The sequence below is a fragment of the Orcinus orca genome, chromosome 16 (genome assembly GCF_937001465.1).
Source record: "Orcinus orca chromosome 16, mOrcOrc1.1, whole genome shotgun sequence".
In the NCBI taxonomy this organism is placed as follows: domain Eukaryota; kingdom Metazoa; phylum Chordata; class Mammalia; order Artiodactyla; family Delphinidae; genus Orcinus; species Orcinus orca.
Genome location: NC_064574.1, coordinates 25,969,320 through 26,257,677, shown reverse-complemented (window position 1 = coordinate 26,257,677; position 288,358 = coordinate 25,969,320). Strand labels below are relative to the sequence as shown.

At 44.1% G+C, this 288,358-nt stretch overlaps 7 protein-coding genes and 1 pseudogene across 15 annotated transcripts in view; 4 read left to right on the top strand and 4 right to left on the bottom strand.

Annotated features, from left to right (window-relative positions):
• Positions 1–17,895, bottom strand: part of SNTA1 (syntrophin alpha 1) — a 26,342-nt gene extending 8,447 nt beyond the window's left edge. Inside the window, exons 1-2 of the mRNA XM_004272725.4 lie at positions 17,444–17,895; positions 14,075–14,260 (exon numbers count right to left, since the gene is read on the bottom strand). Coding sequence (XP_004272773.1) covers positions 14,075–14,260; positions 17,444–17,753 — 496 coding nt within the window. The 5' untranslated portion in view covers positions 17,754–17,895. The remainder of the gene's footprint in view (positions 1–14,074; positions 14,261–17,443) is intronic.
• A 38,090-nt stretch (positions 17,896–55,985) lies between these two features.
• On the top strand, positions 55,986–224,795 carry CBFA2T2 (CBFA2/RUNX1 partner transcriptional co-repressor 2). 2 transcript variants are annotated; one of them, XM_033433482.2, is made up of 11 exons: positions 55,986–56,169; positions 177,936–178,079; positions 181,528–181,769; positions 201,795–201,884; positions 205,829–206,010; positions 206,912–207,165; positions 210,064–210,149; positions 211,068–211,263; positions 212,432–212,500; positions 215,386–215,573; positions 220,093–224,795. In XM_033433482.2, exons 1-11 carry the CDS (start codon positions 56,136–56,138, stop codon positions 220,390–220,392), a joined length of 1,785 nt encoding a protein of 594 aa, XP_033289373.1. In that variant the 5' UTR covers positions 55,986–56,135; the 3' UTR covers positions 220,393–224,795. The 2 variants fall into 2 exon arrangements, with proteins under 2 accessions (XP_033289373.1, XP_004272774.2); XM_004272726.3 differs by having other exon boundaries at positions 215,383–215,573.
• LOC101275177 (beta-2-microglobulin-like) lies at positions 198,310–199,312 on the top strand. The gene has a single exon (XM_033433483.2). It carries the CDS (start codon positions 198,325–198,327, stop codon positions 198,673–198,675), a length of 351 nt encoding a protein of 116 aa, XP_033289374.1. The 5' UTR covers positions 198,310–198,324; the 3' UTR covers positions 198,676–199,312.
• A 2,095-nt stretch (positions 224,796–226,890) lies between the features above and the next one.
• Positions 226,891–227,744, top strand: LOC101290139 (ATP synthase subunit O, mitochondrial-like; annotated as a pseudogene).
• A 4,700-nt stretch (positions 227,745–232,444) lies between these two features.
• Positions 232,445–248,991, bottom strand: NECAB3 (N-terminal EF-hand calcium binding protein 3). 5 transcript variants are annotated; one of them, XM_033433484.2, is made up of 13 exons: positions 248,749–248,991; positions 246,697–246,721; positions 245,038–245,146; positions 244,034–244,059; positions 243,741–243,838; positions 235,635–235,771; positions 235,233–235,351; positions 235,027–235,144; positions 234,869–234,922; positions 234,227–234,339; positions 233,981–234,058; positions 233,374–233,465; positions 232,445–233,277 (listed from the first exon to the last, which is right to left on the bottom strand). In XM_033433484.2, exons 1-13 carry the CDS (start codon positions 248,863–248,865, stop codon positions 233,260–233,262), a joined length of 1,104 nt encoding a protein of 367 aa, XP_033289375.1. In that variant the 5' UTR covers positions 248,866–248,991; the 3' UTR covers positions 232,445–233,259. The 5 variants fall into 5 exon arrangements, with proteins under 5 accessions (XP_033289375.1, XP_033289376.1, XP_004272775.1 ...); XM_033433485.2 differs by having other exon boundaries at positions 235,027–235,141; XM_004272727.3 differs by having other exon boundaries at positions 235,027–235,106; positions 248,749–248,989.
• ACTL10 (actin like 10) lies at positions 239,484–242,683 on the top strand. The gene is made up of 2 exons (XM_033433909.2): positions 239,484–239,491; positions 241,293–242,683. Exons 1-2 carry the CDS (start codon positions 239,484–239,486, stop codon positions 242,545–242,547), a joined length of 1,263 nt encoding a protein of 420 aa, XP_033289800.1. The 3' UTR covers positions 242,548–242,683.
• A 1,380-nt stretch (positions 248,992–250,371) lies between the features above and the next one.
• Positions 250,372–259,752, bottom strand: E2F1 (E2F transcription factor 1). 2 transcript variants are annotated; one of them, XM_004272728.4, is made up of 7 exons: positions 259,337–259,750; positions 254,540–254,630; positions 253,961–254,180; positions 252,959–253,111; positions 252,130–252,244; positions 251,810–252,035; positions 250,372–251,681 (listed from the first exon to the last, which is right to left on the bottom strand). In XM_004272728.4, exons 1-7 carry the CDS (start codon positions 259,595–259,597, stop codon positions 251,434–251,436), a joined length of 1,314 nt encoding a protein of 437 aa, XP_004272776.1. In that variant the 5' UTR covers positions 259,598–259,750; the 3' UTR covers positions 250,372–251,433. The 2 variants fall into 2 exon arrangements, with proteins under 2 accessions (XP_004272776.1, XP_033289380.1); XM_033433489.2 differs by lacking the exon at positions 251,810–252,035 and having other exon boundaries at positions 259,337–259,752.
• Positions 259,753–272,305: 12,553 nt separating this feature from the next.
• The window catches only part of PXMP4 (peroxisomal membrane protein 4), a 772,061-nt gene continuing 756,008 nt past the window's right edge, over positions 272,306–288,358 (bottom strand). The window contains exons 2-5 of one of the 3 annotated variants that reach the window (XM_049698944.1): positions 282,015–283,722; positions 281,393–281,455; positions 277,195–277,393; positions 272,611–273,628 (exon numbers count right to left, since the gene is read on the bottom strand). In XM_049698944.1, the coding sequence (XP_049554901.1) occupies positions 273,365–273,628; positions 277,195–277,393; positions 281,393–281,455; positions 282,015–282,070 (582 nt within the window). In that variant the 5' untranslated portion in view covers positions 282,071–283,722 and the 3' untranslated portion in view covers positions 272,611–273,364. Of the gene's footprint in view, positions 273,629–277,194; positions 277,394–281,392; positions 281,456–282,014; positions 283,723–285,337; positions 285,556–288,358 lie in introns of those variants that run through there. The other 2 variants (XM_004272729.4, XM_033433491.2) reach the window with 2 other exon arrangements.

Here is a 288,358-nt window from a genome sequence, read left to right as displayed (position 1 = left end):
AGAAAGGGGCACGCCCTGGTCCAGGAAGATCCCACATGCCGCGGAGCAACTAAGCCCGCGTGCCACAACTACTGAGCCCACGTGCTGCAACTACTGAAGCCCACGCGCCTAGAGCCCGTGCTCCGCAACAAGAGAAGCCACCGCAATGAGAAGCCCATGCACCCCAACGAAGAGTAGCCCCCGCTCGTCACAACTAGAGAAAGCCTGCGCGAAGCAGCAAAGACCCAGTGCAGCCAAAAATAAATAAATAAATAAATAAATTTAAAAGAAAAAAGAAAGGGGCACGCCCTTCCTTTCCCTGTCTTTTCCCTTGACAGGTTGAGCTGGCTAGAACACAGACTGGTGGGGCACCATCTTGACCAGGAGAACATGAGCCACACTCTAAAAGGCTGACTAACAAACAGAAATAAATGGATGCTGAGACTTTGGACTGCCATGTCAGACTTGAACTGTTACATAAGAAAGCAAGGAGCCTCTATTATATTTAAGCCATAGTATTTTATGGGGATCTGGTTACAGCAGCACAACTTGTACCCTAACCAATATGATGTCTAGAGGCCCTCTTAGCTCTGACCAGTCATCACTGAGTGAGTATAGTGGACTCCTTCTAGAATAGCATTGTCCAACAGAGACAATGATTTCTATGATTATGAAAACGTTCTCTGTATACACTGTCCAGCACAGGAGCCACTAGCCGCATGTAGCTATTGAGTACTTGAAATGTGGCTGGTACAAAATTCAGAGGAACTGAACTTTTTATTCAGTTCCTCTGCCCAACTGACCCATAAAGTCATGTTCTGATATGTGATCCTGCTCTCCTGGCTATGTTAGCTGGACCAGGGGTCAACCCCTTACCCACACTAGGCTACCCAAATTGAGACTGTTGAGAGATCCTACACTAATGTCTTGAACACACTTGAAAGCTATAGGGGCAACCACCTTCTGCAGTGAGGACAGAGAAGAGGAGAGAGTTAATTTGTAGGGAGAGAATATCAGTGGAGATGCATGTTGAGAGACAGAGGGAAAGCCCTGCCTGGCATCTGCTAATGTTCTGGTTTCTGATACTCCTCATTTAGAAAGTCAGACTGCCATTCCAACAGGAGTTATGATATTTGCAACCAAAAGAGTCTTGATTGGGGCCTGGATTCAATGCCTTTTGACAAACGGAAGATGTCAGTAACAAAGGGCAGCTAGAAGTGAAAGGCAACATGATGACAAGGGTTGATCTGAGAAGAGCTTGGTGGCAGAAGAGCTTCAGAGACAAGTCAGTTTTCTTGAGCACCTAATATGTGCCAGGTGTTGGACTGGCTCTAGGTAGGACTGCGATGGTAAACATGTGACACTTGAGCTACCACTTGTTTATCCCTTGCTCAAGGAAGCCATCACAAATCAATCATAGTGTTCTATGGCAGCCATAACCAATCAATTAAAGCTAACTGATAATAAAACATTTTGGCATTCTTATTCTATCAATTAGTTGAGTTTGGCTGCAAATAATAGAATATATGATAACAGTGCCTTAAGCAATAAAGATATTTATGATTTCATGTAACAAGAAGTCTAGAGGAAGGCAATTTCAGGATTGGTTCAGTGGCTCAATGACATTGGATCCTGGATAGGCCTCTCTGCCATTGGATCTCTGCCATTCTCTGGCCTTCCCCTCATGACCACAGGATGGTTGCAACAGGCTCAAGCTAATCATTCCTTACATGACAAAACCCAAAGCAAGAAGGGAGGAGGCAGGCAGAAAAAGGGCTGTCTCCTCACATCTCCCTCTTATCAGAGAGGTAAATATTTCCATGAAGCCTTATATCTCATTGGCCTGACTGGGCTGCATGCCAACTTCTAGCAAATCATTAGTAAGAGTGAATAGTCATGATTTATTTAGACCAATCACAATTCAGCCTCTAGGGCTGAGCATATTCCCACCCAATTAAATCAGGCTCTGGTAGCATGGAAGAAGGGGAAATGGTTGGAAGACAGACAACCAGTAGTGTCTGCCACATCTGTCCCAGCATCTGGACTGTTCCCAATTCTGATGAGCAACAGTCTCCTATCTCTAAAATGAGCTGCTACAAGGACAGTGTGTACATCAAAGTGGTTAAAAGTCTTGCCCGAGCACTGGTCTCTCTTCTCCCAGCCAGGCTGTCCCCTCTGCTGCCCTACTGAATAGTACCTATGCCTGCTAGCCCTTGGGCAGCCTCTCTTCCTCTCCTCTCAGCCACCTCTACTCCCATGGCCATCTGGCTTGCTAGCCGTCTGATGTCTGCAGTCAAGGCCCAGTCAGTATGCTCTGCCTGTGAGCGGACAGACCAGGAAGGGGTGGGGAAGCAGTTCTTGGCCCAGCTCCCTGGAAGAACCACATAAGAAGCTATTTCTGTTGCAGGAGACTGGCCCTGAGGCTCAGATAGGATCCAAGGCAAACAGGGGTGAAAGTGAGAGGGAGTTACAAGCCCTATTGGGGTTGGAAGAGAAGTTATATTGAAAACAAGAGCAGATTTTTTTGAGAGAACTAAGCCTAGGTCTGAAGATTGGGAACTAAGACTAAAAATGACTCATCCTCACCATTACAGCAATGACTTACCCCAGGATTATGTCTCAAGGGGTGATAGAGGTGGGACACATTACAGCCTACCTGACAGCCAAACCATTCCCCTACTTTTTTTTCTCCTTGCTAACAGAACCCAGAGCCCAAAAGGCTGGGCTTCTCCCCAGCCCAGGGGGAAAATCTTGACTGGTCAAAGCAAATCATGATCATTCCATCCCTCTTGCTTGTGATTAGCTTAGAAAGGGGCAGATGATACAATTCTGTCCAATGAGCTGTGAGGGAAAATATACTCCCTTCCCTTCCTCTTTAGCCTTTAGAAGTTGCTGGGAGGGGGGAGTTGGTCCTAAACCGATGATAGTCACTTTGACCCCAGGATTGGGGTCCACACACTGAGGATGGTGAATCCTTAAATTAATCCACCCTGGAGCCATGCTGACTTTATGTATTCTGGAAGAAAACGTATTTTCTTCAATGTTTAAACCTCTTTGAATTGGGTTCCTGTTACTTGCAGACAAAAGCATCCTAACTAATACAGCACCCACCCATTCCCCCCACTCCGACTCAGGCTGCAACTGATATATCTCCCTACTATAATTAACTACCTCCCTCCCCTGCTCAAAGCCATGCTCTGGCTCCCTGCACTCTTCACCCAACTGCAAGGCTCTCCAGGACCTGAGCCCTGCCTACCTTGCTGACTTTACCTCCTGCCACATCCCCAATCTCGCTCTCTAATCCAATTATACTGACCTCCTCAGAGCTCTCAGAAGCTGTAGGAGCTTCCAAATGCCTTTAAAAATGCAGTTCTCCCTGCACAGAATGCCCTTAGTACATGGTTTGGAGACAGGCACTCTAGGATTTGAATTCCAGCTCTGTCTAGCTATGTGATCATGGACGAGGTAATTCACCTCTCTGGCCCTCAATCTGCATAATGATGTCTACCTCAGAGAGACGTTATAATTAAATAAGATGATATAAAACATATGACACAGGTTCCGCCCACACTTAGAACTCTGCTGTGATTTTGTGTGTTGGGGCTGTCTCTCACACCAAACTGGGAGCTCCTAGAAGACAGAAACCAGGCTTGATTCGAACCCAGAGTCAGTGCTCTGTGAATGGAGAAATGAACGCCAGGGCAGGACAGGTTCGTTCAGCAGGCGGGAGAAGGTGCCACAGCCCAGAAGGTCCTGGCTCAGCTCAGACATCGCCTCTCTAGGAAACCTTCCCAGATACCCGCTCTGGAACCTCCACGCCCACCACCTCTGCAGTCCCCTAGACCCCACTTCCCTATGTGTCCATGTGGGAGTCCGTGTTCTCCTCCAGGCTGGGAGCACTGTGAAGGCAGGGACCCTGACTGACTCGTCTCTGTACTCCCCAGAATCCAGCAGGGATCTCCGATGCTACGTGCTCAGCAAATGAATATTTGTCACCTTTGAAGCGAGAGAAACTACCAGAGGCCCTGCTCACCCAGGCCATCCCAGAAGTGGGTCCTCCTTCTCCTCTCCCACAGGAACATGCTATAGATGGACAGCATACCAGCTGGTGTCTGAAACACGGCTTGCATTTCACCAACCAATCAGCCTGTCCCAGAGTGGGGGTGGGGTGCTGGGGCCCCCAGAGTGTGGCCATAAATAGCCCAGCTCTGAGGCCTCCTCCCTGCTCTGATTTCTGCCTGAGTCACCCAGCCAGGCAGGGCGGGGCTGCCCAAAGGCAGTGTCCTAGAGAGCTGAGGGCAGGACCATGACCCTGTGGCCAGCATTCTTGAGACCCCCAAGGATAGACCCAACTGGTGTCCACACCCTCCCCAGCCAAACCTCTGGCCCAGGAGCCTGGTAAAGCAGATACGTGGGCCCTTCCTCCTCAGGAAAGTTGAAACAGACACAGGACACCCTGCCCCTTCCAGAGGCCCCGACTGCCAGCTCTGCCAAGGAGAGAAGCCAGCCCTGACCCCAAGGAGCCAGGAATAGATTCCACTAGAAATGCAAGGAACAGAGGCAAGGCAGGACCATCTGCCTGGCCCAGGACAATTGGGAGGGAACATACGTGTTGCAGAGAGAAGGGGATACATCTGTTCTGGCTCAACACAGTATCCCCAGTACTTATCCCAGTGCTCAATAAATGTTTATGACTGAATGTCTTGGCTTTGAGTCTTGGCTAAAGCCTGTCCCCTAAGCTCAAGCTGTTCCTTGTCTGTTCAGCGGGTGCTCATTTACTTGCCCCTGCCTGAAATTACATGATCTATCCATTTGCTTACTAGTCTACAGCCTCTCTCCTCTAACCAAAATGTCAGTTCCATGAAGGCAGGGACATGTTTCCTTGCTTTTTAGGGTATCCCCAGCATTAAGAATAGTACCTGACATACACCTGGTAATCAGTAAACAAGAAATGTGTTAAATAAATGAATATTGACAAGCCTGGGGCTTCTCAGGATGGAGACAACATTGAATTGGGCTCTAGAGTGAGGCAGGCTTGGGTTTAACTTCCTTGCTCTGTGACCCTGGACAAGTGACTTGACTTCTGTGAGCCTCTACATCTTCATCTTTATAATGGGAGTAAAATATATCTATCTCCTAACATACTGAGATTCAATGCTTGTAAAGCACTTTGTCCTGCCTGGCATAGAATAGGTCTTCAATAAATAGCAGTGTGGTTATTATTTCTGCTACTATTCTTAGTATGACAGTATAAGGGGATGAGCACAGGATGTCATGACAGACAGACAGACAAAGATTTCAATCCAGGCCCTGACGCTTACTCTCCGGCCTTGGCAAGTCCCACAGTCTCTCTGAGCCTCAGTTTGCTTGCCTATATAATTGGCACTGATATGCCAGCTTTCTGAGTAAGGCATTGTGAGGATTCAAGTCCAAGTTTCCCACCTGCCCACCCAGGATGCTGAGGAGAGGACTTGGCATTCCAACGGGCTCTGGATGATCTTTGAGGTCCTCCTGGTCCGGCAAGGCTGGACTATACATAGTTCCCAGCCACTGGCAGGCCTTGCAGCAGAGCTGCCTGGATTGCCACACTCTGGGGCATAAAATCTGACCTTCCACACCCTTGTACAGTATAGGGGGCACCATCTATCAAGATCCTAAAGGCACATGAACACTTTGAACATGCAATACCCTTTGCAGGAATCCCCTTCAGATAAACGTTCACAGGTGCATAGAGGGGTCATGGCATCATTGTCTATGGCACAAGAGGCTAGGAGCAACTTGAATCCCATGAATCGGGGTTGCTAAATACAAGAAGTGAGCTCGGGACTTCCCCGGTGGTCCAGTGGTTGAAAATCCACCTTCCATGCAGGGCATGCGGGTTCGATCCCTGCTGGGGGAACTAAGGTCCCACATGCCATGGGGAAACTAAGCCCACGCGCCATCTCACAACTAGAGAGAAGCCCGTGAGCTGCAACAAAAGATCCTGCATGCCAACGAAGATCCTGCGTGCTGCAACTAAGACCCAATACAGCCAAATAAATTATTTTTATTTTTAAAAGTTGAGTTCCTTGGGCTTCCCTGGTGGCGCAGTGGTTGAGACTCCGCCTGCCGATGCAAGGGACACGGGTTCGTGCCCCGGTCCGGGAAGATCCCACATGCCGCGGAGCGGCTAGGCCCATGAGCCATGGCCGCTGAGCCTGCGCGTCCGGAACCTGTGCTCCGCAACGGGAAAGGCCACAACAGTGAGAGGCCCGCGTATCGGAAAAAAAAAAAAAAAAAAAAAAAAAGTTGAGTTCCTGGCAGACCACTCAGTCCTGTTCACAGCTACATCCCCAGTGCCTTACATCAAGTCTTGGCATAGAGCAAGGGCTCAATAAATATTTGTGAGACGAATGTCTGAATCCCAATAATGGGATATTATGCAACCATTTAAGAGAATGAGGACTTGCCTGGTGGCACAGTGGTTAAGTAAGAATCCGCCTGTCAATGCATGGGACACGGGTTCGAGCCCTGGTCCGGGAAGATTCCATATGCCACAGAGCAACTAAGTCTGTGCACCACAACTACTGAGCCTGCACTCTAGAGCCAACGAACCACAACTACTGAGCCTGCGTGCTGCAATTACTGAAGCCCAAGCACCTAGAGCCCATGCTCCGCAACAAGAGAAGCCACCACAGTGAGAAGCCCGCGTACTGCAACGAAGAGTAGCCCCCGCTAGCCGCAACTAGAGAAAGTCCACACGCAGCAACAAAGACCCAAACACAGCCAAAAATAAATAAATAAATTTATTTTTAAAAATAATAATAAAGAGAATGAAACAAAGCTACATGTGCTGAGTTGGAAAGAGGTCCTCAACTTGCTCAATAATAAAAACAAATATGGAAACCTTTCTCTGGAAGTGTGTGAAAATATTAGCCATGGGTATGAGAAGATAATTGCTTTACACTCTCCTGTTTGTTTTTTTTTAATTAAGGATATATTACTTTTCACATTTTTTTTAAACTCTGTTTTTCAAAAATATACCGTCAGGGTCTGGGGAAGGGGTGGCAGGTGCCATGTTGGGCCACAAAGGTGGCAAGAAGCCCCTGAATGCAATTCAAGCAGAAACAGAAGAAGGAGCAGAAGAAACTTGAGGAGCTAAAAGCGAAGCCCCGGGGAAAGGCCCCTGACCACGGGTGGAATTAAGAAATCTGGTAGGGACTTGCATGGTGGTCAGTGATAAAGACTCTGCCTTACAATGCAGAGGACACGGGTTCAATCCCTGGTCAGGGAACTAAGATCCCACATGCCGCGGGGCAACTAAGCCCGTGCATCACAACTACTGAGCTCGCACAGAGAGCTGCAAACTACAGAGCCCACGCGCCCTGGAGCCTGCACACCACAACTAGACAGAAGCCCGCGTGCCACAACAAAAGATCCCACATGCCTCAACGAAGATCCCGCATGCCGCAACTAAGACCCGATGCAGCCAAAAATAAAATTAAATAAATAAAAAAGTAATAAATAAATCTGCAAAAAAAGGAAATCTGGCAAAAAGTAATCTGCTCCTTGTGTCTGAGGCAATGATGATCATTAATTCCATTCCTGTTTAAACATCTGGATTCTCTGCGATAACATCTGTTGCCACCTATAGCTAGAATGAAGTGTTGTCTTGGAACATACTGTACATTTAAGAATAAACTTTTGTTAAAAACAAATAAAAGGGCTTCCCTGGTGGCGCAGTGGTTGAGAATCCGCCTGCTGATTCAGGGGACGCGGGTTCGTGCCCCAGTCCGGGAGGATCCCACATGCCACAGAGCGGCTGGGCCCGTGAGCCATGGCCGCTGAGCCTGCGCGTCCGGAGCCTGTGCTCCACAACGGGAGAGGCCACAACAGTGAGAGGTCCGCATACCGCAAAAAAAAAAAAAAAAAAAAAAAAGAATCTGCCTGCCAAGAGCAGGGGACACGGGTTCGAACCCTGGTCAGGGAAGATCCCACATGCCGCGGACCAACTAAGCCCCTGCACCACAACTACTGAAGCCTGCGTGCCTGGAGCCCGTGCTCCACAACAAGAGAAACCACCGCAATGAGAAACCCGTGCACTGCAACGAAGAGCAGCCCCCCACTCACCGCAACTAGAGAAAGCCCGCATGCAACAAGGAAGACCCAACGCAGCCAAAAAACAAATTAATAATTAATTTTTTTAAAAAATTTAAGAATATGGGTTTTGACATCTGACAGATCTGATCTCAAATTCCATCTCTGCCCCTGTGTGACCGTGGGCAAAAGCTTCACCTCTCTGAGTTTCAGTGTTCTCATCTGTAGAATGGAATGAATAATGTACCTTGAATCATAAGGGTGGTTTTGAGGATGCAACGAGAAAGCATATGGAAGGCACCTAGCACAGTATCCAGCACACTGTAGGTGCTCATTAAACAGCAGACATACCATCACTATCATTAACATTCTTATCATTATAATTTCCACCACCACCACCAGCAGCCAAGCTCACATAGCTAATCAAGGCCAAAACCTGCCTCCAGAGCTCCACAAGCATTTTAATCAAAGATCCAGGGAACAGGCCAGAACTGAATTAAGCCAAGTTTTGTCTGTGGGGAATCACATGGCCCTAAGCCGTATGGGTGTGCAGCCAAATTAATGTTTTCTTGAGAACAATGATTAGAACAACAGGTCTTTGCAGCCATGGGAGGACTGGACGGGGGCTCCATTCATGCCTCTGTTCCCAGAACACAGGTCCCTCAGGCACCTCTCAGGCACAGCATCACTCGGCTAAGCTGCATGGAGTGGCCTCAAATTAGCTGCATCCATTAATAACATCCCACTTTTGACAGTGGTGATGTATTGAGCCAAATCTCAGGCAGGACACATCTCCCAGGCGATGAGCTGGCAGGGGCCTGGCCTTGGAGTTCTGAGGACTCACAGTGGAAACTCTCAGGGATCAGTCAAGCCCAGCTTGAGCCTTAAGCCCCATCTTAAACATTTAGGAAAGTGAACTGCAATTGAGGAGGTTAAAGGCAAAGTAGAAACGGTCAGGGATGTCCCCTAGGTGATCATTCCCCCCAAACTCACCAACATCTAATGTGTGCTGGGCTTGGTGCCAGGCTTGGGGCTCTGAGGCAAACTACACATGACTCCTGCCTGCAGAGACCTTCAGGTTTACTGGAGAAAACAAAAATGCTGCTGCTGATGTGATGACGACAAAGGTTGACGTTTATCAAACGTTTACTGTGTGGAATTGTGCCATAAACCTCAAATGCATTGTCTCATCCTTATGAATAGCAAATAAAATAAATGAGTGCCTACTTATGCACACTGGTCCCAGCATGTTACATGCATTATTTTTTTTTTATGTTGCAAACAACTATGAGAGGTAGGTATTATCCAAGGCAGAGTCAATAGTGGCCTCTGCAATCAGACAGACCTAGTTTTGAATTCTGAGTCAGCCAATTTATTAGTTGTATGTCTTGAAGAAAGTTATTTATTCTCAACAAATCTTGGTGACTTTGTCTGTAAAACAGAGATTATAGCAATTCCTACTATTCTCTGTGTCTTTTATGTACATGCTACTCTATGCCTGTATCTTTTTTTTTTTAATAAATTTATTTTTTGGCTGCGTTGGGTCTTCGTTGCTGTGCGTGGGCTTTCTCTAGTTGCGTTGCTGTGCGTGGGCTTCTCATTGCGGTGGCTTCTCCTGTTGTGGAGCACCGGCTCCAGGCGTGCGGGCTCAGTAGTTGTGGCTCACGGGCTTAGTTGCTCCGTGGCATGTGGGATCTTCCCAGACCAGGGCTTGAACCTGTGTCCCCTGCACTGGCATGCAGATTCTTAACCACTGCACCACCAGGGAAGTCCCATGCCTGTATCTTTTAAAAGCCTGATCTTTGTGTGGGGTGAACCTTCTCTACTTTGTACAAAGTACTAAAATTGGCTTTATTCATTTTTGTCCTTTAGTATTATTTTTTAATGCATCACAGGCTCCCTGTTACCTGTGTCTTGTCAGCCTCACTGCAGGTGGAGGGAGGGGAGGCATTTGGCTGTCCCTCCCTTTTCCCCCAGGCCTGGTCTCCAAGGGCCCAGGCTGGCCCTGCTTCCAGATCCTTGCACACGATGGGCCTCTCTAAGCAGCAGACAGAGGCGTGTTGGCTGTCAGCTTGGGCCCAGACTCTGGTCACAAATACATCGCTATAGCTGAGAATAGGCTCAAGACACTTGTGCAAACTCCTGCCCTCAGAGAGGAAAAGGTCTAGAAGGCAGGCTGGGGTTGCTGATACCCAGCTGAGCCCCTGACTTAGGCCAGGGAAGTAGGGCTCTGGCTGGCAACTGCAGTTTGCTAGTGACATCTTTTCTTCTAGGATGTTCTCAGGAAGCTCTGTACCCAACAAGCCCCAGACCTCAGGAAAGATGCCCAGCTGCCCTGCCAAGTTCACATCCAAAGGACAGGCCATGGGCCCTTGGAGGGGGTCTTAGAAGTGGGATGAGGGCAGGGAAGTTCTGAACAATGTGACCAGTGATTGGGTGCTTGGGAGGATCCTAAGCCCAGAGAGGCTTCCAGGAGCTCTGGCACCAGACTGGGGCAGCTGCCCAGTCTCCACAAACTCCCCCAAATCTCAAGGACCAGTCACAACCCAGCATCCTAGATCCCTCATGTCTTCCAGGCTTTTCAGATCACCCGTGCGATTCAAAGAGTCTTGACGCCAGTGCTCGCCCCCACTGGGTGGAATTACCTACTTTTACAAGCCTGCTGGAGAGCAGCTCAGACAGAGACTTCAAAAAGCTGGGAAAAAACTAACATGAAGGCTACAACCTCGAGACTCCTCTTTTTATTCAAACCTGCTTAGGTCAAACCACCACCATCTCCCTCCTGCTCGTGGCCCCAGCCTCTTTGTTGCCATTCTGCATCTACTGTTGCCTCCCTCCAAACCAGGTTGATGCTGTAAAGCCCAGAGCTGACCATGTGAGCCTCTGCTGAAAACTCTTTAACCACTCTGTTTCCCTCCAAATTCCTTTAGTCTGGCACTCAAGGCCCTGCAGAAACTGTCAGTCTGAATAGCCCTCTCTTTCTCCACTCCCTTCCTCACACCTAGGCTCAGATAAAGCTGAATTACTTCCCAGGCAACTCCCCAGGTAAGTCAAGTCATTTCACCCCTTCGTGGTTTTGCTCACACAGCTCCCCTTCCCAGAATGCCCTTTCGCCACCCCATACCCACATCTGCTTATTGTTCATAAAGTGCCAGCATCCCCTCCTCCAGGAAGTCTTTCCTGACCACCGGCCTCCTCCAATCCCTGCGCAGACCCCATCTCAGCACCTGTGACAGGATGGTGATCTGGTAGGTTTGCTCAGCTATCTGCCCCACGAGACTGAGAGTCCCCTTGAAACCACTGAGTAGAGCAGTACAAAGGGAGGAGGAGAGAAAGAGAAAACAGGAGAGGGCTGTCATCCAAAAGGGAGGAAAAATACCAGAAGATTATAAACAACTTTATGCTGAGAAATTTGACAATTTAGATGAAATGGACAAATTCCTTGCAAGACATAAACTACCAAGAAAAGAAAAAAAACAGATCATCTAAACTGCCTTATTAAAGACATTAAAATTGGGAATTCCCTGGCGGTCCAGTGGTTAGGACTCCGCACTTTCACTGCAGGGGTCCAGGGTTTGATCCCTGGTATGGGAACTAAGATCCCACATGCTGCGCAGTGTGGCAAAACAAACAAACAAACAAACAAAAACCTTTCTATAAAGGTAGCTTCCCTGGAGAATGCTACCAAACATTTAAGGAGGAAATAATACCAATTCTATATAAATGCTATGGGACAGGAGGGGAGTCACTAACATTTATAGAGTGCCTACCTTGTGCCAAATCCTATGCTGGGCAAGAGGCAGGCCAGGCTCCATCCAGCAGCCTGGGGCAGCGTTTGCCAAGGAAAGCTCTTGCCCTGTGAAAAGTCTTAGAGAACATAAGTGCTGGAAACCCTCAGTCCTGGGATGTTACACGTGGTATTTCTCTTCCCTACTCTATGTGCAGCAGACATTGCTAATCAATTCCAGCTCCTTTCTGCTGAGCCCAGATAAGACCTCCCAATCTTTCCAAATATGGAACTCTCAGCAGCCACCAAGGAAGCTAACACTCGAAATGAAAGCTGTTGGTCATCTCTGATCTAGCTTAACCCCAACAGATATGAAAACTGAGCCCCAGAGAAGACGAGGGTCTTGCCTAAGGCCAAATTAATTACAGAGCAGACAGGATTTTAGACGCTGATTTTTAAATAGTTTGTGTGGAGAAGACAGTGTTCATATTTTGTCTCCCCCACTCACTGGTGGGCTCCTTCAGGAAGGGCCGGGTCTGCTTTAGCTTCTGACCCAGTACTCTGCAAATCAGGTACATAGTAGGTCTCTGGAAATGCTTCTTGGCTTTAGTGAGGAAGGAATGGAGTAAATGAGGTAGAAGGCTTGGGTATTAGCCCCGAAACCAGGAGACGCTTCAAACGTCTAACACTCAGAGATGCTACCCTCTCAGAATGATCCACACTGAGAAGGCAGATAGAGACATTCTTTACCTAAAGATGAGGAGGTGAAGGGGACCTTGGCGTGGATCAGAAATGTGTCTATAGTAGAAATTTTACCATCCATGGACTAAACTTTCAAACAGCAGAGACTAAAAGAGCTTTTCAAGTCAACCAAAATATGACACTTTGATGAATTTCAACTGTTTAAACTGCATTACTGCAGTTTAAATATCAGAGTGATGAGGCATATGGGAGGGAAAGTCTCCTATATCCATATCATTAATGTGTGATCTTGTTATTTAATTTTGCTGTTAAAATATGATTGATATACTTAAGCTTTTAGGGGCCAATACTGCAGAGTCAGCTTTCAGTATATATTTTTAAAATGCAACAGTAGCATTTAAATAGACACACAGTACATTTAAATAGATAATAAAATGTAAAAATAAAATAAAACAAAACAATAGAGAATTTAGGTCAAGAATGCCAAAGATCACCCAGGGATCCAGAGCCTGTTTGTCTCTGTGGCCTCTTGGAGACCTCTTTGGGGACACAAAGGCAACCTATCAGGATCTGGGCCTGGGGCTCAGCTCCGCAGCTTCACTGGCCATGGCATTCTCCATCAGCCCCCGCCACCTCCGTGTGCCTGTTCTGGGCCAGGAGCCAAAGACACATTCTTCAGGCCCCCATGGCTTCCGGAACTGAGAGAGTGGAGTTTTTTTGGGGGTTTGGTTTTGGGGTTTTTTTAACATCTTTATTGGAGTATAATTGCTTTACAATGTTGTGTTACTTTCTGCTGTATAACAGTGAATCAGCTATATGTATACATATATCCCCATATCCCCTCCCTCTTGCATCTCCCTCCTACCCTCCCTATCCCACAGAGTGGAGTTTGATGAAAGGGCTGAGCAGAGCAGAAACCTCCTGACAGAGCTGGCAAAAGGCAGAAGTTGGGACCACCCCAGCAAGAGACTGTAACAACCTATGGGAAACTGAGTCCCGGAGAAAGCCAAGGTCTCATCTAAGACCACACAGTGACGGGATAGTGGAGGGGAGCCACCAAGTCCCCCCCGCCCAAAAATAATACTCCTCTCTGAGCCTAGCTGGAAGTATTTGATGTCCTGCTACATAAAGGCCAAGTCCCCTCCCAAAGCAAGATGGGTCTCAGGGTTTTAGGAGAACTCAGAGTTGAGAGCTCCCCTGGCTCCTCAGGAAAGAATCTTAGCCGCCCCTTTGCCAGTCCCCGCCCTTCTCTTCCCCTGAGTCACTCACTGGGTGGCAGATCCTGCCTGCCATGGACCTTTTGTCCTCCTTCCACAACCCAGTAAGGCAGAAGTTACATCCCTGCCCTACAGATGAGGAAAGTAAGGCTCAGGGGAATGAGGTGACTCGTCCAAGGCCACAGAGCTAGGGAGTGGGAGAGAGGAAATGAAAGCCAGGTCAGCCTGGCTCTGGGCCACCGCCCTTGCTGTCTCAAGGCGGATCCCCAAGTTCTGTTTCTGTTTTCAACCCTGCCCACCTCCCAGCCCACACTGCATGAGGCCTGGGGAAGGTAGGGAAGAACTGAACACCGCTGGGGTCCCCAATGCTTACCCTCAAGCACCACCTCTTTGCCTGTCTTCTTTAGGACTTGCACCGCCTCATCATGGGTGGCAGAGGAAAGGTCTTCCCCATTCACGGACAGGATGGCATCCCCTACAAAGAGGGCCTCCGTCTGGTCGGCTGCCAGGCCCTTGAAGATCTTGGAAATGAGAATAGGCATCTTGTTCTCTCGGCCCCCTGCACAAGCACGGAAAGAGGAAGAAACTGAGGCAGACACTCCAACACTTGCGAGTCACATCGAGGCAAAATTATTTCTGAAGGTCTCTCACCGTGTCCAAACCAGTGCTCGGAAATGGGGAGTGGAGAGCAAAGAGAATCTCAGAAAAGAGCCTTAGAAGTTAGGACACTAATAACACTTGCAAGTCATTTTCTAGATTTATAATGTTATAATGTATCTTTTGGTTAAATGCTTTGGGTGTTCACCAGTGTTTGAGTAACTTACAAGGTCCTTCAGAAACTTTTTTCTTATTTTATTTTGGATTTTAAGCAATTTTCCCATAATGGGGGAACCCACTGATAGCCTCTAATCAAGAATAAAGACAGAGGGCTTCCCTGGTGGCGCAGTGGTTGACAGTCCACCTGCCGAGGCAGGGGACACGGGTTCGTGCCCCGGTCCGGGAAGATCCCACATGCCACGGAGCGGCTGGGCCCGTGAGCCATGGCCGCTGAGCCTGCGTGTCCGGAGCCTGTGCTCCGCAATGGGAGAGGCCACAACAGTGAGAGGCCCGCATACCGCAAAAAAAAAAAAAAAAGAATAAAGATAGAAGTCAGCTATTGCTATGGCCACGAAGGATCTCTTTAGCAATCAGAAAGCTTTACAACCTAGGATCCAGGCTAGAAACCAAGGCCTTAGAGTCTAGAGATTTCAAAAGCCTATCTGGGGACTTCCCTGGTGGTGCAGTGGTTAAGAATCTGCCTGCCAATGCAGGGGACATGAGTTTGAGCCCTGGTCCGGGAAGATCCCACATGCCGCAGAGTAACTAAGCCCGCGTGTCACAACTACTGAGCCTGCAAGCCACAACTACTGAGCCCACGCGCCACAACTACTGAAGCCTGAACGCCTAGAGCCCATGCTCCGCAACAAGAGAAGCCACGGCAATGAGAAGCCCACGCACCACAACAAGGAGTAGCCCCTGCTCACCACAACTAGAGGAAGCCCGCGCACAGCAACAAAGACCCAACGCAGCCAAAAAAAAAAACCTAATACATTTTACCACATTGCTTTATTTCTAAATTCTTGAATGTCCTTTTAAAATCAGAAACAGTAATAACACCATGCTAAATGCTTTCAATCTTGTCTCGTTGCATCTCCACAACACCCCAGTCACACAGGCATGCTCAGATTCCTACTGGGAAAATTGAAGTGTAGAGAGAAGCCCCTTGCCCAAGGTCACCCAGCTGGTTAGCGGCAAAGCCAGTATTTGAACCTAGGTCTCCTGGCTCCAGAACCAACACTCTTAACTCTATGGTAGACTGCAAGTCAGGCCCTCAGGTATCACACTAGTGCTCCATCCTCAAAGATGAGGAACAAGTGGGCCAGGTCATAATTCCAATGTCACCCAACAAACTGGTGGCAGAAGTAGGACTGGAATGCCTCTCCAGACCCCCACACAGGCCCAACAGTTTGTTCATTGCACCACACAGAGCGTGAGACCTAGGAAAGGAAGGAGTTTCTATTTATATCTATCTGCCCTCTTCTGCCTGAAATTAGGGACTTCAGTTCAGTTTGAATCCATGATTATTCTTGGATGCCTGGGCTGGGCTGGACCCTAAAGGAAAGGTCAACGTCGCAACAGGAGCCCAGTCTCCATACATGAAGAACTGAATGGAGCTGGTATTCCCCTGACACCTCCAAAAAGTACCCCTACTCCCACCTGGAAGTATGACGCTAGGAGGTAACTTTATGTGACCTTGGAAAGTCCCCCTCCTCTCCAAGACTCAGTTTGTCCATCTGCAAAATGGAACTCTGTGTGAACTCTAAGTTCCTTCCTGTTTTAACACATTGAGTGTACAATTTCTGGATTGATCTGTTGCCCTATCCCATGCCGGAGTTTGAAGGCAAAACTGGTGCCCACTCCCTGGCTTTCCCATTTTCCCCTTTTAGATCCCTTTGGTTGGCTGCATGGAAGTTTGCCCTTCCATGGGGAAGAACCGACTCCTCTGGACACTCTCTAGGGGCCTCATAACTGAGGTTCAAATCCCAGCTCTGTCGCTCACTGACTGTGTGACCCTGGGAAAACCATTTTACTTTTCTGAGTCTCAGTTTCTTCACCTACTAAATGAGGATTATGCTTCCTACCTTTTAGTACTTGTTGCCAGGATGAAGTGGATCATGAGCCTAGAGTACTGGGCACAGCACTTGGCACACAGTGGTAGCCAAGTCACCACCATCCCCACCCCTTCAGGAAGGAATGGTGAACCCAACAGCTGGGGTGTGCAGTTTTTTTAGCACGAGGTTAGCTACTTTGGGAGTCTCTCGTGACCTCTATTCTTCCTCTCATCTAACAGCCATAATTCTCCAGGCACCTACTATGTGCTGGCAGGGTGAGTACTTTGGACTCCTGTTTTCATAGAAACATCCCAATTCTACCATTACCCTCATTATATAGTTGAGGAAACTGAGGTCCGGAGATGGGAAATGACTTGTCTAAGTTCACACAGCTGATTCTGGACTTCAGTCTGGGTTGCCCCCTAAAGAAAGCTGTCAGTACTGGGGGCTGAGAGCCCACCTCAATCCTGTGGAAGGTGGAAATGGTCAGATCAGGAAACTCAAACCCAGCTGTTAGGGCTCTTCACCTAGGTCCACAGCCTTTCTAGGTCCTCAGATTTCTAGGTCCTTTCTGGCCCCCTGTCTGTGAGCCCAGCCCAGCTGGCGCCTCCAGCTAGTATCCAATCTCCCCACCAGCCATGCTTCCTACTCCAGGCCTTACTCCTCCCTCCCACCTCGGTTGTGTCTTGAAGACTTCCCCCTCCCTGCCCTAGTAGCACCCCAGGCCTCAGTCTCCTTTCTCCATCCTTTGCTCTCCTGGGGTCCCTGTTGTTCTTGATCGCCATGCAACCCTAGACTAGGCAACCAGTCTCAGATCTCTTTGCCTCCACACAGAACTCCCCACTCACACGTGTCCTTGGTGAGTCCCCAACGCCCTCCACACCTGTGCCTTCTGACTGAGACCTCAAAGCCCTCTCCGACCTTGGTGCTCCTGGTGCCCTCGGTTCCCTCTGTCCTCTCAGACGCCCTTACCCCCCAGACAGAAGCCATCCAACTCCATGTCCTCAATACGCTGCCAGCCCCCGCGACCTCTGCGCCCTCGGCGGTCCCACAGACACCACGACCCGTGCGCTCGGTGGCCCCGCGCCCACCTTTAATGCTGATACCCAGCCCGCCGGCGTCGGCCTTGCGCACCGTCACGCGGCGCCGCTGGAGCAGCAGCGCCTCCGGCAGCGGCGGGGACTTGGCGCCCGGTTCGGCGGCGCCGTTCAGCTGCGCGGGCTCCGGCTGCCGCTGGGCACCGGGCTCCGGGCCGGGCTCGCCATCGGCGGGGCTCACGGTCAGCGCGTCCTCCTCTAGACTGAGCAGCACCCGCTGCCACCGGTCGCCTCCAGCCCCCGAGCCCGCCCCGGCGCGCAGTTCCAGCAGCCCGGTGCGCGGGGCACGCCTGCCTGACGCCATCTTCGCCTCCGAGCCCCCGGGCCGCCGCGCTCGCCCTGCCCCGCAGTGCCCGGCCCGCTCCAACCCAGCGCCTAGGGCGGAGGGCGGGCGGGGCCCGGCTGGGCCAGCCGCCACCCTACCACTGGCCTCCGGGGGTGGAGCCTAGAGGGGCGGGGCTATATGTGGGTGTGGCTAACGGTTAGTGGCGTGGCCACAGTCAAGCTAGAGGGGGCAGGGGTGGGGTCCAAGAGCCGAAGGATATGCTGTGGGACTACATGGGGGTGGGGTCATAAGGGTGTCCGGGCGGTGCCACGAGTTAAAGCAACCAGCGGATGAAGTGGGATGGAGAGGGCCATTAGGGGGCGGAACTTCGTGTCAGCGGCTGGACCCTAAGACCCTGTGGAGGAGACTGCACCCGGCATGGCCGTGGAGGGCCGGCGCCGTAGCTCGCCCACTTGGGAGCACAAGAAAAAGAGACAGAACCGTGGATCCTGGTGCGAGGCTTTGGGCGTTGGGGTGGGCTGCACATGGCGGAGCGCTGGACTCCAGGGACAGGGCTTGAGTTTAAGAGGTAGACACGAGCTGCGAGGGACTTCGCAGGCAGGTTGCTAGTGGAGGAGATTTGAGGGAGCTGGTTTCCCACTGTGGGGCTGGAGCTTTGGTCTGTGGGCGTGGCTTAGTGTGGGGCCTGGTGTCTAACGCTGCCAGGCTCCGCCCTCTGGGATGAACGCGTTGCTGGCTGTTTAGGGCTTGGGTAAGGGGTGAACACTGTCCCCACTTCGAAGTTGGAAGGGGGTTTAAGAGATTAAGCCCCTGTTCTGTTCACAGTCGAATACGGAAAAGCCTGAAGTACCACACTGGCCAGAGAAGAACCCACAACTCCTGGTGTGAGAGAAGAAAGCTAGACGGTGGGGCTCTGGGTCTGGGCCTCTGGAGACCTGGTTTACGAACCCTGCTCAGACACTGTGTGAGCTCCACATCGACCCTGGTCCCGGCACTTCAGTTCTCTAGGCCTCAATTTCCTCATCTGTGAGATGGAGGTCCTAATAACCCCTACCTCACAGGGACTGTGTCAGGATTAAATCAATGGGGAAATATACTGTACTCTGTGAATCTTATGCAATCAATATAATCACTTTTATTGAATGCTTACTATTGGCCAGGCTTAGATCTAAGCATTTTCATGTGTTTTCTCAACTTTACAGTAGCTTCGTGGAGTAGCTACCGTTAAGAACACTCCCATTATACAGAAGGGAAAATTACAATTTAGAAGATCTAATTGGCCCGGGTCACACATCTGTGAGAAGGGCAGAGCTGGGATTCAAACCTAGGCTTGTTTGACACTGGTGCCTGGGCACTGACCCACTCTGCTAGACAGCTGCCAAACACACAAGTGAGGTGTGATCATTACCAGAAAAATCCCATCACTTTGCGCATCTCAAGCAGCCCTCATCTCTGCCTCTTGTCTCCATCTTCCACTCCTACCTGGGATGTGTTAGGCAATAAATAGGGCCACATCAGTCTGTAGATTCCCTGCATCTTCAGGTAGAATCCTCCACATAAGATACCATCAAGGGAAAAAAAAAAAAAAACTCACAAGAAAATAGGTACGTATACAAATTGTCCACAGCAAACCTCTGTTTGCAAATAACTAGAGGCCAAGCCAAGTATCCAACAAGAGGGGAATGGCTCTATATCACTGAAAACCCACCGAGGGGACTTCCCCGGTGGCACGGTGGTTAAGAACCCGCCTACCAGCTTGCCAATGCAGGGGACACAGATTCAAGCCCTGCTCCAGGAAGATCCCACATGCCGCAGAGCAACTAAGACCATGCACCACAACTACTGAGCCTGTGCTCTAGAGCCCACGAGCCACAACTACTGAGCCCGGGCACCACAAGTACTGAAGCCCACGCGCCTAGAGCCCGTGCTCCACAACAAGAGAAGCCACCGCATTGAGAAGCCGGCGCACCACAACAAAGAGCATCCCCCTTTGGCGCAACTAGAGAAAGCTTGTGCCCAGCATTGAAGACCCAACACAGCCAAAGATAAATAAATAAAATAAATACATTTTTTTAAATAAAAAACCCCCACTGAGGCCACATACATAATGCGGTTGTATTATATGCACATGTACATATAAAAAATAGATGTCATTTGTTCAGTTTGCTATACATTGGCACATGAGCTGGCTGATTAATATACATTGTCATTTAAACCTCACATGAATCCTGCACAGTCTTTATATTATCCCCATTTTATAGATGAGGGAATTGAGGCACAGCACTAGTAAGAACAGATCTCTATGCAAACCTGGGTCTCTCTGGCTTCTAAGCCCATATCCCTCCTTCTCATTTCTGCAGCCTACATAGCAGCAAAGGATGAGTTCACAGTTCATTCATTCATTCAACAATATTTATTGAATATCCACTATATGCCAGACACAGTGGTAAGTACATAAACAAGTAGTTGTAAACAAGATAGTGTCTCACCTCACAGGACATACAGCCCACTGGGAGGCAGGATCTCATTGTGGTTAAGAACAGGAACTTTGGATTCTGATTTTCTGTGTTCAAATTCCTACTGTGCCTTTTTTTCCCCATCTTTGTTGAGATATAATTGACATATAACACTGTGCCATTTTCTATCTCTGTGGTCCTGGGTGACGTTTTTAACCTATAAACATCCATTTCTTTTTTTATATAAACTTATTTATTTATTTTTGGCTGTGTTGGGTCTTCGCTGCTGCGCACGGGCTTTCTCTAGTTGCAGCGAGCTGGGGCTACTCTTCATTGCAGTGCACGGGCTTCTCATTGCGAAGGCTTCTCATTGAGGAGCACGGGCTCCAGGTGCGTGGGCTTCAGTAGTTGCAGCACGCGGGCTCAGTGGTTGTGACTCACAGGCTCTAGAGCACAGGCTCAGTAGTTGTGGAGCACGGGCTTAGTTGCTCCACAGCATGTGGGATCTTCCCGGACCAGGGATCGAACCCGTGTCCCCTGCATTGGCAGGTGGTTCTCAACCACTGTGCCACCAGGGAAGCCCCAGCTTCCATTTCATAATCTATAAAATGGGGATATTAAAATTACTATCCATGGGATTATTATGAGGAATAAATAAAATAATATTGGTAAACTGCTTAACACAATTCCTGTACTACATAATTAGCATTTAAAAATAAGAGTTGTGGGACTTCCCTGGTGGTGCAGTGGTTAAGAATCCGCCTGCCAATGCAGGGGACACGGGTTCGATCCCTGGTCCAGGAAGATCCCACATGCCGCAGAGCAACTAAGCCCGTGCGTCCCAACTACCGAGCCTGCGCTCTGGAGCCTGAGAGCCACAACTACTGAGCTCACGTGCTGCAACTTATGAAGCCCATGTGCTTTAGGGCCCACATGCTGCAACTACTGAAGCCCTTGCGCCTAGAGCCCATGCTCCACAATAAGAGAAGCCACTGCAATGAGAAATCCGCACACGACGACGAAGAGTACGCCCTGCTCACCGCAACTAGAGAAAGCCCGCGCACAGCAACGAAGACCCAATGCAACCAAAAACAACTAAGGAATGAAATGAACCCATTTGTGAACTTCACCATCTAATAATGTTAGTCTGTGTCTTCTAAATAAACAAAAACCTTTTTAAAAAAATAAAAATAAATAAAAATATGAGTTGTAATTATCTTGGAAAACAAGCATCAATCAAATAGCTTTAGTTTAGAGTGATAAGTATCAAAACAAGGTAGACACAAGTGAAACAAACCAAGCAACCATCTGACATATACATGACACTCGATAAATATATAGAAGAAAGAGACAAGGTGAGAAAGGAAGGAAGGAAAGAAAGAAGAAAGAAGGAAATACAGAATTATATATATGCATTGATATTTTTCAAGTATGAGTGTGCTTGAAGATTGTAGGGCAACCTGAGAAAATTGACAGTAAACAATGATAAATGAGAACTGCATTTTACTTGGCTTTTGGAAGCTTCATTCTGAAGGTAGCGGGGTGGGCGGCGGGGATCAGGAGGGAAGCAAGAGACCAGAGGGGAGATGAGACTCCTTTCCCAGAACCAAAGCCTGAAACCAGATCCTTAAAAGTCCCCCCACGTACTGCCCTGCTTTAAAAAGACTTAATAAGCCCCAGACAAACTTGGTGAGAAAAAGCCCTGAAACAGAGTTCCTGCCCTGGGAGACTGTTTTCTGTGGTTATAATGGGAAAGGTGGAAGAAGAGGGATGATGTGTGCAGAATAAGAGGAGGCTAGCAGAGAAGGAAGAAGGATGTAGAGTCAGAGAAAACAGTGGTGTATGCATGTACATGCGTATATGTGTACGTGTGTATATAGAGATGTGTATGTGTATTTTATGTGCATATCTGTGAGAGAGACAGAGTGTGTGTGTGTGTCCATGATCACACAGTATGGGCAATGCCAATCAGCTGTGCCCCTGTCACTCCACCCCCAGGAACTCTGTAGCTGGAGGAATGCATTATCCCTCCTCTGTGGTCAGCTGATGCCTCTCTGCTGTGGCTCAGAAATTGGCGTTCCAGACACATACACACAGGCCTGGCTTCCCACCAAACCCCAGGGCAGAGCTCCCAGAGGAAACCAGTTCACTCTCAAAGGATAGGAGAGGGGGAAGGGAAAAGGCAGAAGAGAGGAGCCGATCAGCTCACCAGTCTCCATTTCCCACTGAAGGCACTGCAGGCTCAGGCCCTTGGACCAGCGGTCTCAGGCCCTCATCTGAGATAGGGAGACCTCCGTGCTCGGGATCCAAGGCAGGTAGCAGAGTTTTCAACACTCCTGACCTCCAAGACCCAATGATGGAAGTAATAATGAGAGTTTACAGGACCAACTGCTTAACATAACTGCTTTCGGTGGATCATCTCATTTAACTTTCAAGATAATCCTAGGAAGTAGGTCCTGTTATTATCCCGATTAGGCAGATGAGGAAACTGAGGTTCAGAGACATTTGGTACTAAGCCCAAGCAGTCTGGCACCAGAGCTCACTGTGTCACCATACTGCACCCAAGGAGAAATTTGGATCTTAGTGAGGAGGTTTCCAAAATATAAGACTTGGGAATTCCCTGGCAGTTCAGTGGTTAAGACTCTGTGTTTCCACTGCAGGGGGCACAGATTCGATCCCTGGTGGGGGAACTAGGATCCTGCAAGCCACATGGCGCGGTCAGGAAAAAAAGATTATTAAAAAAATTAAAAATAGGGACTTCCCTGGTGGCGCAGTGGTTAAGAATCCGCCTGCCAATGCAGGGGACACGGGTTCGAGCCCTGGTCCAGGAAGATCTCACATGCCGCGGAGCAACTAAGCCCGTGTGCCACAACTACTGAGCTCGTGCACCTAGAGCCCACGCTCCGCAACAAAAGAAGCCACCGCAATGAGAAGCCCATGCACCACAATGAAGAGTAGCCCTTGCTCGCCGCAACTAGAGAAAGCCCGCGCACAGAAACAAAGACCCAACGCAGCCATAAATAAATAAATAACAAAATCTAAGACTCTGTGGCGTCTTGTGGGATGGAAACCAAACCAGGTGCTACGCTTATATACCATCTTTTAATCTTCCTTGCAACCTTGTGAGGCAGGCATTATCATCTCCATTCCTCAGGGGAGGAAACCATGGATGAGAGAGGGAAAGCAATTTCTCCAAGGTCATACAGCTAATAAATGGCAGAGCCTGAATATGAACCAGGTTATTTCTGATTCCAAAGCTTTGGCCTCTTCTGGGCTACCTTAAGATCCTTGTTAAAATCAGACTCTCAGGGGAATTCCCTGGTGTTCCAGTGGTTAGGACTCCATACTTCCACCGACGGGGCCCAGGTTCATTCCATGGTCCAGTCCCTGGTCAGGGAACTAAGATCCCACAAGCCACACGGCACAGCCAAAAAAAAAAAAAAAAAATCAGACTCTCAGAATGTTTAGAGATTTCAAATTGTAGGCTTGTGGAATTTAGAATAAAAGAACATTAGCAACGAAAAATTTTGGTGTTTAGGAGGGGCAACCCATCACATGTCACCAAGTCCAATTCCCCCACTTCACCCCAAGCAAGAAGCTCCTTTATAGCATCCCCAAGAGCTCCCACTCTAGCCCATGTTTAGGTGCCTCCAGTAATAGGGACCTCACATTCCCACAAGGTAACCCATTCCAGTTAAGAGGGCTCTCTCCACCACCCAAGCCAAGTCAGGGAGAGAGGACACCCTCACACTTTGTAATCTTGCTGTCTCTGTGCTGGGGACTCAAGACTGCCTTTTTAAAATGCCTGTTAAAATGAAAGCTGAGAGAACGTCTAATAATTCTCCCATAACCATCCTGTTCATTTCCTTCACAGGACTCATCACAATTTGTACTTCATGCTTCATATGTTTGTTTAGTTGATTATCACCTGTCTCCCCGATAGACTGGGCACCCACTGAGGGCAGGAACTCTGTCCACCTGGTTTATTGCTGTAACCCCAGCACCTAGCATACTGCCCAGCACAAAGTAGATGCTCAATAAATATCTATTAAATGGATGAATGAATGAATGCATACTTCCTGAGGGAGAATAATAGGAGCTTGTGTCCGTGAAAGGTAAGTAGAGGGATGGCCTTCCAGGCTGAAGGCTGGGAGAGGGACTGAGCTCAGCACTTCATACCTTCAGGCAGGGCTCAATAATCTCCATCTATTAGGGCAGGCACGGTATTACACACCATCAAAGCCCCAGCACAAGACCTGGTAAACGGTAAAAGTCCAGTAATGTTTGATGAATGAATACTGAATAGCAGAAAAGTGTTCTGGTTTCCACTTAAAATGATGCCACCCACAGCTGGAATTCTTTCCTTCTTTCATTTATTCAACAAATTTTGTTTAGTGAGGCTGGGGTAGGCGTGAAAAATCACATCTTTTCTGATCAAACAGACTATTCCTGGGCCTCCTCTCTCAATCTGTCTGACATTAGTTCATTTATTTATTCATTCAAAAATATTTATTAAGCCTCTTGGGAATTCCCTGGTGGTCCAGTGGTTAGGACTCCATGCTTTCACTACTGATGGCTAGGGTTCAATCCCTAGTCAGGGAACTAAGATCCTGCAAGCCGTGCGGCACGAACGGGGGAAAAAAAAATTAGTAAGTCTCAGCCAGTTACTGTGCTAGGTGCTGGGGATAGACCATGAACAAGATGTATACAGTCCCTGCCCTAATGGGATCTACAGTCTAGTGGAGGAGTCTTTATTAAGCAAGAAAACAAATCAAATAATTGCCAAATTTGATGTCTGCCTGAAAAAACTAGCAGGGGATAACGATGGAGAATAACAAGAAGGACCTATTGGAGAGTAGTCAGGGGAAGAGGTGTATTCAAGCTAAGACCTAAAAGTTAATGAGGAGCCAATAATGCTGAGACGAAACAGCCTGTGCAAAGGCCCTGAGGTATGAAAGACCTTGGCTTCTTTGGGTGGCTGTAGTTTAATGACCAAGAGAGAAAGTGCAGAGAGGTCACAAGAGCCAGATAATGCAGACCACGTGAGGCCAGGAGAGACAGCCAGATTTTATTCCAAGCTGGAGGGCACTAGAGGGTTTCAGTGGAGAAATAACATGGTTTGTTTTATGGAGTTACCTTTAATTTTTATTAAGTATTTAAAATATTTAAAATAATTAAGACATCTAGCTAATGTGTAAAGAATAAGAAAATAAATAATCATATACTTAACACCCAGTTTAAAGAATAGAACATGATGGGGAATTCCCTGGCGGTCCAGTGGTTAGGACTCGGCACTTTCACTGCCATGGCCTGGGCACGGCCAAAAAAGAAAAAGAACATGATCAATTCATCTGAGTCCCTCTGACTGCCCCCCCACCCCTTATCACATTCCCTCTTCCCACATCCAGAGATTACCAATATGTGAATTTTGCTATAATCATGTCCTTATATTTCATTACAGTATTAATATATTGGCATATGTATGAATACTAAACAGTCTATAGTTTTACTATTTTTTAAACATTTCTCCTTCTACTATTTGGAAGTTGTATTCTCTAATCATACTAACTCCAATCTATGATCTTCAGTTACTCTCTCCCAAATTATTTGCTGTGTTCGTCTAGTATTTTCGTGCTCATTTTTCCTTAATCTCACAAATTAGATATCATGGTTGCTTTATAAAGTCAATGTCGATTCAGAGGTACCTACGTGTTCACTGTCTTCTTTGCTCTTCACTCTCTTGCATCTTAGAATGTTCTTCTGGGATTATTTTCCTATTCTCTGAATTACATCCTTGAGAATTTCCCTTAGCGAGAGAGGGTATGCTAATGGTAAACTCTTTGTTTTGCTTTATCTGAAAATGTTTTTATTTTATGCTTTTTTTGAAAAAGAGTCTCATTGAGTAGAAATTCTAGGTTGGCAGGTTTTTTCCTCAGCAGTTTGCAGATATTCTATCTCTGTCTCCTGGCCTCCACTGAAGCTATTGAGAAGTCTGCTGTCAGTCAAATACTTCCCTTTGTAGATAATCTGTCTTTTGGGCTTCCTTCCGAAAACCAGGAACCCAAGTCTAATCGTGAGAAAAACATCAGACAAATCTCTATAGAGAGACATTCTACAAAATAGCTGACCAGTTCTCAAAGCTGTCAAGGTCACCAAAAATACGGGAAGTCTGAGAAACTTTCACAGCTAAGAGGAGCCTAAGGAGACATGACAACTAAAGGAAATGTGGCATCTTGGATGGGATACTGGAACAGAAAAAGAACATTAGGAAAAACTAAGGAAATCTGATTAAAGTATGAATTTTAGGTAATAATAATATATCTACATGGGTTCATTAATTGTGACACATGTACCATAATAATATAAGACATTAATAATAAGGGAAACTTGGTGTGGGATGTATAGGAACTCTCTGTACTATCTTCACAATTTTTTGGTAAATCTAAAACTTTTAAAATTAAAAGTTTATTTCATCAAAATTGATAGTAATCTTTTTTTTTTTTTTTTTTTTTTTTTTTTTTTTTTTTTTTGCGGTACGCGGGCCTCTCACTCTTGTGGCCTCTCCTGTTGCGGAGCACAGGCCATGGCTCACAGGCCCAACCGCTCCACGGCATGTGGGATCTTCCCGGACCGTGGCACGAACCCATGTCCCCTGCATCGGCAGGCAGACTCTCAACCACTGTGCCACCAGGGAAGCCCGATAGTAATCTTTTGATACATCATCTTCATATATATCAGTTCAATCAACATACCACTACAGCACTCATTTAAAGAAAAATTGAAGAATATTTTACAAGACACGGTTGAAGTAAAACTCTAAAAAGAGTCTTTGTGTGTCTTCAATAATAAAAGAAAAAGAGATAAAAATAACCTCTAGCTTATGTCAACATCAAACAAAACAGTCAATTTATCCAATAAATATGTGTTAAGGTCTACTCTTATGGTCTAAGGAACTGCACCCTCAGATCACCAGACAGAAAAATGCAAAACTTATATTTAAAAAAATTAAAAGTTTGTTTGAAAAAATAAACCATTCCAGTTTTATAGTTAGGCAATTCCTCAAGTGTTATAAAACATAGAGTTATCATAAGATCCAGCAGGTCTACTCTTAGGTATATGCCTGAGAGAAATGAAAACATTTGCCCATGCAAAAACTCGTACATAATGTTCATAGTATTTTATTATTATTATTGTTACCAAAAGATGGAAATAACCCAAATGTCCATCAACTGATGAAATGGATACTCAAAATGTGATATATTCATACAATAGATTGTCATTAAGCAATAAAAAAGAAGAATGAGGTACTGATACAGGCTACAACATGAAAGAACCTCAGAAACATTGTGCTAAGTGAAAGAAGCCAGTCACAAAAGACCACATATTGAATGATTCCATTTATATGAAAGGAATAAGCAAAGCTATATCAATAGACAAATTTTTAGAGACTGAAAATAGATGGCTGGTTGTCCAGAGTGGGAGGCAGGGTGGGAAGATGAAGAGTGTCTATCAAAGGGTAAAGGGTTTCTTTTGGGGGTGATAAATGTAATGAAAATGTAAAATGAAAATCCAATTAGATTATGGTGATGGTCACACAACTCTGTAAATATACTAAAAACCATTGAATTGTATACAAGTGAACTTTGTGATATATAACTTGTATTTCAGTAAAACTGAGTATTTATATAATTCCAGTTTTGTTACAATTAAAGATTTACAATTTTCAGAACCAAAGATTCCACTGTCATACTTGACTCATGTCCTCCAATATGATAGAAAAGGTCTAAAGTGGATGATACAATTACTCTTGTCCAATCATGTTTGAGATTTACATGTAGGAAGACTTCATGAATTGATAATCTCCTTTATTTTCATAAGCTGTATGACTCAGATGTTGCAGAAATACTCGTGTATCAAAATAGGTTTTGCTATGGACTTCCCTGGTGGCGCAGTGGTTGAGAATCTGCCTGCCAGTGCAGGGGACACGGGTTCGAGTCCTGGCCCGGGAAGATCCCACATGCCGCAGAGCAACTAAGCCCGTGTGCCACAACTACTGAGCCTGCACTCTAGAGCCCACAAGCCACAACTACTGAAGCCCGTATGCCTAGAGCCCGTGATCCACAACAAGAGAAGCCACCACAGTGAGAAGCCTGCACACCGCAAGTATGAGTATTCCCCGCTGGCCGCAATTAGAGAAAGCCGTGCACAGCAATGAAGACCCAACGCAGCCAAAAAGAAAAGAAATAGGTTTTGCTATATCCCTTTCATTCTTAGCAGCTCAGTAGTGTATTTTTATATTTTACCTAGCACTTTTAGATTTTTTTGAGCAAAAGAGGTGTTCAGAAAAAAAAAAAGTTGTTCAGAGTTATCTAATCCACTAAACTGTTGACTAATATGTTTTTAAAGGAACCTTCTGGCCACCAGATAGGATATGGACAATGTGCAGTGGGGGGTGAATTGGAAGCAAGGAGAGTATTTCACGAGGGAGGCCCTAGAGAGCCTCACTAGCCCTGTCTCCCCAACCCAGTATTGGTCACTCACAAAGAACCTGTCAGTGAGCTGATGCTGGGGCCATATGGATTTCACATCCTCGTGCCACATCTGACAGATGCCAGCAGAGGGCAGCAGAAAGCCAGGGCTGTAGTGTCCTGGGCAGGTTGGCCATCCAGCTCTGGTAGAAGAAAGATTGGAACCCACTGGGCTGCCTAAAAGGTTCATTCGTTTTTTCCATAAGATGGCTCTAGTAGCACTTAGCTGTCTTTAACTTCATTGGAAACAATTGTGTTAGATTGTATTGTGACAGCTGTCATATCAGCGTACATTAAAAAGAAAAAACATAAAAATTTGGTGAATTTTTGTGTAGCCATTTTAATACTGGAGATGGAAGAAGAAAAGCAACATTTTCGACATATTATGCTTTATTATTTCAAGAAAGGTAAAAACACAAGTGAAACGCAAGAAAAGATTTGTGCAGTGTATGGAGAAGGTGCTGTGACTGATCAAAGTGTCAAAAGCGGTTTGCGAAGTTTCGTGCTAGAGATTCCTCGCTGGATGATGCTCCACGGTCGGATACACCTGTTGAAGTTGATAGCAATCAAATTGAGACATGGGGCTTCCCTGGTGGCGCAGTGGTTGAGAGTCCGCAGGCCGATGCAGGGGACACGGGTTTGTGCCCCGGTCCGGGAGGATCCCACATGCCGCAGAGCGGCTGGGCCCGTGAGCCATGGCCGCTGAGCCTGCGCGTCCGGAGCCTGTGCTCCGCAACGGGAGAGGCCACAAGAGTGAGAGACCCGCGTACCGCAAAAAAAAAAAAAAAAATCGAGACATGAATTGAGAACAATCAACGAACGTTTTACCATGAGGGAAATAGCAGACATACTCAAAATATTCAAATCAAGCGTTGAAAATCATTTACACCAGCTTAGTTATGTTAATCGCTTTGATGTTTGGGTTCCACATAAATTAAGCAGAAAAAAACCTTCTTGACCATATTTCTGCATGAGATTCTTTACTGAAACCTAATGAAAACTTTCCGGTTTTAAAACAAATTGTGACAGGCAAAGAAAAGTGGATACTGTTCAATAATGTGGAACGAAAGAGATCATGGGGCAAGCGAAATGAACCGCCACCAACCACACCAAAGGCCGGTCTTCATCCAAAGAAGGTGACGGTGTGTATATGGTGGGATTGGAAGGGGAGGACTCTATTATGAACTCCCTCTCGAAAACCAAATGATTAATTCCAACAAGTACTCCTCCCAATTAGACCAACTGAAAGCATAACTCGACGAAAAGCATCCGGAATTAGTCAGCAAAAAATGCATAACCTTCCATCAGGATAACACAAGACCCACATGTTTATTTGATGACCAGGCAAAAACTGTTACAGCTTGGCTGGGAAGTTCTGATTCATCCGCCGTATTCACCGGACATTGCACTTTCGGATTTCCATTTATCTCAGTCTTTACAAAATTCTCTTAATGGGAAAATTTTCAATTCCTTGGAAGACTGTAAAAGACATCTGGAACAGTTCTTTGCTCAAAAAGATAAAAAGTTTTGTGAATATGGAATTATGAAGTTGCCTGAAAAATGGCAGAAGGTAGTGGAACAAAAGGGTGAATACGTTGTTCAATAAAGTTCTTGATGAAACTGAAAAACGTGTCTTTTATTTTTACTTAAAAACCGAAGGAATCTTTTGGCCAACCAAATAGAATGGGGTGAGAATAGGGCATCCTTGAGATTGCCACTTCTGAAGCACTTCCTTCCCTTCCTCATGTCAGGATTACACATCCACTTTACAGATGATGATAATAATAATAATTATTGTTACCATATTATACCAGTCGCCATTTATTGAACCCACCCTACCTGCACACTCCTAACCTCCAGTCACAGATCCCACCAGTGGAAAGAGAACCAGTTTGGAGGTCAGGCAGACTGGGCTTCAACCCTGGCTCTTCCATTAACATCATGCTTCCTCTTTGAGTCTACTTTCCTCATCTATAAAACGCAGATAATAAAACAAAAGGAAGGACCCTCTGAGAGAATTAAATGTGCCCTGTATAAGGTGCCCGGCACGTGGGAGAGACTCCATAAATTTTAATTCCTTCTTCTGGTTTCTGTAGATTGTTTTATTTAGACAAATGTTATTAACGTCACTTAATGGACATTCACTCTGTGCATACTCTGTGCCTGAATCTATCCTAGGTGCTTGAGGACAAAAAGATGGACATCCCAGATTGGCAGAAGCCAGGAAGGCACCCCTGTGTTAGAGTGGGTCCCTACCAAGTCCATCTGGATTAAGAGCAAGAGTTCCAAATTCCTGCTGCCTTGCATTAAATTTGTGTTGCACCACTCAGTTTATGACCTTGGGCAGGTGACCCTGTCTCTTTGAGCCTCGATTGCATCATCTGTAAAATGGGGGATAGTTACAGTACCTAGAGGATCAAAGTGACGTTTAAATGTGACAATGTACAGCAAATGTACACAGTAAGTGCTCAGTATATTTAAAAACAGAATAGTGTCTAGAATTCCCTGGCAGTCCAGTGGTTAGGACTCAGCATTTTCACTGCTGGGGGTCCAGGTTCGATCCCTGCTCCGGGAAATAAGATCCTGCCCAGAAGAAAAAACAAAAACAAAACACAGTGTTAGACTGCCTTAAAATTACTCCTCCCCTGAGCAATCCTTACTGCTCACTTTGGTCACCAACCACCTCCTCAGATTTACCAAAGCAGGCCGGTATCAGAGAGGAAGCAAAAACCCAGCACCTGAAGACTGGTTCCACCACCTACCCACCATGTGACCTTGGGCATTCATACGGCCTCTCTGTTCTTCAGTTTCCTTTCCAAAGAGTTGGGATTATAATAGTACCTACCTATTAGGGGTTTTGTGAGGGTTAAATGAAGATGATACTTAGAAACACAGTGTCAGACAGAGTATGTGCACAATACATGTTCAGTTACTGTTGCTGCTGCTGCTGCTGTTATTATTACTATGACTCCTACTACCATGCTGTCTTCCACATCCACTCTGGCATCGATTCCTATGGATTCAACCTCCTCAAAGCCTCTCACAGCAGTCTCCACCCTCCATTCCTAGGTCTGGCTCTGCCTATCATTTCAGGCCTCTAATAGGGGTTTGTTAAAACACAGATTGCTGGGACTTCCCTGGTAGTCCAGTGGTTAAGAATCTGCCTTCCAATTCAGGGGACGCGGGTTCGATCTCTGGCCGGGGAACTAAGATCTCACGTGCAGCGGGGCAACTAAGCTCGTGCGCCACAACTACTGAGCCTGCTCGCCACAGTTAGAGAGAAGCCCGAGCACCGCAACAGAGATCCCCGTGCCACAACTAAGACCCAACGCAGCCAAATAAATAAACAAATATTTTTTAAAAACACACTGATTGCTGGGCCCCATTCAGCCATTAATAAATCCAGGGTTGATAAGGTGGGTCAGCAATAGCCTAATTTGCATTATTAGCAAGTTCCCAGGTGATGATGATGCTGTGGTCCAAGCATCATCATCACCCTTTGACAACCTTTGCTCCTGAGCTCTTCTCAGTCTCTCTGGTTCAGGAGTCCCCCACCTAACCCTTCTCCCAGCAGGTGGCCTCAGAAATGGGGTGACTTGGGGTAGAGATCATTCAATGAGGGTCAGAGGCTACAGGTTGGGGTATGAAAAGGGGATTGACCTCTGGTTCCAGGGTTTGTTCCTCACCCAGGAATCTGCTAGGGTAATATGAGGGCCTGAAAATCCCACCCCCCAGTTCCTCTCCCACCCCCCTCCCCAACACAGACACACACACAGCTTTCCCCTTGCTCCTCTGAATCATTCACTCCAGGAAGAGTCCCAAGCTGTGGAGGGGGGCCACCTGGGCTCAGAGCTCACCCACCCTCATGCTGTATCCAGAATAACCCTTCCTTCCTTTCCTCACAGATGTTTCATTCACCCTCCTCTCTGGTCTGAAATTCCCTCAAAAGCGTTCACTAGTAATTTTTCCAAATCACAGTAATTACCTCATTACTTTGATATTAATAGACTTCATTGGCATCAAGGAGCCAGTTGAAACATGCCCAGACCCTGTGTGGGGAGATGGATTCCAGAAGGCAGCCCCGCAGGAGGGCTGGCCTGGCTGCAGCCCTGTGGCTCAGCTCTGCTCACCTCGCTCCCCACCACCTTCCCCCCATCCTGCTCTTACCCACATCAGAGAGTATCCTGGAACCACAGATTCATGAGAAACAGCAGAGGCCAAAACATCCATTCCCCAGAGGCCTAGAGTCACCCAGCAAAATAGAGGCAGCACCCAGGAGGAAACCCAGGGCTCTTGACCACCCAGAGCACACTTACTCCTTTCCTCCCCTCAGCTATGCTCCAAGACAGATCTGACTTGGGGACCCTCTGAAGCCCAGCCTGGATGAGAAGTCAGGGGTGACTCCTTACCTCCCCCAAATAATTAATACTTATTGAGTATAGCTCATAAACTCTCCAGGCAATAGCTTACTTAATCCTCACAGCATTCTAGGAGGTAGCTGCTGTCATCTAACCCATTTTACAGATAAGAAAACTGAGTCGTGGCCCAGAAAAAGGATACACAGTTGGGCTTCCCTGGTGGCGCAGTGGTTGAGAGTCCACCTGCCGATGCAGGGGACACGGGTTTGTGCCCCAGTCCGGGAAGATCCCATATGCCGCGGAGCGGCTGGGCCCGTGAGCCATGGCCGCTGAGCCTGCGTGTCTGGAGCCTGTGCTCTGCAACGGGAGAGGCCACAACAGTGAGAGGCCCGCGTATCACCAAAAAAAAAAAAAAAAAAAAAGGATACACAGTTGTAATTGGGGGAGTCTTTGGGGAGGACTCTGGGCATGAATCAATCACCTTCAGATGACCTAGGGTCCTCCTGCCCCCACCCTGAGGTTTTCTCGTCTCTAGCAGCACCTGCAACCTCTTTCTAGATTCCAGGACAATAATGAGATTTAGCTCAAATGTATTGAGGGCTAACTCTGTACCAGATGCTTTGCTTGTACTATCTTCCCTCTCCCTCAGGGCTGTTCTCTATGATAAAGATTTAATTAGCCCCATTTCAGATGAGGAATGAGAGCTTAGGTGATCTGCCCAAGGACCCACTCTCAGTAACAGATCTGGGATTAATTCAGGTAAACTCCCAAGCCTATTCTCCTAACCATGAGACTCTTCAGCAAGCACCCTCCCCTACAGGCTTCGGTTTCCCCGTCTGTAGTAATCAGAGGGACCATCGGTTGAGGGTTCCCTGAGTGCCAGGCACCAGTTTGCCACAATGCCTACAGGGTCCATTGCACTTGATCTTATTAGTGCATTTGAATCTGTGACCTGTTATAACCACAGAGCAATACCTGCCTCGGTCATATCTGCCCACCCTCAGGTGGATGCTAAGTGGGTTTCCAAGTTCAAGGCTCTCCAGGAACATTGCTTGGGAAACTTCCTCAACAAATAGCATGGGGGAAGGGACAGTTTCGGCAGAAAGGCTACCCCGGGCCAGGCAGGCCAAGGCTGAGAGTGACTGGGCAGCCAGAGACTAGACTCGCCAAGCTGGTCAGGGCGGGGGTGTAGTATAGAGGATCCTTTGTCAGGCCAGAAGCTGCAAGGCTGCCCCATCCCCACCATCTGGCTCCAGCTCCAGCCCAGTGATGCATGATGGGGGAAATGGGGGTGGGGTGCTGAGGGCTACCCACCTGCTCTGCCTCCTGGGATAAACCAACCCAAGACACCCCAGGCCCATCTGGCCAACATATCCCTGAGCCCTGACTGCCCCTGGGGACTCCTTTTCGACAGGCTGAAATTGGCCGGGAGTGCGGCCAGTCTGTCAGGGTCACAGGTCACTGTTAATCTGCCAGAACAAGGGAGGGCGGGCAGGTGGGCAGGCAGCCAGTGTGGGCAAAGCCCTGGCAGTTCCTGTCTTCTGCTCTGGTGGCCTTGGAGGGAGATTTTCCTCTTTTGGAGTCAGGGAGGTGGGCTAGAAAGAATACAGACTCTAGGAAAATTGCAAACGCTCATATCTCGCTACCTAGCAATTCCTCCTCTAGGTGCGCACTCCAGAGAAACTCTCACCCGTATGCTTAAGATGTCATTGCAGCACTGTGTGTAATAGCTGAACATTGTCAATAACCTAAATGCCCATCAGTAGGGGACTGGATAAATATAAGAACCTAGACCATCTTCCTCACTGTTACTCAACTACTGAGTCTGAGAACTGAGACTCCCGTATGTCAATATGACTTGTTCCAGGAAATTCTTGCCTGGAAAGATAAGAATGTAAACTGGTAAATAACTGCTATTTGCCTCAGGAAATTCTTGCAAACCAATTTGTTTGGGCAAACAGTTTGCTCATCTTGGCAAATACCTCTCTTATCAGACGACAGCTCTCTTCTCAAAGTTTCCAGAGCCTCTTAGGTGTCCACCAACTCTAAACTGTTGTGCCACAAACTTTGCCCAATTTCAGTTTGGTTTCCACCTTAAAAGATTCACACTTGAGGGGACTTCCCTGGCGGTCTAGTCCTTAAGACTCCGTGCTTCCACTGCAGGGGGCGCAGGTTTGATCCCTGGTTGGAGAAATGAGATCCCGCATGCCTCCGGGCCAAAAAACAAGATTCATACTTGAGCCCAGACAACCCCCCAACCCTATAAATATTCTTCCCTGATCACCCCCCTAAGATTTCCTGAAGATAATATTCCCCCTCGCTAGAGCAGATTTCATAAACTCAGCTTTGCTTAATCAACAGTTTTTCCTGGTGGTCTTTCTGGATGAGTTGACAATAGACAAATAAAATGTGGTCTCCATAAGACAGAAAACTTTACAGCAGGTAAAGGGAATGAACTAGAAATGGATGGATCTTGAAAACATAAGGCTAAGTGAAAATTCAAATTGCAGGAAGATGCGGGGAAAAATATGATGGATTATGTACATTTTAAAACCCCACAAATAGGGAATTCCCTGGCGCTTCCCTGGTTAGAATTCTGAGCTTTCACTGCTGAGGGCCTGGGTTCGATTCCTGATCAGGGAACTAAGATCCTACAAGCCCGTGGCATGGCCAAAAGAACCAAAAACCCCCATAAATAATATTGTGTATGATTTTAGGACAGACTCATATAAAAACAAGTACAAATATAAAAACATGCCCGGTGTTTATGGAAACCCAAAATTCAAGGCGTTTATGAAAACCAAACTTCCCTTTGAGGAGGCAAGAAGGGTAGTGGGATAGAGGAGTAAACAGAGGGTTTAAATGTAAACTATAATATTTTATCACTTCTGTCAAAAAGGAAAACAAAGATTTAAAGAAACATGATTAAAATGGTAGTATTTGATTAGTTGGGGAAATAGGTAATCCGGTGATTTTTCCTAAAATTGCTTAAAAAATTTTTTTTGTCTATTGGCCAGAAGCTTATTCTTTTTTTTTTTTTTTTTTTGGCTGCACGGCACAGCATACGTGATCTTAGTTCCCTGACCGGGGATTGAGCCCGTGTCCCCTGCAGTGGAAGCACAGAGTCTTAACCACTGGACTGTCAGGAAAATCCCTTTTTTTTTCCACAAGCTTATTCTTTTTAACAAAATTCTAGTATAATATACATAATATGAAATTTACCAATTTAACCATTTTCAAGTGTGCAGATCTGTGGCTTTAAGTTCATCCACATTGTTATGCAACATTGCCACCATCTATCTCCAGAACTTTTTCATCTTTCCAAACTGAAACCCCACCTATTAAATAATAACTCCCCATTGATTGTCCCCTCCCCCCAGTCCCTGGCAACCACCATTCTACTTTCTGCCTCTGTGAATTTGACTATTTTGTGTACCTTATATAAGTGATATACCATATTTGTCTTTTTGTGACTGGTTTTATTTCATTCAGCATAATGTCTTCAAGATTCATCCATGTTGTAGCATGTGCCAGAATTTCCTTCCTTTTTAAGGCTGCATAATATTCTGTTGTATGTATAGATCACATTTTGTTTATCCATTCATCCATCAGTGGACACTTAGCTTGCTTCCACCTTTTCACTATACTGAACAATGCTGCTATGAATGTGGGTGTACAAATATCTGTTTGAGATCATGCTTTTAGTTTCTTTGAGTATATACCCAGAAGTGAAATTGCTTTATCGTTGGTAATTTTATGTTTAACTTTTCAAGAAATTACCATGCCATTTTCCATAACAGCTGCATCATTTTCCATTCCCACCAGCAGTGAGTGCACAAAGGTTTCAATTCTACGTCCTCACCAGCCCTTGTTATTCTCTGTCTTTTGATAACAGCCATCCTAATGGTGTGTGAAGTGGGATTTTCTTTTTTTTTGGCTGCCCCGCATGGCGTGCAGGATCCTAGTTCCCTGACCAGGGATGGAACCTGCAACCCCTGCAGTGGAAGCACAGATTCTTAACCATTGGACGCCAAGGAAGTCCCTGGGCTTTTTTTTTTTTTAATGCAAATAATCTTGTATGCTATTCTGTATGAAAAGAAAGAAAGAAAGAAAGAAAGAGAAAGAGAGAGAGAAAGGAAGGGAGAAAGGAAGAAAGAAAGGGAGAGAGGGAAAGAAAGGGAGGGAGGAAGGACGGGAGGGAGGGAGGGAAGGAGAGAGGAAGGAAGAGAGAAAGAAAACATTTCCAGGAATTCCCTGGCGGTCCAGTGGTTAGGACTCTGTGCTCTCACTGCCAGGGACCAGGTTCAATCCCTGGTCAGGGAACTAAGATCCTGCAAGCCCCACAGAGCAGCCAAAAAAAAAAAAAAAATTCCAAATTTAAAGGAAGGAGGGCAGGTCAGTGCGGCATTGAACAAATCACTTCACCTCTCTGGGACCCAATTCTGTCATCCAGGAAAATGGTGGAGTAGTAACCCCATTTCCAGAATTAAGGAAGTAACAGTTGTGCAGATGCTCGTGCAAAGAAAGGAATTTGGCCAGAAAGTCAGTATGTCACCCTGAAAAAGTCAGGGAACAGAATCTGTGTGAAGGAAATGGAGACTCAGTAGCCCTCTACTGAGGGCCAGGCACTTTCAAACTTTAAAGTCCTCCCCATTGTACAGAAAAGGAAGTGGAGGCGCAGAGGGTCCAGGGACTTGCTGATAGTCACACATGGCAGAGCTGGGATCTGACCCCAGAGCTGAAACTCTCAGCCCCTGCAGTTCCCTGCCTTGCATGTGACTTTATTCTGATCCCAAGAGTTCAGTGAAATAGGGCCCTGTAGATCAGAAAGTCTGAGTACCTCCATGATAACAGTAACTAATATATATATATATATTTTTGCGGTATGCGGGCCTCTCACTGTTGTGGCCTCTTCCGTTGTGGAGCACAGGCTCCAGACGCACAGGCTCAGCGGCCATGGCTCACGGGCCCAGCCGCTCCGCGGCACGTGGGATCTTCCCGGACCAGGGCATGAATCCGTGTCCCCTGCATCAGCAGGCGGACTCCCAACCACTGCGCCACCAGGGAAGCCCCAGTAACTAATATTTAATGAGCACTAGCCATGTGCCAGGCACCACACTAAACTCTGAATCCTCACAACCCCCATGAGTTGGTATACTTCCTGCTCACTGATTCGGAAAAGGAGTCTCAGGTAAGTCAGGGGATTTGCCTGAAGTCACATAGCTAATAATAGTGTCTGGTCTATATGGCTGTAAAGTCTCAACTGCCCCATCTAAGTGGAAGACTCAGGATTCAAACCCAGAACATCAAGGACTCTAGCCATCAGGCTAGAACCCAGAACCCAGAACCCAGAACATCAGGACTCTAAGCCAGTGCACATTCTTGGCACCCTCTGTCTCCCAGGGAATGGAGGGGCTCCTCAGACCGTCTTTCCTGCTGTCCCCTCTTGTGGCCCTTCCTTCCTCCCAGCCCTGGGAGAATGCAGGGAGGGGCTTCGACTTGGAGGCTGGACCTGCCGAAGGTGCTCGGGCATGTGGGGACCCACAGGGCCATGATTTCTAGGCCAGCTCTGAGCCTCGGTGGCACGTTTCCAGGTTACAGATGCTTCTGCAGCTGTGTGACCTTCATCTTGGTCTTCTTGACCCCCAAAGCCTCCTCCCAGGCCCAGCCAGCCCCAAGCCAGGTAGGCTCTTGCTCAGGACCAGGAGCCCGAGGGTGGCCCAGAAAGAGCCAAGTCTGCCCCCACCCCCCACCATGCACACACACCAAGAGGTGGCCCTGGGACATCCCCACCTCCAGGCTCCCAGCTTCTGCTCCTGTCCCCTGCCTCTTTATCACCTCCTCCTTCTGTAATCAGCTCACACTCCAGAGAGGAATGAAGGCCAGTTTATGTCTTAGAACCAGGCTTTAGGCCACGAACTATTCTTTAAAAGCAGGGGAAAGAGCCCTGGGCTGGAATAATTATGAATAATTATTATTATAGTTTAACTAATTAAAATAAGGAGAGAACAACAATAATAGCTGACCTTGAGAGGTTATCAGTGTGCTAAGCACACATTGTCTTATTTAATCATTTAATTCTCTCAAGAATGCTGTGAGGTAAGACTGATCTGTTTCTGCTTTGAAAAAGTGAAAACTAAGCTCAGAGAGGTAGGGAACTTGCCGAAGGTCACATAGCTGCCAGGTGGTGAAGTCTAGAGGAAGGAGAACTGGTGACCTAAACCTTACGCTGCCTGACGCTTCCTTGGGAAAGTTAAACCCTCTCAGAGCCTCATTTTGCCCAAATGCAGAGGGGAAGAAAAGACAGAGAGGAGAACAGGACCAAAGAAGCATGGAGCCACACAGTTTGGTAGTTTGCTGTAGAGGGAAGCAGTATGCTAAGGACTGTAAGTGGAATCTAATTAAGCCTAGAGGTAGCAACTCTTCTTCGTCCCATTTCACAGATGAGGACTTAGAGGCATAGAGAGGTTAAATAAATGCCCAATGCCACATAGCTAATGGACATAGACTTCCATCGGGATCTGTCAGACTCCAAAGCCCTCACTCTGTGACTGTTACACCAGAGGTCAGTCAGCAAGTTCCTGACCCCACACTGAAGGCCTTGAACTCTGTGTGAGGTTTGGATTTCTTCTCTCTAGATCTGCACTCTCCAACACAGTAACAATTAGCTACATGTAGTTATGCATAATGAAATAAAATTAACAATTCAGTTCCTCTGTCGCATTAGCCACATTTCAAGTGCTCCATAGCCACATGTGGCTACTGTGCATATCTAGACCATCCCATCATCCCAGAGACTTCTATTGTCTAGCGCTGATCTAATTGTTGGGGAGGGAAGCCAGCGAAGGGTAGAGCAGCGGGAATGTCACCAGGGCAGGTCTTTGTGCTGCCATCACTCAGGATTCAGGGAGGGAAAGAGGTGGGTACCCAGCAGGTTGAAGTGAACAGGTTATGGTGAAGATGTTGAACCCAGACAGCAGTGGGGACAGAGAGGTAGAGCCAGTGAGGGAGCAGGGAGGTATTCCCAAGAGTTTGGCTTTCCTGGAATCCCCTCCCCACCACTTGCTGTGTGGCTTTAGGCAGTGTGTGCATGCCACTTCTCTGAGCCACAGTTCTTCAACTATAAAATGGAAATAATAAAAGTACCAGCTGGGAATTCCTTGGTAGCCCAGTGGTTAGGGCTCCGAGCTTCCACTGCAGGGGGCACGGGTTCGACCCCTGGTCGGGGGGGTAAGATCCCCGCAAGCTGTATGGCACAGCCAAGAAAAAAAAAAAAAAGTACCAGCTGCACAAGTGTGAGTTTTAAAGGGATAATGTGGGCACAGCAGAGCTTCTCCTGCCTGTGATAAGGGACCAGTTTACTGTTTCCAATCCATCCATCAACTGACATTAGGTAAAATACAATGAAAATGAATTATTCGAAAAATAAACACGTTTGGATGTCATAGCAATGTCGAATTGCCGTGTAATTTTCTAGACATTCTGGGACTTCCCTGGTAGCACAGTGGTTAAGAACCGGCCTCCCGGTCTTCCCTGGTGGCGCAGTGGTTGGGAGTCCGCCTGCCAATGCAGGGGACACGGGTTCGTGCCCCAGTCCAGGAAGATCCCACATGCCACGGAGCGGCTGGGCCCGTGAGCCATGGCCGCTGAGCCTGCGCGTCCGGAGCCTGTGCTCTGCAATGGGAGAGGCCACAACAGTGAGAGAGGCCCGCGTACCGCAAGAAAAAAAAAAAGTTTCTAGACATTCTTCATTTCTTACTTATTTTGCTGTAACTAACAGTTTAGAGACTAACACTACCCACACTTTGAGTAACAGTGATTATAGGTCACTTGGTTTCATGCCTGGCCCGGTCAGTGGCTACTGCTATTATTAATAATAATATTGGATGGAGCAATGAATAATAAATGTGGGGGGTGCAGAGAAGAAGGAGTCTTGATACCGTATTGTGGCTGATACTCACAAGGGGAAGAAGCAGGACCGAAGCCAGATACAGTCACTCCAGAGTCCTCTCATTCAATGCAGTAGGGAGAAGGCTACAGGCTACAGGATTGACTGGAGGTAGACCTGCAATTGGGGCCTGGCTCAGCCCAGGTGTACTTCTGGGCTTGTAATTTTTAACCAGCCTCTCTGCTGATGAAACTGGTGTTATGACTCAAAGGTGGAGAAATGGATCCTTTTGCAATAGATTGGCTTACCAATTGAATGGCTGGGTGAGGGGCAGATTCCAGATCCCAACCTCTCTACTTTCCTGCCACAGGACACTTGTACATGCTACGTGTCCCGCTCTCCTGGGCATTCTTCCTCCCTTCACCTGGTTAACTCCCATTAATCACTAAGATTTTTGCCACTCCCCCTCCCCAGCTGCTTTTGCAGGAAAGTTTCCCAACTGATTAGAATTTCATGGCTTCAGAGTTCTATTAGTTAGAATTTCACGACCAGAGAATTCTATTGATTAGAATTTTATGGCACCAGAGAAGTACTGATTAGCATTCCATGGCCCCAGACTTCTATTACTTAGAATTTCATGACTTGAGAATGCCACTGATTCAAATTTCATGCTTAGTGTTCCAGTAATGAATATTTCCCCCAGATACCAATACAGACTGCTCAGCCCTTTGCTCAAACTGTCACCTGCTCAGGGGGAGCCTTCCTTCACCTCCTTATTTCAAATTGTCTGTCCGCCACCTGCTCCTGTTTTGTTTTTCTCCATGGCGGTGATCACGACTTAACAAATCAAATACATTACTTACTGCCCCCTGTAATAGAATGTAAGAAGATCCACGAAGGTGGGGACTTTTATCTGTCTGGTTCACTGTAGTATCCCCAGGGCCTAGAACAGTGCCTGACACACAGTAGATGCTCAATAAATATTTGTTGAATATTTATACATGAATCAACTGCAGAATTAATAAATTGTTTCAATTATTACACCAAGTTATCATATAATAATTTTTAAAAGAGTGACTGCCCATTTATCCATCTACCTCTTCCAGCATGTTGCCTCTCACTCAATGCTTCAACTCACAATGGAAAGAGGAGTCCTTCTCCTTTCTCTAACTGTGTCTTTCTCCCTATGACAGGGGTCTCAACTGAGTCAAGATCCAGGGTCCTAGGAGAGGGAAAGGAATTGAAATGAAGGGGAGACAGGGATGAGCTTAAAAGGGGATATCCTAACATCTGGAATCTATCAATACTAATTTTCAGCCTCAGGTGTTACTGTCACCTCCTCCAGGAAGCTCCCCCTGAAGGCCAGATTAACTTGGCTCACCTGTCAAATGCTCTTCAACTTTCATGCACCCTGTCCACAGCACTCCGTACTATTTGTATTTAGAGACGACCTGGGTGATTGACGTCTGCAGATAAGGACCACATCTGCTTTGTACCTCATGCCAGGACAAGTGCCTGGCACACAGTAGGTGCTCCAGACTTACTTGTGAAATGAATGTATGAACACCATATCACACTCCTGCTGGCAGAAGTGTGGGTCAAGGGGGTGCCAGAGGGATAAAGACCCTCAGGAGTCTGGAGTTCGGGTACCCAGCCTCCCTCTGGAGTCATCTCCAGGGTTAAGAGTAGGATAGGGGTGGGCAAATTTCTTGTATAAGTGGATAGATAGTAAAACATAGCTTGCCTGCTGTTGTAGCAGCTGTAAACAATATGTTAACAATAAGCACGGATGTGTTTCCAAAAACCTTAGGGATGCTAGAATTTATAAACTTAATATGTCTCAGGTGTCACAGCAACAGTCTTTGGCCTTTTCAACAGTTAAAAGATGTAAACACTTCATAAACAGTACAAAACAGCAAGCGGTCAAGGGCTATAATATGCAGAACTCCAAAATAAAGTTTTAAGTAGAAAGTAAGGGTGAGAGATGGAAGTGAAGAAGAGACGTCTTTTGGTTAAATCTGTGAGGTTGGGCAAGTCACTTAACCACTCTGAGCCTCCCTCTCCTCCTTTGGAAAAGGGCAATAATGAAAGTCCTTGGTTCCCAAGGCAGACTTGAGGATTAACTGAGATAATGCCTTCAACTCCAGCCAGGAGGGCTCAGCGTGAGCCAGTGGGTTGCTATTGTTAATAATAATCATTATTATTACTACCAAGGGGACTTTGGGAGGAGCAAATGGAAGGACGTATGCTAATCCCACAGCATAAAGTCTGGCACCCAGGAGACCCCCATAGAAGCTCCTAACCTTCCCTGTCCTCCACCCCGCCTCCACCCACCCTAGGTCACTGGAGATAGACCTCCCCAGCATCCTCCACCGGCCTCCCAGGCTCTCCTGCTCCCCACAGGCCTCTTCTGAGACAGAAAATGTGCCCACTGGCAGCTGGTGGGGAGCGGGGAGGAGGGTTCTGACCAGGCCCCCTGCCCATTGTCTGAGCATGCCGGCCCGCCAGCCAGCTGATGTCCTGTGTCCCGACACCAGCTGGCCCACCCCACCCCCACCCAACACTCCCTCCTCCCAGGTCCCTCCTTGTCACTCATCCTCCCCACACCCCCACCCGCAGCCTAGAAAGAATCAGGATGTGACCAGAGAGTCTGAGCTTTTGTGCCCCAAATCGTAGGCTGATTTGCATTCCTTTAGCAATTTGCACACCCCATTCATTTGCAGAGGCTAGACGGCTGCAAGGCCAGCAGGGTTCTCGGGTTTATTTCGTTTGCGAGGGGTTTTGAAAGGTGACTTTGGGTGTTCCCTTTTAGCCTTCAGCACTTCCTCATTCTGGGACTTTGGCCACTCAGATCCTTAGTTTCCACATCTGTAAAATGGGTACAATAACCTCTTTCCTACTGAGTGGTTTCGGGGAGTGAATAAGGGCACGCATGCTGTGTACCTGGCACACAGTATGTGCTCAACAGATGACAGCTTCTTATTACTTAAACAGAGTAGCATCCTCATGTCCTCCAGAGCCAACTGTTAAACCTGTGCTGTCCCATATGGTAGCCACTAGTCGTGCGTGGCTATTTAAAATTATAATTAAATTAAATTGGAACTTTAGTTCCTCAGTCTCACTAGCCACATGTTCTGGTGGCTGTTGTCCTGAGCAGCACAGATATCAAACATCCCCGTTAGTGATGGAAGTTGTATTAGACTGTGCTGATTCAAACCCTCTAATTCGCCTGAGCTTTTCTCCCTTTCCCGGGTAGGGCTCTCCCTTCTGCAGCCCTTCTCCCCTCCCCATCAAGGTAATGACCTTGGTGAATGGGTGTTCTTTTGTTCTCTGCACCTGGGCTAGAGGGTGGAGAACAGGTGTGGTGCTGTGCCCTGGAGCACCGAGAGGGTGGGCACAAATTGTCTGTGTGGTAAAGCAAACAGCTGCACCCAGCTCTGTCCCAGCCACCAGCAGGAGCGTTCATGGGCCCGGATGTGAATGAGGGAGGGGAGGCACAGGGAGTTTCTGTCCTCACCATCTCCCAGAGGCAGTTTAAGGTCACACAATACATCTGAGCCTCGGATGTGCAGTTTCCAGCACAGCTGACACCTGGGGAAGGTGCGACAGATGGGAGGCCCGGAGTGCGGGGGGAGGGGAAGATTAGCAACTTCTCAATGCCAAGGCTCAGCTGTATCAGAGACTGAATGGCATAAATAGGTCACTTTCAGACTATTTCAAACTAGGTATATCCGCTGTGGTCCCATGTCACCCCTGGAGTTTAACTAACAACCATAGCAAGAAATGTATATCTCCATGTAACTGTCTATTGGCATCCCCAAATTAACATCCCTAAACCAGAACTCACTTTTGTCTCCAGGATGTGTCTGTTCATCCCACAGCTGTCTCCATCTTAGGGGATGGCTGCCCCATCCTTCCAGCTGTCCAACCCTGAAAGCTTCAAATCAACCTTGACCCTTTTCTTTCCTGTGCCCTACAAAGGAGCTGTCAGCAAATCCTGTTGGCTCTACCTTCAAAATATACCTTGAATCCAACCCCTTCTCACCATCCCCACCGCTTGGCAGCACCCTGATCTGAGCCACCGCTGTCTCCCTGTGGCGGCTTCTACCTTTGCTTTCCCCAGTATACCCATCACCCCAGAGGCATGAAGATCAAATCATTTGTCTGTACAAAACTGTCTAGTGGCTCTGAAATTCACTCAAAACAAAGTCTAATTCCTTACTGTGGCCTACTGGGGGCCCATTTGTCTGGCCCTAGTCCGCTTGCCCAGCCATATACTAATGTCTCTTCTGTGCCATGCACACTCCTCCCTCAGGGCCTTTGCTCCTGCTACCCTCCACCAGGAGCTTCTGGCAGCTCTCTTACCTTCTCAGGTCTCAGGAATATAAATGAATATAAATACCCTGTTTGAAGAACACTTTCTTTGTTACCTTCTATATAACAGCACTCACACTACCACACACCTCCCCCCCACCCCGCCTTTGACTTCTTTTCTTCTTCTTAGAGTACCTATCATGGTAATTATTTATTTACTTGCTCACTGTCCAGCCATTGTCAGCATCCCCTCATAAGAATGGCAACTTCATGGGGCAGGAATTTTGTCTGTCTTCTTCACTGCTGTATCCCCAGTGCTCAGGACAGTGCTTGGCACATAGTAGGTGTTCAGTGAAGGAAAGAAGGGAGCAAAGGCTCTGTGCTAGGAACCATGCTAAGCACCTATAATATGGTTACCTCATCTAAGAGCCATAGCCCTTAAGGTGGATACTGTTAGCTCTGACTTTGCAGATGGGAAAATGAGGCTCAGAGGGAATGACTTGCCCCAAATCAGTAACAGTCTAAAAGTGTGTCTCTTGCACCACTCCCCAACCTACAATCAGAATTGACAGGGAGCTGTAAGAGATCAAGTTTGTTTGTTTTTTTTCCTGAACAATAGTTGAGGGAGGGACTTCCCTTGTGGTGCAATGGTTAAGAATCCGCCTGCCAATGCAGGGGACACAGGTTAGAGCCCTTCTGGAAAAATCCCACATGCCTCGGAGCAGCTAAGCGCAAGCGTCACAACTACTGAGCCTGCTCTCTAAAGCCCGCGAGCCACAATTACTGAAGCCCGCGCGCCTAGAGCCCATGCTCCGCAACAAGAGAGGCCACCACAATGAGAAGCCCGCACACCACAAGGAAGAGTAGCCCCTGCTCGCCGCAATGAGAGAAAGCCCGTGTGCAGCAGCGAAGATCCAACACAACCAAAAAAAAAGTTGAGGGGGTTTGCCTGGTGGTCTAGTGTTTAGGATTCCAGGCTTTCACTGCCATGGCCCAGGTTCAATCCCTGGTCGGGGAACTGAGATCCTGCAAGCCATGCAGAGCGGCCAAAAAAATAAGAATAGTTGATTTACAATATTGTGTTAGTTTCAGGTGTACAGCGAAGTGATTTGGTTATACATATATATGTATATATCTATATCCTTTTTTCCAATTCTTTTCCATTGCATTTTATTACAAGATATTGAATATAGTTCCCAGTGCTATACAGTAAATCCTTTTTGTTTATCTATTTTATATGTGGTAGTGTGTATCTGTTAATCCCAAACTCCCAATTTATCTCTCCCTACCTCCCCCGACAGGATACTAAATTCTGACTGCCCCAGGGGATTCCGTCGCCTAGGCAGGATGTCTGAGATCCTCTGCTCTGTGAGTGGGCAGCTTTCAATAGACAAATCTTTTACACATTCTCAGAGGAGGCTCTAAATCTCTAGATTTCTCTTCACTTTTAGTATGGCTAGTGGCCAATTGTTTAAAGGGGAAAAAAAGCAAATCAGAGCCCTCTAGGGCATACTTGAAACATTTTATTTGCGTTCCCTTGCCTCAGGCTGGACATCCCTTCCCAGGGTCTCCAAGCAGCAGGCCAGCCCTCCCAACTCAGGTCACTCACCCCACCCCCAACCAGCTGAAAGAGAAGAGAAGCAGTGAGAGGGAGGGGGCCACATGATATAGGACTTTACAGGTCTGGTTGGAAGTTTGAATTTTATTTTAAGCACATCGATGAGTCTTGGAGATGTTTGTTTTAATTTGTTTTTTTTTTTTTTTTTGGCCACACTGCATGCGGCATGTGGGATCTTAGTTCCCTGACTAGACCAAGGATTGAACTCATGCCCCCTGCAGTGGAAGCGCAGTCTTAACCACTGGACCACCAGAGAAGTGTTTGTTTTTAATTTTTGTTTTTAATTTTTAATTGAGGAAGAACATATAGAGCACAAATAAATCATAAAGGTGAATTTTCTCAAGCTGAGCACACCCACGTGACTGTGAGCACCCAGATTGAGAATCAGAATATCACCACCCCCAGAAGCCCACCTGGAGTGCCAGCCCAGTCACTGCCCTTCCCCCACCCCACAGGTCACCACTCTCCTGACTTCTAGCAGCACAGATAAGTTTTACTTATTCTTGGGATTTTATGTATAAATGGAATCACACAGTATATACTCTTTTGTGTCTGGCTTCTTTCACTCCACATTTTTTTTTTTTTTTTGGCTGAGTTGGGTCTTCGTTGTGCTCGGGCTTCCTCTAGTTGCTGCGAGTGGGGACTACTCTTTATTGCGGTGCGCGGGCTCCTCATTGCAGAGCACGGGCTCTAGGCATGTGGGTTTCAGTAGCTGTGGCACGCAGGCTCAGTAGTTGTGGCTGGCGGGCTCTAGAGCACAGGCTCAGTAGTTGTGGCACTCAGGCTTAGTCGCTCTGTGGCATGTAGGATCTTCGCGGACCAGGGCTCGAACCCATGTCTCCTGCATTGTCAGGTGGATTCTTAACCACTGCGCCACCAGGGAAGTCCCTTTCACTTAACATTAAGTGAGATTCATCTGTGTTGTCTTTATAGCAATATTTTATTCATTGTCCTTGCTATGTAGTATTCCATTGTGTGAACATATCACAACTTATCCTTCTGTTGACAGACACTTGAGAACTTACTGGTTTGGGCTTTTGTAATAATGCTCCTATAAACAACTGTGTACATGGCTTTTCATGCATGCACGTAAGCATTCCTCTCCAGCATCTACCTAGGTGTGGAAATGCTGGGTCATTGAACAGGCATACGCTTAGCTTTAGCAGGTACTATTTTCCTGAGTGGTTGTACCACTTAGACTTCCACCACTAGAATTCATGAGGGTTTTAGGTAGGGAGTGGCACAATCTGTATCCTAGTCCACCATCTATGCTATCAAATGTTTGTCACACTACTAAGTGAGCAAGTAGACCAGCACATGCCGAAAAGAAGGATGGCTCTGTCTGGGCCTGGCTGAACTCTCCTGAGAGGTATTTTCTTATCACACACTCTCCTGGGACCAAAGACCAGCCATAAACAAGAAAAGATCCCTGTCCCTAAAGAACTCACAGCCTGTATGGAGGTTTTAAAACTGTGCTCCAGGGGATCTTATGGGGTCTGTATTCAGTACACAGACCTGTATTGTCTGGAGGGACCAGGGTACCTGGAGAAATGGAAGTAGAGAAACATGACAACAGTTAGACAGGACTTCGAGGCTTATTCATCTCTAGGCCTAAAGAAGTCCCAGGGATCAATCTGGCCAAAAGCCTGGAGGACAGAGTGTTGTCTGGAGAAGACCAAGTGTGGCGACCTGAGATAAAAACAGGGGTTCTGGAATCAGTGACTCCCAGGCTGTGTACAGGAACAAATCACTCAACCCTGTTGAACCTCAGTGTTCTCATCTGTTAAAAGGGATAATGTGATAGCATTCAACCTAGCAGGACTGTTAGCTATGCTTTTTAAAATAATATTTATTTATTTATTTGGTTGTACTGGGTCTTAGTTGTGGCAGGCAGGCTCCTTAGTTGCAGCATGTGGGCTCCTTAGTTGGGGCATGAGAACTCTTAGTTGCGGCATGCATGTGGGATCTAGTTCCCCGAACTGGGATGGAACCAGGGCCCCCTGCATTGGGAGCATGGAGTCTTATTCACTGCACCACCAGGGAAGTCCCTGGTAGTTATGCTTTGAGCTTTGCACTAGTACCTGGTACATAGGAAGCACTCAAGGCAGATCTTATAAAGTATTTCTGTGTGGCTGGAGGGGAAGGCATGGCAGGCAAGTTTAGAATGTGCACAGTGTTGAATACCATGATGAGTTTGAATAGTTTCTGTAAGGCAGTGAGGAACCAGTGAGGATATGAAGGATGCTGGAGAGTGGGCAGGGAAACTAAATAAGAGGTAACCTGTGGTCAGATCTTCTGACTCAAAGGACAGCTAGTGAAGGGAGAACTTAGAGGCAGGGAAGCTAATTAGGAGAACGTAGCAATATGCACTGTGCATTTTTGCACTTATGACATATTTCATAATAAAATGTCTAAGAAGAAACCAAAATAAATAAAGAGGTGATGAGAACCTCACCTTGGACAGGGAAGTGAGTATGAGGAGGAAGGCGTGGACTCAGGGGTATTTACTAGTGAAGTCAATGGGACAGTGGTTGGTTGCGGGAGTTGAGAGCAGCAAGCCTCCGTCTCATTGCCTGCAGGGCATGAAGTGCACTGCTTTGGGGTGGCATTCACTTCTCCTGTTGGGCACTTCTGAGTCTCGTAAATTTACTTACCCATCAGGGAGGGATATTGGCCATTAGCAATCTACCGTGTTTTCATCTACAAATTTGGAAATGTAAAATAATTGTAATACCCATCGTTAGGAGATGAGCATGCTCAACCACTACTGGTGGAAAAAATGATTTGGTAAAACTGAAAATGTTGCTATTATTTGATCCAATAAATCCACTCTGAAAAACCTACTTTAAGAATCAGAGGGACTTCCCTGGTGGCGCAGTGGTTGAGAGTCTGCCTGCCGATGCAGGGGACACGGGTTCGTGCCCCGGTCTGGGAAGATCCCACGTGCCGTGGAGTGGCTGGGCCTGTGAGCCATGGCCGCTGAGCCTGCGCGTCCAGAGCCTGTGCTCCGCAACGGGAGAAGCCACAACAGTGAGAGGCTCGCGTACTGCAAACAAACAAACAAACAAAAAAGAATCAGAAAAGAGGAAAGACTAATGCACAGTGGTGTTCAATAAGGCATAATTTGTAATAGAAAAAGTAAAAAGAAAGAAGCAGCCCTAATGACAATTCACATTAGATTCTACCAAAAGTATAATGACACCATTAAAGTGATGTTTATGAATAATTTTTAGTGACATGAAAAAATACTGATAGAAAAAATAATAGTGAAAAAAGGCTGGATACAGAAATGTATTAACAGTATGGTCTCAATTATGTAAATATACCCATGAATAGAAAAAAGTTGAGAAGGATATGCAGTGAAATGGTGAGAACAATTTATTTCTCAGTGTTAAGAACTGAGTGGTGGGACCTCCCTGGTGGCACAGTGGTTAAGAATCCGCCTGCCAATGCAGGGGACACAGGTTCGAGCCCTGGTCTGGAAAGATCCCACATGCCGCAGAGCAACTAAGCCTGTGCGCGACAACTACTGAGCCTGCGCTCTAGAGCCCATGAGCCACAACTACTGGGCCTGTGTGCCACAACTACTGAAGCCCGTGTGCCTAGAGCCCGCGTTCCACAACAAGAGAAGACACCGCAATGAGAAGCCCGTGCACCGAAACGAAGAGTAACCCCCGCTCACTATAACTAGAGAAAGCCCGTGCGCAGCCAAAAATATAAATTAATAAATAATTTTTTTTACATCTTTATTGGGGTATAATTGCTTTACAATGGTGTGTTAGTTTCTGCTTTATAACAAAGAGAATCAGTTATACATATACATATGTTCCCATATCTCTTCCCTCTTGCGTCTCCCTCCCTCCCACCCTCCCTATCCCACCCCTCCAGGCGGTCACAAAGCACCGAGCTGATCTCCCTGTGCTATGCGGCTGCTTCCCACTAGCTACCTACCTCACGTTTGGTAGTGTATATATGTCCATGCCTCTCTCGCGCTTTGTCACAGCTCACCCTTCCCCCTCCCCATATCCTCAAGTCCATTCTCTAGTAGGTCTGTGTCTTTATTCCTGTCTTACCCCTAGGTCTTTATGACATTTTTTTTTCTTAAATTCCATATATATGTGTTAGCATACGGTATTTGTCTCTCTCTTTCTGACTTACTTCACTCTGTATGACAGACTCTAGGTCTATCAGTAAATAAATTTAAAGAAAAAAAAAAAGGAACTGAGTGGTTTTCCTTTTCTTCCTGATCTTGTTATGTAGTATACAAATTCCTCACCATGAGTTTCCTCACAATCCTCTCAATCATAAACAGTAATGAATTTTAAATAATATAACTCGACTTGTTCATCTCTCCTTCTGGGAGCTCTTGGGCTCTTCAGCCTCCTATGGAGAAAAAGCCTTGCTTACTAGAAAAGTCCCAGCCGTGCCAAATATTTCTCTGGTGCACAGACAGGCTTTCTAAAGTGCCATGACCATTTCAGGCTCCTGTTTACCCAACAAGGATCATATACCTTTAAATTGCTTCCCCTCACTGACTGTCATCTGGCCAGGCCTTGTGTTTATCCTACATTAGAGGAAGGGCATGGCCAGGGCAGATGGCAGGCATCGAGCACTTCTCCCTGCCACCCATCTTCATCCTCCTTGTCACTAGTTAAAGAAAAACAATCCGCTTGGTTTGGACAAGAAACAGCCAGGGCCCCCAGCAATTGCCTTAGGTCTACTGCGTCTATGAATCCTTTAGAAAGTTGTGATAAGAACATCAGAATTCAATTCAGTCACTTGAAACTAAGTTTCTGACTCAGGCAAACATTATGGTAAGTCTCTTAACCTCTCTGAGCCTCAGTTCTCTTGGCTGGAAAATGGAGCTGCTGCAAACTGAGCTCAAATTCAGTGTCTAAGTCACCTGGCCCTGTCTCTGCCTCTTAAATGTTAGTGTCCTTGACCCTGTAGGCCTTAGGTAACTGAAGGATGCTGATGCTTGGTGGCTCTGATCTTTTCCGAGAGGGCCTCTCTTCCCCACCTCAACACACATACACACTCCACCATGAACTAAGCAAGAATGATAAAGAAATAGAAAAGGTGGTGAACTTTTGGAGACTGATTTACTATCTCTATATCTGAAAACCCAACAAACTTAAGAAATCTATATGTTTGAAGCCAGACCTGCCCAGGTCTTCAGTAAGAAAGTTTTGTTTTCGAAAACAGTAGAATGTAGTATATCTCAAACAATGGAATGCCTGGCAATAAAAAGGAAGGCAAACTACTAATAGATGCAACATAGATGAATCTTGAAATCATAATGCTGAGTGAAAGAAGGCAGGCAGGAGAGTACATACTGCATGAGTCCATTGACATGCAATTCTAGAAAATGTAAACTAATGTATGATGACAGAAAGCAGACCAACAGTTCCCTGGACCCAGGTGCAGATGGAAAGATGGATTGCAAAGGAACAGGAGGAATCATAGAGGGGTGATAAAAGAAATTGATGTGGTTCATTGTACATATAGTACGACTCAGAAAGTTGATTTTTTTTTTTTTTTTTTTTTTTGGCTGTGCTGTGTGGCATGCGGGATCTTAGTTTCCCGACCAGGGATTAAACCTGTGCCCCCTGCAATGGAAGCACAGAGTCCTAACCACTGGATTGCCAGGGAATTCCCAGAAAGTTGATTTTTAAAAGAGTAATCATGAGCGCTGGAGAGTGCAGGATGGGGAGTGACTGCTATTAAGTATGGGGGGTTTTCTTTGGGATTATGAAAATGTTCTAAAGTCAGGTTCTGGTGATGGTTGCACAACTCTGTGAATATACTAAAACTACTGAACTGTACACTTTATTTTGAATATTTGAATTTTATTTAATTTATTATTTTATACAGCAGGTTCTTATTAGTTATCTATTTTATACATATTAGTGTATATATGTCAATCCCAATCGCCCAATTCATCCCATCCCCCCCCCCGCCACTTTCCCTCCTTGGCGTCCATACGTTTTGAACTGTACACTTTAAAGGGGTGAATGTATGGTATATGAATCATACCTCAATAAAGTTGTTAAACAAAAAACAATTATATAGCTATAGTGATAGAAGTCAGAATAGTGGTGACCTCTGGGTGGAGTATTAATTGAAAAGGGACACTACAGAGCCTTCTAGGGTAGTAGAAAATTGGCTTTATCTTGATATGAGTGGTAGTTACAGGGTGTTAAGCCTGAAACAAGTCATCAAGCTATATGCTTGAGATTTGTGCATTTTGCTATATATGTACCTTATGCTTCAATTTTTTCACTTAAATTCACTTTTAAAAATTACATAAAATAACGTTCATTTTTTTAAATGTACAGTTCTGTGAGTTTTGACAAATGCATACAATCATGTAACTATCATGACAATGAAGATGTAAAAGTTTCATCAACTCTAGAATTTCCCCTTGCTCTTTTAAATTCATCCTTTACCCCACCATAAGATCTGGCAACCACTGATCTGTTTTCTGTTCCTGTAATTTGCATTAAAAAAATATTCTATAAAGAAGATAATAGAATATGTAGCCTTTTGGGTCTGGCTTCTTTGAAAATCATTTGCTTTGTTATGCCTGTCAGAAATGTGTCCCCTTTTATTGCTGAATAATGTTTGTATGATGAATGTACCACAGTTTGTTTATCCATTCACTAGATGAGGGACATTTAGATTATTTCCAGTTTTTGGTAATTTTTTTTTTTTTTTTTTTTTTGCGGTACGCGGGCCTCTCACCGCTGGGGACCCTCCTGCCGCGGAGCACAGGCTCCGGAAGCGCAGGCTCAGCGGCCATGGCCCACGGGCCCAGCGGCATTGCGATATGTGGGATCCTCCTGGACCGGGGCACGAAGCTGTGTCCCCTGCATATCGGCAGGCGGACTCTCAACCACTGAGCCACCAGGGAAGCCCCAGTTTTTGGTAACTTTGAATAAAGTTGCTATAAACAGCCATGTACAGGTTTTTGTGTGAATATAAGTTTTTTTTTTTAATTAATAAAATTAGTTAATTTAGATGTTCATATATTAGGCTTTAAAGAAATCCCCCCCACCACCCACAAAGAAAAGGGGACTTCCCTGTCAGTCCAGTGGATAAGACTCCATCCTTCCCCTGCAGGGGGCACGGGTTTGATCCCTGGTCAGGGAACTAAGATCCTGTAGGCCATGGCCTAATTAAGGAAGTACTTAAACATAAGGGTTTTTTTTGGCTGCGTTGGGTCTTCGTTGCTTCGCCCAGGCTTTCTCTAGTTGCAGTGAGCCGGGGTTACTCTTCGTTGCGGTGCGCGGGCTTCTCATTGCGGTGGCTTCTCTTGTTGTGGAGCACAGGCTCTAGACGCGAGGGCTTCAGTAGTTGCGGCACGCAGGCTCAGTAGTTGTGGCGCACGGGCTTAGTTGCGGCATGTGGGATCTTCCCGGACCAGTGATCGAACCCGTGTCCCCTGAATTGGCAGGTGGATTCTCAACCACTGCGCCAGCAGGGAAGCCCCTGAGCATCTTTTAAAAATGTTTATTAGCTATTCAGATTTTCTGTGTATTGTCTATTCATTCTCTTTGTCTGTTTTTCTATTAAATTATCTTATTTTTCTTACTGGTTTTACAGAGTTCTTCACTTATTTTGAATACTGATTTTTTGTTAAATATGTTGCAACTATTTTATCCCAGTCTTTTGCTTAGAAAAGACAAATAAAGTTTAAAAAAAAAACTTTGGGGGCTTCCCTGGTGGCGCAGTGGTTGAGAGTCCGCCTGCCGATGCAGGGGACACGGGTTCGTGCCCAGGTCCGGGAAGATCCCACATGCCGCGGAGCGGCTAGGCCCGTGAGCCATGGCCGCTGAGCCTGCGCGTCCGGAGCCTGTGCTCCGCAACGGGAGAAGCCACAACAGTGAGAGGCCCGCGTACCGCAAAAACAAAAACAAAAACAAAAACAAAAACAAAAAAAACTTTGGGACTTCACTGGTGGCGCAGTGGTTAAGAATCTGCCTGCCAATGCAGGGGACATGGGTTCAAGCCCTGGTTCCTGGTCCGGGAAGATCCCACATGCCGCGGAGCAACTAAGCCCCTGAGCCACAACTACTGAGCCTGTGCTCTAGAGCCCACAAGCTACAACTACTGAGCTCGCATGCCACAACTATTGAAGCCCACGCACCTAGAGCCCATGCTCCACAACAAGAGAAGCCACCACAACTAGAAGCCCGCGCACCGCAATGAAGAGTAGACCCCGCTCAATACAACTAGAAAAAGCCCCCGTGCAGCAACGAAAACCCAACGCAGCCAAAATTAATTAATTAATATATTTAAAAAACCCTACAGCTAGTGTCAATCTTATTAAAAAAACTTTATGGTATCTTTGTATATAGAAGAGTTTAGAAATTTTAAGTTCTTGTTTTAATTTTCATGCCTGTTTTTGAGACTTTGGGAGGCAGGATAGTTCAGAGTAGCTCAAAGTACTGGGTCTGAAGTCAGAAGTTCCTAGCTTCCAATCCCATCTCTGCTATTTGCTAACAGTAACCAGTGGGCAATGTGGTTGGTGGGAAAGCCCTTTCCGCATGTGTAGAAAAGGGAGAATAATATTTCTCACCCTCATTGTGAGGATTAACTGGATGGAGTGTATAAAATTAGCTCAATAATATTAATAGCTAACAGCTATTAATATTATGAGCATGACATTTTAGACATTTGGAAAACTGTAGGCCAGAAAGGGGAAGTGACTTGCCCAAAGACACGCGCAAAGGCGACCAGATCTTAACCTGGACGACTCCGGTAGAGCATTGTGCCCTGCCCGCTAGGCCCCGCCCCCTAGGACCTCTGGGCCCAGGCAGCTGCCCTGGCCACAGTTGGAATCCCTGTGTATGAAGAGTGGGCCGTGCACGTGATGGGTGCGCGTGACGCAGAGGAGCAGGACTGAGAAGCAGGATGCGCCGGGATAGGGTAGTAGGTTCGCGCGGAAGGGGCGGGGCAGGTCAGGGGGCGGGGTTTAGTAGGAACCGATCTTGGGGCCGGGCTTCCGCGTGCGTTTGTCTGGAGGGCGAGAGCGCGCGGCGGGGGCGTGCCCAGCGGGAGGGGCGGGGCCAACTGGGGGCGGGGCGGCGCGCGGCCTAACGGCGGCGGTGGTGACGGCGGCAGCAGCGGCGGCCTTGGGGTCGGCGAGCTTGGCTGCTACAGGTTCCCGCAGCGGCGCCCGCGAGGGACCCGGGCCGCGGGTGGAGGAGGAGGTGCGGGGCGGCGGCGCTTGGCGATGGTGGGCGTCCCCGGAGCGGCCGCCTTCCAGCGTAAGCGGGGCGGGAAGGCGGGCGGCTGAGGGGGGCGTGTAAAGGCCTGCGGCTCCACAGGCGCGAGCTCCCGAGAGGCACCCGGCACGAGGCCAGGGTGGTAAACTGAGGCCCCAAGAAGGGCGGCGGATCCAAGGTCACGCGGCGGGCCGGGCCTTCCCGGGCTCCTGCGGCCGCCAGAGCTCTTCCTGCAGCGCTCGAGGGCTCGGAGCTCATGGCGTGCGCGAGTCTGTCGGGACCGCGGCCTCGGAGCCCCGGCCGGGCCGGTGTCCATCTAACTTGCCCGCGGACAAGAATTGTTTTGTTCTCCCTGTGCCGGGGCCACTAAGTCCGGCCCTGGAGAAATATTCCACACGCCCAATTTCGACGGATGTGTGGCGGATGGTGGAGGAGGCGAGGATGGCCCCTTTGAGGGGCCTTTTGAGTGCAGGCTCAGGGGTCTGACTGCCTTGGTTCACAGTCCGGCTCTCCTACTTACAGGCTGTGACCTTGGGTCTCTCCGAGCCTCAGTTACCTCTTCTGCAAAATGAGGGTGTGAAGAGCATCTCCAACCCCTCCCCATCCTGGTTCTGGGTTTTGTGAGGCCCGTTAGGAGGCTTGACACGGACTCTGGCACATACACAAGCGTGAAAACTGTCATTATTGTAGTCGCTGATAAACCTTAACCAGGGTGAACCTCACTCGAAAAAACTCGAAATTGGGCTCTGGTTGTGTGTGTGTTCGAGATTTTAATTTTGTCTTAGATTAGTCCTGCTTTATGATCCAATTGTTTTTCTTACCCACATTTCTCCTTTTCAGCATTTATCTACTGTTCCGCCTAGAATTGTGAGATCCTTGGAAGAGGGGTGGGTCTCTTAATAATAACAATAAAATTTTAATTGTTTTTTGTTACAATAGTCATAATAGCCAATATTTTTTGAGCAGCAGGCATTTTGCATTCTATTCATTTAATATTTATTAAATCATCTATTAAGTAAAAAGTACCATTTTGGCCCTGGGAATATAGCATCAAACTAGATAGACCAAACTCAAGCTTTGAGTTTAGTTGGGGGGAGGGGAGAGAGACCTTAAATGAGGAAACAGATAAAACCATTTTGCATGTTTTCTCTCATTTAACTCTGGTAATGTAATTAAGAGTTAAGTATTTGCGTATGCCCATTTTGCAGAGGATGAAACTGAGGAACAGGAGCTTCCACACATAAAGGGGAGGCTTTACACAGCCTCTCTTCTTTGTTTGATGGCCCTTAAATATTGGATTGAAGAAATGCAAAGTAGGTGCACCCAGCTAATGCTTCTTCATGGTCAAGTTTGCAGTTGCTGTTTTTAATGGTTTGATCCATTCCTCTTGGAGCTTATAACTAAAGAGAGGCAGACAGAGGTGACCCTTAGGTCTGACAAAGGTACACTATCTCTGTATACTGAAAGGACCTTTTATCTGAAGTTAAATTTTTTATGCCCAAATCTCTTTTATGCAGTTTTCAGTTTAAAATAAACCCTAAAGTCCAATTTTTTGGTTCTGTTATGTAACTAAGGTTTGTTTATTCGTTTATTTATAGTGTTCCTAAGAGAATTCTTTATTATATTCCTAAGCAATGTACTCAGTATGCTTTTTCTTTTAATTTGGAAGTAATAGTAAGTTGCATTAAAATGTTGAGAGCATTTTTAAAAATGACGTTCTCATGATACAGTTAGATTCAGCATTGACCATCTGCTAAGCACCAGGCCCTGTGCTGATGTAGGGCTTCCATAGATGAGTAAGAGCAGACTCTTGCCTCTGGAAGCTTACCTATAGTCTTGATTGGCTGATGTTTTTAACTGAAACTAGGTAGAGAGAATGCAGGAGCTCAGAGTCCCTTGGGGAAATAGTCTAGAGTAGGGCCTCAGATGTTTTTAGTGTTCTTTATATCAGTAAATATGGTTGAGTATGCACACACATTTATGTGAATGTTTGTTTTAAATTACAGTGTAGGCTGTATTATGTATATTTTATAATGTGCAAAAATAGACATTTTACAAAAGGATGAGCTAAAACATATATAAGTAGAAGTTACAGTATTGTCTTTCTACACCCAAGTGTGTGAATGGTAACAATGCCCCCTATGGTGGAGACCGTTGATCTTGTAGTCGGACCTTCCCCTCAACCCATGATGTCTGTTGAAATTCAGTTCTGGAGTTGTGCCTAGGTTGAAATCTTGGGGTCCAATCCTTACTAGCTTTGAGACCTTCAGCACTGCCTATCCTTTCTGTGCACTTTATTTTCCTCATCTGTAAAATCGAAATGATGAGAGTTCCTATCATCTCATTTGCAGTTTTATTGTGAAGATTGATAATATGTACATATTGGTATAATGTATATCTTAATATATGTAAAGTACTTACACTGGGCTTGACACACTAGTTTGGGTGCTGTTAGTGGCTGAGGATACAAAGACGACTTGGAATCTCACAATTTAGTAGGGGTCCTGCACAAGTACATGGGTAATGATAAAGTGCTTTAAGTTTTCAAAGGCTTTTGGGAATGTAGAGTAGGCACAACTAAGTGTTCTTCAAGGGTCCAAGTAAGGTTCAGGTAAGGAGGTGACATTTGAACCAGGCCTAAGAAGGAGAAGGGATTTTTCCAGAAGGATGAGGCTTGAACCTTATTGGCTGAGGGTATAGAGTGGAAACTGGGAGGCTCTTGAGGGCTTGGTGAGTAGTTCTCCAGATCTGGACCTGCAGGGAACCTGACTGAAGCTTGTATACCTTGTTAATAGATAAGTGATTTTGGGCTGGAGTTGTTCCTAGCGGTTGTGACGGCAAGGAAGCCTGTTCTAGAACTTTTCATTTTCAAAGCACAACAGCTCTTTCGTCTCTGGTGGCACTCATTCTGCCTTCTTAAGTTATCTAAGAATGTAAACCCCTAAATATAAGCTCCTTGAGGGTTATAATAGTATCTACATTTTTGTGATTTTATTTTGCCTAGCAAGGTAAGTGCGAAGTCCATAAATGTGGAGAAAGGTATGTAAATCCTTGAACCTACAAAGAATTCTGAGCAGTTACAAGTGGAATGATAAGTGACCATACTCATTAATGAAAAGCTCACAAATATTTTACGGTAGATAAGCATCACTGTTCAAAAGGGGTGAGAACTGTCATGTTCAGTAACTCTCTCTTTATCTGGCACTTACCCATTAGAATGAAAGAAGAGATGAGAAAGTGCACCAGAAAGACTTCTCTGAGGTTGAATTAGATGCCTTCTATTTGTTCCTCTAGGTCTACTCTCCGTCCTTTCCCACCCTGGGAAGCTGACTTACTTAGACTACATCAACTAGTTTCCTTCCCACCTGAGGTTATGGAATTGAATTACCCTGCTCCCTTCCTATGGATGTTGTCTCTGACTAGCTGTGTCCCTTGATTGAAGATTGCTGTTCTAAAGGTGGTTCTCTCTACGTGCATGATTGCTCCTTCTAGGTTTGGAAAGTGTGTCTTTACTTTGTTCCTCAGGCTTAGAGGTACTGTCACTAGTCTCAGGGTACTTAACCGAGCCCAACTCATAGCAGATTTAAAGCAACAAATGCACTTGGAGAGGAGAGAGGCTACCCCAGGTAAGGATACTACCCCCAATGAGAGGGTCTCATCCTTTCCTGTGGTCATTACCTGCTATGCCACATTGATATATTCAGTCATTTTCCTCCCAAACTATTGGATATGAAAAAAAATGGAATAAGATTAAAAACACCCATAATCTGTGACCACACAATCAAGACTAGTTAAATTGCAGTTAGTAGCCTGTTTAAAAAGGCAGGGATGTACATGAGGTAGGTTGTTTGGCATAATGGAAAAAGCAGAATTTGGAGGCAGACTTTGAGTTTGAGGCCCCGTTCTACTGGGAAGTTATTCAACCTCTGAGACTCAGTTGTTTGTTTGTTTAATCTGTAAATGAGGATAACTCCTGCCTAATAATAATAGTAATAATAACTAATATTGAATGTTTATTTTGGGACAGATACCATGCCAAGCTTATACTCACCTTTTGCCTTTTAATCCTTTGCTCTTTTAGTTAGATTATATATCCTTATTTTACAAATTATATAGATTAGGAAATTGACTCAGATGTCATAGAGCTAATAAATGACCAAGCCCAGATTAAAATCTAGATCTTTTGTGACTGCAGAGCCAGAGTTATTAACATTAAGGTAGCTGCTGAAAGCTTTTAGACAGGAAGAGTGGTTTATTTATTTATTTGTTTTTAATTATTAGGGTTTTCCTTTAAGGGACATTTATTAGTTTTTAGGATGGATTTTTATTTATTTATTTGGCTGCGTCAGGTCTTAGTTGCAGCGCACAGGATCTTTCATTGCTGCGTGCAGGCTTCTCTCTAGTTGTGGTGCGCAGGCTCTAGAGTGCATGGGCTCAGTAGTTGCGGCGCGTGGGCTTAGTTGCCCCGCTGCATGTGGGATATTAGTTCCCTAACCAGGGATTGAACCCATGTCCCCTGCATTGGATGGCAGATTCTTAACCACTGGACCACCAAGGAAGTCCCAGGAAGGGTGGTTTATATGATAGTATACTGAATGTAGCACTAGGATAAAGATGAATTAATTCACTAAGTTCATACTTCCTCCAGGGTAAGGAAAGCAGGAGGAAAGAGGTGGGGAAGTAAGATTTCTCACCTGCCAGTTTTAGCTTCAATCCTTAGGTTTTTTAAAATTATTTTATTAATTAAAAATTTTTTTTTTTTTGGCTGCGTTGGGTCTTCGTTGCTGTGCACGCAGGCTTTCTCTGGTTGTGGCGAGTGGAGGCTACTCTTCGTTGTGGAGCACGGGCTCTAGGTGTGTGGGCTTCAGTAGTTGTGGCACGCAGGCTCAGTAGTTGTGGCTCACAGGCTCTAGAGCGCAGGCTCAGTAGTTGCGGCACAGGGGCTTAGTTGCTCCGCGGCATGTGGGATCTTCCCAGACCAGGGCTCAAACCTGTGTCCCCTGCATTGGCAGGCGGATTCTTAACCACTGCGCTACCAGGGAAGCCCAATCCTTAGTTTTAGAGTATTGTTTTGAACCTCATTATAGAAAATGATCACTCAATTGTAAAGATTTACTTAAAATCGCTGTAAGTTTGAAGGCTGAGAGAGAATCTCTGCCCTAGTTATAGTTTCTGCTTGAGTAGGATTAGGGCCTACTAGCACTGTATTGACTGGCCCCATGTGCAATATGAGCTAGTACAGCCTGTCTCTGGGTTTTATTATGGCTGGCTAAGTAGCTTTTGCTTCTGTCTCTGGTTTCTCTCTCTGGCCCCTCAAAGGCCTTGAGGCTATCTGAAATTATAGGAGCTGGGGTATCATAAATTAAACTTGTAAAATGAGTCTGTAGCAGATATGTCAACTGAATCTGACTTTACGTCTAGTTTAATTCTTTAAAAAAAAGTTTTTGCTAGATTTTCTGCTGGGCACTTTTCATGTATGTTATCTCATGTAATTCTTAGAACATCCTTGAGGGGGAGTTAGTATCTCTGTTTTACAAACGAAGAAATAAGGCTCAGAGAAGTTAAATAAATTCCCCTAGGTCACACAGTTAATCAGCAGCAGATAACACTATTCCCACTTAGTTCAGTCCTGATATTGAATTCATTGAGATCTGAGTCCAAAACCCACTATTTTTTACTTTCTATCACGTGGCTCCTTGTTTTTACCAGGTAAGCTAGAGGTTTTTAGACATGTGTTCCCGAGGATACCAGTGCTCCCTGAATATACTTGATTTCCCATCAGTTTTCTTCAACAACTTTCTTTCCCTAACATCTAAAATATTCTGTGGATGGATATGATTTAAAGATTGCTGTATTAGATCTTGGTCTTGTTTAGAGGTATCCTGAATTGGCCTTAGTGATGAATTAAAAACAAAAAACAAAAAGGCAGCAGAAACTCTCAGCATATTTTACCAATTCATTCCATATGTTTCCTGATTTTAGCAGTGAAGCAGATGATGGCAATGAACATCAAAAGCCCAAGAAATGTCCATGCTAATTTTACGTGGCCCTGTGAGGAGCTGTCAAATATGGATCATCAAATATAGTATATGGACTATGCAGTGAACCTTTACTTTGGAATGTGGCTCTTTAAAATATGATTCTACCCCTCTATTTTGTATTGCTGTAATTAAATGCAGAAATCAAAGTAAAATTCAGAGTAACTCAGAGCTAGGTAACCTTCTGTCTGAATTGATAGCTTTGGAGTTGGCTAGACCTTTCAATTAAATTAGCTGATGGCAACAAATATGTAATCTGACCTCTCGACCAACTCAAGTGAAATGTTAATACCAGGCATAGCACAGCTCCCTTGACACACTACTTTGACCTTTTCCTCTCCTACAGATGTTTCCCTTATTCCTTTGTTAACTTAGCCATCTTCATGCAGAGGTCCTGCCTGCTTTTAATTTTTCAAAGCCACATGAGAACAGACATTGAAATAGCACAGATTTATTCATTTTTACCTTATATCCCTAGAGCTACACTAATCAAAATCACCAATTCCTCTAATTCACATATAGTTTTTAGCTAGTTTACTGTCTGCTTACCACTATCCAACCTCTCCCCCTCCCCAACCCCCCCATAAAAGCCAAAATACTAGTGATTTTTTTTCTTTTTTGGCTGCCTTGGGTCTTTGTTGCTGCGCGCAGGCTTTCTCTAGTTGCGGCGAGCGGGGGCTACTCTTGGTTGCAGTGTGTGGGCTTCTCACTGCAGTGGCTTCTCCTGTTGCAGAGCATGGGCTCTAGGCATGTGAGCTTCAGTAGTTGCAGCACGTGGGCTCAGTAGTTGTGGCTCACAGGCTCCAGAGTGCAAGGTCAGTTGTAGCGCATGGGCTTAGTTGCTCCGCGGCATGTGGGATCTTCCTGGACCAGGGATCGAACCCGTGTCCCCTGCATTGGCAGGCGGATTCTTAACCACTGTGCCACCAGGGAAGTCCACTAGTGGACTTTTATCCACCAAAAATATGGCAGGATTTTTTTGTCCTTAATATTGAGAAAGTGTGATTCATTTTGTTTCCCTCTTGAGACGTGGAGTCAACTTCACAGGGAGGAGGCAGGCAGAAGCAAGTTCTCTTTATGGCCGAGATTAAAGGTAGAGGTGGCTTAGGAGAGGCAAGTTCTGAGTGGTGAAGGAGAGGTAGGGGACGAGGTGATGATGGTCTTAGCTCCCCTGGCATTCATCCAATAGCTGCCTGGAGCTGCTGGGAACTCAGGAGCTATAGTTTTCATAAGCTCCTCCTTAATTTTCCCTTGATGGGTTGGTCTGCCTCAGTGGTTTAAACTATACTGTCATCTCTTCTTAAATATATTACACCATACTGTGTTAGAAAAACACAAACATATTCAAGGGTGGTGATCACATTATTTCAAAAACCACTTTTTTTTTTTTACTCCTTTTTCTTTTTTTCCCCAAACTTTGTATTTTGACATAATTTCAAACTTAGGAAAAAGTTGCAAGAATGTTATTAAAATTCCTGTATGCCATTCACCTTGATTCCCCAAATGTCAGCATTTTACTATATTTTCTATATTCTTTTTATACATGCATATTATTTTTTGGAACTGTATTTTAGAGTAAGTTACAAATGTGATACTTCTTTTTTTTTTTTTTGTGATACTTCTTTACCATAAATAAGGTAATGTATATTTCCAATGAACTAGGACATTCTCTTACGTAACCACAGCAATATACTTACCAAAATCAGGAAATACAGATTTGATACAATATTATTATCTAATATACGGACTTTATTCAAATTTTGCCATTTGTTCCAATAATGTTCTTTTTAAAAAATTTTATTTATGTATTTATATTTTATTTTTGGCTGTGTTGGGTCTTCGTTGTGGCGAGCGGGGTCTACTCTTTGTTGCAGTGTCTGGGCTTCTCACTGCAGTGGCTTCTCTTGTTGTGGAGAATGGGCTCTAGGCGCACAGGCTTCAGTAGTTGTGGCATGCAGGCTCAGGAGTTATGGCTCACGAGCTTAGTTGCTCTGCGGCATGTGGGATCTTCCCGGACCAAGGCTCGAACCCGTGTCCGCTGCATTGGCAGGAGAATTCTTAACCTCTTAACCACTGCGCCGCCAGGGAAGTCCCTTCATCAAACTTTTATCCATTGGTGGTAGCATTTATTGATGATGTTTGCCTGAGTCAGTTATTACTCTGATAGTTGTGCTGTGATTTTCTATAAGTTATTCTTTGCTTTTTAGTTAATATCCTACTGTAGAGCATTTTCTAACCCTTATTTGTATGTATTGGGTTGGCCAAAAATTGCCTTCGGTTTTTAAGTAAAAATAAAAGATACATTTTGCATTTTCACTAAGAACTTTATTTATTTATTTATTTTGTGGCACGCGGGCCTCTCACTGTTGTGGCCTCTCCCCTTGCGGAGCACAGGCTCCGGACGCGCAGGCTCAGCGGCCATGGCTCACGGGCCCAGACGCTCTGCGGCACGTGGGATCTTCCCGGACCGGGGCACGAACCCGTGTCCCCTGCATCGGCAGGCGGACTCTCAACCACTGCGCCACCAGGGAAGCCCCCATTAAGAGAATTTTGTAAAGATCAAAAGAAATGGAAATCTGATGGTGCAATGTCTGGTGAATACAGCGGATGAATCAGAACTTCCCAGCCAAGCTGTAACAGTTTTTGCCTGGCCATCAAAGAAACATGCAGTCTTGCATTATCTCGATGGAAGATTATGTGTTTTCTGTTGACTCATTCTGGACGCTTGTTGTTGAGTTACGCTTTCAGTTTTTCTAATTGGGAGCAGTACTTGTTGGAATTAATCATTTGGTTTTTGGGAAGGAGCTCATAACGGAGAACTCCCTTCCAATCCCACTATATACACAACATCACCTTCTTTGGATGAAGACTGGCCTTTGGTGTGGTTGGTGGTGGTTCATTTTGCTTGCCCCACGGTCTCTTCCGTTCCACATTATTGTACTCTATCCACTTTTCATTGCCTGTCACAATTTTGTTTTAAAAACGGAACGTTTTCATTACGTTTCAGTAGAGAATCGCATGCAGAAATAAGGTCAAGGATTTTTTCATTTAACTTATCTGGAACCCACACATCAAAGTGATGAACATAACCAAGCTGGTGGAAATGATTTTCAATGCTTGATATGGATATTTGGGTATGTCAGCTGTCTCCCGCGTCATATAACATTGATTGTTTTCAATTAATGTCTCGATTTGATCGCTATCAACTTCATCTGGCCTACCCGACCGTGGAGCATCCTCCAGCGAGAAATCTCCAGTACAAAACTTTGCAAACCACTTTTGAAGCATTCGATCAGTCGCAGCACCTTCGCCATACATTGCACAAATCATTTTTTGCATTTCGGTTGCATTTTTACCTTTCTTGAAATAATACAGCATAATATGCCAAAAATGTTGCTTTTTTCTTCCACCTTCAATATTAAAATGGCTACACAAAAATTCACCAACTTTGATAAGTTTTTTTTAAATACATACTGATATGACAGCTGTCACATACAGTCTAACAAATTGTTTGGAATGAAGTTAAAGACAGCTAAGTGCTACTAGACCCATCTTACAGAAAAAACTGAATGAACCTTTTTGCCAACTCAATGTGGATTCTTATTTTATGTAGCAGGTTATAATCTGTTACCATCATTATTTATTGTGTTTTTCACATTGTCCCAGATTTGGCAGTGGGAACCCCTTCAAGCTAGCTTTTGACAAGTTCCCAACATTCTTGGACTACTTCCTTACTTTTTGGCGCAAAAGAGATATTCCAGGCTTATCTTCCTACCTGAGCATTGGAATCAGCCATTTCTCCAAGATACTTCTCTCCTAATTCCTGTTAGTGGAGAAAATTATTTAGAAATCAAGATGTGGTTGTTGTATGTGCTCATTGCTATGGGATGTTATTGCTTCCAGATCCTTTTAATGGGCAGAGCTAAAAAATCTATGTATATATGTACACATACATATATACACATGCATATATCTAAATTTCTATTTTTATCTACATGTAATAAAAACTGAAACTGAGCAAAGGGCTCCTGTGTCCATGGTGCAGAAAGCCAAACTCTGACAGTGGTAGTTTGCAGCAAAGTAAGGATTTATTACAGGGCGCCAAGCAAGGGAGTCGGATCCAAACCCACCTGGTCTTTGAGTTAGGGTTTTTTCTTTTAAAGGGGAAGAACAAAGAGGCTGGGACTAATGTTCGTTTTGTGACATTTCTGTGACATTTCTTTTTTATTTTTATTTTTTTGCGGTACACGGGCTTCTCACTGTTGTGGCCTCTCCTGTTGCGGAGCACAGGCTCCGGACGCGCAGGCTCAGTGGCCATGGCTCACGGGCCCAGCTTCTCCATGGCATGTGGGATCTTCCCGGACCGGGGCACGAACCCGCGTCCCCTGCATTGGCAGGTGGACTCTAACCACTGCGCCACCAGGGAAGCCCTGTGACATTTCTTAATTGTAGTTTTGGGAGTCAGAACGTCTCTGGTTTACGATTCTCCAGCCAAAGTGATCCATGGCTCGGGGGTCTGTTAGCTCAACTTGTGCTGGAGGAACAACCTGAGTTTGTATGTTAATGATAATGTTTATAACAGCAGTTTTAGTTCGTTAATGCTTTTATCAACAATAGCAGTTTTACTCATCTGACTATGGTTGATTAGTGTTCAGTTAGCACAGGATTGAGGTCAGAGGGGACAAGAAAGGGAATAAAGTTTTGGATAGATTAATCATAATCTTGATAAGGGTACTTGGTTTCAGAACTGTGTGTTCAGACTAATACCTCCAATACCACAAACTTCGTTTAGCCTTTATCCTTTCCATATTTTTAAGTCCTTTCTCTTACCTAGGGATTGTAAGCCTGACTCACGTAATCCACAATATATTTTACTTATTTGCCCAAACCTAGAATATAAATATAAATATATAGCTCCAAGATTGCTAACCCATGTTACCGTGAAGTTCAGTTTGTAAACCTCTTTGATTACAGGTTTTTTTGTTTGTTTTTAGTCTGAGGGTATATGGTCAATGTATTGTGTATAGAAGTTACTTTGGGGTAGCTCCTCAATGATTTAAGATGTAATTCAACCTACAGAAATTTGATGTATACTTTTTTTTTTAGGCCATTCGGTGCCTTGCGGTACTTTAGTTCTTTGACAAGGGATTGAACCTGGGCCACGGCAGTGAAAGTGCTGAGTCCTAACCACTGGACTGCCAGGGAATTCCCAATAAATCTCAGTATTTCTGTTCACCTTTTGGAAGCGCATTTGATTGACTCTCAGCCATGGAGTGTCTTCCTTACCCTGGGTGAATAGTTTTTAAATTTTATATGGTTGTAGTAATTTGCAGCTGTTGGTTTGCTGGTTTTGGCACATAGTGAAAATTTTCCTTTTTTTTTTTTTCTTGTGAAAAAGGCAGAGTGATTTGCTACTGAGTGGTTTGCCTTTCAAACTCCAGAGAAGGAATTTGAGTGTTGCTTATTTCTCATTTATTTGTAGGTGAGAACTATAGGTTTCCCTTTTGGGGGTTTTGGAACAGGGAGAACAGGAGGAATGAAGTAGGGGATGATGAATGAAAGTCAAATAATGGTGACTACCAGAGTGAGCACTGTCAAAATAATACTGATTCCTTAGAAAAGAGAAGTACCCCGTCTTTTGATGTTACCAATGAGCTTCTCCCAATACTGACTGAAAAAAAAGAATGGTTTCTTTGAAAACATGGCATCCCTGTAAGACCTCCACAGAGAGGTTTAACCTAGCAGTTGTTAGGTGGTTTAGATAAAATTTCTTAAGCGAATACTGAACCAAATTGAGCATAAATATTGTGATAATTATGTATTCCTTTTTTTCCCCAGATGTGTAAATGGAGTAGTTTCTTTTTTCTTTCTCTTTCCCAAAAGATCCCTCGTGCTCCTTTCCCCTCATTTAGCAGCCCCTGGTGACTAGTATACTGGTTTTTGTCCCTCTAGTGGTTTCTCTCTCTCTCTCTCTCTCTCTCTCTCTCTCTCTCTGTTCCATGTCATGTAAATGACACCATACAATATATAGCCTTTGTATCTGATATCTTTCACTTACTCTAATTGTTTTGAGAATTGTTCATGTTGTATCTGTAGTAACCTTTTATTGCTGAGTAGCATTTCACTTTGTGGATGTACCATGATATTTTAAAAAAATTAATTAATTAAATTTATTTTATTTTGGCTGCGTTGGGTCTTCGTTGCGGTGCACTGGCTTCTTATTGTAGTAGCTTCTCTTGTTGCGGAGCACGGGCTGTAGGCACGCGGGCTTCAGTAGTTGTGGCACATGGGCTCTAGAGCGCAGGCTCGGTAGTTGTGACTCATGGGCTTAGTTGCTCCACGGCATACGGGATCTTCCTGGACCAGGGCTCGCACCCATGTCCCCTGCATTGGCAGGTGGATTCCTAACCACTGCACCACCAGGGAAGCTCTTTACCATGATTTTTAAAAAATCTGTCTACCAGTTAGTGGACATTTGGGTTGTTTCCTTTCCTGTTTTGATGATTTTGAATGAAACTCTAAATATTTATGCACAGGTCTTTTGTGGACATGTCTTTATTTCTCTTGGGTAAAGAGGAGTGGGATTGCTGGGTTCTATGGTAATTTCATGTTTAAGTTTTTAAGAAACCCTCAGAGTGTTTTTCAGAATGGCTGCACCCTACCATTTTGCATTTCTAAACAGTAATGTATGAGAGTTCCATTTGCTTGTTGGATGTTTCATTTTGTTTTGTTTTAGAATTAGGTGTTAAGGAAACAGTATATCTGGGTGAAATCAATTTTGGTTGTCTAGTTGCTACTTATGAAACACATATTCTCTGTTTTATAATGTAGAGTCTCACACAGTTTGTCTTCTATTAGAGTCAGCATGTTCATTTTTTTTTAAATTAATTTATTTTTGGCTGCATTTGGTCTTCGTTGCTGCGGGTGGGCTTTCTCTAGTTGGCGTGAGCAGGGGCTACTCTTTGTTGTGGTGCGCGGACATCTCATTGCAGTAGCTTCTCTTGTTGTGGAGCATGGGCTCTAGGTGCACGGGATCAGTAGTTGTGGCTCGTGGGCTCTAGAGCGCAGGCTCAGTAGTTGTGGCGCTTAGTTGTGGGCTTAGTTGCTCCGCAGCATGTGGGATCTTCCTGGACCAGGGCTCGAACCTGTGTCCCCTGCATTGGCAGGCAGATTCTTAACCACTGCACCACCAGGGAAGTCCTGGTCATTTCTTATTTATATATCATTAACAGAAATAATATCAACCAACCATATTTCAGAACAATTTTCACACATTATCTAATTTTTACAGCAATCAAGTGAGGTAGGTAGTAGTATTCTCATCCTCTTATTTCATATAAGGTTCAGAAGTCAGGTGGTTTGCTCACTGTCACACAGCTAGAATGCAGGGGTGTGGGTTTTTGAGAGTTGGATCTGTGAGGGGACATTCTGTTTCTCTTTAGTTAGAAGTGTAGCAAGTTAAGACATGGGTGCTTCCCAGTGTTTCCTTCTACCTTCAGCTCAGAAGCAGTGCAGCTTTGGACAATTCATATTTGGATTTTGAGTGTCTTATCATCTGTGAAATGGGGATAGCCATACCGTCTCTGTCTACCTGACAGGTAATCACCTGACAAGATGAGAATCAATTGAGGGACTGTAAAAGCATGTTCTGGACACTATTTGTTATTACATGAGTGATTTTGTAATGCATGAATATATTTTAGAAACTTAAACAATACAGATAAAGTAAAAATCCCCTTCCTAGTCTCAGTGAAGCTGTTCATTTAACAACTGTATTGTGATGCTGTTAGGTACAGGGATGGTGCTAACTGCTGTGGGGCTGCCAAGGTGGTTTAGATTCAGTCCCAGTCCTCAGATATCTTCCAGCTTGTCTTTCCTTCTTTGTCCTAAAACTTTGTTGATTGCTCTTGTAATGAAAGCTTTGACAACTGGATTTTAATTAAGTTTGGACAATGATTGTCCATCTTTTCCCCTTGTAATTGATGCTGTTGGGGAGAGTTGTACTGGGAAATAGTGAAGCAAAGATTCTGGTTCAATCGATGGAGGCAGTGAATTTCTTGGGAAGGAGATGGGATGCCAAACATGCCTCACAGCCACTGAGCACATAGCTGTAGCTGTGGACATCAACACTTGGCTTGCTGTGAGCTTTCTATAGGTCTCTAAATAGTACATGCTAATTTTGTGGCTGTTGGATTCTGAGGAGTGATTTGGTAAATAAGGAGAGTTTCCATTAAAACCATAGTTTTTAAATAGTAATTTGAAATCCTAAAATCAGTTCCTGATTATTTTTACATGAATGTTCCTTTTTTTGGTGTATTGTTTTAGTTTACTTGCCATTTCCACTTGGGTCTCTTTGTTCTCTTTACTTTGGTAATTGAGTTCAATGAATCATTTTTTTGAGGGACCTAATATTTGTATTCTACTGGAAAGAAGACAAACAGCTAATTATACTAGAAGGTGGACTATTAATGAATTATCATTACAGTGACTAAAAGTCATTGATTTTCTAAGATAGTTTTGATTTCAAATACTCATTTACTTTTACAAATATTTATTGAGCCCTTAGTACTGGATTCTGGGGAATATAAAGAGAATTCTAAGGCACTGGAGAAATTTAAAAGTCGTTCAGTGGTGGAGGGAGGAGCAGATTGATGTTTGAGTACCGAATGGTAAGCAGTAATAATAGCATGATAAGAACCATCAAGGAAAAAAAAAAAAAAGAACCATCAAGGATAGGCATCTGACCTAATGCATGTGCATGTATGTATGTATGTATTTCAAAAAAGGCTTCATAAAGAAGATGATGCCTGTCTTGAACCAAGTCTGTTTTTTCTTTCCAACAACTTTTATTTATTTATTTATTTATGGCTGTGTTGGGTCTTCGTTTCTGTGCCAGGGCTTTCTCTCTAGTTGCGGCGAGCGGGGGCCCCTTTTCATCGCGGTGCGCGGGCCTCTCACTGTCGCGGCCTCTCTTGTCGCGGAGCACAGGCTCCAGACGCACAGGCTCAGTAGTTGTGGCTCACGAGCCCAGTTGCCCAGTTGAACAAAAGCTTGTTTCCAGTTTTTGGCTGTTAGGAATAATGCTTCAAAGAACATTCTTCTGTGTCTTTGGGTATACATACTTTTTGTTGGGTATATACCTAGGAGTGTAATTAGAAGGTCATTGAGTGTGTATACTGCCAAAAGATTTTCCAGAGATGTTGTACTATTTATACTTGTATCAGCAATCTGTGTGAATTTCCTCACCAGTCTTAACGTTTTGCTGAGTCCCTCTACTTTGTATAGGTATCAGGGATACAGTAGTGAACAAAAGGAAGTCTCCTCTCATAGAGTTTGAAATTTAATGTGATGAAAAATATATTTTATACACACATGTTTAATATATTCAGGTGGTGATAAAGTGTTAAGCAGGTATGTTGGACAGAGAGAGGAGGGTGGTAGGGAGTGCTGTTAGACGCAGTAGTTAAGAAAGACTTCTCTGATCAAGTGATATTTGAGCAAAGACCTGAAGAAGATAAGCTAGCCATGTGGATATCTGGGAGAGGAACAGTCCAGGCAAAGGGAATAGCAAGCGTCAGAGCCCTGAGGTGGGAACATGCTTGATATATTCATAAAACAGCAAGGAGGCTAGTAAAACTGAAGACATTGTGAGTAAGGGCAATAATGGTAGAATCTCAGAAGGTAAACAGGGCCAGAGCATGTGGGATTTTAAGAGTCAAGGAAAGGATTTTGGATTTTCTAAATGATGTGGGAGACCATTGGAGGGTTTTGAGCAGAGGGAGTGACATTATCTCCTTTACCTTTTGTTTTGTTTTTTTATTTGGCTGCGCCAGGTCTTAGTTGTGGCACCTGGGATCTTTATTGTGGCATGCATGTGGGATCTAGTTCCCTGACCAGGGATCGAACCCGGGCCCCCTGCATTGGGGGGAAGTCCCTATCTCCTTTACTTTTTAAAGAGGTTACTCTGCTCTTGGAGAAAACACTGGTGGGGCAAGGGTGGAAGCAGGAATGTGAATTCAGAAACTATTATAAATAAAAGTAAGAAAAAAAAAGAAATTATTGGTGTGGGCCAAAGAGGGAGGTTGGTGGTTTGGATCAAATATTAATGGTGGAGGTAAGGAGGAATAGTTGGATTCAGGATGTTTTGAAGGTGCAGCGGATAGGATTTGCCCCAGTGGATTGGCTTTTGGCAGGGGGAAGTTTGTGTGTCAAGGATGACTCCAAGATTATTGACTTAAATTGCTAATTTACTGATTTGAGAAAGACTGGGGAGAGGGTAGAAGTCACCAGGTAGGTTTGGGTTGGGATGGAGAACCAAGAATTTGATATGGGACATTTTGTATATGAGATATCTATTAAATATCCAACTAGAGATGTTGAGTAGACAGTAGGATATATAAATAACATGGTGGGTGGGACATCCCTGGTGGTCTAATGGTTAAGAATCCGCCTTCCAATGCAGGGCATGCAGGTTCGATCCCTGGTTGGGGAACTAAGATCCCACATGCTGTGGGACTACTGAGCCTGCACGCCGCAACTACTGAGCCCGCACGCAGCAACTACTGAGCCTGCGCGCTGTGGAACCTGAACGCCACAACTAGAGAGAAGGCCGCATGCTGCAACTAAGACCCTATGCAGCCAAATAAATTTAAATAAATAAATAAATAAATAAATAAAATAGTGGGTGAATTCCCTGGCAGTCCAGTGGTTAGGACTCTGCGCTTTCACTGCCAGGGCCCAGGTTCAATCCCTGGTTGGTAAACTAAGATCCTGCAAGTCGCATGGCATGGCCAAAAAAGTAAAAAATAAATAACTTGGTGAATGAAAATAGAGGTTGGACCTAACATGGCCTTTGGAGTGATGTAGAGGGAACATATAAATTCTCTTTATCATATGAATACTTATAAAGCTCATTATTTGGAATTTAGATTATGCAGCCTTCTGTTTTTGTGAGAGCTATTTGATAAGGAAGTAAAATATTAGGAATTTAAAAAAGTTTTTTTTTTAAATTCATGTATTTATGTTTTGGCTATGCTGGGTCTTCGCTACTGCTCGCGGGCTTTCTCTAGTTGCGGCGAGTGGGGGCTACTCTTCATTGCTGTGCGCGGGCTTCTCATTGCGGTGGCTTCTCTTGTTGCGGAGCACCGGCTCTAGACAGGTGGACTTCAGTAGTTGTGGTTCACGGGCTCTAGCACGCAGGCTCAGTAGTTGTGGCTCGCGAGCTCTAGAGTGCAGGCTCAGTAGTTGTGGCGCACGGGCTTAGTTGCTCTGCGGCATGTGGGATCTTCCCGGACCAGGGCTCGAATCCGTGTCCCCTGCAGTGGCAGGCGGATTCTTAACCACTGCGCCACCAGGGATGTCCCCAAATATTAGGAATTTATTGAGAAGTTTCTTGGGTACTTCTTTGAAAGATCTGTGACTGAAATTTAGCAGACTTTGTATAGATTTAATCTAGTCTACCATAGTTTCTATTGTCTGTTATTCTTGTGTAAAATGATCATTGCCATAGTGACCTTAGAAGCTCTATATGACTATTAAGTACATTGTGAATTATCTGAAGAAAGAAAGCTTTAACCACAGTGTTTCACATTATATTTTATAGCATATTTGTAATATGTACCTAATTTGAAAAATAATGGTTTACATGGGGATTTCACATAGATTATTTTATTCAGTGCTCACAATAGGCTATGAATTGTACTATTGCTATCTCCCATTTTACAGCTGAGGAAGCAGAGGCTGCATGGATAATGAATTGACACTCAGGGCATGTCTCTCTGGTTAGATAGTAGAAACAAGACCTGAACCCAAGTCCTAACTCCACAGAACCATACAGGCTAACTCTGTTAGCTACCATATTCCATTTCTCTGCTATGCTGAATCTATGATAGTTTATTGTATAGTATTCTGCTTCAACACTATAATTTTTGAAAGATATTTTACAAAAGTAATATAAGACATTCTCATAAAAAATTTATAGCAAACTACAGTAAAAAGTAAAAATTCCATTTCACCTCATCACTGAAAGTTTGTGTGTATTTCCAGACTTTTTGGAATACCTTTACAGACATCTGTAATATGCAAATGTATAATGTTTTTTATAAATGGAATCATAATATTTTGCAGAGGCTTTGTAATTTCCAGTCAGATGAGAAGTCCTCAAAACCATTCTGTCAGATCTTTGCTTTAAATAAGAGCAAAGACATTTATCTCTTCTGTTATTTTAAGTACCTTGGAACAGGTTTAATGAACGACTACAACATTCAATATTGATTTGTTCAGTGTTAGTAGTGAGATGCCTTTAAAGGGATCACACATTCATTTCAGAGAACTTTCCAAATGCTCTTTAAAAAAGGCAGATATATGATCAACTGCTTCATGAGGTTGCCAGGAATCATTCAAATCCTTTACCTGTTCTCAGAAAGTGCAAGGTCGTCCATTTTGGAGCAATTGGCTTTTGCAGACACACCTGTTACCTATAGTTGTAGGAGATGATGTCTCTCCATGTGTCTGATGGTAGAAAAAGGAATTAATGGACAAAAAAGAAAAAAAAAGAAAAAGGAATTGATGAACCTGTAACTAGACAGAACTGTGCTGGAAGTGAAAATAGGTCCTTTCCGCTATTGATGACATAGAGAAGAAAAGCTTCAGGTGGATCAAACTCCAGGCCTAGGTCATAGAAGTCTTGCCAGTTTTCAGCTCATTAATACCATAAGGTATTTTGGTGATAATTTCCACCAGTGTAAACTATTACATAAGACAGATTATGCATTTTGCTTTTATTTATTTATTTATTTATGTATTGGTTTTTAAAAAAATTGAAGCATAGGTGATTTACAGTGTTAGTTTCTTGTGTACAGTAAAGCGATTCGGTTATATATATATTCTTTTTCATATTCTCTTCCATTATAGTTTATTACAAGATATTGAATATAGTTCCCTGTGCTAACAGTAGGACCTTGTTTTTTTATCTATTTTATGTATAGTAGTTTGTATCTGCCTATCCCAAACTCCTAATTTATCCTACTCCCACCCCCTTTCCCCTTTGGTAACCATAAGTTTGTCTTCTATGTCTGTGAGTCTGTTTCTGTTTTGTAAATAAGCTCATTTGTATCATATTTTAGATTCCGCATATAAGTGGTATCATACATTTGTCTTTCTCTGTCTGACTTACTTCACTTAGTGTGATAATCTCTAGGTCCATCCATGTTGCTGCAGCATTTTGCTTTTAATATCTAACTTTTAATGATGTAGTCACTAAATTCCCATTTTGTTAATATTTGCATAAGACCTTCTCTGGGCCAGTCAGTAGACTAGGTAGACATATTGGGGAGATAATGAAGTAGGCTCTTCCTGGAAACAGGACAAACCAAACAGGAAATGAATTTGTATGTATCTCAGAATTCCAGAGTAATGAAGGTGAATTAATACCAAATAACTGGTAAACATAGGCTTATTAAGATAATGATTAAGAAGGGAAAAATGACTATATGCCGTGTACACTTCGGTGTGCATCCAGAACATCTGGGAGGCTTGTTAAATGCAGCTTCTGGGACTTCACCTCCGAGAAACTTAAATTCTGGAGTTTGGGGTCGGGTCAGGCGTCTGCGTTTTCACCAAGCCTCCTAAGTAATTCTCTTTTAGGTGGTCTAAAGACTACTTTCAGAAACACTGCTTCCGAGTGTCTAAACCTGACAAAGATCGTCTAAATCTAAATGGAGAAAGCGTTACAGGGAGGAAAAATTATTTTGATATAGGACACTTTGTGGTAAAAGTGATAAATGATAATGTCTGAGAAAGTACTAGGAGAGAGATTAGTTATTAATTGACTAAGGTAGGGAGGAGGAGGGACTGATGTTTGACTTTACTTTTTGCTCAAGGAATACATCTTTACTTTGATTGCCTTTTATTTTATATACCAGGTAATGCTATGTTGTCTTTGCGTAACCAAGCTCTCATATCTGTAGTTCGCTCTATTCCTGGGACATCCCTAATTTTCACTATTTCATACCATTTTGTCCATAAGTTATCAAAATATTCTAAAAAGTATAACTTGGAACATTCAAACAAACTCAGGACTGTGACATAAAATCATTTATCACCTCATGAGTGTTTTTATTTATTTGTTCAGGAAATAATCACTGTTTTTAGTTTACCAATATCAGTGAATCTTCCTTAATTGGGAGAAAATTCCTTTGAGGATTTAAGTAGAGGTTAAGTTAATTTAAGGTCCTGTGGGAAAAATAAAAAAAAATCTCTAAATTGTAAAGTTTCTTAAGCATAAAACTAGGAAGAAATTCTCATTTTTCACATGCTGTTTATTTGGCATTATCCATCATTCAGTACATTTACTATTATTGACACTACCATTCTTAATATAAAGCACTGATGACTGCTGGGAGATGATGAACTCATTTTACTAGGATTATCTTCCTATAAATGTTCTTTCTTAAAAATTATAAATAAATAAATAAATAAATAAAATTTTGGCTGTGTTGGGTCTTTGTTGCTGCACGCAGGCTTTCCCTAGTTGTGGTGACCAGGGGCTGCTCTTTGTTGCAGTGTGTGGGCTTGTCATTGCCGTGGCTTCTCTTGTTGCGGAGCACGGGCTCTAGGCGTGCAGGCTTCAGTAGTTGTGGCTCACGGGCTCAGTAGTGGTAGCGCGTGGGCTCTAGAGCTCAAGCTCAGTAGTTGTGGAGCATGGGGTTAATTGCTCTGCGGCAAGTGGGATCTTCCTGGACCAGGGCTTGAACCCATGTCCCCTGCATTGGCAGGCAGATTCTTCACCACTGCGCCACCAGGGAAGTCCCTAAATGTTCTAAATTAAGTAGTTTGGGAAGTGGTTATTGATAACCAAATTTGTAATCTAGCTTTGTCACACTTTTTTTTTTTAGAAGATGTTGGGGTAGAAGTTTATTAATTAATTTTTGCTGTGTTGGGTCTTAGTTTTGGTGTGAGGGCTTTCTCTAGTTGTGGCAAGCGGGGATCACTCTTCATCGCGGTGCTCGGGCCTCTCACTGTCGCAGCCTCTCCTGTTGCGGAGCACAGGCTCCAGATGTGCAGGCTCAGTAGTTGTGGCTCACGGGCCTAGTTGCTCCGCGGCACGTGGGATCCTCTCAGACCAGGGCTCGAACCTGTGTCCCCTGCATTAGCAGGCAGATTATCAACCACTGCGCCACCAGGGAAGCCCCTGTCACACTTTTTAACAGTTCTTTGGCATTATTATTGTAACTTCTTTAACATTGCTGTATTTGTGTTTTGGAGATGAAAGGCATATTTTAACATCCTATAGTTGAATGACAGTCTTAATTTGGGCAATTAGATGAAAATGCTGATCTGGGCTTGCCTGATCTGCAGCTAGGATTGTTCTAACCAGCTGCATGGAATAGATGTATAGAACCAGGTGTTTTACTTTAACTGCGGCTGTGCCATCTGTGGGAGCAGGTGGACAGATTCTGTGTCATCAGGGAAACACAGCTGGTGAGACTTTGGAGAAGAGCTAATTGATTGCTTTTCCTCAGCTACGGCTCTCTCCAGTCACGTACATTTAAGCACAGGTTTTACCTGTGCACAGGTGTTGCCTTTGGTCAGTACAACAGCATCAGCAAAAGTAAACAAAAGTGTACATTTGACTGCTTATATATTTTTTGGGTTGGCACTGAGAAAGATAATTTAAGGTTTTTTTAAATAAATTTATTTACTTATTTATTTATTTGGCTGCATTGGGTCTTCACTACTGCGCATGGGCCTTCTCCAGTTGCAGCGAGCGGGGGCTACTCTTCATTGCGGTGTGTGGGCTTCTCACTGCGGTGGCTTCTCTTATTGCGGAAACACAGGCTCTAGGCACATGGGCCTCAGTAGTTGTGGCTCGCGGGCTCTAGAGTGCAGGCTCAGCAGTTGTGGTGCTTGAGCTTAGTTGCTCCATGGCATGTGGGATCTTCTCAGACCAGGGCTGAAACCCGTGTCCCCTGCATTGGCAGGCGGATTCTTAACCACTGCATCACCAGGGAAGCCCAACTTTATTTATTTATTTATTTATTTGTCTGTGTTGGGTCTGTTGCTGCGTGTGGGCGTTCTCTAGTTGTGGCGAGCTGGGGCTACTCTTCGTTGCAGTGCATGGACTTCTCATTGCAGTGGCTTCTCTTATTGCAGAGCAGGGGCTCTAGGTGCGTGGTCTTCAGTAGTTGTGGCACACGGGCTCTAGAGCTCAGGCTCAGTGTTTGTGGCACACGGGCTTAGTTGCTCCGTGGTATGTGGGATCTTCCCGGACCAGGACTTGAACCCGAGTCTCCTGCATTGGCAGGCAGATTCTCAACCACTGCGACACTAGGGAAGCCCCTGTACAGGTATTTTTAACTTTTTTGATTCAGAGCATTATGTGTAATTCTGTGCCTGGCACATGGTTGGCATTTAATGAAAATTGGAATGTTTCCTAATAAACCTCAAGTAAGATCTTTTATTAAGAAAATCAAAACTGTCCTGCCATGAGTTATGTGGGCTGAATTCTTGGTTGGGTAGGAAAGAAGGATGTGGAACCTAGGTAGGCTAGGTGACCTTTAGATGACTTTTTAAAAGTTCCTTCTTTTGTTCCCTTTTTCATAATACTGTGACTTTTGGATCCTTGAAAGCTTGCTGGAATTCAGAATCAGGATTTGAACAGAGAGGTGGGTTCCTCACTCTGTTGATTACATAACCATCTACATGGGTTCGGCTTTGGAATCTAAAGGGTTTTCAGACTGGGTTTTTGAGTGATTGATAATATTTCTCTCCCTTTGTTGTTGTTGTTTATTCTGGAACTTGTTTAGATGGTTATGCTACAAACTTGCAAATGTTCTCATTTTCAAATTAAAAAATTTTGTTGCAAATTCATTTTAAGTGTTTTTTTTTCTTTTTCTTATCTAAATGTTCCATTACACACTTAAAAAAATAAGGCTCTGTCTTAATAGGAGAGAATTGTGCACTTAGAGGAGGGCTGACTTTATGCTTGCTTTGCTAGAAGTGAACTGGTTAAGTTACACCCAGGTGATAGTATAAGGCACAATTTTTTTTGTATTAATTTGAAAAGAAAGTCATAAGTATGATTGCTGTGTGTAAGTCAGAAACTAATGTAGAAAATAATGGGTTTTTTTTGTGAACAGCTTTATAATAGGTATAATTCAGAGATATAATTCACATACTATACTCTTTTAAAGTGTACAATTTAATGAATTTTAGTATACATACAGGGTTGTGCAACCAGTGCCACTGTATACCAGGACATTTTCATCATCCTCAGAAGAAACCCCATACCCATTAACAATCACTGCATTTTCCCCTTTCCCATCCCCTAATCTATTTTCTGTCACTGGATTTGCCTGTCTGGACATTTCATATAAAGTATTAGAAATATTCTTTATTTGGCTTTCATTATAACTCTTTTCTGAATTACTTGTCAGTATTTAAAATTGGGAAAAATACAATATTTTGTGACTTTGTAATAAGCCTTTTGTGACTTCTTTCACTTAGCACGATGTTTTTGAGGTTTATCCATGTTGTAGTATATATCAGCGCTTCATTCCTTTTTATGACTGAATAATATTCACTGTATGATACAGAGTCAGTCCTCATTATTCACAGATTTCTGTATGTGTGAAACTGCCTACTTGCTAAAATTTATGTATCCCCAAAACAATACGAGGTGATCTTTTGTGGACATGAGCAGAGTAGTGAAAATTTTGCGTTGCCCAGCACTCACATTCCCATCTGAAGTTGTACAAGGTAACTCTCTGCCTTCTTGCTTCAGCTGCCATACTGCAGACAGGTTCTTTTCGTGGTCTGTATAGTGCCACATTTTCATATTTTTCTGCTTTCTGCTTTTTGTTGGTGATTTTACTGTTTAAAATGGCCCCCAAGTATAGCACTGAAGCGCTGTCTAGTGTTCCTAAGATAAGAAGACTGTGATGTGCCTTAAGGAGAATATATGTATGTTAAATAAACTTTGTTCAGGCATGAATTAATATTGCTCTTGGCAATGAGTTCAGTGTTAATGAGTCAGCAGTATATATTGAATAAGATGTCTTTAAACTGAAACACGTAAAGCAAGGCTATATATTGATCCATTGATGGAAATATGACCAGAGGCTTGAAGGAACCTAACCCTGTATTTATTTCCCCTAGTAGCAATGGTTTAATATTTGCTCATTCAGTGATTGCAGCAGCTTTATGGAACACAACTACCGAGAATAACAAGTATCTGATATGCCACATTTTTACTTAAATATTTATCAGTTGGTGGATATTTGGCTTGTTTCAACTTTCTGGCTGTTAAGAATAATGCTGCTGTAAACATTGTGTATAAGTTTTTATATGGACATACATTTTCTGTTCTCTTGGGTATATACCTAGGAGTGAAATTGCTGCGTTATATGGTAATTATGTTTAACTTTTTGAGGAACTGCCAGATCACTTTGGAACAGTGGCTAACTATCTTACATTCCCATTAGCAGTAGATTTGGATTCCAGTTTCTCCACATCCTCCCCAATACTTGTTATTATCTTTTTTTTTTTATTATAGCCATCTAGTGGGTTGGAAGTGGTGTCACATTGTGGTTTGATTTGTATTTCCCTAATGACTAATGATGTTGAACATCCTTTCAGGTGTTTATTTATTTACTTATTTTTTAAACTATTTATTTATTTGGTTGCACTGGGTCTTAGTTGCGGCAGGCGGTCTCTTTAGTTGCATCACGCAGGCTAGTTGCAGCTCGAGGGCTTCTTAGTTGCGTCTTGCAACCTCTTAGTTGTGGCATGCGACCTCTTAGTTGCGGCATGCATGTGCGATCTAGTTCCCTGACCAGGGATCGAACCTGGGCTCCCTGCATTGTTGGGAGCACGGAGTCTTAACCACTGCATCACCAGGGAAGTCCCTCGTGTTTATTGTCCATTCGTATATATTCTTTGGAGAATTTCTAGTCATTGCCCCAAGGATAACTTTATATATATATATGTATACATATATTTTGGCTGTGCCACACAGCTTGCAGGATCTCAGTTCCCTGACCAGGGATTGAACCCAGGACATGGCAGTGACAGCGCCGAATCCTAACCACTAGGCCACCATGGAACTCCCAAAGATAGCTTTTAATGAAACCAAAACATCTATTTGATGAATAAATTTACTTTATGGCAAAGCTAAAAGTTTTAAATTGTCAGCAAACCAAATTCAGAGTTATAAATTAGCTTCTTACAGGATATTGATAGATTATTGTGGATACTCCTGCCTTTTTTCTATAAGGTCAAATAAAAATTCAAATTTAGTGTACTAAAGGAAGTATACATCTTAAAGCTATATTTCCATGTGAAGGAGGACTGTTCTCTGAATACAGTTTTGAGAAGAATTTAGCTCAGTCTGCTTCTTTGTGGTTGGAGGGCTTAGAAAGTTCTCCCATCTTACTCATCTAGCTTGCATTGCAATATTTAGGGTAAGAGTTGGGCCACAAAGCTACATACTCAGGTGAGTGCAGGTGTGCTTTTGAATGATGCACATCTCCACAATTGAATAAAGCAGATCTCCACACTTGTCATTATCTGAGTGTGTGATCATTCCAGTGTTTCCTAATTTTATAGGATCAGTTGACAGTAAGCTGCTTTTTTGTTCAAGTCCTCAGCTATATTATAAGACTTGTGGGATCATGTTGAGCTAGCTTGTATGTATATTTGGTAAAGTTTGCTAAATCCAGGAGCCTTACTAAAATTGTTCTCTTTTATCTTCTAGATACAGTTATTATATATACCTCATGTAATTTGTACATGTTTTATTAGTGTGTGTTTTCTGGTCATTTCAATTTTATTCTTCTGAGTTTGGGATATTGTGATTTATCCAGATTTTAAAAACCAAACAAAATATATTTATATTTTTCATGAAAGGCAGAGAGCTAGGAGTTCTTCGGAAGACAAGTTTTTCATATCTTAAGAAGCTTGATACCTTTTGAGAGGTGTACGGCCTGTGCACTTAAGTAACTGAGACAGGTTAAGATGAAGACATATGAATGGAATAAAAGAGATGATCAGTAGAGGTTGAATGTGGAAAATGTCATCTGAATCAGGCCTTGAAGGATAGCTTTCAAAGAGCAGATTATGAGTGGAATCCAGACTTTTTTGATTGGCTTATTTGTTCGGCTGGCTGCTTTTCCCTCTGCTTTGAATCAAAGGCTCCCAGATGAGGACTTTATTGTCAACCTTTGACTGAAGTGTAAGTTATATTTGTGCTCCCAATTCTTGTGTGTAGAATTAGGACCTTATGACTTATAAGTAGCTTCTTAAGCAACTCTTACACCTTTTTGCCAGGTTTGTGTGTATAACTATGTTCAGTCTTCCTTAACATGTCCACTCTTGGGGAATTTGCCCAAGAACTAACTTAAGTCTGTTCCATCCAATACCAAGGTATATCCATACTTGGGCTCATGGTGCCACCAGTTGGCTGGTGGGCGGAAGTGTTTTAATCTTTTCTTTTTCCCACTGGAGTTTGCACTGCCTTCGGCCTAGTTATTTTCACATTATGACGTTTCTCTCACATTCATGTACTTTTTAGTAACCTTCCATTCCTCTTTCAACTCTAGTTTTATTACTGTAGGGCATCTTCCCATTTCTCCTGTTTACTTTGTTCTCTTTGTGAGTTAAGAAAAAGTAAAAGAAGAAAACTAGGCATAAGATTACTCCCAGTATCTTTGTATCAAGAAAGAAGAAAGCAATCATATTAAAAAAATTTTTTTTAATGAAAATAGAGAGTCACGTATGACCTAGGCCATAGTTCCTAGTATAGGGGAGAATGTTAGCAAAAGCTCAGAGGTGGGAAAGCGCAAGATATGCGTACAAAATGACAAATGCTCTAATTTAGGCCAAAATGTATCTCACATACTGCACATACTTTTATTGTATAACCTCCTGATCTTGTGTCTGGGGATTTTGAAAAATGCATTTTTGTTGGATTATTGCCCCACTAGGAAAAAATTTCAGTCTGTTGCAGTTCCACATTGGAACTGTTTCATTCTGGATTCCTCATCTTTGGACCTTTCTAATAATTTCTGTGGTCACACTGGGTCTGTTCTGTTCCTGTGCTAAGTGAAAGCACACAATCACAAAACTGTGTAGGCATAAATGAGAGGCATATGCGAGTGGTGTACAAGGAACTCTAGGAGTCTTCATATGCCTGGGTGGGCAAGCTAAACTAATAGCTCCCAGCAGTTCTTCTGAATCAGACATCGTGGAGCCAAGAGTCTAGCATTTGGAATTCCACTGCCTGTGCAAAGTGTCTGTCTTTTATCCTCCAAACCACCATTTGTTAAATGGCTAATGACCCAGTGGACCTGTTGACAACAGAGGGGGGAAGCTGGCAAAGATCAAGTTTAAAGGGAAAAGGAAAGAAAAGTTCAAAGGTAGAAAAGTAAGAGCAAAAAGGGGGTTTGATCATATCTTCACCTACCCTTTATTATTATTTTTAACAATTTATTGTGCAGAATTTTGAACATACACAAAGTAGACAGAATAATATAGTAAACTTCCATTTATCTATCCCCTCAGCCCCAGTAAGCTGCAATTACCACACTTAATTAAGGGAAACCAGAAAGAACTCTGGTGAGCCTTGGGTTTGGTCTCCAGGCCTCTTTAGGTCTTGTCACCTTTGGCCTTATGCCATCAGACTTCTCTTTCCCCTGTTTTAGCACCTGCTGTGTATAGAACGCTGCTGAGTAGGACAGTACTTAACCTCTAATAGCTTAAGAAACTAAGTGCTGTTGTTCAAGTATAGTTGAGGGCAGAAAAGTATAATTAATTCTATCAAGGGAGTGCAGTGGAGAGGACTTAGGAGGGTTTTATTGAGAAGGTGGCATTTGAATTTACTACAGAAGGGTGGAGCATGGAGGTGTGGACTGGAGCCCTGATCCAGATAGCAATGTAAGCAGTCTATTAGTTCTTTTCACTGGGCTATTTAGATCATGACATTTTTGTTACATTTCTAACACGAGATATATTTTAGGTGAGCTTTTCCTCCTTGCTTTAAGCAGTTTAGAAATATAAGTCAATTTCAGATATTTTTTGCTAAACTCTGTGTCTCCTTGAATGCTTATTAAGATGAATTATACAAGGTGTGTTAGATTCTTTTCAGAAATACCATTCAAAGCAAGCTGAGCCAAGTTTGATTATCTGGACAGGACCTATGAGAGGATGTGGGCTTTGTCTGGGTCTCTTGTTTCAGTTGTATTTATCAGTGAAATAAGCCAGGAGAGCAGTCTGACTTTTGCATTTTGAAAAGCTGACAGGCCAAGGGGAATGCACCATAAATAGTGTGTTATAGATTAATGAGGTATTGAGGTAACCCAGCACCTTATTTTGCCTTGTGCTTTGTCTTCTGTTGTTTCTCAAGGAATGATTCCTCTTTGTGTTTCAGATCCATGTTTCTCACTGCCTACAGATGATGTTTGGCTTGTTTCACTGTCTTCTCATATCCAGCTTTTTCTAACTGCTTGGAATCATCTACTCACTCACTCCTGAACAAACAGTGCTTCTGCCTGACTCTTTCTTCTTAAACTTTTATCACTTTTTTCCTTACATATACCTTGTTTTGTTCTTTTACTTTTTAAGAAATTAAGGTATAATGGACACACAGTCAACTATACATATTTATTTTTATTTTTTATTATTTTTTTAAAGTTTTATTGCAATTTTTTTACTCCTTTTTTTATTCAAACAGAAAGTCACAAAAATTATAATCATCCTCATCAGTTCACTCAGTCCCATGTAATTAATTTTTTTTCATCTTGATCTTTTGTTAGCACTTTTATGAATTCATCAGTTTTCCATTAGAGTTCTGAAAATGCTTATTCATTCAGTTCAGCAGTATAGTCAGTTACCAGAAACCTGTGCTTGTCAGAGTCTTTTCCATGAATTCCTTGAAGATGAAACCCTTCTATAGGAACATTTTTGCAAAAGCATCAGAGTACACCCAGAACTGTCTGTAAGTGACAAAAGACTTAAAAATGACCACGGTAAAGATTTGATGAAAGTTCATAATAATGCAATTGACAAGAAAATTTAGTTATTTCTAAGATATACCTTTTAAAGTAATAAATAGAATTATGACTTATAACATTATACCAGAACATATAAGATTTTTAGGAATTTCATGTAATGTCTGAAACATTTATATTAACATATTTCCATACAAATAACCCAAAGAAAGCTTAGTATTATTTAATTTTTAAATTTTATTTTATGTATTTTTTAATACAGCACGTTCTTAATTAGTCATCAATTTTACACACATCAGTGTATACATGTCAATCCCAATCGCCCAATTCATCCCCCCCCCTGCAGCTTTCCCTCCTTGGTGTCCATATGTTTATTCTCTACATCTGTGTCTCAACTTCTGCCCTGCAAACCAGTTCATCTGTACCATTTTTCTAGGTTCCACATACATGCATTAATATACGAAATTTGTTTTCCTCTTTCTGACTTACTTCACTCTGTATGACAGTCTCCAGATCCATCCACGTCTCAACAAATGGCCCAATTTCGTTCCTTTTTATGGCTGAGTAAATATTCATTTATATATGTACCACAACTTCTTTATCCATTCATCTGTCGATGGGCATTTAGGTTGCTTCCATGACCTGGCTATTGTAAATAGTGCTGCAATGAACATTCGGGTGCATGTGTCTTTTTGAATTATGGTTTTCTCAGGGTATATGCCCAGTAGTGGGATTGCTGGGTTGAATGATAGTTCTATTTTTAGTTTTTTAAGGAACCTCCATACTGTTCTCCATAGTGGCTGTATCAATTTACATTCCCACCAACAGTGCAAGAGGGTTCCCTTTTCTCCACACCCTCTCCAGCATTTGTTGTTTGTAGTTTGATTTGTTGTTTGATTTTCTGATGATGCCCATTCTAACTGGTGTGAGGTGATACCTCACTGTAGTTTTGATTTGCATTTCTCTACTAATTAGTGATGTTGAGCAGCTTTTCATGTGCTTCTTGGCCATCTGTATGTCTTCCTTGGAGAAATGTCTATTTAGGTCTTCTGCCCATTTTTGGATCGGGTTTTTTGTTTTTTTAATATTGACCTGCATGAGCTGTTTATATATTTTGGAGATTAATCCTTTGTCTGTTGATTCATTTGCAAATATTTTCTCCGATTCTGAGGGTTGTCTTTTCGTCTTGTTTATGGTTTCCTTTGCTTTGCAAAAGCTGTGAAGTTTCATTAGGTCCCATTTGTTTAATTTTGTTTTCATTTCCATTACTCTAGGAGGTGGATCAAAAAAGATCTTGCTGTGGTTTATGTCAAAGAGTGTTCTTCCTATGTGTTCCTCTAAGACTTTTTTTTTTTTTTTTTAATTTATTTATTTATTTTTGGGTCTTCATTTTCTGTGCGTGGGCTTTCTCTAGTTGCGGCGAGCGGGGGCCACTCTTCATCGCGGTGCACGGGTCTCTCACTGTCGCGGTCTCTCTTGTTGCTGGAGCACAGCTCCAGACGCACAGGCTCAGTTGTTGTGGCTCACGGGCCTAGTTGCTCCGCGGCATGTGGGATCTTCCCAGACCAGGGCTCGAACCCGTGTCCCCTGCATTGACAGGCAGATTCTCAACCACTGCGCCACCAGGGAAGCCCTCCTCTAAGACTTTTATAGTGTCTGGTCTTACATTTAGGTCTCTAATCCATTTTGAGTTTATTTTTGTGTATGGTGTTAGGGAATGTTCTAATTTCATTCTTTTACATGTAGTTGTCCAATTTTCCCAGCACCACTTATTGAAGAGACTGTCTTTTCTCCATTGTATAGCCTTGCCTCCTTTGTCATAGATTAGTTGACCATAGGTGTGGGGGCTTATCTCTGGACTTTCTATCTTGTTCCGTTGATCTATGTTTCTGCTTTTGTGCCAGTACCACATTGTCTTGATTACTGTAGCTTTATAGTATAGTCTGGAGTCAGGGAGTCTGATTCCTCCCTCTCCGTTTTTTTCCCTCAAGACTGCTTTGCCTATTTGGGGTCTTCTGTGTCTCCATACAAATTTTAAGATTTTTTGTTAGGTTCCCTAAAAAATGCCATTGGTAATTTGATAGGGATTGCATTAAATCTGTAGATTGCATTGGGTAGTATAGTCATTTTCACAATATTGATTCTTCCAATCCAAGAACACGGTATATCTCTCCATCTGTTGGTATCATCTTTAATTTCTTTCATAAGTGTCTTATAGTTTTCTGCATACAGGTCTTTTATCTCCCTAGGTAGGTTTATTCCTAGGTATTTTATTCTTTTTGTTGCAATGGTAAATGGGAGTGTTTCCTTAATTTCTGTTTCAGATTTTTCATCATTAGTGTATAGGAATGCAAGAGATTTCTGTGCATTAATTTTGTATCCTGCAACTTTACCAAATTCATTGATTAGCTGTAGTTGTTTTCTGGTGGCATTTTTAGGATTCTCTATGTATACTATCATGTCATCTGCAAACAGTGACAGTTTTACTTCTTCTTTTCCAATTTGTATTCCTTTTGTTTCTTTTTCTTCTCTGATTGCCGATGCTAGGACTTCCAAAACTATGTTGAATAATAGCGGTGAGAGTGACATCCTTGTCTTGTTCCTGATCTTAGAGGAAATGCTTTCGGTTTTTTACCATTGAGAATGATGTTTGCTGTGGGTTTGTCATATATGGCCTTTATTATGTTGAGGTAGATTCCCTCTTTACCCACTTTCTGGAGAGTTTTTTTTTTTTTTTTTTTGTGGTACACAGCCCTCTCACTGCTGTGACCTCTCCCGTTGTGGAGCACAGGCTCCGGACGCGCAGGCTTAGCGGCCACGGCTCACGGGCCCAGCCGCTCCGCGGCCTGTGGGATCTTCCCAGACCGGACACGAACACGCATCCCCTGCATCGGTAGGCGTACTCTCAACTACTGCGCCACCAGGGAGGCCAATGGAGAGTTTTTATCATAAATCGGTGTTGAATTTTGTCAAAAGCTTTTTCTGCATCTATTGAGATGATCATATGGTTTTTGTTCTTCAATTTGTTAATATGGTGTATCACATTGATTGATTTGCGTATATTGAAGAATCCTTGCATCCTTGGGATAATCCCACTTGATCATGGTATATGATCCTTTTAATGTGTTGTTGGATTCTGTTTGCTAGTATTTTGTTGAGGACTTTTGCATTTATATTCATCAGTGCTATTGGTCTGTAATTTTCTTTTTTCGTAGTATTATCTTTGTCTGGTTTTGGTATCAGGGTGATGGTGGCCTCATAGAATGAGTTTGGGAGTGTTCCTTCCATTGCAGTTTTTTGGAAGAGTTTGAGAAGGATGGGTGTTAGCTCTTCTCTAAATGTTTGATACAATGCACATGTGAAGCCATCTGGTGCTGGACTTTTGTTTGTTGGAAGATTTTTAATCACAGTTTCAATTTCATTACTTGTGATTAGTCTGTTCGTATTTTCTGTTTCTTTCTGGTTCAGTCTTGGAAGGTTATATCTTTCTAAGAATTTGTCCATTTCTTCCAGGTTGTCCATTTTATTGGCATAGAGTTGCTTGTAGTAGTCTCTTAGGATGCTTTGTATTTCTGCAGTGTCTGCTGTAACTGCTCCTTTTTCATTTCTAATTTTATTGATTTCAGTCCTCTCCCTCTTTTTCTTGATGAGTCAGGCTAATGGTTTATCAATTTTTTCTTCTCAAAGAACCAGCTTTTAGTTTTATTGATCTTTGCTATTGTTTTCTTTGTTTCTATTTCATTTATTTCTGCTCTGATCTTTATGATTTCTTTACTTCTGCTAACTTTGGGTTTTGTTTGTTCTTCTTCCTCTAGTTCCTTTAGGTGTAAGGTTAGATTGTTTATTTGAGATTTTTCTTGTTTCTTGAGGTAGGCTTGTATAGTTATAAACTTCCCTCTTAGAACTGCTTTTGCTGCATCCCATAGGTTTTGGATCATCGTGTTTTCATTGTCATTTGTCTCTAGGTATTTTTTGATTTCCTCTTTGATTTCTTCAGTGATCTCTTGGGTATTTAGTATCGTTTTGTTTAGACTCCGTGTGTTTGTGTTTTTTATGTTTTTTTCCCTGTAATTCATTTCTAATCTCAGAGTGTTGTGGTGAGAAAAGATGCTGGATATGATTTAAATTTTCTTAAATTTACTGGGGCTATATTTGTGACCCAAGATGTGATCTATCCTGGAGAATGTTCCGTGCACACTTGAGAAGAAAGTGTAATCTTCTGTTTTTGGATGGAATGTCCTATAAATATCAATTAAATCTGTCTGGTCTGTTGTATCATTTACAGCTTCTGTTCTTTATTTATTTTCATTTTGGATGATCTGTCCATTGGTGTAAGTGAGGTGTTAAAGTCCCCCACTATTATTGTGTTACTGTCGATTTCCTCTTTTATAGCTGTTGGCAGTTGCCTTATGTATTGAGGTGCTCCTATGTTGGGTGCATATATATTTATAATTGCTATATCTTCTTCTTCGATTGATCCCTTGATAAATATGTAGTGTCCTTCCTTGTCTCTTGTAACATTCTTTATTTTAAAGTCTATTTTATCTGATATGAGTATTGCTACTCCAGCTTTCTTTTGATTTCCATTTGCATGGAATATCTTTTTCCATCCCCTCACTTTCAGTGTGTTTGTGTCCCTAGGTCTGAAGTGGGTCTCTTGTAGACAGCATATATATGGGTCTTGTTTTTGTATCCATTCAGGGAGCCTGTGTCTTTTGTTTGGAGCATTTAATCTATTCACGTTTAAGGTAATTATCGATATGTATGTTCCTATTACAGTTTTCTTAATTGTTTTGGGTTTGTTTTTGTAGGTCCTTTTCTTCTCTTGTGTTTCCCACTTAGGGAAGTTCCTTTAGCATTTGTTGTAGAGCTGGTTTGGTGGTGCTGAATCCTCTTAGCTTTTGCTTGTCTGTAGAGCTTTTGATTTCTCCATTGAATCTGAATGAGATCCTTGCTGGGTAGAGTACTCTTGGTTGTAGGTTCTTCCCTTTCATCACTTTTAAGTATATCATGGCACTCCCTTCTGGCTTGTAGAGTTTCTGCTGAGAAATCAACTGTTACCCTTATGGGAGTTTCCTTGTATGTTATTTGTTTTTTTTCCCTTGCTGCTTTCAGTAATTTTTCTTTGTCTTTAATTTTTGTCAATTTGATTACTTTGTGTCTCGGTGTGTTTCTCCTTGGGTTTATCCTGCGTGGTACTTACTCTCTGTGCTTCCTGGACTTGGGTGGCTATTTCCTTTCCCATGTTAGGGAAGTTTTCGACGATAATCTTTTCAGATATTTTCCCTGGTCCTTTCTCTCTCTCTTCTCCTTCTGGGACCCCTATAATGTGAATGTTGTTGCGTTTAATGTTGTCCCAGAGGTCTCTTAGGCTGTCTTCATTTCTTTTCATTCTGTTTTCTTTAGTCTGTTCCAGAGCAGTGAATTCCACCATTCTGTCTTCCAGGTCACTTATCTGTTCTTCTGCCTCAGTTATTCTGCTATTGATTCCTTCTAGTGTAGTTTTCATTTCAGTTATTGTATTGTTCATCTCTGTTTGTTTGTTCTTTAATTCTTCTAGGTCTTTGTTAAACGTTTCTTGCATCCTCTTGATCTTTGCCTCCATTCTTTTTCGAGGTCCTGGATCATCTTCACTATCATTATTCTGAATTCTTTTTCTTGAAGGTTGCCTATCTCCGCTTCATTTAGTTGTTTTTCTGGGGTTTTATCTTGTTCCTTCATCTGGTACATAGCCCTCTACCTTTTCATCTTGTCTCTTTCTGTGAATGTGATTTTTGTTCCACAGGCTGCAGGATTGTAGTTCTTCTTGCTTCTGCTGTCTGCCCTCCTTATTGCAATTTTTTGACATTAAAAAATTTTATTTATTTTGTTGCTCTGGGTCTTTTTTTTTTTTTTTAATAAATTTATTTTATTTATTTATTTTTGGCTGTGTTGGGTCTTCCTTGCTGCACGTGGGCCTTCTCTTGTTGCAGCAAGCGGGGCTACTCTTTGTTGCGGTGCACGTGCTTCTCATCGTGGTGGCTTCTCTTGTTGCAGAGCATGGTCTCTAGGCGCGCGGGCTCCAGTAGTTGTGGCTCATGGGCTTTAAAGTGCAGGCTCAGTAGTTGTGGTGCCCGGGCTTAGTTGCTCTACGGTGTGTGGGATCTTCCTGGACCAGGGCTGAAACCCTTGTCCCCTGCATTGGCAGGTGGATTCTTAACCACTGTGCCACCAGGGAAGACCCTGCACCAAGTCTTAGTTGCAGCAGGTGGGCTCTTTTGTTGTGGCATGCGAAGTCTTAGTTGTGGCATGCATGTGGGATCTAGTTCCCTGACCAGGGATTAAACCCTGGCGCCCTGCATTGGGAACACAGTCTTAACTATTGCGCCACCAGGGAAGTCCCCCAACTATACATATTTAAAGTGTACAGTTTGGTGAGTTTTGACATGGATATACCTGTGAAACCATCACCACAGTCAAGATAGTGAACATGTCAATCACTCCCGAAAGTTTTCTTGTGCCCCTTTAGTACCTCCGTCCAAGCAAGTCTGGTTGTAGCAAATTTGCTTTTAGCAAATCTGCTTGTAGATTAGTTTGCATTTTCTAGGATTTTAAATATATATTTATATTTTATATAAATGAAATCATACTGAGTATATACCCTCCCTCCCTCCCTCCCTTTCTTTCTTCGTTTGTCAGGCTTCTTTCATTCAGCATAACGATTTTAAGATATTGTTGTATGTATCAGTAGTTTATTCCTTTTTATTGTTGTAGTATTCCCTTGCATGGCTATATCACATTTGTTTATTTATTCACCTCTTAATAGATGTTTGAGTTGTTTCCAGTTTTTTGCTATTATAAATAAGGCTACCTTTGTAAATATATAGGAGTGGCATGGCTGGATCAGATGATAGATGTATAACTATAAGAAATTGCCAAACTATTTTTCCAAAATATTTTCAAGAGTATTTGCCATCCACATTTCTTCTGTGGGGAAATGTCTGTTTAAATCTTTTACCCAATTAAGCAAATTGAGTTGTTTATTTTCTTATTATTGAGTTTTCAGAGTTCTTTATATTTCTGGGTGTAAGTCCTTTATCGGATATATGGTTTGCAGATATTTTCTCCCAGTATGTGGCTTGTCTTTTTATTCTATTAGTGGTGTTTTTTGAAGAGTAGAAGCTTAAGAATTTTTTTGAAGTACAATTTATTAATTTATTTCTTTTATGGGCTGTGCTGTGCTTTTATTGTCATATCTAAGAAATATTGGCCTAACCCAAGGTTGCAAAGATTTCCTTTTATGCTTTCTCCTAGCAGTTGTGTAGTTTTTGTTTTTACATTTAGGTCTATTATCCATTTTTAGGTCATTTGTCATGTGGTGTGAGGTGTACATTCAAAGTTCAGTTTTTTTGCAATGAATATGTAGTTGTTCCAGCAGCAGTTTGTTAAAAGACTATTCTTTCTCCACTGGATTGCCTGTATATTTTTGTCAAAAATCAGTTGTCCATATTTGTGTGGGTCTATTTCTGGACTCAGTATTCTATTGATATGCTTCTCTTTATGCCTCTTCCACATGATTTGATTTACCATAACTTAAAATCCGGTAGTGTTAGTCTTCCAACTGTACTTTTCTTTTTCAAAGTTGTTATGGCTATTCTAGGTCCTTTGCATTTCCAGATAAATTTTAGGTTTTTTGTTTTTGGCTGCACTGTGCAGTATGTGGGATCCTAGTTCCCCAACCAGGGATTGAACCCATGTCCCCTGCATTGGAAGGTGGAGTCTTAACCACTGGACCACCAGGGAAGTCCCCTCCAAATAAATTTTAGAACCAGTGTGTCAGTTTCTACAAAAAAAAGCAAGCTGGGATTTTGCTTGGGACTACATTGAATTGTTTTTGGGTGTGGGGGGAGATTGACATCTTAACTATATTGAATCTTCCCATATGTGAACACAGTATATCTCTCTTAATTTAGGTCTTCGTTAGTTTTTCTTAGCAATATTTTGAAGTTTTGAAGTATAGGTCTTGTCAAATTTATCTCTTTTTTCACAATTTTTGAGAACATTGTAATTTTTTTTTTAATTTCAACTTTTGATTGCTTATTGCTACTATGCAGAAATAATTGATTTTTGTATATTGATCTTGCATCCTACAACTTTGCTAAATAAATTCACTTATCTTAATTGTAGATTTCATTGGCTTGTCTACACCATCTGCAACTAAAGACAGTTTTACATCTTTCCAAGTATCACTTATTTTACATCTTTACTTATTACCAACATTTTCTATGTTGTCACTATCTCAGAGTCTGTCCTGTTCTCTCTTGTTATCTTTTTCATTCTAGCCATTATCATATATCTTTTACTCTTTTTAAATCACTTGGACTTCCCTGGTGGCGCAGTGGTTAAGAATCTGCCTGCCAATGCAGGGGACACGGGTTCGAGCTTTGGTCCAGGAAGATCCCACATGCCGTGAAGCAACTCAGCTCATGCGCCACAAATACTGAGCCTGCGCTCTAGAGCCCACAGGCCACAACTACTGAGGCTGTGTGCCACAACTACTGAAGCCTGTGCGCCTAGAGCCCGTGCTCCACAGCAAGAGAAGCCACTGCGCACCACAATGAAGAGTAGCCCTCGCTCGCCACAACTAGAGGAACCCCGCGCGCAGCAACAAACACCTAACGCAGCAAAAATAAAATATAAAATAAATAAATAATCTTAAAAAAAAATCACTTAGTGGCAAGTTGCCCTAATACCAGACATTCTTCTCTCAACACCTATCTTGCTTGTGGCTGTGAAAACTTATCCTCAGAAAACACTGGTTTCATTCTGTTCAAGGCCATAGGTATCACTTACACGAAGTCCTAACTTACTTTATCCCTCCACACTGGGATCTTTCCCATACTGCTAATAATTGACATCTGTGTTCACCAGTCTGACTTATTCCAGTCCATTTCCCACCTAAAATGATAGATGGGGGGAGTGAGCATCAGAGCTGAGACTGAGAGATTTGGTTTGAATCCCTGCATTGCCACTTAATATCCATGTAATCTTGTGCAGGGTCCTTATGTACTATGTGATTGTCTGTAGGAAGAGAATGAACACAAGGTCCTCACGGTGTGTTCGAGGATTAAAAGAGCATAGTAATCCTAGCTGTGTGCCTGGAACACAATGTGGGTAGTCAGTAAATATTTAGCCTGGCACTAATGTGAGCACTGAGTGAATGACTTCTTGCTTGCTTGTTCTCTTTCTGTACTGTTGTTGATGTTGTTTTCCCATCTTGGGGTACCCTCATTGCTTTTCAGGTCCTCTGAATCCTTCCTCATGTTTCAGGATCAGTTAAGTCTGATTTAGTTATTCATTTCCCTCTGTTCTTTTTTTTTTTTTTCTTATTTATTTATTTGGCTGCACCAGGTCTTAGTTGCAGCACATGGGATCTTCGTTGTCACATGCAGGATCTTCATTGCGGCATGTGGGATCTAGTTCCCTGACCAGGGATTGAACCCAGGCCCCCTGCATTGGGAGCGTGGAGTCTTTTTTACATCTCTGTTGAGTTGACTTCTTACTAAACTTAAGGACTGGCACTCTTTTGAGCAGCTTTGTATTCCTCAAAATGCCTTGCACAGATGTATCATAGGTGCTAAAATAATTAGTTGATTATATGGTTAATTTAAGAGCAATGCAACAAAAATACTTTGTAAAGTTTATTGATTTTTTGCGGGGGCGGTATGTGGTTAAAGTTTCAGGGGGAAATAAATTGAATTTTATATGGTATAATGGAAATAGTAGAAATATTTTTATCTGATTAAAGGTAGCTTTAAAAGAAATAACTTTTTTCTTTTTTAATTTTGATCATCAAACAGGGTCATTCATGCATCAGAATGGAAGTTTGGATAACTAAACCATTTTTCTCTTTGTGCCACTTCGTAAACATTTAAAAAAATCACATTGTTTCAGCTGAAGTAGACTGTTCCGTACTTCTTCAAGGATAACATATATGTGTATATAGATACAGGTTAAAAATGATAACTGATTAGTGTGCATGGAGAAACAGCCCCTATAACACATGCTATTTGAAAAACAGCTTAAGACTTTGCAGGTTCCATTAAGAAGTTCTGTGGTAAGATTATGCGTATCAGAAAAAGATTTCTTGGGCTATTGAACATTTTAATTTTAAAATAAGGGACTTCAAAAGCAGAAGATGATACAGGTTACTTTTGTCATGTTAAATATCCAGAGTAGTCATTCTAAGCCGTTAGACCTTTCCGTAGTGTTTCCTGTGTTAATAAACAAAATCTTGATATGCAGAATACCTGTTGAAACACCTAACTGGTATAAGGCTGACCAGTAACTCCTGATCACCATTCACATTGTATCCTAGAGTTGTGCTCTAGGGGGTGCTATTCACATAGAATATAATGTAAAAAGAAACCCCTAGAGTTGTGCAAGTAGGAGGTATTAGCTTAATGCCTTTGGCTCTAATAAGTGAATAAAGCAATTTGAACACTGCTGTGAGCTAGAGCTTAAGATGCACTGTGGGACACTGGAAAGAGTAATTTGTTGGCAGCCAGGAGATCTGGGTTCTGGAACTGGTCACCGGTTGACACCTAGCCTTCCCCATGGTACCACAAAGAACTTTGATTAGGTAGCTCTTTAGTGGCAAATATTTTGGATTTAGGTGATGGGTTGAAGTCAGGAATGAGGTCCAGCACTGAGGATACTAAAGGTGGCAGAGACGTGGTTGTTGAGAGGTCAAGGGATTAGAAACCGTTTAGGGCAAAGTTAGGCTCATGATTTTGGTGTGGAATGTGAATGGAAATCCAAACACCTGCTCCATCTCCGTTGGCTGGAGACTGACTGGTCGTCATCATTCTTATATTATACTGCAGGTACATGAAAAGGACTTCACTGATAGCTGAGCAAGGAAAGAAGAGAAGCAGGGCTCAGTTACCTTAGGTCTAGGCCTTCCTAAGGCTGAAGATGAGTTCCTGCTCCTGCCCATTGCTCAAGCAGTGGCTTGACCGTGGTAGACAGTATGGCCTATATGTTCCAGTCTAGGTTTATGCCCAACCACTTCAATATATTCACTGCATGAAACCCCTTTTTTTCAGCTTGTCTTATTAGTTCTTTCCATTTCCCTCGGTTATAGGTGCATTTCTCCCTACTCATCTGAACTTAGAACCCATCTATATTCTCCATGAAGCATTTCTTGTTCTTTGTTTAGTGGGAAGAGACTTTTCCTGTCATTTTTGATAATTTTTACATTATATCTCAGATTATTATATCTGGTGCTGTGTATATGTTTATTCCCTACTATATTGTCATATTGAAGGCAGGGACTTGGACTTAATTATCTTTGCATCTCTCAGTGCCATGATTTTCTCAAATTTAGTGTACAGAAGAATCATCTTGAGAACTTGTTAAAGTTTGGATTCCTGACCTCTTCCTTCCCATTCTGATTCATTGGATTTGGTATGGGCCTGGGAACATGCATATTAACAAGCTCCTTGGGAGAGTTTAGGCAGGTGGGCTAGGGGCCCATATGATTTACAGCATCTAGCCCAGTACATTGTCTTGCTCTTCACAGAGCATAGTATGATCAGTTAATTAACTAAATCAGTGGTCAGTCAGAACCAGTACTCATTGGTATGTCTGCTAGAAGTGATTTTAAAACCTGTCAAGAACTAGATTTATTTTTTCCTGGCTACCTAATATTCTGTAGATTTTTGTGAGTTATATGAACTCTTTGTACCCTCAGTTTAAGCTGCCCTTTGACTTTATTTTTTAAACTTATGATTAGTCTCTCAATTATCCTATGTAAAAAACTAATTGTAGACATATATGCATTTGAGTTTTGTCTTTAATCCTATATGTTTTTTTTTTTTTTTTTTTTTTTGCGGTACGCGGGCCTCTCACTGTTGTGGCCTCTCCCGTTGCGGAGCGCAGGCTCAGTGGCCATGACTCACGGGCCTAGCCGCTCCGCGGCATGTGGGATCTTCCCGGACCGGGGCACGAACCTGTGTCCCCTGCATCGGCAGGCGGACTCTCAACCACTGCACCACCAGGGAAGCCCTCCTATATGTCTTTAAAAAATAAACTATCTATGGGACTTCCCTGGTGGTCCAGTGGTTAAGACTCCACGCTTCCACTGCAGGGGGTGTGGGTTTGATCCCTGGTTGGGGAGCTAAGATCCCACATGCCGTGAGGTGTGGCCAACACTAAATAAATAAATAAACTAACAATCTATAGCATGACTATCTTACAGAAAGCAATACTTTCAGTCTTTGTAGGAACTAACAGAAGAAGTTTTTCTTACTAATTCTTAATTTGCCCCATTAAATCATTAATTTCTATGGATACATTGTTGTATTAGATATTGTATGGGAAAACAAGTATATTCTTAAGATTTTTTGGTGCAGTGTGGGTGCTTAAGGTAAACACATAAAATAGGTAAGAGAACACTTAAGGCAGTATGTGATGTAGGACCAAATGAATAGTCTGTGTATAATAAAAGTAAGTGATAAAAAAAAAAAAAGTAAGTGATTACTGGAGTTCAGAGAAGAGGGAGAACCTGGGAAAGGACTAGAGAACCTAGGATGTCTCTAAGGAGAAGGTAACAGGGGCTGAACCTGAAGGTGTTTTGGAATTTGATCAGAGGAGTAGGGCACTCTTAGAGGGAAGAACATATGAAGGTTCATTTTATAGATGAAAAAAATGGAGGCTCAGAAAGGGAAGTGAGTTTCAGATGAGGTACTGGTTCCTTGGACCATGGTCTTTTTCTTTGTTCAGCACTGGGAGGTTTCCACTGTTACCAAGTAAAAGACAGCTGGTATTAAGGTAATCAAATGTCAAAGCACTGATAATTCTCAGTTTTAATTGTGAGAATCTGAAAGTTTAGAACCAAATTTTTTTTGTAAAAGAATTATGAATTTGACAGAGTTCGTCTTCCATTAGTACATATCTAGTTTGATGCATTTTCAACAGTATATTTTCAGAAGTAAAAGAGAATTTGAAATAATGATTAAATATAATATTTTGCATTGTATATTCCTTGAAAACATATTTATTGTGATGAGTACATGTCTGACTTTCCTAGGAGGTGAGGATATCCAGTAGTCAATTCTTAGTTCTCATCTTACTAGAGGAATTAACCCAATTGATCACTCTTCTTGAAACACTGTTCATTTGGTTTCTGGAGTACCACCGCACTCTGTTGTTTTCCTCCTATCTCACCGGGAGGCTGTTTCTTCTGTTTCCTTTGGTGGTTCTTTCTTTTTTTCCTGATCTCTTTGTGGGCTACCCAGTGCCCAGTGTTCAGACCTTGAATCTCTTGTCTTTATCTATACTTATTCCCTTCATGAACTCATGGCTTTAAATACTATGCTGACAACTCCCAGATTTATATCTCCAGCCCAGATCCCTTCCCAGAACTCTTGATTGGTTTGTCCACTTGCCCACATGACATCTTCACTTGGATACCTAACAGATATCTCAAACTAAAAAATGTCTAAATCTGAACTTCTGATCTTCCTTCTCAAACCATGTCTTCCTTCAATCTTCCCTGGCCTTTAACCAAAAACTTTGGAGTTATTCCTGGCTTTTTGTGTGTGTGTATTAAAATACATTTAACATAAAATTTACCATCTTAACCAATTTTAAGTTCAGTGGTATTACATACATTCATATTGTTGTGCTGCGTTCACCACCATCCATCCACATAACTCTTTTCATCTTGTAAACCGAAACTCTATACCTTTTAAACAATAACCCCCAATTCTGTCTGCTCCCTAGCTCCTGGCAACCACAATTATACTTTCTGTCTCTATGATTTTAACTACTCTAAGTTCCTCATATAAATGGAAGCATATAGTATTTGTCCTTTTGTGAGTGGCTTATTTCGTTTAGCATAATGTCCTTAAGATTCTTCCATATAGCATATTGCATAATTTTCTTCCTTTTTAAGGCTGAATAGTATTCCATTGCATGTGTATACCACATTTTGTTTATCCATTCATCTGTCAGTGGACACTTGGGTTGCTTCCATGTTTTTTAGCTATTGTGAATAATGCTGCTATGAACATGGGATACACATATCTCTTCAAGACTCTGCTTTTAATTCTCTTGGGTATATAACCCCAAAGTAGAATTAATTGCTGGATCATATGGTAATTCTCTTTAATTTTTTGAGGAACCTTTACAGTTCTCCACAGTACCATTTTACATTCCTACCAATAGTGCACGAGAATTTTGTATATCCTCTTTGGAGAAACGTCAGTTCAAGTCCTTTGCCCTTTTTTGGATTGGGTGGTTTGTTTTGTTGTTGAGTGTTAGGAGTTCTATATATATATTCTGGATATTAATCCCGTATCACATATTTGCATTCTCCCATGCTGTGAGTTGCCTTTTTACTCTGTGGATAGTGTCTTATGATGTACAGAATCTTAAATTTTTATGAAGTCCAACTTGTCTATTTTTTCATATTGTTCCCTAGCCTTTCCTTTACTCAAAAACCTTGGAATTTTCCTTGACTTTTTTTTTTTAACATTGAATCAGTTAGGAGATAATGTTTACTTTACCTTGAGAATATATACAGAATCTAAATAACATCTTAACTTCACTCCTCCCATTCTGGTCCAAACCACCAGTACCTCTGACCTGGCTTATTGGAGTTACATGCTAGTTGTTTTCCCTGCTTCCATTCTTGCCCCTCCATCTGTTTTGAACATAGCAGCCAGAGTGATCCAATTTAGTCAGGTCTTGTAAATTCTCTGCTTAGAACCCTGTTAATGACTCCCATTTTACTCAAAATAAAACCAGAGATTTTAAAAAGGCTTTCAAGCTTTCTGTGATCTACACCCCTACCTTACTACTCCCCCTTGACCTCTGAACTCATATCCTACTACTTTCCCAGCTCCAGCCACACAGATCTTCTTGCAGTTCCTTTTGTTTTTTAAAAACTGGGTGTGAGGCCCAGCAGTCTTTTTTTATTTTTAAATTTATTTAAATCTATTTTTATTTTTTAAAAAATATTTATTTAGGGCTTCCCTGGTGGCGCAGTGGTTGAGGGTTCGCTTGCCGATGCAGGGGACACGGGTTCATACCCTGGTCCGGGAAGATCCCACATGCCGCGGAGCAGCTGGGCCTGTGAGCCATGGCCGCTGAGCCTGCGCGCCCGGAGCCTGTGCTCCGCAACGGGAGAGGCCACAGCAGTGAGAGGCCCGCGTACCGCAAAAAAAAAAAAAAAAAAAAAAAAAAAATTAATTTATTTATTTGTCTGTGCTGGGTCTTAGTTGAAGCACGTGGGATCTTTGTTGCAGCCTGCTAGATCTTTAGTTGTGGCATGCAGAATCTTTAGTTGCAGCATGTGGGCTCTTAGTTGTGGCATGGGGGATCTAGTTCTCTGACCAGGGGTCGAACCTGGGCCCCCTGCATTGGGAGCACGGAGTCTAAACCACTGGACCACAGGGGAAGTCCCTTGCAGTTCCTTTTGAATACTCTAATCCCCATCTTATGTCAGGACCTTTACCTAGACTGCTTTTTGTTCACCTATGGTTCATTTCTTCCCTTCTCAATGAGGCTAATCAGGCAACCCTATTTAAAACTGCATCCCCTTCCCCATTCCCCATTGCCAGCTTATCACCTTCTAACATACTATATGTTTTACTTATTTTATTTATTGTCTGTTTTCTCTTCCTAGAATGTAAGTTCCAGAGGGAACAGGGATTTTTGTCTCTTTTGTTTATCGATGTGTTTCCATTGCCTAGAACATTGTCAGGCACATGGTAGATGTTCAGTGAATATTTGTTGAATGAATGAATGAGTGAGTGAATGAGTAAATGAATAGAATAGGAAGCAAAGTAGACATGTGGCCTCTGCTCTCATGCAGATTTCAGTTTATGGTTTGCTTTCTCCCAATGAAGTTATCCACAATTTCTATATTTTTTTGTTCGGCTTAAATATTTGTAATTCAAAATCTTTGTGAAATTATAGGCATTTAAGCTTTGGGAAGCAGTGTTTGTTACAAAGACTGATATCTTGAGTTATGTTTTGAATGAAATGAAAACTATAAAGCAAAAAGCCACGTGCCAGAAAAGGTGATGACATGATTAATTTTCGAAAAATACTGTTAAGTCACTTTGGATCTTAATTCATTGCTGTGGAACACTTAATTACATAATGTTCCATTTCCTTGCAGTAAAAACAAATTCTTTGGCTTATAAAGGGGACTCACAAACCAAATGATTTTTAGCTCTCATTAGGGTTATTTCTTTATCTTTTTGTAATCTACCATTAAAAATCCTAAATTTCATTTAAACCCAAAATCCTATGGTAGAAATTAAATATGCAAGACTTTTGAACAAATATCTAGTGTTGAAGCAAACGTAAATAGTAGATATCAAATTGATGCCAACTGAGGAAATATGATTAGACTTAGTCAATAAATAAATCTGTTAACATAGTCTGCCATGTGCCAATTTAAATAATGAAAGCGTTACTGTAGGAGGATGTTTTGTTAAACGTCCTACAAAGGTCTGTGTCTTCTGTGTAAGCCTACCATGTGGTAGACACTTAATAATAATTGGGAAATAATAAGACCAAATTTTCTGTCTCTTAAATTGTTTATCTGAGGGAAGAGGTATTTACTCGTACATAAAACTTTAATGGGGCGGCTAACATATTTTGTCTGTTAGTGACTTACACACTTTTTCTTTCCTTTGTGCTGAATATTTGCTGTGGTTTCATAATACAACAAGCATTTCTATTTTGACGGTTTTTATACTTAAAAAATTACGAGAAATAGTGAAGGTTATAAAACCTGGCCTTAGCAGCCATACCCTAAAAACTAAAGGAAAAGGAATTTTCGGTTGATATGAATTTTGAATTTCTGTTTGTTTACTCTGAAAAACTACTTTAGCTCACCACTACCTGTTTCAGTGTATTTTCTTTGCAATTAAAAGTTTACCACTTGTGGGCTTCTCTGGTGGCACAGTGGTTAAGAATCCGCCTGCCAATGCAGGGGACATGGGTTCGAGCCCTGGTCCTGGAAGATTCCACATGCCGTGGAGCAACAAAACCCGTGCGCCACAACTACTGGGCCTGCGCTCTAGAGCCCGCGAGCCACAACTACTGAGCCCGAGTGCCACAACTACTAAAGCCCAGGCACCTAGAGCCTGTGCTCTGCAACGAGAAGCCACACGATGAGAAGCCCGTGCACCGCAAGGAAGAGTAGCCCCTGCTCGCCACCCCTAGAGAAAAGCCCACATGCAGCCACAAACACCCAACACAGCCCAAAATAAATAAATTAATTAATGAAAAAAAAAAGTTTACCACTTGTAATAGTAAAGGAAAATAAGGCTTACATTGTCTCTCTGTTTAGTTTCGTTTCAGAGCCAGAATTTGTTAAAAGTGTGAAATCCCAGACCTTATTAAGTGAGTTTTCAGGGAGTGTGATAAAAGTCAAATTTTATATGAAAATGTGGAAGAATAAATGGCATGAACTGAAGAATGTGTAGGGTTTTCCAGCAGGATGTATGAATTATATATTTATCTCTATATTCTATAGTTACTTTATAAAAGTAGAAACTATTTTTAACCGTAATATTTTGTGTCTCCAACTGAGGTGTTGATTGTGTGCTTGAAATACTGAATGATTCAATTTTTCTTATGTGTCATGTTCCCTTAGCTGTCAAAAGACAGGAAATATAAAAGACTACTTGGCAGAAATTTAATTTAGGTGTATGTAAAAAGCTGTATGGTCACTCCCACATTTGAGTGAAGGAATTCCAACAAAACTAGTTGTAAAAAATTTCTTTGAAGTGAATATTTTCCCACTAACTTTTTTAAAATTAATTAATTTATTTTTGGCTGTGTTTGATCTTCGTTGCTGCAGATGGGCTTTCTCTAGTCACGGCGAGTGGGGGCTACTCTTCATTGCGGTGCGCAAGCTTCTCATTGCGGTGGCTTCTCTTGTTGCAGAGCACAGGCTCTAGGCGCGTGTGCTTCAGTAGTTGTGGCGCACGGGCTTAGTTGCTCCACGGCATGTGGGATCTTCCTGGACCAGGGCTTGAACCCGTGTTCCCTGCATTGGCAGGCAGATTCTTAACCACTGTGCCACCAGGGGAGTCCCCTCTCACTAACTTCTGATATAAAACCAGAAACACTTTCCTGAAGGGTAAAAAGAAGAAATAATCCCAATATATAAAGTGGGAAATTTATAAGGAATGTAACATCTCTAGATTATTCTGCTTGTTGTATAAGTGCTAGACTTATTGTGAGTTTTTTTTTTTTTTTTGCGGTACGCGGGCCTCTGTCTGTCGTGGCCTCTCCCGTTGCGGAGCACAGGCTCCGGACGCGCAGGCTCAGCGGCCATGGCTCACGGGCCCAGCCACTCCGTGGCATGTGGGATCTTCCCGGACCGGGGCACGAACCCATGTCCCCTGAATCGGCAGGCGGAGTCTCAACCACTGCGCCGCCAGGGAAGCCCCATGAGGTATTTTTTTTTTGGCCCCGCTGCACTGCACGTGGGATCTCAGTTCCCCAACCAGGGATCGAACCCGTGCCGCACCCTGCAGTGGACGTGCAGAGCCCTAACCACTGCACCGCCAGGGAATCCCAACCCCACTCTCACCCCTGTCGTGAGGTGTGTTTTTTTTGTTTCTTTTTTTTTCTTACCATTGTGAGTTTTAATCTTTACCTGTATGCTCGCTTTTACCTTGAGAACTGGGAGTTTAGATCTCTTTAAATACTTGTATGGTCTTTGGACTTTAATTTCCTGTAGGTAATAATAGACAGGCTTCAGCAATAGGTATACTTATCTTAATAAAACTCATATTTTAGGGTTTTCAACCTTAAATTTGAATACATGAAGAATATATGGATGTATTTTTTTTAAGTCTTTCTAAACATGACATCAAAATCAGGCAAACTTCTTTAAGAGCATAATCTTCTCAAAATAATCAAGAGAAATTACCATTAAAAAAAAAGAAACTTGTTTAGGGTAGAACTTCTGAATGATGGAGTAAGGAGCTTGGCAAATCCCTTCCCTCCAAATTTTTGCAGTTAAAACTGGGCAGAGGGACTTCCCTGGTGGCGCAGTGGTTAAGAATCCACCTGCCAATGCAGGTGGCATGGGTTCAAGCCCTGGTCTGGGAAGATCCCACATGCCATGGAGCAACTAAGCCCGTGTGCCACAACCACTGAGCCTGTGCTCTGGAGCCCACGTGCCACAACTACTGAGCCCGTGTGCCACAACTACTGAATCCCGAGCACCTAGAGCCTGTGCTCTGCAACAAAGAGAAGCCACTGCAATGAGAAGCCCGTGCACTGCAATGAAGAGTAGCCCCTACTCGCCGCAACTAGAGAAGGTCCGCGTGCAGCAATGTAGACCCAACACAGCCAAATAAGTAAATAAATAATTTAAAAAAAAACTGGGCAGAATTGTTTAAAACAACTGTTTTAAACTTGTACTTGTTCCCAGCAGCATTACTCAACCAAAAATTGGAAACAATCCAAATGTCCATCAGCTGGTAAATAAACAGAATGTGGTACATCCATCAATAGCAGTAAAAAGGAATGAATATTGATACATGGATAAACCTCAGAAGCATTGTACTTGAGTTACAACAGTCAGATACAAAAGACCATATTATGATTTCCATTTATGTGAAATGTCCAGGAATGGTTAATTTATAGGGACAGGAGGAGCAGATTAGTGGTTGCCTGGTACTGTGGGTGTTAAATGGGATTTCCTGTAAAGGGACAGAAGGGATCTTTGGGGAACAATTGAAATGTTCTAAAATGGGATTGTGGTGATGGTTGTACAACTGTATAAATTTACTACAAATCATTGAATTGTATGTTTAAAACAGGTGAATTTTATGGTATGTATACTATACCTCAATAAAACTCTTACTTTTAAATGTTGGCTTTTTCCCCCCATTCCAAAGGAGTGGCCCAAGTATAGCACATCTCTGCAGATGACATTTACTTAGATGGTTGCTTTCAGCTTATTTAATTCAGGTGTTCTGAGAGCTTGGGGCCAGCAGGAGATAGAGCACTGGCTTTGTTAGTTAGGGTTCATATTACGATCTTAGGCACATCAAAGCCACCACCTTTGTTTTTAAATTTGTAAAATGGAATTCAATAAATACCTGACTTAAAACCTGACAAGAATTTGGACATTCAGTTTTGTTATTCATGTAAGCCTGCTGCAAGATAGAGGTGCGGACCTAATAGTTTGACAAGTGTAATGTTCCACCTTCTTGCAAATAGGTATATACCCCTAGGATGAATGATACCTTATTTAGGACAGGGCAAGGATAGCAAAAATGGTCAAAATGTTTGGGAAAACCAGGTCTAAGCTAGTAATTTTTAATAGTTATTAGCAAAGTAGTCTTGAAATTATAAAAAGTTCTTACCATTTCAAAACACAGTAGCTTTCCCATAAAAATTCTTGAAGAGAACATAATTTGATTTGACTACATTATATTTAATAGGAATTTAATCCAACTTTTCAGACTTTATCCTCCCTTTGTCCTATTTTAGTTAAATGAAGGGATTGGATTTTTTTTTTTTTTTTTTTGGCCGCACCACACGGCTAACAGCATCTTAGTTGCCGGCATTGAACCGGGGCCCAAGGTGGTGAAAGCACCCAGTGCTAATTGCTGGACTGCCAGGGAACTCCCAAAAGGGTTGGATTACATTCTTTTTTTTTTTTTTTTTTTTTTTTTTGCGGTACGCCGGCCTCTCACTTTTGTGGCCTCTCCCGTTGCGGAGCAGAGGCTCCGGACGCACAGGTTCAGTAGCCATGGCTCACGGGCCTAGCCGCTCCGCGGCATGTGGGATCTTCTCAGACCAGGGCACAAACCCGTGTCCCCTGCATCGGCAGGTGGACTCTCAACCACTGCGCCACCAGGGAAGCCCGGATTACCTTCTTTTTAAAGTTAATACTCTGTGCTTCAATCCTGTTAAATTATTTTTGAAGCAAATAGCATATTTCAGTTCATCTAATAAATAAACATTATGTTGATCAAGACATACCCCTTGCCCTCAGAGAATAGTAATAGAGACTCGAGTCAACAAATCAGTGAAAATCTTAAGTACTAGTGTGGTATTAGGTACTGTCAAGCTACATAGACAGCACTATGAGGCATCCATTTTCAACTCTGCTTGCTGTGAGAATCATTTTTCCTAAAGGGAAAGCCCTTGAGATAAGTCTTCAAGGACGGATCCTTTTCTAGGTATGTAGTGAAGAGTTTATTTGAAGTGTTCTTAGTGAAGGAAATCGGTTGGTAGTCTGATTTGAGTAGAATACCTGGGTATCATCCCTCATGCCTTAAAATATAGGGTTATATGTTGGTTTATTCTAGCAAATGAAAATTCCTGCGTCATTTATTTTCTGTTCCTCTGATCCATGAACTTTAAAAAATCTGCTATCACAATTAAATTGAATTCTTGATTTTAAATGATGATACACAGCTGCTGCAGTCTGACTTGTGTAGCATGAGGGCTGATGACTCAAACATCAAGAGAATTGTTTGTTTTGTTTTCAAGATCACTTGTGAATTTGAATGCTTCCCTGTTTTTTTTTTAAGTTGACACAGAATTCTTCCAAGCTTTGTAATGGTAACTATGTAAAGCAAATAATCAGCAAATTATGGTCTATAATAACTAGTAAAACAGGAATCTATCTATACGTAGTCACTGTAAACTGGAAAGTTAGACTATCTTGTTTCTGGAGAGCTTCCAAACCTCTCATTTTCAGGTGATTTAACTTAATGATGTTACTAGACTACATGGAAGATCAGTTTAAATAAGAAATAGAGGGCTTCCCTGGTGGCGCAGTGGTTGAGAGTCCGCCTGCCAATGCAGGGGACACGGGTTCGTGCCCCAGTCTGGGAAGATCCCACATGCCGCGGAGCGGCTGGGCCCGTGAGCCATAGCGGCTGGGCCCGTGAGCCATGGCCACTGAGCCTGCGCGTCTGGAGCCTGATGGGAGAGGCCACAACAGTGAGAGGCCCGCATACCGCAAAAAAAAAAAAAAAAAAGAAATAGAAACAAAAAGAAGTTTAAATAAGAAACAAAGATATAAGGGACCTCATACACCTAGTCCCATCCTCTGATTTGACAGATGGAGAGGGTTAATGATTTAGATAATATACTTAGTAGCTGAATTGGAACAGTTACTCCAGGCTTTTTCTATAGTATTGTAAGAGAAAATTAGTATCTTTTAAAATGTTTGCTGTAAATGACCTAAAAAGGAGGACACTTCATAATCTGATCAGCTGTATATTTCAAACCTTAAACATTTGTTGTCGGAACTTCCCTGGTGGTCCAGTGGTAAAGAATCTGCCTTCCAATGCAGGTTTTTTTTTTTTTTAGATGATTTCATTTTTGTATGGTAGATGTTAAAGAGGTGATTTTTAAAAAGACTGGTGTTAAAATATTTTTTCATTCAAAACATAATCTTTAAGATTGTTATATTTTCTTATTATTTAATAGTATATGTTTTTACTTTCCCCAATTTAACAAGTACACTTGTACTTTTTTTGTTTTATAAATTTATTTTTTTTATTTTTTATTTTTGGCTGCATTGGGTCTTTGTTGCTGTGCGTGGGCTTTCTCTAGTTGCAGCTAGCGGGGGCTACTCTTCGTTGCGGTGAGCAGGCTTCTCATTGTGGTTGCTTCTTTTGTTGCAGAGCATGGGCTCTAGGGCACTGGGCTTCAGTAGTTGTGGCACACGGGCTCAGTAGTTGTGGCTTGCGGGCTCTTGAGTGCAGGCTCAGTAGTTGTGGCGCACGGGCTTAGTTGCTCCACGGCATGTGGTATCTTCCCGGACCAGGGCATGAACCCGTGTCACCTGCATTGGCAGGCAGATTCTTAACCACTGCGCCACCAGGGAAACCCTGTACTTTTAATTTTACATTTCTGTTTAAGTAAAACATTATTCTTTATGTTAATTTAAAAATAAAAATATTTGGGGACTTTCCTGGCAGTCCCGTGGTTAAGAGTCCACCCTTCCACTGCAGGGGGCATGGGTCCGATCCCTGGTCGGGGAACTAAGATCCCACATGCCACGCAGCCAAAAAATAAAATAAAATGAAATGAAATAAAATAGTTTCGGTTTTTGGGTAAATTGTAGACCGATATTTTATAATGTGTTAAATTTAAAAAGTATAACCTGATGCTTGAAATGAAATATAATATTGTTTTTTTTTATTTTTAAAATTAATTTATTTTTATTTTTGGCTGCATTGGGTCTTCGTTTCTGTGCACGGGCTTTCTCTAGTTGTGGTGAGCGGGGGCTACTCTTCATTGCGGTGCCCAAGCTTCTCATTGCGGTGGCTTCTCTTGTTGTGGAGCACGGGCTCTAGGTGCGTGGGCTCAGTAGTTGTGGCTTGCAGGCTCTAGAGTGCAGGCTCAGTAGTTGTGGCGCATGGGCTTAGTTGCTCCGCAGCATGTAGGGTCTTCCCAGACCAGGGCTTGAATCTGTGTCCCCTGAGTTGGCAGGTGGATTCTTAACCACTGTGCTACCAGGGAAGTCCCTGTTTTTGTTTTTAAATGAGAAGTTCAAGAAGATTCCAAATATGCAAGTAAAGACTATCCACGATGGGGAATTCCTTGGCTGTCCAGTGGTTAGGACACTGTGCTTTCACTGCTGATCCCTGGGCAGGGAACTAAAAATCCCCAAAACCTCACGGTGTGGTAAAAAAAAAAAGACTGTCCATGATGAAAAGCAAGTTGACTGTAAGCATCAATGCTTATTAATTTTGTTATTTTTTTGACATCATCATTTGAAGGTCTAGAGTCATCTTTATGTGCTGGATGAGAGATTTGATCTGATGAATCCAGCTCAGAGGTCTGGATCTCAAGTATATTTGTAGAATCATTTATATGCTTCTCAACTTTATATTATATATTTACTTTGTAGTTAGGTTTCTTATGCTTTGTCTTTTAGCAGTGGCCCATTGTAGGTATGAAATAAACATTATTACATGACTAAAAATAACAATTTAAAATAACTTAATGTCGGGACTTCCCTGGTGGTCCAATGGTAAAGAATCCTCCTTACAATGCGGAGGATATGAGTTTGAACCCTGGTCAGGGAACTGAGATCCCACATACCAAGGGGAACTAAGCTTGAGCACCTCAACTAGAAAGCCCGCGTGCCGCAAACTACAGAGACCACACGCGCTCTGGAACCCGAGCACCACAACTGCAGAGCCCACGTGCCCTGGAGCCTGCACGCCACAACTAGAGAAGAGAGAAAAACCCACATGCCACAAGTAGAGAGAAGCCCGTGCACCGCAATGAAAGATCCCGCGTGCCGCAACTAAGACTCAATGCAGCCAAAAATAGAAATTAAAAAAAATAAATAATCTTTTAAAAAAATAAATAAAATAACTTAATGTTCAGCACCACCATGGCAGTAGTTGTGATCATCAGAGTAAGAAACCAAAAGAGAAACTGTCATGAGCATCTTCATTATAAGTCCACGGACTGCTATACATGTTCACCTAATACCCACAACAGAGTTTTCAAACTTTTTTGTTGTGAATAGGGACTTTTTTTCTTTTTGATAAGTGCTTATTTGATATAATAGAAAACTTAAAGTAAGTTGCAAGAATCATAAAAGGAACACTTGTTCACCAATTGTGTACATTTTGCCCCATTGTTTTATCATTGTGTGTGTATTATGTGCATATAATTTTTTTAAACCACTCTGAGAGTAAGTGGAAGAATGCCCCTTTTGCCCTTGAATACTTAAATGTATATTTCTGAAAAACATTCATTTTCTTACATAGCCACATTATCAAAATCAGGAAATTTAATATTGATGCAGTTCACAGACTATATTCAAATGTTACCAATTATCTCAGTAATGCCCTTTAAGCTCCTGTACCCCAATCCAATCCAGTCCAATCCAGGATCACACACTATACTTGTCATGTCTTGTTAATCTTTTCTTATTCTGAAACAGTTCCTCAAGGCTGCTGCCTCCCCCTCCCCACTTTTTTTTAAACTTTCTCCCTTTTCTCACCTTCCCTCCCTCCCCCTCCCCACTTTTTTTTTTAAACTTTCTCCCTTTTCTCACCTTCCCTCCCTCCCGCTCTCTTTCCATCTTTTCAGTCTTTCTTGACCTTGGCAGTTTTGAAGAGTACAGAATGTCCCTTAGTGGTCTGATGTTTCCTTATGATTAGATTTGGATTATGAATTTGGAGCTGGGGAATGCTCTAGGAGTAAATAAATACTTCATTTAGGGAGGTGTATGTTGTCTGTCCTAATATTGGTGATTGATGTTAAATATTCACCTTGTTCATTTTGTTAAAGAGAGTGTCTGCCAGGTAGCTGCATTGTAAATTACTATTTCCTCTTTGTGATCAATAAGTAACTTGTAGGATATAACTTGAGACAATGTGTATATATCCTGTTTTTCATCAACTTTCTGTTCACTAGTCTACCATGGAGATTTTCTACTTCCATCATTCTTTCTGTATTTATAAGTTGGCATCTACTAGAAGGAATAGCTTTCTTCTTGATTGATTGATCTTTTAAATTCAATTTTTATTTCACATATTATGCTTTTTTTTAAAAAAAATATTTATTTATTTATTTTTGGCTGTATTGGGTCTTCGTTGCTGTGCACAGGCTTTCTCTAGTTGCAGTGAGCGGGCTTCTCATCGTGTGGCTTCTCATTGCAGAGCACAGGCTCTAGGTGCCTGGGCTTCAGTAGTTGTGGCACTCGGGCTCAATAGTTGTGGCTCGCGGGCTCTAGAGCGCAGGCTCAGTAGTTGTGGCGCACGGGCTTAGTTGCTCCGCGGCATGTGGGATCTTCCCGGACCAGGAATCGAACCCGTGTCGCCTGCATTGGCAGGCGGATTCTTAACCATTGTGCCACTAGGGAAGTCCCCACATACTATGCTTTAATCCATTATTCCCATTTATTTTGATGCTCAAATTGTCTCACAGTTGACCATGGTAGCTCCTTCTAACTGCCATCAATATCTTTTCGACATGTCCCCATCATTTCTTTTTTTTTTTTTTTTTTCTTTTGCGGTACGCGGGCCTCTCACTGTTGTGGCCTCTCCCGTTGCGGAGCACAGGCTCCGGACGCGCAGGCTCAGTGGCCATGGCTCACGAGCCCAGCCGCTCCGCGGCATGTGGGATCCTCCCAGACCAGGGCATGAACCCGTGTCCCCTGCATCGGCAGGCGGACTCTCAACCACTGCGCCACCAGGGAAGACCCGTCCCCATCATTTCTGAGTAGTCTTTTATTTTCTTGTACAAGGTGTTGCCTGCATATCTTGTATTTTCCCTGCCCTATCCATTTCTCCAAGGAGCCCTGGTTTTAGTAGAAAATGTGGTTTAGAAATCAGGATCTGGATATAAGATGTGGTCATTGCTTCTAGACCCTCTCAGCAAACAGCCAGGAAGAATACGTATGAATTTGTTTGTGTGTGTATTTCTATGTCTATATGTTTTTACTATAAAAATATATAATATAGTATAATAAAAGAAATATAATAACTATGGGTTCATATTGATACCTCCAATTCTAATCTAACACCCAGGGGCATATTCTAATTTTCCTATATAGGAGGACATTAAAATAAAATAAAATTTAAAAATCAACCCCTTTATAAATTTTGTTGTAAAGCAACCAGCTGAGCATCTGTGTTCACTATTCCTGATAGATTGCACTGTCATCCTTTATTTTTAAAAATTGATGGTGTATCAACTCATGATGTAGTCAGTGAGATAAATGAATATGTTGGTACCACATTAAACCTCGTGTCAGACTTTAATTTGTTTTGTCTGAGATACTTTAAAAAACTGTCCCAATCAGTCTGCCAACTTCACCCATAATTTGGCACAGTGTTTAAAGAAATCGCTGTCTTTTTTTTTTTTCACTTTGTATCATGGAAAACGTAAAACAGACCTAAAAAATGGACCCTCATGTACGTAAACACCATGCTACAATAATCACCAACTCAGCTTCTCTTGAAGGAAATCCTAGACAGCATATAAACTTATCAATAACAATTTCTATGTATCTCTTAACAGATAAGGACTTTTCTTAAAAATATAATTATAAATATTACACTTTAAAAAGTTTAAAATAATTTCTTAATATAATTAAATATCTAGTGAGTCTTAAAGATTTCCCAGTTATTTCATAGGTTTTAAAAAATAAATAAATTTATTTATTTATTTATTTATGGCTGTGTTGGGTCTTTGGTGCTGTGCGCAGGCTTTCTCTAGTTGCAGCGAGTGGTGGCTACTCTTCGTTGTGGTGTGCAGGCTTCTCATTGTTGTGGCTTCTCTTGTTGCGGAGCACGGGCTCTAGGCACGCAGGCTTCAGTAGTTGTGGCACGTGGGCTCAGTAGTTGTGGCATGCAGGCTCAGTAGTTGTGGCGCATGGGCTTAGTTGCTCTGCGGCATGTGGGATCTTCCCGGGCCAGGGCTCGAACCCATGTCCCTTGCATTGGCAGGCAGATTCTTAACCACTGTACCACCAGTGAAGCCCTCATAGGTTATTTTTTACAGTTGGTTTGTTCAAATCAAAATCCAAATAAAGTCCACATATGCATTTAAGTCTTTTATTTCTCTTTTAATTTATAGGTTCTCCTCCAACTCCCTTCCTCTGTCTCACCTTTTTTCCTATAAATCTGGGTTGTTTGTACTATAGATTTCTTCTCATTCTGGACTTTGCTAATTGCACTCTCATGCTGTCATTAACATGTTCCTGTGTCCCCTCAATGTCCGATAAATCGGTTGTTAGATCTAGAGGCTTAATCGCATTCAGATTTACTTTTTTTGTCATGAATACTTTGCAGGTGGTGGTATACTTCCATTGGGAGGCACATTAATATCCATATATATCTCATCTCATACTGGTGGCAATTGATTCATTATCTAGATTAATTTTTTTCATTAGGGATTTGCAAAATGAAGTACAAGCATACCTCATAGACAATTGCAGGTTCAGTTCCAGACCACTGCAATAAAGTGAATATCGCAATAGAGCGAGTCACACAAATTTTTTGGTTTCTCACTGCATATAAATGCTAAATTTACACTATGCAGTAGTCTATTAAGTGTGCAGTAGCATTATGCCTAAAAAATAGTTTATTGCTAAATTTAAAATTTAAAAATAGTTTATTGCTAAAAAATTTAAAAATAGTTTATTGCTAAAAAATTCTAATCATCGCCTGACAGTGCAGGATTGCCACAATCATTTAATTTGTAAAAAAAAAAAAAAAAAAGTATCTGCAAAGTGCAATAAAATGAGGTATGCTTGTATATATAAGTTTTTCATTTCAGTTGGATTATTTCAATAGGGATCAGTTTTCACCAAGTATTTGTTTACCTAGAGGTACAGCTCATAAGAAAGCAGGTAAAATGCTTAATACACTAATTTCAGAAAAATGAATTGGTTCCCTAGTGTCCTTTAAAAGGTGAACAGTTAGTTTTTTATAAGTACCATTATGAAGTCATGAATTTAAACATTATGCTGTGTTTCAGTCCATTGCAGTTATTATTTTTTACTGATGCTTAAATTATCCCATTGTAGTTAGTGCAGTCCTCTTCAAGTTGGCCCCTAAGTCCTTTGGACGCAACTCCAAAAGACTTAGATAGCTTAATTGATTTCTGATATGACAAGTTTTGTACATTTCCTGCCCTATACCTGGAGTCAGCTGTTTTTCTAAAGAGCCCTGCTTCCTTTTAGTGGGAAAAAGTATTTAGGACCCATAGTCTGGGTACTAGAAGTGAAAGAACCATCTGTTTTTCCTTTTTAAAATAATAATAAAATTTTATTCTCTCCTGTAGTTTGTATAGGTCAGAATTCCGAGGTAGTTTAGCTGGATGTTATGTGAACAAGTTGATGCTGGCATTGCCAAGAGATTTCAGTCCTTCACCATATGGACATCTTGGGGCTGCTTAAGTCTTTATGGCATGGTGACTGGCTTCTCCCAGAGCCAGTGATCCAGGACAGCCAGTAGCATCTTTTGATTCATTTTTCTACTAGACAATAGAATATAGTGCTCTGGCTGTGAACCCAGAGTACCTGGTGCTGGCACTCACTAACTATGTCCATTAAGTAACCAAGTTATATAACTCTTTGTGCCTTACTTTCCTTAGCTATAACACTGAGATAATGATGATACTTAAAGGCTCTATAATATAGGGTCTTTGTGAAGATTCAGACAATTAGAACAGTCTCTGACACTTAGCACGCATGGTAAGCACTAAGCCTGCTGCTCTTGCTACTATTAGCACTACCACTAGGATGAACTAAAGAACCGAAACCTAGTCAGTAAGTTGCCCTTGGCAGAAATAGTCTTTCTTCTTATTTGCCAAAAATTGCCATGACAGAAAAATTGTTTACAGATTCCAGATATCCCAAGTATGATAGAAGATTAAGGCTTAGAGAATTATAGCCACACCTATTTGATTATGTGCATGGAGGATCTTTCATTCCTAATTTGTGTTCATAGAGATTTTAATGCAGATATGTATCAATATAATGTGACCAGGAAGCAGCCAAACACTCCCCCTGCCCTTTAACTTTTTATGTTAAAATGTAGATTTTCAGGGAGTTGCAAAAAAAAAAAAAAAATGTAAAGGCGGTCCAGTGGAATTTTCACCTAACTTACCTCAGTGGTAATATCTTGTATAACTATACTACAGTGTATATCTATACTACAGTGTCAGTTTTCAATGATCAGTTTTCATTTAGCAGAAATTGACTGAGCAGCTATTATCTGCTAAGTATTTGGAGGGATAAGTGATTAAACTCTGACCTTGAACAGTTTAGTCCTTCTCTCTGGGTTCTCATTGTTATAGTTCTAAATATATATTTTGGCTCTTCATTGTTGAAACTTGAATTAGCAGCTCCTTTAATATTAAACATTATGTTATTTCTCACATTCATATTTGCCTTGTTTTAAAACAATTTTTTGGATTGTGTCTCCATCTTTCATTTATAATCTTTACAGCATCAGAACCATGTTGCCTGCATTGTCTTAAATTTTAATCACGTGCCAGTTTTGCAGTGCTACCAAGTCTGGATCTGAGAGGCAGCTTGTGTGAATCATTTACATATATTTCTGTTAATACTCCCCAAATTAATTTGCAACTTTATATTTTTCATCCAGTTACATGTTCATTTTTAATAATTCATTTTAAGAAGGAATTTTTCATATGCAGGATTTTAAAACTGGCTCAAAGAGCAGAAGCTATTAAACAATAGCAGAGAATATGTAGGACTTTAAATAGTAATTGTTAAACATTTGAATGTTCCCAAAAATATGAGTCCGTGTGTCAGTGTGTGTCTGTACATGTTATTCCACTAGGGACTTGCACAGATAGGTTTTGCACAATATTCTTGCTGTTATTGTCAGCCATAAACAAATTACACGTATTTAACAAGTTAATGTCAGATTGGCCAGGAGCCACTAGGAGGTGTGTACTTAGTGACATCAGCTGGCAAAGAGCCCTGGTAACAGAGAGGGTTGGAAGGGTAGTGGAGGGAGAGGAAGCAGGAGGGAGGGAGAAAAGGAGAGAGACAGAGAGACTGACTGTATCTGGGGATTCTGGCAAGGTGAAGAGCTGGTCTGTTTGGCAGGACCTTCCCATCTGGGATCCATCTGTGTTTCCCTGGAATGGGACAGGCAGCTCTAGTCAGTGAGAAATCGCAGATGTGAGAGAGCTGACACATGTCCAGCTAATGAAAGAAGGAAGAAGGCTGGTCTCAGATTGGGCTTTGAAGATTAGGAGGAGAAAAAGAGGAGCTCTTATATATCTGTTTCAAATAAATTTGGTATATTTTAAGAATCTGGATTGTTATAATCTGGGCATTTGGGGTAAGTACATTTTAATTTCGTTTTGGGGGCTAAAGTGGGCAAGCCTCTGGCTTTCAAAGCTTTTTATTTCAGATTATGATGATAAGAATGTTTTTTTGATATTTGATGAGAGTTCAGTCTTTAGCTACTCATTGTTATTTTGATGCTTCATTTTGTTCATATTTCTGTATCATTTTTCATTTGCCACCTTTATATTTGAATGCCATGCTTTTTTGAATGGAAAATTTAATCAGATGTAACATATGAATTCTATGGCTAGGAAAGTAGTCCCCCAAATATTTCTTTAAGATCTTCTACAGTAAGTCTTTCTGTGATGTTTTGAGGGAAATATTTTCTCCTTTAGTATGCATAATACAAGTAGTGTTTAAAAAGATGGCTCATAAAATACTCTTTCTTTTTGTCACATTTAATTTCAATGTATTCGGGCAAATTACAGCTAAAAGATATTACACCTAAAAGATAATTTTAATGTATTTAGCTCTTTTTTTTCTTTATTACATTTTACTGCTATCCTCTTCTCTTCTGTTTACTTCCTACATGCAAAATAAATAACATCAACAAACCTGACTTGTGAGTTTGGAGTAGTTGTGTGATGCAGTAGATTCATGTGCACGTAGCTACTGTGTTCTATAGTCCTTGTTAGTTTGTGATGCATAATTTAGACTTCTGCTATTTCTGTATGTTGCATTCATGTTTTCCAGAATTCCAAATCCAGACAGCTATGGGAAGAGCACGGGTTTGGGAATTATACATACTATACAGCCATTATTTGCTAGTTCTCTAATCTCAAGCAAGCTTATGTCATTATTGGCGAAGTTCGTCTGTCACATAGAAGGCATACAAGTTAGTTTCAGAACTTTCTAGATGTTCATTATTTTGCTGTGATTGGCTCCTAAACCTGCATTTTTAACCTCAAACTCTTAGGCTAAGAATGGGTCTTATCTATATAGTTTTCAGGATACTTTCCTCTCACTGTACGTACCTCCTAGATCATTTATATCTGTTATAAATGTTATATGCTCTCTTTATTAAGTCTCACTATGATTATAAATGATTTAGAAACAGTTCTAAGTATTGTAATGCAAATGAGCCTCTCTTATTATAACAGAACAGAACTTTGTTTAAATTGTATTTTTTTCCTTTACAATTCAAATAGGAACTTTAAAAAGTACTTTTACTCCTTAAAATTCTTCAGTCTTCACTTAATGTCAGTTGGGTAATTATTTTAAGAGGACAGTACAATACTATTAATTTTCTTCCTTCAGTTTTGCAGTCAGGTTTCTTGAGATGGGGGGAGACTTTTTTTTTTTTTTTTTTTTTTGTGGTACGTGGGCCTCTCACTGTTGTGGCCTCTCCCGTTGCGGAGCACAGGCTCCGGACAGGCAGGCCCAGTGGCCATGGCTCACGGGCCTAGCCGCTCCGCGGCATGTGGGTTCTTCCCAGACCGGGGCATGAACCCATGTCCCCTGCATCGGCAGGTGGACTCTCAACCACTGCGCCACCAGGGAAGCCTGGGGGGAGACTTTTTAAATGAGTATTTTCTTATACCCAATTGACTAAATGATTTAGTAACAATTTCGAGTTTCTTTTTTGATAGGTGCAGTGTTCAGAATCTTTGGAGACTTGTCTGAATATTTGAGAGGATATAGGATTTATATTGAATTTACATGGTACTCTTTCAATGAGCAAGCACTTTTCATTGTACTCTAGGAGACATGCTCCTGGGTTGAGTGGAGAGAAGAAGACTTAATGCTGAAGTGTCAGGTATACTGTGAAGGGATTTGCATACTGCTGCATGTCCTTACTAGGAATACTTTGGTAGAGTTTCAAGAAGCATAAGGAATGATAAATAATATGCATTTTAATATGTGGAGTTACCCTGACTGCAAATAAAGGTGGTTTATTAGAAGTCCTACTGGGACCACACAGTTCAGGAGAATAGTTGCTTATTACTAAGGCAATAATCAATATTTTTGACTTGAATACTGGAGATAATCGTAGTACTTTCTGAAGACCATTAAAGCCTTCAAGAAGCTTTCCTACTGTGGGCACTTCCCTGGCGGTGCAGTGGTTAAGACTCTGTGCTTTCAGTGCAGGGGGCATGGGTTTGATCCCTGGTTTGGGAACTAAGATCCCAAATGCCAAGTGGCACGGCCAAAAAAAAAAAAAGCTTTCCTACTATGAAAAGAGGAAACCTCCTAAATTGGCTTCCAGGCGTGACCCAACCATGGGTTTTTCATAGCAAGGGGCCATGTTGGATTGAAGGTATATAATACAGTAATGTCAGTAGGCTAGAGATGAAGATAATGACATTTAAATTGCATCTTTGGAACATAAAGAAAGAGTGCTTGTAAGCCCCCAGTGATAACCTATTGAAAATGTTAGGATTGAAAAGGATCTTAAGGATAATCTAGTCAATTGCATTGTTTTATAGATAAGCAAAGTTGAGGGAAGGGTAGTAGAGTGGTAAAAAGTCTGCCTGGCCCAGAGTTTATTAACCTTAGTTGGTAGCTGAGCTTGGACTGAAATTGTATCCTGAGTTTCCAGGACGTTGATTTTACAATTTTTCATTGCCCGTTATGTGTGATAAGATGGTAAGGGATAAAAAGTCTTCTACAGGAGGTAAAATGTACACGAATGCATGAATTGGATAAGTCCTGGGAATTACTGCCACTCAAGAGAACCTTCAGGAAGAGAAGACTTTAGGACAGGAAGGATTTAGACACCTTGTTTTTTGGAAGAAGCACAGTGGGTAGATGGAAAAGTTCACTTTCCATTAGATCCCAGTCCCTTAAATCAGACTTTGTCAGATGCATAGCTACACGGTGTTAATTTCTACTATGTTTTCAATTATGCCTAGCTGTTGTTGCTGCCTTTTCAAATCCAAGAGTAATTGTTTGCTTCTGAGAGAATTATTTAGATACATAATACTCCCCTACTCCTTTTTTAAACTTATGATTTATACCAGGAACTCTAATTTAAAAGGTTTCTACTAAGATGGCCTGTGTGGGTTGTTTAATTTTCCCTCCAAGTTCAAGTCAATAAATACAGGAATTAGTGGTGGCTGTGTCTTGCAGAAAAACAACCCACTGTAACTGGTTTTTATATTCTCACTGGTTGATGGGGTTTCCGAACAGTGTTTAACTTTTAAGACCTATGTGGCGTCATATTTATGCTGGGAAACGTAAAATGCATATGGATTTACTTTTCTAAAGCATGCCAAAACCTGCAAAAGCAACTCTTTGTGCTTTGTTTAAAGCAAAAGCTAGTAGAAATCCTGTTGTCATTCAATACTGAGCAGCTTGTTAGGGATGCCTGGCAAGGTGGACTGCAGTTCTGCATAGAATATATATATATATGTGTGTGTGTATATATATATATATATCTGCAGTTGCTTCTCATGGCTGGAGTTCTGAAGTAAATAGAATATGTATTTTCATGTGGTTATGGTAGTTAGGACAGGTGGAGGAAAGGCAGTGAAAAGATTATGTGTAGACTTTGGCATTAGGCTGTGTAATCATGAGCTAATTTAACCTTCACTACTAATCCCCAATTTTCTCACCTGTAAAATGGGAGTAAAAATAGCAGTTATTGTGGGTTCTAAGAATTAAGTTAGAAAGTAACAAGCATGATACTCGCTGCATAAATACTCAGTAAGATTTATCTTTCCATGTGATTTTTTCAGTCCCCCTAACATCAAAGTCACAGTAACTAAAGATTTAGTTAAAATGTGACTCTTGCATTTTCAATAAGCCCCTCTTCAAACTGACAGGGAACCAACCCTGCTTCCTTAACTAATTCTTAGTCATGGGAGAAGGGTGCGTGTAGAGAATGCAGCAGCCTTAAAAACTCAAACCTGTTGCTGTGTGGCAAGCTGTTAATGTTTAGGGACCTTGTGTTACTTACCCTGCTGGAAGAGCTGGGGGATGGGCCGCTTTGAAGGGTGACAGATGTGCCCTCTGCTGCCGGCCGGCGCGTGCCGGCTCTGTCCCTCTGCTCCCAGCACCAGGTGCAGCCATTGTTCTGGCTGGTCTCTCTTCATCTGGCCTCGTCTGTTACTCTGCTCTTTCTAGCTCATTGTTTCTGTAGGAAATTAGCATTAAAAACCCATCTGAAACCTCCGTGTCCCTCAACTGCAGGTGACTGTTACTGGCCCCAGCTGCCACCCTTGCGCTTGATTACTTCCATATGGGTCTGTGCAAAGAAGTAGTAGCCATTTATTGATTTCCACCACAGCCCCCACCTCTGTTACTCAAAGTGTGATACCCTGAAATCTATTAGACCCCCAGTTGGTACTGCAACTGTGATGAACGTTTTACAAGCAAAACTAATTATACCCTCTTTCTCCGCCTTTACCACCTCCTACCTAAATATTACGTGTAAAAAACCAGAGTGTCATAAATGGAATAGTACATTTTTTAAATGTCTAGAGATAAATCTCTTTTTGAGTAGTAAAGCTTTTAGACTTTGGATGGGCTTTTATGGAAAATTTTAGTCATTGCTTTAAATATTTCCTACCACACCCATAACATTCAAGCAAACCATGGCCCAGTAGGCCCCTAGGGTGGGGGTGGGGGGGGGACACAAACGTTCTGGTCATCTGCTGTTTGGTTTATTAAATTTAATCAGGGCAGGCATTATGTTAGTAAAGGGGCCTAGTTTTAAGTGATTATATGTTTTGTGGGAAAACTGCATGCATTTAGAATTAGTTAAGTCCTCTGGTTTTGCATTATTTTGTTGTTTGCCCCTCTGTGTTTGCACAAATGGTTGTTCCAGTTTATGTACTCCAGTAAATACCACAGTGGGGGAGGTTGGTGTCCTAGACTTTTCTTCCTTCATCAGTAAACAAATTAAGTGTTCTATTTTGGTTATTGGACTAAATCAAGATTAAATCTCAAACAGGTTACCAGATATAAAACACTAAATCAAAACTGTTACCTTGACAAAGTCACTACCCCTATCAGTAAACAGAATCTGGTTCTGGTAGCCTTTACAAGTAAATAGCTCAGAAAAATCAAGGGGGAGGTAATTGACTAAGATATTGACTGTTGAGTATCTAGCTGTGCCAACCCAGTCTTAAAGTAAAATCCTGAATTCACAATATTTCAAATTAAGTTATTTAATAATTCTGATATATAAAGTAACAATTTCAGTATTTCAAATTTAGCTTTGTGGTGCTTATGTCATAAATAATTCCAGAACGTAAGGCCATTTCTGTTGGAGAAATGTCCTTTTGCCTTTCTTCCTTTTCCTTTCTCTTTTGGAATTTGGAGTTTTAAAAGTTCCTAGAGCCCCTGGCAGCCAACATTTTACCTGACAGCTCCTTTGGAGGCAAGCCTCCAGGTAAAGCTGTGTGATTACATTTAGAACGGTTTAGGATTTGTCATTTTTGAAGAGTCTTTGGAGAGCTTTTAAGTTTGTCCCTCATTTAAGCAGTGGAGAAATGGAAGATTAGAGACCTCAGGAAAGGAGAGTTGAGATTTGAAACTAAGTCTTCTGACTGCAAATTGTGGTGCTAGTAAAAGTTAGGACTGATTGTAAGCATGATATTGCTGCAGATATTATTGTCTTGAAGTGCGTGCATGTATTCTTAGTTTTTCTTCTTGGCATTCATGAAGAACAGGGTTTTCCTTCAGTGGCCTGTCTGAAGAGAAATATGATTCTTCTTTTACTCTATCATAGGAAAAGGAATTTGCAATCTAGTGTGAGACAAATTTTCTCTTCATCCCTTTTAATGATATAAGTTGTGCTATGCCATTCCCAACACCAGTACCATGATAAAGCTGACAGTAGCTTTGTTTTTGAATGAGAGCTGTGATTTCAAAAGCAGTGTTCTTTGGTTGCCCCAAGTAGAGAAGCATCATGGCAAATGGCCATGTGTGCTTTTATTGCCCAAATCACATTTATGGTAGAGATTCTTTACAGGGCTCGGACTGGGGCGAGGCAGCTGAGATACCTAGGTGAAAAATTTGAGGCACTCACTCCTAGGGTTGGCCCTGCACTTAAATTTTGGGAACTGGCACCTCACTTTCTTTACTCCTGTCCTGGCGCTGCTCTTCAGTAATGTCTAAAGTAGGAAGAGGATGGCAGACTTGGTGCAATTGATCTGTTTATTTTGCAAACTGAATAGAATTAAAGTGTTTCCCTGTCTTTCCAGCCAAGGGAACAATCTCTAAAACTTAATTTTTTGAAAGTATGTCTAGGGGCTTCCGTGGTGGCACAGTGGTTGAGAATCCTCCTGCCAATGCCGGGGACATGGCTTCGATCCCTGGTCCGGGAAGATCCCACATGCTGCGGAGCAACCAAGCCCATGTGCCACAACTACTGAGCCTGCACTCCAGAGCCCGTGAGCCACAACTCCTGAAGCCCCCGCACCTAGAGCCCGTGCTCTGCAATAAGGGAAGCCACTGAAATGAGAAGCCCGCACATCACAACAGTAGCCCCACTCACCACAACTAGAGAAAGCCCTCGCACAGCAACGAAGACCCAACGCAGTCAAAAATTTTAAAAAAGTATGTCTGGAAGAGGGGCAGGAGAAGCTGTGATTTGTCTTGGGAATTTTGGTTTGGGAAGTCAGTTTTAATTACTTAAGTACACATTTCTGAAGGTCCTTTTAATGTACCATTTTGTTTCTTTTTAATGTACCATTTTATTCTGTTTTCTTACATTTTGCAAAGACAATATATATACTTAATTGGATAAATGAAAATAGTGGGCGAGTGTGAGGATAGACGTTAGAGGATATTCCACACTCCATATTTTCTGCTCTTTTGAGGGTGATTGCTTAATATCCTTTAACTGCATTCTGCAATCTCATCTTCCGGTGGCTTTACTCATATCTATCTATATGCTGTTGACTCCCAAATTTATATCTTTAAATCATATTTGTCTTTTGAACTCCAGAATCATCTCATCTCACTGCCTAATGAACATTTCCACATATGTTAAACTTGTTGATTGTGTTGCTCAAGTATGCTCTAGCTATAGTAAATTTCCAATTTTATTACTTTTTAGGAAAGATGTGTTAAAACTTTCCACTATGATTGTGTGTTTTCCATTTCTCTTTGTAATTCTGTCAGATTTTGTCTCTGAACCTGTGTTGTTGGGTACATACTTTGTCCAGGATTATTATATTTTCCTAATGAACCATCCTTTATCATTTAGATAAGGACTTTTTGGTCCTCAATAGTGCTTTTTGAATTAAAGCCTATTTTCTCTATTATGAATATTGCTAACTCATTTGCCCTTTTCATCGTTTTTTCTTAACCATTCAGTATTTTTATGGTTTTTAAAATTCTTTTTTCAATATTTAAATATTTATTTATTTGGCTGCGCTGGGTCTTGGTTGCAGCACGCAGGATCTTCGTTGTGGCGTGTGGGATCTTAAGTTGCAGCCTTGTGGGATCATTTTAGTTGCGGCATGCAGGATCTAGGTCCCTGACCAGGGGTCGAACCTGGGCCCCCTGCATTGTTAGCATGGAGTCTTAACCACTGGACCACCAGCGAAGTCCCAGTATTGTTATGGTTTTAACGTGAGTCTAGTGAATATCAAATACGCAGAGTTTTGTTCGAACTCAGTCTAAAAATATTCTTTTACTTGGTAACTTTGATCTGTTTATATTCAATGGGTTACTATCATATTTGGACTTATTAGTATAATTTTAGGGTTTTTTATTTTCCTTTTAGTTCTGTTCTTTCCTCTTTTCCTTGGAGACTGAAAAATGTGTTCTGTACTTTTGTTTGGATGTTACATTTCCATTATTTTGATGGTTATTCTTAAAATTTTAATATGTATACTTAAAGTCTAAAACATAATTCACAAACCCTTTTCTTCTTTTTAAACAGATCTTAGAACACTTCAAATTCAATAACTTCTCTTCTTAGTATACTACAACTGTCTAGGATTTTATTTCCACTTTGTGTTTTATACTCACCCCTAATCAAAAGAAAATTACTGTTATTATTCTTATAGCTAATATTAATTTAGGTTTGCCAACATATTTATCAAATTATCTGCTCATATTTCATCATTATTATAATTTTTCCTTCTAGGTTAATTTTCCTTCCTGCCAAAGTACCTCTGTTAATAGTTCTTAGAGAAACAGTCTATTAGTGGTAAACTCTTTCGTTGGTCTGAAAATATTTTTCTTTCACCTTTACTTGAATGATGGTTAACTGAGTTTTAAATGGTAAAGGCTAATAGTTATTTTCCATCAGCACTTGGGAATGGTGATTTCTGTTTTTCTGGAGATGTGAAGTCTGCTTCCAGTCAAGTTGGTTTCTGTTCCTTTGTTGGTTCTATTTTTTTTCTCTCTGTTTGCTTTTAAGATTTTCTTCTTGGGCTTTGGTATTCTGCAGTTATACTATGGTGAGGTAAGTTGTGGATTTATTTGGTGCTCAGGACTTAGTGTACTCCTTTAATCTGAGGATACAGGTCTTCAGTTCTGGAAAATTCTTGTCTATGATCTCTTTGAATAGTGTCTCCTTTCACCAGTCTCATTTGCTCTTTTATCTCTTTCTAGATTTGTCCTAGATATGTGTAGGACCCTCTTACACTATTCTGCATGTTTCCTATCCTTTCTTTTCTGTTTGTGTTTTTTTAATTTTTGGCTGCGTTGGGTCTTTGTTGCTGTGCCTGGGCTTTCTCTGGTTGTGGTGAGCGGGGGCTACTCTTTGTTGTGGTGTGTGGGCTTCTCATTGCAGTGGCTTGCGGAGCACGGGCTCTAGGCGCGTGGGCTTCAGTAGTTGTGGCATGCGAGCTGTAGAGTGCAGGCTCAGTAGTTGTGGCACACGGGCTTAGTTGCTCCTTGGCATGTGGGATCTTCCCGGGCCAGGGATTGAGCCTGTGTCCCCTGCATTGGCAGGCGGATTCTTAACCACTGCGTCACCAAGGAAGCCCCTCTTTTCTGTTTTTTACTTTATGTCTTTGTACTGCATTCTAGGTGATTTCCTTAGCTCTACCTCCTAGTACTCCTTTTTTTTTTTTTTTGAGCCACACCACGTGGCATGCAGAACTTCCCTGACCGGGGATTGAACCCGTGCCCCTGCAGTGGAAGCGTGGAGTCTTAACTACTGGGAAGTCCATCCTTCATTTTAAAATTCTGTCTGATATGCTCTTCAAAATATGCACTGGGCATTTCCCTTCTAGAAATTTTATTTAATTCTTTTACAGATATGCTTTTAAAAAGAACCTGGGTACTATTCTCTCATCATTTTCTTTTATCTCCTTAACCACCTTTTAAATATTAGATTAATTGAGGTATAATTTATGTACAGTAAAATTCACCCTTTTCGTTGTACAGTTTTATGAATTCTGACAAACAGTCATGTAGCCACCACCACAGTCAAGGTATAGAACATTTTCATTACCCCTCTAAAGTTACCTTGTGCTCCTTTATAGTCAATCCACCTTACCCTACCCCCCTCATCCCAGCCCCTGGCAAACAGTTATCTGTTTTCTCTCCCTATAGTTTTGCCTTTTCCATAGTGTCATATAAATGGAATCATACAGTATGTAGCCTTTCTGTCTGACTTCTTTCACTTAGCATAATACATTTGAGATTCATCCATGTTGTTGCATGTGTCAGTAGTTTGTTTTTATGGCTGGGTAGTATTCCATTATGTAATAAAGTGACTAACCTCTTCAGTTCGTCTTGGTCCTAGAAGACCCCTCAGTTTTGCTATTCTGTATAAGTTTTAGAATAAGGTCTATAGTTTATATAGTGGTATTGTGTTAATGTTAATTATTTTGGCAATTGTACTGTGGTTATAGAAGTGAATATCCTAGCTCTTAGCAATTACACACTGAAATATTTAAGGGAAAGGGGATATGGTGTCTTTAGCTTACTCTCAAATGGTTTAGACAAAAAAGTAGGTGGGTAGGTAGGTTGAGTGAGTGGTTGGGTAGGTAGATAGATAATGATAAAAATTAGTGAATCTGGGTGGTGGGTATCAAGGGAGTTCTTGCAAGTTGTGATTATATTTTAAGAAATGTTGTTAAGTTGGGATAAAAGAAATGGAGTACTGGGAAATTGATAACAAACCAAAAAAAAGAGGGTATGGTAATGAATGGTCAGTTTAGGGCTGTCTGAAGAAGTAAACTGAGCCATTGTCTGAATTACAGTAAACAAGTAGCCTACTAGATATCAGATGGAAGAATATTTCAGACAGAGAAGAGCCTTGCAAAGAAGGTCTTATGGTGGGAATACTCTTGATATGTTCAAAGAATAGAAAAATGGCAGGCATAGTTATTGACGTCATAGATGATGAGAAGAGGATAAAGAGGAAGTTAAAGAGTAGGAGACAGCTCCTGTAGAGCTTTGTAAGCCAGGGTGAGGAATTTGGATTTCATTCTTAAGAGTGAAAGCGTTATCGATGGGGTCATAATGTGATCTGATTTATATTTTATTTATTTGTTTGTTTGTTTGTTTGTTTATGGCTGCGTTGGGTCTTCGTTGCTGCGCACAGGCTTTCTCTAGTTGCGGTGAGTGGGGGCTACTCTTCGTTGCGGTGTGCAGGCTCCTACTTGTGGTGTCTTCTCTTGTTGCGGAGCACAGGCTCTAAGCACGTGGGCTTCAGTAATTATGGCACGTGGGCTCAGAAGTTGTGGCTCTAGAGCACAGGCTCAGTAGTTGTGGCACAAGGGCTTAGTTGCTCCGCGGCATGTGAGATCTTCCCAGACCAGGGCTTGAACCCGTGTCCCCTGCATTGGCAGGTGGATTCTTAACCGCTGATCCACCAGGGAAGCCCTGATTTATATTTTATAATGATCACTATTCCTATAGTCGAGAGAAGGAGTTATATGGCGGGTGACTGAAAGCAACAAAACCAGAAGTAAAAAATAAGTTTGGATTATGTTCATGGCATCAGAGATAGAGAGGAGATGATTTTGTTATGATTTGGAGGTAGGTTGAGTTTTCCAAATTTGTTGATGGATTGTATGTTGCAGGAGGAAAAGGAGTACTTTCAAATAGTCACATTTGTCCTCATTGTTATTCATCCATTCACTTAAATATTTATTAAGTGCCCATTGTGTGCCCAAGCTCTCTTCTAGGCACTGAAGTTACATCTTTGAATAAAACAAAGACCCTTCCCTCAGGGAGATTAAATTCTACTGGGAGAAACAGATAGTAAAGATGTTTAATAAGTAATATATATGTAGTCTAAAATAAATGTGTTTAATATATTTAAAATGTTTGATATATATGTTACAAAAATGAGAAGTGCTGAGGAAAAAGGGAAAGACTTTAAGAAGATCCAGGTTAAGTTGAGGCAGGTATATAAAAGGATAGTTAAGGAGGGTCCTTACTGAAAAGGTGATGATTTTGAGAATGCAAGAATGTAATGAATATAGAAGGTTCAGCACTTTTATGTCGCACATTGTGCCTCTCACCTTTTGAGTACTTATTATGAAGACTGAGGTTGATAGTTCTTTACAGGGTATAGTCTTGACTCTACCTGTGATATTGTGTTCATTATTTGAGCATAACCAAGGAATCACCAAATGAGAGGCTAAAGTATTTGGAGTAAGGCTTTCAGAACTATGGGTCTTGGTGCATGTGGAACATTCATAGATAGTAGGAGAGTAATTTAATAACAAAAATACACTCTTCCTCTAAAAACAATTTGCAAGGTCCTTTTGCTTTGACATTCATCTGTATCCAAATGGGACTTGAGGTGGCATACAATGAAAGACATTAAAAAGAAGGAGGATCAAGAGCCAAGGAATTTGGAGAAGGATCCTAAGTGGAACCAAGTTAGTTGTTGCCACTTAGCCCTGCACTAAACTTTTAGCTAAAAAAAAAGGAAAACCCCTGGGTTTTTACCTTGTTCTCATCATCTGATTAGAGAACCCATACATAGGAGGAGAGCCTTTTATCCTGGCATAGTGAATCAGGAAAGGTGTGCCACGAAGAGATGATACTCAGATCAGTTCTTCATGCATGAATAAAAGTTAGCCTGGAAAAAGTGAAGAGAAGAGTCCCAGTAAACTATGAGGTCAAAAGTGGAGTATAATAAGACTGGAGAGGTAGTCAATGTCTAGATTATACAACATACCCTATGCTGTAGAAAATAGGATTAAGGTTCTTAAAAAAAATTTTTTTTTTTAAAGCAGGAAAGTGTGACTTGTTTGGCATTTTTGATGATGGAGGCTTCTGGGCAAAAGGTGAATTTCAAGAGGGCAGTCTTAGAGTCAAGAAGACCATTTTGATATTTACTGTAGTCTAGGCAAGAGATGGTGAAGGTCTGAATATTGCTTGTTGTAGGTGGAGTAGAGAGGGCCAGAGAATTTGAACTTGGCAGGGAGTGGGAGGATGATGCAAAGTAATGATTGGTTTTCATGCTAACATTTTTTAAAAAAATAAATTTATTTATTTATGGCTGAGTTGGGTCTTCATTGCTGCGCACGGGCTTTCTCTAGTTGCGGTGAGCAGGGGCTACTCTTCGTTGCGGTGTGTGGGCTTCTCATTGTGGTGGCTACTCTTGTTGTGGAGCATGGGCTCTAGGTGCGCGAGCTTCAGTAGTTGTGGCTCGTGGGCTCTAGAGCACAGGCTCAGTAGTGTGGCACACGGGCTTAGTTGCTCCGTGGCATGTGGGATCTTCCCAGACCAGGGATCCAACTCGTGTCCCCTGCATTGACAGGCAGATTCTTAACCACTGCGCCACCAGGGAAGTCCCCTAATGATTGGTTTTAAAATACAAATGAAAAGACTGAGCTGATCAGTTGTTTTTAATGTTGCCTATAAAGGGTTTTGTGCTTTCAAAGGGAGGTTTAAAAGGGTGAATAAGCTTGGGTACTGTATGTATTTTGTTAGATATTTAGGGGTGGTAAAATAATTTCTAAAATATTTCTAGCAACTTTATTTTCATTTTTATCTGCAGGATGAAAAAGTAAATTCTAGGGTTCTTTTTGATTAAATTAGCACACCATATGGTGTTTACACAGACTGACTGCTATCCGAGGTGGCTGTGTTATTTTTCTCTTTCAGGATATAATCCTTTACCTGATGCCAATGTGCTGAAACATTTATTTTCTAGTGAACAGTATGTGAAGCAATTATTCTAGTCATTGTATTTTTTCTTGATGCCTCAATTGATGTTACCGTTTGTGAAGTGTTTAACCCTACTGGTCTATTAGTTTAATATTTTTAAAAGTGAAATCTTTTATACAGGTTTATATAGTGCTTTCTAACCTTTTCACATCATAGCACACAGAGAAATTGATAAATTCTGATTGGCCATCCCAGGCTGAGTAAATCAATATCTCATTACACTCATAATCATTCATACCTCTCCAGTGTTTCTTGTCACCACACAGCTTGGGAAGTTCTGCCTTAGTAGAAAAGGTATAGGAACCTTTCTGTACTGCCTTTTTGTTTTGCTGCTGTGTGTGGCTTATGAGATCTCAGTTCCCCAACCAGGGTTTGAACCCGGGCCACGGCAGTAAAAGCCCAGAATCCTAACCACTAGGCCACCAGGGAACTCCCCTATATTGCATTTTAGTAAACGGAAATTAGCAAAGAGTTACAGTCTATAGTGTGTATCAGATGTGCTAGGTAGGTGCTGTGGTTATGACAATGAAGAGCTCAAGGGATGGGCTAGTGGAGAGAGGCAGGCACAGAAAAAAATTACGGGTGGTACGGTATGACAAATGACATCTTATAAGGGACGGTGTTTATAAGGGGCCATGAGAGTGCAGATACGAGAGAGTTTAATTCTGTCAAGGTGCAGTTGAGGAGTGTCTGTGAGGGCTAATGAAGAGGTGAGGTTTGAGTTGGACCTTAAAGTAGGAGTTTCCAAAGTACCTGAGACAGGGAAGGCAGAGCAGTTTAGGGAGAGGGGGCAGCCTGTTTTATAGGTTTTATGCCTGTTTAATTTCTATCAGAGATATCTCTCCTCTTAATGTATAAGAAGTAGATATTGGAACTTAGAAGTTTGCTCTAATGGCAGGCATGGTTATCTGCCCTGCCAAAATGCCCATCTATTTTCCATTTATGTTGGTTGGATTCAGCCCCACTATAATACAGACTTATATTTGCATTGTCCTTTTAATTTTCAAAGCTTTTTATCCCTATAACAGCCCCCCAGGTGTAGGAAATAAAAAATAAGTGGTAGTATTTTTATTTTTATGGAGGAGAAAACTGAGACATCATCATCATATCAGCGTTTTTGTTTTCCAGGCGTGGTCATTAAGAAGCAAGAATGTAGACTCTTTTTTTTTTTTTTTTTTTTTGCGGTATGCGGGCCTCTCACTGTTGTGGCCTCTCCCGTTGCGGAGCACAGGCTCTGGACGCGCAGACTCAGCAGCCATGGCTCATGGGCCCAGCCGCTCCGCGGCATGTGGGATCTTCCCAGACCGGGGCACGAACCCGTGTCCCCTGCATCGGCAGGCGGACTCTTAACCACTGAGTCACCAGGGAAGCCCAAGAATGTAGACTCTTGAAGAGAAATTCCTCTATGATGCCTGTCAGTTCCCAGATATGGTCTTTTTTCTTTGCTTAATTACAGAGGGTACTGTCTAAGAGGAAGAACCTCTCTCAGTCCTCTGGGCACAGCCATAGTGCTGGCTGCTAAGGCACTGGCCAGGAGGGAGCCAGCAAGGCAGACAGCATGGTTGCTGATCGCAGAGCTAACAGCCCGACATCTGCAAGCTGCAGCTGTAGCCTTCTGCCACAGCATATTCATATACCTGTTTACACTTGGTGAAGAATCACCGAGTTTGGAGGAAAAATGTGACTTAAACCATTCCAAACTTATAGTTTGGCAATGAATTGCATATGAAATGCATATGATAGACACAATGTAAATATCTTTATTATACAAAGAACTGCTACAAATTAATAATTGGGGGAGGAAAGCAATAGAATGATGGACAAATATATGATAAAACGATTCAGAAAAATGAAAATCCCAAAGAGATGTATGTATAAAGATGATTTTTGCAGTGACTAAAAGCTGGAAGCAACTTGAATCATTGGGGAATGGTCTGCTATTAAACATATAACTACTTAAAAAAAAATGAAACAGTGAGTTAAAGCTAGGTGTTCTGGACTGGAAGAATGTTCACATTATACTATTAAATGACAAAAGCAATTAGAATAATGTGCTTTGGGTGATTTCAATTTTGTTTATAAAATCTCAACTCTATAAACTCAAAGATTTATGTATTATATATATGTGTATGTGTGTGTTTGTTTATATTAGTGCAGAAGATTGCAAACTAGGCTGCTATCAGGAATTACTTGTCACTGTGGTAGGAGAAGAAGGAGGTCAGTGATTAGAAGGAGAAAGCAACATGAGAATAATTTTACTGCATGCATATTTTGTTTCACTTACTACAATGATCTTTTATTTATTTCTAAATATACATATATTAAAGAAAAATGAAGTGAATGCCCTTATTTTAGAAGAGTTTGATTAGTGAATTGCAGATAAACTGAGTACACAATTAAGATAAATTGGAGGACTTTTTTCAGGAAAATATGCAGCTATAAAAAATGAATTATCTACACAGATGAACTAGTGAAAGCAAAGTGGAAAACCAGGGGCTTCCCTGGTGGCGCAGTGGTTGAGAGTCCGCCTGCCGATGCAGGGGACACGGGTGCGTGCCTCGGTCCGGGAAGATCCCACATGCCGCGGAGCGGCTGGGCCCGTGAGCCATGGCCACTGAGCCTGCACGTCCGGAGCCTGTGCTCCGCAGCAGGAGAGGCCACAACAGTGAGAGGCCCGTGTACCGCAAAATTAAAAAAAAATTTAAAAAAAAAGTGGAAAACCAAACTTACAGTTTGGATATATAAGAATATATAAAACTTATAAGAATATTGCTCTAGGACTTATATTCTGTATTGGGTGGAAGCTGTCCATGAGATTCCATAGTTGGTAGTTGTCCCAGTTCATTTATTGCCATGTTTATTCCATCTTCCCTGTACCAAATTTAGTTTAATGCCAAAATAAGATTGAGCTGTCTTGACAGATGAATTGAGTAGGTGCTGATTGCGTCACTGAAATGTTTGCCAAAGAGATTTTATTTTCTAGTTGGTTTTGATCTGTTCTGTCCTTCATCCTCTCTTGGAAAACACAGTAGAATACCTGGTTATGTTTTTAGGGTATCATTGTGAAAACAGTCATTTCAATGAGCAGTGATGGCTGTTGACCCTTTATATTTGTGCCTATACAATGTAGTTGTCCATTTTTCTAGAGGTACCTGAATTTTTGGAAAATAGTGAAGGAAAGAACTTATTGGATTGTTAACTTTGAGGAGCTGTATTGGGAGGAAAAAGATGATCTTGCTGTGGAGCCAACAGTTTCAAAATCATGAAAAGTCCATTCTTTTGACAGAGTGAGCCTGCTTCATCAGAAGTCTCTTGATTGTCAGTTGAGAACATAATAGCTTTTACTTTTCAGTCTTCTAACTTCCCCAGGATCCACTTCTGCTGTAGATTCTCTACAATTACCTTCATATATTTGTGAAGAAAGCAAGAACTGTAGAAGAAAATGAAGTCTTTGTGCTATCATCAATGTTCATTTCTTTTATCTTATTAAATTCTTTGTCGCAGTGTGCAAACCTCATTGAGTCTTTTAATAATTCATTCTTTCAGCATCATTCAATTTAGATTTCTTTTTGCTATAGTTATGGGCTCTGGAGTCCAGCAGAGCTGTCACTTATTCTTTTTTGTGATGGGCGGGGGGCAGGGGACCTCGCCACGTGGCTTACAGGACCTTAGTTCCCTGCCCAAGGATTGAACCCAGGCCATGGCAGTGAAAGCCCGGAATCCTAACCACTAGGCTACCAGGGAACTCCTGAGTGGTTACTTCTTAACTATATGGCATTGGGCATAATGTAACTTCCTTACAGCCTTAGTTTCTGGTTGAGAAAAGTGGTAATCATGATGGTATTTCCTATCGTTTTGGTGTTGTGTAAATAAAATATTTATAGAGGTGTTTAGCACCATTCTTTGCACATGTTATCATTTACAAATGAATAAATGAAAAGAGAGGGTAATGGGAGATATTGTTATTGTAGTTGCTTCCTGACTTGTATTATCCTTCCTGGCAAGAAAGTCTTGCTGAACTCAAATATTGGGGAAATTGTAAACCTGATTCCTTACCAGTATGGATTTAGAAAAGTGTTTAGTGTTCATGGGCATCTGAAGAAAGGCTTTTAAGTTGGTTTTCCTTTGTTATCAATTGGTCACTTTTTAGTCATTGCTAAAGTAGATGGCTGCATGATACAAATAACATGAAAATTTCACAAGTTAATATAAGAATAATACAAGCAGTTGCAGAAACAGCAACATAAGACCAAAAGTAAATGGCCTCTCCCCCGCCCCACTTTTTTACTTTATAGCTGACTATTTAGGTGTTTGTACATCTAATTCAAAATTTTCCACATCTCTAAAATTTTGTTATGTTTTCAAGGCAATTTATGTGATTGAATTTACTTAGAGTATTAGTTTCCTTGGAAGTATTAGTTCTTTAAAAATAGATCCCAGGGGCTTCCCTGGTGACGCAGTGGTTGGGAGTCTGCCTGCCGATGCAGGGGACATTGGTTCGTGCCCCGGTCTGGGAGGATCCCATATGCCTGGGAGGATCCCATATGCCGCGGAGCGGCTGGGCCCATGAGCCATGGCCGCTGGGCCTGCGTGTCCAGGGCCTGTGCTCTGCGATGGGAGAGGCCACAGCGGTGAGGGGCCTGCATACTGCAAAAAAAAAAAGAAAAAAGAAAATAGATCACAGGGACTTCCCTGGTGGTCCAGTGGTAAAGAATCCCCCTTCCAATGCAGGGGATGTGGGTTTGACCCCTGATTGGGGAACTAAGATCCCACATGCCGTGGGGCAGCTAAGCCCACACTCCACAACTACTGAGCTCACATGCGTCAGCTAGAGAGCCTGCGTGCCACAAACTACAGAGCCCACATGCCCTGGAGCACATGTGCAGCAACGAAGAGCCCGAGCGCCACAGCGGAAGATCCTGCATGCCCCAACAAAGATCCCACGTGCTGCAACTGAGACCAGACGTAGCCAAAGAAATAAAGAGAAATAAATAAATAAGAATAGGTCCCAGAAAAGTGGTAAAGAATTGAGAAGTCAGGTCTAAGAATAGAGAACTGGGGCCTAAGTTGAATATGGAAACAAGATAAACAACTCTTACTTTTATTTATTTGTTTGTTTGTTTTTGGCTGCATTGGGTCTTCGTTGCTGTGTACGTGCTTTTCTCTAGTTGCAGCGAGTGGGGGCTGCTCCTCATTGCGTTGCACGTGCTTCTCATTGCAGTGGCTTCTCTTGTTGCGGAGCATGGGCTGTAAGCGCACGAGTTTCAGTAGTTGTGGCATGCAGTCTCTGTAGTTGTGGCTCACGGGCTCTAGAGCGCAGACTCAGTAGTTGTGGCGCTCAGGCTTAGTTGCTCTGCGGCATGTGAGATCTTCCCGGACCAGGGCTCGAACCCGTGTCCCCTGCCTTGGCAGGCGCATTCTTAACCACTGCACCACCAGGGAAGCCCAAACAACTCTTATTTATTTGTAAAAAGAACCATAATCAGTGGGATTTTATTAAATGGACTTCTGTGCACCCATTTGCACTTCCTTCCCTTCGAGCTTTCAGCACTCTCTCCATATTGCAAGGTTGTCGAGTTGCTGTTCTCTGTAGCATCCCAAAAGGCTGGCACAGCAACTCTCTGCTTGTATTGCCTACAGCTGTCACCCAGAGGGGCCAAACACATGGCACTGTAGCGTATTTACAGATATCATTCGCTCTGTTTGGATGACTTGAAGCTTAAAGAAGGGTATTTGTTCTTGAATAGGAGAAAAATTGTTACTTTGGCATAAGGCCCACCTTGGCACCATTCCCACATCTGTTATTGATTAGAAGTGAATGTTGGTCAGTCAGAATGCAAGAGTGCTGGTCTGATTATCAAGCTCACTCTTCAGGGTGAAATACTGCAGGAAATCTCAAGGATGGCATAAACTGAGCAGAAGATCTGAAAGACGACCCTTTTATAGCTGTTGTACAGAGACTTGATGTACAGAGATACCGTGGGTGATTTCCACATGCCAAGAGGATATCATAACATCTGCATGCAGAAACTGTCCTTAGAGGGGGCAGTGGAATAGGGAGTGGAATCCTTTCTTGCTGATTCTTTTAAAAAATATAATTAATGTAAAATAAAACGTGCAGATACTGTGTTCAGTCCATTGAGATTTTTAAAAAATTAATTATTTTTGGCTGCGTTGGGTCTTCTTTGCTGCATGTGGGCTTTCTCTAGTTGCAGCGAGCAGGGACTACTCTTCTTTGCGGTGCACGGGTTTCTCACTGCGGTGGTTTCTCTTGTTGTGGAGCATGGCCTCTAGGCTTGCATGCTCAGTAGCTGTGGTTCATGGGCTCTAGAGCGCAGGCTCAGTAGTTGTGCCGCACGGGCTTAGTTGCTCCGCGGCATGTGAGATCTTCCTGGACCAGGGATCAAACCCATGTCCCCTGCATTGGCAGGTGGATCCTTAACCACTGGGCGACCAGGGAAGTCCCTTTTTTAAAAAAATTTTATTTATTTTATTTATTATTTTTGGCTGCGTTGGGTCTTCATTGCTGCATGCGCACTTTCTCTAGTTGTGGTGAGCGGAGGCTGCTCTTCATCGCGGTGCGCGGGCTTCTCATTGCAGTGGCTTCTCTTGTTGCAGAGCACGAGCTCTAGATGCGTGGGCTTCAGTAGTTGCAGCACTCAGGCTCAGTAGTTTTGGCTCACGGGCTTAGTTGCTCCGCGGCATGTGGGATCTTCCCAGACCGGGGCACGAACCCGTGTCCCCTGCATCGGCAGGCGGACTCTCAACCACTGCGCCACCAGGGAAGCCCAGGGGGCTACTCTTAATTGCGGTGCGTGGGCTTCTCATTGCTGTGGCTTGTCTTGTTGCAGAACGTGGGCTCAAAGCGTGTGGGCTTCAGTAGTTGTGGCACATGGGCTCTAGAGCGCAGGCTCAGTAGTTGTGGCCCACGGGCTTTGTTGCTCCGCGGCATGTGGGATCTTCCCTGACCAGGGCTTGAACCCGTGTCCCCTGCATCAGCAGGCGGATTCTTAACGACTGTGCCACCAGGGAAGCCCCTCCATTGAGTTTTTAATAGCTGTCTACTCTTGTGTAAACGTAGTCTTAAAGTTTACAACATTTTAATTTACTGGAAAATTACTACTTATCTCCTGTAACCAATATCTCATTTCTCCTTCTGTATTACCATTTCATGTAAATGGAGTCATACAGTGTGTATTCTTCTGTGTTTGGTTTTTCTGGTTTTGAGTTTCATACATGTATCAATAATTGCATGAGTCAATGGATCATTCGTTTTTAATGTTGCAGTGTTCCATTGTTTGGATGTACCTCAGTTTATACAGTCACCTGTTGATGGACATTTGGGTTGTTTCCAGTCTTTGGCTGCTATAAGCATTCATGTAATTTTTGTGGATATATGTTTTAATTCCTCTTGGGAGGAATTAAAAATTCCACCCTCTTGGGGTGGAATTTTTCAGTCATTGAGTAGATGTATGTTTAACTTCATAGGAAACTGCTAAATAGTTCCCCAGTAGTCCAAAGTAGTTGTACCATTTACACTCCTACCAGCAATTTATGAGTTTCGTGTGCTCCATATCCTTAACATTTAACCTTTTTTATTTTAACGATTTTAGTGAGTTTGTGTTGGTACCTCACTGTGATTTTTAAAAAAATTATTTATTTATTTTTGGCTGTGTTTGGTCTTCGTTGCTGTCCGCGGGCTTTCTCTAGTTGCGGCAAGTAGGGGCTGTTTCATTGCAGTGTCCAGGCTTCTCATTGCGGTGGCTTCTCTTGTTGCAGAGCACTGGCTCTAGGCGCGCAGGTTTCAGTAGTTGTGGTACATGGGCTCAGTAGTTGTGGCTCATGGGCTCTAGAGCACAGGCTTAGTAGTTGTGGCTCATGGTCTTAGTTGCTCTGCGGCATGTGGGATCTTCCTGGACCAGGGCTCGGACCTGTGTCCCCTGCATTGGCAGGCGGATTCTTAACCACTGCGCCCCCAGGGAAGGCCGCTCATTGTGATTTTAATGTGCCTTTCCTTGATGATTAATGATGTTGGGCACATGTTTGTATTGGACATTGCAGTGTCTCCCTTTGTGAAGATATGTTAATCTATTCCTTTTGCACAATATGTGTTCAAATCTCATTGTCAAAAGGTAGGTTATTTGTGTTTTTATTGTTGATTTGTCAGTATTCTACGTTCATTCTAGATGTGAGTCCCTTGTTAGATACATGAGCATTGAATAATTTTTCTTATGTGTGGCCCGTCTATTATCTTAATGGTGTCTTTTGATGAACAGAAAACCTTGATTTCATAAAGTCTAATTTATCAATTTAAAATTTTTTTCTACTTTTTTTGTGACCTGCCCAAGGATTCTTTGCTTACCATAAAGATATGAAGTTATTCTCCCGTTCATTTTCTAGGAACTTTGTGATCCTGGGTGTTAGTCCATGATCCGTTTTGAGCTCATGGTTTTTGATGGACTGACATAGGATTGAGATTGGTTTTTTTCTACTCAGGTATCAAGTTCCAGTGATATTTCTTAAAACGGTTTTTCTTTCCCCACTGAATTGATTTGGCACCTTTACTAACAACCACTTGCCTTTGAGTAGTTTGTCCTTTAACCTCGTTCTTTTTTGAGGTGGTTTTGACTATTCTGTATCCTTAACATATCATGTAAATAACTTCTTAGTGACGGTCCCTTTTGTCTTTTTGTTTTTTTTAATGCAGAGATATTCTTGAATTTCTAAAACTTTTACAAAATTGAGAATATACTTTTTATGTAGTTGCAACAAAAAGTTGCAGAGTAATGAATGCTATTGCACAGTATAATCTCTTCTGTGTTTAAAATATAAAGACATGGAACAAATTATTTTAAAATAGAAGAGTGCTTTGGGTTATCTCCCATTAACAAGCAAAGCTAACATTTACTTTGTTTTTATTTGGATTTATTTATTGTTTTAAGTTTTTTTAACATCTTTATTGGCGTATAATTGCTTTACAATGGTGTGTTAGTTTCTGCTTTATAACAAAGTGAATCAGCTATACATATACATATGTTCCCATATCTCTTCCCTCTCCTTATCCCACCCCTCTAGGTGGTCACAAAGCACTGAGCTGATCTCCCTGTGCTATGCGGCGGCTTCCCACTAGCTATCTATCTTACATTTGGTAGTTTTATTTGGATTTAAATCAGAGTTGAAAAGTTCTGGTTCTAATTTCCCATCCAGATTGTTTTTTAACTTAATAGTCGCATTATTAGGAAAATTCGATCATTCTGTATAACCCACTAAGAAATGCCTAAGAGTTGACCTAAACAAATTTTAAAAAATTAAATAAGAAGCAAGTGTGTACTGGACTTGGCACTGGGAATATAGCAGTTATTGAGACAGTCACGGGCCCCAACTTTCAAGGGGCTTACTGTACAAGAGGCAGAGGCTGGCCTCTTCTGAAAAAATAAACAAATTATGCATTTGGGGCCTTGTGATGTGAACACAACAAAAGTTTTGTTGATGTTCTTTATTATGCAGCAGCTGATAGAAGCATCAAAAATATCACCCAAGGAAGTGATATTTTTTGCCATTTGGGTAGAACTTATCTCCAGCGTACACATAACATTGCAGTTTTGGGGGTTTATTTATTCATTAATAAAGTTATTTATTTTATTTTATTTTCTTATTTTTGGCTGCGTTGGGTCTTCATTGCTGCACGCGGGCTTTTCTCTGGTTGCGGTGAGCGGGGGCTACTCTTTGTTGTGGTGCGCAGGCTTCTCGTTGCGGCGGCCCCTCTTGTTGGGAGCATGGGCTCTAGGTGCGTGGGCTTCAGTAGTTGTGGCACACGGGCTCAGTAGTTGTGGCACACGGGCTCAGTAGTTGTGGTTCGTGGGCTCTAGAGCACAGGCTCAGTAGTTGTGGCGCAGGGCTTAGTTGCTCCGCAGCATGTGGGATCTTCCCGGACCAGGAACCGGGGCTTGAACCCATGTCCCTTGCATTGACAGGTGGATTCTTAACCACTGCGCCACCAGGGAAGCCCTGCTTTTATTTTTTAATGAAAATATGTCCTGAAGCCAAGGTATACAGCATGAACATTGGAATGAGTGGGTATCTGTCTATGGTTTTCTTTGTCCATTATGTAGTTTCTTAGTATTATTCACCTTCTAAATTCTTTTTTACAAAGACTTGTTTTATACTAACTATGATTGGTATTGTATCTCAGGTTCTTTGTTTTTTTAATTTTGGTTTTTGTTTTGTTTTAATCCAGAGGAACCAGAGGTGTTAGCCTATGTTTTAAAACTCACATTTTGTAGTGGTACAAACAGCTGTCACACTGAGTAATTGTCAAGTCACTATGAGGGTTTCTTTTGCTTACTAATCTGTAGGTATAAATCTGGGTTTTAACCACATGTGATTGGTAAAAATTAGTTCTTGGGAGAGTTTATGCTGTGTGGGCCATCTGTTCCCTGTTCTCAAACACAGAAGGAAAAGTTAGCCTTTAAATTTTCAAGCCATTGAACTACGATGTATGTTAGGCAGGTAGGCTGAATGAAGTCTCTAGAGGAGACACTTATAATTTGTGATCTGTGTGGACATCCCTGGATTTGGTTGCAGAAGCATTAGTGTATGTGGATATACTCTTCATTTGGTGGACAGGAGTCTTCATTTTTAGCTGATTGTCAGTGGTAACTGTGAGCCAAAACAGGATCTTAAGCTGATAGTACAATATGATTTGATTGTTTTTATAAGATTCAGCTAAATCTTCAGTTTTGTGTGTGTCCCCATGGCGTCTCTACTTGAGGTTCCCTCCTTTAACTCTCATCACCCAGCTACACCGTGGACTCCTTGAGGGTTAGAATTGCAGCTTTATTTATTTTTTTTAATATCTTTATTGGAGTGTAATTGCTTTACAATGTGTTATTTCTGCTGTATAACAAAGTGAATCAGCTATATGTGTACATATATCCCCGTAACCCCTCCCTCTTGAACCTCCCTCCCATCCTCCCTATCGCACCCCTCTAGGTTGTCACAAAGCACCGAGCTGATCTCCCTATGCTATGCAGCACCTTCCCACTAGCTATCCATTTTACATTTGGTAGTGTATATATGTCAGTGCTGCTCTCTCACTTCGTCCCAGCTTACCCTTCCCCCTCCCCGTGTCCTCAAGTCCATTCTCCATGTCTGTGTCTTTATTCCTGCCCCGCCACTAGACAGCTTTATTTTTGTATTCCAAGCACTTAGTCCAGTGCTTGGGTCATGCTAGCCTTTTAGCGATGATTGGTAAGATGAATCATCATGGTAACTTCTTGCTTTACGAATGGCAGCACTACCTTTTACTAAAAACAACTTCGGTTTTTTCCACATTTTCTTCCAGTTTTTGCCTACAATTGTGTATACTTTTTAAAAACTTTATTTATTTTTGGCTGTGTTGGGGCTGTGTTGGGTCTTCGTTGCTGGGCGTGAGCTTTCTCTAGTTGCGGCGAGCAGGGGCTACTCTTCATTGAGGTGCTCGGGCTTCTCATTGCAGTGGCTTCTGTTGTTGAGGAGAACGGGCTCTAGACGCACGGGCTTCAGTAGTTGTGGCACGTGGGCTTCAGTAGTTGTGGCTCACGGGCTTAGTTGCTCTGTGGCATGTGGGATCTTCCCGGACCAGGGCTCGAACCCATGTCCCCTGCATTGACAGGCGGATTCTTAACCACTTCGCCACCAGGGAAGCCCCTGTGTATACTTTTTGTTTGTTTGTTTGTTTGTTTGTTTGCGGTACGCGGGCCTCTCACTGTTGGGGCCTCTCCCGTTGCGGAGCACAGGCTCCGGATGCGCAGGCTCAGCGGCCATGGCTCACGGGCCTAGCCGCTCCGCAGTATGTGGGATATTCCTGGACCGGGGCACGAACCCGTGTCCCCTGCATTGGCAGGCGGACTCTCAACCACTGCGCTACCAGGGAAGCCCTGGGTATACTTTTTATATATTACTTCCATGAATATATATCCTGCTCTTTTCCTTTACATTATATCAAGGCCTTTTCTGTGTTGTCATTATTTCAATAGAGAAGTATACTCAGAATGTGTATTGTTTTCATCACATATCAATATTTCCATTAAATTGTGTTGCCATTTACCAGTCCTTTATACAAGAACACTATTGTACTAATTTGAGAAATCAGTTGTTTCAGTTTAGTTACTACGGTAAAGTTGTTGTAGCCACATGGTATTGGGCTTTTCCCAGGGCTGGAGCCCAAGTCCCACAGTCTTGTCTGGGTCTCATTTTCTTTGGACAGACTGCCTATATGGCTTTTCTAGTTTAAGTTCTTTAGCTAATTTTGTAAACCTTATTGGGGAGAGGTAACTATTTTTATGAACCAATATTTTGAATGTAATACTTGGTTTTAGGAGGTTTTAGGGTGTTTCTTCTTTCTTTTTGAGTTGAGTATGATGTCTTCGTATTTTATATTTAGTAAATCATAGTAAATTTTAAAAAATCACCTCGTTTCTTTTTTTTATTTTCGGCTGTGCTGGGTCTTCATTGCGGCACACAGGTTCTTCTTTGTTGCGGCGTGCAGGCTTCTCTAGTTGTGGCATGCTTCTCCAGAGCTTGCGGGCTCAGATCCCCGCGGCATGTGGGATCTTATTTCCCTGACCAGGGATTGAACCCACATCCCCTTCATTGGACCCTGGACCACCGTGGAAGTCCCACCTTGTTTCTAAAAAGGATAAAATTATATACAGTTGAGAATGAATTATTTGTTGAATTTAAATAATAAGTCATAGAGTGATGTTGGTTGGATATATTTAAGCCCTAAGTTACCTTGTTGGGATTTAGGTGGTGACCAAGTCTCTATCAGCAATGCATTTTGAAACCATTTCATCAGATGTATTCTTTCTGCAGGGAGTTCTACTGTAGCATGCATTCATTTCCACCCCCAGAGGACAACTGTCTCAAAATGCTGTAAACACTTTCCTGTACCCCCTCTTATCCCAACTGTACCATGCATTTAGTTATGGACTCGCTCTCCATTTTCTCTTCTTGATTGTATACTCTAGTCTTTGTCATTGTTTTTTTTTGGTAGGGGAGGTCGGCATCACTGGGGTTTAAGTGTTGTTTTTGCATTAGAAGATTTCTCCCCAGCCCATTAGGTAAACTGTAGCCAGCTTCTTCAGCTGGCTTCTTGGTAGGAGTAGTAGCGTTAGTAACAATAGTGGATGATATTGATGATGATGATGTTGGTATGTTTTGTAAAATGGTTTGTAGTTTAGCACAGGATTATTAACTTCATTTCCTGATGACAGAACAGGTTGGAAAGAGGGGCAGACTTAATTGCCTATTTTACATAGACAGTGAACCACTGTTTTATGTGTGTTTATTTGTTTAAGCATTTACTGTATACCAAAAAATGATATCCTGTAAACTCACATTGCGGTTTTGACAGGTTAACTGACATGCTTTTGGTCATACAACCAAATTACTGGAATTATAACCTAGGGCAGTCAGTCTAAATTAAGAACTTTTTTTTTTTTTTCTGTAGCCGCAACCCTCGGCATGCAGAATCTTAGTTCCCCGACCAGGGATCGAATCCCCGCCCCCTGCAGTGGAAACATGGAGTCTTAACCACTGGATCGCCAGGGAAGTCCCTAAGAACATATTTTTACCCATCTATGCTGCTCAGGTGTAGAAGGACTGGGATCTAGGGCTTCTGACTTTCCAATCTTGGTTTTTCTGTCATGCTATTTCAAATAATCTGTCCCATTGTTCCCTGACCCTATTTGTCAAAATTTTGGTTTCAAAAATGAGGTCACTGTAACTAGATCATACTGCTTGTGTGTAAAGGAAGACTTAACATGTTAGGAATGCTTGGCAGCCCAGTGGGTGTCTTATAATTCTTCTGTAGAAAAGAAGATCTAGTGAGAGAGCAAATGAAAATATTTTATAAGCAATGTTCCAAAAGAATTCAAGGAAATTGGCATTTACCTGCTAGCTCCACCATATCTTCTGTTTCATTTTTATGTTCCTTTACATACTGTGACCATGTGTATCAATTTTTTTTATAAATAATTGTAATCATACTGCATATATAATTTTTGTAGGAGGCTCTCCCCTCCCAACAGTTTTGTATGCGTTTCCCAAGTGTTGAATGATCTTCATAATTATAATTTTTAATGCCTTCACAGTTCACATTGACATGCAGTTCCACCATTTAATTAACCATTCCTCTGTGGCATAAATTTCTTTTTCCCTTGAGTTATTTTCTTAAGAACAAATTCCCAGGAGTGAGGTCACACAGTCAAACGGTATAACGTTTTTCTGGCAGAGAAATCATTTTTTAACCCCACTAACTGAATGTTGGTACTTTGAAATATGTTTATTTCTGTACTTTTTCTTCCTAGTACATTAATAATCAGATACTGGAACTAATGGAAGGTAACAAGCATACAGATAGTCCAGATAGCCTTACAGTTTGAACTGGAAATGCATCAGTATTTTCTCCCAAAATTCACTATCCCATTTTATTATGCTTTTGTCAGAGTGATGGGGGACTGGCTGAGGAAATGTGGAGAAATTGATATTAAAACCTTGGCTGTGGCAAATTGAAAGTTAACTTTAGAAGAAAAGCTTAACAGTAGAAGAAAAGCATGATTACTCTTCATGGTTAATTATTGAAATATAGATTTAATTCTTTTGTCCTTCTTTGCATATCAGTCTCTATTGGATTATTTGCCCCACTTCCCTAAAAAGGTAGCTACTGATTAATGGGATGGCACTTTACATTGTACAACAGGGCTGCCAGTATATGCTCATGTAATCCTATCAATATTGCAATTAATTATTATTATTTTTATCCCTTATTTTAAAGATGAGTAAACTAAGGTTCCTAATGATGTTGGTTCTTTGCCAAGTAATGGAACCTACTCATTATATCTTTCTCTGAAGGTTTTAAGAAGAGACTGGATTCATGAAAGTCATTCATATCTTATAGCAGATTCTTACATTGGGCATGAATTCAAAATAGATAAAATCTTAAGATCCTTCATGGTCAAGAGTTTCTAAAATCAAAAGTACTTTGACATAGGGACTCACATAGAGAGGGAAAAATAGAAAAGCAGCTCTGAATCAGGAAAGAGTCCTGTCCCCACAGGTATGTATTTTGACTCTTAATTTTTCTTTTCCTTAGAAGGTTCATAATTAGGACACAGAAATTCAGGATTATCTTAGTTTGGAAGCTATGTACTTGATTGCTAGCTTCCTAAAAGTATATAGTAGACTCTCCTAGAATTGTCTGTACCTAAATCTAAACTTCACTAGTAAACTGTAATTAATACTCCTTGCCTTTGTTGATTGAAATTAGTTTTAATTACATTCTCTTAAGTGGACCTGTATAGAAAACATCTTACATGTTTCCAAGACCAAAAGTTGAATTATTTTACATGTATTTCATTTTAACTTGTCATGTCTTGGCTGTTTTGGCATTTAAAGCCATTAATCTTAAGTCAACATTTCTGTCCCAAGGCAAATGAGAGGCAGATGCTCACATCTGGACTATTTGTTCCAAACATTGTTTCATTCACATAGTTTAAATTACATTAGAAATTTTGATAGTGATGAAGTTAGGAATTTAGAGTGAATGATTCAGTCTTCCCATTGAAAGGGAAGATTGAAACTTATAATTCAGTGTAGACATATAGACACAACTCTTGTTGGTATTTTAATGTAAAATATGCATTTTTGGTCTGTGTTTTAGCTTTGCCTATGTTAATTAAAATGATGAAGTTATAGAAGAGAAAATGAACATTTTGAAGTATTGTCAGTAATTTCAATGGAAATTTAGTTGTGAATAAACAAATATACATATATTTTTAAAAATTACCATTGCCATTCAGTTCATATTTCTTTCTTGCTCCTTTATTCCTGGCCTCTTTGAAGGACTTATAGTGCATTATCTTTTTCTTTATTCCTTGGTTTATTATAAAGAATAAAACTGTATTTAAGAGTAATACAGTACACCCTAATCAAGCAAGTGATTCCATAATGCAGGTATGGTTCAACATTAAGGCACTTAAAGGAGGAAAAAAAAAACCATTTCTATAAATAGGTCCCTTCCCCTCATAAAAAAGTGTTTGATTAAACTGAAGGCCTATTTCTAATAAAAACAAATAAGAGGGCTTCCCTGGTGATGCAATGGTGGAGAGTCCACCTGCCGATGCAGGGGACACGGGTTCGTGCCCCGGTCTGGGAAGATCCCATATGCCGCGGAGCGGCTGGGCCCGTGAGCCATGGCCACTGAGCCTGCGCGTCTGGAGCCTGTGCTCCGCAACGGGAGAGGCCACAACAGTGAGAGGCCCGCGTACCGCGGAAAAAAAAAACACACAAAAAAACAAATAAGAAGCAAGTTTGTGGTTGATAAAAACTTCAAGAGTGTAAATACTAAATGTATGGCTTTAATTAGAGCTGAAAACTTAAAGATAGCGAAGAAGAACAGAGGACAGTTTGGGGCTGTGAGAGATGCACAAATGAATGAATCTAATATAGAGCCAGGGTTAGAATCGAATGCCCAGGCACAAAGAGCACAAGGAGGCTGAAGAAACACCTCATTTAGTCTTTATCTGTTGTGAGGCTATTAGTCTGATACCATTTCTGCTAAATGCATCATAATGAAGCATCTTGTTTACATATGCATCTTATTACAGTTTTCAAAGATGTAAGCCCGGAAAATGATCACTTACATGAATTCTCTTTATTTTGAACTTACCTTCTGAAAGGGAACAATAAACCAAAACCATCCTACCATTGTTTTTTTTGTGTGTGGCTGCACCACTGCATGGCATGTGAGATCCTAGTCCCCACACCAGGGATCAAACCAGGGAATTCCCAACACTGTCCTACCCTTAATTGGTCAGCCGAAACACTGTGAGGTCATTGTTGTCCAGATTTCTCTTGAAATAAATTTGTCTCTGTGGCATGGGGTTTATGCTAGATTTTTCTTTTTTTTTCTTTTTGTTTTTAGTTACTTCTGAGATATACATTTTAAAGTGATAACTAGAATTATGACTTATAACATTATACCAGAACATATAAGATTTTTAGAAATTTCATGTAATGTCTGAAACATTTATATTAACATATTTCAATACAAATAACCCAAAGAAAGTTTATCAATAGTTGTTTTTGTTTGTTTTTTTTTTTATACTACAGGTTATTAGTCATCAGTTTTATACACATCAGTGTATACATGTCAATCCTAGTCGCCCAATTCAGCACACCACCATCCCCACCCCACGATGGTTATCCCCGCTTGGTGCCCATATGTTTGTTCTCTACATCTGTGTCTCAACTTCTGCCCTGCAAACCAGTTCATCTGTACCATTTTTCTAGGTTCCACATACATGCGTTAATATACGATATTTGCTTTTCTCTTTCTGACTTACTTCACTCTGTATGACAGTCTCTAGATCCATCCACATCTCAACAAATGACTCAATTTCGTTCCTTGTTATGGCTGAGGAATATTCCATTGTATACATGTACCACAACTTCTTTATCCATTCATCTGTCGATGGGCATTTAGGTTGCTTCCATGACCTGGCTATTGTAAATAGTGCTGCAGTGAACATTGGGGTGCATGTGTCTTTTTGAATTATGGTTTTCTCGGGGTATATGCCCAGTAGTGGGATTGCTAGGTCATATGGTAATTCTATTTTTACTTTTTTTAGGAACCTCCATACTGTTCTCCATAGTGGCTGTATCAATTTACATTCCCACCAACAGTGCAAGAGGGTTCCCTTTTCTCCACACCCTCTCCAGCATTTGTTGTTTGTAGATTTTCTGATGATGCCCATTCTAACTGGTGTGAGGTGATACCTCACTGTAGTTTTGATTTGCATTTCTCTACTAATTAGTGATGTTGAGCAGCTTTTCATGTGCCTCTTGGCCATCTGTATGTTTTCTTTGGAGAAATGTCTATTTAGGTCTTCTGCCCATTATTGGATCGGGTTGTTTGTTTCTTTAATATTGAGCTGCATGAGCTGTTTATATATTTTGGAGATTAATCCTTTGGCCGTTGATTCGTTTGCAAATTTTTTCTCCCATTCTGAGGGTTGTCTTTTCCTCTTGTTTATGGTTTCCTTTGCTGTGCAAAAGCTTTGAAGTTTCATTAGGTCCCATTTGTTTATTTTTGTTTTCATTTCCATTACTCTAGGAGGTGGATCAAAAGGATCTTGCTGTGATTTATGTCAAAGAGTGTTCTTCCTGTGTTTTCCTCTAAGAGTTTTATAGTGTCCGGGTCTTACATTTAGGTCTCTAATCCATTTTGAGTTTATTTTTGTGTATGGTGTTAGGGAGTGTTCTAATTCCATTCTTTTACATGTAGCTGTCCAGTTTTCCCAGCACCACTTATTGAAGAGACTGTCTTTTCTCCATTGTATATCCTTACCTCCTTTGTCATAGATTAGTTGACCATAGATGCCTGGATTTATCTCTGGGCTTTTATCTTGTTCCATTGATCTGTTTCTGTTTTTGTGCCAGTACCATATTGTCCTGATTACTGTAGCTTTGTAGTATAGTCTGAAGTCAGGGAGTCTGACTCCTCCAGCTCCATTTTTTTCCCTCAAGACTGCTTTGGCTATTTGGGGTCTTTCATATCTCCATAGAAATTTTAAGATGATTTGTTCTAGTTCCATAAAAAATTTTCATTGGTAATTTGATAGGGATTGCATTAAATCTGTAGATTGCTTTGAGTAGTATAGTCATTTTCACAATATTGATTCTTCCAATCCAAGAGCATGATATATCTCTCCATGTGTTGATATCATCTTTAATTTCTTTCATAAGTGTCTTATAGTTTTCTGCATACAGGTCTTTTGTCTCCCTAGGTAGGTTAATTCCTAGGTATTTTATTCTTTTTGTTGCAATGGTAAATGGGAGTGTTTCCATAATTTCTCTTTCAGATTTTTCATCATTAGTGTATAGGAATGCAAGAGATTTCTGTGCATTAATTTTGTATCCTGCAACTTCACCAAATTCATTGATTAGCTCTAGTAGTTTTCTGGTGGCATTTTTAGGATTCTCTATGTATAGTATCATGTCTTCTGCAAACAGTGACAGTTTTACTTCTTCTTTTCCAATTTGTATTCCTTTTATTTCTTTTCCTTCTCTGATTGCTGTGGCTACAACTTGCAAAACTATTTTGAATAATAGTGGTGAGAGTGGACATTGTTGTCTTGTTCCTGATCTTAGAGGAAATGCTTTCAGTTTTTTACCATTGAGAATGATGTTTGCTGTGGGTTTGTCATATATGGCCTTTATTATATTGAGGTAGGTTCCCTCCATGCCCACTTTCTGGAGAGTTTTTATCTTAAATGGTGTTGAATTTTGTCAAAAGCTTCTTCTGCATCTATTGAGATGATCATTTGGTTTTTTTTTTTTTTGATCATTTGGTTTTTATTCTTCAATTTGTTAATATGGTGAATCACATTGATTGATTTGTGTATATTGAAGAATCCTTGCATCCCTGGGATAAATCCCACTTGATCGTGGTGTATGATCCTTTTAATGTGTTGTTGGATTCTGTTTGCTAGTATTTTGTTGAGGATATTTGCGTCTATATTCATCAGTGATATTGGTCTGTAATTTTCTTTTTTTTGTAGTATCTTTGTCTGGTTTTAGTATCAGGGTGATGGTGGTCTCATAGAATGAGTTTGGGAGTGTTCCTTCCTCTGCAATTTGTAGGAAGAGTTTGAGAAGGATGAGTGTCAGCTCTTCTCTAAATGTTTGATACAATTCACCTGTGAAGCCATCTGGTCCTGGACTTTTGTTTGTTGGAAGATTTTTAATCACAGTTTCAATTTCATTACTTGTGATTGGTCTGTTCATATTTTCTGTTTCTTCCTGGTTCAGTCTTTTTTTAAATTTTTATTTATTTATTTTTATTTATTTATGGCTGTGTTGGGTCTTTGTTTCTGTGCAAGGGCGTTCTCTAGTTGTGGCAAGCAGGGGCCACTCCTCATCGTGGTGCGCAGGCTTCCCACTATCGCGGCCTCTTGTTGCGGAGCACAGGCTCCAGACGCGCAGGCTCCGTAATTGTGGCTCACAGGCCTAGTTGCTCTGCGGCACGTGGGATCCTCCCAGACCAGGGCTCGAACCCGTGTCCCCTGCATTCGCAGCCTGACTCTCAACCACTGTGCCACCAGGGAAGCCCCCCTGGTTCAGTCTTGAAAGGTTATACCTTTCTAAGAATTTGTCCGTTTCTTCCAGGTTGTCCATTTTATTGGCATAGAGTTGCTTGTAGTAGTCTCTTAGGATGCTTTGTATTTCTGCAGTGTCTGTTGTAACTGCTCCTTTTTCATTTCTAATTTTATTGATTTCAGTCCTCTCCCTTTTTTTCTTGATGAGTCAGGCTAATGGTTTATCAATTTTGTTTTTCTTCTCAAAGAACCAGCTTTTAGTTTTATTGATCTTTGCTATTGTTTTCTTTGTTTCTATTTCATTTATTTCTGCTCTGATCTTTATGATTTCTTTACTTCTGCTAACTTTGGGTTTTGTTTGTTCTTCTTCCTCTAGTTCCTTTAGGTGTAAGGTTAGATTGTTTATTTGAGATTTTTCTTGTTTCTTGAGGTAGGCTTGTATAGCTATAAACTTCCCTCTTCGAACTGCTTTTGCTGCATCCCATAGGTTGTGGATCGTCGTGTTTTCATTGTCATTTGTCTCTAGGTATTTTTTGATTTCCTCTTTGATTTATTCAGTGATCTCTTGGGTATTTAGTAACGTATCGTTTAGCCTCTGTGTGTTTGTGTTTTTTACATTTTTTTACCTGTAATTCATTTCTAATCTCATAGCATTGTGGTCAGAAAAGATGCTGGATATGATTTCAATTTTCTTAAATTTACTGAGGCTATATTTGTGACCCAAGATGTGATCTGTCCTGGAGAATGTTCTGTGCACACTTGAGAAGAAAGTGTAATCTGCTGTTTTTGGATGGAATGTCCTATAAATATCAATTAAATCTGTCTGTTCTATTGTGTTATTTAAAGCTTCTGTTTCCTTACTTATTTTCATTTTGGATGATCTGTCCATTGGTGTAAGTGAGGTTGTTAAAGTCCCCCACTATTATTGTGTTACTGTCAATTTCCTCTTTTATAGCTGTTAGCAGTTGCCTTATGTATTGAGGTGCTCCTGTGTGGGTGCATATATATTTATAATTGTTATATCTTCTTCTTGGATTGATCCCTTGATCATTATGTAGTGTCCTTCCTTGTCTCTTGTAACATTCTTTATTTTAAAGTGTGCTTTATTAATATGAGTATTGCTACTCCAGCTTTCTTTTGATTTCCATTTGCATGGAATACCTTTTTCCATCCCTTCACTCTCAGTCTGTATGTGTCCCTAGGTCTCAGGTGGGTCTCTTGTAGAGAGAATATGTATGGGTCTTGTTTTTGTATCCATTCAGCAAGCCTGTGTCTTTTGAGCATTTAATCTATTCACGTTTGAGGTAATTGTCAATATGTATGTTCCTGTGACCATTTTCTTAATTGTTTTGGGTTTTTTTTTGTAGGTCCTTTTCTTTTCTTGTTTTTCCCACTTAGAGAAGTTCCTTTAGCATTTGTTGTAGAGCTGGTTTGGTGGTGCTGAGTTCTCTTAGCTTATGCTTGTCTGTAAAGCTTTTGATTTCTCCATCGAATCTGAATGAGATCCTTGCCAGGTACAGTACTCTTGGTTGTAGGTTCTTCCCTCTCATCACTTTAAGTATATCTTGCCACTCTCTTCTGGCTTGTAGAGTTTCTGCTGAGAAATCAGCTGTTACCCTTATGGGAGTTTCCTTGTACGTTATTTCTTGTTTTTCCCTTGCTGCTTTCAGTAATTTTTCTTTGTCTTTAATTTTTGTCAATTTGATTACTATGTTTCTTGGTGTGTTTCTCCTTGGGTTTATCCTGTATGGTACTCTCTGCGCTTCCTGGACTTGGGTGGTTATTTCCTTTCCCATGTTAGGGAAGTTTTCGACTATAATCTCTTCAAATATTTTCTCTGGTCCTTTCTCTCTCTCTTCTCCTTCTGGGACCCCTATAATGCGAATGTTGTTGTGTTTAATGTTGTCCCAGAGGTCTCTTAGGCTGTCTTCATTTCTTTTCATTCTGTTTTCTTTATTCTGTTCCACAGCAGTGAATTCCACCATTCTGTGTTCCAGGTCACTTATCTGTTCTTCTGCCTCAGTTATTCTGCTATTGATTCCTTCTAGTGTAGTTTTCATTTTAGTTATTGTATTATTCATCTCTGTTTGTTTGTTCTTTATTTCTTCTAGGTCTTTGTTAAACATTTCTTGCATCTTCTCGATCTTTGCCTTCATTTTTTTTCCCAGGTCCTGGATCATCTTCACTATCATTCTTCTGAATTCTTTTTCTGGAATATTGCCTATCTCCACTTCATTAGTTGTTTTTCTGGGGTGTAATCTTGTTCCTTCATCTGGTATATAGCCCTCTGCCTTTTCATCTTGTTTATCTTTCTGTGAATGTGGTTTTTGTTCCACAGGCTGCAGGATTGTAGTTCTTCTTGCTTCTGCTGTCTGCCCTCTGATGGATGAGGCTATCTAAGAGGCTTGTGCAAGTTTCCTGATGGGAGAGAATGGTGGTGGGTAGAGCTGGGTGTTGCTCTGGTGGGCAGAGCTCAGTAAAACTTTAATCCACTTGGCTGTTGATGGGTGCGGCTGGGTTCCCTCCATGTTGGTTGTTTGGCCCGAGGCAACCCAACACTGGAGCCTACCTGGGCTCTTTGGTGGGGCAAATGACAGACTTGGGGAGGGGGGGGCTCACGCCAAGGAGTACTTCCCAGGACTTTTGCTGCCATTGTCCTTGTCCCCAGGGTGAAACAGAGCCACACCCTGCCTCTGCAGGAGACCCTCCAACACTAGCAGGTAGGTCTGGTTCAGTCTCCCCCAGGGTCAGTGCTCCTTCCCCTGGGTCCCGATGTGCACACTACTTTGTGTGTGCCCTCCAAGAGTGGAGTCTCTGTTTCCCCCAGTCCTGTCAAAGTCCTGCAATCAAATCCCACTAGCCTGCAAAGTCTGATTCTCTAGGAATTCCTCCTCCCGTTGCCAGACCCCCAGGTTGGGAAGCCTGATGTGGGGCTCAGAACCTTCACTCCAGTGGGTGGACCTCTGTGGTATAAGTGTTCTCCAGTCTGTGAGTCACCCACCCAGCAGTTATGGGATTTGATTTTACTGTGATTGCACCCCTTCTACCGTCTCCTTGTGGCTTCTCCTTTGTCTTTGGATGTGGGGTATCTTTTTTGGTGAGTTCTAGTGTCTTCCTGTCGATGATTGTCCAGCAGCTAGTTGTGATTCTGGTGTTCTTGCAAGAGGGAGTGAGCACATGTCCTTCTACTCCGCCATCTTGGTTCCTCCTCGATTTTTCTGTTTTTATTTCATTTGCTTGTCAACAGCAACCCTAGCTGTTGGACAGTATTGACTGCAGTTTATAAACAAGGAAACAAACTTTTCAGGAGGAACTATTACTATTATTAAAGAGTTAGAAAAGTAGCAGAGCCTCAGTTTGAATACAGATCTGTCTGAAGCCAGACACCGTGTTTTTTCTATTACTGTGTCATATTTCTACATCAGAGCTGTCCAAATGAAATATAATGCAAGCCACCTAGGCCTATAATAGGGGGCATGTATGTAAAATTTTCTTGTGGCTTTATTAAAAAAAAAGAAACATGAAATTACTTTTAATGATATATTTAAGTTAATATACTATGTCTAAAAGATCATTTTAACATACAGTCATTATAAAAACTCTTGAGATATTTTACATTTACTTTTAATTTTTAATTTATTTATTTTTGCCACACCACATGGCTTGTGGGATCTTAGTCCCCCAACCAGGGATTGAACAGAGGCCCTCGGCGGTGAAAGCATGGAGTCTAACCACTGGACCGCCAGGGAATTCCCTACAATCGCTTTTTTAGTACTAAATCTTGCAAAGCATTGTTTTACTTACAGCCCATCTTAGTCTAGATCAGCCACATTTCTAGCGCTCATTAGCTACATGTGGCTAATGGCCACCACATTGGGCAGTACAGCTGTATATTATGAAATCCTATGCAAAAATCTACACTTAGAAAACATGTGAATTTGTGCTAAGTTGTATAATGTTTAGAAGGAATCGTTGCCTTACACATGGATTCACCAGAGGCTTTCTCTAATAATTAAAATTTAGTGCATATTTTGACATGACTCAGGAGCACATCTGCTCATAAACTCAAAAAATGTCTGTAATCCCATTGTCTTGCCCACAGACAGCTTCCAGAAAATAGTTAAAAGAAATCATCAAACTCTCAGCTAGTTTTTTTTTGTTATTGTTTTAAAGTCCTTGTTTCCTCAGAAAGAGGGTTTAATGAGTGAACTGTTAGAAACCAGATTGAATCAAACACATAGAGCTCCATTCTTTCTTGGCTTCTCTGTGTGCAGCAGGAATATAAGGTTTAGTGGGTTTGCACGAGCACTAGTTTTGATTAGTCACGATGAGATAGTTTTCTTCAAATATTTAACAGTGGGTAAGACTCCAGAAGACAGAACTATTACCAGTTAGTGACCATTGCCAAGAACTACTTCTTAGTTATCCAGCAATGGCAGGTGCTATATTTGCTGATGTAGGAATATGATAGTGATAGAAAAAACAAGGTCTCTGGATTCATACAGATCAGGATTCAAACTGAGGCTCTGCTACTTTTCTAGCTCTTTGATAGAATAGTTCCTCCTGAAAAGTCTGTTTCCTTGTTTATAAAGCGCTCAAAGTTCCCTCACACAAGCTTGGTGTCAGCCAGTCAGGGAGGTTGTCCAGGGGCTTCTCATCTTGGAAGAGAGCTTGATCTTTGATCCCTGGTACTCCTAGGTCTGCAGTTTTTGTGGTTGTCTACCCCAAGGCAGAAACTGATGTCTTTAGACAGGGGGAACATGAATCAATTTTTCAAAAATTAAGAGACATGGAACCAAGTGGAGCCCTAGCATTGGAAAGTGCTTTTTAAAGTTTGTAGAATAAATATGTACAGAAAAGAAAAATATTTGTACATCCAAGTTAACTGAGCATGGTAATGTGATTTAGAAAAAAACTTTTAAAGTTACAGTTAACTTGGTGGTTACCTTACTATTTGAAAGATGGGACTGGGCACATATGTCTTTGCATTGGACAAGTATTATTACTTAATAAAATATAAAGTAGCAAAAGTTGACAGCTTTTAAAATTTAATATTTTTCATTCTGAAAGAGTAACAGCTGTGTATATTTTGGGGAGGATGAATCTGGAGAAACATAGCATCTTTGGGATGGAAAGGCCTATGGAGAAGAGAGTTATATGAATGAAAGATTTGTTGTCTGCATTAGTCTGTGATATTTCCCAGCAAATTAAAAACATAGACATTCAGCTTCTTTATAGTTAACACAATTAATGTTTTCATGACTTAATATAACATTACACTGTCTTCACTATATGTGATGTTACATTAATAGTACTTGTATTTTTGAGGAGTGATTTTTTTTAAAGTGATACTGATGGGTTATATAGCTCTATCTTCATACTTGCTTTATCTCCCTCGTGTCAAGTAAACTGGTATGAATTTTCAAGATTAATAGGACAGTCTCTGGCCTAGAATTAGAGTAAGCATAACTTGCTTATACTTGTGCTAGTAATACAACAAAACTAAATAGCATAATTACCTTTTATGTCCCCCACCCTTCATCAACTAACAGTTATTATGAAACCACTCCTCTTGCTTGGTAGTGTCCTAGGCATGGTGACAGATGATGAAAACAGGACCAACAAATGGGAACAAAAGCATTGGGGAAGTTTGTTTTTTTTTTTTTTTTGGCGGTACGCGGGCCTCTCACTGTTGTGGCCTCTCCAGTTGTGGAGCACAGGCTCTGGACGTGCAGGCTCAGCGGCCATGGCTCACGGGCCCAGCCGCTCCGCAGCATGTGGGATCTTCCCGGACCGGGGCACGAACCCATGTCCCCTGCTTCAGCAGGCGGACTCTCAACCACTGCGCCACCAGGGAAGCCCACTGGGGAAGATTTTAATGTATCTAGAGAAGGAGGAAGGAGTTTGAGGAAATGGAGACAGAATGACCATGACTTATAGGAGAACCTCCTAATTGGGATAGGGATATAGAACTGTTCATGAGAATGAATGCTGGTGAGTATCAGAGTTTAGTGACTGAGAACCATGAAGGCCAATCTGAGGAACAAAATACAACAGAGAATGGGGATTCTTAATGAAATGGGTACCTGGTAGGAAAGTGGAGAATAGGTTGAATCCCAGAGAGAGTCCAGTTAGAGAAATGAGAGACTAATCTAAGGCAGTGGCTCTTGATGGTAGAGAGAGGGTTGAAGATGGGTGTGAAGAGGTAGAAGTCACAAGGTTGTGGCTGACTCGCTGGAAATGGGGAGGTGTGAGAGGACAAGATAATTCAAGTCCAGCCAAGCTTGGGGGCTGTGTCAATTTTGATTATTGTGATTTGGTGTTGCCTACTCTAGGCGCTGGAGATATGGTAAAGAAATAGAAAAGGCCTTTATTTCCCCAAAGATGGAATCAATCAAGCAGACTAAATACTTGCTTGATTGGTGCAATGGTAATAAGTGCAATGAAGAAAATAATGGTCATGGGATGATCTGGTAGGGAGAGTAAATAGTAACTTAGGGAAGCTCCCTCTTAGGACATCTGTGCTGACATCTGAATGATAAGGAGTAAGCCATTCAACAACTTGGGGGAAACCATTCTAGGCCAAAGGAATAGCCTGAGTTAAGGCACTGAAGTGGAAGTTCTCAGGACACTTGAGAAGTAGAAAGAAGGTCACCTTAACTAATGCATAGCAAGGGCAGGACAGGACATGAAATTGGACAAACAGGCATGGGGTAGCTCAGCAGTTCTCGAATTCTTTGGTTTCAGGATCTCTTTCCACTCTAAAAATTGTTAAGGATCCCCAAAGAACATTTTTTTTTTTTATGGAAGATACACACTCCCATCAGAAATTAGAATAGATTTTTAAAATATTCCCTTAAAATAATCCCATTACATGTTAATATAAACAAGATTTTTATGAAAAATATCTTTCAAAGCAATAGAAGAGTGGCTCTGTTCAATAGTTTTGCAAGCCTCTTTAATGACCGGCTTAATGGAAGATAACTGGATTCTCATGTCTGCTTCTGCATCAAGTCTCTTATAGTATCGTTCATCAAGTAGTTACTGGAAAAAGCCACTGTGTACTCATAAAGGAGTAAGAATAAAAAAGGCAAAAAAAAAAAAAAAGGTAGATAACCTGTGATGATGATGATAATGATGATGATGATGATGATGATAATGATAATGATAATGGCTTTGACCCTCTAGAACCTCCAAGGGTTTCCAGAACATGCTTTGAGAACTTCTGGGTAGATCATTGCGTTTAAGCCAAGGTAGAGTTTGTATTTTATTGTAAGAACAGTGGGAAGCCATTAGAAGAGTTTAAATAGATCTGTGACAAGATCTAAAAAAATCAGCACTTTGCTGTTACATGGAGAATGGATTGGAAGGGACAAAAGCAGAAGGAAAAAGGTTAGGAGGCAGTTGCAGTAGTAGAGGTGAGAGATGACGTGGCTTGAGCAAAAGTAGAACAGTGGAGATGGGATAAGTAATATATTGTGATATATTTTAGAGTTGACCTGTTAGGATTTACTGATATATTGTTCTAGAATATTCTGTGTCCCAGAGAAATTGTAGCACAGATGCATCAGCAGGTGGAACCAGAGACACCTGGGTTTGAATCTTGGAAAAGCCATTAATTAGCTGCGTGAGAAATTCATTATTTCTTCCTGTCTCCAGAAAAAAACATGTAAGAAGGATTTTATGTGACTGAGAAGACTGGAGTTGGCTTGTTCTCTGACAGTCTCAGTTCTCCGAGTTACCTGACTTTGGCTGCATGTGTTTGGGCAGGGCAGTAATTGACACACAATGTTAAGAGGTTGAGATTTAGATTGTAGTAGGGGTAACATTCACCTCAAGGCAAGATGCTAATCAAATGTAATTTTTTTTTTTTTTTTTTTTTTTTTTTTGCGGTATGCGGGCCTCTCACTGTTGTGGCCTCTCCCGTTGCGGAGCACAGGCTCCAGACGCGCAGGCTCAGTGGCCATAGCTCATGGGCCCAGCCCCTCCGCGGCATGTGGGATCTTCCCGAACCAGGGCACAACCCGTGTCCCCTGCATTGACAGGCAGACTCTCAACCACTGCGCCACCAGGGAAGGCCTAATCAAATGTAATTTTAAGTCATTCTGTTCATGTGAGAAATATTAACTTGGTGGAGACTTGAAACAGATGGTGTGCAGTTAGAATAGATAACTATATTATTCCAAATAAACATTTGTTGGAGCTGGGGAGCAACAATCCATTTTTCACTTTTCCCTATTTACATTATCAAGTCAGCTGTGTTGCTGCTGCTTTTAACTTGCATTAAGGTTATCAACACAGTTTTGAAGTTGGCAGGCAATTACAACATATCTTTAAATATTAAAATCATTAGCATTGGAAGAGACCCTTTACTTACTTTCAACATATAGTGGTATAATGATTGTTAATACATTCCTGATAGATTTCTAATAATATCTGATACTTGAATAGTGTAACAGAGCACTTTCTTAGCTGTTACTTTATTGGCCTTTCAACACCTCCCTTCCTCCCATGTTACAGATGAGGAAAGCAGGACTCTGAAGTGACTTGTGCAAGGTCCCAAAGCTGATAAATTGGCAGAACAATCAAGATTCAAAGTCAAATCATCTAGTTTCATGCCCACTTCTTTCTTCTACAATAGTCTGCCTTCGACTCTTCAAGGACTTAAATCTCCAGCTGGTTTGGAATTTGGTCCATTTGTCAGACTGCCCTTTTCTTCTTATCTTTTGCTGCAAACTAGCCTTTTCATCTTTACTATATATTCTGTTTCAACTAAGAGATAGTCTTAAATTGGGAGAGGAAGCAAGATTATATATTAACTGTTTTATCTGTCCTAAAGCCTTTAGCCATTGTGCTTGACTTGTCCCAATTAAGTTCTGGAGCGAGAGTTGTGTGCAGTCTCTAAAATGCTTTTGTATCCTTTGCCACAAATAATATATTTGTTCTAACCTTCTTTGTAATTTTATTCTTGCTTGTTGATGCTTTGACAAAGCCAAAGTTTTAAAATATTTGGTTTTGCAATGTATTTTCTTTTTTTAAATTTATTTTGTTATTGAAGTATAGTTGAATTACAGTGTTGTGGTAATTACTGCTGTACAGCAAAGTGACTCAGTTATACATATATATATATACATTCTTTTTCTTATTCTTTTCCATTATGGTTTATCACAGGATATTGACTGTAGTTTCCTGTGCTATACAGTCGGACCTTATTGTTTATCCATTCTATACAAGTTTGCATCTGCTAATCTCAAATTCCCAATCCAACCCTCTCCCAACCCCTTCCCCCTTGGCACCACCAGTCTTATTCTCTATGTCCCTGATTCTGTTTCTGTTTCATAGATAGGTTCATTTGTGTCATATTTCAGATTTCACATGTAAGTGGTATCATATGGTATTTGTCTTTCTCTTTCTGACTTTCTTCACTTAGTATGATAATCTGTAGTTGCATCCATGTTGCAGCAAATGGCATTATTTGGTTCTTTTTTATGGCTGAGTAGTATTCCATTGTATATATGTACCACATCTTCTTTATCCATTCATTTGTCAGTGGACATTTAGGTTGTTTCCATGTCTTGGCTATTGTGAATAGTGCTGCTATGGGCATAGGGGTGCATGTATTTTTGAATTATAGTTTTGTCTGGATATATGCCCAGGAGTGGGATTGCTGGGTTATTTGGTAATTCTATTTTTAGTTTTCTGAGGAACCTCCATACTGTTCTCCACAGTGACTGCACCAACTTACATTCCCACCAACAGTGTGCGAGGGTTCCCTTTTCTCCACACCCTCTCCAGCATTTGTTATTTGTAGACTTCTTAATGATGGCCATTCTGACTGGTGTGAGGTGATACCTCATCGTAGTTTTGATTTACATTTCTCTAATAATTAGCAATGTTGAGCATCTTTTCATGTGCCTATTGGCCATCTGTATTTCTTCTTTGGAGAATGTCTCTTTAGGTCTTCTGCCCATTTTTCTGTTGGGTTGTTTGTTTTTTTGTTGTCAAGTTGTATGAGCTGTTTGTATATTTTGGAAATTAATCCCTTGTCAGTCACATTGTTTGCAAATATTTTTCCCATTCTGTAGGTTGTCTTTTTGTTTTGTTTATGGTTTCTTTTGCTGTGGAAAAGCTTGTAAGTTTGATAAGGTTCCACTTGTTTATTGAGAGGTATTTTCTTAATCATAGGTCTAATCTCTATAACAACCTAAACAGCTAGAATGTATTCCTATATGAATAATTGTATTTAATTTTGAAATTCACAGTGCCTACAGTTTGGAAGATTATACTCTTTACTTGGATTCTGGTTGTTTCCAATTTCCCTAGCTGCTCATTTTCTTTCTTTTTTTCTCTTTTAAAAAATTATTTATTTATTTATTTTTAGCTGTGTTGGGTCTTCGTTGCTGCACGCAGCTTTGTCTAGTTGCGGTGAGCGGGACTATTCTTCATTGCGGTGCGCGGGCTTCTCATTGCAGTGGCTTCTCTTGTTGCGGAGCATGGGCTCTAGGTGCATGGGCTTCAGTAGTTGTGGCTCTCAGACTCAGTAGTTGTGGCTCATGGGCTCTAGAGTGCACGCTCAGTAGTTGTGGGGCACGGGCTTAGTTGCTCCGTGGCATGTGGGATCTTCCCGGTCCAGGGCTTGAACCTGTGTCCCCTGCATTGGCAGGCAGATTCTTAACCACTGCACCACCAGGGAAGTCATTCCTTTCATTTTTATTGAAATATAGTCAACATACAGCTCTGTATAAGTTTAAGGTATAACGCATAATGTAATGACTTGACATAGTGCTGCTGGTTTTCAGTCTCCTTTTTTAGTTTCTTTTTATCTTGTGTGATCCCCCAAATTAGAGTACTTAAAGATCACTCCTTGGGCTTCCCTGGTGGCGCAGTGGTTGAGAGTCCGCCTGCCGATGCAGGGGACACGGGTTCGTGCCCCGGTCCGGGAAGATCCCACATGCCGTGGAGCGGCTGGGCCCGTGCGCCATGGCCGCTGAGCCTGCACGTCCGGAGCCTGTGCTCCACAACGGGAGAGGCCACAACAGTGAGAGGCACTCCTTGAACCTCTACTCTATACTCACTTCCTCTAATATATCCAATTTCAGGCTTTAAATAGCATCTATGTATCATCAGTTGACAACTTTCCTACCACAGGCCTCATTTCAGACTTTTATATCCAGCTGCCTATGCAGCATCCCCATTTGAATATCTACTATGCATTTCAAACTTAGTTCTGATCTCAAACTATACCCCCCACCCCCCATCTTTCTTTCACATTTTCCCTCATCCTAGTAAATAGCAACGCCATCCTTCCAGTTGCTCAGGCTAAAAACCTCAAAATTATTCCTTGAGCTCTATCCTCAGCAGTAGAATACCTTGTAGATATTCAACTATTTTCAAATGAATGAATGAGAGAATACTAAAATTCGGTTCAGGAAAAGCTGCTCAACCTCCTTAACCTAAGTATTTTTTTTCATCCCTTCCCACCTTCACTATTATAAGGCTGAATTATGTCCCCTAAAAATGTATATGTTGAAGTCCTACCCCTCAGTACTTCAGAATGTGAATGAATTTGGAGGTAGGGTCTTTAAGGAGGTAATCAAGTTCAAATGAGGTCATTAGGGTTGGCCCTAATCCAATATGACTGATGTTCTTATACAAAGAGAATTCGGACACAGATATCTTCAGAGGGGAAGACCATGTGAAGACACAGGGAGAAGAAAGCTACTTACAATTCAACAAGAAAGGCTCCAGAAGAAACCAACCCTGACAACACCTCAGACTTCTAGCTTCCAAAATTGTGAGAAAATAAATCTCTGTTATTTAAGCCACCTAGTCTATGATACTTCGTTAGGACAGCCAAACTAGTATACCAAAAAGAACAGTTCCATAAAAATCAGCTATACTCTTTTTCATATTCCAGTGTAGGAAAATAACACCTTTTATTGCCATGTTCTTTTTTCTTTCCTCCTTTGTTGTCTTACTCATATTTTCCCTGTGAATGGTATTGTCCTAAAAAGGCTTTGATAGATAGAAGGTGGACATGGGTAACTGAGCCTGGCTCTCCAGAACTGGGAGCTGAAAACATCAGCAGAGAAATGCAAAGCAGAATATTCTGTGAAAACAGTATGGACAAATTGCAGAATGTGGGAAATAGTGAGAGTGAGGAGCTTGTAAACATGTTATAAATCTTTGACTTTATGACTAATCCAAAGAAACTGATTAGTAGCTTGAAGAAGAGGATATGAATAAACTATCAAAGTATGAACAAATATTTAGTGTATAAATAGTCACTATCCTTTTTTTTTAAAAGAAATATGTATTGAGTTCAGTTCAGAAATATGTATTGAGTTCAGTTGTTCTTTCTTCATTTAAATATTTATTTATTTATTTGGCTGCCTCAGGTCTTAGTAGTGACATGCTGGCTCTTCATTGTGGCGCGCAGGCTTCTCTCTAGTTGTGGCACGCAGGCTTCTCTCTAGTTGTGGCATGTGGGCACGGGCTCAGTAGTTGCGGCATGTGGGCTAAGTTGCCCCGCGGAGTGTGGGATAATAGTTCCCCGACCAGGGATTGAACCCGTGTCCCCTGCATTGGAAGGCAGATTCTTAACCAGTGGACTACCAGGGAAGTCCTGTCACTATCCTTTTTTAAATTTATTTTTTATTGAAGTATAGTTGAGATACAGTGTGTTAGTTTCTGGTGTACAGAAAAGTGATTCAGTTATACATATATATTTTTTCATATTCTTTTCCATTATGGTTTATTACAGGATACTGAATATAGTTCCCTGTGTTGTACAGTAGGACCTTGTTGTTTATCCATTCTCTATATAACAGTTTGCACCTGCTAATCCCAAACTCCCAATCCATCCCTCCCCTTCATCCCTTCCCCCTTGGCAACCACAAGTCTGTTCTCTATGTCTGTGAGTCTGTTTCTGTTTTGTAAATAAGTTCATTTGTGTCATATTTTAGATTCCACATATAAGTGCTATCATATGATATTTGTCTAATCAATCAACAAGTCCTATTTATTGTAACTCTAATGTTTTTGAAATTTATCCCTATTTTTCCATTCCTATTGCTACTCTTATCCCAGGCCACAATCATCTCCCACTATAATAACCTTGTAAGTAGTCTCTTCCTGCATTATGATCTCACCATTTTCCCCATCGCAGCTAGTGATCTTTCTTTTCTTAGGAAATATTTCAAGTTTACAAAGTAAGAAAAAAGCACAATATAACAAACACTCATGTACCCACCCTTAGCTTTGTCAAATTTTAATGTTTTGTCTTATAATTTGCTTCAGATCTCTTAATGAAGTGAAATGTTAGAACTACAATTTGTGACTCTGCCTGATTCCATTCCTTTTCTTCCCTTTGCATTAGTCAGTATCCTGAATTTGATGTTTATTATTCCCTTGCTTTTGAAAAATATTTTACTACATATATGTATGTAAATGTATCGTATGTAAATCAATCCCTTATCATATATAAATTTTAAAATGGTTTTTATGGAAATGTCATACTATCCATATTTTTCCGGCAACATACTCTTTTTACCAAATATTTTTACATTGTTTTGAGATTTATCTTTTCGATACATAGAGCTCTGGTTCTCTTATTTTAACAGTATTGACTGTTTCATTTCTGAATTAGCCACAGTTGTCTATTCTCTATTGCTGGACATTTAACATGTTTCTCTTATATGTAAATTTTAGTAATTGCTCATCAGGTTACACCAAAAGTCTTGCTGGCATGTAATAAGAATTGCATTGAATTTATACATTAAAATGAAGAGAAAATATTAGTAATAGTAAGTCTTCCCATCCATAAGCACAATAGATCTTTCCAACTATTTGTCTCCTTTTATGTCTTTCTGTCTACTTATGTTCTTTATAAAGGTTTTATATATCTTGTGTTAGGTTTATTCCTAGGTGGTTTATACTTTTTGTTGTATATTCGTATCTTTTTGAAATTACTGTTTATTTGCTGGTATATAGGAATGTAATTAATTTTTAAAATATTGGACTTTTATCTAGCAACCCTGCTGAACCTGCATGTTAATTCTAATATTGGGTGGTAGAGTCTCTTGGTTCTATATAGAAAGTCATCTTGTGTGTACAAAAGGATAATTTTATTTCTTTCTTTCCAATCCTTATACCCATTATGGTTGGTTAACTGTCCTGCTGCTATGGCTTGACCCTTGAGTAAATATTGAATAGAAGCATAGATACTAGACATCTTTATCTTTTGGAGTTGAAAGGCATTGCTTACAATATTTCACCAATAAGTATATGGGTTTTTAGAGGAGACCCTGTATCAAGTTAAGGAATTGATCTTCTATTTCTAGTTTTATTCATGCTCAAGAGTGGAATTGGGTTTTAGTGAATGCTTTTCTGTAATTATAGAGGTGATTTTAAGGTGGGTTTTGGGGGGGAGGATTTTTAAAAATTAATTTTTATTGGAGTATAGTTGATTTACAATATTATGTTAGTTTCTGCTGTACAGCAAAGTAAATCTGTTACACATATATATGCACTCTTTTTTAGCTTCTTTTCCCATACAGGTAATTACAGAGTATTAAGTAGAGTTCCCTGTGCTATACAGTAGGTTCTTATTAGTTATCTGTTTTATATATAGTAGTGTGTATACATCAATCCCAGTCTCCCAATTTATCCCTCCCCCGACCCCATAACCTTACGTTTGTTTTCTACATCTGTGACTGTATTTCTGTTTTCTAAATAAGATCATTTGTACCATTTTTTTAGATTCCACATATAAACAATATCATATGATATTTGTCTTTCTTTGTCTGGCTTACTTCACTTAGTATGACAATCTCCAGATCCATCCATGTTGCTGTAAATGGCATTATTTCATTCTTTTCAAGGTGTTTTTAAAAAATCTGTTAATGTGGTGAATAATTGGATTTTCTAATAGTATATTATCCTTACATTCTTAAATAAACTCAGCTTGATTGTGATTTCTTTAAAAAAAAATACATTGATGGATTTGGTTTGCTAATTTTTTCAGCTTTATTGTGATATAATTTATATATAATAAAATTCATGCATGTAATATATACAGTTTAAGTTTTAGCTAATGTATGTAGTTGTGTTAGCACCATTATAATCAAGATATAGAATATTTCCATCACCATAAAAAGATTTATCATGCCGCCTAATGTGCCCCTTTGTAGTCAGTTTCTTCCCATCAGTACCAGGGACTGATCTGCTTTTTGTCACTAATTTTGTCTTATCTAAAGTTTCTTGTAAATAGGATAATACAGTATGTAGTTTTGTTGTGTGCCTGGCATCTTTCACTTAGCCTAATGCTTCTGGTATTCACCCATGTTGTTGGATGGTAGTGTGTTCTTTTTTTTTTTTTTTTTTAAAGATTTATTTATTTTGGCGGTCCTGGGTCTTAGTTGCAGCATGTGGGATCTTTTAGGTGCAGCATGCAGGCTTCTTAGTTGTGGCATGGGAACTCTTAATTGCGGCATGCATGTGGGATCTAGTTCTGATCCGGGATAGATCCCGGGCCCCCTGCATTGGGAGCGCAGATTCTTACCCACTGGACCACCAGGGAAGTCCTGGTATTGTGTTCCTTTTTGTTGATGTGTTACAATTTGTGTTTCTTTGATGACTAGCATGTTGAGCATCTTTTTATGTCCTTATCAGTCATTTGTATATCTTTTGGGAATTGTCCTTTTAAATCTTTCTGTGCATTCTTAGAATTGGGTTGTTTGTTATTATCAAGTTGTTAGAGTTACTTATATATTCTGGGTTATCTCTGTGTATGGTGTCAGATGGCACCCGTAGAAGATACAGAAAAGAGATGAATAAGGAGGAGATAAGCATAATCACGAAGCCAGTGATCCTTCACAGGTATGCTGGTCATCTTTGAGGTTCTCCTTTTAGGTCTGTCTGATTTTTGGAAGAACATCAGGTAACTAGCCTCCTATTTGCAGCTCCTTAACTCTGACTTCATGTTGTTAGTGTTCTGTCTTTAAATAATTTTTTTCTGTTTTAAAGTAATTTCCATATGTTATTTTCTTTCAAGGTCAATAAGTAGAAGTCTCTTTATAACCAGTCTTAAGAAAACAAAAACATTATTCAGATGAACCACTTCAGTGGATGTGGGTTAAAAAAAAGAAGTTTTATAGGCATAGAAAAAAAAGTAAACTAAGAATTAGATGGTTGAATTTTTGCAGTTTTTTAATCAACCATAGCAGAGGTTGGTTAACTATGGCCCACTGCCAATTTTTGCATATAAAGTTTTATTGGAACACAGCCCAGTTCTTTGTGTATTGTCTACTGTACCACCACAGCAGAGTGAAATAGTTGTGACAGAGACCATATGGCCCAAAATGCCAAAAATATTTACTATCTTGCCCTTTGCAGAAAAAGTTTGCTGATCCCTGAGCTGTAGGAATGTATTAAATTAATTTTCCAGTGTAGCGGCCTGAACCAAGATGGCGGAGTAGAAGCATGTGCTCTCACTCCCTCTCGCGAGAACACCAGAATCACAACTAGCTGCTGGACAATCATCGACAGGAAGACACTGGAACTCACCAAGAAAGATACCCCACATCCAAAGACAAAGGAGAAGCCACAGTGAGACGGTAGAAGGGGCACAATCACAGTAAAATCAAATCCCATAACTGCTGGGTGGGTGACTCACAGACTGGAGAACACTTATACCACAGAGGTCCACCCACTGGAGTGAAGGTTCTGAGCCCCACATCAGGCTTCCCAACCTGGGGGTCTGGCAACGGGAGGAGGAATTCCTAGAGAATCAGACTTTGCAGGCTAGTGGGATTTGATTGCAGGACTTTGACAGGACTGGGGGAAACAGAGACTCCACTCTTGGAGGGCACACACAAAGTAGTGTGCACATCGGGACCCAGGGGAAGGAGCACTGACCCTGGGGGAGACTGAACCAGACCTACCTGCTAGTGTTGGAGGGTCTCCTGCAGAGGCAGGGTGTGGCTCTGTTTCACCCTGGGGACAAGGACAATGGCAGCAAAAGTTCTGGGAAGTACTCCTTGGTGTGAGCCCTCCCAGAGTCTGCCATTAACCTCACCAAAGAGCCCAGGTAGGGCTTCCATGGTGGCACAGTGGTTGAGGGTCTGCCTGCCAATGCAGGGGACACGGGTTCGAGCCCTGGTCTGGGAAGATCCCACATGCCATGGAGTGGGTGGGCCTGTGGGCCACAACTACTGAGCCTATGCGTCTGCAGCCTGTGCTCCGCAACAAGAGAGGCCGCGATAGTGAGAGACCTGTGCACCGCGATGAAGAGTGGGCCCCGCTTGCCTCAAGTAGAGAAAGCCCTCGCACAGAAACAAAGACACAACACAGCCAAAAATTAAATAAATAAATAAACAATAAAATTAAAAAAAAAAAAAAAAGACCCCAGGTAGGCTCCAGTGTTGAGTTGCCTCAGGCCAAACAACCAACAGGAAGGTAACCCAACCCCACCCATCAGCAGTCAAGAGGATTAAAGTTTTACTGAGCTCTGCGCACCAGAGCAACAGTCAGCTCTACCCACCACCATTCCCTCCCATCAGGAAACTTGCACAAGCCTCTTAGATAGCCTCATCCACCAGAGGGCAGACAGCAGAAGCAAGAAGAACTGCAATCCTACAACCTGTGGAACAAAAACCACTTTCAGAGAAAGATAGACAAGATGAAAAGGCAGAGGGCTATGTACCAGATGAAGGAACAAGATAACACCCCAGAAAAACAACTAAATGAAGTGGAGATAGGCAACGTTCCAGAAAAAGAATTCAGAAGAATGATAGTGAAGATGATCCATGACCTCGGAAAAAAAATGAAGGCAAAGATCGAGAAGATGCAAGAAATGTTTAACAAAGTCCTAGAAGAAATAAAGAACAAACAAACAGAGATGAACAATACAATAACTAAAATGAAAACTACACTAGAAGGAATCAATAGCAGAATAACTGAGGCAGAAGAACAGATAAGTGACCTGGATGACAGAATGGTGGAATTCACTGCTGTGGAACAGAATAAAGAAAACAGAATGAAAAGAAATGAAGACAACCTAAGAGACCTCTGGGACAACATTAAACGCAACAACATTCGCATTATAGGGGTCCCAGAAGGAGAAGAGAGAGAGAAAGGACCAGAGAAGATATTTGAAGAGATTATAGTCGAAAACTTCCCTAACATGGGAAAGGAAATAGCCAACCAAGTCTAGGAAGCGCAGAGAGTACCATACAGGATAAACCCAAGGAGAAACACGCCGAGACACATGGTAATCAAATTGGCAAAAATTAAAGACAAAGAAAAATTACTGAAAAACGACAAATAAGGGAAAAACGACAAATAACAAATACAAGGGAACTCCCATAAGGGTAACAGCTGATTTCTCAGCAGAAACTCTACAAGCCAGAAGGGAGTGGCATGATATACTTAAAGTGATGAAAGGGAAGAACCTACAACCAAGAGTACTCTACCTGGCAAGGATCTCATTCAGATTCGATGGAGAAATCAAAAGCTTTACAGACAAGCATAAGCTAAGAGAATTCAGCACCACCAAACCAGCTCTACAACAAATGCTAAAGGAACTTCTCTAAGTGGGAAACACAAGAGAAGAAAAGGACCTACAAAAACAAACGCAAAACAATTAAGAAAATGTTCATAGGTACATACATATCGATAATTACCTTAAACATGAATGGATTAAATGCTCCAAATAAAAAACACAGGCTTGCTGAATGGACACAAAAACAAGACCCATATATATGCTGTCTACAAGAGACCCACTTTCAGACCTAGAGACACATACAGACTGAAAGTGAGGGGATGGAAAAAGATATTCCATGCAAATGGAAATCAAAAGAAAGCTGGAGTAGAAATACTCATATCAGATAAAATAGACTTTAAAATAAAGAATGTTACAAGAGACAAGGAAGGACACTACATAATGATCAAGGGACCAATCCAAGAAGAAGATATAACAATTATAAATATATATGCACCCACATAGGAGCACCTCAATACATAAGGCAACTGCTAACAGCTATAAAAGAGGAAATCGACAGTAACACAGTAATGGGGATTTTAACACTTCACTTACACCAATGGACAGATCATCCAAAATGAAAATAAATAAGAAAACAGAAGCTTTAAATGACACAATAGACCAGATAGATTTAATTGATATTTATAGGACATTCCATCCAAAAACAGCAGATTACACTTTCTTCTCAAGTGCACACGGAACGTTCTCCAGGATACATCACATATTGTGTCACAAATCAAGCCTCAGTAAATTTAAGAAAATTGAAATCATATCCAGCATCTTTTCTGACCACAGTGCTATGAGAGTAGAAATGAATTACAGGTAAAAAAACGTAAAAAACACAAACACACAGAGGCTAAACAATCTGTTCTAAATACCCAAGAGATCACTGAAGAAATCAAAGAGGAAATCAAAAAATACCTAGAGACAAATGACAATGAAAACACGATGATCCAAAACCTATGGGATGCAGCAAAAGCAGTTCTAAGAGGGAAGTTTATAACTATACAAGCCTACCTCAAGAAACAAGAAAAATCTCAAATAAACAATCTAACCTTGCACCTAAAGGAACTAGAGGAAGAAGAACAAACAAAACCCAAAGTTAGCAGAAGTAAAGAAATCATAAAGATCAGAGCAGAAATAAATGAAATAGAAACAAAGAAAACAATAGCAAAGATCAATAAAACTAAAATCTGGTTCTTTCAGAAGATACATTGACCAACCATTAGCCTGACTCATCAAGAAAAAGGGGGAGAGGACTCTAATCAATAAAATTAGAAATGAAAAAGGAGCAGTTACAACAGACACCGCAGGAATACAAAGCATCCTAAGAGACTACTACAAGCAACTCTATGCCAATAAAATGGACAACCTGGAAGAAATGGACAAATTCTTAGAAAGGTATAACCTTCCAAGACTGAACCAGGAAGAAACAGAAAATATGAACAGACCAATCACAAGTAGTGAAATTGAAACTGTGATTAAAAATCTTCCAAGAAACAAAAGTCCAGGACCAGATGGCTTCACATGTGAATTGTATCAAACATTTAGAGAAGAGCTAACACCCATCCTTCTCAAACTCCTCCAAAAAATTGCAGAGGAAGGAACACTCCCAAACTCATTGAGGCCACCATCACCCTGATACCAAAATCAGGCAAAGATACTACAAAAAAAGAAAATTACAGACCAATATCACTGATAAATATAGATGCAAAAATTCTCAACAAAATACTAGCAAACAGAATCCAACAACACATTAAAAGGATCATACACCATGATCAAGTGGGATTTATCCCAGGTATACCAGGATTCTTCAATATATGCAAATCAATCAATGTGATACACCATATTAACAAATTGAAGAATAAAAACCATATGATCATCTCAATAGATGCAGAAAATGCTTTTGACAAAATTCAACACTCATTTATGATAAAAACTCTCCAGAAAGTGGGCATAGAGGGAACCTACCTCAACATAATAAAGGCCATATACAGGAAACCCACAGCAAACATCATTCTCAATTGTGAAAAACTGAAAGCATTTCCTCTAAGATCAGGAACAAGACAAAAATGTCCACTCTCACCACTATTATTCAACATAGTATTGGAAGTAGTAGCCACGGCAATCAGAGAAGGAAAAAAAATAAAAGGAATACAAATTGGAAAAGAAGAAGTAAAACTGTCACTGTTTACAGATGACATGATACTATACATAGAGAATCCTAAAGATGCCACCAGAAAACTACTAGAGCTAATCAATGAGTTTGGTGAAGTTGCAGGATAGAAAATTAATTCACAGAAATCTGTTGCATTCCTATATACTAATGATGAAAAATCTGAAAGAGAAATTAAGGAAACACTCCCATTTACTACTGCAACAAAAAGAATAAAATACCTAGGAATAAACCTACCTAGGGAGACAGAAGACCTGTATGCAGAAAACTATAAGACACTGATGAAAGAAATTAAAGATGATACGAACAGATGGAGAGATATACCATGTTCTTGGATTAGAAGTGTCAATACTGTGAAAATGACTATACTAGATAAAGCAATCTACAGATTCAGTGTAATCCCTATCAAACTACCAATGGCTTTTTTTATGGGACTAGAACAAAAAATCTTAAAATTTGTATGGAGACACAAAAGTCCCTGAATAGCCAAAGCAGTCTTGAGGGAAAAAAACGCAGGTGGTGGAATCAGACTCCCTGGTTTCAGACTATATATACTACAATGATACAGTAGTCAAGACAATATGGTACTGGCACAGAAACATAGATCAATGGAACAAGATAGAAAGCCCAGAGATAAACCCACACACCTGTGGTCAACTAATCTATAATAAAGGAGGTAAGGATATACAATGGAGAAAAGACAGTCTCTTCAATAAGTGGTGCTGGGATAACTGGACAGCTACCTGTAAAAGAGTGAAATTAGAACACTCCCTAACACCATACCCAAAAATAAACTCAAAATGGATTAGAGACCTAAATGTAAGACCGGACACTATAAAAGTCTTAGAGGAAAACATAGGAAGAACACTCTTTGACATAAATCACAGCAAGATCTTTTTTGATCCACCTCCTAGAGTAATGGAAATAAAAACAAAATTAAACAAACGGGACCTAATGAAACTTCAAAGCTTTTGCACAGCAAAGGAAACCATGAACAAGGTGAAACGACAACCCGCAGAATGGGAGAAAATATTTGCAAACGAATGAATGGACAAAGGATTAATCTCCAAACTATATAAATAGCTTAGTATTAAAAAAACAAACAACCCAATCCAAAAAGGGCAGAAGACCTCAGCCTCAATAGGCATTTCTCCAAAGAAGACATACAGATGGCCAAGAAGCACATGAAAAGCTGCTCAGCATCACTAATTAGTAGAGAAATGTAAATCAAAACTACAGTGAGGTATTACCTCACACCAGTTAGAATGGGCATCATCAGAAAATCTACAAACAGCAAATGCTGGAGAGGGTGTGGAGAAAAGGGAACCCTCTTGTACTGTTGGTGGGAATGTAAATTGATACAGCCACTATGGAGAACAGTATGGAGGTTCCTGAAAAAACTAAAAATAGAATTACCATATGATCCAGCAATCCCAGCACTGGGCATATACCCAGAGAAAACCATAATTCAAAAAGACGCATGCACCCGAATGTTCATTGCAGCACTATTTAGAATAGCCAGGTCATGGAAGCAACCTAAATGCCCATTGACAGATGAATGGATAAATAAGTTGTGGTACATGTATACAATGGAATATTACTCAGCCATAAAAAGGAACGAAATTGGGTCATTTGTTGAAACCTGGATGGATCTGGAGACTGTCATACAGAGTGAAGTAAGTCAGAAAGAGAAAAACAAATATTGTATATAATCGCATATATGTGGAACCTAGAAAAATGGTACAGATGAACTGGTTTGCAGGACAGAAATTGAGACACAGATGTAGAGAATAAACGTATGGACACCAAAGGGAGAATGCCACGGGGGGGTTATGGTGGTGATGTGATCAACTGGGCGATTGGGATTGACATGTACACACTGGTGTGTATAAAATTGCTGACTAATAGGAACCTGCTGTATATTAAAAAAATTCCAATGTATTTATCAATGTGGAATGGGAAAATTTGTTTTTTCAATCCCTATTGTAGTATATGGTAAAGCATTATTTTTGTTTTAGTTGGGCTATGTCTTCAAGGTCCCTTGTGAAATATTTTCTGTTAATATCTTTTCTTGAGTCCTTATGCCTCAGTTTTTGTTGAATAATAAATTATGTGCCATTGTAAACAATTATTCCTGGCCATCTCTGCATATGAAGGCTGGATGTTGTTAGAAAGTTGGATGCATTGTCAGGTTTGTGGCAGAGCTACAAGGATGGGAAATGCTCATCCTTAAGCATGTCCTATGTCCATAATCAGTTTAACCAGACTTATAAGCCTGTAAGTGCAACAGTAGTTTTGCTCTGCTTTCCACTATCTTTAACAGATTAAAATAGTCATTTTTGGAAATGCTTCTTTTTTTTTTTTTGGAAATGCTTCTTATATGACAGTTACACATTTAGAACATTTACCTATTCTTGGCAGTGGTTAAAGAGAAATTGTGGTCAAGAAAATCTTTTTCCTGATTTTTCCCTTGGTTCTGATCCCAACTTTAGGGGCACCATTCAAACTATACCCTTCATGCTTTTTGTCATGTGCTGCCTGGAAAGCCCATGTAGCCTTCCCAGTAAACCACTTAATGGTCTGTAGAGACATCCCTGGCCTTCATGAGTAAGTCATGCTTCTACTTCTTTAATTTCTTAGTATTTTGTACACATTTAAATGTATCTGTCTTTGCTGTAACTCAGGGCCCTGTCTTCTTTATCTCTTTGCCAAAGTCTGGCACAGGTCAGTCAGTAGCATGGCATCTAGAGCACCTCAAAATTCAGCTACAAATGATTGGAAATAATCCAATTCATCAGTAGAGAATTGTTCAAATAAACTGTGGTACATCCCCACAATGGACTATCATGCATTTTTTTTATTAGTTTTTATTGGAGTATAGTTGATTTACAATGTTGTGTTAGTTTCTGCTGTACGGCAAAGTGAATCAGTTATACATATATCCACTCTTTTTTAGATTCTGTTCCCATATAGGTCATTACAGAGTACTGAGTAGAGTTCCCAGTGCTATACAGTAAGTTCTTATTAGTTCTCTATTTTATATATCGTACTGTGTATATGTCAATCCCAGTTTCCCAATTTATCCCTTACCTCCATCATGCATTTGTTAAAAAGAAAAAAAAGGTTGTGGAATTAAGAATTTCAGGACATACTGTAAAATTATAAAACAAAAGAAACAAAAAACCAAGGAGTAGTATAGTTTGTGTGTGGTATGGATCAGTTGTCTGTTGCTATAAGAAACCATGCTAAAACTTAGTGGCCTAAAACAATAATTTTGGGGGTTTTTTGGGTTATGAATCTATGAGTCGGGAAGTTCTCCTGCTCTTGCTTTTGCTCATTGATTCATATGTCTGCAAGCAGTTAACTACAGATCAGACTCATTAGGTTAGGATCTTACATGTTTGGGATCAGCTGGCCTTAGCTGGTATAACTCATCTCTGCTCCATGTGGTCTCATCCTCCAGCAGACTAGTCTGGATTTGCTTTCATGGCAGGGTTAGCATTCTGAGACAGGTGTAGAACCAGCACTGTTACACTTCCATCACATTATATGGGCCAGAGCAAGTCAGGGAGCCTAGCCAGATTCAGGGGAATAAGATCCCATTTCCTGAGGCATTGCAAAAGGCATGGTGCCATTCTTAGGGATGCTTAGTTTAATGTAATTATGCTGTCTTTGTATAAATGGGGGTGGGATAAGAATTTATTTTTGCGTTTGCTCATTTGTACAGAGAAAGGATGGATGGATACACAAGAAACAGATTAAAATGGTTACATATGAGGTGGGGTATGTAGGTATAGAAGCAGGGAGTATTTCTTTTTATCTCATATATTGATTTTTGAACCATATAAATGTATACTTATAATACATACAAAAAAGAGAGTTATCTACTTAGTTAGCCTCTGCCCCCCAAAATAGTTCTCTTTAAACCATCACGATTATTTCTTAGTTAGGAATATGATTTGTTTTAAAGAAATGGTAATGGCTTTCTTGGACACCCTGTTTGGAATGATCAGCATTTCTGTACTGTGCATCTGAAAGGTCTATACTCAGCTTATTTTCCTCATAGATGATAATCAGGAGTGCTTGACCATATCTTCTTCTACCCAGAGTTTAGCATAGATAAACATCTCAATGGCCAAAAAATGATTCCTTCTAGTAGATTGTTCATCTGATTCAAGTAAACATGTAAGAGTGTCTACTGCGTTGTACCAGCCATTATTACGTATATTACATACATTTCCCTTCCCAATAACCCTGTGTTGTAAGTATTACCCTCAGAGACAGATGAAGAAAACCATAGTCACACAAGTAAGTGATAGAGCATCCTTCACATCAAGCTCACCTTCTTTCACCTAAACATCCTTCGCACTTGCAGCCCTGGGAGTTCCCCTTCTTTACAGTTGTTTGTGGGTAGCCCTTCCCCTCACATAATTGCATTTTTCTTCTCTCATTTTTATACTTCTTCTATTTATTGTTCCTTTGTCAACCTCAAAGTAATTTTTAAAGAACTGTAGTGGAAAAGCAGTTCATAATGATTTGTAAATGCCCTCATTTGTGGGCAGTTTATCATACAAGATTCTTCTCAAGTAGCACTTACCTAGGATGTTTGTTTGTGTTTAGTATTACTTTCTCTTAAAGCTACAGAATAATTCTTCTCTTTTGCTTCATGTTTGATTCTTCAAATTCCTGTGTGGAAAGAAAAATCACACTGCCGTCACACAGAAAACTTTATTATTTTGTTCTCTCTTTCATCAGTTTTCTATTTTTATGACATCCATAGCATCTTGCACAATGAAGGGGTAAAATAATTATCCAGACATATTTTTCCCTGTTTGTCCCTCTTCTTTAGCTCAGGTTGTTTGGCTTTACATTGTTAGGTGTTGAATCATGTGGTCGGTCATATTTCCGTATATATCCAAATATTTAAAATAACCAGAGCACAGTTATAGAGTGACTAAATTATCAGTTACTTTGAACCTTAGAATCTATGTTTAGGATCAAGTTGAACCTTTCTGATAAAACTAAGGGTTAATTTTCTAGGACTGAATACTTTGTCTCTTTGATTCAAGCAGTGGTGTTTATGGGCTGAAGTCACACATAAGAAAAAAAATTTCTTCTCTTTGAACTTTAAGCTTCTCTGGAATTGAAAAGAGCTCAAAATTTCATTGGTTCTTTCAAGGGATCCAGGTAGATGTTTTATAAAACCTAAGTTTTATAAAAATTCAGAAATGAAGTCACTTTAAACGTGATGGCATAAAGGAATGTATTGGCCACCAAGCAGAGGGTTAAAATGCCTGCTTTGGAGTGTACTCCTTATTTACCATCTGAGCACCTGCTGGATTTGTCAGTTTATAAACCAGGATAGAGCTCTCACATCATGAAGTACATTCTTGCCACCCAGCTTCCAACAAAAATATCATCTTACATTGTACTTGGTACTTTTGCAACTGTTGATTCTTGGATCATTCCATACAATATCTCTGAGGTCACATGGATTGTTGATAGTATACACATTTTCTTTGGGGAACAAATGTTAATGTTAACTTGCACATAGTCATAAGGCTAGTTAAGTGATAAAATCAGGACTTGACACTAGTCGTCATGTTTTCTAATCATCATTATTCTTTATTGAATACCTTCTTTATCACTAGCCTAGGCATTATCTCTAATACATCAAAATGAGGCCTGGAAAGGTGAAGTGATTAGATAAAATTCATACAGATTTTATCATTCAGTGATAAAATCGTCATTAGAATGGCGATTCACACCAAACCTCTCAGTCTCTGTACCCATACTTTTCCTACTAGACAAGGGTTGTTGCTTGAAACGTGAGGAATGATACTAGTGTTGAAGGTTTGTGAGTAGTGACGTGAATAAGAGATAGGTAGTTTTAACCTAATATAAACCGTACTCTGGAGTCTGGGTTTTCCCCAGTTTCTAAGCTTTCAGTTGGTATATAATTCAGTGTTCTGCAGTTGGGCTGCTCTTGACTTTTTCATTCTGCCAAGTGCTGACTGCTAAAACACATCTCACTGATAAGCCCTCCTCCGGCCTTTGGCACCCTTGCTGTAAAGGCAGGTGGTCTGAAGAAAGGCTCCCCCTAGGTTGTTGCACACTATACACAACACATAACAGGGCGAGACAACTGTTAGTTCCTTCCTTCTTTTCTCCCCCCGCCCTCCAGAAAGCTGGGCCCCAGATGGAAGAGCTGGAAACGTGTCAACTGTTCTCTGAAGGGCATTGAGAAAACACTGTCAAGAAGAAAAAGGCAAACGCAATACCTAATTAGTTCACTAATCAGACAGGATGACCGTCCATTTTACAAAGAAAATGTCCTGGACAGAGATGGGAAGGGTTGGCAGAGTGTGCTCACATGGCTCTCAAAGACCTACACATTTTTGTCAGGGGATTTGTAACTTGGGGGCATTGCTACCCTGATTGACTTTATATATTCATTATATCTCTTCCCAAAATGTGACCACTGCAAACTAAGGCATAAAAGTAATATTTGGGGATGTTTTCCTCTTGAGAAAGTGCCCTTGAATGTGCCAAGATGTGCCTTGTTGCCAGTGTCATGAATCCTTTTATATGTATTGTGTTTATAACTATGATCTCAGTGAAGGAAAACTTTGATTTAACATTCTCATTTGAACCTTTGGTCTCCATTTCTTGTACTTTACATTGAATTCAGCAGTTATTGGAGAATAAACACAGGGTACTTAAAGGAAAAGTTTGGAATTACTGAGAGGAACATAGCTCAATTTAAAGGTGATTATGGTAGCCATGGCCCTATTATTAACGAAGTAGGTAACAAGTTCCCTTTAATGGGAAAAAATAAGTTTTTGAAGATATTAGAACATTACTCTTCATTATCAAGTCTTCTTCATATTAGCTCAGACCTAATTCTAACATCAAGTTTAATCTACCTAATCTGACTTTCTGGGATTTGTTGCCATCAAGTGTTATCAAACAGCTGCTTATTATGAATTGTCCTCGTAGATGAAGTAGCCTGTACTTAGCTTAGGGTCAGCTCTACTTTTCTTTTTTTTTGGACAATATACATCGTAAATCACATGCTTGGTATCAGAGATGTTGACTCCACTTCATTTTTCTTACTTAGAATAGTTGATATGTATAAATATGTATTTCATCATTCATAGTAATTTATATACAACTGACTGATTCTATTTCCATGGCATGCAGTTGATGCTTACTTGTCTGGACAGTCCCACATTAGCTTTTTTTTACCACTACTACTTCAGTTAATTTGTAAGAAGTCAAGAAAGAATGCCGTTGAGATAAGCTGAATTTATAACCTGGTTTCTTCCTTTCTCAGCCACTATCCTCACTGTTAACTCTAATGTCACATCATCCCTTGACCTTGCTGCCTTGTCTTAGATTCCTAGGATTGCTGTAAAAGTACTATACACTGGGTGGCTTAAAACAACACTATTCTCTCACAGTTCAAGAGGTCAGAAATCCAAAATCAAGGTATCAGCAGGGTTGATTCCTTCTTGGCCTCAGAGGAAGAATCTATTCTATACCTGTCTCCTAGCTTCAGGTGTTTGCTGATAATCCTTGGCATTCCTTGGCTTGTAGATGGCAACATTCCAATCTCTGCCTCCATTGTCACATGCGTTCTCTCTGTGGGACTATGTCTGTCTTCACGTAGTAAACTTCCCTCTGTGTGTGTGTCTGTCTTTTCTCCTCTTCTTATAAGGACGTCATTCATACTGGATTTAGGAACTACCCAGATAATCCAGGGTGATCTCCTCCCCTCAAAATCCTTAACTTAATTATATCTGCAAGGACATTTTTTCCAAATAAGGAAACATTCACAGTTCAAGGAATTAAGAGGTAGACATATTTTGGGGGGCCACCATTCAGCCTATTATACTAAGAAAGCATCTTCTTCACTTCTCAGTCCTCTAGGTAAATATGTTGGTATTTCAGATTGTTGTGACTACTTTTCTTTTATAGAAAATTCTGATTTCCATTCCTTTTATTCTCTACAGTTGGTGCTGACAAAAGGGTGCCAGCAATGCCTGGATCGCCTGTGGAAGTGAAGATACAGTCAAGATCCTCACCTCCCACCATGCCACCCCTCCCACCAATAAATCCCGGAGGACCTAGGCCAGTGTCATTCACTCCTACAGCATGTGAGACCTCTTAATTACTTGGGTTTGTGGTTCACCGTGACATTTGGATCTAAATGAATGTCATTAAGCCTTCTATATATACTACTTAACATTTTTAAAATGGCTGTTAACACACACACATGTGTCTTGGTTGTTTCTTTTCTAAGTTGCTTTTTCCCTCTGAGAATAGTACATAGCTGATTTAGGTATTTGGAAATTTAGTAGTCTAAATATTTTGTTTTCATACTTTTTGGCTTGTAAGTATCTATTTTAATTTCTTTGGCTCTAAAATAATGAATTTAAATTATTATATTGATTAATAGGATTCAAAGTAAGTTTCATAAAATGAATGAACTATACTCCAGGACTGTCATGGTAAGGCTTTTTACAAAAAAAATTGATTATTTTATTAGTTTACTAGGGCTGCTGTAACAAAATACCAAAGACTAGGTGGCTTAAACAACAGGAATTAATTTTTTCACAGTTCTGGAGGTTAGAAGTCCAAGATCAAGATGTCAGCAGGTTTGGTTTCTTTGGAAGCCTCTTTCCTTGTCTTGCAGATAGCTGCCTTCTTGCTCTGTCCTCTCATAGCCTTTCCTTGTGCATGTGCATCCTTGGTGCTCCCTCCTCTTCTTATAAGTACAACAGTCATATTGGATTAGGACTTAGGCAGATGACCTCATTTAACCTTTAAGGGCCCTATCTCCAAATATAGTCACATTCTGAGGTACTGGGGGTCACAACTTCAACATAGGAGTTTGGGAGGGGGATACAATTTAGTCCATAACAAATATATTAGACAATAAATAAAAGTTGTTCAGCCTTGCTAGTCACCAAGGAAATGCAAACTAAAACCCAATGTAGTACTACATACACCCACAAGAATGTTCAGAATAAAAAAGAATATCAAGTTTTGGTGAGTATGTGTGGAGCAACTTGAACAATCGTACATTGTTTATGAGAAAAATTTTTGGTAGTATCTACTAAAGCTGAATTTCCCCAAACCCTGTAACTCCGCAAATTTAGTCCTAAAACCTCAATTTAAAAAAGAAGGTTTAATTATTTATTGCCCCAAAACATTTGAAATTGAGTAACTGGCAGCTGTAACAATTTGAGCCAAAGTTTATGAAATGAAGTTTGATACCCTTTTTTCTTAAATTGTATTTTTTATCTCAAAGTTAAACAGCCTTAGATAAAGATACTAACTTGAAGTGAAACAGATTTAAACCCAGGCTGTCATTCAGATTTCAAGATATAGACAGTTGGGGTGTGTGTGCGTGTGTGTGTGTGTGTGTGTGTGTGTGTAGTCAACCCTTTTGACCCCCGTATTTGACTATTTAGGGATGAATATGTTTTATTTCAGAAAATGTGATCATACACTTTCACTGAAATTGTAAAACAGCCCGTGTAAGTGTCAGGGTGGTGAAAAGCATAGCAATGTATTATTTTTACAGGTTGCTTCAAAAGAGGGCAGCTCTCCAATGGCAATGGACCTTTCTGTGAACACAAAGAAATGGTACACCATTGCAGCTGACTTTCTGTATTGCTGAGGTTGAGTGTTGAGCCTTCCTTTCCAGTAGCTCTAGCATCCTTCACTGGGAGACACAGTAGAGACACCCTCTTTTTCTCAGCCTGTTAACCTTTTATGCATTGAGCCATACACATACAGCATACACAGTTCATAACAGCTTAGCTAATTATGATATACACAGATGTGTGTTTAATCAAGAAGTAGACAGTCTTTCAAGGCAGTATGATACAGAAAGAAATAAGTATAATTTGGTAAGTAAAATAATGGAAGCATGTACATGGGCAGCACAGAACAAAGTTATTAAATCTAGTAGGAGCAGTGGAGTCTGTCAAATAATGCTTCTTAATACAGGTGATATGTTTTTAGACTTAGTTTTACTTTCTTAAATTTTCAAGCCTGGATATGATTAAATGAAAAATCTATTGACACTTAGGCACTAGGTAATTTTATTTCATTCATCAGGGAAGAAGGAGCTTTGCCTCCAAGAACATAGCTCTAGAGTTGTGTTCCAAATTAAAATTACAAGAAATGACTGTTAAGAACAATGGGCAGGGACTTCCCTGGTGCTGTAGTGGTTAACAATCCACCTGCCAATGCAGGGGACACAGGTTCGATCCCTGGTCCTGGAAGATCCCACATGCCACAGAGCAACTAAGCCCGTGCGCCACAACTACTGAGCCCGTGCGCTTAGAGCCCGTGCCCTGCAACAAGAGAAGCCACCTCAGTGAGAAGCCTGCACACCACAACAAAGAGTAGCCCCAGCTTGCCGCAGCTAGAGAAAGCCCCACATGCAGCAACAAAGACCCAAGGCAGACAAAAATAAAAATAAATACATAAATTTATTAAAAAAAGGAAAAAGAACAGGCAAATAGGAAAACCGTAATTTATCACATGTATTATAATTTGAGCAGAAATATAGAATGGAAGTGTCCCATGTGGTATCTAGAAAATGCTATATTGAATGACCAAGAATTTGGCACTGTCAAGGCAGAGAAAAACTGATTTTAATGGACATGAATATTCTGAGTGGTCAAAGAGATATATATCTCATTGCAGGAACAGGTCATTAAACCTATAGCCTAGAAAAAAACATTTCTCACATTAACACAACTCTCTACTTTCTGATTATCTTGTTTAAATGCTATATATATATTTTTTAATATAAATTTATTTATTTAATTTAGTTTTGGCCACATTGGGTTTTTGTTGCTGCGTGTGGGCTTTCTCTAGTTGTGGCGGGCAGGGGCTACTCTTAATTGCAGTGCGTGGGCTTCTCATTGCAGTGGCTTCTCTTATTGTGAAGCATGGGCTCTAGGTGCACGGGCTTCAGTAGCTGTGGCATGCAGGCTTAGTAGTTGTGGCTCGTGGGCTCTAGAGCACAGGCTCAGTAGTTGTGGTGCACAGGCTTAGTTGCTCTGTGGCATGTGGGATCTTCCCAGACCAGGGCTTAAACCCATGTCCCCCGCATTGGCAGGCGGATTCTTAACCACTGTGCCACCAAGGAAGCCTCCAGATGCTATATTTAAATTGACTGCTTAAATTCTTTGGGAACCTGAGGTTGGGAAGGAGGTGTCACATAAAAGATGGGCATGAGTGTCCAGTCATTGGAAATACATATTCTACCAGACTTCTCTCATGCAGCCTATTGCAAGAAGTCTTAAAAACTACCCATCCCTCCCCTTGGCACCTGTAGAATCTAGATGTCCCTTCTCTTTGCTCTTGTAGCACTCATACTCTTCTAACACGTTATGTTATTCTGTTACCATTTTTTACCTGGCAACCTGTCTCACTATAAAGCAACATTGCTGAGGGCTGAAAACATGTCTTGTGTACTCTTTTAACATGTGATTTACAAAATTTAAATGAAGGCAAATGCAAAAAAAGAAGAAATTAGCAGAGATCCTTATGTTTTGCACTTAAACCAAGTCTTTCTTTTAGTGAGCAACGGCATCAACCATTCTCCTCCCACCCTGAATGGTGCCCCATCACCACCACAGAGATTCAGCAATGGTCCTGCCTCTTCCACATCATCTGCACTAACAAATCAACAGTTGCCAGCCACTTGTGGTGCCCGGCAGCTCAGCAAGTTGAAACGTTTCCTCACCACTCTGCAACAGTTTGGCAATGACATCTCACCTGAGATTGGGGAGAAGGTGCGGACTCTTGTTCTAGCACTGGTGGTAAGTACATCACTGTCGACAGCTGCTTGAGTATATGGCTCAGAACTGAAGCCAGCAGAGAGGTTGTACATACTTCTCCTCATTCCCTAACTTGTAGCAGTGTGGCAGATTCTACAGTCTAGATTAGTTTAACTTGTATAATAATGTTGAATCATGGATTTCAGTTGTGGATAATGTTTATCAAAGAAACAAAAGCAAAATCTATAACGTTTTACCGTATTGTTTCTTTTCTTTTTTTTTTCTTTTTTTTTTTTTTTTTGCGGTACACGGGCCTCTCACTGTTGTGGCCTCTCCCGTTGTGGAGCACAGGTTCCGGACGTGCAGGCTCAGCGGCCATGGCTCACGGGGCCCAGCCGCTCTGCGGCATGTGGGATCCTCCCGGACCAGGGCACGAACCCGTGTCCCCTGCATCGGCAGGTGGACTCTCAACCACTGCGCCACCAGGGAAGCTCTACCGTATTGTTTCTTACGGTATCAATTTAATTCCGATAAACAACTTTAAATTTCTCTTAAAAGTGAGTTTCAAGAGGCCCACTGAGGTTCAACTAAGTTGTGTTCCTTAATATATTCAGTGCCTGGTGCATTGTTTCCAAACCAGAGAAAAAAGACAAATGGTTTAATTTTCAAGATAATAATTTGTGAAATTACAAGTTTTGTGGTCTAAATAAATAGTATCAAATGGATTACATTCTTCAGCTCCTTGTGCAAATACAATTTCTTTAGGATTTTCAAGGAACAAATTTTTTTTCCATACTGAGTGGCAAATCCATGATATAAGGTAGTGATCTTCTTACATTGACAGCTGGGAGAGGTTTGACTCTTAGTGTATATAAGGGACGAGCTTCCAGTTCTTAATGTTTGTAAATTGAATTTCTCAAGATTTACCTCAACTAAAAGCACACTGTGCTCCTGCATATTACCCTCTGTATGTGATAAAGATGAATCACAGTACTAAACTTTTACCAGGCAGTTCTCAAAGTGTAATTAGGGACCCCTAGGATTTCTCGAGACCCTTTTTGGAAGTCCAGGAGGTCAAAAACATTTTCATAATAATACTAAAACGTTACTTGCCTTTTGACTCTTATTCTCTCATGACTGTATTGTGGAATTTTCTAGAGGCTGCATGACATAGGATGTTGAAACAGGTTAAATGCAGAAGCAAATTAGGAGAATCCAGCTCTCTTTTATTAAGCTAGATAGCAGAGAGATTTGCAAAACTGTACAAACAGTGCCATTCTCCTTACTACATTTTTTTTTTTTTTTTTTTTTTTTTTGGTGATACGCGGGCCTCTCACTGTTTGTGGCCTCTCCCGTTGCGGAGCACAGGCTCCGGACGCGCAGGCTCAGCGGCCATGGCTCACGGGCCCAGCCACTCCGCGGCATGTGGGATCCTCCCGGACCGGGGCATGAACCCATGTCCCCTGCATCGGCAGGCGGACTCTCAACCACTGCGCCACCAGGGAAGCCCTCCTTACTACATTTTTTAACCATTTTTAAAAATTGAAGGATAGTTAATTTACAACGTTGTGTTAGTTTCAGGTGTACAGCAAAGTGATTCAGTTATATTCTTTTTCAGATTCTTTTCCATTATAGGTTATTACAAGGTATTGAATATGGTTCCCTGTGCTATACAGCAGGTCCTTGTTATGTATCTATTTTATACATAGTAGTGTGTATCTGTTAATCTCAAATTCCTAATTTATTCCTTCCCCACTTTCCCTTTTGGTAAACATAGTTTGTTTTCTATGCCCGTGAGTCTATTTCTGTTTTGTAAACAAATTCATTTATATCATTTTTTTAGAGTCAACATTTAAGTGATAATTGGAATTCCCTGGCAGTCCAGTGGTTAGGACTCTGTGCTTTCACTGCTGTGGGCCATGGTTCAATCCCTGGTTGGGGAACTAAGATTCTGCAAGCTGCGCCACACAGCTAAAAAAGAAAAAAATTTCAGTGATATTGTATGCTATTTGTCTTTCTCTGCCTGACTTACTTCACTTAGTATGATAATCTCTTTCTAGATCCATCCATGTTGTTGCAAATGGCATTATTTCATTCTTTTTTATGACTTAGTAATATTCCATTGTGTGTATATGCTGCATCTTCTTTATCTATTTATCTGTTGATAGACATTTAGGTTGTTTCCATGTCTTGGCTATTGTAAATACTGCTGCTGTGAACATAGGGGTGCACGTATCTTTTCAAAATATAGCTTTGTCCAGATATATGCTCAGGAGCATATGACAACTCTATTCCCACCAACAGTGGGAATGTAAAAGAAAAAGGTTTCCTTTTTCTCCATACCCTCTCCAGCATTTATTATTTGGAGACTTCTTAATGATGGCCATTCTGACCAGCATGAGATGGCACCTCATTGTAATTTTGATTTGCATTTCTCTAGTAATTAGCAGTGTTGAGCATTTTTCCATGTGCCTGTTGGCCATCTGTATATCTTCTTTGGAGAAATGTCTATTTTGATCTTCTGCCTATTTTTTTTTAATTGGGTTGTTTGTTTTTTTGATATTAAGCTATATGAGCTGTTTGTATATTTTGGAGATTAATCTCTTGTCAGTTGCATTGTTTGCAAGTATTTTCTCCCAGCCTGTAGATTGTCTTTTCATTTTGTATATGGATTCCTTTGCTGAGCAAAAGCTTTTAAGATTAATTAGATCCCATTTGTTTATTTATTTTTTTATTTCCTTACTCTAGGAGATGGATCCAAAAATATATTGCTGTGATTTATGTCAAAGAGTGTTCTGCCTATGTTTTCCTCTAGGAGTTTTACAGTATCCAGTCTTATATTTAGGTCTTTAATCCATTTTGGGTTTATTTTTCTATATGGTGTTAGAGAATGTTCTAATTTCATTCTTTTACATGTAGTTGTCCAGTTTTCCCAGCACCACTTATTGAAGAGACTGTTTTTTCTGCGTTGTATATTCTTGCCTCCTTTGTTGTAGATTAATTGACCATAAGTGCATGGGTTTATTTCTGGGCTTTCTGTCCTTTTCCATTGATCTGTGTGTCTGTTTTTGTGCCAGTACCATACTTTTTTGATTACTGTAGCTTTGTAGTATAGTCAAGTTAGGGAGTGTGATTCCTCCAGCAGTGTTTTTTCTCAAGATTGTTTTGGCTATTGAGGATCTTTAGTGTTTCCACACAAATTAAAAATTTTTTTGTTCCAGTTCTGTGAAAAATGCCATTGGTGATTTGATAGGGATTGCATTGAATCTGTAGATTTCCTTGGGTAGTATGGTCATTTTAACAATATTCATTCTTCTAATCCAAAAACAAGGTATATCTTTGCATCAGTTTGTCATCTTCAGTTTCTATCATCGGTGTCTTGTAGTTTTGGGGTACAGGTATTTTCCCTCCTTAGGTACATTTATTCCTAGGTATTTTATTCTTTTTGATGTAGTGTTAAATGGGATTGTTTGCTTAATTTCTCTTTCTGATATTTTGTTGTTAGTGTATAGAAATGCAACAGATTTCTGTATATTAATTTTGTATCCTGCAACTTTATTGAATTCATTGATGAGCTCTAGTATTTTTCTGGTAGCATCCTTAGGATTTTCTGTATGTAGCATCATGTCATCTGCAAACAGTGACAGTTTTACTTTTACTTTTCCAGATTGGATTCCTTTTATTTTTTTTTCTTCTCTGATTGCTGTGGCTGGGACTTCCAAAACTATGTTGAATAAAAATGGCAAGAGTGGAAATCCTTTTCTTGTTCCTGATCTTAGAGGAAATGCTTTCAGCTTTTCACCCTTGAGTATGCTGTTAGGTGTCGGTTTGTCATATGTGGCCTTTATTATGCTAAGTATGTTCTCTCTGTGCCCACTTTCTGAAGAGTTTTTATCATAAATGGGTGTTGAATTTTATCAGAAGCTTTTTCTGCATCTGTTGAGATGATCATATGGTTTTTATTCTTCAGTTTGTTAATGGGTGTATAACATTGATTAATTTGTGGTGACCATGGTGTATAATCCTTTTAATGTATTGTTGGATTCTGTTTGCTGGTATTTTGTTGAGGATTTTTGCATCTGTGTTCATCAGTGGTATTGGCCTGTAATTTTCTTTTTGTTTGTAATATCTTTATCAGGGTGATTGTGACCTCATAGAATGAGTTTGGAAGTGTTCCTCCCTCTGCCATTTTTTGGAATAGTTTCAGAAGGATAGGTATTAATGCTTCTTTAAATGTTTGGTATAATTCACCTGTGAAGCCATCTGGTCTTGGACTTTTGTTTGTTGGGAGTTTTTAAGTTGCTTATTTAATTTCTTTTTTTTTATATTTTATTTATTTTTGGTTGTGTTGGGTCTTTGTTGCTGCGTGCGGGCTTTCTCTAGTTGTGGCAAGTGGGGGCTACTCTTTGTTGCAGTGCACAGGCTTTTCATTGCGGTGGCTTCCCTTGTTGCGGAGCACGATCCCTAGAGCATGCGGGCTTCAGTAGTTGTGGCTCACAGGCTCTAGAGCACACACTCTGTGGTTGTGGCTCACTGGCTTGGTTGCTCTGCGGCATGTGGGATCTTACCGGACCAGGGATCGAGCCCATGTCCCCTGCATTGGCAGGCAGATTTTTAACCACTGCGCCACCGGGGAAACCCCAGGTTGCATATTTAATTTCATTACTGGCAATTGGCTGGTTCATATTTTCTGTTTCTTCCTGGTTCAGTCTTGGCAGGTTGTACATTTCTAAGAATTTGTCCATTTCTTCTAGGTTGTCCATTTTATTGGTATATAGCTGCTCCTAGTAGTCTCTTAAGATCCTTTGTGTTTCAGTGGTGTCAGTTGTAACTTCTCCTTTTCTGATTTTATTGATTTGGGCCCTCTCCCTTTTTTTTCTTGATGAGGCTGGCTAAAGGTTTATCAATTTTGTTTATCTTTTCAGAGAACCAGTTTTTAGTTTCATTGATGTTTTCTGTTTTGTTTTTCTTTTAGTCTCTACTTCATTTATTTCTGCTGTGATCTTTATGATTTCTTTCCTTCTACTAACTTTGGGTTTTGTTTGTTCTTCTCTAGTTGCTTTAGGTGTAAGTTTAGGTTGTTCATTTGAGATTTTTCATGTTTCCTGAGGTAAGCTAGTATCACTATAAACTTCCCTCTTAGAACTGCTTTTGCTGCGTCCCATGGGTTTTGGATTGTTGTGTTTTCATTTTCATTTGTCTCTAGGTATTTTTTTATTTCCTCTTTGATTTCTTCAGTGATCCATTGGTTGTTCAGTAGCATGTTGTTTAGCCTCCATGTGTTTGTGTTTTAAAAGAGGCTTGATATGATTTCAGGTTTCTTAAATTTACCAAGTCTTGCTTTCTTGCCCATCATGTGATCTGTCCTGGAGAATGTTCCATTTACACGTGCAAAAAATTTGTATCCTGCTGCTTTCAGATGGAATGCCCTGTAAATATCAATTAAGTCCATCTGGTCTAATGTGTCATTTAAGACCTGTGTTTCCTTACTGAGTTTCTGTCTGGATGATCTGTCCATTGATGTAAGTGGGGTACTAAAGTTCCCCACTATTATTGTGTTACCATCAGTTTCTCCTTTTATGTCTGTTAACATTTGCCATATAATTGAGGTGCTCCTATGTTGTGTGCATACGTATTTACAATTAATTGTTCTGTCTTCTTCTTGGATTGATCCTTTGATCATTATGTTTGTTTGGTTGGTTTTTTTTGGCCACACTCCTTAGCTTGTGGGATCTTAGTTCCTTGACCAAGGATTGAACCCAGGCCCTCGGCAGTGAGAGCACGGAGTCCTAATTACTGGACCACTAGGGAATTTCCAGTCATAGCCTTTTTCTTTCTTTCTTTTTCTAAAAAATATTTATTTGTTTATTTTATTTATTTGGTTGCACTGGGTCTTAGTTGCAGCAGGCATGTTCCTTAGTTGCGGCTTGGTGGCTTCTTAGTTATGGCATGCAAACTCTTCATTGTGGCATGCATGTGGGATCTAGTTCCCTGACCAGGGATCGAACCCAGGCCTCCTGCATTGTGAGCGCGGAGTCTTCCACTGCAACACCAAGGAAGTCCCCACATTCTTTATTTTAAAGTCTCTTTTGTCTGATATGAGTATTGCTACTCCAACTTTCTTTTGATTTCCATTTGCATGGAATACCTCTTCCCATCTCCTCACTTTCAGTCTGTATTTGTCTCGAAATCTGAAGTGAGTCTCTTGTAGGCAGCATATATATGGGTCCTGTTTTTGTATCCATTCAGCAGTCTGTCTTGTGGTTGGAGCATTTAGTCCATTTATATTTAGAGTAATTATTGATATGCGTGTACCTATTGTCATTTTGTTAATTGTTTTGGATTTGTTTTTGTAGGTCTTTTTTTCACCTTCTTTTGTCCTCTTCTGTGATTTGATGACTATCTTTAGTGTTGTGTTTGCATTCCTGTTTCTTTTTTGTATGTATATTTATTATAGATTTTGTATAGCAGCCTGTATATATGTTTTTGTATAGCAGGTTTTTGTATAGCAGCCTATATATATATATATATACATGCTTGTTTTAAGTTGCTGATCTCTTACTTTCAAATGGGTTTTAGATACCCTGCATTTGTACTCTGCTCCCCTCATGATTATTGTTTTTGATATTATATTTTACATCTAATTGTTCTGTGTGTTTCTTTTGTTTTTAAAAATTTATTTATTTTATTTATTTATTTTTGACTGCGTTGGGTCTTTGTTACTGCGCGTGGACTTTCTCTAGTTGTGGTGAGCAGGGCTTACTCTTAGTTACAGTGCGCGGTCTCCTCATTGTGGTGGCTTCTCTTGTTGCGGAGCACAGGCTCTACGCGTGCGGCTTCATTAGTTGTGGCACACAGGCTCAGTAGTTGTTGCTTGCAGGCTCTAGAGCACAGGCTCAGTAGTTGTGGCGCGTGGGTTTAGTTGCTCTGCGGCATGTGGGATCTTCCGGACCAGGGCTTGAACCCATGTTCCGTGCATTGGCAGGCAGATTCTTAACTAATGTGCCACCAGGGAAGTCAGTTTTGTGTGTTTCTTTTTTTCTTTTTTTTTTTTTTGGTACACGTGCCTCTCACTGTTGTGGCCTCTCCCGCTGCAAAGCACAGGCTCCGGACACACAGGCCCAGCAGCCATGGCTCACGGGCCCAGCCGCTCCGCGGCATGTGGGATCTTCCCAGACGGGGGCATGAACCTGTGTCCCCTGCATCGGCAGGTGGACTCTCAACCACTGCGCCACCAGGGAAGCCCCTTCTTTTGTCTTTTAACTACCTCCCCAGTAGCTTTGTATATGGATGATTCCCTACCTTTTTTGTATTTTTGCCTTTACCAGTAAGCTTTTCCATTTCATAATTTTCTTGTTTCTAATTGTGGCCTTTTCTTTTCTGCCTAGGGAAGTTCCCTTAGCATTTGTCATAAAGCTGGTTTAGGGTGCTGAATTCTTTTAGCTTTTGCTTGTCTGTTAAGCTTTTGATTTCTCCACCAAATCTGAATGAGAGCCTTGCTGGGTAGAGTATTCTTGGTTGTAGGTTTTTCTCTTTCATCACTTTAAGTGTATTGTGCCACTCCCTTCTGGTCTGCAGAGTTTCTGCTGAAAAAAATCAGCTGATAGCCTTATTAGGAGTTCCTTTGTGTGTTGTTGCTTTTCCCTCATTGCTTTTAATATTCTCTCTTTATCTTTAATTTTTGTCATTTCGATTACAGTGTGTTTTGGTGTGTTTCTCTGCAGGTTAGTCTTGTATGGCAGGGGTCCCCAACCCCTGGGCCATGGACCAGTAGCAGTCCGTGGCCTGTTAGGAGCTGGACCGCACAGCAGGATGTGAGTGGCAGGAGAGTGAGCTAAGCTTCATCTGCCACTCCCCATCGCTCGCATTAATGCCTGAACCATCCCATCGCCCACCCCGCCCCCTGTGGAAAAATTGTCTTCCATGAAACCAGTCCATGGTGCCAGAAAGGTTGGAGACTGCTGCTGTATGGGACTCTGTACCTCCTGGACTTGGGTGACTATTTCCTTTCCCAGGTTAGGGAAGTTTTCAGCTATTATCTCTTCACACATTTTCTCAGGCCCTTTCTCTCTTTTTCTACTCCTTCTGGGTCCCCTATAATGCAAACATTAGTGCGCTTGATGTTGTTCCAGAGGTCTCTTACACTGTCTTCATTTCTTTTCATTCTTTTTTCTTTTTGACGGCAGTGATTTCCACTACTCTGTGTTTCAGCTCACTGATCCATAATTCTGCCTCGTTTAGTCTACTGTTGATTCCTTCTAGTGTGTTTTTCATTTCTGTCATTATATTCTTCTGTTTGGTTGCTCTTTATATTTTCTAATTCTTTGTTAAAAACTGCTAGTTTATTGCTCTCTGCATATATTTTCCTCCCAAGTCCTGTGATCATCTTTATGATGATTACTCAACTCTTTCTTGGGTAGATTGCCTATCTCCACATCACTGGTTCTTCTTCTGGGGTTTTATCTTGTTCCTTTGTCTGAAACATTCTTCTGTCACCTCATTTTTTTAATGTTTATTTATTTGTCTGCACCAGGTCTTAGTTGCAGCACATGGGATCTTCAGTGCCATGTGCAGGATCTTTTACTTGCAGCAAGCATGCAGGATCTTTTTTTTTAGTTGCAGCATGCAGGGTCTTTAGTTGTGGCATGCAAACTCTCAGTTGCAGCATGTGGGATCTAGTTCTGTGACCAGGGATCGAACCCTGGCCCCCTGCATCCAGAGCGCAGAGTCTTAGCCACTGGACCACCAGGGAAGTCCCCGCCTCATTTTGTCTAAATTGCTATTTGTATTTTTATGTATGTGATAGGTTAGTTATGTTTCTCAGCCTTAGAGGAGTGGTCCTCTGTAGGAGATGTCCTATGTGTCCCAGCAATGCACTCCCCTCTTATCACCCAAGGGCCACAGGCCAGCTGGTCCCAGGGTAGTGTCTCGCCTGCGTTTGCAGAGTTGCAGCAAAAATCTGTATCCACCACAAGTGCTTGAAGTTATTGCCTTTTTGAAGAAAAACATACTTCTGGCAACAAATTGCATCACTTGTGGAATCTTGCTTAACTTCAATACCACAGCCAACGCCATGCTGCACCAAATCTGTATACTACATTTTTGAGATAACAGTTATTTTGAAATGAGTTAATAATAAATATTGTTTAAATTCTCAGTTTTAATTTCGGATATAATGATTATCAATAGATGTAACCCATATTAATTAGAGGGATTATGAGACTAAAATGTTTCTGAACTGCTGCTTTAAAAGATGATTCAGTATTGTACAGAGGAAACCACTTTCATACAAGGCAAAATTCAATAAATGACTTTTTCCTCATTTGAGATTCTATCCCTGTTGTTTTGTATAACTGTAGGTGGTTCATTGTCATTGCTGTATAATGTTTCATTGTAGGAATATACCACAGTTTATACTTTTTGATGGACATTTGAGTTGTTTATATTTTGAGGCAGCATCAGGGGTCCCCCAGTACCACCCCCATGTCTTGAGATTTGCTAGAATTGTCCAGACTTGGCATATAGTTGTGCTCACAGCTAAGTTTTTTTTTTTGGGGGGGGCTGCATCAGGTCTTAGTTGCAGCCCACAGGATCTTTGTTGAGGCATGCAGGATCTTTCGTTACAGCATGCAGGCTCTTCATTGTGGTGCACAGGCTTCTCTTTAGTTGTGGCATGCAGGTTTTCTCTTCTCTAGTTGTGGCGCGCAGCTTCCAGAGCACGTGAGCTCTGTAGTTTGTGGCACACGGGCTCTAGATGAGGCGCACGAGCTCAGTAGTTGTGGCACGTGGGCTTAGTTATCCTGCAGCATGTGGGATCTTAGTTCCCTGATGAGAGATCAAACCTGCGTCCCCTGTATTGCAAGGCAGATTCTTTACCACTGGACCACCAGGGAAGTCCCTAAGATTTAATACAGAGGCGTAATAAAGGTACACAGCTGGGGCTTCCCTGGTGGCGCAGTGGTTGGGAGTCCGCCTGCCGATGCAGGGGACACGGGTTCGTGCCCCGATCCGGGAAGATCCCACATGCTGCGGAGCGGCTGGGCCCGTGAGCCATGGCCACTGAGCCTGCGCGTCCAGAGCCTGTGCTCCGCAGTGGGAGAGGCCACAACAGTGAGAGGCCCGCGTACCGCAGGGGAAAAAAAAAAAAAAGATACACAACTGGATCAAAAAGGTGAGAAACACAGTTGGGATCCGGAGGAATCCATATATAGGCTTCCTTTTTCTCCTCTATGAACAGTCACACAGAGTTCACTCTTCCCCCAGCAGTGAAAATACAGCAACTTATGTGTGATGTTTCTGCCCAAGGAACCCCATTAAACCCTCAATGCCCAAGGTTTTTCCTGGGGTCTGGGCACATAGGCACTCTTGGCATAGCACCTATGAAACTCCAGACTCATAGAAGGAAAAGTGGTGTTTAGCATCAATCAGAGTTTGTTAAAACAGTACCCACATCCATTAGGGAAACTTTTTGTTTGTTTGGGGTGGGAGTGGGGTCCCTTTATTGGTCAAATTTTAGAGTATTATGGAAAAGTATTTCTGGCTCTAGACTAATAAAATTGGCCTTAAATGTCAAAATGAGTTTGAGCATAATTGGAAGCAAAGTAGCCATCAGAATGTTAATGCCAATTCCAGCAGCAAATTAAGTAGAGTCTGCTTAATTTCAAGAGTAGAAGAAAAAAATGACAGCTCATTTGCATGCGTGCATGCGCACACGCACGCGTGCGCACACACACACACACACAGAGAAAGTGAATTTTTTTCTAACTATGAAGGAATATGTAGATGTAGCCAATCATCTCTTTTAAATGGCTGTGCTTGGGTTAATGTTTCTTTTTTTTTTTCCAAATTTTTGAAATTGTGTCATCATGAGGAGGTGGTAAAATACATATAGCACAAAATTTACCATCGTAACCATTTTTAAGTGTACAATTCGGTGGTATTAAGTATATTCATTGTTGTGCGACTATCACCACCGTCTACCTTCAGAACACTTTTCATCTTTCAAAACTGTAACTCTGTGCCATTAAACAATAATTCCCCATTTCCTTCTTTCCCCAGCTTCTGTCAGCCACCATTCTACTTGACTACTCCAGTTACCTCCTATTAGTGAAATCACATAGTATTTGTCTTTTTGTAGCTGGCTCATTTCACTTAGTGTAATGTTGTCAAGGTTTATCCGTGTTGTAGCATGTGTTACAGTTTTTTACCTTGCAAGCAGGCTTTCCTAAGGTTAGCAGTTGTAGACCAGCTATATTAACTCTTTTCTGTACAGGGGCCATTACAAATAATGAACATTTTTATTTATGGTACATGTGTGTAAGCACTGCACTGAACAATGGAATTGTGATTTCATAGGGTATACATGTATATAAATTTAGTATATAAGGTCAAATGGTTTTCCCAAGTTTTATACCAATTTATAATCTCACATACTGAGATTTTCATTCAGATCAGCGTCTTAGTCCTTTTAGGCTCTTAGAATAGAATACCATAGACTAGGTAGTTTATAAACAACCAATATTCATCTCTCATAGTTTTGAAGGTTGCTAAGTCCAAGATCAAGGTGTCAGCAGATTCGGTGTCTCATGAGAGCCCACTTCCTGGTTCATAGATGGCCATCTTCTCACTGTTTCCTCACAGGGCAGAATGGGCAAGAGAGCTCCCTGGTGTCTTTTTTATAAGGGCACTAATGCCATTCACTAGGGCTCTGTCCTCATGACCTAGCCACCTCCAAAAGGCCTCACTTCCAAATATCAACACATTGGAAATGAGATTTCAAGATAGGAATTTTGAGGGCTTAGAAAAACATATAGTCTATAGCAATTGATATTGAAACTATAATTGAAACTATAATTGAAACTATAAATATATTTGGAGACAATACAAGGTGAGAAATGTTTGTTAAATTTGATATCCATTCATTGTTAAAAAACAAACAGCAAACCAATTATAGCAGGAACTTCCTTAATCTGATGACAGTTGTATGTATAAAACACACTTTAGCAAGCCTGTGCTAAGTGATGAAATTTCAAAAGCTTTCCCTCTGATATTAGGAACCAGATAGGATCTCTTTTCTCTTCACTGTAATCCTGAACATCATAGCCTAGCAAATAAGATATAAGGATTGGGGCTTCCCTGGTGGCGCAGTGGTTGAGAGTCTGCCTGCCGCTGCAGGGGACACGGGTCCGTGCCCCGGTCCAGGAAGAACCCACATGCCGCGGAGCGGCTAGGCCCGTGAGCCGTGGCCGCTGGGCCTGCGTGTCCGGAGCCTGTGCTCCGCAACGGGAGAGGCCACAACAGTGAGAGGCCCGCGTACTGCAAAAAAAAAAAAAAAAAAAGATATAAGGATTGGAGGGACTTCCCTGGTGGTCTAGTGGATAAGACTCCATGCTTCCAATGCAGGGGGCCCAGGTTCAATCCCTTGTCAGGGAGCTAGATTCTGCGTGCATGCAGCAACTAAGAATTCACATTCTGCAACTAAGAGTCCACATGCTGCAACTAAGAACTCGCATGCCCAACTAAGAAGCCTGCGTGCTGCAACGAAGATCCCACGTGCCCCAGCTAAGACCCAGCACAGCCAAAATAAATAAATAATACATAAATAAATAAAATATTTTTTAAAATATATAAGGATTGGAGAAACATAAATAAAACTGCCATGGGCTTCCCTGGTGGCGCAGTGGTTGAGGGTCCGCCTGCTGATGCAGGGGACGCGGGTTCGTGCCCCGGTCCGGGAAGATCCCACATGCTGTGGAGTGGCTGGGCCCGTGAGCCATGGCCGCTGGGCCTGCGTGTCCGGAGCCTGTGCTCCGCAACGAGAGAGACCACAAAGGTGAGAGGCCCGCATACCGCAAAAAAAACTGCCATTATTCATAGATACAATGATTGCCTTATTTGTATTGCATTTGAGCTTACCGATCCGTTATTTTTCCTTTTCTTTCCTTTCCTTTCTTTTTCTTTTTTCTTTTCTTTCCTTTTTCCTTTTTCTTTTTCTTTTTTTCTACCATCATGTTGAAAACATTGTCTAATTTGGAGGAGAATTAACACCTTTAGATTATTATATTTCTGTATCCGTGAAAGCCTTATTTGGTCTTTTTTGTTTTATAGATTTATTTTTATTTATTTATTTTGGCTGCTTTGGGTCTTCGTTGCTGTGCACGGGCTTTCTCTAGTTGAGGGCTACTCTTCGTTTTGGTGCAAGGGCTTCTCATTGTGATGGCTTCTCTTGTTCGGAGCACTGGCAATAGGTGCTCAGGCTTCAGTATTTGTGGCATATGGGCTTTAGTAGTTGTGGCTCGCGGGCTCTAGAGTGCAGGCTCAGTAGTCATGGTGCATGGGCTTAGTTGCTCCGCAGCATGTGGGATCTTCCTGGACCAGGGCTCGAACCCGTGTCCCCTGTGTTGGCAGGTGGATTCTTAACTACTGTGCCACCAGGGAAGCCCTTATTTGGTCTTGTATTTATGAAAGGAATCATTAAGATTTTGGTAGGCATATGTAAATGGAACAGTAATTCCATGTGGAGGAGACTTCGTTAGCAAAGTCAGAAAAGGCCACACAGGTAGCAAGAGTTTAGTTCACCTGTGTGCATTTGGTATTTCTGGTGTGTAAGAGAAGAGGTAAGGTGCTGGTGGTCTGTAACTGTACCAGGAAGCAAGCGTGGCAGTTTCCACTGCAAGGTAAAGGTAAATGTTTTGTACTCTGGCTACTTATTTGGAGAATACACATTCTGGAAGGTAGTTTTATACCTTAAACTAGACAGTTCCTTTGACCTACCAGTATCTCTCCTTGACATTCATCTTAAGATAAAATAATAAACAATGTGCACTAACATTATTTATAATGTCAAAAAAAATTGAACCACCTAAATGTTCTATAAAAGCCTGAGTAAATGACAGTACCTCAGTTTAATGGAATATGATGTAGTCATATCAAGTCTGGTTCAGAGGTATAACAGAAAGGTATACTTCTTCCTATTCCTCCTGACAAATACAACAAAAAAACAATGGACGTTATGTATAAAACAAAAGTAAGAAGACTCTGAAAGATGGAGAGAAGAAGGCAGATTGGCTAGTGACCTTGAGACTCAAGTACACAGCAGTGAGTTCCCTTGGCTTTGTGCTGTCATCATATATCCTGGACTGTGGTCTGGAGAAGCCAGTATTATGGAAATACTAATGAGCACAGACCAAAAGCAAACAAACCAAAACCCACAAAAAAAAAACCCACCTCCTTCTAGCCAAAGGACTAGGAAAGGAACAACCAAACAAGATACAAAACTTTTGGACAAAAATCACTCTGTGGCAGTCAAACACCTCAGGAAAAAACCCACAATAATATACACCCTTCCCCCTCCCCTACAAGGCCTACTGGGGAGCCTGAGCTCCCACCCCTGCCCAGCAGTAGGGAACCCCTCTTTCCTTCTACAAATCAACAGAGGGTGAGTGGGGAGCCTGGGATTATACCCCACCTGAGAGCATCAAAGATTCTTCTCTTCCCAATGGCACACTATCAGAGGATGCCTCGAAAATAGAAGACGTAGATAAGATCTGGAGTCTTACAACATAGAACCCAAAACATCCAGGATACAGCAGAAAATCGCTTGTCATGCCAAGAACTGACCATCTCAAGTGGAATGAGAAAAGGTAACCAACAAACATCAGTTAAGATGACCCAGATGTTTGAAATATGTGACGAGTTTTGAAGCAGCCATCATAAAAATGCTTCAGTGAGCAGTTACCAACACAAATGAAGAAATACAAAGCCTCAACAAGGAAATAGAAGATATAAAGAAGAACTAAATGGAAAGTTGAGAACTGACAATTATAATAATGAAATTAAAAACTCAGTGATGGGGACTTCCCTGGTGGCACAATGGATAAGAATCTGCCTGCGAATGCAGGGGACACGGGCTCGAGCCCTGGTCCTGGAAGATCCCACATGCCACGGAGCAACGAAGCCTGTGAGCCACACCTACTGAGCCTGTGCTCTAGAGCCGGTGTGCCACAACCACTGAGCCCGCATGCCACAACTGCTGAGCCTGCGTGCCTGAAGCCTATGCTCTGCAACAAGAGAAGCCACCGCAAGGAGAAGCCCGCGTGCCACAACAAAGAGTGACCCCCACTCACAATGACTAGAGAAAGCCCGTGCAGCAACAAAGACCCAATGCAGCCAAATAAAGAAATAAAAAATTTTAAAAACCCAGAAAAACAACTCAGTGATGGACTCAACAATAGACTGTAGAGAACAGAGGAAAGAATCAGTGAACTTGAAGCTGGAACAATAGAAAACTACCCAGTCTATTTATTGGGAAGTCCACTACCCAATCTAAACAACATACAGAAAATAAGTAAAAAAACATGAACAGAACCTCAGGGATTTAAAAGAGTATAACAAAAGGTCTGAGTCACAGTAGGAGGAGAGAAAGAATGTGGGGCTGAAATAATGCCTGAGAAGTTCCCAAATTTAACAAAAGATCCAAGCCTACAGATTCAAAAAGGCTGAGCAGACCTCAAAGAAGACATCCCATCCCAGGAATTCCCTTGTTGTCTAGTGGTTAGGACTCCGAGTTCTCACTGCTGAGGGCCCAGGTTCAATTCCTGGTCAGGGAACTGGAATCCCACAAGCCCCGTGGTGTGGCCAAAAAAAAAACAACAACAAAAAGACATCCCATCCCATCCCCAAAAAATCTTGAAAGCAACAGAGAAAGCATCAGTAACGATGGATGCCAGAAGGAAGTGGCATATTTGTCAAGTGCTGGGAGAAAAGATTGTCAACCCAGAATCTTGTATCTATCAAAACATATCCTTCTTGAATGAAGGGTAGAAGGATCAAAATATTTTCACATGAAGTAAAGCTAAGAGAATTTTTCTTCAGCAGTCCTACACTAAAATAATGGCTAGGGAATTCCCTGGCGGTCCAGTGCCACGCTGTCACTGCCAAGGGCCCGGGTTCAATCCCCGGTTGGGAAACTAAGATCCCACAAGCCACAGGGTGTGGCCAGAAAAAAAAAAAAAAAAAGCTAAAAGAGCTTCTTGAAACAGAAAGGAACGATAAAAGAAGGAATCTTAAAATATCAGGATAGGTGAAGGAAAAATGGAAAGAGTAAAAATATAGGTAAATACAATAGACTTTACTTCTCTTGGGTTGTCTAAATTATGTTTGATGGTTGAAGCAAAAATATAGGTAAATACAATGGACTTTACTTCTCTTGGGTTGTCTAAATTATGTTTGATGGTTGAAGCAAAAATTATAACCTTGTCTGTTATGGTTGTCAGTATATATAAAGGAAATATTTAAGACAATTATTATTATAAACCGGGGAGGATAAAGGTAGATAGGGTTTCTATACTTCTTGGTCTTGATTTCAGTGGTGATAACGTTAATGTACACATGCCATAAAATGGCATAGAACTATACACACGTATTACCATGGTAGTTTCCTAGTTTTGATATTGCACTATAATTACATAAAATATAAACATTGGGGGAACCTTGGTGCAGGATACAGAGGAACCTATCTGCTGTTTTTTGCAACTTCCTGTGATTATCGTTATTTCAAAATCTTAAAAGAGCCGCCACCTGGGCTGCTCCTGTAGCGATGGCTCCCTTTGTGACCTTGGTCCTGCTCGGGCTGCTCTCGCTGTCTGGCCTGAACACTGTCCATCGTCCTCCGAAGGTTCAGGTTTACTCACGACACCCTGCAGAGAATGGAAAACCAAATTACCTGAACTGCTATGTGTCTGGGTTCCATCCACCCCAGATTGATTTGCTGAAGAATGGGGAGAAGATGGAAATGGAGCAATCAGACCTGTCTTTCAGCAAGGACTGGTCTTTCTACCTTCTGGTCCACACTGCGTTCACTCCCAACGGAGTGGATCAGTATAGCTGCCACATGAAACACGTTACTCTCAGAGAGCCCAAGATAGTTAAGTGGCATCGAGACCACTAACCAGCATCATGGAGGTTTGAAGATGCCTCATTTGGATTGGACTAATTCCAAATTCTGTTGTCTTGTTTTTTATTTTCTTTTTTTTAAATTTATTTTGTTGAAGTGTAGTTGATTTATAATGTTGTGTTAACTTCTGCTGTGTAGCAAAGTGATTCAGTTATTCTTGTCTTGCTTTTTAATGCTTATGTTTTTATGCTTTATGCATATAAATCAGAAGTTGTATTGATGTTACCGCAAATATCATCTTCTTTATAATTCTACCTAGGGCGCTACGTCTCCACGTTTGACCTGTCTTGGCAGGTAGCTGTAGTGGGGGTTCTGGCAACCTAGAGGTGGGGAAGACAGAATTTCAGGTTTAACATCAGCATCTCGGTCAAATCTGAATTCTTCAGTCTCTTCTGCATACAAAACTGGATAATAAGATAGTATGCATGTTTAGAGTAAACTTCCAATTTGTAATTTTTCTTAGAATTTTGGAAAATTTTTGAAAGATAATTTTCAGAATTATGGAAATTTATTACAGTGGATAAAACATTTTGCCATATAAAATTCATATTTACCTCTTACATCTGTTAGAGAGAGACTTGGTTGTGCCTATTTTGTTTGTTTCACTAATTAAAACAATGGTAAAACATTGTGTTCAGCTTCTCAAAGGAACAACAGCTGACTTCTCAATGTCAGTGGGATCCAGAACATAGCAGAAAGTAATCATGAATGTAGTAAAACAACTGCCTACCTAGAATTCCATACACAACAAAAATATCTTTTAAAAAATTACAGCAAAGTAAACATCATTAGATAAAAAGTCAGATTTCAGTTCCTTTTAGATCCTTACTAAAGGAGATTCTAAATGATGCACTTCAGGCAGAGAGAAGGCCTAAAATGTGAGAAGAAAGGAAGAGCAAAGGAAATGTATCAGTTCTGTGTAAAAAGAAATCAACCTAAATAAGCACATAAACTGAATATTTAATATCTAACTAGTAGAGGGCACAGGAGCTTATGGAGTGCTAGTGATGTTTTATTTCTTGACATGGATGGTGGTTACAAGAGATTTTGCTTTGTAATTTTTTGTTAAATGTACATATATTCTGCACATTTTAAAGGAATGTTATATTTCACATTAAAAATCATAAAATTAAAAAAAATCTTAAAAGATAAAAAAAATTTTAGTCTGGTGGCTTATCTATACCCATTGTCTTGTAAGATCTCTATAAGTGTTGCCCTTAGGATCCAGTGGACTAGATTCCCCTCATACTTTGCATTCTTACATTCTGTCTTCCTCAGAAGCATCTTTCTCAAGGCTGCACTTTCACTTCTTCAGTTGGCCCTTCTGCAAAGCCTTCCTTGTCCCCCTAAGTCTGCATGCCAGTAGTGTCCTGCACACATGTACTGTGATCATACTGTAATGAATGCCTTACTTTTCAGTTTTCCCACTAGACTATGAGGAAACAACTGTGCTCTTATTTATTAAGTAACTGAATGAGAGGGAAGGATAACAGAACAATGGCCTATCTTCCCTCTCGGATAGAGGATTGCCTGGCATCTATAGTATATATAGCCTTGAGTCCGTTTCTCTAACTTAAGTTAATCTTTTCCCTCCTTTGTCCATCCATAAGAAAACTTAGTCATTTCCTTCAGTCTTTCCATAGATTTAATCTGCTTGTGTTTACTGTTTGAGGCCTGATTGCATTATTTGTAGTAGGGAGTGAATAGCATTCTCTTACACTTAATTTTTATTCCCGATTGCCGGTAGAGTTGGTTGCATTGTATACCTGTCATTTACTTAAAACAAGCACTCAGCTAAGGTTTAAAAGAACATTTTTGGCATGAAATGTGGTAAACTGTACAAACATTTTCATTTAACATGGTTCAATTTGATACACTCTTCTTTCCCAAAGGGAAATATTTTAGTTTTTTCTCAATATTGTATGATACATTTGGAAAATCCAACATAATTTCACATCCAGAAATAACTACTGTTGTAATTGTCCTTCCAGATACTTAAAATACTATATAAATGTATGTGTGTTATTTTCAAAAATAGATTGTTGGAATATACTGCCATGTTTCCTGGTTTTTCACTTAGTATATTATAGACACCTTTCTTCAATGCATACAAATCTGCCTCCTACCTTAAGCATTCTGATGTATGATGGTATTACAATTTTTAATGCAGTTTTGTGTTGAGGACCTATATGTTTTCCATTTCTTCTTGTTAAGAAACAATATTTTGCTGATGAATAATTTGTGTGGTACATGTTACATCTTTGAACACTTGATGATTTTATAAAAATAAATCCTAGAAGTCATCATTGTCCTTTCAGGCAAGCAAGAATTCAGATTGATGTTTTATTTTGTTTTGTTTTGAACTTACTATTTTGCTGTGTTTTAGGGAATTGAAGTAAAAATAAAAATATTTTGTGAACTTTGAAGAAAATATTTGTATTGGTACATTCCTCTTAGCAAAAGAGCTGAGAATCTTAGTTTAAAGAAAGACCTGAAAAAATACAGGGGAAGTGCTAATAACTTTCATGGGAATACTAAAATCTAACCAGTGGAAGTCTGCGCATTTGGAGGTGCTCTGATTTGCAAACAGACCACTGGAAGGTAGAAGGCATCTTTTTTTGTTGTTAACTTCCGATTTAGAAGATTTAGGGAACTGATGGTTAGGAGGTAGGCAGAACCAATGAAGAAATGAACTTCTGAAGACGTGAGGCTCTGAGTCATTAAGTTGATATCCTGGACTGATTTGGGAACTGTTCAGCTGGAAACACTGTAAACTTGGTTACCTGTACCTGAGGTGACTTGTGATGAACCCCTCAATACAAGGAACCTGAGTGCCTCTCTTCACGAGAGGAAGGCAATGCCCTATTCTGCCCAGGCTGCTGAGCATAGAAGGGAATTTGTTAGATTTGGGGTAGTAGAGAAGAAAATCAAGGAGGCTGAATTTCTTTCATAAAGGAAACAGAATTTGGTTAACCTTTGAGAGGGATTTGAGTTCATAATAGTGCTCTTGGAGTTATTCTTTTCCTTATTATTTCAAAGGGTTCAGCACTATCAGATTTATGTTAGATCACTGTCCAGTTTTAGAAGTTGAACAGTGCTATTTATCTTTTCAGAACTCAACAGTAACAATTGAAGAATTCCATTGCAAGCTCCAAGAGGCTACAAACTTTCCTCTTCGTCCTTTTGTTATTCCATTCCTCAAGGTAATTTTTATGAGATAACTACTGGAATGTAATTTATCTTCAACATTTCCTCAAGATCTGTTACTGATCCCTGTTCTGTGATCTACATCAGGGCAGCTTGCCACATTTTATATCTGTATTATATTTGGGGCTGCTACAGAAGTGTGAGTGGTTTGCGAATAAGCTTTATGCTTGATGAGATGAGAGTTGCAAAAGCCTTGAGTCGTGGTCTGTATGCAGACACTGTTGGTGACACACAGAAGGAGCAGGTGGGGAGGCAGGGAACAGGAGTAGAGTGGGATGGAGGTACGCATGGCATGGAGGTTGGGCTCTTAGCAAAGGAAGTAACTGGACACAGTCTTTTGGTTGTGGCGGGGGGGGGGGGGGAAGAGTGTGTGTTACAGGAGGAGGCTCTCAAAACAGAGGCCTTTGTAAGTTAGGACTAACCCTTAGGACAGGAGCATGTGGGAAGGCAGTGTTTACTTCTCTCCTCCCCCCAGTTCATCTAGTTCTAATTACATCCTCTGGAATTAATGTCCCCTGGAACATAACTTTTGGGGACACTGTTTAAAATTATTATGCGTACCTGATAGGTGAGCCAGTGTTAAATTTATATATAATATGCTCCTTTAAAAAAAAAACTTTTTATTTTGAAATAATTTCATGCTCACAAAAAAGTTTCAAGATGGTACGATAGAATTCAGATTCTCCAAATGTTGATATTTTATCGCATCTGCATTATTATTCTCTTTTCTTTCCATTTATTTTTTCCTCAGAAATGTTTCAGGGTAAGCTGCAGACATGATACATCTAAATACTGATACTTTAGTATAATTATCAAATCAAGAAATTAACATTGATATTTATAACACTATTATCTATAGACCTTATTCATATTTCACCAGATGTCCCACAAATGTCCTTTTTAACAAAATGTCTTTTTTTTTGGTCCTGTATCTAATTCAGGATCACATGTTGGATTACGTTGTCATATCTCTTCAGTCCATTTTAATCTGGAACAGCTTCTCAGTCTTTTATGATTTGGACAGTTTTGAAGAGTACAGAATAGTTATTTTATATCATATGTTTCAATTTGGATTTTTCTGATACTTCTTCATGATGAGAATGAGGTTATGCATTTTAGGCAAAAATAGCAGGTAGGTGGTATTACTGCATGCTATCAGGAGACATAGATGTTAATTTATCTCATAAATTGGTGATGTGGACTTTGATCAGTTGGTAAAGGTGGTGTCCACCATGCTTTCCCACTGTAAAGTTACTATTTTTCCCATTAAACAATTTTTTAAAACATGTAACATTATGACTCATACAGATTTTAAAAAGTGAACCTGTGTCATAGATTTTATTTAATTCATTATTAATGAGGGAATCTGTAAGGTGTTATAACCTGTTCAGGGGAGAAGCCAAAGAACAGACATTATAGGTCAGGATTATTGATAAGAATATGCAAACAAAAGTAAAATTGGCTTCTTCCGCAGTGGGCAAGGGAAGTCTCTAGAACCTCTATGCATGTAATTTTATGCATGTTCATAGACAACAAGTTTTTTGCTTTGCAACCGGTTATGTGTAACTTGCAGTCCTATAAAATAGGTCAAAGGCAATGAACGACTAGAGTCAGATAACAGTGTATTCTAGACCAGGCATAGTCTGGAAACTTGGGACCGGTATCCAGCCCACCACATTGTTTTGCAAAGCCCTGGAGATGAACATTTGTAATCGATTTGGTAATATGGAGCACTAACTTTGAACCCCAAATAAGCTAAAAATGTTATCCTCAATCCCTCCCTATCAAATGAATTCTATTCTTTTTATTAGTAGTAGACTATACAAAAAAAACTGAGCTCAACTTTTTTGTATTTTGACTTTTTAAAAAAATTTATTAATTTATTTATTTTTGGCTGCGTTGGGTCTTTGTTGCCACTCGTGGGCTTTCTCTGGTTTCAGCGAGCGGGGGCTACTCTTCATTGTGGTGCGGGGGCTTCTCATTGCTGTGGCTTCTCTTGTTGCGGGGCACGGGCTCTAGGTGCGCGGGCTTCAGTAGTTGTGGCATGCGGGCTCAGTAGTTGTAGTTTGCGGGCTCAGTAGTTGTAGTTTGTGGGCTCTAGAGCACAGGCTCAGTAGTTGTGGCACACGGACTTAGTTGTTCCGCGGCATGTGGGATCTTCCCAGCCCAGGGCTTGAACCCGTGTCCCCTGTGTTGGCAGGCGGATTCTTAACCACTGTGCCACCAGGGAAGTCCCTGTATTTTGACTTTTGTCAGTACAGTATTTGTAGAAATTTGTTTTCTCTCTTTTATATGAGTACTCACATAATATCTTCAGTTTTGTCTTGACAAAATAAATATGCCCCTTTTACCTTCTTTTACTTTACCTTTATTTCCTAAGAAAATGTAATGCATCAAAAAGGTGGGTCATCTTAGCTGAAGTACTGATTCTGGTTTTTTAAAACTTTTAAAATTAGAGCGTTATAGACACGCAGGAAAACGCATAGGTCTCAGTGCACAGCCTGTGTTGGGCTCTGTTCTGATGGCATTGACACCTTGGCCTCTCAGAGCAGTCTGTGGTGCCTTTTTCAGCCTTGAAACAGCTGTGTGTTCTGTCTTGGTCTCTTTTCTGTGTATCAGAGCCAGTAGATAATTATTTCCCCCAAGACTCCAGAATCAGAGAGATTTGGGAAATTTGTGTTAATAGGAAATGATTAGCATATTTAAAAATTCATCAGAGGGCACATGTCACAAATGTAAAGATCTGACATGATTTTTTTTTCAATTAAGTTTTTACAGTTGCTACAAGATTGAGGTTATAGAACAGACTTAAAAGTGTTTTATATCATCAAATTCTCTATTCTTAACTTTTGTTATTTTGGAAAACAGCATGAGGTAGGTTGTTCTGGCAGCCTTTTGGCTAGCATTTGGGTTTTTGTCAATTTATTTCTGCTTTAAAACAGTCACTAATTATGGTGCCTGCTAAATTAACTGTTGGTAAAGGGATAACTACTTGCATGTATTAAACTCTCCTTTTACTTTTTCATCTCTTTCCCTTGGGATAAAGACTTACTATGGGTTCAGTCTGAGTTGTTTTTAAATTTGGGGGGAAATATAATAATTTTTTTAATAAAATAAATATGGGGAAAGTATATTTTAAATATGAAGGACTTAACAGTTAAGTTTAAAGATGCACAGGGTTTTTTGTATGATTTGTCCTGTTAGAGGTTTAAGTTTGAGGAGAAAGAAAAATAATCAGTACATAAATAATTATCCTTTTACAAAATAAGGAAACATGCTCAATGGAGCACCACAATAAGAAATATTAGATTCTGCCCATGGGTTACCTGTGTATACTCAGATCCTAGACTAGTCTAAGGTTTGTTGCCTTCATTTCCATCACTCCTGTTACTTTTTTCAAAACCCCATGTTCCAACTAAGCCAGAATAGTCACTGTTTCCGGAATTCCGTGGCAGCTGTAATAGAGAACAGGAAGGCAAGGTTGAGTAGTGCTATCAGAAATGGCTTAGATTCACAAGAGAGAAACCTGGACTTAAAATGATAAAGGAAAGACTGAATTCCTCCTACTCCCATGTAGGCATTACTAATTCGCTAACTAACTGAAGTCTTCAAAAATGTTTAAGTTTTTAAATAATTATGTTCAACAAAGCTTTATTGAGCTTTGACTCTGTACTAGGCCTCAAAGGTAATAAAGCACAGTTTCTTCCTTAAGGGGATTTACATCTTGTGGGGACAAGAGACAAGTTAACAGTAATTCAAGTTCAGTGTAATGGATGTCACTTTATTCAGAGGGGGGCATATGAAAATTAGAATGACAAAGAGTGAAGGGCTTTTGTTTTGTGTCATCTTGTTTGTGAAAGCCTTTTGAGGTGCTGAGCCCTGTGTATAGGGCCCAACACTGGGAAAAACTGCCTTCCAGCCCCTGCCTCTTCTTTTCAAGGCGAACCTGCCTCTGCTGCAGCGAGAACTGCTGCACTGTGCTCGGGCCGCCAAGCAGACACCATCCCAGTACCTGGCTCAGCATGAACACCTTCTGCTCAACACAAGTATTGCATCCCCTGCTGACTCTTCTGAGCTGCTCATGGAGGTGCATGGAAATGGAAAGAGGCCCAGTCCAGAGAGGTGAGCAGAGAAGAGCTTTGTCGTCCTTGCTTTTCTGGAACCACTCTGAGCTTTCCCTTTACTTGTGAAAGAGAAAGAACTTGCTTACCGTGGTGATATGTAGGGACGGACTCTTAGTTTTGCTTTGTCCCAGCATCAGGCAGCAATATGCTTCTCAACTCTTTAGGTGACTCTGTATACCCCCGCTGATAAATTCTACTTTTGAGCATTCTGTGGGTCCACTGCTCCAGAACCATGAGAAATATAATCTGTTCAAGACATTTTTTTCTGATACGTGAAGTCTTGTAAAAGTATAACAGTTAGTGAATCAGCTTTACTTTGAAGATTGAAATTATATCAATATAATTTATCCTCGAAATTTATGTATGAGTATACTGCTATTTTCTATGGTTTGTGAAGGAAGCAACATTTTAATAACAGTGGAAAATTTGTTACAATTGAAGCAAATGACTAAAAACCCTACCAATTCACAAGCATATTAATTATGTGAGCCTATTTTCTCCCGTGTAGAGAATTGTTTCTTTCCAATACTGACTTCCACAGTAGCAAATTTGACCTTGAAACATTTCTAAATATAGTTGAACCCATAATCCTCCATAGTCCTATCACATAAGAAAATGCTGTCATCTTACTTTCTCCTTTGCTTCATGAGGTTGAGATGTTTCTGCTTGGTTATGGATAGATTTGACCTCTCTTTTCGTGCTGGGATAAATCAGTAATTTCCATTATCTGCCTGCCCCCTGAAGACATTTCAGTTCATGCCTCATCTCAAACCTTTTCTTATCATCTTCCTGTTTGTGAAAGTGCATAGCACAATACATAGCACAAAGTAGGTGCTCGGGCAATGTTTGCATGAACACTTGTGGACAGGCTCAGACATGTACTTCCCATTCTTCTACAGGCGGGAAGAGAGCAGTTTTGAAAGAGAGACAGTTCCTCCTGAGCCTCCTGCCAAGAGAGTGTGTACCATTAGCCCTGCTCCCCGGCACAGTCCTGCCCTTACTGTGCCCCTCATGAATCCTGGGGGCCAGTTCCATCCTACTCCTCCACCTCTTCAGCACTATACCTTAGAAGATATTGCAACTTCCCACCTATATCGTGAACCCAACAAGATGCTAGAACATCGAGAAGTTCGTGATAGACACCACAATCTTAGTAAGTGGCATAAGCAGCATGGTAATGATTTAAATTCAGATTGAATCCATGGGTTTCTTTCCTACTCAGTGATAAAGCAAAATACTATCATCATTGCTTTTTTCCACTGATAAGCTAAAACAGTATTATACATAAAAAAGAATGTTAGAGTTATAGTATTCTCATTTGAAATTGATCTCAACTCATACCTTGTTGCTATTATCATTATATGATAGAAGTAGGCTAAACATATTTTTGGAAATAAACAATGAAGCATTTAAGAATAAAGGGATATTACTTATTCTGATATGGTTCAGAAGAAAAATAGAGAATGACAAAGCAAAAGAGGTAAAAATATTCACGTTTAGGAAACCTGGGTGAAGGTTGTGTGAGAATTCTTTATTCTTGCAACATTTCTCTAAGTCTGAGTTTATTTCAGAATAAAATGTTTTTAAAATTAAGTAAGAAAGATGTAAAACATGTGGTCTTAAGAGGTGAAAGTGCAGAGACATTTAGGTTAGAGGTAAGGCATACCTAAATTTAAATCTTGGCTCTGCATTCTAACTAGCTGTGTGATCTTATGCAAGTTGCTTAGGCTCTCTGTGCCTCAGATTACACATATCTAAAATGGAGAAGGACTTCCCTGGTGGCACAGTGGTTGAGAATCCACCTGCCAATGCAGGGGACACGGGTTCGATCCCTGGGCTGGGAAGATCCCACATGCCGCGGAGCAACTAAGCCATGTGCCACAACTACTGAGCCTGCGCTTTAGAGCCCGTGAGCCACAACTACTGAGCCTGCATGCCACAGCTATTGAGCCCATGCACCGCAAGTACTAAAGCCTGTGCACCTAGAGCCCATGCTCCACAACAAGAGAAGCCACTGCGATGAGAAGTGTGTGCGCCACAACAAAGAGTAGTCTCTGCTCACCACAACTAGAGAAAGCCAGCACACAGAAATGAAGACCCAATGCAGCCCAAAAAAACCCAAAAAATTTATAAAAAAAAATAAAATGGAGAGAACACCACCTCCTGTGCTGGGTAATTGTCACATTTGGACTGCCTGGCATATGCATCCTCAGCAACCATTAAATTTAAGGAAAAACAAAAAGGCCCCTAGCAGACCTCACCCGAGATCAGTTTTGAACAAAGCTCCTTGTCAAAAAACTCAAATAAGTTTACTGTAGAAGGTTCTTTGTAGTTTAACTGCTGAGATATGTCCGAGCAGAGAACCAAAGGGCTGCTAGTTTCCAGTATTGGCCCTGCATTTCCATTTGTGGGTTGCCCTGTGGAGTTGAAAGTTGCAAAACATTTGCCTGTCCCCTCTTCTGACTTAGACTCACTAGCATCTTTCAGAGGCTCGGACCACAGTAGGGCCCTGGCTTCATGCAGTAGTAGCTGAATGGTGTGGGCCACGACAGCAGTGGTGTTCTCAGCTGCCAACATTTACTGAGTCTTAAGTACTTAGATTGTGGTATATGTACATTATCTCTTTTAATCCTCACACATAGGATTCCATGGAGTTTATGCCTTTTTATACATGATGACAGAACTATGGCCAGAATCACATAGCTAGAAAGTGGCAGAGACAAGATTCTGACCCCAGTTCTCTGATGCTGAGAGCTTGGGTACATTCCCAGTATGCTATGATGGCTCCCTTAGCAGCTGTTCTGTATGGTTCTTATGTTAAAAATTCACCTTCCTATTGATTTCTTCTATATTCATACACATTTTTTGCCAGTTGAATTCGTTACCTTCTAAGAGAGAAGTATGCTAAAAACTAGCTAGAACTGCATTTTGGTCAGATTTTCCTTGTATTTCTAACAATTTTAGAAAAAGGTTTTTTCATCTTGAAGTGTTCTACTTGAAAGACGTTTAATCCTCTACCTTGAAGGTTTATTTTACAGTCAATCATTTGTTTTCCAGGCTGGTTATAGATTCCTTAATTCTCCCCAGTCCTCTTTTGAAAATGTATGTCCTAGTACAGTAGTTCTTACCAAATCATTTCCCACCCCCAACTTTTAAACAAATAAACTGTAACACTCCCCCAATTTACTCTCCTAAAATGAAATTTATGGATACTATAGCCTACCTTAGTCCCATAATTTTAGGATCAATATTCTAAAGTATAATACATAAGAAAGTATTTTACAATGTATTAGTGCTCAGGCATGACTACACAGGAAGATATGATGAAATAAGCAGATGGTTGCACAAATACAGAATCACTATGAATACAACAGCTATAAATTCAGACTGATAACAGGTGTGTTACATTGACAGTTCAGATACTATGAGCAGTGTTGCCATGTGTGACAAGATTTTCAAAGTAGTGGATAATTCAGTATACCCTTGATTCACACAGTCATTGCATTCATGCAAATTTCAGTAATGTATATCAAAAAACATGCAAAAAATTATACTTTGGTTAATACTAAGTTGTTTCCAAGTGCTTGTACAGCACCAGCTCTGTTTGTGGTGGTTACGCACTTGCATTGTGCCACAACCTTGCCAACATTTAGTATGATTGACAATTTAATATTTTCCAATATATAGATGTGGAACCACGTTAGTGAAGATTTTATTTACCCTGTGTGACTACGTATACGTTTGAATGTCTTTTTATATGTTTATGGATCATCTGTACTTTTTTGTCAGGGGCATACCTATTTATTTATTTCTCTTACCTGTTTTTCTTTTGGGCTATTTGTCTTTCGTAATTGGTTTGTAGGAGTTTTTTAATACATTATGAGTAGTGATTTCTTGTTGGTTTTATGTCATTTTGTGGTTTTAGATCATTGTGAGTCATTGGCCTTAATAGTGTGCTCATAGTTGGTATGAATGTATGTGTATTTACTTGGTAGAATTCTGTTTACTGTATTCTTCCCTCTATCTTCAAATTTAATCTAATTTCTAATAGGTCTAAATGGAGGCTATCAAGATGAGTTGGTAGACCACCGTTTGACAGAAAGGGAATGGGCAGATGAATGGAAACATCTTGATCATGTAAGAATCTTACAGTGTATCGTTTTCCTAACTACTTGTTACTTTTAATTCTTAATGTTACTGAGAGTAAGAGTGTATATGCTTGAAGTGAACTAACCAGAGCTACAGTGTCTTTGCAATAAAAGCTGATTTATCTACTACTGCCCCAGCTAGAGAGCTAAGAGTAACTCCCACTTGAGGTCATAACCAAGTGAAGCCATGTAGTATAATGGTTAGAAACATAGGCTTATGAGTTTTAGGTCCCAGCTTTGCCACTTCTACCTCTGTGATGGGCAGGTTCTTTCACCATTTTTAGCCTTAAATTTTATATCTTAAAAAAAAAATAATGCTATATTATTTGAATTCATGGGGGTTGTAATGATATGCAAGGTGCTTATCACAGGGCCTGGTATAATAAATGGAGTGTTAAATAAATGGAGCTTCTCCAAATACAAATGAGAATTAGTATACTGGCACAGAATGTAAACTCTGCCCCATTGGAAAAGAGAGTTTTCCCTCTCACTAAAAAAGGAAGAGAAGATGTAATACCTGCTTGAAATATACATAGAGTAGCTTTTCCTTCCTGAGTGATGTTGTCTCTGAATGTAATTCTCTGATTGCATTCTTATATAAATCTTCTGCTTTAGGCAGAGATATAATGTGTTTTCACCACACTCTTTAAAGAACCATATTGTGATGAAACTGGCTGCTTCAACCATGAAGAATCCAAAAAGTATTATTTTGAAATCTTAAAAATTGTGTGTATATATTTAAAGAGAAATAATAAGAAAGGTTTTCAAATATAAACTTGATATTGCTAAATCTGTAAGCTTCTTAAACCTTTATTCTTTATATTTTGTTTACCTGTCCTTGATTTTCAATGTTGATTGTATGAATGTCCTCATCCCATGACTCTGCCTGACTTCTTGCCTGGCTCAGGCCCTGAACTGCATTATGGAAATGGTAGAGAAAACAAGGCGCTCCATGGCAGTCCTGAGGCGCTGTCAGGAATCAGATCGTGAAGAACTCAACTACTGGAAAAGACGATACAATGAAAACACAGAGATGAGGAAAACAGGGAGTGAGTTGGTCTCCAGGCAGCACAGTCCTGGGAGCGCAGATTCTCTCAGCAATGGTAAGGGGAGAATCACTTCAGTTGACAAGGGAGGCTTTTTTTTTTTTTTTTGCGGTACGCAGGCCTCTCACGTTGCGGAGCGCTCCGGACGCGCAGGCTCAGCGGCCCTGGCTCACGGGCCTAGCTGCTCCGCGGCATGTGGGATCTTCCCGGACCGGGGCATGAATCCGTGTCCCCTGCATCAGCAGGCGGACTCTTAACCACTGCACCACCAGGGAAGCCCTCCATTTATAGTTATTATAAAATATTGGCTGTATTCCCTGTGTTGGATAATACATCCTTGTAGTTTATTTACTTTATACATAATAGTTTGTACTTTTTAATCCCCTACTCCTATTTTGCCCCTCCCCGCCTTCCCTATCCCTACTGGTAACCATTAGTTTGTTCTTTATATCTGTGAGTCTGTTTCTTTTTGGTTATATTGACTAGTTTGTTTTATTTTTTAGATTCCACATATAAGTGATAACATACAGCATTTGTCTTTCTTTGTCTGACTTATTTCACTAAGCACAGTACCATCCAGGTCCGTCCACATTGTTGCAAATGGCAAAATTTCATCCTTTTTTATGGTTGAGTAGTATTCCTGTGTGTGTATGTACCACATCTTTATCCATTTGTATGTTGATGGATACTTAGTTTACTTCCATATCTTGGCTATTGTAAATACTGCTGCTATGAACATTGGGGTGCATGTATCTTTTCAATTTAGAGTATTCGTTTTCTTCAGATATATACCCAGGTGTAGAATAGCTGGATCATATGGTAGTTCTGTTTTTAGTTTATCGAGGAACTGCCATACTGTTTCCTACAATGTCTGCACCAATTTACATTCCCTCCAACAGTGTACGAGGGCTTCCTTTTCTCCACACCCTCACCAATGTTTGTTATTTACAGTCTTTTTGATGACAGCCATTCTGACAGGTTTGAGGTGATATTCTGGTTTTGGTTTGCATTTCTCTGATGATTAGCAATGTTGAGCATCTAAAAATTAAGTGTACTGTTTATAATCTGATTTTATTCCTTGTCAGAACATTTTTTCCAGTAAATGAATGTATATGTTTGAATCTTTCTACATGGTAAATGAGAGATCTGATAAGTTTTTCACAACAGTAAAACATGTCAATTATAGACAGCTTCTGACCCTATGTTGTTTCTCTCTCTTCTGTAGATTCTCAGCGGGAATTCAACAGTAGGCCAGGAACAGGATATGTACCTGTGGAGTTTTGGAAAAAAACTGGTATGTCTGTCTGCTTATAGGTCACATGTACTCACTAATTTATATGAGTGTAGAGCACATATTTGGGGGAAAGGTGGTTTTCTCACAACTTCCTCTTCAAAAGCTCTAGGCTCCTGCCTCTCCCCCTTCAGCTTGTCCCACCTTCTGGACTGCCTGTCATGTTACTTGCTGATTAAGAATTTGGAATGACTCCCTACAATCCATCCAAGTCCTTATCACCCCCTTCTACTGGGAAGTGTTAAGTAACCGACTCTTCCTTCCCTATTTATATGCCCTGTTTCTGGGTGTATAGCTTAATTCGTTTCTGCCTGTTCCCGTCACTGTGTTCTCACGCTCCCACATTTGATTTATTCTGCTCTTCCTTTCATCTTCACTGTCTTTAGCTGCATCACGACTGTTCTTGGTAGGTGTCGTTTTCTACAAGAATAAGGGAGGGTAGGAACTGCTTGTTAAGACAGGGGATTACACTAACCTCATATCCCTGATATTACCTTATCCAATACTAGCCTTCTTTTCCTTCTTGCCTCCCTTTCTCAGTGAAATTTTTGTAGTCCAATATACAGTTTTTGGTTTTCTTCCTAAGATAAAATTTATTTCTACAAAAAAGTTAATACCAGTTGATATCAAGACCATAATATAAACAGATGGACAAAAGATAGGAACACACACCTCATGAGAAAAACAAATTAACCATATTGCAAAATGTTTATTCTCACTGACAATCAGGAAAGTACAAGGTAATGCAACCCTGACCAATTATCCCCCAAAGTCTTTAACACCTAATTACTGACAAAATTTTAGAGGACCCTGTTAATGACACTAAATAATTCATCAGAGATTTATATATGAAATTATTAAGTGTTACCAACCATGAACACATGGAAATTTTGAAATCATTTTTCACTGGCATGCTTTTGAATCTTAAAAGGGAATGATCCAGGGACTTCCTTCGTGGTCCAGTGGTTAAATTAAGCTTCTGCTGCAGCGGGGGCACGGGTTTGATCCTGGGTTGGGGAACTAAGATCCTGCATGCCACACGGCACAGCCAAAAAAATAAAAATAAATTTAAAAAATAATAATAAAAGGGAATGATCCAGATTTAGGCATGCAAATTGTTAAAAAAGCAGCAGTATGTAAAAAGACACTGTTTTTAGTGTATTCTTGGAGCAAGGGAGAGGCAGCCCAGGAAATGCCCACATATCCATGAATGGTTATATGAATTTTATAGTGTGGCACCACAACAGAATATTATCTTACCATTAAAAATAATTTGGAAAACTACATAGCGCCTCGGAAAAATCTCTGCAGTTGGAAATGGGGATGTGTATATTATACTACCAAGAAGTAGAATTGTGGGAAATGAAGTTAGTAATTGTAAAGGTAGAGTGAAAAATTACCATGCACAAGATCTCTTTGATAACTAGTGATTTTCTACTTGAGAGGTAACCTTTGGTTAACTATGGTTAAGAGCCTACCTTTGGCGTGGGCCAGCTAAATTTGAGTGCTTGTTCTGTGACAGTGCCATCTGTGACCTTAGATGACCTTCAGCAAGGTAGATTTCCAAACTATGATTCTTACTGATTCATCTTTAAACTGAGAAGGTAAAATACACTTAGGAGCATTTCTATGTTGGCTCAATAAGAGACACTCAACAGCTACCTGGGAAATTAAAAGAGGTCTATGAAAGGTAGCTGTGGTGGGCCACAGTGGACCTGCGTGACACCAAGAGTAAAGTAGTGGAGTCAGTGTCTGATCAGCTCAGCATCATCCTTGACCTTTAGGGTGAAAACTTGCTTTTCTTGGCTGGAGCGATATGCTGGAAAGTTCTAGGACGGCAACACTGTGTCTAGCCCTCTGTTGAGCCTGGGCCGTGTGCAAGAGCCAAGCAGTAAGGGAGTTTCCTTAGGCTTCTGGGTTGTCCAGTTTTGTGGACTCAGAAGGGAGGCCATTCACACTGGGACTTAGGACTGAAGCTCAAATGCATAGCATATGTCATTTGGAGTGTACATCCTATGAAACCAAGCAGGGCAGTGGTGCTGGGAGGAACTGATCAGGAATCAAGTGGGGTGATGGCAACTGGACAGGGCTTTGGAGGCCCAGGGCACCTAGCAGCCCAGAACTGTATCTTCAGGCAACATTTCTCTACTGAGTTCAGTCTCACATACCTAACTGCCTCCTGGTCATTTGTACCTGGATGCACCTCAACATTCTCACTTGCCTTCACATCAGCATTTTGCTTGCTGTCTGTTTCATTGCGTAGCAGTTCCATTCTTCGCCTTTACCTCCACCTCCAGACCCTTAGATGTACCAGCTCATTCTATCTCATCGCCTTTTCTGTGCCACTTGCTTCTGCCTAAATTCAGAGTCTCTTTTTATCAGCCAGATTATTGCCCCAGCCTCTCAGTTGGTATCTCTGTCTTCAGTCTTTTCTCCGTGCATAGAACCCTTTAGGGTTTCACATTTGCTTTAGAAGAAAGGGCAAATTCCTTAGCGGGGAATGCAAGACTTTCTAAAAATTCATTTCCACCTACCATCTCAACCAAGACACATATTCCTGATCCTCCTCTGCCACTTATAGAGCTGACCACTTTTCCCCTTGAAACTGTTGTCTCTTATACTGACATGTATCTTGGCACCTCAGCCACCTTTATACTTGATCACAGTTGTGAGAATATAGATACATCTTAGTCACCGAGGTCTCCCCAGCCCCTAGCATGAATGGACAAGTGAGGATAAGAATAAAAGTGAATGCTGTCATAAGTTCAACCCTGTGTATTTTTAGAAAAGTCATCAGATTTCACCTCTGTCCCTTCTTAGAAATGATGTGGAGTGGGAGGGGAAAGATTTCTCGGCCAGTTGATTTTACTGTCACTTTCTTCTAGAAGAAGCTGTGAATAAGGTGAAAATTCAGGCCATGTCAGAAGTACAGAAAGCCGTTGCTGAGGCAGAGCAAAAAGCCTTTGAAGTGATTGCTACCGAGAGAGCTCGGATGGAGCAGACAATAGCGGATGTCAAACGGCAGGCCGCAGAGGACGCCTTTCTCGTCATAAATGAGCAAGAAGAGTCGACGGAGGTCAGAGCACTATTGGGCTGCGGGCTGGGGCTGGGGTGGCTGGAGTGACGAAGCCCACTGCTTCCCTCTCAAGTGCTGGGTAGTAAGGGCCAACAGTCCGCTCTTGAGCTAGATGATTATGATTTTTATTCAGTACCAGAGAGATTTGTTTCTCAATTATTATATTCTTGTATATTGGCTCATTATATTGGTTTAAGTTTTGAAAACTCACCCTAAAGACAGTTTGCGGACTTGCGTGACCACGAGGACCACCACTGCCTGAGTGGGCCTGCTGTGTGCCAGGTACAGAGCGAAGAGTGTATGTGGTCTTTGTGGTCCTCACAGTGACCCTGTGAGGTGTGGGTGTTGTTGGAGTCCAGTTTTACAAATGAGGAGACTGGGGCTCAGGGAATTTGACGTAATCCCACATCGCTGAAGCCAGAGTAGAAAGGAGATGCAGGGTCCTGTAGCATCAGATCTGTTTACAGAAAGGATAGTCCTTTCATGGATTGAAGTGACAGATCGGGCAGGCCTGCCTGACTGCCTACGGCCCCAGGATGTGGTGATGCTTCTATACAGGACACTCTTGTACCATAATGAGGACAGCAAACTGAAAAGAAAAGGCATGTGACAAAAACATAACAGTCCTTTCGAATGTAATGAGCTTTTTCTGTAACTTTCATTTTAGTCACTTTTTAGCTTTAAGACAAACTTTAAGTCCTGAAACAAGCCTGTTTCTGTAAGTAGATAGAGCCCATCTAGTCTTTGGGATATTCTCTTGAAGTTATAAAGAACTGAGATTTTTTTGTTGGTTTGGTTTTTTTGTTTTGTTTTGTTTTGTTTGCGGTACGCGGGCCTCTCACTGTTGTGGCCTCTCCCGTTGTGGAGCACAGGCTCCTGACGCGCAGGCTCAGCGGCCGTGGCTCAGGGGTGCAGCTGCTCCACGGCATATGGGATCTTCCCGGACCGGGGCACGAACCCATGTCCCCTGCATCGGCAGGCGGACTCTCAACCACTGCGCCACCAGGGAAGCCTGGTTTGTTTTTTAAATGACAGAAATTTTATTTTCTCATCCTCTTTAAATGATCTTTTTCAGTGTTACAGTGTTAAGCATGGCAATGTGAAGATGAAAATGCCTAAATATCATGTTGCCATTCACAGAGGATGTGGAAAAAGTCCTTATTGTAGCACTCGCAACTGAATTGTGAGAAAATATTTCCTTTAACTCTCCCCTTTTCCTTCTCCCCTCCTACTTTTTTCTGTTGTGTATTTAATTCCTTATCTATAGCCATCCGTATCAATACCTATATTTGTCCATATTTATCTACTTTTATATCTATGTTTATCTTTAACTATGTGTTTCTCCGAAGAAAGAATGTAACATTTTGGCTAAGAGTATGAGTTCTGGATCTGGATTGCATGGTTTGAATCCCAGCTCTCCATTTATAGCATTGTGCTTTAAAGGAGCTAGAATTTTAAGCAATGCACAAAGAGGCTTACAGGTGAGGCACACACCAGCATCCATCCCAGCAAACTTCCTTCCAAAACAGGGGCAGGATAGCAGGGCCTAAGCTCTGAGTAATTTTGTGTTGGACCAGGAGAGCTGATTTCCTTCCATTTCGTTCAGAAAGTTCTACTTGACATCTAGAGGTATCCCTGGAGTTTTTCATCCATCCTGTGAGAGGTGGTTTGGTATAGCGGAAGGAGCCCAGGAGCCCTAAGTGCTAGTCCCACCCAGTTCCCCTCACACTGGCAGCATACCCTTCAGGAGTCAGTCTCCTTCTCTGTATAGTGGGTGTGTAGCAGCCCCTGTCCTGCTGGTCTTGCACTTTTTAGGAAGATATAATTAGATCATGGTTGTGGAAGTGGTTTTGTTTTTTTTTTTAATCAATTTATTTATTTTATTTATTTATTTTTGGCTGTGTTGGGTCTTTGTTGCTGCGTGCGCTTTCTCTAGTTGCGGCGAGCGGGGCTACTCTTTGTTGCAGTGCATGGGCTTCTCATTGCGGTGGCTTCTCTCGTTGCGGAGCACAGGCTGTAGGCACGCAGGCTATAGTAGTTGCGGCACGCGGGCTCAGTAGTTGTGGCTCGTGGGCTCCAGAGCACAGGCTCAGTAGTTGTGGTGCACGGGCCTAGTTGCTCTGCGACATGTGGGATCTTCCTGGTCCAGGGATCGAACCTGTGTCCCCTGCACTGGCAGGCGGATTCTCAACCACTGCGCCACCAGGGAAGCCCCTGTGGAAGTGTTTTTAAACTGCAATGCGCTGTTTAGACAGAAGGGATTTTGTTATGTTGTTTACGACATAGGTGTGTAAGCTGTGGCAGCTCTTGCTTTTGCAGAACAGCTGCCTCCTTTGAGGCCAGACTGAAGCATCTCCCCTGGAATGCCTCAGGTAGAGGGATGAAGTGAGAGGTCCCCTTCTGTCCCCAGCCTGGATTTCCTGGCGAACATAATGGGCTAGCAGTTGACCATAAGATAGGAATCATTTCTCCTTTAGGCCAGGTTTGAAATAAGGTCAGGGAGCTCTGGGATGGGTCCCAAGGATTTTGACAAGCCCCGGGTCATTCTGATACAGGTGTTCCCTGGGCCACTTTGAGTAATAACTGGCATAGACTGATGGCCCATGTTTGACAAAGGAAATTCTGGAATCCCATCTCTGACTTCCTTGGCCAGTAACTCAGAAGGTTCATAACCTTACCCATTAATTACAAAGCCCTTTTTGGCCACATGCATTGCTCCAGCTTTGACAAATGCTGATTTGAAGGGTGACTACCACAATAAACCTTTTGTCATGTTTCTTGGCAAAAAGGCTTTTGGTGAAATCAGGGAACAGCCACAGAGATAGGGAATGTAAAGTGTCCTTTTCACCCTGGCTTCTCTGACCCTAACCACATTGTTCCTGCATTTCTATGATCCCACCTCTGTGGGAGGCTGTTAATCTTGTTTTATTGTATCCCATCAATCATGTAATAAATATTTTAAATGTAACGGTGGCCAAGGTGAAAGCACCATTGGTTTAATACTGTGCCCCAGTTTGAGATGTTCTTGCAGACTTGGACAGAGGGAGTAGAGGCCAATGTTTCCACAGCAGCCCCATGAAGGCAACTGAGTTCTTCCCCACAAGCAATAATGTTCTACCAAAGCATTGTTTGGAGTCAGCCTATCAGGCTCCAAAGTATGAAATTCTCTGGAATGCAGTTTGCTTGGGGATCTTTAATGATCCTCAGAATTACTTCTGTCCCGTCTTGGTCCTCCAGTGTTGGTGTTGGCAAGGTTGGGGCGGTCCTTAGAGTGTATTTCCTGAGAAGCCTGTTGTGTTAGAAGGGAATCTGCAGTCCCTTTCTAAGGCTTTTTGAAACTAAACTTGTACATTGGGTATAGTGGAGCCAGGCGGTCTGGGTTCCAGGCTTTGCATAACCACGTGATCATTTTATAACCTCAGACAAGTCCCTGCCTGCTGGCCCTCAGTGTCCCACCTGTACAATGCAAGAGGTGGGCAAGGTGGCCTCAGGTCCTTCTTGGCCCTTATCAGTTGTTTTGCACTTGCGCAAGTGTTCTGATTTCATTGGGAACAGTATCTGTCTTCTCTGAGTGTCAGGCCAGGCCTCGTGATTGGCTTCTGCCATTCTGGAGAACTTGCAGGGGAGAGGGCAGCTGGCTGACTGATCAAGTCCTTCCTGACACCTAAGAAGAAAGCCTTGTTTTCCTGATAGCTTCACCTGACCAATGCCATAAGGCTTTTCTCTTATAAGTGGGTCATGGAGACCTCAAGTGCAGAACACTCATGTGTCACTAGTGAAGTCCTCACAGGAGCCTACAGGGAGGAAAGTACCAAGGGGCAGGTGCTGGGAGCTTTCCTCTAGGAAAGTGCAAAGAATAGTAGGAAAACTCCCTGATGTAGACCTCAGGGCCTTAGGTTCTAAGGTATTGCAGGGGGCTCCTACCAACAAGCCAGAAAGATTCCCATGATCCTCAGCCCACCTCTGATGGAGATGCATCACTGAAAGGAGAATGAGCACAGAGAGAGTAGCACAGCTTCCCACCCTCCTGGTCACTCACCCAGGTCCTCTGGCAGGTGACTTTTTTAAAGATCAGGTGTTGTCAGTGAACACAACAAAGGTCATTTCTTCATTGGGAAGGGCAAGGAAGAAAACTGTCTAAGCACCTGTGTGGTCTTGGAATAGATAGCTATAATGGGGGAACCCTGGGACAGAATTTGGTTTGGCCGTTGAGGATTAAAATGTGAGTCAAAACAATGAATTGATGCCTTTAGCAGGACTTCCAGCTGCCCTACAATGTCTTCACATACCCCTCATCTCACTGTCCCATCAGCCCAGGATAGGTAGTTTTCCTGTTGTACAGATGAAGGAAACTCAGAACGCAGATAACAGTAGCGGCAGGGCAAGCACAGGTGCGCGTGGCTCCAAAGTCCACTCTCTCCCCATACAGCCCCACCTGCTGTTTTACAGTGCAGGTGACAAGTTATGACAAGCCTGCCCCCCAGGACCCTAGCAGCTAACGGATGCCTGTGTCTTGCAGAACTGCTGGAACTGTGGCCGCAAAGCCAGTGAGACCTGCAGTGGCTGCAATATCGCACGATACTGCGGCTCTTTCTGCCAGCATAAGGATTGGGAGCGCCACCACCGCCTCTGTGGCCAGAACCTGCACGGCCAGAGTCCTCACAGCCAGAGCCGGCCACTGCTTCCTGGAGGGAGGGGCTCCTCAGCCCGGTCCGCCGACTGCAGTGTGCCAAGTCCAGCCCTGGACAAGACCTCGGCAACCACCTCGCGCTCCTCAACACCTGCCTCTGTGACAGCCATCGACACCAGCGGACTCTGAGCCCCAGACTCGCTTCCCCCTGATGACCTCACAGCACGACAGACTCTGCACAGGAGGTTGGCTGCTTGAACCAGTGCAAGTAGCTGTCGGGTCATCATCAAGAGAAGTGGAGGCAGGAAGACTTCAAGCCCCGGCAAACACTGCTCCCCAACCTCTCCACACACTTGCCCCAGTTCCCCGTCTGTGTCCTTGGGGGAAGTCATGTGCACACAGGCAGCTGGCTGGAGCTGCCTCCTCCATGGCTTCCTGGTTTGTTCCTCTCCCAGCTGAAGCTGGGATGGCCGGCCACTTTTCTGTGTAGCCCGCCAGCTCCCCTCCCTGCCTCGTGAGGCAGCAGACTGTCGAATGAACCCTGCCAGGCTGGAGGCAGCTCACCCCATGTGCTGTCCCCTACTCCATCGTCCTCCCATGGCAGAGGCCTGGAGACTGATAGCAAGCCGGGAGGAGGCCTCTCTCCCAAAGGGAGTTCCCCTTGCCCCTAACAGCTCCTTGAGCCCATCCTCAGCAGGTGCCACTGATTGGTCCCGTGGGGACTTGGGCAGGCCAAAAGCAGCACTCAGGACTCCCTCCTCGACCCTGCTGTTCAGACTTAAGATTCTCAGAAACCACAGGAAAGAAGTCACCGTTTCAGTAAAAAGCACCCATAATAAAAAATAAAACTTCACCAAGCATCACAGATCATTTTGGACAAGATTTTCTAACCTGGCTGGCTATTTTAGTTTGGGACCCATTTTTTTTTTCTCTTATTTGATTTTGCTTATGCAGAAAATAGTTTTCAGCGCATGGATTGGTCTGAGGGAGAACGAGACTCAATTGTGGATAGTCTGTTCCCTCTGAGCATGTTTGCCAAACTAATATCACATTATTGAATGGATCATCTATTGGAAATGCAGAACGTTTTGTCACCACTTGGCTCTTTGCACAGTTGTCTTGTTCCGTGTCCTTTTATCTCAGACCACGCATGTCCAGATCACTGCGTGGATCTTCTTCCCGTGGTCTCTATTTGGCACCTCTGAAGCCGTAGTTGACCCACAGGATGCGATGTGGTGTGGCTACGACTTGCCTCACCAATCAAGGCCTGGTCACTTCTGAGCAACCCTTTTGGACCTGAAGGAGTTCTTCAAACCTTGTCATTATGTCCTATATCAATTTATTATTGGGCATACAATCTGTTTCCCTTCTCTTGTTTTGTTGGTACCTGCCCTCTTTGAGCTAAGGAAAGTTCTGTGAAATGTGACAACCATTTGAGAGAGCCTGACCCATTTTTCTTCCTGTCTTCAGGGAGTTTTCCAGCTGCTTACCTAGCTCTCCGAACATGACATCACCTATAGTCCCTTTAAAACGTTAGGAACTGCCACACACGTTCTTCCCTGTCATTCAAGTTTTATTGGGAGCCCAAGGACTTTGACCCTCCCCCACTCCACCTCCAAGCCTTCAGCGCCCTCTTGCGGCAAGGTCCCGCTGGCCCTGGAAAGCTCAGCTTTAGATGGCCAATTTCTGTGCATTGGCCAGAGTGAATTGAAAGCTCTCAGTAAGGTATCAGCGTAGGTAACGTTGTCCTTACATATAGGTGTATCTTACTTTAAGAACTTTAAGTCCCTAATTTACCTTACCCAAGGATTTTCTGTCTTAAAAGAAACTCAGAACAAGGCACCTTTAGAATACCTGGATTTCTGCTACATAAAGTAAGACATCCCCAGAGAAAGAATAACAGAATAGTTACTTTATTGTGGAACTCCTTAAGCTGTAGCAGTTGGGGTGTCCTGACTAACAGAGATGAAATCAGAACCCCAGACAGGAGTTGCCTACATTTCCCTGAGATATAGGATGTCCCCTGAGAGGAGGTCGCTGAGCCTGTAAACCTGTTGCAGCAAGAGGGTGTCTCGTGGTGTCCGCTGGGTCTGTCCTCAGCTCCCTTTTTCATTGGCAAGTTGGATGAACACCTAGGCATGTTCGTTAAGCCTTCAGTGGCCACAGGACTAGCCAGGGTAGCTCAGGTTTTTTCGGGTTGGAATAAAGAGCCAAAACCAACCGAATACTGTTCGTCAGGGCTCGATGTCAAGCTCTACAGGTAAGGTTTAGGATTAGTGTGCAGGTAGGTCCTAGCTGACTTTTGTGGAGTGTGGTTCCAATGACAGCTTAATTTTCAGAAGTTTTGTAATGCTATTCTAAACGGCTTTGCTCATGTGCTACCCAGAGGCCAAGCTGAAAGGCAGTGTTCCACACTACAGTTCAGATCTCAGGCCTTTTGCTGTATTAATTTTGGTCAGTTTCACACATAGGTTGCTAGGGCATCTGTCCAAGACTTCCTATTTAAATGTAAACAGTCCCTTTCTCCACCTCCCGCTCTTCTGAAATTCTCCAGCTCTCTGGTTAGGAGGAGAAGGGACACTATCTTGGGATGGGGTGAGGGGACTGGAGGGCAGGGGTGAGGCCAGGTTCCCCACTTGGTTTCCCGTGTCTGCTGATAACCACTCCAGCTGCCAGGTTGAGGGTGCAGATTCAGGCTTCCCCCTTTCATTTAATTAGATTTAAAATAATAGACTGCTTAGAGGATCAACCTTTATAGTTTGAGGGGACAAAAAAAGACATAGTGGTGGTACTGAAGGTATTGTCAGGGTAGTCATAGGCTCTTCAATATTATCCTGGAAACCAAAAGCAGATGTGACACGTGATGGGACATCATTGTCCTCTCCCCGGTGAGGAGAGGTTGCAGGAGCCAGAGAAGACCAGAAGTGGCCAACATGGGAGCTGTCTTTAAATGTTCTGAGGGAAGCTTGAGGGCTGGATCCCCAGAATTTCAATCATCCTTTGGGGCCACACTGCCTGCACCAGGCCTGACTCCATCCAGTGGTGAGAACAGACTCAGGTTAGTTCTACCTGCTCAGGAATAGGCAGCCCTCCTCCTGAGCTGTGAGCACCCCACTTGGGAGCATCCTTGCAGCCCCCGCGATGGGGCTCAAGCAGATCTGCTCAGGCACAGTCATGCGACCCTGAGGTCACAGCAAGTGCATCTTCTCTTAGTGCCGAGTCAGGTATGTCTCTCAGTGGATCTAAGACTGGAAACAAGACCCATCTCCCCAGCATGGGTCCATGCCTGGCATCGGCTGCAGTGGGCCCTCTGCAGTGTGGATGACCTTTGTACATCTGGGCCAGTTGGTCCACCAGGAGCTCCTCACTTCTTGGTGTCAACATGAGCATCTTCAGCTTCTAGACAGCAAATCTACACTTTACTTTGTACAGCCTTGTCCCAAAGTCAGATTGATCCCCAGTGCTGTCACCTGCTTGCAAAGGGTAGACCTTGTTATGGGTAGTTCCAGAAGATATCTCAGCAAGTGGGCTTGAAGTTTCAACAACACAATTGGAATTGTGTGGTCGTGAGTTCTTCGGGATGAAAGCATAAATGATGACCAGGTGGCTGTTTGTCTTGGAAATTGTAGATGGGATTATGGATTGAGTAAATCATTTAAAATAGAACTCATCTTGGAGGCTTTCTTCAGCACTGGTTTCCAGGCTCCCAGGTCAATAGACCAAGCCAAGTTTCTTAGTTTTTTTTTTGTTTTTTTTTTAAGCTATTTACAGAGAACTAGGTGGTGGCAGGTTTGAACCAAATGTAAGAAAAGCTAGAGAGACCTGGACTGTTCCAGCATGGGCCAGCCGGCCAGCTGTCAGGAAGGAGTCCTGCCTGGGTTGGAGTGGGGTGTTGTACAGGGTGAGCTGTTGAATAGGGCCCTTCCAACTCTGTAGTTATTGTGAAACCAAAATGTTGACTACCTGCCTCTTTGCCCACGTGCATTGACATGCTCAATTCCAAAGATGATGGTGCAGGCGACCTTTTCCATCGTGAGCCAGGAGAAGGTTGAGGCCTGAGGGCGGACCTTGCATCCACCCTTTGCCTCCACAGCCCCAGAGGTGGAGCTTCCCCTGCTACCCCATCTGGTTAGACCCACAGCTGCCCAGTGTACACTCATTGATCCTTATACCAAATAGGACATGCGCAGCTGGCAGCTGGCAGGGACAGCGCCGTCCCGGCACTGGAGTTGGCAAGAGAGAAGCAGCAATAAGCATTAGGCGAATGGCTGAAAGTGCCGTTTGGCTAAGAGGCTTTCGAAGTTCCTGATGAGGCTACAAAAGCTCCGTCCATAAAAGAAAGCCAATAATGTAAATAAATCAAAAACTAAGCTTCCAAGCGTGGTTTTCTAAGGGGGATGATGAATGTGAAACCACCCACGGGATGCGGTAGGTTCGGTTTTTCTGTGCTTTGTCATTCTACTCTGATAGGAACTTTTGTTACTTAACTCTGTGCATAACTTATTTAATGTACTGTATAAATGAACCAAAACTGTTAAATATGTATTTAGTTTGTTCTACTTAAAGTAGTCAATAAAAAGGCTATATTCCTTTTCTGACTCAAGCCTGGAATGGGACTAGGAGGGAAGGTGGTGCGTGTAGTTCTGTAAGACGTCCTGCCGGCAGGCTTCTGCGTCCCCTCTGCCTTGTTCCTCGATCTTCAGAGATGGGGTGGGGCTCCACTGGTTCTTGCTATGGCTTGAGAGCACCCAGCGGAATGAACGCAGGAGGTACTGCTAAGAAGGCGGTTCCAGCTTCTGGACCTCTGGGAAGCCAAGTGCCAACAACAGCTACAGATAACTCCCAAATCCTTGTTAGCTCTTCACCATTAAGTGATCTTTTAATGAGGAAAATACAACCACAGAAAGTTTGAAAACTAGAGTAGTGGATCTGTAGGTACTTTTTTCTAATAACTCTTATGTTATTTCCTTAAACGTTTTTAACATACCTGGACTTGGGAATATTCATTCATTTCCTTTTTATACTGAGGCTAAATCATAAGCTCACTGTTGCCTTCTCATTTATTTGCTTAATGATTGTGTGATTTAATCAAGGCCATAATTTTCTGTTGTTTGTTTTGCTGTGCCATGCAGCTTGCGGGATCTTAGTTCCCCAACCAGGGATTGAACCCGGGCCCTCAGCAGTGAAATCCCGGAGTCCTAACCACTGGACAGCCAGGGAATTCTCTCAAGGCCATAATTTAACTGTTCACCTCCTGTTGGGCAGTTGGATTGCTTTCAAATTTTCCCTAACATACTGAAGTGAACATCTTCCTTAGCATGATTTATTTCTTTGGGATAATTTTCCAAAGTGGGATTTCTAGAACTGAACATTTCTTGGATCCTTGAAACCTGTGTTCAAACTGCTTTCCCTGAAAGCCCCCCAGCTTGCTGTTCCTCCGACAGGACCTAAGTAGTACTTGCATGGCTCTGAGGTGGTCTGACCGGCTGTGACGTAACACAGGTTGCTGCAGGCACACCTGTGTGTACCTGTACATATGAAGTCTTGGGTTATCAGTCCAGTTTCCTAACCAGTGACCTGAGGCCTCACTTTCCAAGGACCTGGCCCCAGCCTCACTCCTGTCACCCGAATGCCCATCTCTGGCCTCAGCCCTAGAACTACTTCTGAGCAGCCTTGCGCCAGAGGCTTGTTGGCACCATCTGCTTCACAGGCCCCCAAAATGCAAAGGGAAGGGTTGGTTACTAGATCTTAGGGTAGGGAGGAGGATGACCTTGGCCTTGGCCCTAGAAGGCAAGGTGTGGGTTTAGCTGTTTCGTGCAGATGGTGCCGACTGCCAGTTTTTCTCAACAGCTGCCCGGCGCTGCAGTCCACCACTCAGCAATTACAGGATCTCAAGCCTCGTGACTGTCAGTCTAGCATAAAAGCACATTTGGTAGACAAGTCAACAATCCACAGTCTGCCTTAGCCCTGGAAAAATGATCCCAGGGACTTGGGATAATATAGTAAAATACCATGTTAAATTTGCTATATAAATAGGCTGAAAATTTTGCCATTATCATAAAACACCTGGATGCCAGATAAATTGTAATGAATTGACTTTTTTTGCTGAGGTCACAGATGAGAAAGTTTAGGAAATCCCCAAGGGACAAAAAAGTAAGCCGAAACCACAAAGGTAGTTGGGTACAGTAGAGGAAAACTGCTGTTTGGGGGCAAAAGAAATTCCAAGAAGTCAAGAGCTGGAGGGATTAACTGCCTCTAGGGGGACCTGTGGCACTAAGCTTTGAGCCTGTACAAAATAGAGAAACAAAACGGGGACCTCTCCATAAAGCCAGGGCACTGGCTTTGGCCTCAGTGAAAAGGCAAGCAGGGAAAATTGACCTGTCTGCAAAGGGAACTGAGCAGAGAACATCTCTCTGGCCCTGCTGGAAGAAAGAGAAAACCTGACCAGAGACTACTTTATGTCTGCTGTCTCCTGGAGCTGAGGTTCAGATTCTCATTACTCCAGAGGTCAAAGAATCCCTGGACTGAGAAATTAAGATGATTCCAGGCTTGTATCTCCTGGTATCTGGCAGAAGCAAAAATGCAAATCCTCCAGAGAAAAATATTATAATCATATTATTACATATCAACCAAGTATAAATTGTCCAAGATAGTTACTAAGGTTCATGTCCAAGCAAATGAGCCACTATGAGCAACAGTCAGCAGGAACAAAAAATTAACTCAGCTCTCATCAACTCAGGTTTGACCCACAGCCGCCCAGGAGAAGAGGCTGCCCCAGCAGTGCCCAGGCTCTCCCGGCAGGTGCGATGCTTCAGTAGATCTGTGCTCAGGCCATTCATCAAGCCTGTGGGGCCACCATCAAACCTGTGTTCAGATATATGGTATCAAAGGTCGCTATGCCACAGCTCTTTATTCTGCTGCATCTAAACAGAATAAACTGGAGCAAGTAGCAAAAGAATTGTTGAGAGTAGCACAAATCTTGAAGGAACCTGAAATGGCTGCTTCCATTATGAATCCCTATGTAAAGTGTTACATTGAGGTGAAAAGCCTAAATGACATGACAGCAAAAGAGAGGTTTTCTCAGGACTTCCCTGGCAGTTCAGTGGTTAGAACTCCACGCTTTCACTGCCAAGGAACTGGGTTCGATCCCTGGTCGGGGAACTCAGATCTCCAAAGCCGTACACGGCACAGCCAAAAAAAAAAAAAAAGGTTTTCTCCCCTCACATCCGGTTGGATCAATTTGCTTGCTGAAAATGGTCGCTTGAACAATACCCCTGGAGCCATAGTTCTGACTTTTCTACTATGATGAGTGTCCAGAGTAGAGAAGTACCTTGCAGTCACCACTGTACTTCCTTTAGATGAAGCCACTCTTGCTGAATTAAAAACGGCCCTGAAGAGCTTTCTAAGTAAAGGCCAAGTGTTGAAACTGGAAGTTAAGATTGAGCCATTAATCATGGGTGGAATGATTGTCCGTACTGGAGAGAAATATGTCTTCAAAAACCAAGATTCAGAAGCTGAGCAAAGCAATGCAGATTTTCTAAGTGTTGCTTTTCTGTCAGTGAAAATTCTTAAACTTGGAGCAATAATAAAATGCTTCCCGAACAGGAAAAAAAAATTGATTTAGACCCCTGGGACTTCAATACTGTTATTATCAGACACAGAATATAAAATAACTATGAAACCTCTAAAAGTGCTGGAAAAAAATTAGCAAAAAGTAAGAGACTAAGGCAGATTTGAAGATAGAATTCTGGAAATTACAATCATTGAAATAGTGCACTATTGAATGGCAGATTAGATGAATCAAAATGAGTGAAGCATTACTGTATGAGAAGGAGATGGAAAAAAAAGAAAGAGTTGTTCCTTTTGGAAGGCAGTTTTCGAGGGAAGAGCCCTTTCAAATTTTACCAAGAAGGCAGTCAAAAAACTTACTGACTCAGTATAAAGGGAAATAATTGGCCTGAGATGATACAGTCTCAGAATGAGCAAACATGCATCGATCTAAACTCATCCTGCCCGTCTGTGCTTGTTTCTGCTGCTGGAATTTCAAGGTAGTGAGTTGGATGTATCCCGTCCTCCACATCCGCTCTCCCAAGACCATCGGGGAACCAGCAACAAACCACCCCCCATTCTCCAGGGCGGCTTCATTGCCTGGTGCCAGGCGCCCTCTTGTGGACAGAATCAGACCTGCTACCTCTGCTGCCTCCATCCACAAGCCAGATTCCCATCCAGAGTGCACACCCCAGCACCTTTTGCCTTCCCCTTTGCACCAGCCTTTTCTGAGGCTGCCTATCTGCCCCATGAATTCAACTGACTTTCTCTGGGTGCCTCCTAGGGAGTTGCAGAAATGATGAGTACTCAGCACCCGCACCACCTACCTTCCAAGGGCTGAGCTCTGGAAAGCCCACATCAGATCCACCCTCCACCTCGTGCTGTGCTTCCATGGCTCTTCTTGCTGCCCTGTCTGCCATCCTGCAGCCCCAGGGCTTGGCCTCACTCCCTCCTTTGTTAAAGCTGCCACCGTCCTCCAGCGTTTCCATTACCAGAGGATGCCTGAAATTTTACTCAGCGATGTTCACGTTTGACGGCAAGTAGCTCTTGGTACCAGACAGCAGTAGATCCAGTTGTGTGATTCAGAGCAAGCACTTGCTTGCTGAGCTTCTGGTTCTTCATGTGTAAATTGGGGATGCTAATGGTGCCTACACCACTGGGCTGTTCTGAGGTGAAATGTGATCATCTGGGAGTCACCCTTAGCATAGGGCTTAGCACCCAGGAAGCCCCTGTAAACAGAGGCTGCTGTCACAACCTGCTTTTCTTTCTCTCTGCCAATATGTGATGTCCTTGAGGACTCACCTTTGTCCCAGCATCCCGCTGGGAACCTGATGCCTTCCTCAAGTAGTATTTGTTTTGAGAATAACTTTTTTTTTTTTTTTTTGGCCACACGGCGTGGTATGAGGGACCTTAGCTCCCCGACCAGGGACCGAACCCATGCCCCCTGCAGTGGGAGCGCAGAGTCCTAACCACCAGACCGCCAGGGAATTCCTGAGAATAACTTCTTGAAGGCCTTTTGTTTTGACCCATCAGGGTCTGTGTTAAGGGGATTTGGTGTGCATATTTCTCTCTGAGAGCTGGAGGGCAGTGGCAGCCACCTAGACTGTTGCTGTCTCTCCAGCACCTGGCCTGGCACTGACCCAGTCCCTAGGACAGGTTTTGATGTATGCAGGTGAGTCACCAGCACAGGTGGGAGGAAGGTGAGGAGGCAGGTGCAGGGAATGGGTGAAGGGGTAGAGGTGGCAGCTGGCAGAAGGAGTCAGGATCTCCCAGCTTCAGTACTCTGCCTGTCCTTGACCTGGGTGCTGTCACCAGCCCAGGACATTTTGCCATCCCCAGCACCTGGCACAAAGCAGGTGCCCAGTGGTTGTTTTCTTGTTTTTTTTTTTTTTTTTGGATTTATTTATTTTTGGCTGCGTCGGATCTTCATTGCTGCATGCGGGCTTCCTCTAGTTGTGGCGAGCAGGGGCTACTCTTAGTTGCAGTGCGCAGGCTTCTCATTGCGGTGGCTTCTCTTGTTGAGGAGCATGGGCTCTAGGCACATGGTCAGTAGTTGTGGCTCGCAGGTTCTAGAGTGCAGGCTCAGTAGTTATGGCACACGGGCTTAGTTGCCCCGCAGCACGTGGGATCTTCCCTGACCAGGGCTCAAACCCACGTCCCCAGCATTGGCAGGCAGATTCTTAACCACTGCGCCACCAGGGAAGTCCTAAGGAGGCAATTCTAGAGTGGATGGGGTAGAGGATGCGAGGGAACAAAGTTCTAAAGGGGAGTTGCAAACCTAGGGACTGAGATTGCAAATAGCCCAGCTCAGCTGGATTGTTTTAGGGGGATGAGGCTGCACATAATGCGAGTGGGTATTGATTGCTAAGGGCCTTGAATGCCAAGTCAAGAAATCAAACTTGACCTTGGTGCTAAAGGTAGGGGGGTGCCATTGAAGGGTCTTAGCCAGAGGAGTATGGTCACCACGTGATGTTTTGAAAACCCCTTCTTTCTGTTCCTTTATGGGGAATGGACTGTTGCGGGGTGGAGTACAGAAGGGAAGCCCAGTGAAGAGGCTGCCATAGTCTTTCAGGCCAGAGATGATGGTGGCCAAGACCTGGGAGCCTGGGGGGATGGCAGCATGGAAATGAATGTGGGCTTGCGAGAGATAGGTAGACACACCAAAAACCTGGGGCCCTCAGTACCCCCATAGCCCCAGCTCAGAACTTTGTTCTCCCTGTAGCTGTAACTCCAGGCTCCTGTCTGCAGTCCAGCTCCACACCTGCCCACAGCACTCCCCTGTCTGGCAACCCCCCGCCTCCCCGTTACCTGCAAGACATCATTCGAACTCCCTCTGGCCTGGCCTCCCCACTCACTTCCAATCCCTTACACTCTGCAGTTCCTCCTTCTGCTCCCTTTGTCTGCAACATTCTCCCTGCTTGTCTGCCCCTCACATCTGTCTGGAGACTGCTACACTATTCTTTCATAGCTCAAACCCAACATCACCATCTCCAAGAGGCCTTCCCCAACCCTGTAGGACTGACACTCTCCCCTCCACGTGCAGGGCCCTCCCTGGCACCTCCAAGCCTTCAGCAAGGAAGGCAAGATGCAGCCCATCTTAAAAAAAAACAAAAAACAAAAAACTGTTAACTTTCAGAACACCCTTGCAGGGTGAGATGAGACAGGCAAAGGGTGGCACCCACTTAAGAGGTGTCAGCTTGGGCTTCCCTGGTGGCGGCAGTGGTTGAGAGTCCACCTGCCGATGCAGGGGACACGGGTTCGTGCCCCGGTGTGGGAAGATCCCACATGCCGTGGAGTGGCTGGGCCCGTGAGCCATGGCCGCTGAGCCTGCGCGTCCGGAGCCTGTGCTCCGCAGCGGGAGAGGCCACAACAGTGAGAGGCCCGCGTACCGCAAAAAAACAAAGATGTGTCAGCTTGAGCTTAAGAATTTCAGCATCTTTGTTCAAAGAAGGCAATGGGAAGTTTTTTAGTTTTGAGGGTTTGCTGTTGGTACTGTTTTCATAAAGGAAACAGAACGGAAGGAATTAGAACACAGGACAGAAAGCAGGATTATTTCCTCCTGGATGGCCTTCTTCTCTAGCAAAGACATACTGACACCTCCTCCAGCTGCCCAGACCTGAGAGACTCAGGTGCCGGCAGCACTTTCTAGGAACTGCCGGGACTCTAGGAAGTGGGGTGCAGCCTGGTGCAGTGCTGGCCGAGGAGCCCCCAGGGACCCCCGTGCTGGTTCTCTGGCCTGGGTGGCTAGGCCAGTGGGAGCAGCTCTGTCTGTCCCTGCCAAGTCTGAACTCCTACAGGGGTCACTGGGGAGAAACCTCCCAAACTAGGACATCTACCCTGAGCTGCCTTCCTGGCCAAGCCTCAGGGCCCAGCCACGACCTGGCGCCACCAGGGCAGTCAAGCACATTGGGGAAATGTCACTCAGCCCACGGGCCAGTCACCCCTTAAAACCTACCACAGCTTCCTCAAGACCAAGTGCCTTTGAGGCCCTGCTGCCTCCCCGCCTTGGCCTCAGCCCGCCTCTGGGCTTCCTTCAGTTCTGAGGCAAGCTCTCCTCCCACTCAGAGCCTGAACCTGTGCATTTCTTCTGCCTAAAAACTCCTGACCCCAACACCCTCCAGACGAGGTCAGAGGCCAGCCTCTGCTCTTGTGCCACGTGCCTCCCCTTTAGAGCCCGCATCCTGTGTAGCCACCTCTCGCCTCCCTCCGTGTTGGTCACCTCCCTCCATGCCCCAAGTCCCTTCTGCCAGGATGGCTCACAGGAGGCTCCACCAGTAGCTGGCAGCACCGACTCAGCCATTGTTCTCCTGGAACTGCCCTATGGCTCTGTCAGGTGGTAGGGGTGGTGACAAATCCAGCCTGGAAGGGCGGGGGAGGTTCTGTCTGGGGACAGGTCTTCTCACAGGGATCGGCCATGCTGTTTGGGACCCTGAGAGGGCTCTGTGGCCCGTCCCCAGCTCCATGCCACACCCTGTTGGCAAACGAAGGGGGGGTGAAGCTAGAACCCCCAGGATTTGGGGTGGATTAAGGCAGAGCCCATGTCCATTCTCCTTTCCCAGGAACGACCCTAGAACCAGGGTTTGTGGGGTGAGAGGGTCCTGAATTGAGGAAACCTGGATTGGCCGTGATTAAGTTCCCACTATCAGCAGGAATGGGGGCCTGGCCTTCTTGCCAAGGGAGAGAGAGGACACGATGCCAGAGGTGACTACTGCCTTTATTGCCTCTGGGCTGGGGTCCTGGGCTGGGGTTCAGAGGTATCTGGGGGCAGCAGGTGACTCTGGAGCCAAATTATTGCTACTTAGCAAGGTCACCTTGGGGCTTCCCATAGTGCCCTTAGTATGGGTGGGCATGAGCATGCAAATGATATGCAAATGACATGCAAACCAACCCAGGATCCTGCAGAGGGCTCTGGTGCAGCCGCAGGTGCTGAAAGAGTCAGGAGCCTGCCAGCCCAGGAGGGTGATGGGGACACCCAGGTCCTTGCAGACTGCAGACTGATCCAGCCCAGCCTCGGGGGTCGAGGTTCGGGGGTATGGACAGTCCCTGAGCATCAGCCCTGGTTCTGCTGCTGGTTGGGGAAGAGCAGAAGCCTGGCCCCGAGATAGCAAGAAGAAAGCAGGCACCCACTAGGTAGCCAGACAGCCCAAGGCCCACTCAGAGAGGGAAGGGACCTGCCCTGGGTCACACAGCAAGGCAGGGGCAGAGGGGACCAGAATCCAGGCTCCTGAGCTAGACAGATGCCAGAGTGCCTCAGAGGCCAAAGCTATGAGCAATAAAATACACTGTTAAAGAAAGAAATACACAGCAAGCAGCCCAGTCTCTGATCCCCGGGCTGAGAGATTCTCCGCCAGCTGGCTCTGGGAGGGGAGGCCTCTGAGAGCCAGGCCCCAGGTATAGGAGGTGGCAGCGTCCTTGGTCTTGAGCTGAGCTGACCAGTCCAGAAGCTCCAGAAGGAGGCAGGCAGGGCTCCAGGGTCCTTGGCTTATGCAGGTCAGGCTCAGTTATTATTCATAATCCACCAGGATGCTGAGGGTCAGAGGTGGGGAGTCAGAGGCCATCAGGTGCCCACTGCCCTTCCCCCCAGTTCCCAAGGCTGTGGAGAGGGTTGGAGCTGAAGCCCACCTGGGAAGAACACAGTGGTGAGGGTGTCTGGAGCCTGCAGGTGGTCAATGAGGATGCGCTGGAAGGCCTTACTGCAGGCGGACTGCTGGTGCCTGGGGAGGGCCGCAGGTGGACCAAGGCTGGAGCTGGTCCCCAAGGATCAGGACCACATGGTTAAAAGCTCCCCACTCCCACCCAGTCCTGCTGCCTGGTTTCAGATCTGAGTCCTTCCTCGTAGTGGCTCTGAGCCTCAGTTTTCTCCTCTGTGAAATGGGGACAATAGTGTCCACTTCACTGGGATACTGGGAGGATTACATGAAATAACACACAAGGCGTGTGGCATAGGCCCTATGCCATAGGGTGTGGCACAGTGGTAAAGGTGTGTATTCATTGTGCACCTACCTTGTACCTGGCACTGTGTTCAGTTCTTTACATGTCATCTCATTTAGGTGATAAGAGGATGGAACTATGATCACTCCCATTTTGAAAAGGAGGCCACTGGGGCTCAGAGGGGTAACTCTCCTGAGGTCACACAGCCAGTGAATAGGAGAGGATGATTTGAACCCAGGCTTGACTCACTCCAGGGCACATACTCAATAAACATTAGCTGTTAGACCACCACTCATACCTTCTCCAGGAGGCCTCATCCTGCCAGAACTCGTACAGGGTGAAGGAGGCATTGTCCAGCATCTTCTGGGCAGACACACTGCAGGGCCAAAGAGACGGCCAGGCCAGGCCTGGGCTGCCACCACCTCTGCCCACCTAGCCAGGGGTGTCTAACGAGAGCCCTGGCCCGGGACGCTCAGTCCCAGCATTCCTCGTGCTCACCCCCCACCCCGACCTTGGCCGGCCCACCACCCGGCTGAGGACTCACTGCAGGCAATGGCTCTGGGCCCCTGTGAAGTCCACGTAGCAGCACAGGGCATGGTGGAAGTCCTGCAGGGCTTCCTCTGCCACCTGCACCTGCCTTTGGGCCACGAGGATGTGCTGGCAAGAGAGGCAGCCTGGTCAGCTGGGGTGCGGTAGGGCAGGGCATGGGGTGAGGGACTGCTGTGGCCTCCAGGACGACCCCACCCTTCTTGTCCTGCACCAGACCCAGCCAGCCCTGAGGTCGGGCTCCTGCCCCAGCCTGGCCCCCAGCTTCCCTGACTCCATCCCCTCTTCCCATCACCAAGGTTGCTGCCTCGATCCAGCCACTGCCCCACTCTCCTGCTGTGTGGCACCCCTTCCTCCTGCCCGCGTTAGCCTCTGCCCACACTGCTCCAGACCCAGCTTTCAGAACTGTAGACAAGGGACACTGACGCCCATGGAAGGACAGAGTTCTGCAGGGTCACAGAGCAAAGGGCCAGAACCCAGCACCTGCCTGCCAGGCCCAGGGGACAAGGGCTGGGTCAAGCCTGGAGAAGGGGGCATATGTACAAGACAGAGGCTGGGGGCAGCTGGCCGTGAACCTCCTCACTTCATGATCTCCTCCCGAACTCCCACACCCAGCTGCCTGCCCCTCTCACACACTCACCGAGTTGGGCCCCTTGGTAAACTCCTCTTCGTGCAGGGGTTCCAGCCGGGGGGCCTGTGAGGGACGCAGAGCGTGGGCCAGGTCCCTGGCGTGTGCCTGGCTTGGGTGGATTCCCAAAAGGTCCACAGGCACGGGGCACTGGCCACACGGCCACTCACCTTGCATTCCAGCTGGTCGATGAGCTCCTGGAGACGGTTGATCTGGAGCCGCCAGTGCATCTCAGCCTCTGAGCTCTGCCCTGGGGGTCAGGCACGGGCCCCCTCAGGCTGGGGGCTTCTTGGGATGAATTGAGGGAAAGTGGAGGAGCAAACACTGGGGCCCTGGGGGATGCCGTGCCCTCCCATCCCACCGCAGGCACACCCACCTGTGTCAGAGGAGCCAGGAGACCAGGTGGGTGACCGACTGACACTCCGCAGGGCCCTGCGCCCTGCCCGCCGGCTGCCTCGGGGCCTGCTCTGCACCTCCACCCTCTCTTCATCTGACCTGAGGGGAGTGGAGGGTCAGCCCACTGCTCCCAGACTCACGGGGCCAAGCTCTGGGGCCCCAGCACGGGCCTGGGTGGGTAAGACAGGCTTCCCGGGACACTGAGGCCCAGCCTCAAAGCCAGCCACCCCTGCTCACCCCTCTTGGCCTCCCTGCCTAAGAACAAGAATTTGGGCTCCAGGATGCTAGAACATGGAACATGATAAAAGCTGAGGGCCTTGACACATGGAGATAAGGGGCATTCATGAACCGGACCCGCAGGTGGGCGGAGCTCCTCACACACCGTGGGCCGTGGGCCTGGGCCTCCAGGGTATCTGACGCCCCCTCCAGCGAGCTCTGCAGGGCTTGGAGCTGGCTCACCGTCTCCCGCAATAGGAAGCGTGTCACAAACTGGTCCACCTTGGAGGCCCGCTCATACTCCTGGGGGCAGAGGGGGCGTGGTCAGCATCTCCTGGCTCCAAGCATGTACTTCTGAATGGGGAGCTGCCCCCTGCGCCCCACCCCCTGCTCATCAGAGCAACAGTGGCAGCCTAAAGAGCAGAGGACATGCAGACCTGGCATAAGCAGAAAGGCACTGGGACTCGGTGGGGAGCAGACCCCGGACCCCCTCCTTGTCTGGGCCTGGCCTCTCTTACTGGGAGGTATGAGGCCAGCTCACAGAGAAGCATCTGCCATTGTCTGGCCCTCAAGGCCCTTTCCCTGGTGGGGCTCCCACCTTCAGCCAGTGAGGCCGCAGGCACAGCTAGACTGGGCTGGGTCGGGTGGGGCAGGGCAATTTTGACCCACGAGGCAAAATGACAGTGTGATATGGTGCCATACTCACCAGCTGGCCCCAAACTCACAGGCTTAGTATTCATTCATTCATCCATTCATTCATTCACTCATCCATGCAACAAACATTTACTGAGCACCTCTTACTAGGAGCTGCAGATACAAGACAGCAGGTCGCTGGCCTCACACACACACACCAGCACTGATCCCCGTCTACACTGCCATTTCCCCCCAGCCCTTGCCAAGGCAGGCAGAGACAGGGAGGACCACCATGTGCCAGGCCCTGTGCTGCCCACCTGGAACGCTCAGAGATTCCCCAGCTACCTTCATCTCCTTGTGCCTCAGTTTCCTCACCTATAAAACAGGGATGGTAATAGCCATCTCGCTGAGCTGTTGAGAGGCTCCAGTGAGTTATCGCCTACCTAGGGCTCAGCCTAGTACCTGGCACATAAGTTCTCAATAAAGAACTGCCATTGTTTTCATTGTCAAACATAATTCTAACAAGAAACGTGCCCACTCCACCTACACACACAGTACAGGGTGGGAGTCCTGGGGAGCTGTGGTGGCCCCTCCACAAGGGGCTCCAGAGGCACCCTACGTCGAGGGCTTCGTCTTCTGCCCATAACTTGCCTCAATTCAGCCGTCAGATGGGCAGGGACAGAGGTGGGACTGGGACCTCTCATTCTCAGACAGGCCAGTGGTTTCTCCAAGTCTGATCTCTAGACTTCCTGGCCGTTCTTTGAGCTTCCCGAAATCCTTCCAATAAATTCCCTTGCTGGTGCTTAAGATGACTGATCAGTTTCTGTTGTTTACAACCAAAGAACCTGGCTGACACAAGCACCCATTCTGCGTCAGGCCCTGTTTCTAAGCAGAGTTTCATTTAATCCTCGTAATAATTTACAGGAAACATAATTGACCCCATTTTGCATATGAAAAGACTGAAGCCTACAGAAGTTGATTACCTTGGCCAAGGTCACACAACTAGTTAGCGGCAGAGTCAGAATTCAAACCCAGGTCACAAAAATTCCTCTCCTCACCACTAAGCACCTTACAAGCATCACCTCACTTATGGTCATTAGCCCAGTTTTACAGCTGAGAAACCAAGGCCAGAAGTCACAGACAGAGTAAATGGAGCCGAGCTTGGCCCGTGTGTTCTGGGAGGAGCAGCTCAGAGCCCAGAGCTGGTAAGGTTGACCCATGAGGTCACAATGTGGCCTCTCTGGGACAGAGCCTGGGCAGGGACCCCCAGCCAGAGAGAGGGCAGGGCAGGGCAGAGGCAGCATGGGCCGGGCCCCCCCAGTGGTGACCAGCCCTGCCATGGGAAACAACAGTTCCCACAAGAGGACCAAAGTGCCCAAGCAGGCCCGCAAGGAGAGGCCACCTGACATGGACAAGGCCTGGCGGAAACAGCAGTTCTTCAACCACCTCAAGTGGAAGAAGCCGAGTGTGAGTCCCAGGGGGGCAAGGGGCAGATGGAGTTCAGGGGACCTGGACAGGTGGACAGGAGGGGATGCTGAGACTCTAGGCCTTGTGGGGCATGGAAGGGGTTAGAGAACCCCTTCTGAGGATGAGGATCCCAGGAACCCTCTTGGGTGTGGATGGGGTCCTAATAACCCGGAAGGGAGAGCAGGTATTCCAGAAACCAGGTGGATGAGACTTGAGAGCCTAGGAGGGGGAGCAGGAGGGGATTCTCCCAACGGTGGACAGATGGGTGGAGGTCCTGGCATGGCGAATCAGCCCTAGCTGGTGCCACTGGGGCTATGGGCACAGGGAGTTCCCTTATGCCCCCTTTCCATTCCCCCTCCTCAAGTGGGCAGAGGCCCTGGACCGGGGCCGGGGTGGGTGAGGGTCTCAGCATCGAGGCTGGGAGGGCAGGCAGCGTATTTCATAAACGTGACCGGAGTGAGGTCTCAGGAGGTCAGCCTGGCGGGGGCGGGGGTGAGGGTTTCCAGGGGCGAGGCAGGATCCCGGGCGAGGGGGGCAGGGTGCCTGCCTCCCCCACCTCCCCCTGCCCGGGCTGGGAGGATGGCAGGAGTCCCGGAAACGTAGAGGGGGCAGGGTCCTGGGAGATAGAACCCGGGTGGGTGAGGGTCCCCGATAGGAAGGTGGGGGGTGCTCTTTCCCCTCACGCCCCTGCCCCACCCCCAGACCAAGATCGTGCTGCTTTTCCGCCTGGACAAGCGGCAGCAGCTAGCCGAGGCGACGGCGGGCCCCGGCGCGCGGCCCGGGCGGCCGGGTGAGGACGCGGCGGCGCCCACGTTGCAAGGTGCGGGCGACGGCGCTGAGCGGCGCGAGAGCGCGCGTGGGCGCGAAACGAAGACGATCCTAGTCAAGCTGCTGCTGCGGCTGCTGGACGCACGGCTGCAGCAGGAGGAGCGCCGCGTGGCGGGTGGGCCCGCGGGCGGGCCCGGCGTGGGGGGCGGGGCCAAGGCCGCGCATGGCTGGCGGCGGCTTGTCGCCCGTCTGCTGACGGAGAGCAAGGCTGGCCGCTACGCCTACCCTGCCTAGGAGCAGCCGAGCAAGCGGCGCCGCTGCCCTCGCCCGCGGCACTGAGTGCCTGGCCCGGACCTCCGGACCCCAGTCCATACCAATAAAGAGCGCATAGCAACCCTGGCGCCTGTAGCCCTCCCTGTCTGAGACATCGGGGCGTAGAGTTGGGGTGGGGGAAACTGAGGCCCTGAGCGAGACAGGGGAGAACAGGCGTAATGAAGGCAGAGCCACAGCCATGGCCTGGAGCCAAGGCGGTTTTTGCTTCCTCCTTTCTTGTGACCCAAGAGTCAGAACCCCTATTCCGGGCTGGCGGGGCGGGGGGGGGGGGTGTCACCGTGCCACAGTGGAGGGAGGCTGCTCCTCTCCCCTCCAGCTCCAGGCCCGGGTCAGATCCTGACGGCTCTGCAGGCCCAATGGAAGAGAGCTTGGGCAAACCCAGGCTTGGCCACGCTAGGAGGAGGGGCCTGCTTCCAGCAGAGGCCAGGCAGCTCCAAGAGTCTCCAGCACTCACAGGTCCTTCTTAAGCTGAGGGAAGGTCCCAGGCAAAAAGCCACCACCTTGGGGAAGAACTGTGACGGTCTCATGGTCAGCATAGTTTGAGGCTTAGACTCAACGTTCTGCCTGAGAGCACCCAGGAGGAGAGGCTGGGGTCCCTGGTCCTCTGACCCCTCACTCCTAACCCACTCTGCTTGGTAACCCTCAAGGCACCTCAGTGACTTGTCTCCCAAATTACCCTGTCCCATCCTCTTCCCCACGTTGCAACCAAAGGCTTCTTCCAAACCACTGGTCTGTAGGGCAGTTCACGCTCCCGCTCATAAGCTCACACTGGTTCTCCGCTGTGCACAGGGAAACGCCCAAACTTATTACTGGGATGTACAGGTCCAGACCCCCAGCCTTGGTCTTCGCCTCTAGGGCTTCTTAGTGACTTCCACCCTCACCCCTGCTCTGGCCATATTGCCACTTGTGGTCTTCAATTCGAGGTTCACCTCCCTAATTCACCCACAAGGGGCCCTGCATGCTTTCTGTGGGCAGGACCCAGCTGCTTCTCTCGCTCCTGGGTCCCAAACCCAGCTCCGGACCCTATCCCCTCCAGCCCTGCCAAACCTGCAGCCTGCATTCCACTGGAGACCAACATCAGAATGCCCCCTTTGGGGGCAGATGCATCAGGGGTGAAGGTCCCAGTTCACTAAAACCACAGGCACAGCTTCTGCTGAAGATACACTTTTGTCAGTGTCAACACCACATCACCTGCATCAGGCTGGAGGCTGTACTACCCATAGCATCTCCCCTGCTGCTTTGTGAGAACTGACCCTTTCCTACCATCCACATGGTTACAATCAGGGTAACCACGTTCCTCAATGTGGCCACACCTCCTGGCATAAGCAATTGGCCCAAGCTGGTCCTCTCAGCCCCTTCCCTAGGTCTGTAATTTAGGAGCTGTAGGAGACTATGTTTTCTATAGGAACGTGCACAGGCTGAAGCCAGTCTTGAGAAGAATATAACCAGAACGCAGAGCCAGTGCACATCTTGGGTCCCCCACAGGCCGACAGTCAGGCCCTGATTCCAGTCTTTTCCTAAAACCTGATTTCACCCTTGCCTTGGTATCCATAAGGCTTACAAGACCCTTGTGATAAAAGTCCGTATTTTAGCTTAAGCTCACCGGAATGGGTCTTCAACTTGCATCCAGAATGGTCCTAAAGAGAATAAAGAGACTCTGCAGAGACAAGACGTGGACTATTTCCTGTGTGTGAGGACGACCGCCTTTCGGAGGAAGTAACTGAGCCCAGAGAGAGATTAGGACTTGCTCAGTGCACAGTGAGTCAGCCTCAGAACTGAGTCTCAAACTCAAGTCCATGTTTGTAAGCCCCTGAAGGTAGGATCCCTTTGTGGGCTACCTGGGCCCTTGAAGGCTAAGCACACAGATCTTCAGGGTGGCTGGAGAGCCATGATTAAGAGCTTTCTCTTCAGCGTTGAGAGGGAAGGGGCCGCACATTTGGCCAGAGCACATCAGATAATCTGAAGTGGTTTGGGGAAGGAATCAAATTGGTTGGGCTGAGCGGCTGAGGCCAGACCCCTGGATGTCAAAATCACTGCCCTTGACCCTGTCCCAGGAGAGAGGATGGGTCTGAGATGTTTTCATCAGGGTAGAGGCTGCGAAAGCGCGGCAGGTGCTGAGAACTGAGGTCACAATGAGTCCAAGTTCTTTTCCTTCCTTCTCTGACCACCCCCTCCAAACTCCACGACCAGGAGCTACAATACTTGGGTCAAGCCCAGTTGAGAAGTGGACTCCTGGGTCCCCAAGGGGGATATATGTCTGGAAAACATTGCCGCAAGACCCCTTCATTCTCAGAGCTGCTCCTGGAGGCTTCTCAATCTCTTAAAGCGGCCCTCTCATCGTCCACCTCAGCAAGCGCTTACTTAGGGGGCGGAGCCGCACCACCCAGGCGAGTCCTCAGAGAGGGGGTGGGGCCTTGAGCCAGAGGAGGACCAAGAGGGACTGAGCCAGAGCCCAGTTAGGGCGGAGACTGACGAACCAAAGGTCGGGCCTCAGGCCCAGGGGTGGAGCCAAGAGCTGAAAAGAGACCTCCGCTCCGGCCAGAAGAGTGGGACTTCAGGACCAGAGGGCGGAGCCCAAGGAATGAGAGCGATAGTTCTCTAGCGCAGAAAGGCGTGGCCGTAGGCCCACGAAGCAGAGCCAAGAGCTGAAAGGCGGGCCACCATCAAGTCCAGCTGACGCGGGGTTCTCACGCCGGGGGCGGAGCTTTGGGCTGAAGGGCGTGGCCGGCCCGAAGGTGGCGTCGCTGTCCGGGAGCCGCCGGGTCCGCCGGCTGCCCTCGCTGGGCCGCGTCGCGGTGGTGGTGGACCAGGGCTCGGGCTTCACCAAGGCGGGCTTCGCGGGCGAGGAGCAGCCGCGCCTGGTACTGAAGAGCTCCAACCTGGTGCCCAGCTGGGACTGGCCCGTGCTGCCCGGCTGTGAGCTGGCGGGCGGCGTGGCGCGGGCGCACCCCATCAAGCACGGCGTGGTGGTGGACTGGGAGGCGCTGGAGGGGCTGTGGGAGCGCCTGCTGGTGGGCGGCCTGCGGGTGTGCCCAGAGCAGTGGCCGGTGCTGGTGAGCGACTCGCCGTCGGCTCCGCCCGCGGGCCGCGAGAGGGTGGCCGAGCTGCTGTTCGAGGCCCTGGCAGTGCCCGCGTGCCACATAGCTAGCACCGCGTTGCTGGCGCTCTGCTCTGTCGGCGCGTTCAGCGGGCTGGCCTTGGAGGCGGGCGCTGGCGTGTGCCACGCCACACCCATCTATGCGGGTCACTCGTGGCACGAGGCCACCTTCCGGCTGGACGTGGCAGGCAGTACTCTGTCGCGTTACCTGCGGGACCTGCTGGTGGCAGCCTGCCCCGATCAACGAGTGCATGCCCTGCCCCGCAAGGTCATCACACAGCTCAAGAAGCGCTGCTGCTATGTGTCGCTGGACTTCGAGGGTGACCTCCGTAACCCTGCCCGCCACCGTCCTGTCAGTTTCTACTTAGGCAATGGGTGCTCTGTCTGCCTCAGCAGTGAGCGCTTCCGCTGCCCGGAACCTATCTTCCAGCCGGGTCTGCTAGGCCAGGCTGAGCCGGGACTGCCCACCCTGGCCTTCCGGGCACTGCAGAGGATGCCCACAACACTACGGACACGGCTGGCCAACACCGTGGTGGTGGCCGGTGGCTCCACGCTTTTCCCTGGCTTCACTGAGCGCCTGGAGATGGAGCTGGAAGCCCAGTGCCGGCGGCATGGTTATGGGGCACTGCAGCCTCGCCTGGTGGCCAAACCCGGGCGTGGCACAGCAGTGTGGACAGGCGGCTCCATGGTGGCCTCATTGCGTTCCTTCCAATGCCACTGGATGACCCGGGCCATGTACCAGGAATGTGGCTCCAGGCTGGTGCATGAAGTGTTCAACTGACTCATGTTGGACTGGGGGGTGGGGTGCAGAGGCAGACACCTGGCAGGCTGAGCTGCAGCTCTATCAGAGGCATTGAGTGCCAGATAAAAGGCTCAGTGATTGGAGCTGGCAGAGTCGTGTGGTGATGGGTCACCCTCTACCCCTTTCTGGGCCAGGAGGAGGTGGTCAGGACCCCTGGGGCCCTTACTTTGACCTGCAGTTTGAATCCCCACTAACCAGTGCCAGTTCAGAGAATGCCAGTCTAGGGGCCCACCCCCAGGGCCCTGTTTCCATGGCAACAAGGAAGGCGATGCCCCCACCTGTGTCCAGGCCACAGATATGGAAGTCATCATAACATACCAACCCCTCATCATATACCATTTGGATTCCCATCCCATGCCAGGCCCCAAGGGATGACTGTTTGAAAAACTACTAAATCCCATGTGAAAGCAACCAGAAGGGGAAGCCCTGTCCTCAGATGATCATCAACTTGCTGAGAGCCTCAAAGTGAGGTCAGGCACAATCCCAGGCCTGCTCACTGTTCCTTCCTCACCCCCTTAGGTGGAGACATTTCTTAAAAAGAACACAGAGGGAGGGGTGCCTTTTGGTGTTTTTAAAATACCATCCAAGGGCCTGGAGCCCGGGCCATGAGCACTGTTTATGCTTGTGTGCACGTGTCCATACACAGACACCAACACATGGGTGCACACACGCCTGCCTACTCACGCATGTCCTTAGGCTGCCCCCCAACCAAGCTCCACACACCAGTACGAGCGTCTGGATGTGTGTGAGCGTGCCCTCCCCCACAGCCCATCCCTGCTGGGAGCTGGCCTTCATACCCCACAACAGTTAGGTCTGGTCAATAATAAAAGCAGTAGCAGCAGCAGCTCCAGGTGTGACGTGGCTACTGCGTGCCAGGCAGAGGTCTCGGTGCTGGGAATAGAGTAGAGAACAAGACAGACAAAAATCCCTGCCTTCATTCTCGTTTAATTGTCACAACAAATGTCTGGAGGTAGGTTCTATTATAATGCCCAGTTTACAGATGAGGAAACTGAGGCCCAGAGAGGTAAAGATGCACAGCCAGAAAGTGGGAGCCGGGATTAGAACCCAGGCCTCTAGCTCCACAGCCCTGAGCCCAGTGGTGGAGGCTGCCACAGCACAGCAGACACCCCTGCCCTCATTTTGGGCCACCCACCATCAGCCCCTCTACTCACCAGCTTGGTGGTGTCCATGGCAGTGAGCACTGCACAGTTCAGCGACTCCAGTGCAGCCAGCACAGGCCGATAGACGCCCAGGTGTTCAGAGAAGTAGTCTGAGGGCAGAGGAGGTGCTCAAAGGTTCCCGGACCCCCACGCCCCCATTTACAAGCTGGAATTCCCCAGCAGCCAACCAGGCCTCATACCCTGAGCCCAGCCGATCCTGTTCCATGGGACACCAGCAACAGCCTCTCATCACACCCACCTGCCCAGGGGTCCCGGGAGACAAGAGCTCCCATGGGCCTACTCACCACACAGTTTCTCCGTTTCCAAATTGCTACAGGGAAAAGAGAAGGCGCCCTTCAGACCCGCTGACTTGGGCCTGGTAAACTGGGACTTTGAAGCCAATGTTCCTCTCCTCTTCCTGCCCAGCTCAGGCCGACAAGGAGGCAACTTCTGACTCCACCCCAGGTTAAGTTGCTCAGTGGACAGAGAGGGGGAGCACGGGTACTATCAGCCCGCCAAACACTCCCTGAGGGCAAAATTTCAGTCCCACTCTCTGCCTCCAAAGGGGTTTCAGGCCGGGGAGGCAGATATGAACACAGGCCAGAGAGGAGTGTTTAGAGCTGGGAAGGGGGAGCCAGGTCCCAGGTCTGCGGAAATGCAGAGAAGGCATGGAGTATTACTTGGTAGGTCAGGGAGGGCTTCCTGGAGGAGGGGCTGCCTAAGTTAGGCCTTGAAGGAGAAGAAATCTGACTGGAGTATCTGGTGGTGGTTAGGTGGTAGCACTGCAGACAAAGGGTCCAGCCCAAGCCTGAGGACATGGGAGGACATGGGAGCCTAGGATTTATTCTAAGGAGATGGGGGGAAGGGGAGTAAGAGGGAGGGATAGCTGTGCATGTGTGTGCACCCGTGTGAGGAAGCAGGAGAGAAGGCAAGCAAACTCGCACTAAGGCCTATAGATGTGGAAGCACCTGCATCCATGGGTGGAAGCAGGCGGGGGCCAGCTGTCCCCAGGCATCCTCTGGTCCCTGCAGGAAGCAGGAGTTGGAAGAGGGGACACCTGTGGGCTGAACCATAGGTGGTGACTCAGGCCTGGCTATTTTGGGGTCCCAGCTGGAAGCAGTGTGATGAGCAAGGCTGGAGCCAGGGAGGGGGTAGGTGGGTGGGTAAAGTTGGCACTGAGCCCTGGCACCCCTCTCCCTCTGCCCCCCTCATCCTCCATAAGGAACCAAAGCAGCAGGAGACACAGTGGGGCTGGGACAGCCTGGCCTCACATCTACATGCGGTGCACCCATCCCCCTTGAGTACTCACTCAGCGGGATGCCCATCAATACTGCTGAACAGCTCTCGCAGCTCCCCGGGGCTGAGAACCCCATCGGCAAAGTAATTCTGGAATTCTTCAAATGAGAGCTTACCATCATCTGGGCAGGGTGGGTGGACAGAGAGCCAAGTCAGTATCCCTGACCCTGGCTGAACCCCTGCCACAAGATCCAGGCCCACTGAAGGCTTTGCAGCATCTCACAAACACCCAGCCAAGTGGAATGGGATTCTGAGCTGATGGGAGGCCTGGCCATTGGGGACAAAAGGGCTGGGGCCCCCAGAGGTGCCCATTTAAGGCAACAGGGCCCACTTTGCAGGCACCCAAGGGACAGGGCAGTACACATGTGGCACTGGGTACGGATTCAATGTTTGCCAAATGAAGAAACAAATGAACAACAGCCTGGGTCACAGTCAGATCATGTCACTTGGAGGACTCGGGGCTGGGTCTCTGCCCCACATGCTGGCCAGTGTGGCTCCAGGGTGGAGGGGACCTCCGTGCTCTGGACCCAGGCCCTTCACAGAGAAGCCACAGGGAGTCAGATGAGATCTTCCTAAGAGTGGAGCCCCTGTAAGTAGCAGCAGGCTGGCTCAGGAGGGAAAGCCCTCCCCATCCGCAGGGCACATGTAGCAGAGGCCGAGAGCGTTACCTGCGAGGTCTCTAAGCAGATGGGGTGGGGAGAGTGGAGCTGGGGGAGGGTCTGAACTTCCCCAGACAAGATGCCAGGATCCAAATGAGACCATGTGCCCTGATGAACCGGTTGGAACAAATGGTCTCCACCAATTTGAAGAGACTCAGGGAGAAGGGGCAAGGGGTGGGGACACAATCCTCTCTCAAGGAGGCTGAAACATAAACAGGTCTGAAGCCCCCAGATGAAAGTGAGGTCAAGGCTGACGGGCTGTCTCAGCTCAGACCCTCCACTGGCCAATCAAGGCACCGTGGGCTGCTCTGAGTCATCTATGCGCAGCAACCTGCCTGCAGGGTCCCCTAATGGCTCCTGCTTTAGCTTTCAAGGTTTTGCCAGACCAGAGTCTGAGACTGCCCAGGACCCAGGGCAGGAGGAGCTGATTCCCTGGGCCTAGCTTTATCCTGCCCAAGCCCTCCCTGTGTCCAGATGGTTGGTAATGTGGAAAGTTACTGAGCACTCTAAAAATCTAAGATAAAATCCCCCACAGGGCCTCATCTCCATGACCACACCCTTCCAAGCCCCTCACACAGGGAGCCTGGGGCCAAGCATCACATTAGACCTGGGCTCAAGGCCCACCACCTCAGGCAGCCTGCTTTACCTCCCTGGGCCCCTGTTCCTTTGTCTGTGAAATGGGGTGAAGAATTCTCACCTAGCTTGCAGTTGTGAGAACAACATAAGGTCATATACGAGAAGTACCCCCCAGTGTGCCAGGGCACTGCATGAAAATAAGCCCCCACCTCCAGCCTCTGGCTAAGTTACATTTCCTCCACTCTCCATCCTGCCAAACTTGATTCAAAACAACACTTCCTCCGAGAAGGACACCTGGGTTCATTCTGCTGATTTGGGTCCTCTCAAGATTTTTCTCCATTCTAGACTGTGCCCCCAAACCCCTAACCCTCCCCTGAGCCTCCCTGATGTCCGTCACCCATGCCCCCACCGTGGGACCCAGGGGAAACCACACTCACCATTCTTGTCTGCTCTGCGGAAAACCTAAAGGACAAAAGGGCATGGATGGGAGCTGTGAGCTGGGAGGCAAGTGGCTCCCACCCAACTCAACAGAGCCCCAGGTGGCTGGCCTGCCCCCTGCGTCTCCCTTCCTCCTGCCCAGCATGGTCCCAGCTCCCTGCCCAGCTCGGCCCTGCAGGAGCTTTTCCAGCAAGGTGAACACAGGAAGAGCACACAACGGGCCCCACTGCTTGCTCACTTCTGCGGGCCTGGCCTCGTGGGGGGAGCTCCAAGCCAGCTCTCTGCACCTTCACCTCCCACACCCAGAGTCAGTCCCAAGTTCTGTCTGATGCATCAGCCCTCGAACGGTCCCAGCTTGAGGAAGGTGGGGAGATGGGCCAAGATGCGGCCTGAGTATCCTGGGCACCCATCCCAGACCTGAACCCCAACTCTGCTGTGTGGCTATGGTCTGTCCCAGACTCTGCCCACTCCGGGCTGTGTCTCTGTGAGCTTGTTGAAGACCCTGACATGCAGGTAGTGGCTAGTCCTTTCTTTGTGGGTGACTGTTTTCCCACTAGCACACAGGGGAGCAGCCCAGGGTTAACCCTTCCAGGGCTGGGGCTTCCTATGAGGCCAACTCAGTATGAGGGTCTTGGGCAGGCCTGTGTGTGTGCGTGCGTGCGTGTGTGTGTGTGTGTGTGTGTACGTGCAAGGGTGGACAGACTGTATTCATGGAGAAGCAGACAGGAAGGGCAACAGAGGCAACAAGAGCGGAGCAGAGTCAAGACTTGGTCCCTGTCTCCCCTAGGGACCAGAGACTCCCAGGTCACCCAAAGCAGCCCAGCAAATAGGACATCAACAGGCCTGGCAAGGAGGGGCAGGCCAAAGCCTGGACACAGAGCCCCTATCAGCTCCAGGTCCTGAATACCTCTTCCCTCTGACTGTTTTCTTGGGTCAGTGAGGCTCAGGGATGAATGTAATCCCTAGCCAGAAGCCTGACTCAGAGAAGGTCTGCCACTGGCTCGGGGTCCACACAGCAGCCCAGCAGCCTGGAGACACACGGGGGTGAGAGTGGGGGAGGGGTGCTCAGCTGAGAATGAGGACACCGAGGGCCACACCCTAGTGTGCCCCTGCCTCCATGTGTGATCTCAGACATATCCCTAACCCTCCAGGCCTTGGTTTTTCCATCTGGGAAGTGGGAGGGTCAGGTCCCTTCCAGCTGGAAGGACTGTGGCCAAGTGCTGAGTCACTAGGGACAGTGGGGAGGGGGCAGGAGTACAGCCTTTCCCACTGGCAGGGACCTCTGGGAGTGGGGGCATGAGAGGCACAGGACGGACTGAGGGCTGGGGTGAAAGGTGGGGAAGGGGCTCAGGGCAGTGACCGAGGTCGGGCCAGGCTGCTCCACGCTGGTGTCCATAGGGGCTGCAGGGCCACCTGCCAGTCAGGAGAGGGTGTACAGACCACAGAGAGTGACTGTGGGCAGCCCCGACCAACTGTGGGATCCTTGGGTTGGATCTAAGGGACTCTGGGTCAGCACCAGGTCAGGAGTCAGGGGACTGCTTCCTCTTCCAGGCCCCCCTGCCTGGGTCAACCTGGACCCGGGCTGCCATAGAGGGGCACTGTGACTGCTCCTGTGATCAAGGGTTGACAGCCCCCCCCCGCAGCCAGACACATACATGGGGTTGTTCCGGGTTGGGGGGCAGGAGGGACAGTGACACTGAACCAGAGACAAGGAGAGATAAAGAGAGAAAGAATGAGAGACAGAATGGGACACAAAGGCTGAGAGATAAAGATAAGGGAGACACACGGAAACAGAGACAGCAGGGTCAGAGAGAGATAGTGAGAGAGGCAGAGACCCAGAGGCGGAGGCAGGGTCCCCAACAGACCTGGAGGAAGAGAGACGGGCATAGAGACAGGGAAAAGCAGAGTGAGAGAGCCGCAGAGACGGGGGCAGTGAGAGACAGAGTCCAGGGAGACACAGGGAGAGATACGACAGAGACCTGGAGAGACACCGCGAGAGACACCACCCCCAGGGCCACAGCGCCGGCGCCCCCGGCCCGCTCCCCACTCACGTCTTGGAAGAGCGCGTGTCCTGCGGATCCGGCTGCCGGCGCGGGCGCGGGGGGTCGCGGGGGCTCCGGCGCAGGCGGCCGGATCAGGCACACAGTGAGCAGCCCCGCGCACGCCATGGCGCCGCCACCCGTTCGGCTCCGGCTCTATGCGGCTGCGGGCTCTGGACGCCACCGCCGCGGACTTCGGGGCACAGGAAGGGGGGGCGCCCGACGATCGGCGCCGGCGCGGAGGCTGAGGGCCCCGCCCCCCCAAGGCTCCGCCCCCGCCCCCGCCCGGAGGGCCGCCGAGGCCCCCTCCCAGCCCGGCCCCTGCACTGGCCAGTCTGAGAGCTCGGCCCTACGCCAGCCCCTCTCCAGGCCCTCAGCTTCCCCGTCTGGAAAAGGGGAGCAAACTCCAGCCTTTAGGGCGGCAAGAGCCGCGCAATGAATTCCAACAACACCGTTCACCTCTGCGACTCCCCACCTCCCGGGGAGAAGCGGCCACTACGGAGTAAGGAGCCACCCAAGGGGTCATTTGCACCGGGTAAGGGCTGAGCGAATGACGGCCAGCGTGGAGTACTACACAGCCAGGAACAGAACGGGAGGGGCTGCGCTTGCCCACCGAGGGCAGGTCCCGCACCGTTATAGGGTCAACACAGCAAACGGAAGGAGCACACGCGCGCCACCTGGTGGACAAAACCCGCAAGTGGCTTCGCCTGTGCGCGTCTGTATCTTCTGCAAAATGGGAGTAAGGGTAGACATATCGTACGGCTGTTTTGGGGGCTGACTGACAGTGAAGGGCTTAAAATAGGGACTGGCTCAGGGAAAGCCCACCTAAGGGTTTCCTAAATAGGTCCGTGTGGACCGTCTCCCAGTCACCCTCCCTTCCACTCTGAAGCTCTACTTGGGCTTCTCTTCCCCCTGGCTCTTCTGTTCTGGCCCCCTCTTCAACCCATCCTCCACACAGCTGCCAGAGGGAGCTTTTAAAATATAAAACAGGGTGTGTCACTCCTCTCTCAGACTCACCAGGGTCCTTGTCCCCCGAATAAAGCCCAAGACTGAACGTCTCTACACCTTGGCCCTCACCTCAGGATTCCAGCCACACTGGTTTCTCTCAGGTCCTAAGGGCCCTTTGCCCACGTGGCCCTCTCCTGCTTGGTGTGTTCTTCCTCTTCCTCCTCAGTTAATTTCTTCTATCCTACAGCTTTAGGTCAAGCACCACCTTTTCCAGGAAGCCCTCCCTGATCCTCTCATTTGTTTGAGTCTCCTCCAGCAGGTCCTGAGAGCTCCATGAGGGGAGGGAACGTGTGTCCCCAGAACCTGACACGGAATCAGCCTGTTGTAATTATCTGTTGCATGTTTACAAATGTCCAGAAACATCTGGAAGGAGCATAGCAAACTGATCAGAGTGGCTCCCCTGGGGCTGGAAAAAGGAAGGGAGTTCATTTATTACTTTATCGGACCAGTTTTTAAATTAGGATAAAAGTGATGAAGCCTACCTTTCTTGGGGTGGTGAGGCTCAAATAAAATGAAGCCAGGCAGGGACAGGGAGAGGGAAGTAGAGAATGGGCATTTTCCCAGCAACCTTGACCTCTCCCACCCTCACATTTGCTCCCAGTACATAGTCCCCAAACCGGGCCCAGACATCGTCAAAATATTTATTAAAACCAAAGCAGAGGGAACAGAGCTGTTAGGAAGGCAAATCAAAGTGCAGATTGGAGGGTGGGGCAGAGCAAGAAGTGGGGTGGAAGGGGCACTTCAAATGCCACAGGAGGGGCCCCTGTGGTCTGGGCTGGGGGGGAGGCCCTTCACCCCACCCCTCCCGCCCACCCTGTCAGTGAAGGTCCCCCACTCACCTCTCCCATCTCACATCCATCCTGGGGGCAGCTGGGGCCCTGCAGTGACCCCGTGGGAAGAGACCACCCCCTCGATCCACCCATGGCTGTCAGTCAGTCAGTCTGTCTCCCTCCCTCACTTTCCCAATAAATAAACCATTCAGGCCTCAGCTCCTTCAGAGTGGGGCAAAGAACAGCTCAGGGACCCCTGCCCTCGCTCAGGGGTAAGGGAGTTGCGGCATCAGCCCCGCATCCCTCCTACCCTTTGCTGATGCCCCAAGCTTGCCAAAAGGCCTTGATAAATAAATAACGCTCCATTAAAGCTTCGATCAGAAAAACCTTTAAGACGACAGAAGTGCTCTCGCGGTCCTGCAAACGAGCAGGCCAAGGCCTCGCCACCCGGCCTGGTCAGCACGCAGGATTCTGGGGGCAGGTGGCCACCCTGGGCCTCGCGGGGCCCCTGGAGCAAGGAGACCAAAAGTGCAGTTAGAGCCCCCGCCATGCGCACACATGGGCTCATGCACACACACGTGGACACACTGGGGCGTGTTTTCAGTGCACACACAGATGTGTTCACCTTCATTCCCCGGTACATGCACACACACATGCTCACACACCACTCACCCCGTGTACACACGTGTCGGGTGTTGGGTGCATGCACATACACACCACAAACAGAATCCTTCCCTTCCTGGCTTGCTCAGCCTCCTGGCAGTAGCCAGACTCCAGAGCTAGAAGCTTCTGGAGGTAGGGGAGAGGGGTATAAATTAAACGTTTCCAATTGGACTAGGAGGACGGCCAGGGACAGGGGGCTCCAGGGCTACAGAGACAGGGTGGGCATCCCAGGAGGCCCTGGTCCCCCTAAGCCCCGTCAGAAATCCAGGGGAGTGAGGTCCCCAAAGTCACAGTCGAAGAGGTCTCTGATGCCCTCGCCCTCCTCAAGGCCGAAGTGGTAGTCGAGGGCCTCGTGCGGGGGGGACAGGCTGATGAACTCCTCGGGGAGGAGGCCGGCGAAGTCCTCCCGCACGTGCTCCAGGAGCGAGTCAGCCGCCACCAGTGGGGACAGGCGGTCCTCTTCCATGGGGGCCCGCAGGCTGCCCATCCGGGAAAGCAGAGGTTCTGGGGAGACGGGGGAGCATCACAGGCCGGGGACACCCCGGCGGGGAGGGCAGAGGGGCTGTCACACCTGCCCACCCACCCGGGAGAGGGGGGCCCCACCCCGCCCTGCCCACCCACCCTTCACCCACCTTGCTCCAGGCTTAGCAGGGACTGACTGGGATCCGTGGCAGGGGATGAGGGGGGAGATGATGGTGGTGGTGGCACTGTGGTGGCAGGGTCAGCTGCCCTGTCCTCCTCCCCAGAAGCTGCACCCTGGGACGGGGTCTTCCCGGGGCTGATCCCGCCCGCACTCTCCTCAGGGCACAGGAAAACATCGATGGGGCCTTGTTTGCTCTTAAGGGAGATCTGAAAGGTCTGGGTAAAGGTAGCAGGCAGAGTAAACTGAGGCTCAGCTAACTACCAGCCCAGCCCAGCCTGTCCTGTTCCAGTCTAGACTCCCAGGTCTCACCTCTGAGGAGTCCACGGCTTGAAGCTGGGTCTCGGGAGGGGCCTTGATCACCATAACCATCTGTTCTGCAGGGTCCGCAATGCTACGAAGGTCCTGGCAGGTCACGTAGGCCAGGGTTGGTGGAGTCAAGGACCACATGACCTTTGGCCTTTGGGGGCCACCCACCCAGACAGCTCATAAGGCAGAGCCCATACCCGCTGAGTCACTCCTGTCCTCTGCATCTCCCACTCCAGGGCCTGGCACATAGCTGGCACTCAGTCCTATCTCATGCCCCTGAGCCTCAGTTCCCACATCTGTACGAGACCACTCTCTACCCATCAGATCTTAAGGTAATAATGGCTGCCTGCAATAATTTCATATAAATTACACAAATACAGGCTTGGTACTGAGAATTTACTCTGACCCATGACCTTGGTGTCAATTAGTAGTTATCTCCAAAATGTATAAACGTAATTTGGGTATTCACTTAAAAAAAAAAAAGCTTATTTTAAAATAAAGTTTCTATTTTTGTAAATAAAAGACAAAAACTTATATCTCTAACCTTGAAGCTACAACCAGGTACCGAATCATTGTATTAAATAAATGTTTGTTATTGGTATCCTAGCTTTTCTTGTTTCATTCTGTGCAACTTTGGAATAGGATTATTTTCCCCTTTTACAGATAAAGCTGAGACTCAGAGAGTAACTTGTCCAGTGTCACACAGTGACTAAATGCTGGGCCAGGACTGGTATCCAAAGCCAGAACCCTCTCCTGAATCCAGGGCCCAGGGTAGCCTCTCTATTCCCACTTGGATGGGGCCACGGTCACCCTCCAGGCAGTTCAAGGATATCGCTGGCTGTCAGCATCCTCGGAAAGCAGACGCAGCTGCGTGGTGCACATGTGGATCAGGTGGTCCAGCTGCCGCTCACTTTCCTGCAGTTGCTGGAGGTCCTGGGTCAATCCTTCAAGCCGCCCACCGATCCCCACTGCTGCATGGCTGCCTCTGCCGGGAGGCAAAGGGAGGGTTAGTAGCTCCCGGCCCCTCTTCCCAGGAGGCGTGACCCTCAGCAGAACAGTCTGCTGCTGCCTCTGTTCTGTAAGACCCAGGCGAGCCCTTGCTCCTCTTGGCCTGGTTCCTCAGCTGGGAAACAGCAGAGGGCTGAAGCTGGGCTCCACGGCAGACTGGCCGGGTTCAACGTCGGGCCTGAATGTCTGTGAACACCCATGTGTCCCTCATAGGGGGCTGGATAAGTGAATGAGGGCAGACATGCCGTGGAATACTATGCAGTTGCGTTAAAGGACAAGAATGCATTAGATGCAGACATGGAAGCATTTCTAAGACATATTAAGTGAAAAGAAAAAAAATGATGTAGAGTGGAATATCTACCAAAAACTGAGAACACAAATGTGTCAGAGAGGGGAGTAGGATGACCGGGGAAAAGAGGTGAAAAGGGAAAAATAAAATAAGAATTAACAAGAATAAAACAGCTGTGTTAAACAATCTCATCAATGGCAACAGAAGCCAGAACAGTGGTCACCTGGTGGTATGAGGAGTAGACTGTCTGGGAGGGGCACAAGGGAACTTTCTGGGGTGCTGGAAATGTTCCTTATTCTTATCGAGATGGTGGTCACCCAGGTGAAGAAATATGTAAAGTTACACTGAGCTACACAGGTAAGATTTGTGTTCTTGCCTGCATCTATCACCTCAGGGAAGCCAACTTTCCTCTCTAAACCTCGGTTTGCCCAGCAGTAAGATGGTGATCCGGGCAGCCACAGTGGGTATCGCTATCAGCTCCTCCGGGCTGGCCTGGCCCCGGGCCTCCACCCACTCTCCTGTTTGGCTGGTACCTACAGCCACTGGATGTGGTTCTTGGACTTCTTGGCGATGAGCTGGATGCCCTCAAGGACGTTGGTGATGTCATAGATGCGCCGCTTCTGCACCTTCAGCACCTCAGCTGCCCAGTTCAGGTCGACGACACCATCGGCCGAGCGGCTCAGCAACTCCAGGAAGCGCTTGGTAGTCAGATTCAGCGATGTTTCATAGCGTGACTTCTCCCCTGGGGATTTCACACCTGGGGGCCAGGCAGGGTAGGGTCCCTCAGCACCACCCCCACCCCCCAGCCCCAGCCAGGCTCTGGGGAATGGGGCTGGGGGGCAGATGGCTCCTTCCCCTTGGTGAGGCCAAGCAGGGAGGCCCTGTGGCAGCCTGCCAACCACAGTATTCCTCTTCCGGCTGGGGAACTCCCCACACCCCAGGGCTTGGGGAAGCCATGCCAGGCGGCCACTCCAGCTGCCCCTTGGGGCTCCCAGAGGCCTGGCTCAGGCCCAGGCCTAACAGATCAGAGCTTAGTCTGCAAGCATGTTTGTCTGCCCACACCCCCCAACCTGGGTCCAACCAGGAGGTCTGCCCTAGCCCAAGCTCGGGGGGTACCTTTTCCTGGGTGGCGGCCTCTGCCCCGAGCTGGCCCACTGCTCTCGGCCAGGTACTGATGGTCAGTTTCCAAGTCCAGCCTCCGCTTCACCTACGGCAAAAACAACGGGAGGATGCCCAGTAACCAGGAGAGTGGGGCCACAAGAGACCTGGCTGAGGGCCTGGTGTTCCCAAGCCGCCCCCTGCCTCAGTCTCTCTCCCAGGATGCCCAAATGTGTGAGTGAGGGGGAGGTCCCAGGGGACACAATCCTACCCCATAGGACAGAACACTCAACTGGAAGGCAGAAGTCCAAGCCCCAGTTCCACCACCACCTTCTTGGGGGCATGCGGTAGTTTGCAAATGTTTTGATACTCCTCCTTTCAAAAGATGGAGCCTAATTCACCTCCCCTTAAATATGGGCCAGATCTGGTAACTTGTTTCGAATGAACAGAATATGGTGGATGTGTGTCACTTCTGAGACTGGATCGTACAGGCACTGGAGCTTCCTCCTTGCTCTCTTTATTGGATCATTCACTCTCGGTGGGAGCCAGCTGCCATGTCATGCAGGCACTCAAGCAGCCCTAAGGACAGGCCCAAGTGGCAAGGAACTGAAGTCTCCCCCACAACAGCAACACAGGTAAGCTCAGAAGCAAATCCTCCAACCCTAGTCATGCCTTCCAACGACTGCAGCCGGGCCAACATTTTGGCAGCAAGCTCAGAAGAGGCCCTGAGCCAGAAGCACCCAGCTGAGTAACCCCTGAATTCCTCACCCCCAGAAACTGTGTGATAATAAATGTTTGTCATTTCAAGCCACTAGGAAACAGGTCCTCTGAGTAAGTCACTGCCTCTCTCTGGTCTCTGTCTGTGAATATGGCAGCACAGTAATGGCCCCATTTTACAGATGAAACAACTGAAACCCAGAGAAGCTCACGGTCATACAGGCAGGAAGTGGCAGAGCCAGGAGTCCTGCCCAGATGCCCTCTGATTTAGTTACACCACTTGAGGATGGAGATTGCCCTGGAGGTCTCACAGGCATCTCCACTGCGTCCTGATGTACCCTCCCCTCCCCTCCCCACAGGGTTTCCTGAGCTAGAACCTGGTTCAGCCCCACCTGCTGCCCTCATCACAACCGGCTGCCAAGAAATCCTGTCCCCACAGCCACCAGCGCCTCCCACCTGGACCAGCTGTCTTCCCATTGGCCTCCCTGCCTCCATCTGTCCCCCTCCACCTTAGTATCCTCATCTGCCACCAATTCTCCACAAGAACTTCTGCTGAGACATCTTTCTTCACAAACCTGTGTCTCCAAGCCTTAGCTCATGCTGGTCCCCTCCCTGGTTTGCCCTTGCCTCCCTCCCTCCTAATTCACACCACCGCTTCCCGCTCTGTGGGCAGGCACCTTACCCATAACCTAAGCCTTTCCGATCCCACAAGAGAAACTGAGGCTCTTCTCCCTCAGAACTGCCTCAAACCCAACCTTTCCCCACATGGTCTCTCGCTACAAATTTCTGCAGATGCGTTTGTCTCACCCAGAAGCCAGGGAGCCCCTCAGAGGCGGGCACTGGGTCTGAATAGTCTCTGTACACAGGGTCTGGGCATCAACAAACGTTTGCTGAATGAACCAGCCCACATGCTGACACTCCCTCTCACGCACACACTCATGGATTCCCTCAGGGATCCGCGGCTAGAAGAGCTAACACGCGCTGAGTGCTTCCTGTGTACCGAGCACCACTAGGTAACTGCTTTACCTGCGTGCGATCATCAAACCCTCCAACCATCTTGCAGCAGGTGCTCTGAGGACTTCCACTTCCTGAGGAGCCTGCACCTCGGAGAGGTCACATAGTGAGAGGTGGAGTCAGGATCTAAACCTTAGTGGGCTGGGCAGAGGCTAGTCCGGAGGCCAGGCCCCCTAAAGCCGAACCAGAATGTACCCCCTCTCCAGCCTTGCCCCTAGGGCCTGAACCCTAGTATGCTCCAGCCAACCGCACCCCTTGCCTCCTTCCTGCTCCCCATAGGGGTGCCCACCCTGAAGGCAGATCAATGCCACACTCTAAAACAAGGGCTCAAGCAGATGGATGCCCATTTCTGCTGCTGCTCTCTAGAGATGCAGGCACAGGGACCCAAAAGGCAGGGGTGAAGACAAACAAAACATCGGTGAAAAAATCTGGACGACTCAGACACCTATCCATGGGAGGGGACACAAAAACTGGTTCATCCCGCCTCTGGAATACCACGCTGCTGTCAAGACGGACTGAGGCAGGCTGATACAGAAGCCTCCCAAAGACATACTGACAGCTCATGAAACCATTTTCTCTGGTTCAGTTTCTATTACTACAGAATCCATTTCAGGGGTGACCTCTGTATGGGAGGGAGGAACCTACGGGCCATGTTGCCTTATCTCTAAAGTGCGGATGATGTGCTGCTGGAACACGGACATAAAGGGAAAACGTCAATTTCTAAAACTTTAGAAAAAGAAAGTTGTCATAACCGCCTTAAAAACAAAAGCAGGCTCAGGAGGAGAAAAAAGGAAAAATGGATGGGGCTGGGATCTTGTCCCCCTCAACTTTCTAGCCTTTTAACTCTTTTTCTATAGTAAATGAGTATTATATTTAGTTTGTTTTTTAGCAGCCATGACAACAGGGTAGAGGTGGACAGGAAGGGCCAGGAGGAATGGCTGAATTGCACAGAGACTTGTATGCAGGAGGTACTCAATGAATGCTCACTCGTGCAGAAGCTGAGCCTGTCACTTGTTTCAAGGACTGCCCCAAACAAATGCTAGAGCAGGGGGTCAGTGGAGGCCACAGCTCAGATGGCCAGTGGCTACCCACAGGTACAATGTTAGGGGGTGTTGGATGGCAAAAGCTGGGCCTATGTTTCTGAACTTCAGCTCCAAGACTGCACCAGCCCTCACCCCTGCCCACGGAAGAAAACACCTACTGGCCCTTAAGTACTGTGAGGGCAGAGGCTCCTTACTTGCCTGTGCCTAGAACCTCATAGGTGCTCACTAACAACTGCTGAATGAATGGAATGCTCAGGCCCAATGAGGCTGCCCCTGACACCACTGGGGGTGGAGGAGAGGGCATACATCCTCAGCCCAGTCCCTGGCTGTCCCTCCGAGCCTGAAGCTCAGTTCCCCAAGGGCAGGACCCACAGCCCTGGGCCTGCTAGGTACCTGTCAATCAGCTAAACTGGAGGCTACTTGTCCAGGCTCCAAGCTGGTACCCACAGGGACAGGTTGCTGGGGTACAGGAGACGAGTCAGGTGGCCCACCCCTGGTGCAACTTCCATCCGTCTCACTCATTAGGAGGAAGGGACCGTGGGCTTCCTTCAACCTCTATTAGCATCTCCAGTATGCAAGGCATCCCAGCAGTTAACCACTCAGGAAATCTGGATTGGTCCCAGCACTCACTAGCTGACTTACTAGGGAATGTTCTAACATCTCTACGCCTCAGCTTCCCTACCTGTAAAAGGGGAAGGTTGTTGAAAGGGTTAAATGAGTTAATTGGGTAAAGTGTTTGGCACAGCGCCTAATACACAATACAGTCTCAAAACAATGATGCCTGCTATTGTTATTATTAGCATCTCGGTGATTCCGGAAGGAAGGCCACACTGGGCAAGGGGCCAAGGGGGTTGGGGGAACCTTGCCGGGATGCCTCAGGGACCAGCTGCCACCCAGGCCATGAGCAGTTGGGCGGCTTCCACCACCTTGCCCTGGGCCCTGCCTCCTCCCACAACTTGCTCCAAGCCCTATGCGGAGACCCCATCCTGCCCATCCATGCCTCACCTTCACCCACAGGTTGTGCCAGTCAAACTGGTCTCCACACCCTGTCCTGGAGCCCACAGGGCCAAGCTCCAGGGCTCCACTCCCTTCTCCCCCTGTAATTCAGCCGCTTCTTTTGGGCCCCCTAGTCTGAACTGTCTTGAGCCTCTTGCTGCTCAGGGAGCACTTTATCAAGGCATCTCCCTGGGGCATTTACTCTCTCCTGGCACCGGGGGCCGCCTCTCCAGCTCCCAGAGGCCCAACCCACCCAGTACTTCCACTGGGGCCCAGGGGTCTGCCTGCCTGATTAATGAGGTTCCATGGCAACCAGGGTCTGGGAGGGTGGAGGATGGCAGATGGAAGGACAGGCAAAGGGAGGGGATCAGCAGCTGGCCCAGCCACCCCGCCCCTGCAGAGAAGGCCTCCCAGCCAGGCGGCCTGTCCCCAGAGGCCCGGAGGGCCAGGCCTGCACCTGGCAGTCCCAGCATCGAGGCAGGAAGGAGGGTCTCCTCAGCGGCTCTTCCACTGTCTGGAGCCAGAACGCCCCCCTTGAATTCCCTAAGCAGCCATGCCCACCACCCAGCCACACATTCTGGTCTGAAGCCAGCAGGCCTCAGTTCAAATCTCACTTGCAGCCTTGTGACCAGGGGGCAAGTCACTTCCCCTCTCTGGACACAGTTCAGATGGGCACAGTGACAACACCGAGCTCACAGCACGGATGTGAGTTTTAGCTGCCTTGAAGTCTGCCAGAGACCTGGCATGCAGTCAGCGATAGCTGAATACACGTGGGGCAATTATTATCACTGAGTCTGACCCTTGAGCGTCTCTGGCGAGGAAGCTGAGGCCCAGAGCACAGAGCAGCAAACAAGGACTGGCCCGAGGTCACCCTGCACCCCGGGGCGGGGCCCGGAGGACCAACCCAGGCTCGGCACCGCCCAGCCCGGGCGCGTCAGCCCACCCTCCCCCGTCCCAGCTGCCGCCGGGCCAAACACCGCGCCCCGCCAGGGTCTGCGCGGGGGTCCAGGTAGCGCAGTCGGCCCAGTGTCCCTGGTGTCCGTACCGGCGGGCGGCCGAGCGCGGGGCGCGGCGCGCTGGGTGTGGGCCGGGGCGCCTGCGGCGTGGCGAAGAGCAGCAGGTCGGGGTCGCGGGGCCCGGCGGCGGGCGCGGCGGGGCCGGCGGGGGCCGGCGGGGCGCTGGCGTCCTGCGCCGTGGAGATGATGACGATCTGCGAGGAGTCGAGCAGCCGCAGCGCGCCGGCCCCGAGGAGGGCCTCCAGCGCCGGCGCGCAAGGGCCGCCCGTGGGGGCCCCGGCCACGGCCATGGCGCTCACGGCCCGCGCGGCCCGGGTGGCAGTCGGCGGCGGCGGCGCGGGCCCATGGCGGCAGGCCGAGGCGAGGACTCGATCCCGCTCCGGATCCCGCTCCGCCCCCGGCAGCCGCTGCCTGCAAAGTCCCAGCCACTTTTACGCGCCAAATCCTTTTTGCCGCGAAAGAGCCACGAGCCGCCGAGCGCTGCCACCATTGGCTGTCCGGACTGTGACGCAGGGGACGGCGACGGCACCTATTGGCTGCAGCGCGCCGGACCTGCGGCGGAGGGCGGGACGGGGCGGCGGCGCGAGGCGGTCCGGCCAATCGCAGGACGGGGCGCGCGCAGGCTTTGTCGGGGCGGTGCCAGGCGCGTTCGCACTCCCCGCTCCCAGAGGGGATGACCCCTGTCCGAAGAAGGGGGCAGCCAACCGCTCCCCGACGTACCCCATCCTGCTGATGCCTCTAAGTGGAGATAGAATGTCCGTTCTGCATATGTCACCGTCAGCTGACCCCACGTGACCCCCAGAACCCCCCACCTGTGGCCCCAACACACTCAGGTCAGATCTCTAGAAACTGCCCCTCCTCTTTTCTGGGTTCTCACCTCCAAAACCCCAGCCACATCTCCCTTCCTCAACTTGCCCCACCAATGCCATTCACTTTAAAATTCTGCACCCACCCTATCCCTCTCACCCAGAGTCCAAGCAGAAGATGGGGAGGGATGTCTGACTCAGTGCAGCTTGGGGCTTTTCTACAAGCCCTCCTGTAGCTGGAATCTCTTCAACACCCTATGCACAGCTTCTGCTTAAACTGATTCATTCACTCATTCATTCAACAAACGTTTTGAGAGCCTGCTCTGTGCCCCATTCTTGACTCCTGGCCCTAAGGAACTCACAGTTTAGTGAAAAGGGGAGGAGGGAAATAGAGAGGTAACAAATGTTTACAATATGATGTGGAATTTCCACTATTAAAGTAATTTCAGGGGGCTTCCCTGGTGGCGCAGTGTTAAGAATCCGCCTGCCAATGCAGGGCACACGGGTTCGAGCCCTGGTCCGGGAAGATCCCACATGCCGTGGAGCAGCTAAGCCCGTGGGCCACAACGACTGAGTCTGTGCTCTAGAGCCCACGAGCCACAACAACTGAGCCCTCCAGCCACAACTACTGAGCCTGCGCGCCTAGAGCCCGTGCTCCACAACAGGAGAAGCCACCACCATGAGAAGCCCGCGCACCGCAATGAAGAGTAGCCCCTGATCGGGCAACTAGAGAAAGCACGCGCGCAGCAATGAAGACCCAATGCAGCCAAAAATAAAAAAAAAAATTAATTAAATAATAATAAATAAATAAAGTAATTCCATGTTAGATCTAACAAAGGGAGAAGGTGAGTGTGCTGAGCATGAAAATGCATTTAATCCAGAGGCCCTGGGACCTCTCCAGCCGTTTCTCATTGCTCAGTTCAGCTGATTTGACCAATATTGTCCTCTCCTCTGTGCCAGGCTTTGTGCCAGCACTGAGGGCAGAGATGTGAAAGGTTTGATGATTTCTGTGAACTTGCCTGCCATCTGGTGGGGATGACCCATCAAAAGAGAAAAAAAAGTAGCTAAGACGCAATCAAGAATGAGATCCCTAGGCCCGGCATAAAGACCCCTTCTTCCAGGGAGCCCTCCGCAGTTGGAGCTAGCTCACTTCCTCCATTGCCCAGCCTAGCCTCTGTTCTAGCACTGAGTGCACAATGCATTTCTCTCTCTGCCTCCCCTATCAGACTGGGAGCTGCATTAGGGCCTCTTCCCAGCACTGGCCTGGTCCACAGCAGGTGCTGAGAAGGGTTATTAAAGAAATAGAGACTGATGCTAGAGGCTACCTGGAATGCAATGAGAAGGCCCTGGTTCTCCAAGAGTAGCCCTTAGGCCCCCGGTTTCAGAATCACCTGGGTGCTTGTTAACTATGGGCCCACCCCAGCCCTGCCAACTTAGAATCTAAGTGCCTAGGAATCCTCATTTTCACATGCAACCCCCCCACCCTCATTCCAGGTAATTTTTATGCACGTTCATATTTGACAACAAATTGGTATTCCTGTATAACCAAAATGTATGGGGAAGCCTCGAATTACAGCCCCTGTGGACACTTCTTAGCCTCAGTTTCCTCATCTGTAAAATGGGCTTATTGGGCTTCCCTGGTGGCGCAGTGGTTAAGAATCTGCCTGCCAATGCAGGGGACACGGGTTCGAGCCCTGGTCTGGGAAGATCCCACATGCTGCGGAGCAATGAAGCCTGTGTGCCACAACTACTGATCCTGTGCTCTAGAGCCCGCGAGCCACAACTACTGAACCCACGTGCCACAACTACTGAAGCCCGCGCACCTAGAGCCTGTGCTCCGCAACAAGGGAAGCCACCACAATGAGAAGCCCGCGCACGGCAACAAAGAGTAGCCCCCACTGGCCGCAACTAGAGAAAGCCTGTGCACAGCAACGAAGACCCAACACAGCCAAAAATAAATAAATAAATTTATTTTTAAAAAAAAAAGTGGAGGGGTGCTTATCGCCCTGGCACCTTCCAGGGTTGCCATGTGGATGAAAAGTATAGGTGTTTCATAAACTATGAGGTGGCTTAGGAACGCATCAGGAGTTTCCTAAGCAGTTTGTGAAATTACTCATCGCAAATCCCAGACTATGTCAGCACTAGAGGGGACCAGAGAGACTAAATAAGCCTCTCACTTATGGTACAGAAGGGAAAACTGAGGCCCATTCAGAAGTGAAGGCAGCCAGTGATAGAATCTGGCCAACATGGATTCCCAGCCCTGGGCCTGGCCTGTCCCCCTCCTTTTTCCCTAGTTAGAGAAGCTCCCATAAGAATGGTAGGTCTCATTCTAAATAGCCAAGCCAGATCCTGACGAGAGGGTTAGAGAAGCCAGCAACATTCCCACTCCAAAGGGAATTTCCTTCCTTCACACATTCCCAAAGGGTCTCAACAACAGTAACATTCACTCTGTAAAGCCCTCTCATGCCCAATAGTCATTCAACAAACATTTCTCGGGCACCTGTTATGTACCAAGCACTGTACTGGTTGCTGGAGAAGGAAGACAGATACTACTGCCCCATTTTATGATGAGGAAACTTGAGACCTAAAAGGCATGAGCTTACCTAGCGGATGAGAGAGCTATTATTCAGGCTCCGTGAGGCAAAAGCCAGGGGTTTTTCAAAGCCCTGCCCTGCCCAAAGTATTCAAGTACACAACCTCCCAGGTAGAAGCAGGTGCCCTCCTTCCCACAATCCCTCCTGTCCTGCTGCAGCAGAAAGGAGTGAAGAGCAGAATTCCCAATGTGAAATCCAGGAAGAGATACGGGCCTTCTGTATCTATTAATACCCACTTGAAAACAGCAAAGGCCTGATAGATAGAGCCTCTTGGCCCCAAGCCCGACAGATCCTGATAAGGCTGTTCTCAACAGTTCTCAGGCTGGTAAGCTTCCAAAAAATCCATAATTACTGGGCAGCCACTTCCATTGATGATCTCCTTTCAACCTGATACTCTCATAAGTGAAGCTTGTTTATCCACATGGTGTAGGATGGAGGCTCAGAGAGGGGCACTTGCAACTCAAGGTCACACAGCAGAATTGAACAGTCTCCCACTGTAAAACCCAGGGCCTGCCCTTCATACACACCACCCTCTATAAATACCCCAGAACCAGGCTCAGGGCTGTCAAGATTATAATGTGTGGTTTCCAAAACGTATTATGGTGGATAGTGGCTTAATTAATATGTGCTCACCTCCATCACCAGCTCCTTACTCCAGAGGAGTCCAAAGGAGTGGAAGCTCCTGGGCCCACAATCTTCCACCTGAACACATCTTTCCAAGAGGCAGGATGGTAGAGGAGTGATAGCATGGGCTTCTAAATCAGGTGGATGTAAACTGGAATCTGAGTCTGTGTGACCTTGGGCAAGTCAATTCCCTTCCTTTGAGCCTCACTCATTCAATCCACAGATATTTACTGAGCACTTACTATGTGTCAGATATTGTGCCAGGTGCTAGGGAGACAGTTGGAAGCAAAACACTCATCTCTGACACCTGGAGCTCACAGCCCAGTGGGAGAGTCAGAATTATTTCTATGTATCTGCACAATATGCTCATTAAGAAGTTTGACAAGCGACACGAATAGTTCAAAGCTATTTATTCCACATACACCACCTCCCCTAAACGTACATTCATAGCTTAAAAAAAAATCTCCAAACATGAACATCCCATTATGATAAGGAGAAATGATTCTGTTGTGACTTAATTTTATTAAGGGGCACAGAGGCATCCATTGTTGAGTTCTGGCAGAAGGAGGTGGGGAGTTTTATGTCTGCAACGTTACATTCATCTTGAATGATCCCTTGTCACTACACTGAATTGTTTGACTGACGGTTTACTGTCCCTGGAGTAAACTGTCACTGTGCCAGTTCTGGCTGTGTCTGTCACTGTGCCAGTTCTGGCTGTGTCTGAACACAGGCCTCTTACCCATTCGGGAGGCCGTCTAACATGGGAGCAAGCCTTGGGAGTCAGGCAGACCCCAACCATGTGGCTTGGCCAGATGGGTAAGTGATTTACCCCACTGAAGACCTTTGCTTGCCTCATCCATAGAACAAGGGGCAAAGGCTCCTTGACAGAATGGGTGTCAGGGTTAAATGAGAAAACAAGACAAGCAGAGTTTGCAAACTGGCCCACAGGTATGATTTAATTTACCCAGATTATGTTTTTCCTGAATTATGAATTAGTTTAAAATTTTTTTAATTGGGAAATGCTATATAAAAATTCAAATATCTGGCTTTAACAAAAACCCAGTAATATCTAGCAATACGAGGCAGGCCATCAGGGTGCTGAGCAGTTGCTGTCCCCCATTTAGCCAGAGCCTTGACCCTCCAGGCCACGAGCGTCCCTGCCTGGCTTGCCTCACTCGGTGACCTTACTTGCCCTGCCATTGTGGGTACCTGGGTTTGCAATCCCTGATGCCTGTGCCTGGAACAGAGTAAGCGGCCAATAAATGTTAACTACTAGTTAACTACTAGTTAACTAGTGACATCATTACAGCAGGAGCACAGCTCCTCTGCTTTGTGGGTAGCTAAAGAGAAGATATGGACGTGGCAGAGTAGGGAAACTGGGTGTTCACAGGGCTTAGTGCCAGCCAGCAGCTGTGTGGCTGTGTGGCCTTGGCCAAGTCCTCAGCCATTAGCTGGTCCATATGTTCAGTGGGGGTGGGCCAGAAGGTCCAAGGTCAATGGAAGTGGGTAGGCCTCCGGTTAATAGGCGAGCCTCCTTTCCCTCGAGCCCCCATTATTCCATGAGCTCACACTCTGGGGACCCCTCTCCTCTCCAAGGCTCGCCCGGTGCCTCTTCCCTTCTCTCCGTCACTCCAGCCTCTGCGGAGAGACTGTGCTTTTCCAAGGAGAGGGGAGAAAACCAGACACAGTGGCTATGCCTGCCCTGACCAGCATGGAAGTGAGGGGGTGGGGAGCCCTTAGAGCACAGGGGCTCTGTTTTTTCATCTGTAAAATGGGGATGGTAATAATAATGGTAACAGTGTTTACCTGATAGGGTTGTTGGGACATTAACTGAGTTATTACAGTGCTTAGGGCAGTAGCTGGCACATAGAGAGCCCTCAGTAAACGTCAGCTGTTACTAAGAATGAAAGATGAATCACTGGGGCAGCTTGCCTACATCTCCTCCTGATCTTTCCAAAAGAGAAAAGAAAAAAATTCTTGTTAGGCTGCAGGAGAGTTTTCAAGCAGCAATCCCTGCACTGCCTCCCAAACTCTATTAGGTTCAAAGACAAGAAGAAAAATACATTTGGAGGGCAATGAAGTGGGTAGATGAGACAATCTCATATTCCACTGATCCTCAGACTTTTTTTTTTAGTTAGTTAATTTTTTTGGCTGCACCATGCAGCATTCAGGAATCTTAGTTCCCCGACCAGGGATCGAACCCGTGCCCCCTGCAATGGAAGCACAGAGTCTTAACCACTGGACCGCCAGGGAAGTCCTCTCTCAGACTTTTTTCTTCATATTTAACATCTCTGAAATTGGGGGGCATCACACAATCAGTGGCATGTCCATTTTTAGTCAGCAGCTCTTTTCTTTCTTAGGGGCTCAAGATAACGCTGTGCCTCATCTTGGATGGCGTCTTAGAAGTCAGGAGATAAGGTGAATGAAGAGCGCAGGGCCCTCATTGTTCTCATCACCTCCAGCCTCACCAGCACGTTTGAGGTTGGCCATGGTGGAGCGAGCCGCTTTTCTTTCTTTTTCTTGTTTTCTCTCTGACACCTGCTGACCTGCATTTGGCCTCCGGGTTGACAGGCACATGGCAAATGCGGTCAGGGAGGGGAGTACAGAGAGCTCAGGATGAGAAGAGAAAGGCTCTTTATCATATATTAAGATATTCAGAGAGCAGGAGCCAGAGATATTCTCTCTCCCCCCCCGCCCTTTTTTTTTTTAAACAACAACAAAAAAAATCCCTGCTGGAGGCCGGAGTTATGTATGTGCCAAACAGGCCAGGGAACCCAGCAGGCCTCCTGGAGCTGGCAATGAACCGAAACAGGGGCATTGTGTCCAGGCCACTGGCTGGCTGAGGGACATTGTTAGGGCCTGGCCCTGTCTGGGAAGGGGGGGGCGGAGGAGGCAGGGGGAGTGTGTTCCCATGACTCCCTGGGGAGTAACAACAATCGGGACCAGCTGGGAAGCTCGCATGCCAGGGGCCCGGTGGGCGGGTGGCCGCCCCCAGAGGGGCAGTGGAGGGCCGCAGGGGGTTGCGGAGGCGAGGGGGGCAAGGTTGGGGCCTGTTTCTCAGCTGGGGGAGGTCATTTGCTACACTCCTCTCTCTCACCACCCCCCTCCCAAAAGCCCTGGGCCACTGAGGTGCTCTCCAAATGACACCCCAGATCTGCCCACTTCTCTCCACCCCGCGGCCCCCACCCCTGGTCCAGGCTGCCATGGTCTCTCACCAGGACCACTGCCTGGCTTCCTCACTGGATCCTTGCTGGCAGCCTGGGCCCCTACATTCTGTTCTCCACACACAGCTCGAAGGATCTTTCCAAAATGTAAATCATATCACATCACTCTCCTGCTTAAACCTGCCGAAGGCTGCCTGTCACACTTAGAAGAAAACCAAAGCCCTCACTCTGACCCATGAAGCCTGCCTGATGGGCCCAACCAGCCTCCAGGACTCCATCTCCAACACTCCAGTGAGCCCCCGCCTGGCACTCCGTCCCAGCCACGCAAACCTCCCGCCAGGCCCTGGGATGCTGTCAGCTGTTCCCCCCTCAGGGCCTGTGCACTTGGCAGATCCTCTGCGGGGTACACCTTTCCTCTATGTCTTTGCATGGCTCGCTCATCATTTGGGTCTCAGAGCAAACAGCACCTCCTCAGAGAGAAGGAGGGAAAAACAGACCCTGCCGTTCTCCCTGGAAAACAGACCCTGCCGTTCTCCTCCCAAGTCACTCTATTACAGTGCCTGTACTACTGACTTCCTGGCATCTACCACTCTGAAATGACCACATCTGTATATTCATTTGTCAGTTTTCCCTCCCTGGACGGTAAGCCCCAGGTAAGCAGGAACTGGCTTCTTTCATTGCTAAATCCTAGCCTCCCTGGACTTCCCTGGTGGCGCAGTGGTTAAGAATCCACCTGCCAATACAGGGGACACGGGCTTGATCCCTGGTCCAGGAAAATCCCACGTGCCGCGGAGTAACTAAGCCTGTGCACCTCAACTACTGAGCCCGCGTGCTACAACTACTAAAGTTTGTGTGCCTAGAGCCCGTGCTCCGCAACAGGAGAAGCCACTGTAATGAGAAGCTTGTGCACCATAACAAAGAGTAGCCCCCACTTGCCACAACTAGGGAAAGCCCGCGTACAGCCAAAAATCAATCAATCCATCCTAGCCTCCAATATCACCAGGTAGCTAGTACCTAGCAAGAACTCAGTCAACATTAGCCATTTTTACTATTCCTGTGCTCAGGGCTTGGTATACAATGTCAGCTGCCACAGGGGCAGGCTGGGAGGGTCACTCTCAAGCAGGAGTTCTGAATCTGTGATCCATGAACCCAAGTTCCATGAACTTGGACAGGAAAAAAATTACACCTATATTTTCACTAGTCTCTAACTGAAATGTAACATTGCCTTCAATTTTAAATGTAGGCAACAAACCAGAGGCCAATTAGCAGCAACCTGGGACTTTATCTCCAGGAGAAATCACAGCTATTTCCATATCACAGCTGCCGCAGCGATCTTGAGATACTATTTAGGCTTATTGCACCTGTGAAATCGTGGTAGTTTTGGACCTGCCACTAGATCTTGTTATCTAATGTGTTAAAAAAGAACACACATTACAAGGGACTTCCCTGGTGGTCCAGTAGGTAAGACTCCGTGCTCCCAATTCCGGGGGCCCAGGTTCGATCCCTGGTCTGGGAACTAGATCCCACATGCCACAACTAGGAGTCCACATGGTGCAACTAAAGACCCTGCATGCTGCAACTGAGACCTGGTGCAGCCAAAATAAGTAATAAATGAATATGTAAAAGTTTTTAGAAAAAGAACATACATTATTAAATCACAAATTTAAAAAATATTTTGATAATTATTTCAATATTCAATATAATTGTTGTCTTTTGTAATCCTATTTTATTTTATGGGTTTAAAAAACCCCACTCTTGAGAAGGGTCCATAGGCTTCACCAGATGCCAAAAGGGTTCATGACCCACATAAAAAAGACACCCTAAAAAGGAGTGTCTTAAAAGAGCTGATGTGGGGAATTTCCTGGTGGTCCAGTGGTTAGGACTCCTCGCTTCCACTGCCAGGGGCCCAGGTTCAATCCCTGGTCAGGGAACTAAGATCCTGCAAGCCGCGCAGCGTGGCCAAAAAAAAAGAGCTGACGTGGTCTGACCTTGATCCCTCTCTTAGCTGATGTCCAGCCCACGAGGAGAGGCTGAAGGGGGAGCCCAGAAAAGCAGGGGGAGCAAGGTTTCTGACGGAGACCCCACGACCTGCATTTCAGTGCTGCCTGGTCCCGTCTTATTTATGAAATCATGAGCACACAGGCCTGTAACAGAAAGCAGGGAGCCCTCCAAAAGCAGGAAGAAGACAGCCCAGCTTTCCCTCTGTCCTCTAGCTGGACCCCTGCGGCCTCCAGCTCCCAAGAGTGAGTCCTGTAGGAGGCCTCTGGTTAAAATTAACACCCTCTCACCCAAAATGCTTTTCAAGGCTGAAAGAAGACACCCCCCCCACCATCCCTATGAATCTGGAACAAGGGGAGGAAAAAACGTAACATTTCTTTTTATAAATGCCCTCTAACTTGTCACAGAAAGCAACCCATCTGCAGTCACAGACTGTTGGCTCCAGGAGGTGGGGCACTGGTTTAGGAGGGTGTCAGGTTTAAAGACTGATTCTCATAAACACAAAACACACTCACGGGAGTGGGAGAAGCGAACAACGTGGACAGAAACGCCATCTCCAGGATCCTTTCTGGAGCCTGCGAAGTGGAAGGCAGGAGCCGCGAGCATCACAGGAGGCGGCTTCTTGGCGCCTCGGCCTGTGAATCATCACTCTCACATGGGTTCCCTGAATGACCTCCGATTTGGGAGTGGAGCAGCAGAAGGGCCCCAAATGCACTTCGATTTTGTGCTTCCCCTTTCACTTGGAGTTCTGTGGACCTGAGTGTTGGGCGTCACCTACGACAAGGCTCGGGACACCTAGGGTGGTTCATGATCTGCCCAAGATATTGGGGGACTGGAGGGTGGAGCTGTGGGGGGGTGGGAATTGGCTCAAAGAAAAGACTCACTTTTTTTTTTTTTAATGATACTAACATTGAGGTTTTTTTTTTTTTGGCCGCGCGGCTTGCAGGATCTTAGTTCCCTGACCAGGGATTGAACCCATGCCCTTGGCAGTGAAAGCACAGAGTCCTAACCACTGGACCACCAGGGAAGTCCAGGACTCACTTTCATGTCAGATTATTGATCAAAAAGAAACCAAACATGCAGAGGACAAGGAGGAAATGTCAGAGTTCTTGAGATGACAGTGCAATATACAAGTTTCTTAGAAGACAGAGATGGGTGGTCGTGCAGAGAATGTCTCAGGAAGGCTGTACTAGAAAGTGCTGATAGGTGGCTGGGGTGGAGGCAGGTAGGTGGAGCTGGGGTGCAGGGGGAACTTGATTCTTCCCTGTTACACACTTTTCGTACCACTTAAGTTTCGCACTATGTGTATGCATTATTGAATAAAAAATTTTGTTTATAGCTTTGCATTGTCAAGAGACCTCATAGGAATGTAGCAGGTGCTTAATAAATACACGTTAAAACACTGTGCTGTTTCAGGAACTAGCATTTATGGAGCACCTACTGTGTGCCAAAAGCTCTCCAGCCATCCCCATTTTCCAGGTCTTGCAGAAACGGAGGCTTGGCTAGGAGGGAGCTGAGTGGGGACTCCTCCTAGGAGCCAGGGCTCTGCGCCTGCACAAGGACCACACCGCCTTCCCCCTGGAGTGAGCAGTTGGAGGCACCAGATGCTTTGGCAGGATCCAGAGAGATGCCATCTGTGAGGGGAACCTATTCTTACAGAGCAGAGACAGTGGGTAGTGGAGCTGGCCAAGCCCCAGCGGCAGTGGGGGGACGTCAGGAGGGCAGGCAGCCAAGGCTTTTACCTTCAGCTGAGGGTGGGGTAGGACAGGCTAAAAAAGCAGGGTGTCTGCAGTCCTCAGGGCCATGCTTTCTTTTACATTTGGTTGCTATGTTGGAAATAAAAGCAAACCTTTATCGAGTGCTTACTTCATATGCTATCACATCATTGAATCCTCCAGACCACCCTATGAGGTGTGCGCTATTAGAATGCCTATTTTACAGATGACAAAACGGAGGCCCAGAATGGTTAAGTCACTTGCAAGGGACCAGCGAGGCTGGAACTGAGCCCAGACACTCTGGCTCCAAAGCTTATGTCCTTAACCACCCCTTGTGCTGCCTCTCAACTCGCTGCACCAGAGGCCAGTTTTAGTTTGGGTTCCCCTAATCGCAGACCCCAAGACAAGGATTAGAGTGCAAGTGGTTTCTGTGGCAAGTGGTTCCAAGCGCTGGTAGGGGCATGAGGAAGGGAGACAAGGAGGAGGTGTCATCACACAAGTGACCACTGTGGGCAGCCAGAGCTCAGTCTTGCTGGGGTATTCTGCAGGCACCTCAGAGTTATCCCACCCAGTGACAACTGGGTGAGGGGTGCAGGAGTGGGGGTAGTCATCAGTCACTGGTTGAGGGCTGCTCCCAGGATGTGTTAATCCTCTAGCACTGCAGGTCTGCTGCAGGCTGGCAAAGCTGGTGCCAAGAGCAAATGAGGGGCCCTCAGGCAGAAAGACTCAGGGTGGCAGTTGGGTGGCTGGTGTGCACTGAAGTGGTAAGTTAGACAGGATATGGGTGGGGCACTGCAGCATCTGCAACAAAGCCCACTTGCTGACAGCCATCCTTTCCCCTCCCCATAACCTTGGGATCTCATTCAGCCTCCACAGAGTGAACTAGGGAAACTTCAAGATCCCCTCCTCCAGGCCTGCAGTACAACACTGTGCCTAAGAACACGCAGTTAGAATCAGACCAAATCCCACCTCGATGACCTAACAGCTCTGTGACTTAGTTTCTTCCTTTGTCACATGGGCTACTTGTTGGCCCCATATCATTCCCTACCACCTTGTTACTCAAGGTGTAGCTCAGAACAGCAGCAGCAGCAATCATCCAGGAGCCTGTGAGAAATACAGAAATCTCAGGCCCCACCCCGACCCCACTGAATCAGAATCTGCATTTTAATAAGGTCAGTGACTCATGTGGATATTTCTACTAGTAATTTCCTTTTTTTAAAATTAATTAATTAATTTTTGGCTGCGTTGGGTCTTCATTGCTGCATGAGGGCTTTCTCTAGTTGCGGTGCGCGGGCTTCTCATGGCGGTGGCTTCTCTTGTTGTGGAGCACGAGCTCTAGGCATGTGGGTTTCAGTAGTTGTGGCGCCCGGTCTCGGTAGCTGTGGCTCACGGGCTCTGGAGCACAGGCTCAGTAGTTGTGGCACACGGGCTTAGCTGCTCAGCTGCATGTGGGATCTTCCCGGACCAGGGCTTGAACCCGTGTCTCCTGCATTGGCAGGCGGATTCTTAACCACTGTGCCACCAGGGAAGTCCGTAATTTTCAAAATATAAAAAGAGATTGAAGTATGCCTATTCAAATTGGTGGTCCATGGACCAAGCCCCCTGGAGACCTGTTTGATCTGTCCAGCTTGGTGGTTTTCAAAACTCAGTCTGGCACACGAGTCTCCAGTTCCCCACATCCCTGTCACTCCCAACTGCATAGCACCCAGAACATTATCATTTATACCACTTGCCAGGCCCCTATAGGCATTTGAGTTTGCACCCCTATAACTAGCTAACATTTGCATAGCATAGTTTAGGTTTCTAAATTTAAAGTAAGGCACTGAAAAAAACATGAGCTTTGAAATCACATAGATCTGGGTTCAAACCCTGGTTTGGCTGTCATACTATTAGTTGTATTACCTTGGGCAAGTTACTTCTCTGATCCTCAGTTTCCACATCTGTGAAATGGAGATCCAAATACATACCTGCAAGGTCTTTGAATGGGTTAAAAGTAATTAGTGCAAAGCACCCAAGAGGAAGTAGGAGCTCACTACATGGATGTAATTAGTAGAAGCAGCCGCTGTAGTCACACAAGTCCAATGTGGACACCAGGTATTACTATGATTATCCTCACTTTACTAGAAACTGAGCCTCTGAGAAGTTAAGAACCTTCCCCAAGGTTACACAGTGGTGGAGTGGGGACTCAAACCCATGTCTTCTAGCTCTATATCTGCACTGTCCACTAGAATTTTCTGCGAGGGTAGAGCATCCTATATCTGTGCTATCCAAATCAGTAGCCACTAGCCACATGTGGCTACTAATAAGCACCTGAAATGCGGCTGGTTGAAATTGAGAAATGCTGTAAGTGTAAAACACACACCTGATTTTGATGACTTACTACAAGAAAAAAGAATGTAAAATATCTCATAACTTTTACATTTATTACATGTTAAAATGATAATATTTTAGAAATACTGGGTTAAAAGATATGATTAACGTTAATCTCACCTGCTTCTTGCCCCCCCACTTTTTTTTTTGGCCACACCCCACGACTTGTGGGATCTTAGTTCCCCAACCAGGGATTGAACCCGTGCCCTCGGCAGTGAAAGCTCGGAGTCCTAACCACTGGAATGTGGCTACTAAAAAAATTTCAATCACGTATATGACTCACATCGTGTTTCTATTGGACAGCGGAAACGCTAGAGCTTCTCCAGTAGAACACCCAAGATGAGGAACTGCATATTTTCTAAAAACGCGTTTGCAACCCACTGCCCACCAGCCAGGAGCCCTCTGTTCCAGAAGAAGGGTCGGAAAACATACCCACCAGAAAGAGACTTCAGTGCCCTCCTCTGAGTGCGATGACCCCTGAGGCCCAGGGTGGGGTGTGACCTTCCCTGGTCTCACAGAGTCAGCAGCACAGCTGTCACCGCGCCCAAGGCTCCTCAGCCTGATCTGGCGGCTCGTTCCGCCATTCAAGAGTACCTAATGGGGTCTGAAAATCAGTGCTTTCGCTTAGGCAGATGGAACCCCGGGCTAATAAAAGTTAGAGTCTGAGACCCCGGGTCTTGAAAAGGCCAGATCCCCTGGGACGATTCGCTGATGGAGCCAACCTCGAGCTGAGCCCGCTGATGGTGACTTGGGTGCGGGAGCCTCCATGAGCACCTTGGGGCCAAGTTACTCGGAGGGGCGCCTCTTGCTGTAGATGAGGAAGTCCGAGAGGTCGTGCCACACGTTGCTGTCCTCGTACAGGTAGGTCATGGAGGACTGCAGAGAGGGCTGCAGCGTGGGCCGGTGGTACTCGAAGAGCCACAGCATCAGCCCCCACATTATCCCGGTGAACAACGGGAACGGGTCCCACCTGGGCTCAGGGATGTAGCCCTTCCCCACGCCCAGGCGGCACAGGGCAAACAGGAGGCGTGACATCAGGTACATGTTGATCTGAGGGAGCGAATGACAGGGAGGTGGGGGTTACAGGTGGGCCCAGCCACCGGGAACCTTCTGCCACCCTGGGGCGCCGCCTGCGCGCCGGGTGACTTGAAACGGTTACGTAGCGGGCATTTAAATGTGACTGTTTATGGCTTGTTATTCTTTTTCATTAAAAAATCTGAAAAATGAATATATTTACATGGCTCGAAACTAAAAGGTAGCTCAACAACAAAAACCGCAATCCATAAAAGAAAACAATTAATAAACTGGATTTCATCAAAACTCAGAATTTTTCCACTGTGAAAGCCCATGTGAAGAGGTAGAAAAGAAAAGCTAGACTGGGAGAAAATATTTACAAACACATATCTGACAAAAACTAGTACCTGGAATATATTTTTAGAAACTCTCAAAACTCAACAGTGAAAATAGAAACAATCCAGTTAGAAAATGGGCAAAAGACACAAGCAGTTATTTCAATGAAGAGGTTACACAGAAGGAAAACAGGCACATGTAAAAAGGTTCAATTTCACTAGGCATCAGGGACATGCAAATTAAAACCACAGTGAGATAGCACTATACACCTATCAAAATGTCTAAAATTTAAAATGTAATAAACCACATGCCCGCTAGGATGTGAAGAAACTGGATCACGCATATATTGCTGATAGGAATGTAAAACAGTACAATCACTCTGGAAATGCTTCAGCAGTTTCCTATGAAACTAAGTATGTATGGACCATATGACCCAGCAATTGCACTCCTGGGTATTTACCCCAGAAGAGAAAACTTACGTTCACCAAAAACACGTACAAGAATGTTCTGAGTAGCTGCGTGCTTAATAGCCAAAGACTGGAAACAACCCAGATGTCCTTCAACAGGTATATCCATAACGTGGATAACATAACCACTCAGCAACGAAAAGGAATGAACAGCTAATACGTACAATAACTTGGATGAATTGCCAGGAAATGATGCCGAGTGAAAAAAGCCAATCCTCAAAGGTTATATCCTACAATGACTCCATTTACATAACATCTTTGTAAATTGAAGTATGGTTGATTTACAATGTTGTTTGTTTCAGGTGTACAGCAAAGTGATTCGGCTATACACACACACATATACATATATATGTATATGTATTCTTTTTCAGATTCTTTTCCATTAAAGGTCATTACAAGATATTGAATATAGTTCCCTGTGCTATACAGTAGGTCCTTGTTGTTTACCTATTTTATACACAGTAATGTGTATCTGTTAATCCCAAACTCCTAATTTATGCCTCCCCCACTCCTTCCCCTTTGGCAACCATAAGTTTGTTTTCTATGTCTCTGAGTCTGTTTCTCTTTTGTAAATAAGTTCATTTGTATCATTTTTTCAGATTCCACATATAAGCGACATCATATGGTATTTGCCTTTCTCTGTCTGACTTACTTCACTTAGTATGATACCCTCTGGGTCCATCCATGTTGCTGCAAATGGCATTATTTCATTCTTTTTTATGGCTGAGTAATATTCCATTGTGTATATATATATATACCACATCTTCTTTAGCCATTCATCTGTTGACAGACATTTAGGTTGCTTCCATGTCTTACAAATAGTGCTGCTATGAACACTGGAGTGAATGTATCTTTTCTAATTAGAGTTTTCGTCTTTTCCAGATATATACCCGGGAGTGGGATTGCTGGATCATATGGTAACTCTATTTTTAGTTTTTTAAGGAAACTCCATACTGACCTCCATAGTGGCTGCACCAATTTACATTCCCACCAACAGTGTAGGAAGGTTCCCTTTTCTCCACACCCTCTCCAGCATCTGTTATTTGTAGCCTTTTTGATGATGGCCATTCTGACTGGTGTGAAGTGATACCTCACTATAGTTTTGATTTGCATTTCTTTAATAATTAGTGAGCTTGAGCAGCTTTTCATGTGCCTGTTGGCCATCTGTATGTCTTCTTTGGAGAAATGTCTATCATATAACATTTTTGAAATGACAACATTTTTGAAATGACAATATTTTTGAAATGGAGGTCAGAGCAGCTGTTGCCAGGGGTCAGGGAAAGGAGGGGAGAGGGAAGGAGATGGGTGTCCAGGATTCCTAGACTTTGGAAGTTCACAGACAAGTGAAATTTCTATCAAAAAAACAAAATGGGGGAAACTTTCCCAAAATACAAAATGCTCATATCTTTAGATTCCACAATTCCATGTCTAGGAACTTATGGACAGACTAACATAAGTACAGGAAGATGTCTGAACAAAGATGTAGACTGCAGTGTGTGTGTGTGATGGCCAAAGGCTAAAGAGCCCCTAAATGTCCATCCAGAGGAGACTGAAATCAAGGCTGGTCCATCCCATCAGCAGAGGGCTATACTGATGTTATAAAGGATAAGGGACTGACAAGGGAGGCCTCCAAGATACACTGTTACATGAAAAAAAACGTAGTATGATCTCATTGGTGGAAAACTCCTACTATGTACACTGACACAAGCACAGACAAGTTCTGAAAGGCTATACAATACACAGTTAAAGTGACTGTCTATATGTATATCTATAACTGACTCACTTTGCTGTGCAGCAGAAACTAACACAATATTGTAAATCAACTATACTCCAATAAAAATTAATTTTAAAAAAGTGACTACCTCTGGACAATGGCTGGACAGTTGGTGGGGGACAGGAACTTTCTTTCCAGTTTATTTTCTAATTTTATCATGATGTATCCTAAGCACCCAGAAGTGTGCCAGGCACATAGGGGGTGCTTAGTTTGCATTATTTAAAATGTGAAAATAAAATATTATTTTTATAATTTAAGAATATTTAAGGGCTTCCCTGGTGGCGCAGTAGTTGAGAGTCCACCTGCCGATGCAGGGGACACGGGTTCATGCCCCGGTCCGGGAAGATCCCACATGCCGCGGAGCGGCTGGGCCTGTGAGCCACGGCCGCTGAGCCTGCGCGTCCGGAGCCTGTGCTCCACAACGGGAGAGGCCACAGCAGTGAGAGGCCCGCGTACCGCAAAAAAAAAAAAAAAAAAAAAAAGAATATTTAAGAAATTTGAGGAAGGCAAATTGGAAAGACTGCCAACTTTCATATTGCCCAAGAAGGATGCTGAAACAGGAGCAGCAGCAACGATTAGCATTTAGTTTCATCACCTCATTAAAAAACAGAACTTTAACCCAGAAAAAAGGTCAAGTTACAGAATAAGAGACAATTCTTTGAATGTAGTAAGTTTTGTTTTATGAAAATCTTACTCCAGGGTCATGTTTTTTTCTCATGTCACTGCAGAGTGGTGTTTTGTGGTTTTGTTTTGTTTTTTTAAATCTTTGCCCCAGAGAGCTGCACACACACTGATTTTGGGAATCATGGAATTCCAACAAGGCACCTGGTTAACAGAGTGGGAAACTGAGGGGGAAGTGACCTTCCCAAGGTCACACAGGGACTGGTGAACCACAGACCCTCGTACATGGAAGGGAACCAAGAGCTTGTCTTCCTTGACTCCCATCCCCAACTCTATACCTGAATCCTGTCCCACGCTTCACCTCCACCCCTCTCCCCAACCCACATCCAGGAGAGGGCCTTTACCTGGCTGTTGATGTTATTGTTGTTTCCAAACACCAGGATGCCCCCAAGGAAGGCAGCCACGAATGAGTGCACCTGGTAGGTGTCGCCCTGGAGGTGGGACTGCAGGGCGCAGAGTCCCTTGTAAGTGAACACAAAGCTGGCCAGGTTCCAGGAGTGAGTGTACGTGGCCTGCAGGATAGCCCACAGCTTCTCCCGGAGGCTGCACAAACACAGGGAGCCACCGTGAGTGCAAGCCCAGCCGCCCCCAGGGCATTCACCCACCTGGCACGCAAAACTGACCCAGGCAAGGAGCTCATGGGCCGATGCTCATTCAACCCCGGGCCTCTACGCTCCATGTGCTTGGGGCTGCTCCCTCACTGGATTCCAGCCTTGACTCCACGCCACTTCCTCCAAAAGGTCTTCCCTGACCACTCTACATAAAAGAATGCCCATCGTATTTTGTTCCCTTACCCAACTTTTCTTTTCTTTCATAGCTCTTATCACCACCTGACATTTATATACTTGCTTATTATCTCCCCCCACTCCCACCCCATCCCAGTGGAAGCTACCAGAGAGTGGTGTCTACATCTGGCTTGTTCATCCTCAGCCCCCAGTACAAGCCCTGGCACATAGTAGGTGCTCAATAAATATATTTTTTTGGAGTGAAGATGTGAAGAAATGAATGAGCGAGTGAGTATGTACTATGTGCTGGATCTGGGGATACAAGTCTGAGAAAAAAGAGATCTGCTTGCTGCCCTCATGAGGTTTATGATCTAATGGGAGAGGGGATTATGAAATGAATAATCACAACACAAAGGTCAAACTTTGACCTTGACAAGACATGATCCTGGGGTGTGAAGAATGAGGAGTCAGTGAGGTCAGGAAGGGAGAGGAGTTGCATCCCAGGCGGTGGATCAGCACGTGCAAAGGTCCTGAGGAGGGACAGAGAATGGGGAGTAAAGGAACAGAGAGAAACCATTAAGGCCTGAGCAGAAAATGTGTGGGGCAAAGGCTGTGGGGGAGGGGCGGGGCCATGCTAAGTTTTGTCTTTATCCTGAGAGAAGCCAACATTTAAGTAGGACAGATGATTTGATTTATCTTTAAAAAATCACTAGGGGGCAGTGAGGAGAACCAGGGAGAGGAGCAGAGTGTATTCTGGGAGATCAGTTCAGGGCCGGCAAATGCAAGGACTCTCAAGGCTGGAGAAGGACCTTGAAGTATGTCTTCTGGGACCTGTGGAAGTCTGCCAGGTGAGTGGGGAGAGCCAGGAGTCAGGTGGTTCTCACCCCATAGGAACATGGGCCCAGCGCTGACAGTCCTAAGGCAAGCTGGATTTCCCACTTGTCAAGTGTTGGCACTAATCCTCCCTTCAAAATGTTTCTAGAATCTGAACACCCCTCACCTCCACTGCCACCATCAAGGTCTGGGCCACCAGTTACTCAACTGGATTATTGCCACAGCCTCCTACTTTACACCTACTTCTGCCCTTGACCCCTAGCAGCAAACTCTTCACTCTCTCACTATTAAAAGATAAGTCAAAGAGTGGCATTTCCCTATACAAATCCTTACAACAATTTCCTGTTTCACTTAAAGGAAAAGCCAAACTCCTCTCTATGACCTAAAGCTGGACAGGATGGGCCTAGGTTACCGCTGTGACCTTCCTTTCTTTGTTTTCTCCCCTGCAATCCCTCTGCTGCAGCCTCCTCAAACTCACCAGGCATGATCCCACCTCAGGACCCTTGCACTGGCTGTTCCCTTGGCCTGAAACACTCTTTCCCTTGATACCCACTTGGCCAACTCTTCCATCTCCTTCAAGTCTTTACTCGAATGTCATTTTCTCACTGAGGCCTTCCCTATTTAGTTCTGCAGCCTGCCCCTCCTCCAGCACTCTGGATCCCCTTTCCCTCTTTCCCTGCTCTAATATTTTTTTCCCACAGCCCATACAATCTTCTAACATACCATATACTTTCCTTATTATGTTTATTTTCTGCTACTCCTTGCTAGAATGCAAGCTTTACAAGGGAAGTGATCATTCTCTGTTTTTTTTCACCGCTGTATCCCCAGCACCTAAAAACAGTGTCTGGGGGCTTCCCTGGTAGCACAGTGGTTGAGAATCTGCCTGGCAATGCAGGGGACATGGGTTCCAGCCCTGGTCCAGGAAGATCCCACATGCTGCGGAGCAACTAAGCCCGTGTGTCACAACTACCAAATCTGCGCTCTAGAGACCGCGAGCCACAACTACTGAGCCAGCATGCCAAAACTACTGAAGCCTGGGCACCCTAGAGCCCGCGCTCCACCACAAAAGAAGCCACCGCAATGAGAAGCCTGTGCACCGCAACGAAGAGTAGCCCCTGCTTGCCGCAGCTAGAGAAAGCCCACACGCAGTGGGGCCAAAAATAAATAAATAAAAATAAATAAATTCATTAAAAGAATAATAATAATCTTTGAGTGTCTGGCACATGGTCAATAAATATTTACTGAATGAATGAGTTCAATTAAAAAAATGATTCGAAAAAAAATGATTCAGAGGACAAAAACAAAAACAAAAATAAATTTACAAAAGGAAAAATACAGGGCTTCCCTGGTGGTGCAGTGGTTGAGAGTCCACCTGCCGATGCAGAGGACACAGGTTCGTGCCCCGGTCCGGGAAGATCCCACATGCCACAGAGCGGCTGGGCCCGTGAGCCATGGCCGCTGAGCCTGCACGTCCGGAGCCTGTGCTCTGTGGTGGGAGAGGCCACAACGGTGAGAGGCCCGCGTACCGCAAAAAAAAAAAAAAAAGGAAAAATACAGGGCTTCCCTGGTGACGCAGTGGTTAAGAATCCGCCTGTCAATGCAGGGGACACAGGTTCGAGCCCTGGTCGGGGAAGATCCCACATGCCGTGGAGCAACTAAGCCTGTGCGCCACAACTACTAAGCCTGTGCTCTAGAGCCCACGAGCCACAGCTACTGAGCCCACGTGCTGCATCCACTGAAGCCTGCCCGCTCTAGAGCCTGTACCCTGCAACAAGAAAAGCCACTGGATGAGAAGCGCACACGCTGCAATGAAGAGTAGCTCCCACTCGCCGCAACTAGAGAAAGCCTGTGTGCAGCAACGAAGACCCAACACAGCCAAAAATTATAAATAAATATAAATAAATAAATAAATAGGAAAAATACATAAAGAAAGTCCCTTACAGGGACTTCCCTGGTGGTCCAGTGGTTAAGACTCCATGCTTCCACTGCAGGGGACGCAGGTTTGATCCCTGGTGGGGGAACTAAAATCCTGCATGCTGTGCAGCACGGCCAAAAAAAAAAAAAAAAGTAGAAAAAAATCTTGCAAGCTGGATTTGAGTAGTAGGGTGTCCATGTGTGATTCTTTTTTTTTTTTGTTCTGGTTGTGCCAGGTCTTAGCTGTGGCAGGCGGGCTCCTTAGTTGCAGCATGTGTGCTCCTCAGTTGTGGTTCATGGGGTCCTTAGTTGTGGCACATGTGCTCCTTAGTTGCAGCCTGCAGCCTCCTTAGTTGTGGCATGCAAACTCTTAGTTGCGGCATGCACGTGGGATCTAGTTCCCTGACCAGAGATTGAACCTGCATCCTCTACATTGGAAGGCGGATTCTTAACCACTGAGCCACTAGGGAAGTCCCCCATGTGTGATTCTTATAAGCTCCAGATGAGGCTACATACATTAAAAACTAGACCACAAAGTGATTTCTGAGAAGTTTCTTGAGGGAAGTTATAGGAGATCAGAGGAAGGCCAGGAAGTCTGAACAAGGGCAGAAGGTAGGTCATGAACAGTTTTCCTGAAAAAGTCATCCTCAGAGAACTGGTATGGGTTACTAGGAAGGAAATAAAGGTGGGGTGGAAGAGGAAAGGGCATTCCTGGCGGGGGGTACTGCATGAGAAACGTAAGGAGGTAGAACCACATGTGGCACATGAATGAATGGCAGTGAGTCTTGGTGCCAAGAGCACCCCAGGGTGGACGTGGGGGAGTGGGGGGGATGTCCCTGAGGTCAGGCTGCAGAGGTCCTTGAAGGCCACACCTGGAAGCTGGGCTTCTCTGGAGGACAGCGAGGAGCCAGGGGAATTTTCGAGATGGGATAATAGAATCAGACTTGTGCTTTAGCAGGTGGTGGTGCAGACAGGTTAGACCCAGCTAGGAAGCTACTGCAACAGTCCTGGCACTGAGGGGTGACCACATTCTCTCCCAGTTTGAAGGGTGTGCAGAGGTGATGGGTACCTGCCACTCCGGAAGAGAAAGGTCATGACCAGTGCGTGAGGGGCCCGGACTTTGGCTCCATAGCTGTAGAAACAAAAGAAAACAGTTACTACAGCATCACTGAATCACAGTTTCTTTCTGACTCCCTGTGCCCCCTCCCCATCCCTAATCCTGACATCATTTGGAGAGGGAAAAAATAATGCTGGCTTTCAAGTTAGATCTGGGTTCAAAGTGGATAGTACAGGGACTTCCCTGGCAGTCCAGTGGTTAAGACTCCCCACTTCCAATGCAGGCAGTGCGGGTTCGATCCCTGGTGGGGGCACTAAGATCCCGCATGCCACGCGGTGTGGCCAAAAAAAAAAAAACAAACCAAAGTGGGTAGTACAAAGGAAATAATATTTGGTGCCAAAGCCCTGCCCTGTTGTGCTGTATACACTTGGATAAATCATTTAACATCTCTGAGCCTCCCTTCTCCCATCAGTTAAAGTATTCTCCATTTCAGAGTTGCTTCTGGCAGTTAAGGACATAGCACATGTAAAAGTTCCTAATTCAACCAATATTAGTGTCTCTGCCTTTCTTTTTCTTCTTTATTGGACTTCCCCTCACCCCACCAAGTTCTCCTGCTGTCTGGCCCCAATCTTACCAGGCTACAAGGTCTAAAAATCTTTGGCAGCCTCCTTGAGACAACTGGAGTCCCATATTGTTTTCATATGAGTATCTGTGAGGCTTGCTTGAAACAGCAGAAGACTGGGAGCAAACATGAGTCCATCCACAGGGGGCTACTGGGTAAACAAATAATGGACCCAGCAGTCAGTGGCATGAATACCACACAGCTGTACAAGAACAAGGTGGCTCTATACGTGCTCTATGCTTGGTTAGAGCAAGGTGTGTAAACTTCTAAAAAGTTCTAACTTTTTATGCCTTTTGTGAATATGCTACCTAATTTTCGAAAAATAAGTCAAATAAAAAATGTGATCAAGTGACAGCAGTGTTACTGTAGTGGTGGCCACACTGAATGGCTTATTTTCACAATGCCTAGCTGTGGGCAGGGCCCTCATCCTGGCCCCAGCAAGCTCTCTGCCCCACCTCCTCCAAAGTCATGTCTCTTTCCCCTGAATAAAGAGACCCTCGGCCTCCTCCAGCTGGCCAGGGCTAGAAGGGTCCTTCCTTATACCACAGACACAAGCAGAACAATGCCCCCAACTCCCTACATCTGCTTGGCCCCCTGCCCAAACTCCTCAAACTCAGGTGGGAGCCACTTAGTACCACTCAGAGGATCACTCTGCATCTTGAAAAATGGGATGCCCCAGATTAAAAAGGAGTTAAAGGATATGCAGGTACAGTGTGATATCCTGGAAGATCCTGGTCTAGACAAACTTGCTATAGAGGACATCTGGGGGACAGCTGGAACAATTTGTCTATCAACTGGACAGCAGTCAACATTATAGGATTATGATTAATTTATTAAATGTAATCATGATAATCTAGCCATATAGGAAAATACTCTTATTTTCAGAGATGCACATTGATATATTTAGGAGTGGAGCATCAAAATGAGTTACATTTCACACAGTTCATACGTCTCAGTTCTCAGTCATCCAAGACAAACAGCACATTCTTTTCCACCTCCAGGCCTTTGTTCAAACCATTCCCTCTGCCTGAGATGCCCTTATCATCCCCAGCAAATTCCAGCTCAGCCTTCAAAACGGCACCATCACCTCCTCTGTAAAGCACTCCTGATCATCTAGTATTGCCATGGTAATTTAAACATCAGTCTCCCCACTTTGACTCCAGGTCCTTACAGATGGGCCTGGGCCCACTGATATCATCTCAGGGCCCACCCCACCCTGGTCTCACCAAAGCATGACTGATATGATCTGGCCAGACCCAGGGGGAACCACCTTCTTCCTGACTCTGGGCGCCCATGGAAGCCAAGAGCCTGGCATTGAGATCAGGTATCCTTGGGTTTGAATCCTGGCTCCGACCCTGACTAAGTGACTTGACCATGAGCAATGAATCTTCCTCTCTGAGCCACAGTCTTCTCATCCAGAAAATGGGGACAATGGCAATTCCTACCTTGCACATTCATTCATTCAGTAAATATTTGAGGGCCTACTATGTACCAGGTACTAGGAATATAGCAAGGAACAAAATAGATTAAACTTTCTGTCCCCATTGTTGCAGCAAAAATAGAAATTAGACTTTTCTGATAGACAAGGAAAATAAAGTAACAATGAACAGCCTGGGGAAACAGCATAAACAGGCCTGAAAGAGTTAATCAATCCTAGTTTTATTTTAACTGTTACTAATCTGTAATGTCTGTAACTAGATTTGTCCTTCACAAAGCTAACCTCTAACATTCTCTGACACTATGTGAATCACATCCTGTACCTATCACTCCCTTACTCTGTGTGAATTACACCCTGCCCCTAACACTCTCTGATCCCGTGTGAATTACATTATCCACCCGGTATTTATACTCCCTGCGCTCCCTTGTAGCAAATCAACCCTTGTAATGTCTGCATTTCAGAAAGAAGGTTGCAGGCCAACAACCCAGAGGCCAACAGACCCAATTACCAAACAGACCCAATTACCAGGCTGCCTGAGGCCAGCTGTGACTGTTTGGAAATAATGCAAGAAGAAGATAAATGCAAGACCTTAATTACTTTGAGCCTTATCACCTACCACACCACCAGTCCCGGCTAGGTAACCTTGCCCTATTCCCCAGAGACGGGGAGCACAGTTCTTGAGGTGCTAGCCGGCTGTGTTTCCCATTTGCCTGGCAAAGAATAAAGCTTCTTCTTTTCCTCCAAATCTCTGTCTCTGTTTCTGTTTGGCATTGGTGCACAGAGAGCCAAGCTTTTTGACATCACCATGAAGCTCACTTTCCAGTGAGAAAGACAGTAGAAAAACAGGACACATAAGTGAACTACTTAGTGTCAGATGGTGGTAAGTATTATGGAGAAAAATTCAGTAGGGAAGGAGGTGGGAAGTTCAGGGATGGCTTCATTGAGGAGGTGACAATCAGAGGCCTGAACAAGGTGAAGGAGTGAGCCAGTCAGACATCCATGTGAATAGAACAATAATTACAGCAGCCAACAGTTATATACATACCAGGCACTGTGCTAAGCATTTCACACATACTGACTCAAGCCTCCGACAGTATAAGTACTATTATCAGCCCCATTTTATAGAAATTGAGGCTTAGAGAGGCTAAAAGACTTGCTCAAGATCACGCAGGTAAGGGGCACCAGGATTCAAACCAAGGTGGTCACATCCACACAACCATGCCATGCTGCCACTAAAATGCCAGCTTCAAGAGCACGCAGATCTTCCGTTTGTTCTCTGATGCGTCCCCAGTTCTGGCACAGTAGGCTCTCAATAAATGAAGCTGAGCTCCCGTCCTGGCACCAGCCAGGGGAAATGACCCCAAGACCTCTTCTGCAGGTCTTCAATTTGCTCAGCAAATATTTGCAGCTTCATTTACATCACGACTGAGGCTTATCAGGAGTCCCCTGTGCCAGAAAGGACTTACAAAAGAGAACTGAGAAGCGGGATGAAAGCCCACGCGCAGCTTAATGGAGGGAGCACAGAGAGGCAGGGCCGCCGGCTGGCTAGAGGCCAGAGTCCAGCTTCCCATTAGACCCAAGGGCACACAGCGGCGGGAGAGGGGAAACTGGGCCCAAATGAAGGGAGACAGGGGCTGCATGGGAGGCAGTCAAGGCAAGAGGTCCAGGTTGCAAAGCACGGAAGACCCAGAAACAGCGTAGTGGGAGCCCCGGCTCAGAAGGCGCTCGGAACCCAAAATCCAGCGCCCACTGCGCCGATACTGGACACCGAGAGACCTAGGGACACACTAAGACTACTCAGGGGCGCACAGCGCGGCGGCGCCGTCCCTGGAACCCGCTTCTCCGACCCCATCAGATCGATCCCTCAGCCCCTGCCCCGCCCCACCGTCCGACTTACACAGCCCCGTTCCGGAAGCCCTTAAGCATGGACAACGCTGCGTGGTAGCGGCGCTTGCGCAACAGTGCGTTGATCGCAAGGAGCAGAGCCCGCAGCTGCGGCGGGGCGGCCATAGCGCGGGCGGCGCGCGGGGTGGCGGGCACCGAGCAGGACGCCCGCCCTGACAGCTCCGGGCTCCTCCTGCACAACCCTCAAGCACCGGACAGTGCCGGGCAGCGCAGCCGCGTCTTTGCGCCCATAAGATGCGTCTGCTGTCACTCATACAAGGAGAGCCAATCACAGGACTCACTCATCTCACCAGGGGAATGGGACGCAAGCACACTCCCGAATAGCGGTCTGATTGGAAGAGAGGGAGAGCTTGTAATCAGTCACAGCGGGCTCCGCCCGATTCGACCTAAAGAGGGTTAGAAACATGCTCCTGGATTTGTCCAATCAGAAAGTATGTTTCTCTCGGGCTTGGAGAGAGGTGTGTCACCTGTGAGCTTGGAAGGAAGTTTCCTGAAAGAGGAGCCGCCCTCCCTAGAGCTGGGATGGTGGCACTGCGGGGAGCCAGGCCTTATCTTTACACATGACAGTTCTGATTGGTTAACAATGATCATAGCGATCTTCTCAGACCATAAATGACTTGGCACCCTTTGGGTTTCCATTTATTCTTAAAAATCAAACTCCTTCCCACGGCCCGCCAAGAGAAGACTCTGTATGATCAGGCTCCTGCTTCCCTCTCTAAGCTCACTCCCCCACTCTCCCCTCCTCCCGTCACTTGCCTCCTAGGTCACTCCTCTCCAGCAAAACTAGCCTCCTGGCTGTTCCTCGAGCGTGACGCTCCTGCCTCCTCGCCTTTGCACTTCTAGTTCCCTGCCTAGTACGCGTCACCCCAAGTTCTTCCGATAGCTGGCTCCTTCTCAACCTTCAGGTTTCAGCTGAAATGCCACCTCCTCAGAGAGGTCTTCCCAGATATCCCATCTAAAGTAGTACTGTCCACTCTGACTCATTACCCTCTTTTATTTTCTTCATAGAACTTTACACTCTTTGAAATTATTTATTTGCTACATGTTCATTGTCCACTGCCCCTACCAGAAGGTAAATTCCATGAGGGCAGAAACCTTGTCTTATTTTCTGCTGTAACTCCAGTACTTAGCACATGGCAGGTGCCCAACATAGGCTTGTTGAGCAATATAGTTCTGGGTTATCTCCTAGAACACTGAGGGGTGACATTTATGTATGATGTCACTGTGTGGAGTTGTTACTGGATAACAGTTACACACTGAGTGGTGGCTGTGATTTGTGAGGGTGTCGCCTGGTACACGGGCCATCTGGTATTTATCTGTGACATTATTGCCTGGGTCAGTGTCAGAGGATGTGGTCAGAGGTCAGTGAGGAGGAATTATGCTGGGCCTATTTTATTATTACAACTGGATTTTCTTTTTGGGGGGTAATGGTGGACTAATTTATTCAGTTAATCTTCCCTCTGAAAATAGCAACTTTAGGTAAAATATAAGAATATCCTCTGAAAAACACTGAAATGCTTAAAAGCCTGGGGAATGCTCAGGCCAATTATTAGGTGAAAGCTGGTAACCAGATATTTAACAAGATTGGAATATTGGAGCACCAAGGCTACTTATGACATGAGGGCTTTTGCTAATATTGAACCTGGGGGTTTCAGTTCATCAACCACATAGGGCAAGAGGGAGAGAAGTGAAAGTCCAGGGCCTGTCCAAGGTGGGGAGTCTAATAGAAGAATCTCCTCACATTAGGCTGAGAGCCCAAGGGTCTCACCCTTGAGTTTAATGTGACATGAAGCTGCACACTCCACACCACGAGCCCCAAGGGAGTTCAGAAAAGGTTGCCTTGATACTGAGCAGAACAGTTGAAGGAAAAGAAAAGGGGAATATTTTAAAGCCCTTTCTTAGGGAGTTGTGACCATTGATGAGTCCTTTTGTGCTCTAGGGAGTAGAGCCCAGTAGCCCAAGAATTCTCAAGCCATAAACTGGGAACCTAGTTTGAAGTAACAACTGGATTGACCCTAGTTATCATTGGAAGTGATGGGAAGTGCCCCCAAACCTTTGACAAAAGCAAATGCAAAGTCTCTCTGAAGAGGGCGCCTTTATCAATATCTTTGCCTTCAGGGAACCACCACAAATAATTTTTCAAGGTGAAACCAGCACACAGTCAGAGATAACTAGGAACCCAAGAAGGGTTCCTTCATGAAGAAAAAATAGATACAACAGATGGGAGAAACAGATAAACACAGACTTCAGGTACTGTAATTCACAGCCACAGGTTTTAAAAAATTGTGCATACAAGATTTAAAGTTAGGGCTTCCCTGGTGGCGCAGTGGTTGAGAGTCCGCCTGCCGATGCAGGGAACACGGGTTCGTGCCCCGGTCCGGGAAGATCCCATATGCCGCGGAGCGGCTGGGCCCGTGAGCCATGGCCGCTGAGCCTGCGCGTCCGGAGCCTGTGCTCCGCAACGGGACACGCCACAACAGTGAGAGGCCTGCGTACCTCAAAAAAAAAAAAAAGATTTAAAGTTAGAAAATAGCTACAGAAAACAGAAAATTATTTTTTTTTAAACATGGAAAATTCGAAAAGGAACCAAACAGAATTTCTTAGGAACATCACCTGATACTCCCATGAAGAACCAGTTACCAATCCCTGATACATGGCCCAGCATTAGGAAAGGGCGTTTGGAAACTATTTGGTTCAGCAAGTACTTGCTGAGTGCGCTCTTTTGCTAAGAACTTTCTCACAGATATTAAGAAATTTCTGCCCTCAGGGAGCCCGGGGTAAAGAGTCACCATATAGGAACACTTACCATTGCCTGGTGCACCCTCCCCACTTTTTTAAAATACTTTTTTGGCTGCACCTCACGGCATGTGGGATCTTAATTCCCTCACCAGGGATTGAACCCGCACCCCTGGCATTGGAAGCGTGGAGTCTTAACCACTGGACCGCCAGGGAAATCCCCTGGTGACCCTTTTTAATGGTACATAACTCTGAGTTCCTCAGGGTTTGGCCTATT

Excerpts from the sequence above, each read along its gene's own strand:
- E2F1 (XM_004272728.4), bottom strand. The coding sequence starts at position 259,597 with ATGGCCGTGGCCGGGGCCCCCACGGGCGGCCCTTGCGCGCCGGCGCTG. Across the intron at positions 254,181-254,539 it reads AGGCCGCCACCCAGGAAAAG|GTGTGAAATCCCCAGGGGAG; the intron begins GTACCCCCCGAG and ends CCTGGCCCCCAG. Across the intron at positions 252,036-252,129 it reads AAGCCGTGGACTCCTCAGAG|ACCTTTCAGATCTCCCTTAA; the intron begins GTGAGACCTGGG and ends ACCTTTACCCAG.
- LOC101275177 (XM_033433483.2), top strand. The coding sequence starts at position 198,325 with ATGGCTCCCTTTGTGACCTTGGTCCTGCTCGGGCTGCTCTCGCTGTCT.
- NECAB3 (XM_033433484.2), bottom strand. The coding sequence starts at position 248,865 with ATGGCGTGCGCGGGGCTGCTCACTGTGTGCCTGATCCGGCCGCCTGCG. Across the intron at positions 246,722-248,748 it reads GACACGCGCTCTTCCAAGAC|GTTTTCCGCAGAGCAGACAA; the intron begins GTGAGTGGGGAG and ends TTTGTCCTTTAG. Across the intron at positions 235,772-243,740 it reads CCATGGACACCACCAAGCTG|GAGTATGAGCGGGCCTCCAA; the intron begins GTGAGTAGAGGG and ends CTCTGCCCCCAG.
- CBFA2T2 (XM_004272726.3), top strand. The coding sequence starts at position 56,136 with ATGGTGGGCGTCCCCGGAGCGGCCGCCTTCCAGC. Across the intron at positions 206,011-206,911 it reads AAGAGGCCCAGTCCAGAGAG|GCGGGAAGAGAGCAGTTTTG; the intron begins GTGAGCAGAGAA and ends ATTCTTCTACAG. Across the intron at positions 215,574-220,092 it reads AGCAAGAAGAGTCGACGGAG|AACTGCTGGAACTGTGGCCG; the intron begins GTCAGAGCACTA and ends TGTGTCTTGCAG.